This window comes from Gorilla gorilla, chromosome 5, assembly GCF_029281585.2.
Source record: "Gorilla gorilla gorilla isolate KB3781 chromosome 5, NHGRI_mGorGor1-v2.1_pri, whole genome shotgun sequence".
Taxonomy (NCBI): Eukaryota; Metazoa; Chordata; class Mammalia; order Primates; family Hominidae; genus Gorilla; species Gorilla gorilla.
Genome location: NC_073229.2, coordinates 24691469 through 24939116, shown reverse-complemented (window position 1 = coordinate 24939116; position 247648 = coordinate 24691469). Strand labels below are relative to the sequence as shown.

The 247648-nt window shown below is 45.2% G+C and overlaps 2 protein-coding genes across 13 annotated transcripts; one reads left to right on the top strand and one right to left on the bottom strand.

The window, feature by feature from the left end:
* Positions 1 to 2412: 2412 nt before the first annotated feature.
* SSR1 (signal sequence receptor subunit 1) lies at positions 2413 to 28577 on the top strand. Of its 3 annotated transcripts, XM_004043242.5 has the most exons (8): positions 2805 to 3135; positions 6168 to 6280; positions 12566 to 12653; positions 14631 to 14893; positions 17351 to 17427; positions 18173 to 18251; positions 20657 to 20750; positions 26205 to 28577. In XM_004043242.5, exons 1-8 carry the CDS (start codon positions 3057 to 3059, stop codon positions 26270 to 26272), a joined length of 861 nt encoding a protein of 286 aa, XP_004043290.1. In that variant the 5' UTR covers positions 2805 to 3056; the 3' UTR covers positions 26273 to 28577. The 3 variants fall into 3 exon arrangements, with proteins under 3 accessions (XP_063563378.1, XP_055246759.1, XP_004043290.1); XM_063707308.1 differs by lacking the exons at positions 20657 to 20750; positions 26205 to 28577 and adding an exon at positions 18962 to 20210 and having other exon boundaries at positions 2413 to 3135; XM_055390784.2 differs by lacking the exon at positions 20657 to 20750 and having other exon boundaries at positions 2743 to 3135.
* A 34184-nt stretch (positions 28578 to 62761) lies between these two features.
* Positions 62762 to 206960, bottom strand: RREB1 (ras responsive element binding protein 1). Of its 10 annotated transcripts, none has more exons than XM_055390778.2 (14): positions 206460 to 206728; positions 161598 to 161750; positions 137447 to 137563; positions 132980 to 133102; positions 132142 to 132354; positions 126723 to 126812; positions 124867 to 125030; positions 103384 to 103528; positions 102659 to 102795; positions 88055 to 88244; positions 82821 to 85722; positions 74130 to 74294; positions 67499 to 68296; positions 62762 to 66206 (listed from the first exon to the last, which is right to left on the bottom strand). In XM_055390778.2, exons 5-14 carry the CDS (start codon positions 132310 to 132312, stop codon positions 65749 to 65751), a joined length of 5220 nt encoding a protein of 1739 aa, XP_055246753.1. In that variant the 5' UTR covers positions 132313 to 132354; positions 132980 to 133102; positions 137447 to 137563; positions 161598 to 161750; positions 206460 to 206728; the 3' UTR covers positions 62762 to 65748. The 10 variants fall into 10 exon arrangements, with proteins under 10 accessions (XP_055246753.1, XP_018885362.2, XP_055246751.1 ...); XM_019029817.4 differs by lacking the exons at positions 161598 to 161750; positions 206460 to 206728 and adding exons at positions 173564 to 173724; positions 175090 to 175164; XM_055390776.2 differs by lacking the exons at positions 161598 to 161750; positions 206460 to 206728 and adding an exon at positions 206752 to 206960.
* Between the last annotated feature and the right edge of the window lie 40688 nt (positions 206961 to 247648).

The window sequence follows — 247648 nt, the reverse complement described above, 5'->3', positions numbered from 1 at the left end:
ACAGACCTTCACAGTGAGTGTTACAGCTCTTAAGGCGACATATTTTGAGTTATAGCACTCTTCCTGGTAGGTTCGTGACCACCTTAGCTTCAGGAACAAAGCCACAGACCTTCACAATAAGTGTTACAACTCATAAAGGCAGTAGGAGTCTGAAGAGCAAAAGAACAAATACTTTCACAACGTGGAAAGAAACTGGAGCTGGTTGTTACTGCTAAGCTAAGGGCAGCCTGCTTTTATTCTCTTATCTGGCCCCACCCACATCCTGCTGATTGGTAGAGCCGAGTGGCCTGTTTTGACACAGCGCTGATTGGTGCGTTTACAATCCCTGAGCTAGACACAAAGGTTCTCCACCTCCCCACTAGATTAGCTAGATACAGAGCGTGGACACAAAGGTTCTACCAAGGCCCCACCAGAGTAGCTAGATACAAAGTGTCGATTGGTGCATTCACTAAAGCCTGAGCTAGACACAGGGTGCTAATTGGTGTGTTTACAATCCCTGAGCTAGACATAAAGGTTCTCCACGTCTCCACCAGACTTAGGAGCCCAGCTGGCTTCACCCGGTAGAACCCGCACTGGGGCGGCAGGTGGAGCTGCTTGCCAGTCCCGTGCCTATGCACCCGCACTTCTCAGCCCTTGGGTGGTCGATGGAACTGGGCCCCGTGCAGCAAGGGGTGGCGCTGGTCGGGGAGATTCCGGCCGCACAGAAGCCCATGGGGGCGGGGGAGGCTCAGGTATGGTGGGCTGCAGGTCCCGAGCTCTGCCCCCCGGGGAAGGCAGCTAAGGCCCGGCGAGAAATCGAGCACAGCAGCTGCCGGCCCAGGTTCTAAGCCCCTCACTGCCCCCTGCCTGGCCCAGTTGGCCGCTCCCAGTGTGGGGCCTGCCAAGCCCACGCCCACCCGGAACTCATGCTGGCTGGCAAGCACCGCGCGCAGCCTCATTTCCCACCCGCCCGTGCCTCTCCACACCTTCCCTGCAAGCTGAGGGAGCTGGCTCCGGCCTTGCTCAGCCCAGAAAGGGGCTCCCACAGTACAGCGGTGGGCTGAAGAGCTCCTCAAGTGCCACCAAAGTGGGGGCCCAGGCAGAGGAGGCGCCAAGAGCGAGTGAGGGCTGAGTACTGCCAGCATGCTGTCACCTCTCAGAAGCTTTGTTTTTTGCAATAAATCTTGCTGCTGCTCACTGCCTTTATGAGCTGTAACACTCACCACGAAGGTCTGCAGCTTCACTCCTAAAGCCAGCAAGACTATGAACCCACCGGGAGGAATGAACACCTTAAGAGCTGTTAACACTCACTGCGATGGTCTAGTAGCTTCACTCCCGAGCCAGTGAGACCACGAACCCACCAGAAGGAAGAAACTCGGAACACATCCGAACATGATGAAGGAACAAACTCTGGACTTTAAGAACAGTAACACTCAGCACGAGGGTCTGCGGTTTCATTCTTAAAGTCAGTGAGACCAAGAATGCTATTCCAGACACAGCTCTGACATAGAGTGGCAACACTGGTAGCGTGCACGGGAGCAGAGGCAGCAGCAAAGTGAGAGGAGGCCCTCCACTTATGCTGGGCGCCCTAGTAGCAGCAGCAACACAGCAGCGGTGCCACTGGTGGCCTGGCAGAGTGGAATTTGGTTGATTCAGCCCAGCACCATCAGGCTGTGACTTTAGCAGACTGTAGGTAGTGGTGGCAGTGGGTCCAAGCTGCATTTACAGCCTCCAGGACAAGGAGACCTGAAGCAGAAAATGCAGGAGTAGAATAGCAAATGTCCTAGGTCAGTAGTGTATGGAATCTGGAACCAGATAGCCTTGTTCAAATCTTGCATCTGCCGTTTGCTAGCGTTTTGAAGCTTTGAGTAAATTACTAACCTCTCTGGGTCTGTTTTCTCCTAAGTAAATAATATCCAGCTCATAGAGATGTTTAGAAAATTAAATGAAAAAGCACAGCTCTAAGGAGGTGATTGACAATAGTAAGCATATGATTTATTTCCTCATCTTTATGACATCTCACACTGGTCCAGACCAAGATTACCTAATATTCAGATTGATTTCATGAACTGCTATATTACTCCAGCAACTCAAATCCAAAATAGATGAAAAGGAAACTAAAGAAAACTGGACAGCCATTGCTGCACCTATTGTATAGTTACAAATGCTGACTACATACCAAAACACTGTTTAGGTGACTTATAATTCTGGAATGTCATATACGAATTTAAGAATTGCTGGCCAGGCGCAGTGGCTCACACCTGTAATCCCAGCACTTTGAGAGACCCAGGCGGGTGGATCACCTGAGGTCAGGAGTTTGAGATTAGTCTGGCCAACATGGTGAAACCCCCGTCTCTAGTAAAAATACAAAAATTAGCCAGGCGTAGTGGTGCGCGCCTGTAGTCCCAGCTGCTTAGGAGGCTGAGGCAGGAGAATCGCTTGAACCCGGGAGGCGGAGGTTGCGGTGAACAGAGATAGTGCCACTGAATTCTGGCCTGGGCGACAGAGCAAGACTTCGTCTCAAAAAAAAAAAAAATAAGAATTGTCATTACTTAACCATGGGAGAGGGTGTGGGCAGACAGGGGACAAAGATTTTCCACTGTGTATTTTCATGGTTTTTCCTTTGAACAATGTCCTCTCTTCCAACAAAATTTTTTGCTTTTAAATGCCACATAAAGGCAGCTCATGTTCCTTACACCGCCGTTATCAAGAGGATCGTCATTCAGATAAAGTAACCACTGACAATGCTAATTAATTGGGAGTAAAGAACTGGGCGGAAAGAACTGCTAACCGCAAGCTGCCGGGTCGCAACTGCGGCGGAAGGCGGACTCTCGCGGGAGCCAAAAAGAGGCAGCAGCCGGCCACGTGACTTCCCGGTGGCCTGCTCTCCCCACCTCTCTGCGCTGAGCAGCCACGTCGGCGGCGTTCCCTGGTCCGGGGAGGGGCGTGGCAAAGGCCCGTGCGTGGTACGTGTCCCGCCCCTCGCTGCCCGGAGCCCGGATGAAGAGTAACGCCATTACCGCCGGAGCCGCCGAGAGCCTTAGCCGACGGAAACTGGACACTGGACCCGCAGCGCCATGAGACTCCTCCCCCGCTTGCTGCTGCTTCTCTTACTCGTATTCCCTGCCACTGTCTTGTTCCGAGGCGGCCCCAAAGGTGAGGCTAGGGGAGTGTGCGGAGGGGATGGCCAGGAAGGAGATGCCAGTGATGGCAAGTTTGAAGTTGGAGGCGGTGGCCGCTCCGGGTCCTGGGGTCCGCGTCCACCCCGCTGGCCTCTCTCCGCCCTCTCCCCAAGCCTAGGCTCGTAGCAGCAGGGGTCCCCGCGGGCGCTGGAGACCCCGCTGCGGCCTGCCCCTTGCACGCGGAGCGCGGGGCCGTGCCCGGGCGACCTTGCTTCGTGGCCGGCCGAGGGCTGGGCTTGCTCCTCTTGCCCTGGACCCTCGCCTGCAGGAGCGGCCAGAACTGGAGGGTCCTCGGCCACAGGAGGAGGCGCTGGACACGGCTGCTCTCCGAGCGCGCCGCAGCCGGGCTGTTCTTTTGGCCGCCTCCGGCTCCGCTCCACCCCCAGCCCCTCGCGCTCAGGGCTGACGTGTCTTTAGCTTCCACGCCGGGAGTCCGTCTTCATTCATTTGCCAAAACCCTTGTTTTCTACACATCTAAGCCATCAGAGTGTCTTGTTCAATGGTCATCTGCCTTGTTCACGCCCTGCTTGACCCGTATGTGTTACTAGGAGGCTTGATTTCAGAAAAACTACCCCATCGTCACCCCCGTTATCCGCCCCTGCTGCCAGGCAGACTGAAGAATCCCTGTGGGATGTCTCCCTTCTGCCTTCTTCCTCTCCTTTTCTTTCCATGGAACAATTTTTTGTTTGTGGAAGCATCGTATTGTGCTGAAAAAATGTGGCCTACTTCGAGTGTTTTTAATACATAGATTTATTCTTTCAACAATTAACCCAGCAGTTAAGTGTGAAAATAACTTAGCAGAATATAAAAATATGGCAACTTGACTTCCTGCACAGGTTTTGTCATGAACTTCGACTTTCTAATTTGTAAAGTGAAATAATTAGTCTGACTAAGCAACTAGAATTCCCTTTCATTCTGTAAGTTTAAGCAAGCTGTGTGTCTTAACGGTAGTGACAGGTATTCACGAGTTGTTTTGCGATGAAAAGTGAAGTGACTGGCTTCTGTTTAATGGCTAGAAAACCAAGTGGGAGAATTAAACAACTGTTAATGAGTTCATCTGCAGGTTTAACAAGATTCTTTTAGGAGTCGTTTGCTGGTACTCTTTAAGCTTTTTAAAAGAAAACTTGACAAATGTAGTTTTAGTTTTAGAACTATTTATAACTGTTTTCAAGTTGTAAAAACTTTCAAGAAGCATCAATTCATTATCTAAACTGAATTAATATCTTGTAAACATTTTTTGTGAGTAACGGTTTTTGTGTTTGTTCGGTTTTTCCAGTTGAATGAAGACTGTTAGACTTCATGGGGACAAAATTGTTACTGGTTAACATTAAAATAATAAAATTGTTTAATATTTATGAAAGACCTTTATATTCTAAAGTGCTCAAATTTAATCACGACTTTAAATTACTATATCAGACATGGTATTTTTCTTACTGGTTTTTGAAAAGGACTTGTAAGTTATGAATGCACTATTTTAGGCTTTGTTCAGCAGGCAGTGAAATCTCTTTAGTTCATAATGCATGGTTCAGTGTTCTTTAATATTTTGCAATAAATCTTAGCAGCCAGTGAGAACTTAAAGACATGGAAAAGACTGCAAATGCATGGTCCTTAACTGTTTCTCCTGGGTAAAAACACGCTTCCCTTCCCATGTTTTTTATCCGCAGAATTGCCACATCATCATTTTTTCTGAGAGATGTTGGAAGACACTAGAACTTTGAAATTCTTTTTATGGTCTTGCCTGAAATAGATATAATGTGATTTACTTAGAGTACTATTGTCTGTAAAACTGTGATTTACCTTTTTTTTGCATTATACCTGTACTTTGTAACACTAAGTTTGAGAAAAAATATCTTAAAACATGTTTGAAGCCACATGCAAAAATAATTGGATTCTTTCTTTGCTATCAACCCTGAAGCTACCAATACAGTTTTTACTAAACAATGTTTTTCATGCAAGCCAGTTTTTACCATGGATATGATTACAGATATTTGTTCCTTGGCTTACAAACTATCAAGTTCTAAGAGTTTCAGCTGTAGTCACCTCTGATAACAGTGTTTCCTACATAGAACATTAGAACTTAAGAATGCTTTATTTTTTTATTTTTATTTTTTTGAGACGGTGTCTTGCTGTGTCGCCCAGGCTGGAGTGCAGTGGTGCAATCTCGGCTCACTGCAACTTCTGCCTCCTGGGTTCAAGCGATTCTCCTGCCTCAGCCTCTGGAGTAGCTGGAACCACAGGTGTGTGCCACCACACCCAGCTAATTTTTGCATTTTCAGTAGAGGCGGGGTTTCTCTGTATTGGCCAGGCTGGTCTTGAACTCCTGGCCTCAAGTAATTCACCCGCCTCAGCCTTGTAAAGTGCTGGGATTACAGGCGTGAGCCACCGCGCCGGCCAAGAATGCTGTTTTCTTTTAAACATGGGGGTTGTTTAGTTTGCTTTGTATGGTTAATGACAGGGATTACATTTAGAAGTTTCTTATCTTTGCAAAAAATTATTTTCCTTAATTTGCTTAACAAAGTTGCTTGAAGTTCTTTGTGCTTCAAGGCATCTTTAGTTTGTGCCATTCATTTTTCCATCTGTTGGGCACTTTTTGAAGTTAAACCACATTTCCCATGAAAAATAACATGGAAGGCAGGGAACAGTGGTTCACGCCTCTAGTCCTAGCTACCCAGGAAGCTGAGGTGGAAGGATCACTTGGGCCCAGGAGTTCGAGGCTGCAGTGAGCTATGACTGCACAACTGTACTCCCAACCTAGGCATCAGAGCAAGACCCTGACTCTTAACAAAAAAAAAAAAAAAAAAAAAAAAAAAAATTGATATGCAGTTGTTAAGACTACTAGTAAAATAAAATATAAATATTCTTCAGTGCATTGTAATTGGCATCATTCAGGTGAACTGGGAGATTCTGTTAGTCCAAGGGAAGTTTTTTTGCCTATACCTGATGTTAAAAAAAGAAATTAGTATTTCAGAGTAAAGGGTAACTGCTTTCTCTGTATTTTATCATTAGGCTCGTTAGCAGTGGCACAAGATCTTACAGAGGATGAAGAAACAGTAGAAGATTCCATAATTGAGGATGAAGATGATGAAGCTGAGGTAGAAGAAGATGAACCCACAGATTTGGTTAGTGTTACATACTATTTAATATATGTAAAATGTTTGTAATTGTATTAATCTGTTCTCATGCCGCTAATAAAGACATACCCAAGACTGGGTAATTTATAAAGGAAAAAGGTTTCATTGACCCACAGTTCAGCATGACTGGGGAGGCCTCGGGAAACTTACCATCATGGCAGAAGTGGAAGCAAACATGTCCTTCTTCACAAGGTGACAGCAAGGAGAAGTGCAGAGCAAAGGGTGGGGAAAGCCCCTTATAAAAACCATCAGATCTTATGAGAACTCACTTTCACGAGAACAGCATGGAGGTAACCGTCCCCGTGATTCATTTACCTCCCACCAGGTTCCTCCCACGATGTGCAGATTATGGGAACTACACTTCAAGATGAGATTTGGCTGGGGACACAGCAAAACCGTATCAATAGTACATCTAGAATTTATCCTTACTTATTTATTTTTAGAGACAGAGACTTGCTGTGTTCCCCAGGCTGGAGTGCAGTGGCATGAGCATAGCTCACTGCAGCCTCGAACTCCTGGGCTCAAGTGATCCTCTTGCCTCAGCCTCCTGAGTAGCTAGGACTACCATCATGCCCCAACAAGCCCGGCTAATTTTTGTAATTTTTTTTTTTGTAGAGACAGGGTCTTGCTATGTTGCCCAGGCTAGTCTGAAACTTCTGGGCTCAAGTGATGATCCTCATGCCTCAGACTCTGAAGGCACTGGGATTATGGGCATGAGCCACCACACCTGGCCTAGAGCTTATCCTTATACAAAAATTTAAAATCCCAACTTTCAGAGGTTTGTTAATGTGATCAAAGTGAATTGAAGTTGGGAGAATAGGCACCAGTCATTGAGAACAGAGCATAAGTATTTTCTGGAACAGGGAAGGAGACATGAAATAGTTAACAATTCAGGATCGTGGTCACATGAGTCTAGAAGGGTAACAACATAGTAGAAATAGCACTGGACCTCATGGTTTCATAGATTTGGAATACCTGCTGCTTACTTTTCTGACTTATCTCTGTGGGTCTCAGTTTCTTTTTTGCTTGCTTGCTTTTACTCTGTTTTTATTCTTTTTGCTTGCTTGTTTTATTTCTGAATCCTTATGTGCCAGGCACTGTTCTTGGTGCTGGGTGGGCAAACCAGATATTTTCTCTGCTCTTTCAGACTTTGTTTTTGGGGCCGTTATATGTGTTTTAATGGCAGGGGGTGAGAAGCAGACAACAAACAGTATGTAAAATATATCTGGTGAAGAATAAGGGGGTTAGAGAAGACCTCTTAAAAGTTCTTCAGCTCTGAAATGTTTACTATGTAATACAACAGTAAGAATATTGGGCTGGAATTGGGATCATTGCAGCATGCATCTAGTTAATTTTATTTCCTCTCCGGAACGACTATAATCCATCCTACACAGCTTTTTTTCTTTCTATTTTCGTGTCATACTTGAACCTGGAACCTCTCATGATTCCAGATTTTGTCATTTCCTTCAAAATTAAACCACTAGTTCCCTATTTTCTTATTTCAGTATCAAAATATTTATTCTTATATATAGATTTCTGCTTCTTTTTTGACTTACTTTCATTTTTATGGAATATGTCTTCCAACTAAGCAAATCTGTTGCTATTTTATTGGTGTTTTTGAGTTATCATTTTTATGCTTCTGCACCTACTGTTTTATCTGGATAGGATGTCCCTAGTAATTTGTGAACTCTCCTAATTTCCCCCTCTTTAGGAACTCCTTACTGATTATCTATGAGTCAAGCCTTTCATATGTATGTATACACATACCTTTAGGGTTTATGTTAAGACTCCACGTCTTCAACCCAGCCTGCATTAAGTGAATAGCTTTAACTAGATTAATACATTTCTGCTGCATTGTTGTTAATAAATATTTGACTAGTTGTGGTAAGATAACTTAGAGTGATGGTTGGAAGGGAATCCATCTAGGAATTTAGGATTAAAGATGGTATTTGGGGCACTGAAGTTTGGGCATGTACTGAAATTTATGGATGAATTATATCGTTGTTACCAATTATATGAAATTATTTGTGCTCTCTGGCACTAGAATGTACTTATTGTGGAGGAAGAGGGTAGAAGAGAGATGCTGAACGCCGTGAGGCACGCCTGTAATCCCAGCACTTTGGGAGGCCAGGACAGGAGGATCACTTGAGCCCAGGAGTTTGAGACTGCCTGGCCAAAATAGTGTGACACCATCTCTACTAAAAAAATTAGCTGAGTCTGGTGGCTTGTGCCTGTAATCCTAACTGTTGAGGCAGGAGGATCACTTGAGCCCAGGAGTTCAGTGTTACAGTGAGCTATGAGTGTGTCACTGCACTCCAGCCTGGGTGATAGAGTCAGACCCTGTCTCTAAAAAAAATTAAATAAATAAGTAGAGGGTAGGGAGTAGAGAAGGGAACTGTTAGATCCTTGATAGCCTTGTGTCGTTGACCAGAACTTTTCCATATCTTAATTTCTCCTGTCTTGAGAACCATTAGAGGAAAAAGAGCAACTCTGATTATCCACTTTCTACCCTGGCCAATTAGTACAGAAGTGTTAGTACCCTCTGCTTTGTTACTTATCTCAAATCAGAAAATAATTAAGGTAGATTGAAATAGAAAGGCAGGAAAAGTATTACCTTCCGTTGTACTAGACCACACCAGCAGGGGTAGGCTTGTGTGTAGACTGTCTAAGAAAGATGGGCCCTCAAAGGCAAGGCTGCTACAGAAGTCACCTCCAGAACTGAATGAGCTAGAAAGTTCACCTACTGCTGCTGTTCACAAGATTTCTTTATCACCCTATACTCAGCTGCCAAGGCATCAAGGAATTGGGAGATATGGAAGGATCCTTTGCCACTGGGCCAGTGTCCTGGAGTCAAGTGAAGGAAAAGAGGGTTTTTCGTAAGATCTAAGATATCAACAGCTGGTTTAGACACAGGTTATTGGTTTAGAATTTTTGAGGGCAAACCTTTTTTTTTTTTTTAAGTCACCTTGGGCTTTCCCCCACCACCCAGACAGAGTCTTGCTCTGTTGCCCAGGCTGGAGTGCAGTGGCGTGGATCTCTGCTCACTGCAAGCTCCACCTCCCGGGTTCACGTCAGTCTCCTGCCTCAGTCTCCCGAGTAGCTGGGATTATAGGCGCCCGCCACCACACCGGGCTAATTTTTTGTATTTTTAGTAGAGACGGGGTTTCACCGTGTTAGCCAGGATGGTCTCGATCTCCTGACCTCGTGATCCGCCCGCCTCGGCCTCTTGAAGTGCTGGGATTACAGGCATGAGCCACTGCGCGTGGCCTAGTCACCTTGGGCTTTTCTAACCCATTGATTATTCTTTTACTCTATAAAACTGGGTCGCAATGGACCTTGCCATCATTCCTGAAAGGTTTTTTTTGTCCTCCCCATAGAAATGAGAGAGGTTTTTGTTTTTATTTTTATTAAAACAAGAGCTGTAGTAGTAATAACACTAGCTAACTTAAAAAAAATTATTTAGCCGGGTGCGGTGGCTCACGCCTGTAATCCCAGCACTTTGGGAGGCTGAGGCGGGTGGATCACGAGGTCAGGAGATCAAGACCATCCTGGCTAACATGGTGAAACCCTGTCTCTACTAAAAATACAAAAAAATCTGCCAGGTGTGGTGGCGGACACCTGTAGTCCCAGCTTCTTGGGAGGCTGAGGCAGGAGAATGGCGTGAACCTGGGAGGCAGAGCTTACAGTGAGCTGAGATCGTGCCTGGGCACTATACTCCACTACACTCCAGCCTGGGCAACAGAGCGAGACTCCGTCTCAAAAAAAAAAAAAAAAAGTTATTTAAAATAGATGATATATTCAAATGGCTCAGAACTTACAAGGTACAGAATATATGATGAAAAGTTTCCCTTGCGTGCCTTCCAGCCATGAAGTCATCTCCCTGTAGGCAAGCAGTACCACCAATTTCTATACTGTCCTCTGGAGATTGTTTGCAATAGCTGAAATATTTTGGAGTTTTACCGGGTAGCAGATACTAAGCGTTATACATCTTACATGCTGAATAGCTGTAAGATAAATGAGTTACTTAGTTTGTGGAAATCAGTGTTCCAAACATTTGCCATGTTTAAATCCCTAAATGAGTTTTCAGTCTTGGCAGCAACATTGCCTTCAGTGTCAGAAAGTGAAGAAGGCCATCAAGCATGAACTCTATCAGATTTTGTATTTTCTACTTCCAAATATATTATTCACCCATCGTTCTGCATTTTCTTCTTAATAATGAGTTGTCCTTGTTCTCTTCTAAGGCTAACCCTTCCACCTGTGTTCATCTCTTCCTGCGGAATTTTGTTACATTATTCTTTCCTTTTGTAACGTCAGGCATTAATCCTCCTCAGTGATTTGATTCTGTTAAGCCACACGTGTGCTTATACTGTTCATCCACATTTGCTGCACCCACTTATCTTTACCAACACCGGTGGCTTCTTGAAAGAAACAGGGACAGCTTTTCTCTTCTGCTCACTTCACATTTATTCTCTATCATGGTCTGGTCCCATATATCTAGTAAAACTAGTATTGCTAAGGTCACCAGCAACCTAATTGCCTAATTCCTTGTTTTCCGTTGTTATCCTGTTGTAGCTCTTTTCCAGCTCTTCACAGGATAGTTTCATCTGAATGCTCCATAAGTACTTCACATTTTATGTGTCCAAATCTTTTGCCATGTGTCCTATCTCCATAAACTCTTTATTGTTTTGATATGGCTCCAGTGATTCAAGCTGTTGTCTTGTTACTTCTTCCGTTTGTTTTTATTCCAAAACCAACATTAATCAGATATCAGGGATTTCTCTTGCTGAAATATACCCTGTTCCTGTCTATCCCTGTCATTTATGGTTTCAGCCTCTCTGTCTCTGTTCTCTTTTCCTACTTATGGGTCTCTTTTCTCAGAATAGAAACTTACTCTTACTAAATGAATGAAATCATTAACGATACTTAAAATATAACTTACAACACAGTTTCACAGTCATTGAACAAGTGTGTTTGAGTGCACTCTCTCTTAAGTGCATGAGCTGGATGGTGGAGGATTTTAAAATTATGAGATAATCTTTGCTCTTGACAAGTTTTATCTATTGGAGGAAGGAGTATTTTATGTAAGTGAAAAGTTAAATGCCAATAAACAATGGCATCCTGAAGCATCTCAATTTATTAAGTCTGGATACTTCAAAGTTGTGACTGTCTCTAATCCATATTGATGCCTGGAGAAATGATGCTGCACTGTGTTTAAAGTTTTAAATAAAATTTGTTCACATTTTAAAAAAATTTGTTGAGATACAGTTTACGTATCATAAAATTCATCTGTTTTAAACATACACTTAGTAAATTTACCAAGTTCTGCAACATAAATTCAGTTTTAGGACGTTTCTATCACCCCAGGAAGATCTCTGGTCACACTTTTTTTTTTCCTTCAAAATTATGTGACTGATCCTCACAGGAAAATTTTGTTAATTAGAATGGAAATCTCTGTAGGCTGTTAACAAGGTACTTGAGAGCAGGGGTGGACATAATGTGGTTGCAAGCCACATCTAGCGATCCCCATTCATTTACATATTGTCTGAGGCTGCTTTCACACAGTAGCCCCAGAGTTGAGTTGAATAGTTGCAAGAGAGGCTTTATGGTCTGCAAGGCCATATTTGCTATTTGGCCATTTACAGAAAAAGTTTACCAAGCTCTGTTCTAGAACCTTGGAGTTCACAATATGGTCTGAATACCAGCAGCTTTGGCATTTTCTGGGTGCTTGTTAGAAAGAGAATGATAGGCTTTGCCCTAGACCTGAATTAGATCTGCAATGTCCCCAAAGAATTGGTAGGCACATTACTGTTCAAGAGGCACTGCTCCAAAAGTTCTGTTTTAATTAATGAGGTATGATGAAATTCTTATTGCTAATCCCAGCAAAGCTGTAGAGAAGCAATATTTCTTCCTAACATAAAGTGAAGTCTTTATTTCTTTTTTTTGAGTCGGAGTCTCGCATTGGGGCAATCTCAGCTCATGCAACCTCTACCTCCCGGGTTCAAGCGATTCTCCTGCCTTAGCCTCCCGAGTAGCTGGGATTACAGGCACGTGCCACCACACCTGGCTAATTTTTGTATTTTTAGTAGAGAACGGGGTTTCGCCATGTTGGCCAGGCTGGTCTCGAGCTCCTGACTTCAGGTGATCTGCCTGCCTCGGCCTCTTAAAGTGCTGGGATTATAAGCGTGAGCCACTGTGCCCAGCCAAATCTTTATTTTTAAATAATGTTTTTTTTTTCTCCCATAGTAATCTCCTCTTAATTGTTCTTTTTCTTAGGTAGAAGATAAAGAGGAAGAAGATGTGTCTGGTGAACCTGAAGCTTCACCGAGTGCAGATACAACTATACTGTTTGTAAAAGGAGAAGGTAATACAGAAGTATTAGTTTTAATTCAGATGTGGGCATTTTAAAACGACGAGCTTGTTCATATATATCTGAATACCCATATCTGTAAAGTAATATTGTTGGCATTTAAAGGGAATACGTAGGTGATATAGACACAATAAAAAATAAACCAAGGGGAAAAAATAAAATAAATACTACCTAGTTTAACTAGAAATTGACTGTCCTTTTCAAAGATTTTGTTTTTGAGACAGGGTCTGGCACTGTCACCCAGGCTGGAGAGCAGTGGCCCCCTCTCGACTCACTGCAACCTTCACCTCCCAGGTTTAATAGATTTTCCTGCCTCAGCCTCCTGAGAAAGATGATGTTTTAAAACTTTTTTAAACTGCCACAGCAAAGTAACTTTGTCTTTCTTTTTTTTTTTTTTTTAAATGTAGTCTCGCTCTGTCACCCAGGCTGGAGTGCAGTGGTATGATCTCGGCTCACTGCAACCTCCGAGGCCTGCCGGTTTCAAGCGATTCTCCTGCCTCAGCCTCCCTAGTGGCTGGGATTACAGGCACGTGCCACCACGCCTGGCTAATTTTTTGTATTTTTAGTAGAGACAGGGTTTCACCATGTTGGTCGGGCTGGTCTCGAACTCCTGACCTCGTGATCTGTCCGTCTCAGCCTTCCAAAGTGCTGGAATTACAGGCATGAGCCACCGCGCCTGGCCCTTTGTCACATTTTGAGTGTTAACCATTAATGAGATACTTAATTTTTCCAATATGGTCTAGGTTAGAGCCTAGGTTTTTTTGTTTGTTTGTTTTTTGAGATGGAGTCTTGCTCTGTTGCCAGGCTGCATTGCAATGGTGTGATCTCAGCCCACTGCAACCTCTGCCTCCCAGGTTCAAGTGATTCTCCTGACTCAGCCTCCTGAGTAGCCGAGACTACAGGCACGCTCCATCACGCCCAGCTAATTTTTGTATTTTTAGTAGGGATGGGGTTTCACCATGTTGGCCAGGATGGTCTCAATCTCCACCTCATGATCCGCCCGCCTCTGCCTCCTGAAGTACTGGGATTACAGTTGTGAGCCAACACACCCGGCCAGTGCCTAGGTTTTATTAAAAGAAAATAATTATGGCTGATAATTTATTGAGGGCTATATTCTCAATACTTGGCATGTATTATTTAGTTCTGACAAACCCACTGAGCGTAGTCATTGTCGAAGTGAAGTTTGGAGAAGAAACTGGTCAGGGCTCCCGGTTCATAAATAGATTGGAGAACACAGGATCCAGACCTAGATCTGTTGGCCCCACAGCCTGTGCTGTACTCAGTGAAACTCAGCTTTGTAGACTACCGTATAATTATTGAAGACTTAATATTGAAAGTTATGAATTTTCTTGGTCTTCTTACATTTTCTGTTTTATTCTCATGTGCTTTTGAACTTTATGCCTGTAGGAAGTATAATTTTATTATGCTTTTTTTCTTCCATTTTTGTAGCTACATCCTTGGGTCTTAACCTTCAAATTTGCATTTTGATTAATTGCTTAATGTGGATTGGGATTGCCTGATTAATTTTTATGTTCTAACAGATGCTAGTTTTCAGATGAAACTCTTGGACTTTATCTTTTCTTCATTCTTCTCTCTATTTACCTGCACAGATAACACTAAGCTGGAGGTGAAGGTGACTTCACCAACACACGTGTAACCCTGCTGCTTGATTATTTCACTGCCAAAAATACGCAACTCTTTTTTACCACATGATTTGGATGTGATCTGGTCTGAAATTGAGACGCTTATTTGAATGCTTATGTGGGAGTGCTAGCGTACAGACAAAAGGGTTTCAGCCTATACAGCAACTTGAATCAGTTTCTAGTTAGTGGGTGACTGGAGTGCTCTATTGGAAGGGATTCTGACACCAAAGTCCGCATGAAAGGGTGCCAGAATCCATTAGTAATGCCTTTTTAAATATTTTGTGCTCTTTCCATGTGTTCTAATTTTCTTGTCTCTTTTGTTTCTCAGATTTTCCAGCAAATAACATTGTGAAGTTCCTGGTAGGCTTTACCAACAAGGGTACAGAAGATTTTATTGTTGAATCCTTAGATGCCTCATTCCGTTATCCTCAGGACTACCAGTTTTATATCCAGAATTTCACAGCTCTTCCTCTGAACACTGTAGTGCCACCCCAGAGACAGGCAACTTTTGAGTACTCTTTCATTCCTGCAGAGCCCATGGGCGGACGACCATTTGGTTTGGTCATCAATCTGAACTACAAAGATTTGAACGTAAGATCCTCTAAACCTTCTTTTTGTTTAAGTTAGAGATGGATGGGGACGGTGATGTTGTTTAATAGAATATATCTGTTCATTCAGTTGCCTGTTTTGTGGTTGAACCTGTGATAGCCACCAGGGAAGCAAAGATAAATTGCACGTTTCTTCTTCAAGTCTAATCCAGTGGGGGAGGCATATGAAAACAGGCACTAGAACATGCTGATAAGTGATGCATACTAGAGATAAGGGGAATAAGGTGCTATTGTGTGGGAGTGGAAGTGAAGATGGAGATGTAAGTAAAGCTGTGAGCTGGATCTTAATGGGAAAAGGAGCAGTAAGACACACAATGGAGTCTACAGCTTATTCAGATGTTAAGATCTGTTGCTGGGTACGGTGGCTCACACCTGTAATCTCAGCACTTTGGGAAGCTGAGGTGGGTGGATCACCTGAGGTCAGGAGTTCGAGACCAGCCTGGCCAACCAAAAATTAGCTGGGCATGGTGGCAGGCGCCTGTAATCCCAGCTACTCGGGAGGCTGAGGCAGGAGAATCACTTGAACCTGGGAGGCGGAGGTTGGCGGTGAGCTGAGATCGCACCATTGTACTCCAGCCTGGGCCACGGAGTGAGACTCCATCTCAAAAAAAGAATAAAAGATCTGTCAAATAATTTGTTTTGTACCTCCTTTTGTTGCTTGCATTTTGCCCATTTTACTACTTCTGTTTGTAAATTTAAAGACTGTCTGTAACTGTTTTCCCATCATTTTATGTACTCATAGATAAAATAGAACCATATATTTTCAATGTAGTTTCAGCAGCAAGGTTTATCATTTACTTTTTGATTTAGGGGAACCAAATGTCCTAATATAAGCTCTGATGCCTTATGATTTTTATAATGTATACTATATATCAGTCATCAATGACTGAATGAGAGAACCCTAGTAGAAATAGGTCCTCTAAATGAGAGCACGTCTAAACCATTCCTCTGTCAAAAAGTTTTCAGACAAGGAAATTTTATTTTCTCTTGGAAGCTAATTCAACCTTTTCATTACCCTGGTGTTAACATGTTTACCTTATGTCTGAGTTAAATTTCTAGTGCTGCAATCAAGTTTTGTTTTTTCTGATTACTTAGTAGAGAAAAGGAAGTATTTTCATCCTGTCCTCAAAATAATAACTTACAGTTATTACTTAACTCTATAGTTAAGTAGCTTAAAGAATTACTGATTTTAGCTTGTTTTTGAGTAGAATAAAATTTAATCCAACAGGTATATATGTAGTTTTAGTTCCTTCTTTTAAATTCACCTGTACCACGTTTTTTTTAATCTGTGTATTATTCCTGAAATTATCAATAGAGGAATGCAAATTGAAGGATCTTGAAGTAAAACTTACATAATTACAGTTTAGCAATAAGTGACAGTTTTGACAATGTACTACCTTTGTGAAGAATAGCTATGTATTGCCCCAGTGAGTCTAATGCATTTGAAAACTGAAATTGTGAACTGATAAAATTATTTCAAGACCACAACATAAAAATATTTTCATACCTAAAGTGACCATCCCATTTATTATGAAGAAATTGGTTTCCAGCCCACTGTCTTTTTTTTTTTTTTGAGATGGGAGTTTCGCTCTTGTTGCCCAGGCTGGAGTGATCTCGGCTCACCGCAACCTCTGCCTTCCGGCACAAGTGTTTCTCCTGCCTCAGCCTCCTGAGTAGCTGTGATTACAGGCATGCGCAACCATACCCGGCTAATTTTGTACTTTTAGTAGAGAGTGGGTTTCTCCATGTTGGCCAGGCTGGTCTTGAACTCCTGATCTCAGGTGATCTGCCTCGGTTGGCCTGCCAAAGTGCTGAGATTACAGGTGTGAGCCACCGCACCCGGCACCACTGTCATTTTAGAACATGAATTTAACTTTTGTTCCGATCTAGTTCTTAAAATGACCTGCTTCTGCAGCTGCCGCTGTACTCTTCCTTCCTTGTTTTGAAGGATTGCAAACAACAGAAGGTAAAGCTTGTTGGCGTAAGAATGCTGTGAGCTTTGTTTCTTTCTGCACATTTTATCTCATTTTTATTTTACTCTCTGGGTCCTCACACCACCACCCCTACCCCAGAAGAAAATTCAGGGGACAACTTTAGCAAAGTTGGTGACTTTTTTTTAAGGGGTGTGGATCTCGCTATGTTTGCTAGGCTGGACTCACAAGTCCTGGGTACAAGCAGTCCTCCTGCCTCAGCCCCCGAGTACCTGGGACCACAGGCATACGCCATCTCACCTGGCCCAGAGACTTTTTATTTTATGTGAGAAAATAACAATGTTGAGTCCCTGCCACGGAATATTGCAGTTACATATGAATTTGTTGAGTCTTCTAAGTGATGGGAAGGCTATATTCAATCTGTTAGAGTAACTGTTTTAAGTAATGTTACATGTTTTACTTCCTTTATTGCATTTGGATTTTTCTGATTATTTTATTTTCTTAAACAGGGCAATGTATTCCAAGATGCAGTCTTCAATCAAACAGTTACAGTTATTGAAAGAGAGGATGGGTTAGATGGAGAAACGTAAGTGAAAATTGTAGTATGTAGATCTTGATTTTGCTCGTAAAGTAAGACTGGAAAGCTTGCTCTGTTTCAGCATTGTTTTAGATGTTGACGATGGAATGAACTGTATAGATTTGGTGAAATCCTCACGATATTCATTCATACTTCAGATGATTCTTATAACTATAAAAGTCAAATTAGGAAAGATAGTTGAAACTGATGGAAGAATCTCTTTAAAAGTTAGTATTGGCTTTCTGTCCTTCCTCTCATCTAAATTTTCTACCTCATGCTTATAAACTGTTCACCAGCCTAAACTAAGTCTCGTGCCTCTGAAATTACTATTGAAAACATAAGTTAGAAGATTTTATCTTGAAAAATGTAAGTGTTCTTTCTGAATGATGAATCTTTTTTTACTCTAAACTTATATATAATTCACTTAAGGTAATTTTTAAATTGGATTGTGCAAAATAATGTAATATTCCAGGGAGATGAAAGCTAATGCAATTATTTTATAAACCGAGCTTTTGAATAGAGCATAAATTGTAATTCTATTTTCAATCATAGAGTTTTTTTTAATTGACTAATTGCTCTTAAAGGTAATTTATAAAACTTAACTGCCTGGATTTAAGTTGAATACAAAGCATTTTATTCCTTTTCGCCACAAGTTATTTGGAAAGCTTCTGTCATGTGTTATAATTATAGTTGTAATTAGCCGTGGTATTTCCTCTGAATTAAAGACAGTTCATATTTTCTCCTTTTGTACCAGAATCTTTATGTATATGTTCCTTGCTGGTCTTGGGCTTCTGGTTATTGTTGGCCTTCATCAACTCCTAGAATCTAGAAAGGTAATTATGGATGAACACCTCTTACAGCCGTGTTTCTAAAGTTGTTAAGTACTAAGTTAAGCACAATCTAGTTCTTCGGCCTCATACTGTCACTGTGGGTTTGTATACTTAGAACTTTGTTGTACCTTTTTAAAATAAAACCTGAAGCCTTAGATATGTAAATTGATTCATTTAAACTTACTTTCTTTTTTTTTCTGGAGACAGAGTCCTACTTTGTCACCCAAGACTGGAGTGTGCAGTGGTGTGATCTTAGCTCATTGTGGCCTCAACCTCCTGGGCTCAAGTGATCCTCTCAACTCAGCCTCCCGGTTAGCTGGGACCATAGGTGTATGCCACCACACCCCGCTAATTTTAAAATTTTTTGTAGAGGCAGGGTTTTGCCATATGCCCAGGCTGGTCTCAAACTCCTGAACTCGAGCAATCTGCCCACCTTGGCCTCCCAAAGTGTTGGGATTACAGGTGTGAGCCACTGCACCTGGCCTCATTTAGACTTTCATACACACATACAATTATTGTCCTTTGTGCCCTCCAGAGTGATCTTTACCTTTGGATTGGTATTGTAGCTCTTAATGCTAGAATTTTTATTCCCTAAACTCAGATTTTATTGTTCTGTTTACTATACTTTTTAATGGGTATGCTATTTTATCTGCAAGTAACCTAGCTTTTATATTTTCTTTAATATTCTTTTTTTTTTTTTTTTTTTGAGACAGTCTGGCTCTGTCATCCAGGATGGAGTGCAGAGGCACAATCTTGGCTTACTGCAACCTCCGCCTTCGGGGCTCAAGTCATCCTCCCACCTCATCTTCCTGAGTAGTCGAACTACAGGTGCACGCCACCACACCCAGCTAATTTTTGTATGTTTTGTAGAGACAGGGTTTCGCCATGTTGCCCAGGCTGGTCTTGAACTCCTGGGCTCAAGCTGTCCTCTCATGTTGGTTTCCCAAAGTGTTGGAATTGTAGGCATGAGCCACCACACTCAGCCTTCGTTAATACTCTTAATTATAGAAACAATCCTTAATTAATAAACAAGTCCTTTCATTGGAAAAGAACTAATACATTTTGTTCTATCAGTCAAAATTCTGTTTTTGTGGTTAGAGTAATAAAATGGTAACACCTAGGGTCTGCCACGATCATGGTTCTCACTCTGGATTCATTCCCTACCCACATCCTTATTTCCCTCCTCTTCCCCATTCCCTCATTCACCCTCCTCCTTTCCTTCCCTCACTCACCCTCCTCCTTTCCTTCCCTCCAGCCTACAAAAACAAAACCTATACTGTTTCTCTCAGTGGGAAAATATAAACAATTTTATCAAATATGTTAATATAACTCATTAGACCCTAAACAGTTGCTAATCATTTTGGCGATTATTTATTAAGCCTTAAGTCAGGCAGTCAAATCTATATTAACAATGAATGTTATTAATAAGCTCTTTCTCTTTAAAAGAGAAATACTTTGTGTTTAAATGTTAATTTCTAAAACTCGCTTTGCCTCATTGTCATAATGGTTGGAATTTTTGCTGTAAATTTGTATATTAGGTATAACTGCATCTCCATTTTTCTTCCATTTAAATGAAACTATTTTTAAGTTATCTCTCCATGTACTTAGGTTCTAACTTACGGATTATATAATTAATACTGTTTCTTATGTAGATAAACTGAGGTTTGTTGGTTTCTTGGGGTTTTCTTTAAAGCAAGGCTAAATGAGTCATTTTTACTTTCTAGCAGTTTTGCTGTAAATACTCTAGGGAGAAAGTTTGAAGTTCTTAAATTGAGGTGGTTAGCTTAATGAGATTTTATGGTTTCGTTTTGTTTTGTCTGTGCCAACTGTTTAATTGTATTTAGCTTACGATGCAGAAACTGCCTGCATGTAACATATCAGCAGTTATCCTGAATTTTGTTGAATATAGAAATAAATTTATTCTTTGATTACAATTTGATTCCTAAAGGGAAATAAAGTCATTGTATAAATAGATACTCTTATGTGGTCCACCAATGGTACAGTAACATGAACCTTTATAGCAAGGGGAAAGGTCTTTAAGGCCTGAAAATAAATGTGAATGAAGATTTATTCTTTATCATCAGTACTAGACATGATTTTCTCCTTCCCTTTAATAAAGTATTTGAGTAGAAGTATGTTCTAGGAAGACTAGAAGAGAATATAACTTGTTTACCAAGATATTTAAATTAAGTAATTTGATAGGTGTTTTAAAAATTAGAGTAAACAGCTGGTCATGATAGTATGTGCCTGTAGTCCCAGCTACTTGGGAGGCTCAGGCAGGAGGATTGCTTGAGCCCAGGAGTTCCAGGCAGCCTGGGCAACATAGCAAGGCCTCAACTCTTTTTTAAAAAATATTAAGTAAATGGTATAATGGAACTCCTTTAAAATATGTCTTTATGTTCTTTTAGCGTAAGAGACCAATACAGAAAGTAGAAATGGGTACATCAAGTCAGAATGATGTTGACATGAGTTGGATTCCTCAGGAAACATTGAATCAAATCAGTAAGTAGTCTTACAGACTCGGCTGGGAAGTTTTTCTCTTAATTGGAAATTAAATACCTTAGATTTAGTTTAAAAAAAAAACTTTTTCAGTACTATTTAACATTCATCTTTTCCATTACTTGTGTAGAATCTAGTGTAGTGATTAATTAAGACCTTAAAGGTTTATTCAGTGTGTAGTCTTCTTATGCTTTAATTTGGAAATTCTTCCAGATCTGCAGCTTATTTATGAATGTGTGAATTTTCTGTGTTCCTAATCCATTTCCTGTCTCTTTTCTTTCTGTTGCTTCAGTGCAGAGTAGAAGAGGTGAGGCATTTAATTTTTTTAATGGTTTTTGCTAGAGTATTGGGGGCTCTTAAATAGCACGTAAATATTTTACATCAAGTTTAATGAGTAATGGAACAATTTTTCTTACTACATTTTATTAGAAAAACTACCCAGTATAACTTGAAAGAATAAACCTAAAATATTACCCGACAATTTATTTTACAGATACATTTCAGTTTTATTACATATTCAGTTAAAATACTAATCTTTATAAAAGAATATAGAAATGTTTCTTCAATTGTAGGACATTTTAAAAATGTTTATTATAAAAGCAATACAGCCTCATTATAAAAAATTAAATAGTACAGAAGTGAAAAAAATAAGTCAGTTCCTGACTTCATTAATCCTATTTATTTATTTATTTATTTGAGATGGAATCTTGCTCTGTCGCCCAGGCTGGAGTGCAGTGGCGCGGTCTTGGCTCACTGCTACCTCCGCCTCCTGGGTTCGAGTGATTCTCCTGCCTCAGCTTCCCAAGTAGCTGGGATTACAGGCAGGTGCCACCACGCCCGGCTAATTTTTTTTGTATTTTTAGTAGAGACAGGGTTTCACCATGTTGGCCTGGCTGGCTTCGACCTCCTGACCTCAAGTGATCCGCTAGCCTCGGCCTCCCAAAGTCCTGGGATTACAGGCGTGAGCCACCACGCCCGGCCCTATTTTTCATAAATGGTATTATGTTTATATTTTCCATTAATTTCTATATATCTATAAGCATATACGCCTGTTGTTTTTATGTGAGTATTTAGTTCAGATTGCATCATGCAGTCTACAACTTCAGTTTTCATACCTTGGATGTCTCTTTTTAGTAACTACATAAATATTTACTAAACTGTTTGTAACAACTAGACAATATTATTTTATATATATATGTATGTCATGATAGATTAAACCTGTTCTGTATTGGAAGGATATTGGTTACTTTTATTTTTTCACTCCTACAGATGATACTGTAATGAATATTCTTATATATAAATTTATAGGATAACTTCTTAAAGGTAGAGTAACTAGGTCTAAGATTAAATACACTGAATTTTTATGGAAGGGACCCCATTTCCCTCCTAAAAGGGGGAAAAAAAGGTAGTGCCAATTTATGTTCTCAACCATGCACAATATTGCCTATTTAATCTGTCGGTATGATACAAAATGAGTGTCTTACTGTTTCATTTGCATTTCTTTAAGAATGAGGTTCAGCTCCTTTATACATATTCATAGTTGACCCTTGAAAGACACAGGTTTGAACTGCTTGGGTTTCACTTTATATACAGATTTTTTCAATATAATTGACCCTCGGTATATTGGTGGGTTCCACATCTGCAACCAAACGCAGATAAAAAATACAATATTTGGCCAGGCGTGGTGGTTCGCACCTGTAATCCCAGCACTTTGGGAGGCTGAGGCAGGAGGATCGCCTGAGCCCAGGAGTTTGAGACTAGCCTTGGCAACATAGTGAGACCCCATCTCTACAAAGAATGAAAGAAAAAATACATGTGTTGACGTGTGCCTAGGCTGAGGTGGGAGGATTGCTTGAGCCTGGTAGGTCCGTGATCACTCCACGATGGTTCCACTGCACTCCAGCCTGAGTGACAGTGAGACTCTGTCTCAAAAAAAAAAGGTGGGGGTGGGGAGGAAAGGAAATCATTGAGGAGCTAAGCTCTGAGGACGCAGAGGCATAAGAATGATATAATGGACTTTTGGGACTCGGGGAAGGGTAGGAGGGGAGTGAGGGACAAAAGACTACACATTGGTTATAGTATACACAGCTTGGGTGATGGGTGCACCAGAATCTCAGAAGTCACCACTAAAGAACTTACCCATGTAGCCAAACACCATCTGTCCCTCAAAACTATTGAAATAATAGTAAAATAAAATCTATTTAAAAAAAAAAAAAGGAAATCACAGTTTTTGCAGGATACCAAACCTAAGTACAGGGAAGGCTTTTTGTATCCACCGGTTCCTCAGTGCTGACAGCGGGACTTCAGTATGCCTGGATTTGGGTGGGGTTGCCGTGGGGGAGTAGTCCTGGAACTAATTTCCTGCAGATAATAGAGATGACTGTATTGGCTAGGGTTTCTTTTCCTGTGAATTGGCTGTTCAGGTCCTTTTCCATTTTTAAATTGTTTTCTCTACTGCTTTCTGTGAGCTAGCTGTCTCTTTCTGTGAGCTAGCTGTCATATTGCAGTATAGCAGTTGCTTTATGAAAGGTGGGTTCAAAGTAACAAGAGCACAGGAGGAGGTCAGCACTAGACCCGAGTCTTGAAAGGTTGGGTGAGAAGGAGTCTTTAAGGTTTTATGAGCTATGCTAACAACTTTTACTCCTAGGTCAAAGAGAGCCACTTTAAAGGAGAGGAATTACAATTGTGTTTTAAAAATTATGGTAAGCTGGGCATGGTGGTGTGCACATGTAGTCTCAGCTACTGGAAATGTTAAGGCAGGAGGATTGCTTGAGCCCAGAAGTTCGAATCCAGCCTCGGCCACATAGCAAGTCTCCCATCTCTAAGAGAAAAAAAAGAAAAGAAAGAAAAAATTAGGATCACTTTGTGGAGGACTGCAAAGGAGCTGCTGGAAGCAGGGTTACCAGTTCCGTGATTTCAGTAAAGCACAGAAGTCACTGGGGCCTAAGCTGAGGCAGTGGTGATGGGAGTAAAAGGGAGTAGAAGGATGTTTCACAGGTGGAGTAGATGGGGTTTTTTATGACTGGATGTGTTAGTGAGGGAGGAATGAAAGAGCATTCTGAACTTAGGCAACTGGGTGAAAGCTGATCCCATTAATGTCCCATAATCTAGGAAAGAGAAGCATGGAAGGATGAGGAGAGATGTGTTTGGATTAGCTATGCTGAGTGTGAAAAACCTTTGGGACTCCCAGATAAGGATGTCCAGGAAACATTTGAAAGTTCTGTTTCAGAGCACAAGTGAATCAAGATTTGGAAACATTGGGACATATAGCATCAGTGGTAGCTCAAGTCATGGGAGCTACACATCTTGTTTTTTTTTTCTTTTGAGACAGGATCTCACTCTGTCACCCAGGCTGGAGTGCAGTTACGTGATCGTGGCTCACTGCATCCTCGACCTCCTGGGCTCAATCCGCCGACCTCAGCCTCCCAAATAACTGGGACTACAGACGCACACCACCATGCCCAGCTGAATTTTTATATTTGTTGTAGGGAGGGGGTTTCACCATGTTGCCCAGGCTGGTCTTGAACTTACAGGCTCAAGTGATCTGTCCACCTCAGCCACCCAAAGTGCTGGGATTATAGGTGTGAGCCACCATGCCCAGCTCACATCTGCATATAACAGTGATGCTCACACAGATGGCTGTTAAATCCTAGAGTACTTTTTGAATCCTCAAAAGACTATGTTCAGCATACTGCTTATGTGAAAAAGTTATTTAGAGATTGGTCGTCTGTAAGGGCAGTAGTTCCTAGTCTAACCTTTTTGAAAATCTGATAAAAGTTGTAGACTTTCTTCATCAGAAACATTTGTCTGTACTCACAGCTCAGTTTTAGGTAAGTTGAAGAGCCCCTGAAACCATCCATTAGTAACCTACTTAATGAAGTAGTGAGAGCAGTTTTCTGGGTTTTTTTCACACTTGAAAAGTGAGGGCAGTTTTCCTGTGATATGTAGGCTCTGTCTTAATATTTTAGCCCTTAACTTTTTTTATTTTTCTGAGACACGGAGTCTTGATCTGTTGCCCAGGCTGCAGTGCAGTGGTGTGATCTCGGCTCACTGCAACCTCTGGCCCCTGGGTTCAAGTGATTCTCCTGCCTTAGCCTTCCAAGTAGCTGAGATCACAGGCGTGTACTGCCACACCTGGCTAATTTTTATAGTTTAGTAGAGATGGGATTTCATCATGTTGGCCAGGCTGGTCTTGAACTCCTGACCTCAAATGATCTGCCTGCCTCAGCCTCCCAAAGTGCTGGGATTACAGAGGCATGAGCCACTGTGCCTGGCCTTAGCCCTTAATCTTAAGGAGATTTCTTTGAAGCAAAATGTGTAGTCTTTAAATATTCTTGGCTGGGCCAGGTGTGATGGTGTGTGCCTGTAATCCCAGCTACTTGGGAGGCTGAGGCACGAAAATGGCTTAAACCCAGGAGGTGGAGAGCGGAGATCGTGCCACTGCACTCCAGCCTGGGCGACAGAGTGAGACTCTGTCTCAAAAAAAATAAATATTCTTGATAAACATTTACACATTTTCTAGGCATGGTGATCTCATAATTTGGGGGGGTGGGAGATCTTTTGAACAGATTTGTTTTTTTCCATTTTATGAAATGCTTACAGATAAGCCCCATGTTTTGGTGAAAATCACTTTCTAGCCCTTCACTTTTTTTAACTGGAAAAAATGATTTTTATTTCTAACTTACTCTACAGTATACAAACATACCAAAAAAAATCAATACGAAATCAATGAATGCAAAATCAATCAAAATCAATACAAAAACAATTATACAAGTAATTTCTAACTTACTCTAAAATCTTCCTAATATGTAAAGTACCCCCCAGAAAGTAAGACAAGACAATAATAGAGGGAAGGTACATACATCCAGCCTTTCACTTGTTGAGGAAACTTATAAATGACACCTCTTACCAAATGGAAGTAGAAGAACCCACCACAAATGTATTTTCTGTTAAATAGACCCTACTGAGAATCTAACATATGGGAGATACAGCTTGTGTGCATAGAATTGTTTTAGCATTGAAATACTGATTTCCTTTATTCTGCTGCTTATTCCAGGTGAATTTATGAAATTGAAAAATTATGCAAACTGCATGACTGCATTTGTAAATACAAAATCAGCAGTTTTTAAGTGTTTACTTATGCATGTATAAACTTGGTTAAGTTATAGAATTGAAGATTTTGCATGGTGTCTTCAGCAGTACAATAACCAAGTTTAAATCTCTTACCCACCCTAATTGCAAAACACTTTCATTTTAATTGGAGTTACCTCTTGAAGGATTATGTTAAAGATTGTTTTTAAAACCTAGAGCTAGATAGGAGGCATTCATTATGAGATGGTATTCACCCATGTGTGTGTGTAACTTAGTGGTAAAGTTGAAGGTAAATACTTTTTAACATGTCTTTTGAATTCAATGTACTTATAATAGGCAAGCTTAAAACTTTCTCTTTTCTTCCAGATAAAGCTTCACCAAGAAGGTTGCCCAGGAAACGGGCACAGAAGAGATCAGTGGGATCTGATGAGTAAATGTTCCTTTGTGCAACAATTCGGTCTTTACTTAACCTGCCCTAATATTTTTCGGCCTGATGGGAATTAGTGCAGAGAAGCCATGTCACCATAGAAGGCAACTCCTACTTGTGTGTGGACTGAGCAATCAGAGTCTGTGGCGATAATATTGCTGAAAATGCACTGCATTCATTTTTCTAAAGTAACAAATTTGGTTTTTTTTTAAACCATTAAAATCTATGTGTGTGCGTGTGTATGTATGTGAGCAGTTGGTCTTACCAGAATCATTGTTGAACTACCTGAAACAAGTCTTTAGAATACTAAATATAATGCTGTTGTCTCTTCCTTTTTGACATTTTCTGATTTTTTCCCCCAAAACTCAGTTAATATTTACCCACTATAATTATTGATGTCCTGCCTTGAACAGTTTTAAAGAAAAAATTTTTGGAATAGCTCAAATTTCAATTGATGGCACAAATTAGCATTTTGTTGTTGTTACTGTATTACAATTAGTATTCTAAAGGCAGAAGCAGAAGTAGCTGCTTTTTAGCAATAGAATTGTTTCAGTATTTTGCTGCTGTTTAATGCGCATCTTCAGAAAACTTCCCAGTGGCTTCAAGGAATTTGGGGATCTCTCTGGCAACAAATTGTGAAACATGAAATTTCTGCTGACTTTAATATATAAAACCTAATCCTACCCCCTTTTTTAACAAAAAGAAACTAGTACATTTGTGAAAATTGTGTTGTGTTGTCCATTGTTGCTCTAGTTCTGACCCAGAGGTAGCTCTGGAGTGATTTTAGACCTACTCACTCAGTTGTGTGTAGGTTTTTTTGTTTTGTTTTGAGAGAGAATTTTTTTCTCCTTAATAGAAGCATCCTTTTTAAAGAGAAGTTGCCTTGGTCCACACACTAAGCAGAAAACCAAGTTATCAGGACAGAGATATTTCCCAATTACTCCTAATCAATGAAGAAAGTGAGTTGGATATTTTTAAAGCAGTTAACTAATTTTTTCTTACCTAATCTTTTGGGAGTTTTGCTTGTTGATACAACCTTTTTAGTTAATCTGAAAGATTCCAAAAATTGTTCTTAAGTGCTTGAGACTGGAACCAGAATTAAATTGTACTTCATAAAATCCTCTTACAGAGTTACTCTTGCCCTAGATTGTAAATTAAGTTTGGCATTATTGTCAGACTGGATGGAGGGTGAAGTAAAATAGTATGAACAATTAAGAGGCTCTCCCCCTCTTGTCTTTAAGCCATGTTCTCCCACATGTATTTTATAAGAAAATGTTAAGTCAGATTTTAGTGGCTCTTTAATTCCTGGCCTCTTCATTCTCCTTTTCAGTATAACCTCCCTATGCTCATGCCCACACAGACAAAAAACAAAACGAAATACACACAGAAAAAAGTCTTTCCAAACTGTTTAAGTAGTTAAACATCTGAGCCAAAGCAGATAGAAGTTATTGTATAATTGTTAATCACTTTGCAAATAGGGGCTAAGATATCAAATTACCTATATTGGCATTGCTGGATTATAAACTCTATATCTGTAATATAAAGTGTTTGAGTTTTTAATTGGGCTGTTACGATCAGTAGTTGATTTTGAGAAAGCTCTATGAGCTCTAAGTAACTGCATGGTTTTTTGTTTAATGTAATATAGGAGACCCTTCACATTCCCAAGGAATATATTCCAAAACATTTTTGTGAATATCTAAGTTTGTGGAACTACTAGGGCATGATACAGTAAGGTGTAATTACAGAATTTACGAAATGTAAATGGCCTCTACAGAGTTTTATGGAATACCTGGTACTAACGTAGGCAGTTGCAAAACCACACTGAGTTACAGCTGTCAGCCCTCCTCATTCCTAAATAACTTGCCTTACATATCAGCCCTCCCACTTCTGAAGTTCAAATTAGTGCCTCGGAAATGTAGAATTTATTATTTGTCATTTTTTTTTTTTTTTTTTTTTTAGCATAGATTGAGAACAGTTGAACTCTTAAATCCTCAGATGCCAGGGGTCTGCTCTAGCATCAGTAAGTATTTAGCAGAAACTAACTCCGTAATGAATGGAATTCAATTCCACACATGGTTTGTTCAAGCACACTTAATAAGTAGCCTATTTTTTAAATGTCTTTTTAAAATGTAAATATTTGGATGAAGTTTTTCTTTGTTTTGATATATTCATTTGCTACACCAACTATGTTTTCAGAATTCATCTTTTGGACAACTTGGTTTCAGAATATGTAAAATGACTTTAAGGATCTTGTGTATCAAACCTGTCCCCAGATGTGTGAGAATAATGTGTTCATAAAGTATGGATCTCGCTTTGGTTGTATAGCTTCCTCATTTACTTCATGGTCTTACATAGCTGGTGACTTTCAGGGCTAATCTGCCCTCTAAAGCATTGTCCCAGGAGAGGAAAAGGAAATGGGACCTCAGAAGTAGAAGCCTCAGGGAAGGAGTAAAGTAGAAGTCAGAAGAAAAGAAGCTTCACTTGATAGTAATAAGGTTTTTAACTTCAAGTAACTTCAGAAAATGTGGTTTTGATAAGAGGAAAAGGCAAATTTAGACCTTAAAAAATATGGAAGAACTACTGCCTTAAAAGTGCATTTGTAGCACATCAGCCTAGAACTGTATCATGGCTGTGCTGGGGAGAAGTAAATGGTGGTAATGTAACATTGCCACCTTTACTTAATGATGTGTTATTTTCGAGGTACAGTAGATCAATATAGTAATAGGCGAGCCTCATATATAGCATTCATCTTGTACAATGATATCCATACCGTTGATATGAAGGAAAATTGACTTGGTTTGTGCATTTGAATACTGAAATAATTTTTTAAAACTCAGTGACACATACCATCTCTTGCCAAGACTAGACCCTGTATTTTAGTTCCCAAATTAGATGTTTAAATTTAAAAACATTTTCAGATGTACTTAAGTACTTCCATAGTACTTTTTTTTTTTTTTTTTTGCCCCCTGAGACGGAGTCTCTGTGTCACCCAGGCTGGAGTGCAGTGGTGCGATCTCGGCTCACTGCAACTTCTGCCTCCTGGGTTCAAGCAGTTCTCCCTGTCTCAGCCTCCTGAGTAGCTTGGATTACAGGCGCCCATCACCGCACCTGCCTAATTTTTGCATTTTTAGTAGAGACGGGGTTTCGCCATTTGGCCAGGCTGGTCTTGAACTCCTGACCACAGGTGATACGCCCACCTTGGCCTCCCAAAGTGTGCTGGGATTACAGGAGTGAGCCACTGTGCCCGGCCCACTGTTCACTTTTTGAATGGCATCATTTTATAGCTGTAGAACTAAAATCAATGTTTGCCCCAATTTTCTTAAGTAAAACTCTAATTTGAACTCTTACCTCCAACTTAGTAAAAAGCAGCTTCACACACAAACAAGATTCTTACTGGTGGAATGTTAGGTTTCATTGTTAAGTTAATCTGTCCATAAGCTCATCCTTAGAGGATATTTGAGGAGGAAGAACACCTTGCAGCTGACTTGCAAACATCTAAATAATTTATTTCGGGTGCTTATGAATGTTACTAATGGATTTTGTATGAATTTTTATCCCTTTTCATTTATACAAAAACCTGGGCTTTTATGTTAATTATATCATCTGAGGTTCTAAGGTTTTTTTTTTAGATTTTGAAATTATTTAGGGATAATAGCTCTTAGGTTTGGGTACCACTTTGCTGCATTTTAAGAAAGTGGGAAGGGAACTCATTTATTAAACATCAGTCACGTGCTGTGTTTGTTTTCTAGTCATCATATCACACACCTTTACGACAGCTCACTGAAGGAAGGTGATACTGTTCCCATTTTGTAGATGGAATAGACAAAACCTGAATTTAAGTAGCTTGCTCAAGGTTACATATTGAATATGGAAAGTTCAAATCATCTCAGTAATGAATATACCATATATACTTGCTGTATTGTATCTATGATAATTCAGTTACCCACAATACCCTTTTAAATTTCTGTTAATGACATACCTTTAAATGTCTCCTTGATGAACAGAATCATGGTCTTTAAAAACATTTTCATGGGTTGATTGCATTTTCAAGCTCTAAAGGATTGAAAGATAAATCTTCACGTTAAAGGTGAGAGTGAAGTATCTGCTCTTGGGTTATAGAACCAGATAGTACTAGAACTAAGATTACAGGGTAAGGCTGCTTTTATCTTTTTTCTTTTTCTTTTTTTTTTTGACATGGGGTCTCACTGTATTGCCCAGGCTGGAATGCAGTGGCATGATCTCAGCTCACGGCAGCCTCTGCCTCTTGGGCTCAAGCAATTCTCCTGCTTCGGCTTTCCAAGTATTTGGGACCACAGGCGCACACCACAGGCCTGGCTAATTTTTTTGTTTTATTTTTGGTAGAGACGGGGTTTCACCGTGTTGCCAGGCTGGTCTCGAACTCCTGAGCTCAAGTGATTCACCCACCTTGGCCTCCCAAAGTGTCAGGCTTACAGGCGTCAGCCACTGCGCCCAGCTCACAGGGTAAGGCTTCTGTCTGGTGTGTTGTATTACGGATTTTGCTTAATAGGCACAGTGAGGCATTAAAAAGAAAATTCAGTGTGCCTGTAGAAAGGATAATCCTTGTTTAAAGTCTCCAAATTGCAGTCAAAGATGTTTTGACTGTGCCTTTTTTTGTTCCCCTGCTGTCCCTTATGTAGACTTCTGTCAGTACCCATGGCAGCCTGTCATCTTGTTGACATCTCCCTCTGGACTGTGAGCTCTGTATCTGGCTTGTTTTTCATCCCCAGCTTCTAGTTCACAATTAGGTAGAACCCTATTACTCTTTGAAGAAGGAACAAGAAAATGTGGGCCAGTTTTCATTTGCCATTCTTCCATGTGAGTTAGTATGGTTCGTAAGTATTCCTGGTGATACGCTAGTATTGGCAATTCTGTGAGGTTGAACAAAGGGGTGGTATGGTGTGCTAGCATGGGAATTAGGAGACCTCTGGGTCTTGACAGTGCCCTGGCCACTAAGCAAAGGCAGTTCATCCTTGGAGTCTCAGTGTGCTTTTTTGTTAATTGAGATATGCTTGAAGTGTCGGCCCTAAATAGTCTGATTCTGTGACCTACAAACCCTTACTTAATTCAGTGTTACTATAAATGATTCTTCCCTTAAACCTAGTTTTTACTTAGCAAAAGAGAAAAAAAAAAAAGGAAACGCTCATGTCAGGCTGCCTGGGTTTGAACCCCAGATCCCCTCTTAGTTGGAGGCAAGTTGTATGATGCTTCAGCTTTTGGTTCCTGCCTCCTAAGGTTGTTAGGAGTTAACTGTGTGTAGCTGCTTAGAACATTGCCTGGGTCTCAGTAAGCTGCTTAAGTGACTGCTCTCATTTTCGCTGTAAAGCACCATACTGTAAAAACATCCCATGAAGCATGGGGCGGGGAAGAGTATATGGTACCTTATGGATTTTGATGTGGTGGGGTAGTAGGTAAATTCTGAATATGTAAGCTAAATAGTATTCTTTTTGTAACTAAAGGATAAAAGTTTTAAGATATGGCTAGCACTGGATTTTAATGATGAACCAGAGTAATAAGGCTGGCAAGGGGAGTTTTTGTTTTGTAATAAATCTCTTACACCTGCACATCCAGTTCTTTTTAAAAACACGTTTGAAGAGGCTCCGTATTTCTCAGTGAAGCTGTTGGGGTTCATGTTATTTTTGAAAATCATCTTGCAATTTATTTCAGCATCAGACTGAACCACCCAAAGAAAATTAGTCTATTTCTGAACAGTTTTTTCAGAAACCATATTGGTCTGATCACCCAACATTTATAGAAATAGGCGCTTAAGGCCTAGAGGCATTTCAGAAAGGAGAATGAGAAATACTGTGGTCAAGAGTAGTGTTCAGATGGAGAACATCAAGCATCTGCTCTGCCCTTCCACACACATCCTCATTTCATGTTCACAGCTGCCCTAGGTAACCTTGTTATCTGTAATGAAACAGCCTCAAGGAGCGCAGAGGCACCCACCCCTCACGTTTGGTCTGTTGCCGTTTCCGGCTTGGTTGGAATAGGGTAGGAGCCTTTTGGCAGGGAGCACATTCTCAGTAATGCAGAGTGCACTCACCTGGGTTCTAGCTTCAACACTTAGGATTTGCTTGATATTTTGTATTCTCTGAGGCACTGCCTGTATTTGTTTCTGCTATCACAGTCCAGAGTCAAGCTTCATTTATAAAGACTGGGCAGGGCACGGTGGCTCACTCCTGTTAATTCCAGCACTTTGGGAGACTGAGGTGGGTGGATCACTTTAGGTCAGGAGTTCAAGACCAGCCTGGTCAACATGATGAAACCCCATCTCTACTAAAAAATACAAAAAGGCCGGGCACGGTGGCTCACGCCTGTAATCCCAACACTTTGGGAGGCCAAGGTGGGCAGAACACCTGAGGTCAGGAGTTCGAGACCATCCTGGCGAACATAGTGAAACCTCCCCTCTACTAAAAATACAAAAATTAGCCGGGTGTGGTGGTGCATGCCTGTAATCCCAGCTACTTGGGAGGCTGAGGCAGGAGAATTGCTTAAACCTGGGAGGTGGAGATGGCGGTGAGCTGAGATCGTGCCACTGCACTCCAGCCTGGGAGATAGAACGAGACTCCATCTCAAAAAAGAACAAAAAAAATTAGCCGAGCGTGGTGGTGCACGCCTGTAATCCCAGCTACTCACGAGGCTGAGGCAGGAGAATCACTTGAACCCAGGAGGAGGAGGTTGCAGTGAGTCAAGGTTGCACCACTGCACTCCAGCCTGGGTGACAGAGTGAGACTGTCTCAAAAAATAAGTACATAAATAATAAGTAAAAGCTACTAACAATTAAAAAATAAATAAATAAAGACAAGACTGTCTGGAAAATGGCTCTCCTAAAAGGACCCGGTGGTTGCCATCATCCACAGTGGAAGATTCAAAGCAGTTGGTCCTCGGTACGTATGAGAACCGGATTTCATTCCCTTGAATTCTACAGAGCAGTTTATTAGAGTGAATGCATTTTAAGGCCTTGCATTTGATATGTCATCCAGTTCATAATCAAGTTGCCTTTTTCTGGCTAAAACATAATGATTATGTATTTTTCTCATTTGGTCCTACAAGCTGCTGGCCCTTTGTCCCTCCTCTGTGGGAATCAGATCTAGAGCAGGCTGAGCCTGCAGACACAGCAGTGGCCAAAAGGTCACTCTAAGTGTTTTGTCTTGACTCCTTACTTGAAGTCCACCCAAATAGCACACATCTGGTTTATACTGAAGCCCCCTGCCTAGAAATACTCATTTCAGGAACCACCAGTAAGCATCTGTGACCACACAGGCTTTTTGACTGATGGCTTCCCGGATCTGGTTTCAAGGGATAACCCCGTCTGTGTGCATCCATGGTCTTCTCTCTACAGCGAGGACCTTGCTGTGCCGCTTGTGGTCCACACAAGGGGCTCAGAGCTGAGTCTGAACTGCTTCATGGTCACCAGCTCCTGTCCCTTCCAGTCTTGAGAGGCTTTTCTCTCCAGATGGAACCTTTCCTTCCCGCCGTTTTCTCGGTCTCTGGCTGTTTTTCTCTTGTGCCCGTCTAATTGGACACCTCCTGGCTTCCATCTCTGTGGTTCTCCTGCCTCACTTCCTGTTCTGTTGTTTTTCCCTTTTGTCAAAATATCTCCTATGTTCTTGGCTTCCTTTTCGTCGCCAGGTTTTCAGCTTTCCTTTAGCTCTTCTTCTAATATGGCTTCTGCCCACAAAAGCCTGCTCTGTCAGGATCTCATGGTTCTCCACTTGCCAGAACCTTCTTCAGCCTCAGTTCCTCGGCCTCAACTTGTGTGTTTAACCCATTGACCACCACCCTCCATATTCACCTTCATTTCTTTGACCCTGCTCCTCACTCCTTTTCTGTTGAGGAATCTGTTGACTAACTCCAAGCTCACTCAGGCTCACCGTCCTGCTCTGCACCAGCCTTTCCAGAGCGTGCCAGTTCTCATGGCTTCATCTGTTAACTGTTGATCACTTCAGTCCTGATTTTTAGACCTAAATGGTTTCCTTAACGCCATTCTAACTGCCTGTGACTCATTTTCACTTACAGTGTTTATTGTAACGCCAAACCAACAAATCACAGGTGCTTGCTTCTCTCCGTAAATCTCCAGTCTAACTTTTTGTCATTCAACATGACTCGTTTATCCAACCTGAAATCGCATAGAGCCCCAAGTATGGTGTTTTGTACATAGGTATTTAATAAGTGACTTCCAGTTTTGGCTCTGCTATGAATAAAAAGAGATTTCAGTTCTCTTCACTTGGAAATCTAACAACTCAGAGAACATTGAAGAAATCAGAATTTAGTTGGGATGAAATACTTGTGGTTTAAAATATTTCTGTTCATATTTTCTAATTTATTGCAGGAGGTCTTGGGTTTTCTATTTGAGTTCTAGTGCTTGCAAACTCAATGTGATTTCTGTCAGCATATCTTAGGTTTGTTTGTTATGAAACTTTTGCAGTGTGAGGTTCTATCTGAAAATGTTATTTAGCTATCTTCTGGGACTATTTAATGAAAGTGGGGTCATGAATCCTTAAAATTCTTGTGCAGCTTTGAGAAACATTTCTGTTATTTGGGTATCAGTTTGTAAGTGTGGTAAAGCCAAGATGGAAACGAGCACTTTGCTTTCTTGGTTGTTCTTACTGGTCTAACCTCCTGCTTGAACTAGTCTGCTGTCCTGTCAAATGCATCTTTTTATTTACATGTCCCTTAAATTAAAGCTGATCATGAAAGTATTTGTGTGCAACATGAAATGTTTTCTAAAGTACCAGTGCGTATTCCTGCTTGGTCTCAAGACGCACGAGGAATCCAAAATAGAAGCAAAAAAAGAAAAGAAAAAAATCACAATTTTGATCAGAATGTCCTCCTGGAAATTATTTAAAAGTTTGGCCGGGCACGGTGGCTCACGCCTGTAATCCCAGCACTTTGGGAGGCTGAGGTGGATGGATCACAAGGTCAGGAGTTCGAGACTACCTTGACCAATATGGTGAAACCTCGTCTCTACTAAAAATACAAAAATTAGCTGGGCGTGGTGGCACGCGCCTGTCATCCCAGCTACTCAGGAGGCTGAGGCAGGAGAATCACTTGAACCCGGGAGGCAGAGGTTGCAGTAAGCTGAGATCACGCCACTGCACTTCAGCCTGGGTGCTTCCGTCTCAAAAAAAAAAAAAAAAGTTCACACATTTTTAGACATTTCAGTGATGTTTTAGAATAAAGGTGATTTAAGATTGGTTTTACAGGCACTGTTGGGCTGTCAGCTAGTTGGCTTTTCAGATGATGATCATAAAGACACTCCCCCTCACACAGGTATATGAGTAAGTAAGGTCTACCCCACGCACACTCCCATACTGAGTTTCCATTCCCAATAATTGCACAGACTGCATACTCTGATCGCTTATTAAACATTTCTAAGGAAGCCGAGATGGATCCTTGATGTAATTTTCTCATCTGTATACCCACCCAGTAAGTCAGTACCACCTAAGATTTCTTTCCCTTCAAGATTGTATTCTAAGCAGTAGAACTAAAGTGTTCTTCATGGAAAAAGTAACTTTTAATTAGAGGCTGTGCAAACTCTGGAGAATCAGTCTTTGTTACCAGATAATAATGTTTTTAGCTTTTTCTGCTGAGAGGAAAAAATGCTTTGAAGAATAAAAAATACTAGAGCATAACAAGCTTGGGGAGTTAGGAAAAAATATATTAGGGCAGTAAGAACCAGCATTATGTCTTCTCTGCAATGCTTGAAACATTCAGTATTAAACTTTGGATTAATCCAAAGTCTGAAGAGAAATACACCAAAATGCTAAAGCCGTTTTTGGTTAGGATAGTGGACTTTGTTTTTCTTCTTCAGAATGTTTGTAATGAGCCTATATTTTATAATGGAAGCAATAAATGCAAATGTGAAATTTATCTGAGCCTCCTACAATAAGTATAATAACCCCAGTGGTTGTGGACAGCTTATTTGTGGCCCCAGAAGAAACGGAGCCACTTTTTAAAACTTGGGTGCATTGTCACTACATAGTGACAGAAAATCAAGATATTCTTTTTTCTTTTTTTTTAAACGGTGTCTCACTCTGTTGCGCAGCTGGAGTGCAATGGCACAATCTTGGCTCACTGCAACCTCCGCCTCCCGGGTTCAAGCGATTATCCTGCCTCAGCTTCCTTAGTAGCTGGTATTACAGGAATGTGCCACCACGCCCAGCTAATTTTTGTATTTTTAATAGAGACGGGGTTTCACCATGTTGGTCAGGCTGGTTTTGAACTCCCAACCTCAGATGATCCACCTGCCTAGGCCTCCCAAAGTGGTGGGATTGCAGGTGTGAGCCACCGCGCCCAGCCCAAGATAGATTATTTTTTTGTTTTTGTTTTTTTGACACGGAGTCTCGCTCTGTCGTCCAGGCTGGAGTGCAGTGGCGTGATCTCGGTTCACTGCAAGCTCCGCCTCCCGGGTTCACCCCATTCTCCTGTCTCAGCCTCCTGAGTAGCTGGGACTACAGGTGCCCGCCACCACACCCGGCTAATTTTTTTGTATTTTTAGTAGAGACGGGGTTTCACCGTGTTAGCCAGGATGGTCTCAATCTCCTGACCTCGTGATCCGCCCACCTTGGCCCCCCAAAGTGCTGGGATTACAGGCGTGAGCTACCGCCCCGGCCCCAAGATAGATTCTTAATAGAAAACCCTTGAAAGCATTTCTCCTTTTCAGGGACTCAGCCTTTCTCTTTGCTGTTTGTAAAAACATGAGCTCCTCTCTGCTGCCGAGTTGGTGCCAGGCCAGTGCTCAGTGCAGCCACTCCTGCCCCACCCCCTTGCCTCTCGGGCTTTATGCCCACAAGAGTCCAAGCCACTCTATCAGATCCTGACTCTTCTCTTCCGGAAACTCTCCTCTGGCTTCCACTGGCATCTAGGTGAGCACAAGTGCTCCACCACTGCCTGCAGGGCTCTCCAGTATCTCGCCCTCCCTGCCTTGCCCCTTCCTGTGCTGCCCTCCAGGCTTCCTGGCCAGCCACCTCCTCATCTTCTACCCTGCCAGGCTTGTCCAGGATCAGGGCCTCGGCAGTAATCCCCTCTGCCCAGGTCTCAGCCCCTATCTTCCCTGCTCTTAGTCTTCCTGAAAACTCCCCTCATGGAAGGCCCCACACACCCTGCTCTGTTCTCATTATCTTCACCACTATCAGAAGTTACCTTGGGCTGGCCGCAGTGGCTCACACCTGTAATCCCAGCACTTTGGGAGGCTGAGGTGGGCAGATCACTTGAGGTCAGGAGTTCGAGACCAACCTGGCCAACATGGTGAAACCCTGTGTCTACTAAAAATACAAAAATTAGCCAGGTGTGGCACGCACCTGTAATCCCAGCTACTTGGAAAGCTGAGGCAGGAGAATCACTTGAACCCGGGAGGCAGAGGTTGCAGTGAGCCGAGATCATGCCACTGCACTGCAGCCTGGGCGACAGAGCAAGTCTCTCTGTCTCTCTCAGCCTGGGCGACAGAGCGAGACAGACTCTCTCTCTCTCTCTCTCTCTCTCTCACACACACACACACACACACACACACACAGAAGTTACCTTGTCCTTCCATTGCCCGTCACCCCTTGTGAATGTAAGCTTATGACAGCAAGAATTTTGTCACCAGCTCACCAAGTCTTAAAACAGGACCTGACACACGTGGTAGGTGTTTCATGTGAATTATTTATCACACTGTGAAGTAGGTGTATCTCCATTTTGCAAATAAGGAAATTGAACACAGGTTAAATAAGCTTGCCAGAAATTCCACAACCGTTAAGTGGCAGAGCTGGACACAGGTTTGTGTGTCCTGTTCACAAATGCGTGCATCTCTGGCTGGGAACTTGCAGGGTTATGGATCAGACTGCTCCACCTTGAGAAGTTGAAATGGCATCTTGGTTGTACATTGCAGCTCAAACCAGGAAGCATTTACTAAAACAAAAACTTAACGGAAACTGGCAAGCAAGTGCATAGGCGTTGCTATAGATGGTTTCTGTGAAATTCCATTAGGTGAGTTCCATAAAGGGAAGTGAAACAATAGATCACAGCTGTAGCTTCAAAATAAAAAGTTGGTTCCTAAATTGAGTGAATTGTAATCTTAACTATTTTCTGCTTAAACGCATAATGACAAAGTTACCAAATTCCCAGTGGAAACAACTCCGTAACATATCACAGGCGCACAAAGCTGCCACACAAACCCCGTGAGGAAAGAGACCAAAGGAAAACTATTTGTTCAAGCTCCCTTTGAGTAGTGCCTCACGTCAGGAGACTAGCTGTGTCTTTAAGAATTTGTAAAAGGCTGGGCACAGTTGCTCATACGTGTAATCCCAGCACTTTGGGAGGCCAAGGCAGGTGGGTCACCTGAGGTTAGGAGTTTGAGACCAGCCTGGCCAACATGGTGAAACCCCGTCTCTACTAAATATGCAAAAATTAGCCAGGCATGGTGGTGGGCGCCTATAGTCCCAGCTGCTTGGGAGGCTGAGGCAGGAAAATCGCTTGAACTCAGGAGGTGGAGGTTGCAGTGAGCCGAGAGTGTGCCACTGCACTTCACCCTGGGTGACAGAGTGAGACCCCGTCTCCAAAAAAAAAAACAGAAGAGAATTTGTAAAAGTTGGCTGGGCACAGTGGCTCACGCCTGTAATCCCAGCACTTTGGAGGCCAAGGCGGGAGGATGACGAGCCCAAGATTTTGAGACCAGCCTGGTTGACAGAGTGAGACCCCCATCTGTGTTTTAAATTATATGTATGTGTTTTTAAAAAAGAATTTGTAAAAGTATACTTCTATGGTTTTTTTTTGTTTGTTTGTATGTTTGTTTCTTTTTTGAGATGGAGTCTTGCTCTGTCACCCAGGCTGGAGTGCAGTGGCACAGTCTTGGCTCACTGCAACCTCCGCCTCTCAGGTTCAAGCAATTCTTCTGCCTCAGCCTCTCGAGTAGCTGGGACTGCAGGCAGGTGCCACTACCCCGGCTAATTTTTGTGTGTTTTTTTTTTTTTTTTTTTTGAGACGGAGTCTCGCTCTGTCACCCAGGCTGGAGTGCAGTGGCACGATCTTGGCTCACTGCAAGCTCTGCCTCCAGGGTTCTGGCCATTCTCCTGCCTCAGCCTCCCGAGTAGCTGGGACTACAGGCGCCAGCCACCACGCCCAGCTAATTTTTTATATTTTTAGTAGAGACGGGGTTTCACCGTGTTAGCCAGGCTGGTCTCGATCTCCTGACCTCGTGATCCACCCGCCTCACCCTCCCAAAGTGCTGGGATTACAGGCGTGAGCCACCGCGCCCGGCCCACTTCTGTGTTTTTTAAGTCAGAGCCTCGCTCTGTTGCCGAGGCTGGAGTGGAGTGCTGTGGCGCCATCTCAGCTCACTGCAACCCCCGCTTCCCAGGTTCAAGGGATTCTTGTTCCTCAGCCACCCAAGTAGGTGTGATTACAGTCACATGCCCCCATGCCCAGCTAATTTTTTTTGAATTTTTAGTAGAGACAGGGTGTCGCCGTGCTGCCCAGGCTGGTCTCGAACTCATGGCCTCAGGTGATCCTCCCAACTCGGCCTCCCAAAGTGCTGGGATTACAGGTGTGAACCACCACGCCCAGTTCTAAGTTTCTCATAAGGGAATAAATAGTTACTCGTGTCTGTGTTTTTTTTTTGGTTTCATAATTTTAAATCTGTAGTATTTCTCTGCAAGAGTTCCCTAAATGATGTGAAAACATTTTAAAGCATACCTGGTTATCCCCAGGCTCCCTTGATGCCCCTCCGATGAGTGTGTTTTGCTGCCCTCTGCCGCTCATGTGCGGTACAGCAGTGACTGAACAACCCATTCCCGGGTCTGCCCCTTGGTATTGCCAGAAAGCTGGAGAAGCCTGGGAAGAAGACAAGATTGTTAGGAACCATTCTCTCCTAAAGCAAACCCCCTACTCCAACCAGCCCAACAGCCTGTGCTCCACCCCTACCCCAGAATTAAAATGAAAATGAAAAATGCTGCTTTTGCTAAGACATCAGTGAAATAATCTCGGATGTTTTAAGTAATTTGAATGGTTTGTGTTGGCAGAAAGATGAATGCTGTGAGACAAGCCCGTGGGTCATCTGTAGAGCTGCCTGACCACGCCCAACATGTGCTGCAGCTTGCCTCCCAAAGGAGCAGTCTTTGAGGACAGACAAAGCTGGCCACCTGTCGACTTTGCCTCTGTCATGTCCATACACGTATACACACAGGATGACTTCAGATGAACAAATCAAATATTTTCAGTTGCTGGACAGTCAGCAGTATAGTATGATGGTTAATAGCTGTTGGAGGCCAGGCACGGTAGCTCCAACAGTAATCCTAGCCTGTAATCCCAGCACTTTGGGAGGCCGAGGCAGGAGGATCACTTGAGGCAAGGAGTTCGAGACCAGCCTGGGCAATATAGTAAGACCCCCATCTCTACAAAAAAATTTAAAATTAGTTTTTTATGTATTAAAAAAATAGCTGTTGGAATTAGCCCTTGTTTGAATCAAAACTCACCCACTCAGTGGCTAGATTACCTTGGGCAAGTCACTTGTCTCAGCCTGTCTCTTCATCTACAAAATGGGGATAATAGTAACTACAGTTATTAGTTATCCTAGGAATATTAATAAAGTCCTTGCTGTATGTCAAGGGTTTTACTTTTTAAATGTTCTACATGTTAAGAAAAAGCTGATCCCAATGCCTGGCACAGAGTAGCCTTCAAATTTTCACCACTAAGAATATTTCCTCATTACATAAGCCATGTTTATTTGTCAGCCAACTGAAAACCACTATCAGCAACTTATTCCTCCCTGTGAACTTCTGGTAGAGGCCTCTCATCTACTTAATGTTCGAGTTGGAAAGAATCTTAAGAGTCATCTAGTCCAGCTCTTTACCCAATGCAGGACCCTCTTCTCTAACCACCTGTATGAACACCTCTACCTGGCCAGGTGGCCTGTCTTTGGACAGCTCAAATACTAGTTCCTCCTTGAACCCAAATCAACTTCCCTGTTGATGTCCTAGTTCTGCTCTGCAGATCTTCTTAGAAAAAAAACAATCTGCCTTCTGTCCCTTACAACAGCCCTTTATGTGCTTGAAGAGAGCTATCACTTCTTGCTTTGTGAACAATCGTGTTATCCAGGCCAAGGTAAAACATCCTGCAACCTACATGGGTCTTTAAAAACTATATTCCTGGGTCGGGCGCGGTGGCTCTTAATCCCAGCACTTTGGGAGGCCGAGGTGGGCAGATCATGAGGTCAGGAGTTTGAGACTAGCCTGGCCAACATGGTGAAACCCCATCTCTACTAAAAATACAAAAATTAGCTGGGCATGGTGGCACGCGCCTGTAATCTCAGCCACTCGGGAGCCTGAAGAAGGAGAACTGCTTGAACCTGGGAGGCGGAGGTTGCAGTGAGCCAAGATTGAGCCACTGCACTCCAGCCTGGGCGACAGAGCGAGACTCTGTCAAAAAAAAAAAAAAAAAAAAAAATATATATATATATATATATATTTCCATAGAGCAATTTTGTTTTCAAGGAAACACTGCCTTTATTAAGATAATTGTCTGACTCCTTGAAACCGTACAGATTCTATTGAATTATGTAAATTAAAGGGTCCAAGTGATGACCTGAGATAAAAGATGGAAATCATGGCCATTAGCTCTCTCCCTCCAAAACACATTACTTCAGCAATTCCTTCCTGCTCTGCGGCACTTGCAAAGTGCCCCCGAGACTGAGGGTAAAGGGTGGGGCTTCCTTGAAGTGCAAGGTTCAGGATGCCATCCCCAGAGAGGCTCTGACACTGGGCTGGGGCCCAGGAGTCTGCATTTTAACAAGTGCTGCTGGTTTTCCCACAAGCGTGCTGCACACCGTTATCCAGGGCAAGCTGTGGCTGACAGCCACGACATCCCTAAGCAGCCACGTGGCAGGCCGGCACCAGCACGCCGAGGGCGGGGGGAGCCTGTGTCTGATGAGGCTCCTGCTGCCCGGCCGTGTTCCGTGCCCCCTTCCTGATACTTCTCACCCTTTGTTTCATAGCTGCAAGGTCACCTGAAATGGGTGGGGGCTGCTGCCCCTTACTGAGCACTTAGCTCTGACCTGGGACCCTCAAAGCATTTGACTTGTGTTCACTCATCCCGTTCTCTATCTGAGAGCATTTGACTTGTGTTCACTCATCCTGTTCTCTGAGAGCATTTGACTTGTGTTCACTCATCCTGTTCTCTATCTGAGAGCATTTGACTTCTGTTCACTCATCCCGTTCTCTATCTGAGAGCATTTGACTTGTATTCACTCATCCCGTTCTCTATCTGAGAGCATTTGACTTGTGTTCACTCATCCCGTTCTCTGAGAGCATCTGACTTGTGTTCACTCATCCCGTTCTCTGAGAGCATCTGACTTGTGTTCACTCATACCGTTCTCTATCTGAGAGCATCTGACTTGTGTTCACTCATACCGTTCTCTGAGAAAATCTGACTTGTGTTCACTCATCCCGTTCTCTGTCTGAGAGCATCTGACTTGTGTTCACTCATCCTGTTCTCTATCTGAGAGCATTTGACTTGTGTTCACTCATCCCGTTCTCTATCTGAGACAGGTTATGATATCACCATTTTAGAGCTGAGCAAATTGAGGTATAGAACGGTAAGGCCGCCCAGCTAGTGAGAAAGGCAGCCAGGATCTGGACGTGGGTAGGCTGGCCCCAGGAGTGCCCCCACTCTCTCCAGCGAGCGGCAGACCCATCCAGCCAAATACCCGTATCCCAGAGGCACCTGGAACTCCATATGGGGATTGATCATTTTCCTTCCCTAAACCACTTTCTTTTTTTTTCTGGAGACAGAGTTTTGCTCTTGTTGCCCAGGCTGGAGTGCAGTGGTGCAATCTTGGCTCACCAAAACCTCCACCTCCCGGGTTCAAGCGATTCTCCCGCCTCAGCCTCCCGAGTAGCTGGGATTACAGGCATGCACCACTATGCCTGGCTAATTTTTTATGTTTTCAGTAAAGACAGGGTTTCTCCATGTTGGTCAGGCTGGTCTCGAATTCCTGACCTCAGGTGATCCACCCACCACAGACTCCCAAAGTGTTGGGATTACAGGTGTGAGCCACCGCGCCCAGCCCCCAAACCACTTTTTCCTGCAGTATTTCCTGTCTCGGTTGGTGCCATCGCTTCCAGAAGAAACTCCCTTTTTGCAGACCCCTCCATCCTCCTGCCTCTTAACAGTCTTTTATATCCAGCTCTTCTGCGGCCCTGCCCTGCTCTGGGTCTCGGGGATGTGTGGCAAGCTCTTGGTTCCCGTGTGCTGCCCCGTGTGGGTGTGGTGCCAGCCTTTGGCTGCAGTGCTGTGAGAGCCCTGCCCCACTCTCCCAGCTGCCAGTCTGGTCCCCTTCCAGCCCACCACCTGAGCTGCTTCTGTGGTCATTGTCAAATAGCATTCTGACCCTGTTGCTCTCTCCTGCTGGAAACCTTCTAAAGGTTCCCCACAACCATCAGGACAAAGTTCTCCACCATTAGCCTCTGCCTGCCCTTTGGCCCTTCTGTCTCACTGGTCCCGCTGTGAATTTGTACTCCAGCCCAGCAGCTCATTCCCTGTGCACACCACACTGGTGCCACCTCCTGCCTGCACAGGCTGCCCTCTCTCCCAGACTCTCTGCCCCCTTCATACTTACACAAAAGTTACAAAATAGTATAAAGAAATTCCCTATACCCTTCACCTTCACCCAGATCGTGGTTAGCATTTCACCATATACAAATGCACACACCCACCATATGTATATTTTTCTGAGCTCTCTGGGAGTGAATTGCAGATATACTATTTCCACTTTCCCCCAAATACACCAGTGTTTACCTCCTAAGAACAAACATTCTTTTTTTTTTTTTTTTTGTTTTCAGAGACAGTTTTGCTCTTGTTGTCCAGGCTGGAGTGCAATGGCGTGATCTCGGCTCACCGCAACCTCCGCCTCCCAGGTTCAAGCAATTCTCCTGCCTCAGCCTCCCGTAGCTGGGATTACAGGCATGCGCCATCACACCCGGCTAATTTTGTACTTTTAGTAGAGATGGGATTTCTCCATGTTGGTCAGGCTGGTCTCAAACTCCCGACCTCAGGTGATCCACCCGCCTCGGCCTCCCAAAATGCTGGGATTACAGGCGTGAGCCACCGTACCCGGCCCAAACATTCTCTTACATAACGAAACTACAGTTATAAAAGGAAATTTAACATTTTTGTAATGGTTTCTAAACTACAGGCTGTGTTCAGATTTCACTAATTGTCTCAGCAGTCCTCTTGATGGCTATTTTTTTTCCTGGTTTGGGATCACGCAGTATGTTTAGTTGTCACGTCTTGGTTTCCTTTGTTCTGGAACAGCCTCTCTTTCAGCGTCCCTGGCGTTTTTAAAGAGCGCAGGCTAGTTGTTTTGCAGAGAGTACCCGAGTGAGAGTTTGTGTGATCCTTCCTCTGGATTAGATTCAGATTCTGCCTTTTTGGCAAGAACAACCCTGCAGCAATGCTCTGGCCTTCCCAGCTCAGCATCTCAAGGACCACATGGTGCCGCTGGGTTGGCCCCGTTACTGGTGATGTGGATACTGATGACTTGGGAATGGTGGGGTCTTATTTATTTTTTACAACCTCCGTATTCATGACCCCTCTTCTAAGAAAGCTTGCGTAGACCCCTCCAGGCACCCACAGTTAGGGTAGGTGTCTGTTCCCTCACCTGAGTCCTGGGTACAGTGCCTCACCTGCACTGGCCAAGCCATCTTGGTGTGTGTCTCTTCCCCCGCTCGACTGCAAGGCTCAGGGGACCTCATCTTGCTCACGATGGTGCCCCAGCTCCTATGGGCCTGGCACATAGTAGGCACTTAATATATTAAGATTTGTTGAGTGAATGAAAGAATGAGTGAGATTTCGGAGCTGATTGAGTTAGAAAGCAGAAACCTCCAAATCTCTCCAGATAGGTCTTTGTGTGCGGTTTTCACTGCTTTACTTGTGAAGCATGGCTAAATGTTGGGGTTTCTTTTTATGCCAGATTCTCACTGAAAGCATGAAACTCCGATCAAATCCTAAGAAAAAAGCATGATATTTATCCTTCCTTTGGGGAATCACAGAATGGACCAGTTTTAGAAACTTGGAACCCCATCCTAGATTTTTCCATGTGTTTCTTCATGGCAGGGTGGGTGGGTGTGAGGGGAGAGTCTCTGGGTCTTTGATTGTGGGAACTATTTGGCCTGGACAGAGCAGCAGAGAGTCTTGGGCCCCCCGCCCTGCTGCCTCTGTCCAGCCACACACTTCACGCACCAGTAGGGAAGTGCCTGGCGGGGCGTCTGGAAGCCTCTCAGGAGGTCACTGTCTCCCTTTGCTCTTTCAGACGCAGGAGGAGGGAGACGCACTGATGACATCGGGCCGCTCCTGCAGCTCAGGCGCCTCACAGTCTCCAGGTGCAAGGCCAGCGCTTCCGCCGTGGCTGCTTCAGGACATCCCCCAGCACAGCCGTTCCTGGAGACCTGGCCATCTTTTCTGCATCGTTTTGCAATTTGTGAAACTTAGGACAGCAGCCACGTGTTCAACCGGGTCCTCCGCCAGATGGCTCTGGGAAGTCACTGCTGGGCATGGCTGTGTCACTAGGGCTTTGTGGCTGATGAATAACAGCTGTCGTGTGCTGTTTCTGGGTGGAGATGTCCCAGGAAACCAGTCCTACTCTGCCAGCCAGTAGGATGGGGATGCAGGTCCCGCCAGCAAGGACTGGCTGAACCATGCGACCCATGCAGTAGGGCCCTTGGGTCAGCTGTCCCCACCCACTACACTGATGGTGAATGAGGCCAGAAGACAGGGGGCTCTGCGTGAAGCCTACCAGCCCCTGCCATGTGATGGTTGCAACGCGTATCTTAGAGCTTCCAGTTCCGTCTTAGGACATTTTCAAAGATGAGCGTCCTCAGGAGGGGTGGTGGAGGGAGCATGTCTGGAGGGACCTGAGGCACGGGGAGCGCTCGGTGCCCAGGCCGAGCAGTGCCACACGTGCGCACGAGTTGTGCCTGCAAACACGGGTTGCGCCTGTGAGACCAGTGGGCTCCTTCCAGCCGGGCTGCCTGAGGCCACTGTCTGTGTGTTGGTGCCCATTGTGGGCTCCGGGGTGCTCTTCCCTTGTGCTGACGTGAGTGGAGTTGAATTGCCCTGAATCAGATTAGACTGAAATAAATTGAATCGAAAGGCCTACAAATAAGTATGAATCTCTTGCTGAGTGCCAGGCTCTGGGGAGTCACAGCTGAGTAAGACAGCCGCTGCCTGTCTTCACACTAGCTGGGCCCATGACTAATATTATGGACTTGCAGCAAGAACATATTGGGGGTGGTGGGTGGGAGTGGGGAGGGGGGTGAGAGGCTTCAGGAGGAGGAGATCTTTGAGCTGAGCCTTTGAGAATGGGAGTGGGGATTTTGGAAAAAGGTGAAGGTAAGAAGGACACAGGGGACCTGGGAGGCAACAGGAGCAGAGGCGCACTGCATCCGAGGCGAACACAGGAGAGGGCGGAGACGCAGTGCTCACTTGCCACCTGATAGAGGCACACACGTGCACGCAGAGTCACAGGCAGAGAGAGGCATCGCACACTCAGCCTGTGAGCCACACGCATCAGAACCACCCGGAACACACACACATACCTACTCCAGCAGAATCGCAGGGAGCCGACCCAGGAAGCTGCATTTTAAAACAAGCTCTACATGGGAATTCAAAGATTGACACTGTGTGTGTTGGGGGCGGGTGGTAAGCCTCTGTCAGCCAGCGGGGGTGCGGGGGCATTCAGTGATTTGCAGGCTGGGCCTGCCAGGATTTGCCCCTGGCACGTGAGTAATTGTTGCACTTCATCACACAGCACAGTCGCCTGCAGGACTTGTCCACACACAGACTGCTGGGCTCCACCCCCGAAATTCTGAGTCAGTCGGCCTGGAATTGGGCCCAGAATTGCTTGCTGATCAGTTCCCTGATGGGTGATGCTGGTACAGGGGCCTCTGAGAAAAAGACGGATTGGAGAGAGATGAGGCATCAGCCAGACTGAAGGAAGCCCTCACTGGCTCTCCTGAGACTGAGGTGCCAGGACAGTCGCAATATTTGCAGCACTTTGATTTGACCAGATGTGCCTTTCTCTTCTGTGTGCCCATCCTTGGTTTCAAGCCCGGCCTGTGACAGTGGTATGGTATTCTGGACATATGACAGACACCCAGTGCCCCGATCTGAAGATGGGTGAGCCTGGGTCACGCTGCCCAGTGGTCCCCGCCAGGGTCCCTTGCTCAGGGTGATGCCATCTCCTAAGTGGTGCAGCAGAGACCTGTGGCTCTGAGGCCACTTAGGAGCATTTCTGGGCATCCATGCAGTGCCTTGATTCCAGCACCCAGAAATGCTTCCAGTGTTACCAAGGTCACAGGTGGAAACCCCAGATGTCCCTTGGAAGGCTGTGCTGCCATCACCCATGGGGCTTGGTCACGTCCTGGATCTAGGGGTGATCATTTATCAGCAGGCTACACAGGATTGGAAGAAGGGCCCCTGGGAATGATAAGTCTGTTCCCAGTAGGAACTCAATGTGCCACCAGCAAGGAGCTCAGCACTGTGCTCAAGCCCAAAGGCACAACCAGCTTCCAAATCCCATCTTTGCAGGTCTATGGCTGGGACTACTCATGGTACCAACGCTGTACCAAGCAAGAGAGGAAACCACATATTAATTTGAATGGGGGAAGTTTGACATAACTGTAACAGGTTTAGAGTAGTGAGGGGTTGGCTAGTAAGAAGTCAACTCCAATCATCTAGGAAGAGCAGCTATAAGAAACAGCCTCTCAGCCGAGATCCTGCCACTGCACTCCAGTCTCTGGGTGACAGAGCAAGACTCCGTCTCAAAAAAAAAAAAAGAAAAGAAAAAAAAAGAAACAGCCTCTCATCCAACCGCTCCTCCACCCCACCTCGAGCCCTCATTTGAGAGAGCACTGCCCCGACTCACCGAAGGGCTGAGAAGTTGCTGTTGGTGCCAAAGCAGTGGGAGTTGCTGGATATCCAGCTTTGGGGGGGCCAGAGCTAAACTGTTCCTGTAAGAGAAGTGCCTTCCTGGAGGAAGTCAGCCACAAACTGCTTGAAGAGGATGGAGGAAGCTGCTGGCTGCTGGGTGCTGCTGACCACCACGCACTGCAGGAGCCTGGTGCTGGAGGGTCCATGAGCATGGCAGGAGTCAGCCAAGTGGGCACATAGCACAGGAAGAAAAACCTTCTGGCCGTGTCCTATCACTTCTCTCTCTGACAAAACCTAACACCGTGTCAGCACACAAAGGAAACATGTCTAAAGGGGCCAGATCCATTTTCTCAAAGCAGGCAATGAAGGATGAACTTGGAGCTGCGTGGCACTAAATTGATAAGGGGCACAGTTCCCAAAGATTGTCTGGTCCTTGACAGTAGAGTCCAGGGTGTGGGAACTTGGCAAACCTATTATTTGATCGGAGGAGCAGGAGAATTGGAAGGGGCCTCAAGAGCTCCTCTGTCCAGCCTCTCACCACTCCCAATACAATACCAATCCTCTTACCAAGGCCACACAGCTCGGTGGGGTGGGAGAGAGGGACTGTACCACCTTGTTCTCCTTGCCCTCACACTCTGTCCTTCATAGGCTTCTTGCCATTAGATTGAACAGATAAACTGGTAGCATCCATTTTACAGATAGGCACCCAGAGCTGAGAAACCCCCTTTAGACGAATAAATATTCCCAATCAAAGAGAACTCAAGACACCCTATCTAGTTCTAGGACAGAGGAATTTCCTGACTTTCCCAAAAAAAACTCCATAACTTTTCTTGTTTCTCTGAATTCCATAAAGATATTTTAATGAAATGTGGGGACCACACTGGGCACAGTGGCTCAAGCCTGTTATCCCAGCACTTTGGGAGGCTGAGGTGGGCAAATCACTTGGGATCAGGAATTCAAGACCAGCCTGGCCAACATTGTGAAACCCCGTCTCTACTAAAAATACAAAAATTAGCCAGGCATGGTGGCGGGCTCCCGTAATCCCAGCTACTCGGGAGGCTGAGGCACTAGAATCATTTGAACCTGGGAAGTGGAGGTTGCAGAGAGTCGAGATTGCACCACTGTACTTCAGCCTGGACGACAGAGCGAGACTCAGTCTCAACAAAAAAAAAAAAGAAAGAAATGTGAGGACCAGCCAGCGTGATTAAAGCAGTGCTTTCCATACCTGGTATGGTATTGTAGGAGCCCAGTGAAGATTTGTGGATTTGATTTATAACTTGCCCAGCACAGGCCTTGGACCTTGGACCGTGGGTCATGCATTCTCCCGTGAGCAGTAAGAGAAGGGTTGTCATTGCGATGGTTGTGCCGGTCCCTAATGCTGATGGAGAGTGTCCTGTGTGCTGTGCCCACAGCATCTCATGAGACTCCACAATGAAAAAGCCCTGTCATCATCCACTTGTCTGTCAGCTGTATCAGGAACACGCAGAAAATCCACCAGGGCAGTGCACTAGTCAGGGCTGGATGCCACAGCAAAGCCCTCTGTCCGGGGGGCTTACACAGTAGAGACAGATTTCCTCACTGTCCGAGGAGCTGGAAGCCCGAGAGGAAGGCTTCGACAGGGTTGGTTTCCCCCAGGCCTCGCCTTGGTTTGCAGCCGTCTCCTCCTGCCGCGTCCTCTGAGTCTGTGTTACAAGCTCTTCTTATAAGGACACCCGTCAGATTGAATTAGGACCTACCCTGATGGCCTCACTGAAATTGAATTACCTTTGTAAGGGCCCTGTCTCAGATACAGTCACATTGTGAGGTAGTGGGGGCTTCACCGTATGGATTTTGGGGAGACTTAGTTCAGCGTAGAGCAGGCAGTACTTCCTACAGACTTGGCTATCTATGTGGATAAGGGCTTTGCATACTACTTAAGAGATACCATCTGAAGTTGAAGCTGCCCTTCCTTACCTCGTGATCTAGTTAACTTCATCTTCAGATAAACATGTAACACCTGCAACCCCCAAGCTCTTGAAAATACTCGAAGCCCCATCCCCTTCAGTTTGTATAATTCTAAGCAGGTTCTTAGAATTAGAAAAGATTCTAAGCCTCTCTCTAGTATCAATAAAAAAAAAAAAAAACCTGAGCTCCGGTCCCAGAATCCTCCGGCCTTCCCGGCATGTGGTGTGATGATGGTGTATACTAGGATCTTGTTCAACAACTCTGGGACACAAAGGGGACCCATGACTTTCACAGGCAAGCATTCCTGTGGTGGGCAGCAGGGTGGAGGAATATTGCGAGTTTACGGCCCACTCCCCCGGCTCAGGTGGGCAGCAATACCAAGACAGGCCAACAAGGGCATCACCTCGAGGGGCCCCGCACCCTGAAGTGCCCTTTTTGCCCAGATCCAGGACACCCCACGGCCTCTTAGAAAAGGAAACGTTTGGGCCAGGCAAGGTGGCTCACGCCTGTAATCCCAGCACTTTGGAAGGCCGAGGCTGGTGGATCATCTGAGGTCAGGACTTCGAGACCAGCCTGGCTAACATGACGAAACTCCGTCTCTACTAAAAATAACCAAAATTAGCCAGGCGTAGTGGCAGGCGCCTGTAATCCCGGCAACTTGGGAGGCTGAGGCAGGAGAATCACTTGAACCCAGGAGGCAGAGGTTGCAGTGAGCTGAGATTGTACCACTGCACTCCAGCCTGGGCAACAAGAGCGACACTCCATCTCAAAAAAAAAAAAAGAAGGAAGAAAAAAAGAAAAGGAAACGTTTGGCTGAGCGCAGTGGCTCACGCCTGTAATCCCAGGACTTTGGGAGGCTGAGGCAGGTGGATCACCTGAGGTCAGGAGTTGAGACCAGCCTGACCAACATGGAGAAACCCTATCTCTACTAAAAAGCTGGGCGTGGTGGTGCATGCCTGTAATCCCAGCTACTTGGGAGACTGAGGCAGGAGATCCCTTGAACCCGGGAGGCGGAGGTTGTGGTGAGCCGAGATGGCGCCACTGCACTCCAGCCTGGGCAACAAGAGTGAAACTCAGTCTCAAAAAAAAAAAAAAAGGAAAGAAAAGAAAAGGAAACGTTTGTGCCTGCAGATGATAATTGTGCATATTATGTGGAAATATTTAGACAGGTCAATTTAGGGACACTATGAATCCTTCCCTCTATAATCAGATGTAAAATTAAGGCTATTCTTTTCCCAGCACTATAAAATGACTACGGTTGACATTGTTTGAGCCACCTCTTTTGAGAGTGTTGCATTGTCCCCACATGTCCCTGGGTATAGAAGACTGAGGGTCTATCTCAGTGTAGCCCTTAGGTTCTGAGGGAGGCTTGGGGGCTATCGCTTTAGGGGCTCGACTCATCTGCAGCTCTGTAGGCACTGTGTGTTCTGGGCAGTGGGCATTTTAAACCCATATGGGAGATGAAGATGACTGAGGCCCAGGGCTGCTGGATCACACACAGAGAGTGAGGTGAGGGCTTGGACTGGGGCCGTTTGGCTCCAAATCCCATAAGCTGACCACACTATCGCACTCCCAGGGTACCCTTAGATCAGCCAGTCCCAGCCCTCCTTGCACATTAGAAAGCTCTCGGGAGCCAGGCCGGGCGCGTTGGCTCACACCTGTAATCCCGGCACTTTGGGAGGCTGAAGCAGGTGGATCACTTGAGCTCAAGAGTTCAAGACCAGCCTGGCCAACATGGTGAAACCCCATCTCTACTAAAAATACAAAAAATTAGCTGGGCGTGGCGGCGGGTGCTTGTAATCTCAGCTACTCGGAAGGCTGAGGCAGGAGAATCGCTTGAACCCAGGAGGCAGAGGTTGCAGTGAGCCGAGATCATGCCATTGCACTCCAGCCCGGGCAACAGAACAAAAACTCCATTTCAAAAAAAAAGAGACATAGACTGAATAGCTAAAAGGTATTTGGTGCTGGGATAAGGTTTGGATGGTACACAAAAAAGAATAATTGCCTCCATCCTATCCTTCGGGATCTGAAAATCTAGCTGTGGAGACAGCTCAGCTTATTTTTAAAAAGGCAGATGTGCTCCAATGTATCGTAGGAACCAAGCGAGTGAACATCAGAGAGCTGGGGTAGTCACAGGGGGCCTCAAGGAGGTGGTGCGACTGAAGCAGCAGAACAGGATTTGGAAGAAGGATTTAGGATTTGGAGGGCTTTTTAGGGGAGGGCCAAAGAGAGGACAGGTGTGCCCAGGCATGCCCTGGGGGTGTGAGGGCAGCTGGATCCCAGGGTGTCTGAGAGTGGTCACCTAAGGGCATACTCATTGGTGGGCGTGGCCATCACAGGACATGGCTACAAGGGGCGTGACTATCAAAAGCAGAGCCATTCAAAGTCGTGCCCATCTGTGGGCGAGGTCACCAGGGCCGTCTGTGGGCGTGGTCACCACAGGGCGTGGCTGCAAAGGGTGACAGATGGTGGTCATGGTCGGATGAGTTGGGAGGCAGAGGGTGGGCTTGGGCCTGTTTGGGAAGCAGAGCTTGGATGTCATTCTCCAAGCCTCAGAGGCCATTGGAGGTGTTGGGCAGGGAGGGTGCATGGACAAAGAGGTGCTTGAGGAACATTGATCAGATATGTGCCAGCTTCAGCTGTCCTAGCGTCCCCATCCCTAGGTAGGCACTGGGAAGAAGAAAGGCGTCTGGAAGTCCCATCCAAATCCCCCCGCCGCCCCCACCTCGCCTCTCAGGCTTCACTGTGAAGCGGGTCAACTTTTTCCAAGGGCAGGAGAATGTGGTTCCCTGTTGCTTGAGGGGCTCTGCAGGCCGAAGGTAAGGAGTGCTTCTGCCCCCGCGGAAACCGGGTCAAGCTGGTCCGGCACCCTCATCCCTTTTCTACCTGAAGCAGAACTGGGAGTGGAGCCCGCACCGCAAACGCAAGGCCTGCCTTTGGTGAAAAGAGCTGTCTTTGGGACCTTCCTCGCTGGGCTGTTCCAGCACTCAAGTCTCAGCGCTGCCATGTGACGCCCACGCCCCCTTCCCCTGTCGCGGGATCAACCCCTCTGGAGCTGCCGAGCGGCTTTCTCACCGCCATCTTCCCTTCTCTGGAAACATCGAAATCCCCACCCACTGCCCCAGGCCAGGCCAATCAGATGCGCTGGCCTGGAAATTCCACAGGCAGCAGGGAGAGCCCCAGAGTCCCCGGGCTGCGCTGCTGCAGAGGGCAGGGCCTGGACTCCGCGCTGCTGTCCTGTGTGTGGTTTTGCTTTGTTCCTTGTTTTTACCTTCTGTCAGCGCATCACCGGAGGCCTTTGGGTCGCCCCTCCTCCCTGGCCACTCCTCTCCCCCGGACCCAGCCCTCAGTCCCTCCCTGCCTCGCCCAGCCTGGCGCACTCAAGCACTTGCCCTGGTCGCTGTTCCTGGACACGCATGGACACTAAAAGCCAGGCTTTCTCGCGCAGTCCGCATTTTATTTGCAAAGCGAAGCGGGTGCTGCATTGCGGTCATTCAGCCCTGCTGTCCCTTGGTCTCGGCAAGGGCTGCTCTGCCCTTCCACTGCTCTGGGTCCCATCCAGCTCTGCCCACACCCTGCCCTTTGCCCATCGTCTCAGCCCAATGGCCTGTCTTCACCCTCACCTTCAGGGAACTGGGCTCCCTCTTTTTAGGCAACACTGTTCTCGCCCACTTCCTCTTCAAGCGTCTCACCCTCTGTCCTCTGACTCTTCTTCCCCAGCGTGTCTGTCTCTTTCCTAGGTCCCTAGGTCCTAGGTCTACACCGGCCACCTTTCCTGATCTCATTCACTCCTACGGCTCCTCCCACAATAACCCCAACCTGGCTGTAGCTCTTACCCGACCCCTGGGCTCCAGACATCTCCGCCTGGATGTCTGCAGTGGATCCACAAGTCTTTCTTCTCCTGGAGGCAGCCCCCCACATTCTCTTCTTGGGATCCTCCCCTTTTCTGTGCAGGAGGGGTGGGGATATTTGACTTGCCCACTGCGTCAAGAATGACGTGTGACCCAGAGGTGGGCACGTGCCTCAGACCAGCCTGAAGTTCTGGTCTCTTGTTAGGATGAGCTGCTGTAGTCACCAAGCTGGCTGCACATAAGCTGAGCGACACTGCTGCCTGGCAGGTGCCCTCCCTGAGGAAGAAAGCAGAACCAGGAGATGGGACATGGTGGGCTCGAACACTAGCTTTGGTGGACATGCATCTAACTAAAGTCACTTTCTGGACTTTTTGTCAATGTGGGCTAACCCATTCTCATTTTTGTAGAGGCTGGTCTGAGTTTATTTATTTATTTATTTATTTATTTATTTATTTATTTATTTATAGTAGAGATGGGGGTCTTACTTTGTTGCCCAGGGTAGTCTCGAACTCCTGGACTCAAGTGATCCTCCTGTCTCTGCCTCCCAAAGTGTTGGGATTACAGGCATAAGTCAATGCACCCAGCCTCTGAGTTGAATTTTTGTCACTTGAAGACCTCTGATAGACACCTCCAACAAGAAGGAACCCATGATCTCTGTGTTCCATCAAACTGACTTCTCCACCTGGCTTCCCCGGCATCCCTCATGGCACCACCTCCCCCAATTTCCAGTGACAATGTTGAAAGCTTGACTGCGCCCCCATTGCAATCTTCGTTAATCAAGTACTGCCAAATGCGGTCTCTCCAGTGCTCCTCTCCTCCCCAGCCCACTTCAAACCCTCATTACCTTTTCTCTCTCTCCCCAACTCCTTTTTTTTTTTTCTTTGAAAGGGCCTTGCTACATTGTCCAGGTTGGTCTCGAACTCCTGAGGTCAAGTGATCCTCCTGCCTCAGCCTCCCAAGTAGCTGGGATTACAGGTGCACACCACCACATCTGGCCCTCGTTACCTTCTGCCTAGACTGTTTTGATGATTTCTCTGCTGGCTCCCCGTCTCACACTGTTGATAGGACGTTTCTAGACCACAGTTCCGGTGCATTCACGGATGCCCTCAAGAACCTTCAACAGCTCCCACCTCCAGCAGGAAATGAACTCAAGTGTTCAGAGCTCTCCTGACTCCCTGACTCGCTTATGCGTCTATTCACGGTCTGCTGTGTGGCATGTCAGCCAGTGGCCTGCCTCCCCTTCCAGCCATAGCCCACACCACTCTGATGTGATGGGACACCCCGTGGCCAGCTTCCCTGTGCCCTGAGCTTCTTCCTGGCCCCGGGCCGGCAACGCTCCTCCACCCTGCTGCAACCTGCTGAAATCCTTCCAGGGGCCTCGTTCTATAAATTCTGTCTACATGTCCCCAACTAGCAGTGCCCCCCACCTCCAAATGCCCTTGATGCTCTGGGCTTGCCACTCCATTTAACAATGTCCTTCTCGGCTGTTTTCTCCGAAGCGGCTGGAGGGCAGAGTCTGTGTCTCATTTGCCTGAGATTTCCTCCCCTGCTGAGCTCAGGGCCTGCAAATATTTGCTGGGTAGACATGGATGGACAGCCTGACCAGGACGCCTCCTGCTCCCAGCACTGCCCCTCCCCATCTGGGGTCCTCCTTCCGAGTCATCTGGATACGCCAGCAAGCCTAGATTCTCATCTGCCTGCCAGACTCCCCCGACTTTTTCAGAGATCATTGCAAAGCTCACCGCCATAAAGCCAATCTGCAAACACTTTTCTTGCTTCTTTTTTTAACCTCAATTAAACACACTAAAATACATAAATGAGTAAATAAATAAATAACAGGAAAACTTGGTGTGGTGTAATTCAGTTTTGGTAAACAATGATGGTGTTCTTTTCTTATTCGCACCCCCCTCCTCTGCCACCTTTCTTACGCTCTCCTGCTCTCTCCTGCCACCCTCCAGGTGCCCTCTCTCACCCCACCTCCCCTCCTGCCCTCACTCACAGTCAGGAAGCCTTCCCATTTCCTCCCGACTTCCCCAGTGGGACCCAAGTCCTTGGGAGTCAGGACAGAAGGTGACTTGGGTGGAGGCAGTGAGCTAGGAAAGTAAGGCAGCAGGTATGATCTGGGCCATTCGGAGGGCAGGGCAGGGGCAAGGAGGCTTGGCTGGCTGGGTGGTGCTCTGGGGCCCATCCACCCTGAACTGGGAGGAAGGGTGTCGCCCCCATCCAGTGAGCATGGGTGGCAGGGGCACTGAGCTGCAGAGGCCACCACCCCAGAGCCGCCAGAGCCACTCTTGACCAAGCACTGAGGACCAGCCTTGGCACAGGCCCTGGGCGGAAAAGTCCCAAGGACACCAAACCCACCATTAGTGCTGGCTTGACTGAGCCTCCCTAGTGCTGATACCAGATAACAAGTGCAACTGTGTCCAGATCCGAGGGCAGCCATGGGCGTGAGGTTCGTGGGAGGGCAGGGCCGCCAAAAACAGGAGTGGCTGGTTCAAAACACTGAACGGGGTCAGGGGCCATTGGCTAGGCCTTGGTATGGAAACAGAATTCTAGGTGGGGACAGACGGGGGCCCCACGGACAGGAGGGTGGAGTAGTGCCATGGGGTCAGCAGGGAGACCCGACAGGACCAAGGAGCTGAGGGAGGTGGGCAGGGTCAACAGCAGGGCTGGCTTCCTGCAGTGGGACCCCTGTGAGGGCCTGTGCTTGGAGTTCAATGCTCCCAGGGCCCCATCTTGAAACTCTTTATGATATTATCTTTGAACTGAGATTCGTCAGTGAACTCTGATGGGACAATGGAGTGTGCACTGGGTGCTGGGAGCTCTGGCTCCTATGTGGTCCTGCCTCCCTCTCTCTCCTGCTTCCCTGGGACGGGTTCTTGACCACTCAACCTTCTGCCGTTGCCTAGTGATTGCGGCCCCCTTGGCCCCTGGTGGAGGCCTGGGTGTGGAGGCAGAGAGGGTCGGGTGGATGTGAGATCTCAGGCACCTGTGGACACCTGCATGTAAGTATCCCAATGCCTAAGGTAATGTGGCCTTGGAGAGCCCATTGGCCGGGCACAGTGGCTCACGCTGTAATCCCAACACTTGGAAGGCCGTGGTGGGAGGATTGTTTGAGCCCAGGAATTTGAGACCAGCCTGGGCAACATGGCGAAACCCCATCCTACAAAACATACAAAAAAATTAGCCGGGTGTGGTGGTGTGCACCTTGGTCCTAGCTACTCGAGAAGCTGAGGCAGGAGGATCACTTGAGCCTGAGAGATTGAGGCTGCAGTGAGCTGAGATTGCGTCACTACACTCCACCCTGGGCGACAGAGTGAGACCATGTCTCTTAAAACACAAAAAACAAAACAAAACAAAAACAAACACAAGATGGGCACAGTGACTCATGTCTGTAATCTCAGCACTTTGGGAGACCAAGAGGGCAGATCACTTGAGGCAGCCAGAAGTTCGAGACCAGCCTGGGCAACATGGTAAAACCTTGTCTCTACTAAAAATACAAAAAAAATTAGCCAATTGTGGTGGCATATGCCTACAGTCCCAGCTACTCAGGAGGCTGAAGCATGAGAATTGCTTGAACCCAGGAGGTGGAGTTTGCAGTGAGCTGAGATTGTGCCATTGCACTCCAGCCCAGGCGACAGAGCGGGGCCCCACATTTTCATTTATCCATATGGATCCCACCATTATGAGCCAGCCCTGACAAGTGCATATCAGGAGACCAGGGACCCAAAGCTTCAGGGAGGTGAGCCAGGTGGAGGCAACTGCTCCTAGACTCGGTGCCAAGGTCGAGCCCAGCCACAGGTTCTTAGAAGTTCCCTTTTGGGGGTAGGTGGTAAAGTTGGGTGGGAGCACCTGTGCCAATGTATGTAGAGGAGTGGCTGCAAAAGCAGGGAAAGAGGCCAGGCAGGAGGCTTGAAGAAAGGTTCCAGTACATATTCTAGATATCAGAGAGTTACCCCAGACCAAACAATGGCTCCATTGCAAACAATTTGCCTTGGTGTTAGCTTGAGGGGCAACTAGAGGTACAACTGAAGGGCAGGAATCTGGAACAGTCTTTAACAGAGCCCTGGTTTGCAAACTTTTCTGGGCTTTAGCAAATTCTCTAGGAATTTGCTAAAAATGTATATGGCTGGGTCCTCCCTCCTGAGATCCTGAATTAGTAGATCTGAAATGCAATTTTTTTTTTTTTTTTTGAGACAGAGTCTCACTCTTGTCACCCAGGCTGGAATGCAGTGGCGTGACATCTTGGCTCATGGTAACCATCTTGGCTCATGGTAACATCTGCCTCCCGAGTTCAAGTGATTCTCCTGCCTCAGCCTCCTGAGTAGCTAGGATTACAGACACCTGCCACCATGCCAGCCTAATTTTTGTATTTTTAGTAGAGACGGAGTTTCACCATGTTGGCCAGGCTGGTCTTGAACTCCTGACCTCAGGTGATCTGCCCACCTTGGCCTTCCAAAGTGCTGGGATTACAGGTGTGAGCCACTGCACCTGGCCTGAAATGCAATTTTTAACAAGCAACCCAAAGAATGTTCTTTTAGTGGGTAGGTGAGTGGGTGGGTTGCACACAGAGGCACCTGATATGAGTGAGAAAAAATGGTCTTGGAGGCTCTGCCCTAGCTGATGCCTCACGGAGGACAGATGAGCCATCCCTGCAGAGCCCTGTCAAACCCACCGAATCCTGACCCAAAGTTTTGGTGTTCTTTGTCATGCAGCAAAAGAGAACTGGAACAGTTGGGAATTTACTCAGTGACCCTGGGAATATGTATGCCAAATATCTATGTGCCAAATCACAACAGTGCCATGTTTCCTAGAGGCCACGCATTCCTAGTTTTCAGTAACTCCCTTTTCAGTGGACGACACACACCACCCATTCTTGGGGACTTCTGTTTTAGGATTTTTCTGGTGGAGAATTTCATCCCAACAAAAGCACTCAATAGCCAGCTGACCTGGGCCAATCATTTCAATGCTCGTCCCTGCTCTGAAGGAATAAGGATTTTTTTTTCCTTCACAGCTCACTGGACTTGGGTGAAGAAAAGAAACAAAAACCACAGGAAAACACTGCAGTGTGCAAAGTCCTGTACAAACACATCTGAGAATGAGGAAGGGAAAAGTGAGGCCCAATGAAAAGAGCAACACTCACCAAATTAAAATGGTATTTGAGAAGCGAGATGACTTCCTTAATTTTCTTTATATTTTCCTGCAGCTCCTAAATTTTCCACACTGAGCAAGGCGTTACTTTTATGTAAATTCCCATAAAAGAGTCATGTCAGATCCATGGAGGAAGGCAGGGCTGGGGAGCGGCTGAACCCCTTGCTGGCCCCACAGCCTGGGAAGCAGATGCCACCGTGGGGACATGAATTCCTGCCCTGACAGCTGGGCAAGACTTGAAGTGGTGAACGGCAAGGGCCAGGGATGTCACTTCCCCACTGGGCTGTGGCTTCCTTCCCCTAACAGTAAAACGGGAAAGGAGTGACCGCTTGTTTCTTATTTAGGACACTGACTCTGGCAGCCTAGAATTGGAGGGGACTCTTTTGTTGCTAAAGAGCAACCTTCAATTACAAGCTTAAAATAAGCCTAGTCATCCTCCCTCACTCCTGGCCTCCTCAGGGGGGTGGTTATGAAGGGGAGAGGCCTGAGCGCTCCAGGCCCAAGGCTTAACACCAGGACACGCAAGCAGGCAGCTGGCGCTGTTGGCCAGTGGTTGGAGGCCCCACTCGCTCCTCAGCCCTTTCAAAGTAGCCTTTGGAATCCACAAGGATGGCAAACAGGCAGAAACCCCAAACAAGACTCTTGGGGCACTCGGGTTTAGGCAGTGGCTGAGTCTGTGCTGGGGCTGGAGTAGGGACTGTGGAAGGAACCTCTGGAGGGCCAAGATCGGCACTCTCTAAAGCCGTATGTGGGCTCTGCCCACTCATTCTGAGATGGATTCTGTCTTTGAGGGGGAGAATCCACAGCCGTCTCTGCAGCCAGCTGCCGAGTCCGCCATCCACCTTATTCTGAACCAAGCTTTGGGGTCTAGACCGGAGCTTCTCAAACTTTAATGTGTGCACATATCCACTGTGGCCCTTGTTCACATGCAAATTCTGATTCAGCAGGTCTGGGTGGGTCAGAGGTTCTCATTTCTTTTATTTTTTGGTTTATGTTTTTATTTTTGTGAAGATGCGATCTCGCTCTGTCAATCAGGCTGGAGTGTGAACATAGCTCACTGCAGCCTTGAGCTCCTGGCCTCAAGCGATTCTCTTGCCTCAGCCTCCCAAAGTGCTGGGACAACAGGCATGCACTACCACACCAGGTCAACCTGAGGGTGCCATTTCTCACAAGCTCCCAGGGATGCTGATGCTTTGGGTCTTCAGATGACACTCTGAGCAGTAAGGTAACAAGGGACTAGGCCTCATCCTGGGTGCTAGGTCTATGCCGCCAGCTCCCCCATCCCCATGCCCCATGCCCTCCTCCAGTGGAGGAGGCTTTGGTCCAGGGTGGGGATGCTGGATAAGCACCAAGGCCCAGGCAGAGTCCTGGGGCCATGGGGAGGTCACAGGCTGAGCGGGAAGGTAGTGGGATTACAGGGCCAGAGGAGGCCAGGTAGGAGAAGGTGACAAGACTCCCTGGGGTTCAAGGACAGTGCCTGCATCTTGGTGATCTCCCACAAGGCCCTCCTCTGGCTGTTCCCTGCACTGTGCCATGAATGCGTATGGTGAAGTTCTACCTACTTCCTCACCAGGCAACCAACGAAGCATTCCCATGAGAAGACTGTAGAAACAATAATGAGAGCCCCTAACATGCACCTTATGTAATTAACTCATAGCATCCACACAGCAGTGCCCATGAGGTAGGTACTATTGCTATCCCCTTCTTAGGAATGGTGAAATTGAGGCACAAGGCCATTCACCAGCCCCAAGAGGCAGAGCTGGGACTGTCATGCCAGCCAGCTTGTCCTCAGCAACACAGCTCGTGGCCACTTCTTTGTCCTGCATCTCTAACACAGGGCGGGTGGTTGGCTATGTCTTTGGGCGGAGGACCTGAGGTTTGAGATCCGCTTACCCAGGGCTAGCACATCTCCACCTGCCACCGCCCACTCAGGCATGCGGATCCCCCAAGCTCCCACATATAAATGTGTGTTAAATTCTACATCTTTCAACAGAGGGGCCTGAAAAAGCTTAAGGACCACAGCCACAGCTCTGGTCCTGCAGTGAGGTGGCACCTAGCAGTGTATGGTACAGTGCACTCAATGCATTTTAGCATTATCCACAATCAGCCTCCTCCAAAACCAACTTCTTTCAGTGTTGGCTTTTTTTTTTTTTTTTTTTTTTGAGACAGTTTCACTGTGTTGCCCAGGCTGGAGTGCAGTGGTGGCATCTCGGCTCACTGCAACCTCTGCCTCCTGGGTCCAAGGGAGTCTCATGCCTCAGCCTCCCGAGTAGCTGGGATTACAGGCACACACCACTACACCCAAATTTTTTTGTAGTTTTAGTAGAGATGGAGTTTCACCATCTTGGCCAGGCTGGTCTTGAACTCCTGACCTCAAGTGATCCTCCCACCTTGGCCTCCCAAAGTGCTGGGATTACAGGTGTGAGCCACCACTCCCGGCCCAGTGTTTTTTTGTTTTTTTGAGATGGAGTCTCACTCTGTTGCCGAGGCTGGAGTGCAGTGGTGCGATCTCGGCTTAATACAAACTCTGCCTCCCGGGTTCACACCATTCTCCTGCCTCAGCCTCCCGAGTAGCTGGGACTACAGGCACCCACCACCATGCCTGGCTAATTTTTGTATTTTTAGTAGAGATGGTGTTTCACCGTGTTAGCCAGGATGGTCTCAATCTCCTGACCTTGTGATCCACCCACCTCGGCCTCCCAAAGTGCTGGGATTATAGGCGTGAGCCACCGCACCCAGCCCCCAGTGTTGCTTTTTGAGAGCCACTCCCTAGTTATAGAAGTTGAGGCTCTGCTAGGAGTTGGGGCTCTGCTGATTGCTATTTTACCCAAATGTGAGTTTTAACCTGCACCATCCCCAGCCCTAGGGTTGCTGTCCCCTCCCGTCTCACGAAAATCTGGTCACACTAACAGATTTTGTTCTCCCTCCACTAGGTGCTGACTCAATCACTTACCACTGGGTTGGAGGAAGAAGAGGCGAGGCGGACTTCTTAGGCATTATTGCACAGGAAACAAAAATGCTGGCTTTAGCCAATGACAGAGTGGCCTGCACTGTGGTGCCTCATTAGGTCCAGCCTCCTGGCCCTGTGCACCCAACACCAAGGTCTCCACTCTGAAGCTCTGACAGTGGCCATGCACTTAACTTTCCACATGCTCTCAAAGCAGCTCTCACAACTGCAGCCGAGTGCTTTTATATACAGCAGGGTCTTGCTGTGTCCCCCAGGCTGGAGGGCAGAGGAACGATCGTAGCTCATTGCAACCTCAAACTCCTGGGCTCAAGCGATCCTCCTGCCTCAACCTCCCAAATAGCTGGGACAACAGGCATGTACCACCATGCCGAGCTAGTTCTTAAACATTTTTTTCTAGAGATAGGGGTCTCACTATTTTGCCCAGGCTGGTCTTGAACTTCTGGTTTCAAGTGAATCTCCTGCTTTGGCTTCCCAAAGTGCTGGAAGTATAGGCAAGAGTCACTGCCACAGCCTCCAGCGCAAATAAAAATGCTGCCTGGGTGACAAGAGCTTTCCTGGGCACCTGTGACTCCCCCCAATGGTACTGCACACCTGGGACCTGCCCCAAGTGGGCTGTGGGTTTGGGGATGGGATCACAACAAATCACAGGACGGCCACGTGACCGGCAATCTGCCGCTTTTAAAATATAACATTTATTGCTTAGATGGTTTGATACAGAACAGCTTTCTTCTCATTCTGAATTTGGAAGTTCTATACAACTGAATACAAAGAGGAACAAAAAGTACCAAAACCAAACTTGTGATTCTCTGTTCATGTGGCATAAACCAGTTTTGTACATAACATGTAGCAGCAGTTTTTAAGTTCCCTTTAGAAAAATATGAATTCTACAAATTTATTATTGTTTCCTGTTTAATGCATGGGCTGAAATCACTAGGATCAATTTCCTTCTTGAAGAAAGAGGAGAGGAAAGAGACGAACAGAGGGTCAGAACGTATGGTGAATCCTCCCGAAACTGGCATCCGACTGTCTCGTAGCTTCCCCAGCGCTGCTTGGAACGCAGCCCTCTGGGTTGTTTTGTTTTCACAGCCAGGTGTTGCATGTAGTGATTGAATCTCAGCATGATGTCCATTAATCAATGAGAAAAAAAAAAACAAGAGAAAAAACTTGCACCTCAAAAAACTTTTCAGAAGATCCATATATATATATTTTTTTGTAAAAGCCCTGAGAGGAGAAAGAGAATCAAACAAAATGTATAGAAACAAATTAGCTGGACATGCAAACTAAGCTATGATTCACCCAGAGTTTAAACAAATCACAAATTTCACAGTTTAATATTGGGGGGTGGGGGAAGGGCAAAAACAACAAACAAATAATACGTTTCTCCACTTCACTAATAAAATGTGGCAAGACCTTATTGACTACGAGGGTGCAGATCAAGGCTAAGTAAAGCTTTAAATCAATAGTGATTATTGCGAGCGGCAGCCCCGGCTACACACGTCGCTGGGAGCTGATTACTGCTACATCTCACCGCAGCGTAGAGTTTAGTCACAGCTTCTCCCCACAATATTGCAAGTTTAGTGTGGAGAGTCGCAAAGAAAAAACACAAGAAACCCCAAATAATAATAACAACAAAAACAACAATAACAACTGTAATAATAATAATAAAAAAAAACCCTAAGGGATGTATGAACTGGTTTTAACTAAGTAGACCAAGGGATCATTGGTTCTGATTTGCATTCATCTCTACAGTAAATAAAACCTCGTTTTTAAACTGGTTCATACATCCCTAATACAGTTAAAAATCATATATACCTCAACCTTTTTTCCTTTCGTATGCGAAGATATCACTTTTCATTATCTCAAGAATATCTATCTTCCTGTGAAGTCTGGGAGGTTGGATTTCAGAAATTGGTGAAGTGGCGGAGAAAAGGGGGCGTGCACGTTTCTGTGCGAACAAGTCTATGTAAAGGAGGAGCACTGGGGCCAGAAAAGGCCAGGGGAAGGAAGTTGGGGTACAGGGGTGCCTCCCCAGGGGAAGGCAAGAGGCTCCACACACTGCAGCAAGCACAGGGGTCCCCAGCAGCAGGCTGGCTGGGGACCCCTGAGGTCTTGGCTGAGGGACCAGGAGCTCAGGTGCAGTGGGGTACATTCTCCTCCCTGCAGGCGGGGACAGTGAGGGAAGTCTATTGCCTGCATAGGATGCTCATGGGTAAAAATAACCCTGCCTTTTTGCATCCAGGGGTTTGGGCTATTTAAGAAACTAGAAACAGCACATTTATCTTCAAGCACCAACCCCACATTGCAGGAAGGTAAATATAAACCTATTTCTCATCTGACATCTTGCATGTGTAGTTTTATTACCAGTAGTAGTATTTCCTCGCTTTGCAAATGACAGTAGCACAGCTGGGTAAGGCTTGGATTAGGCTTAGCAGGAAGACTGGGAATACCTCGCTCACGAGTAACGTGCCTGGTCACTGGGTCACTGCTTTGCTTTCTCCAAAGTCATCTCTGCAGTGCTCCAGGCACGGCCCTGGCTTCTTGATGCCTGTTCCCTGGATGCATGCATCCTCACTCCACCCTCTCTGAGCTGCTCCTGGACCATGCTTGGGAAGACTGCTCACGGCCCCTTCTAAATTCTGCAGTGACAGAAGAAAGGCTTGTCTCATTACAGTAGAAGAGCTACCACCCGAGGGTGCCAACCACAACCGCAGGCACACGTTAACATGGGGACCTGGGTGCGGCACAGGTCTCCCAGGACAAATATTGCCCATTTGATTCTGCTCACTGCAGAGAACAGCAAACTGATGAACTAATAATAATAATAATAATAATATTAATAATACATATACTGAAAGGGAAGAGGAGGCAATCAAATATATCCTATCCGTGCATGTTTTCCATAGGTTAAGATGCCAGGGGAGTAACTCTTCTCTATATTAAGAATGGATGTCTTGAAACTTGAACAGTGACCATGTCTAATGCTGACAGACTGGAGATGGACATGAGGCTGACGCTAGAATCTTTCCTGGTTTTGGCTTGAAACCATATTGGAAACCTTCATCAACCACATCCTGTAATACCAAGGACCAGATGACAGCTCCACCATGAAGCACAAAGAAAAAAGGAAAATGTCTATTGAAGAAATTATCATCTTATCCATCTTTCCTCTGGTCATTTACATGAAATTCACATCATTTTCTTCCAGTTATTGGCTATGGGTACCCAAGGGTATGTTTTTTCCTTCTGTTTCCAGCTCACAGAACAAACGGTGCTATCACAGATTCACAAGAACAAGCTCACACACACCAATACAAAATAACGCTAATGCTCAAATGAAGAGGTCCTCTCCAGACAATTCATTATAATATTTGTTTTGTTTAAGAAGTCATTTTGGAAAAATACAACACCCATGATAATATGGAGGGATCCGGTAAGTAGTTAAGGCACTGGAATCGGCACGGGCCGTGGCCTCCCGCGCAGGCTGCGGTAAGGCTATGGCACTGAGCGAGCAGCCACGCTCCTGCTTGTCTCTCTCACTCTCTCTCTCTCTTACTCCTCAACAGCCAAAGGGCACTGAGGAAACCCCATGAAGTATAGACGCTTTGCTCTGCTGGCTTTTGTCTGTGCTGAGGGGGACTGAGGCTGTCACTCCATCCCCACGAGCTGGGAGGCGCCATCAGCTGTGGCCAGGGTTGGGTGGGCAGGCCTCTTGCTGCGCGGCTCCAGCAGGTCCTGCCCCAGGGCCGCCGGGCTCTCTGGGTTAAGGTCACCCTGGCCAGGCTCAGACGGCCATCCTGCCGTGACCTTCTCCTCCCTGTGGCTGCAGTCCTTGGTGGCACTGGCCAAGCCCTCCTTCCGGCTCCGGGTGATGGCCATGTGGTTGCTGGCATTAGGAGCCAGCTCAGCCTCGTTCTCTGAGACGGCATTGTTGCCGCTGTGGGTGGACTCGTTCTCGCTATCCTCCTCACCCCGCTCTTCCTTGTCGCTGTCCTTCCCGTGGTGTTTGGCATGCCTGGCTTTCTGGTGGATCCGCTGGTGGCGAACCAGGCTGTGCTTCAAGGTGAAGGTTCGCTCGCAGGTCTGACATTTGTATGGCCTTTCCCCTGGAACAATGGAAGAAAGAATTTCCATTAACCAAAAGGCACCAGTACCCACTGCACCCTGCTCTGCACAGGAAGAATGAGGCTCCCAGGCTATGTGCAGGGGGCCAGGACTCCGTCCTACTCAGCCAGAGGCCTCTTCCTTGAACCAGCAAACTGAGGACGGACAAGCTCTGTTTGCTGGTTCAAGCTGTCAGTTTGAGACCTTTCCTCTCCCCTTCCTCTCTCAGCCCAGGCACTCTACATACTGATCCAGAAAACCCAGGTCCCAGAAGCAGAAGCCTCAGGAGATGTGCAGACTGGCCTCGACCAGAGACTGGGAAGGAATCTAGAGGGGGACAGGAGTGGACCCTCTCAGGGATCTGCATGAACAGCAGCACCTAGGTCGGGGGCACCAGTTACCCTCTGCATTGCGATGTGGTGCAGCGGGGGCTTTCCTGATGGCTCACACGCCAGGCCCGGGGCAGGGCCCACCACGCTTGTTGGGAGCCCAAGAATATCCCTCTTCTGAGAGCCAAGGACCCTGGCCCTTCACACCGGCAAGCGCAGGGCAGAGCTGACTGCGCTGGGTCGGGGCACATGTGTTCACTGCGGGCTGCAGCTGTGACAGGGAGGGAAGCTACGGCTGAGAGGAGGGACAGGTTATTTTGGAAAGAAGAAGGATATATCTCTGGACTCCATGAGCATATTCAGGTCTTTGTGTCAAAGTAAGCGCCCCTGCTCTGGGGTCTGCAGCCTCCACCCTGTAGGTGGTGGGTGAACTCTAGAACAGTGTGAAGGGCAGTGGCTAAGGGTCCTGTCCCAGTCATCTCAGCCGAACTGCACGGCTAAGAAAGGAAAAGGCCCTCCTGATCCTAATGGATCACCCAGGGTGCCTGCCCCACAGCGGCCTGGGGCAGTGCCTGTCGTCCAGGCCACAGGACTAGACAGGACTAAATGGCCCAAATGCCCAGCACAAGCACCCTCTCCTAGATACCTCTATGAAACAGGGCAGCTGTTACCCCCACTCTACAGATGGGGAGACGGAGGCAGCAGAGCTAAGAGGCAGATCACAGCGTTCTCAAAAACACAACGGCCAAGGACCCTCTCCTGCCTGGCTGCAGGGGGCCTGCACCGTCTTCAAGGGCTGAGAGTACAACTCCTTAAAACTCCTAGTTCACGGGCTTAAAGGGCACACCGGCAACGTAAGCAAACGTTCTCTCGGTGGCCTCCAGCGCCGCTTCAGGGGAGCTCCTAGGAGAGGTGCCCAGCTCGCCTCCTCTTGTTGGGCCGGGGACCTGGCCTGCCCTGGTTACCTGTGTGGGAGCGCATGTGCCGGGTCAGGTCCTGCAGCGACCAGAACCGCTTGTTGCACACGCTGCAGACCTTCTTCCTCTTGTCTGCCTTGCTGGCCACGCTTTTGGGGGAGTCTGTCTTTGGTTTCTTGTCATCGTCGCTCTTCTCTGAGGACCTTTTCTCGGCCGCGCTCTCCCCGTCGGAGGGGCCCTCCGTCTCCTCCGCGGGCTTTTCCGCCGGGGCCTCCCCGGCACCCGGGGCCGACTCCACCACCTCTGCCGGGGTCTCGGGGGGCTTCTCCTCCTGTTCAGGGGCGGGCTGGGGCCCCTCCTCTGCAGTGCTGGCGCCATCTCCCTTCTCGTCCTTGGGCTCCTGGCGGCCGTGCGCCTTCCGGTGGCGGCTCAGGGTGCCCAGGAACTTGAAGCTCTTCCCACAGGTGTCGCAGGCGAGCTTCTGCTCCTGCGAGGCCGCGCCCCCGGCGCCTGCCTCGCCGTCGCCCTCTGCCAGCTTGAAGTCCATGAGCTTGGTGGCGAAGTCCAGGTCCAGGCTCTGGTTGCTCGACGCGTCCTCTTCCGCGCCGTCGGCGTCCCCAGTGCTCTCCTCAGTGCCATGCTCCTCCTCCGGCTCATGGCTCTCCCCACGCCCGTGCTCTTCCCGGTGCACCGGCGAGGCCGTTTCCGCCTTGGCCTGCTCCACAGGCGCATCCCCTGCGACCTGGCGGAGCTCAGTGGCGCCCTCCGACGGCTGCTCTCTGTCCCGTGAGGTGAGATCTAGCACTTCGCCCGCGGCGGCTGCAGTCTCCGCATCCGACTGACTGTCTGTAGGGCAAGCACAGCGGGGAGGGCTCAGAGGGGCACCACCAGGTACGCCCATGCCAGGGATGTCGCCAGGAATGGGCTAGACCCACGCCAGCAGCCTGAACCCCAAACCAGCGAGGACTTCTTTCGGCCCAAATCCTCACCACCTGTTACATCCCCCAGGAGGACCAAGATGACCCTGGGGACGTTAAGAAAGGCAAAAGCAGCCTCCACATCACCTCAGGTGTGTTCCCAGGGCTGGCTGTGCCCCTGAACCCCTGGCTTCCACTGCCCCCGCCCCCAGGAAGGTGTGAGTGACTCAGGCAGGGCAGACAGGGGCTGCGAGATAGGAGAGGGGTGCATTCCAGAGACTCGCAGCGCTAGGGAAGTTGAGGAAGCTTGAGTTATAAGTTATTTTTCCAGTGCAAAGAGATCATACAAACATGCAACATACACAGGACCACCCCTACCCCTAATCCTCCAAAGCATGGTCTTGATGAGTTTCACAGGAAACGACCCCAAGCCTGCATTCTGTGTGTATGGTATGCACACTCTTGCCTGACGCTCATCTCCAGGTGGAGGCTGCAGAGACCCAAGGGGGCGCAGGCAAGCTTGTAGGCTTCCTAGCTGTCAGCCTCCCAGGGGTGGTGGAAATCTTTCAAAGGAAGGGCACCCTTGATGCCAGGCTTGGCAACAGCACACAGTGAGGGGAGCGGACTGTGAAGGGCTGTGGGTGCCTGTGAAGACAAGGGGTTCTGGGTTCCAGGCATCTCACCTACCCTGACTTCCTGCCTCTTGATTTGTTCCTATCTGTCCATTCCACCCAGTAAAACTGTATGTGGAAAGCCTATCAGTTTTCAACAGTCCTTTTAAGGGATGGCACGGCTGCAATATTCACATCAAACAGTGTCAAAAGGTCTCTTTACTAAGGTTGAAAGAAGACTTAATAACTTCTTAAAATTATGCACTACGACAGTACATTGGAAGCTGGTGGGACCTATTATTTAGCTGCAGATCCTATGTCTGATTTATTTTTTATTATTTTTTCAAGACAGAGTTTCGCTTTGTCGCCCAGGCTGGAGTGCAATGGTGTGATCTCCACTCACTGCAACCTCCACCTCCCGGGTTCAAGCAATTCTCCTGCCTCAGCCTCCCAAGAGCTGGGATTACAGGCGCCCACCACCACGCCCAGCTAATTTTTGTATTTTTAGTAGAGACGGGGTTTCATCATGTTCGCCAGGCTGGTCTCGAACCCCTGACCTCAGGCGATCTACCCACCTCAGCCTCCCAAAGTGCTGGGATTACAGGCGTGAGCCACCGTGCCCGGCCACTGTCTGATTTATTACTGCAGGGATTCAGAAGTTCCTCTGATAATTGGGTGGATGAAAGTCATTGTTTTATGGCACAAGTACAAGATGCCCCTCCCTCAATAGGCCAGATGTGATTGCAGTCCTTGAGCCAGCAGATTCACGCATCTAACCTGGATTCTCACTTGATGTGATCAGGTGTAACTACAATGTCAACCTGCATCCATCACACCTCCTCAATGTCACATGCTTGATTATTTGCCATCAAGGCGGTCAGGAGGGCTGGGGTAAGGAGCTGGTTCTGCCCCGTCCTGAGGTCTGAGGAGACAGTACCTACTGTTCACACCTGCTTGGGGCTTTAGGCTTTACCCACAGCCATCTGCATAACGCGGCTACTTACACAATTTCATTTCATTTCATTAGTTTTACACTGACTGCACTTTTTGGCAGCCACTGTTTGGGTATCTCAAGAGGTTTCAGAAGGAAATATTATGGTGTGAATATAAAATTTTAAAGAAGAAATGATTTTGCAAAATTATCCAAAAGCTTAAAGAATATGAGTCCTGGGATATGCACACCAATGTCTGGGCCACATTCCAAGGAAAAACTAGATGTTCGTTTTTCTTGAATCATTTCAACAGAGAGCATCTATAGAATGGATATTGGTATAAACTCTACAATAAAAACACAAAATGCTCAATTTGTTTGCTGGCTTTGTGGGTAATTTCCCTCCCTAGAGTCAGGGTCTCCCTATGTTGCCCAGGCTGGTCTCGAACTCCTGGGCTCAAGGGGTCCTCCTGCCTTGGCCTCCCAAAGTGCTGAGGTTATAGGCATAAGCAACTGTGGCTGGCCTTTGTAAGTGATTTTTTTTTTTTTTTTTTTTTTTTTGAGATGGAGTCTTGCTCTGTCACCCGGGCTGGAGTGCAGTGGTGCAGTCTCAGCTCACCGTAACCTCTGCCTCCTGGGTTCAGGCGATTCTCCTGTCTCAGCCTCCCAAGTAGCTGGGATTACAGGTGTGAGCCACCATGCCCAGCTAATTTTTGTATTTTTAGTGGAGACAGGGTTTCACCATGTTGGCCAGGCTGGTCTCAGAACTCCTGACCTCAGGTGATCCACCCTCCTCCGCCTCTAAAAGGGCTAGGATTACAGGCATGCGCCACCACGCCCGAATAGTAATTTTTAAAAGAAGGTTTAATCTCTGGTTACTTCCCCTTGGTCCCCAGTATATCCTAGACTACACTTCTATTATTTTTTTCTCAGCAAAGAACATGCATTATTTTAACTGCACAGAACATATTTAACATGAAAGAGCTTTAAAGAAAGTAAAATAAATTTTGAAACAAAACCCAAAGAAATATAAGATCAAATTGTTCCTGCTCTCGGGCCCTTCCTTTGCGCGGATAATGGGAAGAGATCACCCGGAGTACAATGAAAGGCCAACTCCCTCTTTGGACACAGGGGGCTTGGTTGTATTCTACCAAACTCCCACTAGGGGGAGTATTTTAGCAGTGTAGGCTGTGCCCTTCACATTCTAAACAACTGATTTTCATTAGTGATTCTCAGGAACAAAAAACTTCACCTCTTCACCTATCATGAATAGTCAACTTATAAGGCCAGGTGCTGTATAAATCCCCGCCCTCAACACCCAGACTCCCAAATGCAGGTAGCTGAGCTGATGACTTTTTATAAGCAATGCTACCTTAAAAATATGCAGTTCTTCCCTCTCCCCATCAGTCCCTCGGTTTGTGTTGTTCAACAACTAAGAAAACTGTTAGAGGAAGCAGAAGGAATCCTGGTAGATAATAAACCCGCAGCTCCTCCTACAGGACTGTGGAGACAGCCCTAGTCAGCTCAACAATTAAAGATCTATTGCTTCCTAAAAATTAAATGAGCCTCAACCAATGTGACAGACTACCAACCTAAGTAATTATCTGACCTGGCAGGGGTGCCTTTGCAGGGGAAGCCGCTGTGTCTGCACTCCACCCAAAGCATTTGAGGATGGAGAGGGTTTCCTGAGGTGCAGTCCATGCTGACATGTGGGACTTCTGGGCTGGTAAAGGCGGCCACCATTAATGGAGAGTTTAAACACTTTCATGTTTATACGAATTAAAAACAGCCCTATGTAGGTGCCTACAAACACAAAGACGGGGCATCATCGGAGGAAGGACCAAGGGCATATCCCTCAAGGGCAGAGGGGGCCACGCTGCCTCTCTATCCAGGACAGTGAATGAAGAATTTCAGTTGAAATTTGAATATTCAAAATGGACCTTTAAGGGAGAACTGCCCCCACTGTGGCATTTTTAGCATTCTTTTGGGGGACTTTATGAGACTGAAAAATGTCAGACCTACATTATAAAACGTGCAGGAATTTTAAGAAAATGCCACCTAGGCATACAAGCCTAGGAAACCCCTCAAGGACCTCCTTGGTCATTTCCTTTTTTTCCCCCCTTTTTTTAAGTGGTCTTCCTTCAAAGCCTCACTTTTTAAACTTCATTGGTGGGGGGAACCCAGAAGGAAGGCTTCACCCCATGTCCATCATGCTCATCTGGTTTTTAAAATCCTCCTTGAAATCACTGAACTCTGCCTCCCTAACCTTTTCCCTCCCACTTAAATCTCAGTCCCTTTTCTCACCACGGACTGTGACCACAACTAAACCAAACATGTATTTTCTCTTTGCTGGTTTCACATTACAACTTTCAGCGACTTTTCTTTTTCTAGAGGCTTTGTCCCTTCAAGGAACCCTATATAACTTCCGGGCTGGGGTGGAGGTGGGAAGGGGCTTTGTGCTGGGATTTGGAAAACAAAACTTATGACTGCAAACTTATAAATACACTTGGTGCTGAACCGAAGCTAAGACCATAAATTCCGACTCAGCTTTGTGTCTGCAGATGTCAGCAGGAGCCCCAGTCTTTGTTCCTCCCTTATGATAAAGAAGCTGAATGCAAAATGCACATCCAGCACGGAGTTACTAAGACTTATTTGTAAACATGGAAACCCAAGGGCTCCCCCTCAGCTCCCTCAGTTACCGGCTGCTTTCGCTACTGTGGAACCACTATGGGAAGATCACAGGGCAGCTTTCTAAACCAGGATGAAAGAAAATGTTCCAGACTAACAGGTAATGTGGCGGCTGATGGTTAAACATTAACAGGATGGTCTGCAGCAAACGCGTGCCTGCCAGCACTGGTGTGTGCTTCCAGTGGGCTGAACTCCAGGTCATCTTTGGCTCACAGGGGTCCAAGTTAGGCTAAGATTCCGTGGGCACCCACATCTTTCTTCACTCAAAGATACTGGTGAGTTATGTGGAAATGGAAGCTGGGGAAGCAGTGAGCAAACCAGCTTACCCTTTCATACCCTCAGAGGATCTGATCTAGACTGGCGGTTGGGTAGTCAAGAGCACTCACAGTTGGTTTCACTAGGGCTCAGTGGGAGGCGTAGAGATGGGCAAAGGGTGGCCTCTCCACTTCAGATACACCCTGTACCCCTGTAACCAAGGTAAGGACAAGGGGCTAAGATTAATGCCCAACCCTCTGTCCACACTGACTCCTGAGGCAGGGGTGCCTCGTAACTATGGGGCACCCCATCTCCACCCTAGTCTGAGGAACAGAAGCCACAGGACGCAAATACAACCCTAAAAAAACACAGTTGGGGGGATCTCTTCGCAGCCACGAGATAGTGTCAGGTTTTCAAGACTTGCAAAACTGGATCCAGCAACATGATGCTGTCCCTGTTACTAATCAGTGCCAACTGGCGGGATATCTAAGTGGCCTGCAGCAGGCTGGCTTTCGTTTTGTTTGCTCTTGAGGGTGAGGATGGAGAACCCCAGCAGTCCGAGCGGATGGAGTGTACTGATAGAGGACATGAGTAAATTCAGAAACTATAAGGGAAACAAGGTGGCACAAGACGTATCGGGCAGCCGTTAATTGCTCTGTGGGTGCTGGAGGGAGGAAGCACACATCAGCACAGGAGAATAATACCCGGATTCAGGTCAAGCAGAGATGTGATTAAAGAAAGGACATGCACAGTGCTTTTTCAAACAAGGACAGTCTTACACCGGGAAGAGAGTTATTGAAAAGAAGAACACCGCACCCCTCGTTCCTACGATACCCTGATATCCCAGGGGGCCCAGGCCTGCTCCCGAGGAGGCTGCAGAGGCTAAGGCTCCCCAAACCTTTAGGTTTCGCATCCCCTTTAGATGAGTTCATAGCCAGGGCTAAAGTTGAAAGCCTTCCCATACATCCCACCTCCCAACATCGGGAACAAAGGCCTCTTCTGCCAAGAGGGTGACAGATCTTCCCTAGCAGCCCCGAGAGTCACCAAGGGGCACTGTCACTGTTTTCTGCTGTCTGTCTAGGCGATCTGACCCAGGAGTTATACTCCCTCCCAATCATCAGCAGGGCCTGCCTTTCTATTAACAGGCTGTGGGCTCTGAATCCTACAGAGAAGTGAACAAGCAGCCCCTCCACAGCTCGGACCGGAGTTTGCTACAATTCTTAATCAAACTCCTCTCTCTCCCTCTTCCTGGGTTCTTGTTCACCTGGCGGCACTACCTGTGCTATCATGGGATCCAACATCACTCTCTTTGGACTGGGGGATAAGCCCGTTTCTTCTCAGGGAACAGGTGGTAACTCCGTGTTTGCGCAACTGGTGGCGTTCACAGTTAGATTTGGTAGAAAAGAAGGCATCGCATTTTTGACAAGGGAAGGGTTTCTGACCTGAAGCAGGAAAAAAAATATATATTTATCTGGCTTTCTACTGCAATGAAATAGAAAACTCGCTTTTGTTTATTCTCCTGGGATCATCGGCAGTTGTTCCCCCCTCCTCCATCCCTTCAAGAAAATTAACAAAACACATTTTAAAAAAAAAAAAAGAACATCAATGACTAAAATGATCATTCTCCCTTTTCCTAAGTTGAATGGAATATGAATTTTTGTCTTCAAAATACTAAAATAAATGAAACTGAAAAATATACATTTAAAGTAAAACAATGGTATTACAATTAAAATATTAACGATGACAAAAAAAGCGAATGAAGAGATTTTAGAGCACAAGCAAGAAAACACCTATATTCTATCACAAAGAGAAAGACGCCCTCTAACGAGTTCTAGTGTGGCAAGGACACCGTAATATGGACACTAGGAAATCCAATGGGGAACCCCTGTGTATCTTTGGGGGCCCATGAAGAGAAGAAGTCAGGGACAGCCCCCGGCCAGGGTGGCCAGTCCCCCTTCCTGGCCTTGGTGGCTGTGTCCCTCCCACAGGGGAACGGGAGCAGTGAGTTCTGACTTCCCAGGACAACTCCTGTCTGACTTGCCGAGACATCCTGCAGTGACCTCTGCTCAAGTTCACTGTGGTCCTAGGTGGCAAGAGTCAGGAGATCTTCTCATTAAAGGTTCTTTGTTCCCCCTGCTCCAAGCTTGGTTGCAAATGAGTGACCAATACGTAACTATGTCTGCATTTGATCATGTGCTCCACTCAACAGATGTGCATGTGAAGAGGACATTTTGGCAGCCCTGCCTTGCCCCTAGACCCATCCCAAACGCACAGATGGGTGAGCCACTGAGAGAGGCACAGTCCCCTCCTGCTTTGGTCTGCCTACCCTCTCCTTTTACTTGGATTCCTTTTGTGCTGTAAACATCATGTTTCAAAATGCAATCGAAGCTCCTCTACAACTTGTCCTGGGTTTGTGCGGATGCATGTGAGGGAGAAAGAAAGCACAAGGGAAAAAAGAGGTGGAGAGGAAAAGAAAGGAGGAGGCAGGGGATCAGGGGCCTTCAGGAGACGGAAGTTGGTGGTGCATCACTTGTGTATCACTGAATTCCTCCCTTTCCCCCAAGTTGCTGGAGTCCAAGGTCCCAGTGGCTAATGTTACAGGGTAAAAGGTTTTGTGTGTCAACCAACATGACTTCAGAGCTGGGGCCCAGTACTTTTGTCTCATAACCCTGGGATTGCCACAATTAAACACTGCTCCCTGGAAACACAGATCACAGGGGCTTCTGGCGTTAGATTAATGTCGATAGAAGCCTGAACCAGTGCAGGTGCCCAAGGCCACGCACTCCCCTGTGAATGCACAGCAAGGGCCTGGCACCTGGGGACCAGCCAGAGGGGCCACGTGTTTTCCCAGGGGAAGGAGGGACTAGCCTTGACCGGCACTGGCTGTGTCACATGACTCCAGGTGGCGCCATTCATACAGAGCCTGAAGGTGTGGACCTGGCACCGCCCCCATGACAGCATGGCCACAATTTCACATCAGGAGTAATAATCAGAGACAGGGGACATTGATTCCCTCCTGAGCTAAAAGACCCTTTAAGATGATGCTTACAAATCTCCTCAGGCGCTTTTAAGAATAAAGATGCAACAAAGACAACAGAATTAGAAACCTGGAAAGGGCAGAATCAGAAACCCAGAAACCCGGCCTGTGTGCTTCTGAGTAGCTCCACAAGGCAACCTGAACAGAAGTGGAGAACCCCACTGACTGTTTTCAGGGTCTCCTCATACCATTCTGCAGGTGTTTTCTGCAAAATTTATTTTTAAAACATCCACATTAAAAAAAAAAAGTGTGACTAGTTGTACAGTATGTCAGTGTTCATGGTGCGTCTTCCAAATTACTTCTTGTGGTCATGTGCGGTGGCTCACGCCTGTAATCCCAACACTGTGGGAGGCTGAGGTGGGCAGATCACTTGAGGCCAGGAGTTCAAGACCAGCCTGGCCAATACGGTGAAACCCCGTCTCTACTACAAATACAAAAATTAGCTAGGCATGGTGGTGCACACCTTAATCCCAGCTACTGGGGAGGCTGAGGTGGGAGGATTGCTTGAGCCTGGGAGGCGGAGGTGGCAGTGAGCAGAGATTGTGCCACTGCACTCTAGCCTGGGCGACAGACTCTGTCTCAAAAATAAAATAAAATGAAAAAAATTACTTATTGTTTTTCATTTAAAATTGAACACAGTATTTAATAATTTCAAGTAAAAATAAAGTACTTTTAACATTTTATTGTCAAAAGGTAACACTGCTGCTTCTCTGAGTCTGGCCAGACTGAGAAAAGAACTGGGCCAAGAGGAAAACAAGTAAGAAGCTACTATGATAGGATTCTTGATTTCAAAGAAAACAATCGGCTTCTCGCTCCCCCTGTCACATGGTTTACTCTGTAATTTTCACACTGGTAAGTGCGTCACCTTTACAGTTGGTTAGCACTGCCAGGCTGACGTCCCCATGAGAAGGTCCCTATTAATGCTAAATTCAGAAAACAATCCATGATGTGAAAGTATTGCATCAAACTACAAAGGCTCCCAAAGTGACATAACAACTCACGTGAGTCATTAGAAGCTCACATTTCACTGCGTAAGTCTGACATTTTTACATAGTGGTGGGCTCTCTGGATTGCACGGATGCAGGAAAACGGGCCCGTTTAGTATTTTATAATAACGCAGGTTTCAAAAACACTTGTTGGCCAGCCATCTATATAGAAAGTAGCAAATGATTCTATTTATTTGGTAGCTGCCACGAATAACTGCTTTAGAAGGGGATTTGTAAAAGCACCTGTAACCACAGTGAGTTACCTGCGCACTCAGGACCTACAGCATTCTGCAAGCCCCAACGCGAGCGCTTAAACCATCAGCCAGCTGGGCAGAGTGGCTCATGCCTATAATCCCAGCACTTTGGGAGGCCAACGGAGGTGGATCGCTTGAGCCCAGGAGTTTAAGACCAACTTGGGCAACACAGTGAGACCTTGTCTCTATAACAAATAAAAAAAAAAAAAGGCCGGCACGGAGGCTCACACCTGTAATCCTAGCACTTTGGGAGGTCGAGGCTGGTGGATTACCTGAGATCGGGAGTTCAAGACCAGCCTGGCCAATGTGCTGAAACCCTGTCTCTACTAAAAATACAAAAAATTAGTTGGGTGCAGTGGCGCGCGCCTGTAATCCCAGCTACTCTGGAGGCTGAGGCAGGAGAATCGCTTGAACCCAGGAGGCAGAGGTTGTGGTGAGCCAAGATCACGCCACTGCACTCCAGCCTGAGCTACAGAGCAAGACTTTGTCTCAAAAAATAAAAAAATTAGCCAGGCATGGTGGTGTGCACTTGTAGTCCCAGCTACTTGGGAAGCTGAGGCAGGAGGATCACTTGAACTCAGCCAGGAGTTAAAGGCTGCAGTGAGCTGTGATCATGCCACTGTACTCTAGCCAGGGTGCTTGGGTGACACGGTGAGAGCTTGTCTCAAAAAAAAAAAAAAAAAAAAAAAAAGAGAAAAAAAACTCCAAAAACAAACAAAAAAAATTAGCCAGTGTTTACTCTCCCAGAACAGTCAAGAAACGAAGAAGGACATTGGGGCAAGAGAAGAGTGAACAGTGAGAATAGTTTGATGAGGAGATTGGGGCCTTGGCCTCCAAAATAAAAAAAAAAAAAAAACAACTGAAAACATTTCTGTTCATTTTTCAAAGACAATCAGGGTTAGAAAGGTGGGGTCTAACTAGCATAGAAAACCTTGCGGTTGCTTTTCTTTTTGTAACAAGATGACAGCCTGAGCAGCCCAGCCTTCTCTCCATTGCTCCTCCACCCCTGCAGGCAGGTATCTTTCTTTTGGTATTTTCTCTCTGTATTTGGCAGAAGTGTACACAGGACTGGGTACAAATGGCCAAAGCTGTCTTTTAAGAAAGCTAAAAGGAGCCAAATACAAGTGGTGTCCCAGGTGCTTTCCATACCCAGGTTTGGATGACTCACTGACCGAAGCTCTGACCCTCACTGCCAGGTAGGAGCAGGGAGGAAAGGGTGTGGGGGGAAAGCCTGAGCCGGCTCAAAAAAGGCGCTCAAAGCACCCATGAGAAAGTAAGCAAGCCAGGGAAGCCCAGAATGGACACCCCATAGTCCCAAGCCCATCACTGTGGGACAAGGAACTGGAGCAAAGGGAAGGGGGAAGAAAATGAGGACAGAGGCTAGAACAGACTGGCTGTGTTTCCTGGCACCCTCTCCTCCACCTGTGGCCTAAAAACACACAAGATGCTCCCGAGGGGTAAAGGCAGGAACAGTGCACTCTTGTCTCCTATGGAGTGGCGCGTTTAGGTAGAGAAAGGTAAGGAACCAGGAACTGTCCTCAGCAGCAGGAAAGTATGGTCTGGGAGAGAGCTGGAGAGGAGTGGAAGGAAGGAGGAAAGGCAGGTGTGTGTGGAGACTGTGTCAGGGGGTATGAAAAATGACAGCCCTGCCAGCTTCCTCATCAAACACAGTTCCTGGAACCTGAGCCGGGAGCAAGAAAAGGCTGAGGCCACATGCTCCTTGCCAGCAGCCAGCAGGTATACCCCTCGTTGGACACTGAACACCGGATCTGCTTCTTGCTGCCCCTTTGAGGACTGGGAGGACTGGAGAACACGTGTTTTGAGACAAAGTAGAGACAGTACAGTAATTTGCTGAGGGGGTAGGAGGAGGCCAGCATTCAAGGTGTAGACAGTTTGTTTAAATGCAGTCCAAAACCGGATGCTGCTCAATGCTTCTGGCTGGAACTCAGCTAGATTTTAACACTGTACTCAAAAACACAAAACGGCCAGGCACCGTGGCTCACGCCTATAATCCCAATACTTTGCAAAGCTGAGGAGTTCGAGAACAGCCTGGGTAACATGGTGAGTGAGACCTTGTCTGTACAAAAGCAAAAAACTAGAAAAAACAAAAATACCCCACAGAACATCTTCTCCGAATAACACCTTTGTTTGCAGGGTGGCTGCAGAGTCAATGTTTAACATGTGTACACTCAAGACTTTTTTCAAAGTTTTGGAGACAGCGCCTCACAGAAGCCTAGGGAGCCAAGGATCCATGTGGCTCTGAGTGACAGCAGAGCTGCCTACCAGGAGAAAGATCAGGTCTGTGGGCAGAGGGGCCATCAGGTGACTTCCCAGGCTCCTTCCAGCTCTAATGCTCCGTGAATGGAAAATGCTCTAACACGACACTGGATGTAGCCAAGTGCTCCATATGACATGATTTAGCAGTGGTGATGCTGAACATCCCTGGAAGCTGAGAGTGAAGCACAGCAAAGGAAATTAATGGAGCTCAATGGGCACCAACCTTCATACAGTGTCTATGCATGTGGCTAACACGATTCTGTAGTCATTAAGTCTGAAATTAGCTAATAACATTCTGATCCATAACATTCTGATCCACAGTGGTGTCCCCCCTTATCTCAAACTACTTCCAAGTCTTCTGCAATGTGGACATGTGGGAACACAGGGAGACATGGAAGGTGCACTCTGCCCGCCTTCTGCCTTCACACAGAGGACACACTGGGCACACACACCCTGACCAGTGGGCAGTTGCACAGAACCGGACCCTGGCTTGGAACAGTAGCTCCATCTCTTATTCCCCATATGGCTGTAGGCAAGTTACTTAGCTCCTTAAAAGTAAACCTCAATTTCCTTGTGGCAACACATGGATGACATCACCCTCACAGGATTGTCATGAAGACTAGCTCTACCAAGAACATATTATGATAGGATACAGGGACTGCGCCAAAGCAGACACATCTATCGAGGTTATCAGTAACTTTTAAGGGACAAGAGGCAGAATGTTTATATTTATATCTACCCCATCCTAACTTAAACAAACCTCCTGCTTTCTTGCTCAGTTTCACATGCTACTAAATTTTAAACCAACGCTGACATTTTGGCATTCAAAAGCCAGGCAATCATGACTGGATTCACAAATGGGAACACATATCAGGCACCTGCAAAGACATGGGCACAACTCTTAAAAAATACTAGAGGAGGAAGATAGGGAGGTTGGGTGATAGCAGGGGGAGGTGGGAGCACTGAGGAAGGGGGCGAGCCAAGCCAATCATCAGATCCAGACCATCTGCTTTCTGAAAAGTGGTAACAGAAAGACTCACTTCTCCATAAACTCTCAGTAGGCGATAAACAGGTGGCACCCAAAAAAGGGTAGCAAAAGAAATTGCTGTAAGGGGCACCTTCTCTTGAAGATGCATTTTCTTCCCTGAACTGCTGTCATCATTAGAATGCTTGCTTTACTTGTCAGGCTTAAACTATTTTAACAGTGAGACAGTGGTATGAAAGGGCAGTACATACTTTACAAATCTAGAAATCCTGGTTCTCCTTGAGTCCTCCCTGGATAGGCACTCCTGACTTGCTACTCCTCAATCCCTGGATTCAAGGACCCACCACAGCAGAAAGAAATGCTGTGTCTGTGTGGCAAGCTCTGGTGACCAGTGCAGCCACTAAGAGTCCTATCGCTCCCAGCCACAACTCCCTCTGGCTCCCAGATTCCTCTCCCTCCCCAGGCTCCATTCTGCACACTGTTCAGGTATCCAGTGGTGGCTCCATGATCTCCCTCCTGCTGTTCCACCTCATCTAGGAGAAACAGCCTTCCACGAGCTTCTCCAAAGCTTTGTGAATGCATTTCCACCTGGACACAGAGCACAGCTCACACCAATTCCCACAACCCACCTCAACATCCTGTCATAAACCTCCTGATTACCTTGGGTTACCATATTTAGCGCAAAAAGAAAAACCCACAAAAAAAAAACCCCAGGATGCCCAGAGCTAAATTTGAATTTTGGATAAACAAATAATTTTTTAGTAAATCCCAAAAACTACATAAAAATACTTATACTAAAAATTATTTGTTGTCTATCTGAAATTCAAATTTAACTGGTGTTCTGTATTTTATTCACCAATCCAGTACCATTTGGTTTTAGGCCCTATCTATTTATTAATATTTTGGTTGTAAACTCCAAAAACATAGGATCTCACTAATTTGCCCTTAGTTCAATAACACAAATCACTGAATACTGAGACTGTTCACCGAGAAAATTCAGAAAATTATAATTCAGATGAGAGTTGTATGGCCATTTATATACTAGAAGCACCTGATAAAAAATTATTTAAAGTATATTCCTATCCTAAACTTCTCTTTAAAAATCAACTTCTAGAAACTAACATTTGAAAAATATTTTTGGGCAGGCCGGGTGCAGTGGCTCACGCCTGTAATCCCAGCACTTTGAGAGGCCAAGGCGGGCAGATCACCTGAGGTCAGGAGTTTGAGACCAGTCTGGCCAACATGGTGAAACCCCATCTCTACTAAAAATACAAAAATTAGCTGGGCATGGTTGCGCATGCCTGTCATCTCAGCTACGTGGGAGGCTGAGGCAGGGAGAATTGCTTGAACTGGGGAGGCAGAGGTTGCAGTGAGCTGAGATCATACTACTACACTCCAGCCTGGGTAACAGAGGGAGACGCCGTCTCAAAAAAAGAAAAATACTTTTGGGGCCAGGTGTGGGGGCTCATGCCTGTGATCCCAGCACTTTGGGAGGAAGAGGCAAGAAAACTGCTTGAGCCCAGGAGTTTGAGAGCAATATAGTGAGACTCTGTCTTTTATTTAAAAAAAAAAAAAAAAAAAAAAAAGGAAGATACTTTTGGGGTATCACTTTGACAATTTAAGTTTGTTACTCAGAATTTTTTCACACTTGGGTGTGAGTTCTTGGGGATGGACAGGGCGATGGGCTCCATGGAGCAGTCGTAGGGGGCTAAGGAAGAAGGGCTCAGGAAGGAGTTGTTTTCCTGCTTCACCTGGACCAGCGCCAGGCCCTTCTGAGAGAAGTTTCTCAGAAAGGCTTACAATTGTAGTATAAACAGAAATTTTAAAACATTCTACCACCACTCATTGCTGATTTTCACAATCAACAGGGGAAGATGTGACTGCCTTAGTGAACTGAAAGAAAACAGCCAACCTCACAATTTGTAATATTTCTCTTTAAGAAGACATGGCATCCAAAAAAACTTCACAAAATTGTCAAAATTTAAAAAGCTGCATTGAGGACACTGGAATGGAATGTCAAAGCACCGAGCTCATTATGCCCCAGTACCTTAATACAAAGTCTCACGTCTCTGGAGCCGCCTCCCTGTTTAACCCAGTAGATAATCTGGCTACCACCTCCGGAAGGGATAAGGCAACGCCATGAGTGATCTGAGGGCCTGTGACCACTTTCACCTCAAAATGCCCTGGATGAACACTCAGTAGAATGCTGCCCTTGGAGGGCTCGGCCCCTGCACAAAGGCCATGTGGGTACTGAGAGCACATAGGAAATACAGCACCACCAGACAAACTCCGGGCTTCGGAGACCGGGGAAGAAGCCAAGCTAGGAATAACTGGAGCTGTGGGAGATGGGTCTCGCTTTTGACCCCCACTTGTGGCTCCCCCTGCCAGGAAGTAGGACTCACTGCCTGGGAGCCCGGTGGCCCTCTTACCAGTGTGTGTGAGCATGTGCCTCTGTAGGGAGCTGGCCCAAGGGAAAACCCGGGGACAGTGGGGACAGGTGATCTTCTGCAGGCAGTTGGTGTACGAGTTCCGCTTGGCCCTCAGCAGCTTGTCTTCTGGGGGACTGCCCTGCTCTTCATCACTGGGCCCATGGTGGTCGGCAGGGGCTCCGGCCACCTCATCCTGAGTGTTGTCCTCCGCTGTCTGCAGAAACGGACTGAATTTGTTGGTGTCTGTGGTGGCCAGCATCTTCTCGATGCTGGCAAACTCCCCGCTGGAGTCCAGGTCCACCCCGCCGCTGTTGGCGCGGGGTCGGCTCCTCATCCCCCTTTTCCGGCCCCTCTTCTTCGACGTGCCCGCTGGGCCCTGCTCGGTGGGAGAGGCAGCCTCTGGGCTGCTGGCTGGAGCGGGAGGCTCACTAGACTCTTTTGGGCTGGTGGTGGCAGCGGGGGTGGCGGCTTTGGGGACAGAACCTCCTAAGCTGTCTGAAGCCGTGGTGTTACCGCCAGTGCTTGAGGGCCCTGGGTCCGCCACCTTGGTTTTCAGCAGGGTGGGGGCCGAGGATACAGATGAGATGATCTGGGCAATGGAGGCCAGCGGGGGCAGCTCTTCTGTCACGGGGGGCTTTGGCAAAAGCAGGGGGGGCTTGGGCCGCAGTGGACGCAGCAAGGCTGTGCCACTCAGGAGGGCTGAGCTGCCCACGAGTGGAGGGCTGCTGACCAGGGCTGAGGAGTAGATTGGGACCGCCAGCTGAACAGGGCCCTGCAGGGGCTGTGCTGGGGGTTCCGGGGTGGCCGCCGGCGCAGGGGCCATGGGGCTTTCCAGGATTCCACTCGGCCCCAAAGTTACTGGAAGAGAAGGGCCGGGTGCCGGGCAGGGAGAGGGCTGCTCGCTGCTCCCCGCCTCCTCCTCAGGCTTCTTGGCTTCGCTGGGAGTGGCCAAATCCTTGTCCCCTTTCCTGAAGTTCTTGGGGATGGACAGGTCAATGGGCTCCATGGAGCAGTCATAGGGGGCCAGGGAAGAAGGGCTCAGAAAGGAGATGTTTTCCTGCTTCACTTGGACCAGTGCCAAGCCCTTCTGAGAGAAGTCCAGGGGCTCATTGAAGTCCACCGCAAAGCTACTGGCGGGCTCCAACTTGATCGAGACATGGGGAGGTGGAGGCTGGGTGGGGCCCCTGTGAAGAAAGCCGTTCTGGGGTTCCAGGAAGGCAGTGAGGGGCTTGCAGTCACCAAGGGCAGCGCAGCCACTGTCCTCCCCGCGCCCCGACGCCTCAGCGGCCGGCGCCTCTGCGGGGCCCAGGCCGTCGGCGGCCAGCACGTAGCTCTCGATGTCCTGCTCGGGCACGTGCAGGTGCTGCTTGAGGATGTGGTGGATGCAGTTGCGCTTGGCCGCGAACGCGGCGCTGCACTCCTTGCACTCGAAGGGCTTGCGGCCCTTATGGCCCCCGCCAAGGCCGCGGCCGCAGTGCGTGCGCATGTGGATGCGCAGGGCACGATAGTGCTTGAGGTCCTCGCCGCACAGCCGGCACACGGTGTCCGGGGCGCAGAAGGCGTCCACCAGCTCGGCCGCGCTGCTACTCACATACTCGATGTTCTTCTCGATATCCTTGCGGGTGGCCTTGAGGTGCTTCTTGCGCAGGTGCCGCTCGCAGTTGGCTTTGACAGTGAAGGGGTAGTGGCAGATCTTGCAAATGTAGGGCCGCTCCCCACTGTGCGTGCGCAGGTGGCGGATGAGCGCGGCCTTGTCGGCGGCGATGTAGTCGCAGATGTTGCACTGGTATGGCGAGATGCCCAGGTGGGAGCGCACGTGGGCACGCAAGACCCCCGAGAAGGCAAACACCTGGTTGCAGAAGCGGCAAGGGTAGAGCACTTTGCGCATGGCGGGCGTCTTCTTGCCGCTGGGCGCTGTCATGAAGGCCTTGAGATCCCCCTCTGTGATCTCCTGCTTGATCTTGGCCTCCATGCTCAGCGGCAGCAGGGCCTCGATGATGCTGTCCTGCTCCAGCTGCGTCTTCATCTCAGGCTGGCCCGGCAGCTCCGCCCGCGGCTGCTGCAGGGAGAGCCGCGTGGCCGCGTTGGGCTGGGTCCCGGACTTGGACTGCAGCAGGTGGGCATTGGAGGCCGCCTCCACTGAGCCTTTGAGGAGCTTCAGGGGTGGTGGCGGCAGGCTGGGGCTGATACAGCCCGGGGAAGCCTGCTGGGCGTTGATGAGAGGCGGGGGCGTGGAGGTGGCCACCACCGTCCGTGGTGTGACCAGGGGCTTTGGCTTCAGAGGGGGCATGTGCTTGAAGATCGCCTGCAGTGGGGCGGCGGGGGCCTTGGAGAAGGGCGGAAGACTGATCTGAGGGGGAGCCGAGGCCGCCATCTTCAGAATCTGCTGGATGTCTGCCAGCTCGATGGCCGACTCGCCAGAGATGGGCTTGACCACAATGCTGCTGTCAGGCTGGATGATGAAGCCCTTCTGGAAGGGCTGCAGGGACAGGTGCTTTATGCTGTCCTTGGTTGCGGGGAGAACTGTGAGAGAACCGCCTAGGGAAGCAGCTTCGAAAGGTGACAGGCTCAGCAGGTTGGTGCAGCCGGGGTCCTGAGGTAGCTGACACTTGAGTGTCTGGAGCTGAATTGCCTGGTTGTCATCCGGCAGGGGCTCCTCGGCGGGGGCAGGCCTGACGTCTTTGGTGTGCTGCAGGCCAAGCAAGGCCAGGAAGCCCTTCTGGTCCAGGGCGTCACCAGGCAGGGGCGTGGCCTGCGGCTTTTCTTGACCCTGGTCTGCCGCCACGTGGGTCTGCTTGTGCAGAGCCAGTGAGCAGAGCATGGGGAACGCCTTGTCACAGGTGTCGCAGACAAAACGGTGTTGCTCGCTGATGCACCTCCGCAGGTTTGTTTCGCACCAGGCCTATATAGAACCCACCGGTAAAAGCAAGGGAACACGTGAAGATTGAAAAAATAATCACTAAACGGAGATGCACAAAGTATTTGTTGTACATTTATCCCAGTACACAGCCTTTCCCCATAACATAAAGAGTTCCCAGCCTGGGCAATATAGCAAGATCCCGTTATCTCTACAAAAAATAAAAATAAATTAGCCAGGTGTGTTGGCTCATGCCTCTAGTCCCAGCTACTCCAGAGACCGAGGCGGGAGGATCACTTGAGGCCAGGAGTTTGTGACTAGCCTGGGCAACATAGCAAGACCTTGTCTCTATAAAAAAAATAAGAAAATTAGCCAGATGTGGTGGTACATGCCTGTGTCCTAGCTATTGGGAGGCTGAGGCAGGAAAAGCACTTGAGCTTAAGGAGGTTGAGTCTGCAGTGAGACATAATTATGCCACACTGCACTTTAGCCTGGGCAACAGAACAAGACTCTGCCTTAAAAGAAAAAAAAAAAAAAAAAAAGTTGACCTTCTCCTGCTTGCTAACACACTGGACTGAATAAGGAAATCCACAAAGCATCTTAAGAATCATGTTTGCGTGATAACTGATATCAATCCACAGGGTATCTCACTAGAGATTCTGAAGTATAGTTAAGTAACAATACCAGAAGGGTAGAATTAATTCTCTTTGTAAAAGTGGGTGCCTTGCAAAACTGAGGGCCAGAGATGTTGGAGAATCAGCTACCCTACCCCTCTATGATTGTGGAAGGGGGATGCTGCCTAGGAGGGGCTATGAGGAATGTCACCTGGGGGGTGTACACACATGGGTGTGTGCATATGGAACAATCCATTGAGTTTGTACCTTGTACACTTGAAGAACAACACTGTTGATACCTTCTATCTCAACTTTTTAAAATGGGGAAAAAAATAATTTCAAAGCAGTTTTATTTATTTATTTTTGAGACTGAGTCTCACTCTGTCACCCAGGCATGATCTCGGTTCACTGTGACCTCCACCTCCCTGGTTCAAGAGATTGTCATGCCTCAGCCTCCCCAGCAGCTGGGATTATAGGCATGTGCCACCATGCCCAGCTAATTTTTTATATTTTTAGTAGAGACGGGGTTTCACTGTGTTGGCCAGGCTGGTCTTGAACTCCTGGCCTCAAGTGTTCCACCTGCCTTGGCCTCCCAAAGTGCTGGGGTTACAGGTATGAGCCACTGTGCCCAGCCAGTTTCAAAGTAGTTTTAGCAGGTGCTTTATTAGCAGTGAATATATATGGCTCTTTTCTTATTCAGGTCAATAATGACCCAAATTGTTTTTAATAGAAACCACAACGCTGGAATATTTAGCTGCAATGCTGATAGTAAAGAAAGATTTTTTTAAAATCCCACAAATTCCGATTATCATAGGACTGGGGTGTTTTACAATTCACAACTTTTATTTTATTTGAAAAAAACTTTTTTTTTTTTTTTTTTAGACAGAGTCTCGGTCTGTTACCCAGGCTGGAGTGCAGTGGCGCGATCTCGACTCACTGCAACCTCAGCCTCCCGGGTTCAAGCAATTCTTCTGCCTCAGCCTCCCAAGTAGCTGGGATTACAGGTGCGTGCTACCACGCCTGGCTAATTTTTGTATTTTTAGTGCAGACAGGGTTTCACCATGTTGGTCAGGCTGGTCTTGAACTCCTGACCTCATGATCCGACTGCCTTGGCCTCCCAAAGTTCTGGGATTAGAGGCATGAGCCACCACGCCCGGCCCTAAAATTTTATTTTATTTTTGAGACAATCTCTCTCTGCCACCCACGCTGGAGTGCAGTGGCACGATTGTGGCTCAATGCAGCCTCAACCTCCTGGGCTCAAGTGATCCTCCCACCTCAGCCTCCCAAGTAGCTGGGACTACTAGGTGCACACCACCATGCCTGGCTAATTTTTAAATTTTTTGTAGAGATAAAGTCTTGCTGTGCTGTCCAGGCAGGACTCAACCTCCTGACCTCAAATGATCTTCCTGCCTTGGCCTCACAAAGTGCTGGCGTTACAGGTGTGAGCCACTGGGGCCTGGTCTACAACTGACAACTTAAACCTCAAAGACCCAAGAACGGGCAAAAGGCACAGAAGAGCTAGACTGATGCACAGTTCATAGGATATTCAACCCCAAACAAGACTATGCACCCTTCTCAACCCAGCAACCCAAGGGAGACCAAAAGGGCCAACGATAATTTTAAGAAAAAAGGTGTTACAAAAAAAGACAAAGCCCAACCGACATTTTAAGGAAAGAAACCTCAGGGAGAGGAAGTTTCCATGGTCTAACTGCATGGACCATGGAAGGCAGTTGCTGGTTGCTTCCATGGGCTGATCAGAATACCTGAGAAATGCGAGGAAACTTCCTACAGGAGAAGTCCGTGAATCCTAAGTCGTGGAAGCCAGCAGGAATCGAAGGGTTGTTCTGTATGAAAGGTCTGCCCATTGCATCCCTGGGAAGTTGTTTGTGGACAAGCGCGTTGTGACGCAGCAGTCCTCGATGTGTTCGAAAGGTGACACAACAAATGTCACATCTAGGAGAGGAAAGGGAGAACATATGAGGCAGAAAGGGAGAGCACATGACGAAGCAGTTAAGTCAGAGTTTCCACTCTTCCAGACTTAAGTTTTTGTTGATTCATTTCAATTGAGTAAAATAAAAATCATATGATGTCAAGAAGCCAGGCTGCATGGTTAGCACCAGAAACCTCTTCCTTTTAAAAAAATTGTATTCTATCAACTTCTGGATACCAAATCTTTGCAGGCAGCACAAGATGTACGTATGACCTAAACACCCACAGTCTGAGCACAAGAAGACAGCTGGGATCCTGAAGCCACCGTGGCCGACCTGCTCGCTCTCGCCTCGATCAGGCATTAGTGGGATCATGTCAGAGGTTTCTCTCTCCCTGAGTTCACTGGATTCTAATTATTGTAAATGTTTAAAAGTCAAAAGAGCATACATTTAAGTAGTATCTAGGGCAATCAATCAGCATCCCTGGCATCTGATAGGGATAAAAATTATTAAATTTTCCAATCTAATTAGAAGTGATGGTGATTGTGCATTAAGTTGTGGTATTAGCATCATCATTATCTGAATGATAACCACGGTCCTCACGGACTGAGCCCAGGCGCCCTGACAGCTCAGCACATATGACAACCCCAGCAGGCAGGTGCGTATCATGACCCTCATCTTCCAGATGAACACCGGTGATCAAAAATATGAAGCGATGTGACTCAGGCCACACAGCCAGTAAGAAGCACACACAAAATGTCAGCCTGAGTTCCTGCTCCCACCCATGCTTATCACAAGGCTGTCTCCCCTTCCTTGAAAGACTCCCACAGAGGCAGTCCACTTCAAAATCTGACCCTTCATTTCAGAGATGATCTTTGACATCCTAAATGTTCTGGGCCACACAGATGCATAGCAAACACCACTTTATAATATTGTCTCTGCTTTTCATACCAGTATTGTCTTCTAGGTCTTCACTGAGAACCATATTAAAAATTTTACATCAGTGTGCAGATGGGTGGATAAAAACAAAATACCATTGTTATGGTATTATCAACATCCCCTAGACTTGCATGGAATGTAGTAGCCACCAAAGGCACATGTGGCTATTCAAATTTAAATTAATTAAAGTTTCCTCAGTCACTTCAGCCTTCTTTTAAGGGCTCAACTGCATCGGGAAGCACAGACACAGTATGTTTCCACGATCACAGGATATTCTGTTGGACAATGCCGTATACCAAGCATCATTCCATGTATTTATGTGTGCAAGCCTATCTGACCCTCACCACCTCTAAGGTAGCTCCTTTTATCACTGTTTCAGCCAGGCAAAGCCACTTGCTTATGTCCACACTGCATGTATGTCAGTGAAAAGTTTTTTGAGTTGAGAGTCTTCCCTGGAAATAAAGAGATAACGAAGTCAGCCACGAAGCAGCTGTGCTCACTTTCAGGAAGCACTGAAAGGAAGAAGTACCAGTATGTGCCGCCCTGCTTGCCTTATCGTGCCGTAGCGGGCACAGCAGAACCCGGTCCTGCTGTGCATGCTCCTCCCCTGGCTCCCCTGTTCAGGAAGGGTCTCTCCTGAGCACTCTCCTGTCACTGCTCAGCTACCTTTGGAACCCCAAACCCAGGTCCCCATGAGCCACTCAAAACACAGCGTTCCTTTTGAGGGAATTCTGCTGAGCTCACCACTGTGGTCAAGGCCCAGGGAAGGGACAGATCTGGATAATGAAGAACACCTTTAGGGGCTGGAAGTCCTCACACTGCGGGCCCAGATGTCAAAGTACCCAGCGGTCTAAATCACAGGCCATGAGATAGATCCTGCGGGGAAGCAGAATGGATGCAGCCCCTCTGGGTGAGGTTCTTTCTGGCTTAAATACGTTCAAGCTCTGAGCTGTGCACACAGAGAGGACAGTGACCCTTGGAGGCAACAACAGCCTCTGTCCTGGAGATAGAGCTCCTTCCTTCTCCCACCCCCACTTCATTTCCCCCATGCTCAAGTTCAACTGCACCCTCCCCATGGTCACCAATCCATCACCTTGCCACCACATGGCTGAAAGATCTATATTGGACTGAAAGGATAAGAGAAATGTCTGAATTGGGAAAATCTAACTCTGATCAGAGATATTTGATATATTCACAAGTGAATGAATTTTTTAGTTACGATAATATTTTGGCTATGCTTTTTAAAAAGGTTCCTTTTAAAAAAAGATATATAATGCAATATTTATAAATAAAACATAGGATATCTGGGATTTGTTTTGAAATTACCTGGGTCGGGGAAGAGAGAAAACAAAATTGGCTGTGAGTTGATAATCCCTGAAACTGGATAAGGGTACATGGGAGTTTATTATACCAGAATTTTGCAAGCCAAACTAAAGCAGAATCCTAGATTTTTACGATTATGGCATTCAACTGTGCACAGGTATCTTACCTAGCCTAAATTTGACAGCAACTAAAAAAAAAAAAATACTCTGTCCAATCTGCACTGTAAATAAGCCTTTCCAACATGTTTCCACAGAGACTATTCTTTTCTTTTATTAAAACATTCCATCAGCTTATATAAAATTTAATTAAATTATAATAAATTATTACAAGTATTACAGACATAAACAGGTTGGGAAGAGACTGTTCGTAGCACACAAGTCAACTGCAAAAGGCAGGCAGGTAGGACTGAGAGGTGGCCGCAAACTTTCTGAAATGTGTACCGCTTCTATAAAAAAGGTTTTCGTACGTGCTCCATATGTGTTTGTTGTTTAGCTGAGAATGTGTACGTGTGTACATAGGTAGTATATGTATTTATGTACATATGTATTTGCATATATGTAATGTGCCAGGTACATTACCAAATAGACATTTTAAAAGGGTGAGATAAAAAATATATTTTTTTCCTTGTATCCTAGAGATCTTCCTGAATACTCTTCACCTTTTTTTTTTTTTTTTTTTTTTTTTTTTGAGACAAGACTTTCGTTGCCCAGGCTGGAGTGCAATGGCACAATCTTGGTTCACCGCAACCTCCGCTTCCCCGGTTCAAGTGATTCTCCCGCCTCAGCCTCCTGAGTAGCTAGGATTACAGGCATGCGCCACCACGCCCAGCTAATTTTTGTGTTTTAGTAGAGACAGGGGTTCTCCATGTTGGCCAGGCTGGCCTTGAACTCCTGACCTCAGCTGATCTGCCTGCCTCGGCCTCCCAAACTGCTGGGATTACAGGCGTGAGCCACCGTGCCCGGCCTTTTTTTTTTTTAAAGAGAGTCTTGCTCTGTCGCCCAGGCTGGAGTGCAGTGGCATGATCATAGCTCATTGCAGCCTTGAACTCCTGGGCGCAAGTGATCCTCCCACCTCAGCCTCCCTTCATAGCTGGGACTATAGGCATGTGCCACTATGCCTGGTTAATTTTTTAAATTTTTTGTAGAGACATGGTGTCACTATGTTGCCCAGGCTGGTCTCGAACTCCTGGGCTCAAGCAATGCTCCTGAATTGGCCTCCCAAAGTGCTGGGATTACAGGTATGAGCCACTGTGCTTGGCTACTCTCCACTTTTGAGACTTCTGTACTAGTGCACAGCCTATTGGTTATGAATATTTAGTGTGACTGGCATTAACAAGTAGGTTTTATGAAGGGAATAGAGAATGAATGCCTCTTAATATGGCAATTAGATTTAGAATTTACTGTACCTCTATGGTTGTAGTGATTTTTTCTCTTTTTTGAGGCAGGCTCGCTATGTTGCCCAGACTGGCCTTGAACTCTTGGGCTCAAGCAATCCTCCCGTCTCAGCCTCCCTAGTAACTAGGGCTACAGGTGTGCACCCCTACACCTGGCTTGAATTTTTAATAACATTGAGGTTTCTTTTTGTCTCTTATGCCTGTGTCTGTCTTCTTCATTCTCTCCCTCACCCTTAAATCCCTCCTGTTTCTGGACAGCTTCATATGTAGTAGGTGATGAAGGCATGACAATAAACACGTGGCAGAATTATTCAGTATTGATCACAAATTCTGTGTCCCTGGGAAGGCAGCTGTGGAGCAGTGGGTGGTAGGGGGATGTGGGCTCAGGGACCAGAGACACCAGGTGGGGATCAGGGAGTTCAGATTGCGTGACCTTGGACAACTTATTTCCATGTGCACTTCAGCTGCTGGCTATGTAAAATTTCCCAAACATGCCAAGAGATAAGAATCCCCACATGACCTTGTTAAAAAAAGCAGACTCCTAGATCACCCCAGACCAACTGAAATCAGAATAACTAGAAGATGGGCCTAAGAATCTGTATATGAACAAGCACACCAGCGGATTCTTATAGTTAGATAAGTTTGGAAAATATAGTGAGTTAGGTGTGAGAATCTGCTATCTAGAAACGTCTTAAACTACAAGCCTGTTAGAATGTTAGAACTCCCAGAGAAAAGAAGTTACCAATACTTTACTCATCTTTGTTACTTCTCTCCTGTTCCTTTCCTTCTTCATACTTCAGTTTCCCTTCTCATCTAAAACGGGGGGATCTTTGCAGTTACTGTGAATAACAAAGTGCTTTGAAAACTGCAAAGTACTTTTCCAAATTTAGTCATTATGTTATTGTACTAGGGGAAAAAAGAAATCAGGAAAAGTCCATTTCCTGGCACGTTTTAGCTAACGTGAAAAATCAGGAAAAACTGAGTTTTAATTTCAAAGGAACGTGTTCTCTCTTCTCACTTTCAAGAACTTCACAATCGTCCTTACTACTTCTGTCTAACTGCAAGACTCATGGGGAGAAAAGTGTTCTTTCTGGCCAGTCTTCTGCCTCATCCCACCTGCTCCCTTCACCTGCCTCCTGAAAAGAAGTGCATGCTCTCCCAGCCTGCACAAGCACTTAACCTCCTAACAGAGTCTAAGCAAGGTGATCCACACTTCACACCCTTTTCATGGAATTTCAACTAAGGCACTCCTGTAAGTCAAAAGACATAAAACATGAAAGTGGCAGAGAAGAAATTTCTGCTTTGAAACCAGAAGCATGTGGTGCAGTTGGTTAAAAGGAAGAAACACCCACAGAAAAACACTTGCCTCCCTGCCTCACACTCAGCACCTGTTGATAGACCTTAAATAAAACCAGTGTGGAAAACCACCACCCAGAAACACTTGGGTCAGCCCTATCAGGTGGAGACGCGAGGGTTCATCCAGCCTTCCCAAGGCCCCAAGGAGAAAGCTTTGCAACCTTGTTTCTAAGCAGCTCTTCAAGGACAATAGAGGCCACTGTAAATCTGTGGAGGGAGCTGCTGGATGCAAAGCCGGCTGCAGGCATCAGGGTATTTGCAAACCTCCTTTGGGCTTGTCAATCTCCATTAAGACCACAGCCACTGGCCAGGTGGTCCCCATGACTCTCTCCTCACCCCGTCTGTGGTGTATCTCCACTCTGCCAGGGGCTCATAAAGAGCACGATTGCAAAATATTAATATTTAGATGGGGCAGAACTGCACTTAGAGCCACAGGAGAGGGGAGGGCTGTAGGACAATTTCGTTTTGCAAGAGATCTTGACAATGTGCCAGAGGAAAGGTTTACAAATCTGACTGGCTGCCTTTTGATTTTCTGGCAACAGAGATAACTCGATGTTGGAAACAGGGTAACTTTTCCAAATGGAAACTAACTTTGCTGTCAGTAAAGTAAATGTATTTGGGGGAAGTGTATCTCTTTGTAGAATTTAAAGAAAATTAACAAAACCCCACTGACCCTTTCAAAAACAAAACTTTCTTTTTCTTTTAAAATCACACTACATTACTTTCAGGAAGAAAAAAAAATCATCAGTGGAAAAATCTCCAAACGACAGATTAAGGTTAGATTACACACGGAATCCAAGAGAGACATTCAGCCTGACCTCAACTTACAGGAGCTGCTTAGCATATGTGAACTCCAAATCACTGTGCTCACAGAAATAAGTGTTTCTGTACCAAGACAGTGCACAAGGGCCTGTTTCACCCAGAAAACACCTGCATTCTAGCACACGTTGGCCAGTGTTTCTGTAAGAGGATAAGAAACTTTAGAGTGCTGCAGTAGATTGGACCATTCCCCACCCCATGTATGACATGCCAGCCGCTGAACTGTGGGTCCTGCCTCCAGTGGGGCTGCTCCACTGTGGAGGTTCCTATTATGGGGTGGAGGGGCTCTAGCAGTTCTCAGGGTAGATGGTAGGAGGGGGCTGTGGTGTTGGGGTGTGTGGAATTGGGGCTCCCTGGAACAGCAGAGGTGAAGCAGCTGCCTGCAATTATCCTCCATCCCTTCCTTCCTCCCTTAGTATCAACTGTAATGTCCCTGGCAGCACTGGGTAGGGTGAAGTAGAGAGAAGGGCTGGGGGTCCCAGTGGAGGAAGACGACTCCCAGGTCATAAGGTAAGCTCTTTCTACATGGCCACTGGTATGTAAAGGCACAGATGGCAGAAAGGTGGGTGCCAACACCAGGGGCCGGGAACCACGATCACAGAGAGTCTCTGATATGTGCTTAGAGAAGTGCCTGTGGTTGTCAGTGACTACACAGGCACTGTCACAGCCCTTACTGTCCCTTTTCCAAAAATCAAACAGACAAGCAAAATCCCACAGCATACTGGCTCTGACCCTTGCTGGGCTGGAAAGGGCACAGCGCTAACATGGTCAGAGAAGTCTGACTCCCACACGAGCTGGTGAACTCCACGCTGTCCTGAAGTCACAGAGACCCAACCCGCCAGCCACTGCCTGACCACGTGCCTGAGTCACCAAAGGCAGGAGGTACATAGGGCGAGGGGTGGGACCAACCAGCTCCAACAGGTCAAGAAAATACACTCAGTTGCTAGCTGGGGTTTTGTCCTTTCAATCCTCAAGGGACTTTAATACAACAAATAATGTTCTTATTCACACTAAGATTCACTAAGTCTTAAGAAAACAAAAGTAAATTAAAATTTTATTTTATTTTTATTATTTTAGAAACAGCGTCTCACTTTGGAGTGCAGTGGTGCAATCTCAGCTCACTGCAACCTCTACTTCCTGGATTCATGCGATTCTCATGCCTCAGCCTCCCCAGTAGCTGGGATTACAGGCCTGAGACACCGTGCCTGGCTTTTTTTTTTTTTTTTTTTTTTTGTATTTTAGTAGAGATGGAGTTTCGCCGTGTTGGCCAGACGGGTCTCCAACTCCTCACCTCAAGCGATCCCCTTGCTTCGGCCTCCCAAAGTACTGGGATTACAAACATGAGCCACCGTGAGGCCCTAAAATTTTAAAAAGCATTGAATTAATGGCTGTCTGTGCTACACAGCCTGCCTATTTAGGCAGGGCACAGATATCTGTTCTTCTGACAGCAAATGTCCTTGGAAGAAGACAGGATATCCTTTTTTTTTTTAAAAAAAAGAAAGTTGCACAATTCTGAGCTGGGATAGAAATGCAGTGTGATAAATATGTAAATATGTTGTTATGGTATGGACATTCTCTAGAGGGAGTAATGGTAAAGAGGCAGCCAAAAATAGATCCAGCAGTTTTGATATCTCACAGCAGAGTTAAGGTACTTATCAGGAATAACTATCACTGTTAAAAGCATCAGCCCTGAAAAGGGAATCTGCAATCTGTAGCCAGTAACTGAGCCTAGTACCTAAAATGGGTAGGGTGCATGCCCAAAGGCAAATTTATCAGCAATGTGATTTACAGAAATGGAAAACAAGGACACCAAAGTCTTTTTTTTTTTTTTAAACTTCTTAACCTTGTGGCTAAACAGTTTTGGGATTAGCTCCCCCAGTGCTCACTAACAGTAGTATTTTATTCATCTGGCGACCTTAACTCTCCAGAATAAGATGAAAATCCCAAAGTCAACAAAAAAGCCTTAACAGAGTGGCCCAGGGATGAGAAACCACTCAGGTGCTTCCTTGGGCTCTCTTCTCTGTCACGTAACTCCATCAAGTCTACCATTGTGATAGCTGAGGGACAGATATCTGACCTCCTCACAATCAGCAAGAAGGGTGAATTTTTTTTTTTTAAATGATGCTAAGCATATTTTTGAAAGGCTGCATTGGCAAATTTCAAACATCAGGAAACTCACTTCCTTAGAACCCTAGGGTTCCCTCAACAATCTAAAGAAAGTGATGTGTTGTTCTGTTACATGAAAGTGTCGAGTTCCTTCACGTTTCTAAATATCTGCTTTTCACACAGTGGGATTAAGAAACGTGGGAAGCAAGACTCAGACCAAATTTAAAGAGCCACTCCATTTCCCAATCTTTACAAAAGCGAAACTAGATAAAAACAGCTGTTTATAAGAGTAAAGGACAAATTGCTTTCATGTTCTCTGCCAAGTAAATCACACCTGGAATTTGACTCCTTTTCAATTCCATTGGAATGGGATAGCCATGGAGTGGCACAACACCTATAACTGTAAATGTTGGAAGGTTTAAAATATCTAAAAATTTTAATTTTATATAAAATTTTATATAAAAATACATTCTAAATAATAGTATCAGAAGAAAAATTTCATTTAGTATTTGTTACACTCTGAGGATTGTGGATTATCTCCCTTCATCCTCACAACAGCCTTCAAATCTATTTTCCAGATAGGGAAACCAAGTCACCACTTGCCCGAGGTCACAGAGCTGCCAGGTGGCAGGCTGGGACAGAGCCGGCTGGCTTCATTCCACTCTGCCAGGCTGTGCGTTCAGAGGACAGCTATTTGCAGATGCCCTGGCTCCTTATGTGACCCACACATCCTTAATGCCTGGACGCTGGCTCAGCTGGGAGCATTTCCTAATGCTGACACTCCCTGCTCCCTGCAACCCTCATCAGAAGAACCTGCGAAATACCTGCCGAGAAGCTGCCACTCAGCTCGGCCATTTCCTTCAGATACTGCATTCCTTCCTCATTATTGTGTTTTAATGGAGAGACTGGCATTCCTTCTCAAAAGGGATTTCATGCTTCATTTTTCCTGTTCTGTCTCCAGAGGCCAGAAGGAGTAAGTGCAAACAACCTCTCCTCTAGAGTCCCAACCAACTCACACATTCTTCTCTCCTCAGCCCACCCTCCCCTGCCCATCTCGGGGCAGAGAACTGACATCCGACAGCTGCACTAATCTCTCCCAGTTGCTGCAAGCAACAGTGATGGCCCTGTGACAGGGCCCTGGCCAGGCAGCCGTCCCTCCCCATGCCCCAGGAACCCGCCCAGGCTGCACACAGCAAACCAATGCCCCGCTCCGACTGTTCAACCAAACCAGCGTGGCGTGAAGCATTGGGCAGAGTCTGAGGGACTTCACAAAGGGTGTGTAGTGGCTACCGAAGCTGGGTGGGCCACTCCTTGCTCTGGGCCTTGGGTGGGGGACAGGGTAGTCCTGACCAAGGCTTCTGTACCTGTCAGGTGAGGGGTGAGGGCAGTCTTCCCCTCCTTGAGGGACCTCTGTTCATAGCCCCCGGAAGTGTTTAAAATCTGTTTCTGCCTGCCCAAGCCTCAGACTCACAGACTCTTCCATAGAAGATGCTGACAAATATTTGATCTTTTCCCTGTTTTTAGGATGACATTTGACAAGGGTGGGATCAATACCAGGTATATGAGGAGTCTTGGGGTCTCTGTAGGTGGTAGGCGTGCAGTGAAGGGAGATAAACATTCCTTGGAACAGTGGAGAATGCAGGAAAAAGAAGGCATTTCCCTTTGGTGGCCCCACTACTAAGATACAGGAAGGGGGTGGTCTCAGCTGCCCTCACTACTCATGGAGCCGAGGTTCCTGCCAGAGCCCCCTTGGGCTCCCTACGTACTAATTCCCAACAGAGATTTAATGTCATCACCTTGAACTCAGAGATGACCAGGGTCAATGAAGTACCAGACCCGGTTGGGCCCTGACCCAGAGGAAATTAAGTGAAGCACCACAGCCTCTGATGTAAAATCCCAAGGAGAAGTTTTGCATCCACCAGATCCCTCTGCCTGCCTGGAATCTGAGGGAAATGTGCCCTCCTGGGCCCTGAACTCACCCCTGAACTTTGTTTTATAACCAACCAGCTTGTTTTGTGCCTAGCCCGTACCCTGTCTCAAACATCACTCTTTCCTTCAAGCCTGGGCAAGTGCCTGGCACAGAGTACAAACTCAATCATTTGCTGGGTACATTTTAACTGAAATGATGTTAACATTACTTATTACCCGAACTCCTTTCATCAGGGGGCCATCTAAGATTACACAATAACTTTGGCCAAGTTTCACCCTCAGCAGTGGCTGTGCCAACAGGGTGACCATCCAGCTGCCGCCCTTGGGCCTTCACACACAAGACACGGCTCCGCATCAGAGCTGCAGCCCTCCCTGCCGTAGGTGGCTCATCTGAAACCTCTCTGTGGGCTGTTAAGCACCTGAAATGTGGCTGGTGTGGCGCAGCCAAGATGGGCTGGGGTCGCGTCACACACACCAGATTTCAAAGAGTCAGTACATGGAAGCAAGAATGTGAATCACATCACTCACAATTTTTCTATTGATTACGTGTTGACATTATATTTTGATGATACTGGTATACTCGATGAAGCATTATTCATTTTGTCTCTTTCTTTTTACTTTTTAAAACATGACTACTAGGGCCAGGCAGGGTGGCTCACGCCTACAATCCCAGCACTTTGGGAGGCTAAGGTGGGCAGATCACTTGAGCCCAGGAGTTCAAGACCAGCCTGGGCAACATAGGGAGACTCTGTCTCTGCAAAATATACAAAAAAATTAGCTGCATGTGATGGCACATGCCTGTGGTTCCAGCTACTTGGGAGGCTGAGGTGGAAGGGTCACTTAAAAGCCTGGGAGGTCAAGGTGCAGTGAGTCATAATCATGTCACTGGACACCAGCCTGGGTGACAGAACGAGATCCTCAAAATGAAATGAAATGAAATGAAATAAAAAATGGCTACTAGAAAATTCCAAGGACATGCGTGGCTCAGATTCTCTTGCTGGCCGGGCTGACCTGGATGCTTCTCCCAGCTGACTTCATTCACAGCAGGGTATGGCCAGTTGCTCAGTTCTATTCTGATGGACATTCAATGCCCAGCAACATCCTCACACAAAGGATGTCCTCTGTGTAGCCGCCTGCTCTCTTGAACACTCTGTCCCTCACCTCCGATGCCAAATGCCAGCTCGCCATAGCCTGACTCCGCTTCCTCCTCTGCCTTCTCTCCCTCATCTGGGGAGCCCTGGGGGAAGGGGGATGACTGACCATTGGTCATGTCAGGGTGAAGCTAACACCTGATCCTAAGAGCTGGCATCTCTACAGGCAGCTTTGTGTCTTCCTTTTGTTCTACGACAACACTTCATTCATTTGAAACACAGTGGAGTGGAGGGAAATGGAGTTGAGATTTATATGAGTTTGGATTTCCAACACTTTTTATTAAGGAACAATGGGCACCTTGCCAGTGTTGGTGGGGGGTGGAGAAGGGGGACAAGTGCAGGAGAGTGAGAAGGCAACAGCTGTTTTGAGTTACAAACCTTCAGTCTAAGCGGGTAGCATCCCACTGTGGTTCTGCTGCCTCTGGGATTTGAAATGGAGCTGGTGTCTATTTTAGTTCTGGGTTAACAAGCTGTCTCTCCCACTAGCTACTGTCCCAGTTCACCGCCTGGCTAGGCCCCGCTGGCGCAGGCTGCCCCAGGCCTCCTATGATAGCAGGCTATTATGGGGATCAGGCAGAGCAAAGAGGAGCAAAGGGACATTAACCATGTTCTGTAATCAACTCTTTTTGGTTTCCAGATGCCAGCCCCACCCCACCTAGCAACAATTATAGATAGAGGCACAGGGCAGGGGTGGCCTGTGTGCCCCCACAAAGGATGCCTGGCAACTCTCTTCTTACGGGCCACCCCTCAGCCACAGCTGTGGGGCCAGCGAAGTGAGAGCCTGCCCAGAGGGGCCAAGTCCCTGTCAGGCTACAAAACTGTTAAGCCAACCCCTCACCAAACACAGGGCATTATTAGTAAACAGGTGAGGAAAATCCTCTAGGTCGGCTAGCTGGACGTGCAGGACTGAGGGTTCAACTTCACAGCCTGTCTACAGCACCAGCCCTACCATCACTGTGGATTAATCACCCACCAAATCCTACCCATCCCAACTATGAAAAAAATGATGAGCGTCCAGTGCAATGCCCATCTCCAACCTCTGTGCAGAGGAAGCCTGGCCTCTCCCTGGAGCAGGTCCTTGTTCAGAGGATTGCTCCAGGAGAACCTCGTCCCTCACCCAGGTCAGCATTTCAGAAGGAGACACCTGATCTGCCTCTATCGCTGCCACACACCATGCTATGCAGGCTTGGACTGCTCAGAAATCTCTTGTGGGAGCCACATTATTTTTCCTGCAGAATAGAATTATCTAGAAGGGGGTAAATGATAGTTTCTAAGGTGGTATCTGATCACAGAATAAAATATGAAGCGAGAGGAAGTATACAGAGGGGCTCAGAGACAGCCTGTATTCACTGCAGCACTGGTTCTGAAGGCTGCTGGGTAGGAACGTGAGCAGCAGCTGGGGTCCCCTGTGCTGTTTCTGCCTCTGCTCATGATTCTCTTTGGGAGGTTCAGCTGGTAATGTCATCTCTGCTCACTCAGGTCCTTGATCTAGAGAACTATTTCAGTATTTGCCACCCACCACAAGCCCACATCCTGGGGATGCTGTGAACATTCCTGAACCTGTGAAGTTTCCCAAATCTCTCAGAACTAGAGGGCCTACACAGGGAGGGGCCATATGCCTTTTCCTGGTAGACAGAATAAAACAACTGTTAAGAGGCAGGCTTTGGGGCTGAGCATGGTGGTTCATGCCTATAATCCCAGCACTTTAGGAGGCCAAGATGGGGCAGATCACCAGAGGTCAGGAGTTTGAGACAAGCCTGGCCAAAATGGTGAAACCCCATCTCTACCAAAAACACAAAAAGTTAGCCAGATGTGGTGGTACACACCTGTAATCCCAGCTACTCGGGAGGCTGAGGCAGGAGAATCAGTTGAACCCAGGAGGCAGAGATTGCAGTGAGCCAAGATTGCGCCAGTGTACTCCAGCCTGGGTGACAAAGCAAAACTTTTCTCAAAAAAAACAAAAATAAATAAATAAATAAAAATAAGGTTTTAGGAACACAAGGATTATCTGGTCCTGCCCTCCTTCAATTTGAAGGATGAGAAAACAGGTTCAGATGTAGCTGGCTGAGGTCCTGTATGAGCAGAGAGAGGAGTGGGGTCTAGGCCTGACAACCAGTCTGTGCCCAACCCAATGATCAGGCAATTTCTTGAGACTGGGGAGTTCCGTAAAGACATTTTATAGCACTTCAATTGTTCAGCAGTTTAAATTCTTCGTAAGTTCCTTTTTCCCTCACCAATGGAAAAATGTCAGGCTAATGTGATTAAGGATAATCATATTTGACCTGGCATCAAGTTACTGTACAATTTGGATTTTCCCTATAACATAAGTCTTCAGCTTGCTCAGACTTTCCCATTCCTAAGTCACAGCTAAACATGTGTCTTCAAGAAGGAAATCTGGTCCATATATCAGGGATTCAGGCAAAACAGATGCCCAAATTCCTGCATTCCCAAGCTGTCTTCTAAAACCCAAAGCTGCACGCGTGTATGGCCCTGCTGTGTGCTCGTGACCCTGCAGCTGTGTGTGACTTCCAGGATGGGCTACTTTCAAGTCTCTCAACGACAACAGGGGTTCCTAAGTAGTTCTTTATTCTTTCCAATGCTTAAAATCTCTGGCAGTTAACATTTTTAAAGTGGCAATTCTCTAGGAATAACTTCCAAATCTATCAACTCATCAAGAATACAGGACTAACGGTTGCCTAATGAGTTATCAGAGAAGGTAGAGAAAGAAAGATGAGTCCCCTGAATTCTTGTGGGAAGTCCTGTCACTACCCATGTTTTCTGCCTGGCAAGGCTGAGGATCAGAAACACTGGAGCTGGGAAGCCCCTACAATTGAAGCTGGATGGCAGAGCAATCACCTGTCACTTTTTTATTGAAACGTATTGGGCTCCATTTTTGGCCAAGTGTCCTGCACTAAGGAGAACTTTCTCTGACCCCAAAATGGCTTCTCAGGTTTCTGTGCTATCAGGTCCAGCTCAGTTCAAACACTTCTGAGTGCCTATGATGGACCAGTGCTGTGCCAGGGGTATCCAACACGTGGGCTGTCCCTGTTTGGGCCACATATTCATGCATTGCTAATAGTCATTTGAGTTGCAACATCTTTTGCGAAGAAAATCTATCTGTTGTCCAAGAACACCTAGGATAGCAGACTCCCCAGTGTTCGGGGCTCGCTGGTGACTACTCAAGGGGCTTTGCTGAGAGAAAGAAGGCACAGTGAACCATGTGAACACCCTGTGGATACAGCTACCCTCTGACAACTCTCAGCCAACTTCTTCCTCACACCAATACTTTCTTAACTGCCTCCCTAATGTTGTTGTGCCCAAGTTCAATCACTGGAGCCCGGTGTGGAGTAACGGGACTTAAGAACATTGTCACATGCCAGGAGAAACAGGAATGAACAAGGTCTAGTTCACCCTTTCTCCTACCTTAGTGGGTTATCTGAATGGGTCTCCATGTGGGTCTCCAGTCCATACTTGCAAACAAACTCCTTGAAACATACTGGGCAGTGAAAGACTTCATCAGCTTTCTTCTCCAAGTCACCTGACTGCCCGTCTTCTACCATCTGAGGGAAAAGGAAAAAAGTGAAGTCACGAAGGTCTCCCACATGGGATGGCTTTGGAAGAGAGGCCAATGCTAAATTCAGAGATTTACAATAATAAAAGGCAAGGGTTGCATTATCCAATCCTGATTATTAAGGACCTGAACATTCATTCATTCACACAACAAATACTCCCGGAACGCTACCATCCATCCATCCATCCAGCCAGCCATCTATCCACCCACCCTCCCACCCACCTGACAAGTATTTATGCAGCACAGGGTATCTGCCAGGCACTGGTAATAAAAAAGTGAGGACAAAAGAGTCCCAAATGCTTATGAAGCTTGCGCTTTAGCTAGAAAAAACAGGTAGAAAGCATGGAAACAATTGTAAAAGCTCTTCATTTCATCTCTGGGCTCAGCAGAGGGGCTCAAGAGGAAGTGCACACTGGTACTCTTTTCTTAGACACTTTACAGAAACAGTGTGGGAAAACACAGGTTAAGAGCTTAGGATGTATGTCTGCCAAGTCTCCACACTGAGAAAATAAAGATTAGTGGTATTTCTGACAGAAGTCCCGTGAGCAGGTAAATCTGCACTGGGAGCCAAGAGGACCTTTTTAGCTGGTGCTGGGTCTTCTCTCTCTGACTCGGCATCGTGACTCAGTTTCCTCTTGGAGGACAATCGCCTACGTTTCAGAGGAGATGGAGGGGCTGTGGCTGTGGCACTGTTAGGGTCCTTCTCATGGATCTTCATATGTCTGAAAAGAACACACACACACACAATGTGATCTAACAAAGAAGTCAGTTCATTTATGTTTTTAATATTTTATATTTAGGCACTGGTACTTAAATTTTCTTTAGTTAGGAGATATGAGGTATAATTTATACAGTGACTTCTATCTTTTTAAAACTCTATAATCTCCTTGAACCTCTCTTAAAGCTCTTACAAGTGCTGTCCAAAAGCGTTGCTTAATGTCTTGCTGTTCACTGGAAGACATTCATGAACTTAACTGACATTAACAAGATGAAACAAACTATCTGGTGACCTGTTCCACTCATGCAGACAAAAAGTACTATTTTAGGACATGGAATTCTATAGAATAAAGAATTCCCAGATACCTAAACTGTTCCACTAGTTCATAAACTAAGTGATAATGCTATCCTTGCCCCAAGAACCCACTGCCCATCCATCTGTTGTACACATCTCTCTTTTCTGCTTTGGAAGCATTTTGGTGGTCAAATTTGAGACATGCTAACAGAGCAAATGTCCAGAGTGCTTAAGACCTGAAAGCAGTTCCCTGTTGTTCGTAGTATTATGTGGATTTATAGATCACAAGAGTTAACTCGGACAGTGGAATAAAAAAGTTACATGTGGTAACTCTAATATCTACAGGACTAGGCTACCCATATAGTTAAGTATTACATAAAATATGTGCATGTCTATTCCAAAAAGAGAGTCTTATGGGTTATTCAGCTTAAGTGACCTTACTTTATTGAGTTCTAAAACAAACATTCTAAGAACAAGGTCCCAAGATATACAGGAAACGAATGACATTAGAAATGAATAATGAGTTTTAATTTCCTAATTTTCCAACATAAAAATGATTTAGTTTTGCCAATGACAATCATCATCACCCTCATCACGTAGCCGTGGTTGAACTGTGCCAGATTTAGGACCATAGCCACAGCTTTTTATGAATAACTATTCTATAGGATTATCTTGCTTGAGAAATTCTCAGGAGTAGGGAAAGACAGCAAAATTTTCATGAGCTATCCCATCAACCTTCTGAAAAGAAGTTCCGCTCTCTTTTTAGCTGTACCCTCCTTTTTTGTTGTTGAGATGGAGTCTTGCTCTGTCGCCCAGGCTGGAGTGCAGTAGCACGGTATTGGCTCTCAGGAGGTCATGGCTGCAGTCAGCTATGACCATGTCATTGCACTCTAGCCTGGGAGACAGAGTGAGAACCGGTCTCAAAAAAGGAAAGAAATAGAATAATAATAAAGAATCACAGACAACCATTATTTAGTTCTTGGCCTCCTAAAGCCTTGTGAAAGTTAATGGGAACAAGTAGCTTTGTTCTAAGCACCTCTATTCCAAAGTGATTATGATTTGAGGACACCATCCCTCAATATCAGCATTAGGAGCAAAAAAGAAAGGCTGGCAAGTTTTTCACACTCCAATTTTAGAAATGCTCATTTTAAAGAAAGCATCTAAGAGTTGAGGAAGTATAAGAGATGTAAACTAGCATCAAACCTGCCCTTTCAATAAATTACTCAAAATTAATTTTAATTAACAAAATCCACGCCCTTTTCTACAGTTGATATGAGAATATTAAAAATTAGAGGTTGACAACTGTAAACAGTTCATGAGCCCATTTCAAGCTATATCTTTTGAATCATATGACACAATATTTATAGAAATACAAAATGGTAATTATTTTGTTCTTGGGATTTATGAAAGCAGCTGTTTTCATAAAGGAGGGACTGGGGCCAACACTTAGTTGAGGGCCTAGTAGGAACCTTAGACAGATCATTATTTCCATTTTGCAGATGTGGCAGCTGAGGTGCAGGGAGGCCAACCTGCCCATAGCCTCAGAGCTTGAGCCGACCTATGTGCACCAACTCTGAGCTCATGCTCTTCCCCCAACCCCAACCTATCTCCCAAGACCACGCCAGTCAGTTAACTCTGTTCTGGATCACCAGCTGGAATCTTAGGGATATAACCTGAACCTGGACACTTCCTCTCTGGTGGACTGTGGCCCAAGGTGGCACAGTTACTACCAAAGTGAAGAGGGTGAGGAGCCCACAGCTCAGGCACAGAACATTCCCACCTCCAGTTTTGCTCAAGGACCGCGGAGCCTCTGTCCTAGTCTGGAAAACCGGGGCTGCCCTTGAACTGCATCACTCCTAGAAGTGGCAGAGTGACCAAAGCAGGCCAAGGCAGTCTGACAGACAGCGGCTCACTCCAGTTCTCCCACTGAGCCCCGGAGCCCCAGGTGCAAAAGCACAAGCACCGCTCCATTCCAGGGTGAAATCCCCAACTACTGGGTACAACATGGGAAGTTCTTGCTTTGTCCTTCCAGCCGCTCGATGAGCAAAAGCTGCATTGACAACCTCAATTCAGCCCACGGGTGAACTGCAGGGTTGGAGGGGTCCGGCCAGGTCTGACGATGGATTTGATGTTGTAGTGAGAGATTCTCCCCACCGCTCTGACCCCTGCTCTGCTTCCCTAGCCTCCAACAACAGGAGTGGCAACTGGAGCTGTTCATTTCCTCCCAAAATCTCACAGGAAGTGGAGCCAGGATCATCATGATGAGACACTAATGGCCCCTTCCCCTCAAGCTGTGGCCAAAACAAATTAGGGGTGTTGGGAAAGAGAGTATTCCAATCCTTAGAAGGCTTCGGCCTGTCTTTCTCTCAGGGTTGATTTCAAGGGCTAATTTGTCTAATTTCCATGCATCCTGAGAGTCAATAAATGACAAGGAGCCCATGAACTGGAAGGGAGCTGGGATGGGATTCAGCCCTCTACTCTGCATAGAAAGTCCCTCTCCACAGCAGACTGGAGGCATCACCATTTAGTTCTGCTTGGACACTTCCACCAACAAGGACTTCTCCATTTTCACTGGCTGTTCTAATTGTTAAAACCATCTCCCTCACATTGAGTCAGAAATTCTGTCTATCTGTCCTCAAGGGAGATGCTGTGTTATAACATCAGTCCATGTTCTCATTTGCGTGGCAGCTCTTCAAATAGTGTAAGAGGACTACTGCGTTTCTGTAATGTGTTCTCTTTTCAAAAGCGAACAACCACCCTCAAGCTCTGCTTGCAAGTCTGTGGAATTATACTGGTCCTAAGTAACCTTGGAATGCTCTCCAGTGTACAGGTATCCTTCATGAAATGATGGATCCAGATGCAAACTCCAGTCTGGATGTGATCTGACAGCTCAGGGCACATGGCTGGCACTATGACCTCCAGAAGGTACATAAAGGGAGCCTGGGTGGGTTCCATTGGGTGTGTTTATACCCTCAGTTCCTACCAAGTTTATTGTCAATCACGATCCCCATGATTCCTTCATTTACTGCTATCAAACCACATCTCCTCCATTCTGCACCTGAGCAGTGCATCTTTTCACCTTCCAGACTGGTGAGGGTGAGAAAGTCTTACATTAACAATATGCGGTGTTGGTGTGGTTCAGCAGACTGGTACTCTCCCATCGTTGGTGAGAGTAGAAATGAGTGACTGCCTTTCTGCAAAGTGGCTGAGCACTAGAGATATGAATTTTAAATATGTATGCTCTTTGCCTCAGTAATTCTACTCCTAGAAATCTGTCTTAAGGTCTAATAACTGAACAAATGTGCAAAGACCCATATATAAGGATTCATGTTTCAATGGATACATTGCACAAACACTAGCAATGGCAGGAATTCCTACCAGCTGGTCTTAGTATCTTAAGCTGGCCCCTCTGCTCTTTCTCTTGCTCTCTTATTTTCCATTTTCTATCCAGCAGCCAGACTGAGCATCTAAAACACAGGACCAATCATACCACTCCCCTGTTTAAATTCCTCTGACAGTCCCATTCTTAGAATTAAAATAAATCTGGCTTCCACCTATCTGCTAGACTTCAATAGTGGAGCATCCTGCCCTCTTCCATCCCAAAGCTCTTTCAGACAGACTAGCCCCTGTGGGTCACTCAAATGCATACAACTAGTTCCCGCCTCTGGGACTCAGGTGCTTGCTGCTTCTGCCTGGAAAACTGCACCCCAGACCTTCCCAAGCCTGGCTCCTGCCGTCCAGGTTTCGTGCCACGTGCCTCACCTGCAAAGCTTTCCCTGAGGCCCCACACCCTACTTGTGCAGATGCTCTTACACCCACAATTCAGTGTTCCTTCCTCCACAGCACACAGCAGTAGCTGAAGGTATCATGTATTTCACTCGTCTGACTGTCCCCTCACCCTCAGTTGAAAGTAAGTTCCATTACAGCAAGAACCTGGTCTATGTTGTTCTCTGCACGAGCCCTGGTGGCACACAGGTGTTGGTCAGTAAGTATCTGCTAAATTGCTGGATGGAAGAACAAACAAATAAATATTTGTTGAATTCCTGAACGGACAAATGAAGGAAGGAAGGAATGAAGTATATGTAGAAAATGTTTGCTTCACTCAGAGTATTGCTATGACATACACTCTCAGGTTCCAGGACATCTTATAACTTGCCTTGCTAGAATCTGGTGTGAGCAAACACGACACGAGATTATGAACAGTGCCACACTGAAGGGACTTCAATCGAAAACACTCCAACAATGAACACTGAGGACATGTGTTAATCTTTTCTTATTGGAATTCATATGTTTGTTCATTCAAAACAATGCCTACACTCATTGTAGACAGAGGTTAATATAAAATCCAAGTATAGTTCTGCCTTTCCATAAAATTCTGTAATTTTCTTTTGGAAGCATGACATTTAACAGTAGGAATCCTGCCGCACTGTGGTCTAAGGAAGGAATTTTATCAGAACTTTTGGAGTCAAGAGAAGTTTTATCCTATTCATAACACCCAAAGAGGCTTTTACAGTGATGAACGAACACAAATACAGCAGATGTTTTTTAAACGTGGAAAAACCCCCCAAATCTGAGCACTTTTTGGCACAACTGGAGCCTACTTTGAATCTAGGAGTAGATGCTGATTTTCAACTTAAATGGCTTTTCTCCCACAAGTGTAATCATTTGCTTTCTAAAATTTGAGATGGTCCATTTTAGCAGGGTAGGTTGTCTGTAAGAATATTGAAAACATCAGAGTTAAACCAAAGAGTACACCCTGTACAAGGGCTGAAGGCTGGTCAATAACTCCAGGGAGACAGACCAATCCCTAAAAGCTGACCCTCCCTGCCTCCCTGAATGTTCTCCTTTCCAGTTCCAAATACAGGAACTTTCTGCTGACCTTCCTTAGGCATGGAAGTCATTAGATTTGGGAATGGGGTAAAGCTCTTAGCTATTCAAGCACTGGCTTGCTCTGAGCAGCAATCAGGAATCTGGGTGGAAAGATGGTGTAGACAGAGACCACGTGATGCAATGAAGCTTTTGGGTGGTCTCTGAGCAGTGGCACATTTGAGACATGTGATCTCTGTTCTGCCACCTAGTAACTATGGAGACTCCAGAGAATCTTGGGCTACCTCAGCTTCAGTTTCCACACTGGTAAAATGAGGACAATCCTGTCAGTCTCCTAGAACACCAATGTTCACTCTGTAGGCTTCTGACCAGCAGCATGGGCACCACCTGGGAGCTTCATGCAAATAAAAACCCCCGAGTCCCATCCCAGGCCTGCAGACTGGTAGGCGCTGGGTCAGGGCCCAGCAGTCTGGCTTGCACAAGCCCTGCAGGTGATACTGAAGCCTGCTTAAATGTGAGAACCATGGGATCACAGTGAACTTCTCCAGCTCTCTGCACCGTGTGCAGATTCGGTCAACCATTTGACCAGGACACTGACATTTTTTGGATACCAGCATTAAACATCTCCCAGACTCATCTTCCAATATACCAGCAGTCTCTCCAACAGTTTACCAGGCATAAATGCTTAACCAAAAAGTTGGGAAATTTAACATTCTTAAAATTCTTCTGGGGGCACAATCCTTTGGGAAACTCTCAACAAGTTTAAATGTGATCCAAACCAAAGATTACTTAGTCATAGCTGCCCTCACAGCAGGTCTCAGACATTCTTCAAGCTCCCCGTATGTAATTTGCATGTGAAGATTAAACCTCAGGAGAAATCTAGACACTTCCAGTATTTGCTAACTTTTCAGTCTCAATTTCCTCCTAGGACTGTTAATGGACGAGCCGACTTCTTTGATACTCTGAGTGAATAGTACCGTAAGGAAAGTCACTCCATCAGGACACAGGACACTGTATACAAAGCACACACAGCACGGCCCAGGACCTGCCAAGCTGGAGGCAACAGGTTCAAACAGGGTCTAGCAGCCTGGTTATAGAGACATCCCCATCCGTACCTGGTGCTCGCTTTTTTTTGTCCAACAAAGCTTTGTGATAAACAAAGAGGGAATGAATAAGATTAAGAACCTCCACAGCTGCACAACCTACATTTCTGGCCAAAGTATGATTCTAGAAAGATGTGTGTATGTTTTCCTAACAAATGCCTAGGAGTTCAGTGTGGAGGGCTGTGGATGATGCTTGTAATGCCAATCAAGTTCTATGCAAACAAATGGGGGATGGAGAGCAGACACAGAGAGGGAGGGGGCGGGGGGAGGACAGCAAGGCGGCAACTGAGCAATTCCTGGTGTGGCCCCACCTGTAAAGTACAGAGGCACCTTCTAGTAATTCAGGTGTTGTATGGGTTCAGTCATGCTTGTCCGGAAGGCAGGTCACACCAGCTGTCCCAGGGTGTGCAGGAAGGTTAGACAATGCGTAAGCACCTGTGCTGACCCCCAAAGCCAGCCCTTAGAAAAATCTAAAGTCAGCCTGGCATGAAGTGTAAACCCACAGTCTGTAGGCTTGCTGTGGGAATACCATCAGCCAGGCAGCTCCCAGGGCTCGCAGGATGCTCCTGGTGAAATGCACTGGACACTGCAGCCACCACCACTGGCCAGTTAGATCTCACAGTCTCTGATGTGGGCAATGTGGCCCACGGAGGCCATGACAAAGTCAAGCTTTGCGGCTGATACTGAGGTTTATTCCTACTGCCTCCATTCTGGGAGGTGTCTATAAAGACCACATGCTCCACAGCATGGATGTCTTCTACAAGCCCCCACTTTCCCTGCAATACTAGGGCAATATGTCCCCAGAATAGAGAACGTCTCTCATCTGTTGACTGTAGCATAGTATTCCAAGGGAGCCAGTGTAAGGATAAAGTTAAATTTTATCAGAAGTTAAGGAATCTTAATTTGAAGTCCAGGAGTACCAGGGGTTCATTTTCATGTTCCTTATAAGCAAACGCTTTGGTGGACTCTCAATCTCCACTGCTCATCAGCCCAGAGCTTCTCTCCAAACCCAGGCATGGGGTCACGGTTCTCCTGGCTGGACCACCATCTCTGCTCTCCTACCTCAGGTTCCTTGGCAGTATTTGGAGACAGCAGTTCCTTTTCTATCTTGGTCCTGGGTAAAGACCCTTCTGCATTCTTGGTACAGATACTTCCTTAATGATGCATTGAGCTAGAATTATAATGCCTGAAGAATATGTATTCTTTTCCTTTTAGAAATAGAATCTTGCTGCACCACCCAGGCTAGAGTGCAGTGGTGCAATCCTAGCTCAGTGCAGCCTCAAACTCCTGGGCCAAGGGTCGAGGGATGACATTCTCTTGCTAATGACTGTCTACTTAGAAAACTGAGGGCCCTTCTCTGCTGCCTCTACAGCTCCTTCCTCCTCTCCTGACTTTCAGATCCAGTAGGGGGTAGGGAGGTGTTGGCAGTCCACATGAACCAGCACTAACCTTTTAAAAATCTTTTACTCTAGACATGATTCCTAACTGCCCTACCCTTGAATCAGTAACACCCTACATCCTCCTGTGCTTGTCTTTTTCCCTTGCCTGCTTGTGTTTTGCTAAAATAAATTTTCATGTTATTTGGTCCCCATATCTATTTACAAAATCCACAAAAATACATAGTAATATATCCATACAAAGTCACACATTCTTAAAAACAAACAAAAGACCTCAGAAGTTGGATGAATTGATGTTCCTCTCACCCGAAGAGAATTCTCATTAACATAGAGCTACAATCGGCCAGCTAGGACCTTCCTGGGTGAGTCCAGAGACATCAGTGGAAGGCTCTCATTTCCCACGGACAGGCCTTAGATACCTCAGGGCAGCTGCTGTGTTGTCACGGCCTCTTCTTCCCCAGGCCAACCTCCCTCAGTTTCCTCAACATTTACATGCAGCCTGGGGTCCAAATCCCCACACTCACGACTGGCCTCTCCCAGCAGGGATGCTGAATATCCCCATATTACAGTCTGAGGTGATGGTGCCCCAACTGAAGTCATCATTCCCAAAGTGACCTCAAGAGCCCAGAGCTGTCCCCTCTGAGGGAAGCCATCGCCGGCCACCAGAGACCAGCTTCCCAGGGCAACGACTAAAATCATACACCCCAATCCCCACACCTAAGCTCTGTAGGAGGAGGGAAGTGCTGAAGTCACGGGCCATTTCCCACTTCAGCTTGAAGGGCGATCACTTGAGGTGTCTTCAAGAAGGCAGGACCTAGTTACTTACTCACTTTCTGTGCAGGAGGAAGAGATGACTATCTTCATGATAGGGCAGTGCTAAGTCACTGCTACTCCTCAGCCAGTTCCAAAAGAGGAACAAGAAATGCATGGGTGGGGCCATCCCAGATGGTCGGCCACGCGCCCACAAGGAAAGTGGAAGGTGCCGTGGGCGAGTGCAAGAAGCAGCGTAGTGAAAAAGGAAAGCCACCCACTCTGGGGATGTTGTGTTATATTACTTACGGGCCACTGAGAAACTGCTGGCAAGGAAAGGGGAACCAAGATTGGAGAGAGAATGAATATAAATGAATCCAAAGAGAAATGTCACCTCCCAAGACCAACCTGGCGACAGAGCCCTTCTGTATGACCAAGGCCGTTTATAGCCACTTTTATCTAAAACGGATGGACATGGTGCACACATGGCCTCTGTTCTCCAGAGATGTCAAGGGAGGAACAGTATACCATCTACCAACAGAAACCAGAGAGGAGGGCCCCGGAAGAACCTGCAGCATCGCAGACCTCAGTTTTCCCACCCATAAACTTGGAACAGCAGTCCTCTTGAGCAAGCTGGGTTATATAAGCATGAAGAGGAAGAATTAAGTGCTGACACCACAGGACCAATGAACCCATTATGCAACTGAATCTCCGGTTTAAGGAAATACAAAATCTGTCTCCACTGAAGGCCAACAACCTTTCCATTAAGCATCCCAGAGCCCCAAGAGAAGCTGAGGATGGCCCACAGGCACACAGACATGCCAAAGGTGAGATGAGGATGCGTGTCATGAATACACAGGCTAAGACTTCAGTGCTTCCTGTTCATGTTTCAGTGGGGAGGGTGGGATGGGGGTTGGGGGGGGACAATGTTGCCACTAATCACCTTCCTTAACACATCACAAAAAGGTTGACAGTGAGTGGGCACGCTTCGGTGTTTGCTAGCACCAGCTTGTTCAGCCCGAACAGGTCGGACAGGTTGGATATTTAAACAAAGGCGGAAAAATGTAAGGTATAAAGCCCTGTGAAGTGCTACGGTGGAAATGCTGCCAGCTCCCTGCAGGTTTCATTTTGTGATCTAATGCTGGAAGTCAGGCTCCCTCTTGACTTTGCTACTTTCGTGTTATGAAACTAAACTGGACACACACTCAGGACCTGTTCAAAGTTCTCAGTGCATCAGACGAGGGGCATGGTGGGAGAGGACACCGGGGCATGTTGCATTCCGGAGCAGAGGCCAGCTCCCTGCTAGTCATCCTACCCCCAGCAAGCCCATCCCTAACCTTCCCTAACCTAATTTCTCACTCTCACCACTGCCTGCTGTTCAAGTGTGGGCAAGCACGATGTTCCAGATTCTGCTGCCATCCACCAGTTTTACCTGGTAAGACTGAGCTGCTGAAATACCTCAACAAGATATGTCAAAAATACTGTACTGCTTGCATTAAAGATAAAATTTATTTTGCATTTCCTTTCCAAAAAACAAACTAACAACACCAACTCTGCTAAAACAGAAGAAAACCTAAGTTATAAATATTAGCATCCAGTTGGCCAAATGATAAAAAACTAATTATGAACCAGATCATAAATTTGAGAACCAGTGATAGGACGAAAAAGGCTTGGTTGTTGCTTAACATGTCCACTGAGGGGACAGTGTCCACTTGGACAGTTTTATGATTGTTATGCTCTTTGGCATAACTGAACTTGAACTTGGTCAATTCAATTCAGAGAGAAATTCTAAATCAAAAGTAAGCATCGGCCACAAGAGGCTTTTCAAATATTTCTTCAAAAATATAAAATAGGCCAGGAATGGTGGCTCACGCCTGTAATCCCAGCACTTTGGGAGGCTGAGGTGGTCGGATCACCTGAGGTCAGGAGTTTGAGACCAGCCTGGCCAACATGGTGAAACCCCATCTCTACTAAAAATACAAAATTAGCTGGGTATGGTGGCGCATGCCTGTAATCCCAGCTACTCGGGAGGCTGAAGCAGGAGAACTGCTTGAACCCAGGAGGCAGAGATTGTGCCACTGCGCTCCAGCCTGGGCGACAAGAGTGAAACCTCATCTCAAAAAAGAAAAAAAAAAAAATACACACACACACATACATATATATATACACACACATACACATATACATATATACACACACACATATATATAAAATAAGCTGTGCTGATTGTTAAAGGGTATTAGAAAAGAAAAAAACAAAGTAAAAGGGAAAAATGTTTTGAGGAAGGTCAAGTCTAGCAAACAAAAAACAGGCTACATAAGAGACTGTCAATTAAAATTGGCCAACTTTTAGCTTTGATAATTTTCTTACACTTTTTATCTAATTTGAAGAATAAAATTCAGTGACAGATCACACTTGCCTACCCTTTTTCTCAGAGGATAGTGGCAGCTTTCGATTATTCACAGATTTCTAAAATGCAAAGTAAAAATTCTGGAAAGAACCACAGAATCTCATCTAATAGTATTAATGCAAATCCACACTAAGAAAGTATAAAAACAGGCCAGGCATGGTGGAGTGTGCCTGTAGTCCCAGCTACTCGGGAGGGTAAGGTGGGAGGATCGCTTGAGCCTGGGAGGTTGAGGTTGCAGTGAGCTATGATGGCGCCACTGCACTCCACCCTGGGAGACAGAGGGAGACCCCGTCTCAAAACAAAACAAAACACAACAAAAAATCACACACACACACAAAACCCAAGCACACACACATATATATGTAAACATCATAGAACAAGCAATCAAAAAAGAAAAAAAAAAAAAGGCAAGTGTTCAAATAATAAGGATTTGCACAACTTGGCCATGGAAATTCAGCACATGATACACAGCACTGTTACCAGGTTCTTGGGTTCTTAGAATGCAGTCTATGTTGCCCCAATTGTTAAGAAGCTGGGAGTCTATTTTCTCACTTCAGTAAATCCATCTGCTGAACTAGTATGTATAAGGAACTGCTGGGTTAAATACCTTAAGGGAGAAGAGAAAGAAGGCCTTGAACTACAATTTGTTGAGCACCTAACGTGAGCCAGAGGCTTGAGTATATGTTACAGCATTTAATCCTTCTAACAGATTTTGTGAGTAAACGTTACCCCCACTAAAGATGAAGAAATTGAGGCTCTTGACCATTCCAAGGAGTATCCTTTATCAGCCCTGGCCAGAAAAGTTAGGCGGAGCTATCAGAGGACTCAGAAGCACCAAAGAAAATGTCGCCCTTCTTTAAACCACTACTGAAGTAAAAACAAAAGCACCCAGGTTTCAAATCCAGCCAACGAGATATAAAGAAAGACTAAATTTGTTAAATCAATCAATAAGCTTATGTGGTGAAAGCTTAATAATGCTATTGGGGGGAACTGGTAGCCCAGACATTCTGCTGCAATAAACAGATTTGTAAATATCCGCTCTTTTTCTCCATGTCTTATCTAGTGGAAAATCTCCACTCTGGAGGGAAGATTATGGGCCTCTTACCAAGGTGCACTCTCAAGAGTGAAAAGCATATTAAGTGGAATGATCATGGAATGGGATATTACACTTACATATTTTTTTAAATCTGGTTGAAACGAGAAGTTTCAGCCCTTCTTAAAGAAAAGCTTTCTAAATTATACCAGAAGTATGTCTATTTTAGTGTTCAGAGTACTAACATATGCTGAAAACTGCTTTGATACCCAAGTATTATCATAATGAAACTACAGTACCAAATATTCACTAAATGCCCAACATATATAAGGAGATATATACAGTTCATACAGCTATGCTGACTACGTATATCCCATTAAAATCACATTTACACGAACCCCTCAACAGTCTCTGCACAGAACATTTATGTCCTTCTAAGTGGAGTTAAATGTGTTAAGATCTCTGAGCATCCCTGAAGGACATTTGCTTTTGATTTGTCCTTCCCCCGGATGTAGACAACTGAAATGCTTTTAAGATTTTCTTTTCCATAGAAGTATTTCAAGGGAAACAAAACATTCACACAGTCTGGGGCAGGGTGACCCACAGATTTTTATCCTACAAATAAATATATAATTTATTCCCATGTGAACTGTCCTGATACTTTCCTTCCTGCAGAAGAATATGTCAAGAGGGACAGGGACCTGGTGATTACGAGATTAATTTTAAGATGGGACTGACTGAACCTCTGAGTGGTCACCTCCACCCTTCAGAAGCAGCAAGCGCCAGAACGAGCTACAGGGTGTCCTCAGAAACTTGATACGACCATGATGGACGTTCACAAGACCCTTCCTCTTGCGTGGAACTGAGGGTAAAGAAGTGACTGTCCCCTGCTTTCAGAGACACTGTGCTACCTCTGCTCCTTGTCTCATTTAATACTGGCCACCTGTTCCAGATACCCAACTGCAGTTGTGCGCCAAGGGCTGGCTTAGCCTAAGCATCTTAGAGTAGCATGCTAAATTCAGAGCCTTCGTGGTCTCAATTGTCATGGAGCAGGTCACATTTCTGCGCAGCTAATATTTTCTTCAAGCATAATAGGAACATATAAGCCTCTTCCTGAAGCCTATCCTGATGTCCAGGGGCATCCTCAGGGCCTATGTCTCCCATACTTGGCAACAGAAAAAATCGTGCCTATGGCTGCAGGAAAAAAGCCTGCAACGAAACAACTAGATGATGTTCCAAGGATTTCCCTTCTTCATCTTCACCCTTCTTTTTGAGGCAAAGTCTCGCTTTGTTGCCCAGGTTGGAGTGCAGCAGCGTGATCTCAGCTCACTGCAGCCTCCGCCTCATGAGTTCAAGTGAACTCAACTTCTGAGTAGCTGGGATTATGGGTAATCTGGCTAATTTTTGTTTTTTTAGTAGAGATGGGGTTTTGCCATGTTGGCCAGGCTGTTCTCAAACTCCTGTCCTCAAGTGATCCACTCACCTTGGCCTCCCAAAGTACTGGCCCATCTTCACCATTCTAATGACAGCTGAAATCAGAACACATCCCTACTCTTCAAAGAATCAGTGAAGTTAGTCATGAAAGCTTGCCCCTGCCAGGGTCTTAAGCATGCCCTTAAATGTAAGACATGCTCCACAACTCTTTAGAATTAAAAGTCTACAGTCTGTAAAATAAGGAGCAAAGTGAAAATTAATTTCCCATTTTCCCAAGGCAATTTTAAAAGGAAAATACCAGTTTTAGAGACAGGCTTTATTCCAAATGAGGCACATTTCAGTCCTCTGTTTCAAGTATCATTTCTTCACAGATTTGCAGCTCAGCACTTTCTGGAACAAGCTTTGCAAACTGCAAAGCTCAATGCCCTTTTTCCTACGTTGAGCTCTCCCAGAGGCGTGCTCTGGCTCAGTTTCCCAAGTTTGTTTTGGAAGACGAGCACCACTCAATCCAAATTTTCAACGTGGGAGCAACTGATAAAGAGTTCTGGGAAGTTAAAAGCTGGATCCACAGTGATGTTTCCGTGATACATCTTTTGTACTTGATGGTAACCTACTCTTCTGCTCAGCAACTGAGCTGTGGTTAGAAAGGCTTGGGACAAAGGATTTTCAAACCTCAAAAACATGAGAATCTGCATACAGGGAAGTGGCAGCTCACAAAGCTGTACCAGATATAGTAATAAATTAAAAAGGTCTTTATCCTAACCTTTCTCAAAATAAGTTGGAATTAGCATCACTCTCATCTCCCTACTTGCCAAAATATAATTACTTTTAAAAGATCAAGTAAATTTATTTACTAGAAAAAAGTATAGTAAGTTATAGGCTTTATCAGTGCTACAAAGCAACTGTCAATGACTACACATAATTTAATATGCTACCTTCATTCTGTGAAGTTTACTTTATTTGACCAATATAACAATTCTGAGTGTCCTCTTATAAAACTAAGATAAAGGAAACTCTACAAAAAGACTGAGTAGCATTACAAATACAGATAACTAACAAATACTCGTAAAATGACTACAGGCCAAAGGAAATAGAGTGAGTTGCTCTATAAAGGCACCTCAATATCAGCTAAGAGTAACTTGAAACTTGAAAGGATGTAGTCCTCAGAGTCTGTGTTGTGAGGCCGAGTGTTTCAGCAAAAAAAACCAAAAAACAAAAAACAAAACAACTTTGGGGTGGAGCCCAGATCTGCCTCAAGCAGGCAACACCGGAGGGCTGGGCTCATCTGGAAGAGTGTGCACATACACGGAGTTGTGCATCCCATGTGTGCGTGTGGACAGCCTTCAGAGCAGGGGGTGAGCAGAAGGAGGGGGAAGGGTAAGCTGTGTAGTTGTCAACTGTGCTGTTGAGGAGCAGAGCACAGACCAGCCTTGTGGAATCAAGCCTTCAGAGAAACGAAACTCCAGAAATCCACGCTACAGAGAATCATGCCACAGCAGAGGGCCCACCCAATCTGTGCCCCTCAGGGGAAGAGTCAAAAATCAGAGCACAGGGCCATGTCAGACGAAACTGGCACAGTTGAGGGAGGGCCTCAAACGGGTTACAAACAAGATGGAATGGAGGCACCTGGGTGTGGGTGTCCTGGGAAGCTGAGGCAGAGGTTCTCTGATCCCTCAGCTTAGCATCGGCTCTGGAGACCCCATGAGGGAATTCCTGTGCGCTACCCAATCCCAGCAGGTGCCAACAGACCTTGGGAAGCAGTGGTAGCGGAAGGGAAACAAGAAAAAGAACTTTGATCTTAAGCACTAAACTCTCACAAGTCGACTGATTTCCTTTCATACTTCTCAGGACCTGGGTTGCATTACTCTTTTTAATTCCTGCACACACACCCCAGGGCAGTTCTGGTCCCTGATTAATGTAACACAGGCCCACAGGTATGTGCTTGGGAGAGATCACAGCTCACTACTAGAGTCTCAGATTCTGGAACAGATCCACCGGGGCAAATAAATCTAACTCCACTCTCTCTGGCACATTTTTGTAAGTGTTCTCACATTTTTATAATTTTTTTCAAAAGTACAGTTTCACTAACAAATGAAATGGTAATGACTTTTATGGGATTTACCAAAACCCAAATGTTCTTTTAACTCATTATTTGCAACTTTCTGCAAAGACATAATAAATGTAGTATGATAATCCCTAGTATTTCAAATATATTATTACTTAAATTACAGATTAAGTGTAGCAAAAAGTAAAACAAGCAAACTTAAAAGAAATCACTCTCAATTTACTCAATTTATTTTCTGGCATTATATGAATGTTTACTCAATATATTTTCCCTCTCTGGCACATACAACAATAGAAGAGTCGTAACCATTACTGATATGTACCATTTAACAAGCACTACCCCAAGTGCTTTGTGTGTAGTATTTACTGATCATCACAACATTCCCATGCGGTAGGTACGGATAATACTACCTTTTACAGATGAAGTAATTAGGACACAGAGGTGTCAAGTAACTTGTCTGGGATCACACAGCTAGTAGTGGAACACTTCCTTAGATTGTCATTACGGTGGTTTCAGCTCTAACAATACAGACTCAGAAACTCCCTCTACCTAGGGCATGTCCATAGTACACTGTAAACCTTCAGAACCCTTTTACAAACATTATTAAATCTGAGCTCAAGTTCAATATGAGGTAATACTAAGCCATTCTGTTAAAGTGTCAAAAATTTAAGAGATTTCCACAAAGTTCTGCAGAACTAAGATTAGAACTTAGCCCCAATTTAGTCCTCTCCTCTGAATCAAGGGGCCTCAAAATAAGGAAAATCAGTACCAGAAAACCAACAATTAGCACAAACAAGTAGCACCAAGGCCTGCTTTTCTTCTGTTCCCCAGGCTGGAGTGCAGTGGCAAGATCTCGGCTCACTGCAACTTCCACCTCCTGGGTTCAAGCGATTCTTGTGCCTCAGCCTCCTGAGGAGCTGGGACTACAGGCACACATCACCACACCCGGCTAATTTTTTGTATTTTTAGTAGAGACATGATATTGTTATGTTGGCCAGGCTGGTCTCAAACTCCTGGCCTCAAGTGATGGGCTTGCCTCAACCTCCCAAAGTGCTGAGATTACAGGTGTGATCCACTGTACCCGGCCAATGCCTGCTTTTAAAAAAATATTTATAAACAACTCCAAAATACAATGACCATAAATGAGAAATGTACCTTAGAATAGTACCAAGGGCTATGCTATAAAACATTCAAAATAATTTCTAAGACTATCCAAGTAAACCCAAACAACACAGAGTAATAAAATTCAGTCAAAATGGTTGCCCCCAAAACTATCCCATGCTCACTATACATAGAATATGCTACTGGGATGACAGAAATAGTTTAACATTGAAAATAACGTTCTATAACAGCACAGAATTGTGTTGAGAATGAGGAAAAGAGTGAAAGAGTGCTTTTTTTCTAATATGCAAAGTGACACAAAAGCTACATCAATTATTTCTCACATACAGTCTGTGCGTCCCAATCAGAAAATCTGAAATCTGAAATGTTTCAATATTCAAAACTTTTTGAGTGCTGACATGATGCCACAAGTGAAAATTCCACACCTTACTTCATGTGATGGGTCCCAGTCAAAATTTTGTTTCATGCACCAAGTTATCAAAAATATTGCATACAATTACGTTCAGGCTATGTGTATAAGGTGTATATGAAACATATATAAATTTTGTGTGTAGACCTGCATCTGTGTCCCATCCTCAAGATACCTCATTATGTATGTGCAAATATTCCAAAAAACAAAACAAAACTAAAAAACAACAAATCAAAATCCCAAACACTTCTGGTCCCAAGCATTTTGGATACGGGGTACTCAATCTGTGGTAGTTAAAAGCATGGCCTCTGAAGCCAGATATCCTTTATTCAAATCTTAGCACTGTCTATTACTTTAGTCCTTTCCTCATTTGCAAAATGGGATAATAATTATACAATCCTTACAAGGCAGAGTACATAAAAATAAATGGAGATCAATAAGGAAATGGAAGACTTGAACAATGCTATAAACCTACTAGACCCAACAGCAAATCTACAGAACACTCCACCCAACAACAGCAGAATACACATTCTTCTCAAACAGATGGAACATTCTCCAGTTTAAACCATATGCTAGGTGATAAAACAAGTCTCAGTACATTCACAAAGTTTGAAATCATGCAAAGTATGTTCTCCAACTATAATGGAATGAAACTAGAAATCAGTAACAAATTAATGGAATGAATTTCCCCGACCATAATGGAATGAAACTAGAAATTAATAGGAAACTTGAGAAGTCACAAATTTGTGAAAACTGAAGACCACATTTCTAAATAACCAATGGGTCAAAGAAGAACTCACAAGGGAAATTAGAAAATATGTTGAGATGAATGAAAAAGAAAACACAACATACAAAAACTTATGGGAAACAACTAAAGCAATGCTTATAGGAAAATGGATAGCTATAAAACCCTGTATTTAAAAAGTTCTCAAGTCAATAATCCAGCCTTATACTTTGCTATAACACCGGAAAAAGGTCAAACTAAACCTAAAGAAGGCAGAAAACGGATAATAATAATGTTTAGAACAGTAATTTAATGAAACAGAGAACAGAATAGAGGGAAATCAATGAAACCAAAAGTTGGTTCTTTGAAAAGATCAATAAAACTTACAAATGTTTAGCTAGATTGACTAAGGGAAGAAAAGAAGATTCAAATTATTATAGTTAGGAGTGAAAGAAAGGAAATTATTACTGACTTTAGAGAATAAAAAGGATTACAAAAGGATATTATGAGTTATTGTATGCCAACCAATTATATCACTTGATGAAATGTCCAAAATTCCTAGAAAGACACAAACTGTTGAAACTGACTCAAGAAGAAACAAAATCTGGGGTGAGGCGCGGTGGCTCTCACCTGTAATCCCAGCACTTTGGGAGGCTGAGGTGGGAGGATTACTTGAGGTCGGCAGTTTGAGACCAGCCTGGCCAACATAGCAAAACCCCATCTCTACTAACAATACAAAAATTAGCCAGGAGTGGTGGTGCATGCCTGTAGTCCCAGCTACCCGGGAGGCTGAGGCAGGAGAATCACTTGAACCCGGGAGGCGCAGGTTGCAGTGAGCCGAGATCACGCCACTGCACTCTGACCTGGGCGAAAGAATGAGACTCTATCTCAAAAAAACAAACGAACAACAACAACAACAAAAGAATAAAGGACAAAAACAACCCAACCATAGATGCAAAAAAAAAAAAAAAAAAAAATCATCTGACAAAATCCAATACCTTTTCATAATAAAAACACTCAAAAAACTAGGAAAAGAAAGAAACTTTCTCAAACTGGTAAGGAACATTTATTTAAAAAACCCACAACTAACATCATATTTAATGGGGAAAGACTGAATGCCTTCTCCTTAAGATCACAAACAAAAAAAGAATGTTCATTCTCTTCACTTCTATTTGACATTGTTTTGCAGGTTCTAGCCAGGGCAAGTAGGTGAGAAAATGAATAACAGACATGATATAGGATAAGGAATCCACTAAGTAACTACTAGAATGAATAAATGAGGTAAGGTTGGAGGGAACAAAATCAATATATAAATTTTAACTAGCCATGAACAACTGAAAAATTAAATTAGAAAACTCTACTTATAATAGTGCCAAAAATAATAAAATACTTAGAAATAAATTTAACCGATATAAAACTTGTACTCTGAAAACTATGAGACGTTGAAAGAAATTCAGGATCACTTAACAAATGGGAAAACATCCCATGTTCATGGATCGAGTTAGTATTGTTATGATGGCAATACCCCCAAACTGAAAGTTTTAACAACAGTTTGGCAATTCCTCGATTTAAACATGGATTTACCATATGACCCAGCAATTCCATTCCTAAGTGTCTACCAAGAAAAATAAAAACACAGGCCCACACAAAATGTCGTACAACAATGTCAACAGCAGCTTTGTTCATAATAACCAAAAAGTTGAAACAACCCACATGTCCATCAGCTGATCAAGGGATAAGTAAAATGTATCATATTTCTACAATGAACTATTATTTAACAATAAAAAAGAACCTGAAGCCCACTGAAGTGCACACTTTACATGGTAGAATGTATGATGTATGAATTATACCATAAGATGTAAAAAAAAAAAATGAAAAGTGAATACAGACATGTGTTCACGTAATACAGATATGACACCCAGAGCACCACAGTTTCAGCAATGATTATTTGTAAAAACACACTGCCACACAGGTTATTGTAGAAGACAATAACTACGCCTTTTATATCTGTGTTTATTTCAATCATGTCTCAAGATAGAAAATGTCTGAATCAGGAGTGATTGGGCCTACCATCAAGAGATGTCTCATGGAGGATCACAGTGGTCAGTGGTTAGGGCCAAAACGCCACTAGGAGGGGCCTCTTTACCAATGTGCCCACTTGCCCCTGCCAACTTGGAGCTGGCCCATGGGGAGTACCACTGAGCAGAGGCTCAGCAGGAAAAAATGATGGAACCCCCAAGAGGGGAACAGGCAATACCTCTAGGACCAGATTCTGAGAAGGGCAGATATATAAAGGACAAAGGACTTTTTGGGGGTGTGGGGTGTAGAACGAGCAGACCTAAACAGAAGGCAAAAATAAAGGATACCAACAGGCCAACATGGTGGTAAAAAAATAAAAAGCTAAAATGCAAAATATTGTATTGTAAAATAGTAACACTATTCAATTCCTTTGTACCCAAAAACAGTCCCAGGAAGAGATGAGGGGCAAAGAGAATAACCCATCAGGACTGAAATTTATGAGAAAATAAAAAAGCAAAACACTTTGTAAATTCTTAAAATATTCACACTTTTCATGAAGTCATACTATACCTCACTTCTAAGAGTTTAGACTGAGATATACACAGGCTTTAAATTACTGCAGCATTACTTAGAAACGCAAATAATAATAAACATTGAGTGCTTAGTTTGTGCCAGGAACTGTATGCTAAACTAATTAGCACCTAATCCTCAGCCTTATCCAGTGATGTAGGTACAATTAAAAATCTCGTTTTGGGGGGTCAAAATAGCATTAAAGAAAATAATAAAACAAAAAAAATCTCATTTTAAAGATGAGAAACTGGAGTACAAAGAGGTTAAGTAACTTGCTTGAGGATAGAAAATTTACAAGTAGCAGTTGAGACTTGAATTCAGGTGCCTAGTTCCCAAATCAAGAAACTTAACCACTGTATCAGTACGTCCCATGTGTACGTGTAATAAACTGGTCCAACTCATTTTAGTGTTTATATAACCAAATATAACTAGCATATCAATTTTATAGTAGTTATATAAAGTTTTCTTTTGAAATAAACATGTAACAAATGTGACTCAACTTTTTAAAAAGAAAGCAGAATAAGGACTGGACAGGAATATGGAAAAGTAAACCCCTCAAAACATGTATGATCAGCCTATAAACTCTATTTTCCATAGGTTCACCCCAAACAATTTTAATATGTCTACCACTCTGCTGTCTCCCATTTGAGTGAGCATCTTTCTCTCTCAGGAATTAATGTCCTGATGTTTATCAGATTTTCTTTTTCTTAATTTTATCCTATCTTATCCTGAAGCTCCAGGACCAGGCCACTTAACTATTTATTAACAGGTCCCAGACTTTTTGTTTTTTTTGCAATGAAAAGGTCTGTCAGGAATCTGGTAGGCATATGCAAATATTTTTCAAATGGCAGGGTTACGTGGATGCTACTCATGGAGAGTTCTTCTCTTACAAGTGATAATCTGCCCACTTCTAGCACCCAAACAAACAACCAACTCCAATCGGCAGAGGGGAAATGACTCTGTGTTTCATCCTGAGGAACTCTGAAGGGCCACAGACCTTGCCAAGGTACTTCACCTCTAATACCCCAGAGATAGTGTGCATCTCTGGTTTTTCCATACAATGGACAGAGCTCCAGAACTCTCTGTACCTTTAGGCAAGTCTTCTGAAGGCTCAGAGTCCACTGTCCTGCCTGCCAACCTCCAAGTACCAGCCAACCCCCCAAAGCAAAGGGTGCCCTCACCCACCTGTGCATGTTCCCATTGGTGGTAAATGACTGGCCACACACAGTGCACTTGTAAGGCCTCTCGCCAGAGTGCACCAGCATGTGGCGATCGAGGGAGCTGGCCGAGCTCAGTGACTTTCCGCAGATGCTGCATGAGTGGTCGGCTCCTCCAGTGTCTGTGTTGTGCTGCAGAAAGCAATGGTCACAGCGGTCACTTAAGAAAGTGCATCAGAAGCTCAGCTCTTAGGAAATGCAGATCCAGAGCTTTATTAAAAAAACCAATGAACTTTCTTGGCTATGTGTTTCTCTTTCATTTTAAATATCTTTCTGAAGGGGTAAAATGTATCAGGAAAACAGGCAAATAAATATTTTGTATGATATTCCTCCATTCCCACATTGTTTTGAAAACTACTTCTACTGAAAGGCTCAGAAAGAAGTAGAGCCTTCCCAGGTCTTTCTTTGAACCACATACAGATTCAGTGACCACATATATTAACTCCTACAAGCCGAAGGACACTCAACAGTGAAGGAAATATGTCCTTCCATTAAAGGAGTCAACGTCCCTTCTTCAGATTTGATGACTCAGGCCTGCCGTCAGAGAAAGAGAACTGAAACCTGCACAGGGTAGAGTTTTGGCCTCTGAAAGACGGTAAAAAGGAACATTTCTATTCAAACCCGAGTTACTTTAGTAACTTGATGTTAATTCAGTACTATGTCATGATTTTACTAGGTCATCAATCCTTCACTGTTCTACACTCATCAATATTTTGTCATGAATTGGCCACAGCAGGAGAAGAAGGGTAAATCTCATAATAAAGGAGAAAAGCAAAAAAAGACCCCAAGCTGAGTAGACTTCCTTCTGTGTTATGTACGTTTATACTAATATAAACGTGCTGAAACCCCGTCTCTACTAAAAATATAAAAAAATTGGCTGGGCGTGGTGGCAGGCGCCTGTAATCCCAGCTACTTGGGAAGCTAAGGCAGGAGAATCATTTGAACTCAGGAGGCAGAGGTTGCAGTGAGCTGAGATCACACCACTATACTCCAGCCTGGGCGACAGAACGAGACTCCGTCACACACGCGTGCACACACACACACACACACACACTCACACACACACACACGTGTGGGGGGGGAGTGATTCTATTTTATTTTATTTTATATTATTTATTTATTATTTATTTATTTATTTAATTTATTTATTTATTTATTTATTTGTTTATTTTGAGATTTATTTATTTTGAGACAGAGTCCCGGTCTGGCACCCAGGCTGGAGTGCAGCGACGCAATCTTGGGTCACTGCAACCTCCGCTCCCGGGTTCAAGTGATTCTCCTGCCTCAGCCTCCCAAGTAACTGGGATTACAGGTGCATGCCACCATGCCCGGCTAATTTTTGCATTTTTGGTAGAGATGGGTTGGCCAGGCTGGTCTGGACGATGTTGGCCAGGCTGGTCTCCAAATCCTGATCTCAAGTGATCCGCCTATCTTGGCCTCCCAAAGTGTTGTGGTTACAGGCATGAGCCACTGCACCCAGCCAAAAAGGAATTCTGTGTTGACCTAAGGCTTTGTCACAGGAATATGCATATACAAAAGTCATTTCATAACCACCTCCCAAAATTATTTAAAAAACTAAATTTAAATTAGGCACAACTACAGCTCATCCATTAAAATCCAATTACCCTGCCCTGTGCTTAAGGAAGAATAATTTAGATCAAAAATAGGCTGGTCCGAAGGTAGTGAGTTATCTCGACTGATTGCTCACAGTGAGTGTTTAACTCCTTGTTCTACTCTTCCCCCTCTTCTCATTACTGCACTTGACTAAAAAAAAAATAATAATAAAATAAAATAAAATAAAATAAAAGAACAGTGGGAATCTACCTGGCGAATGTGCATGGTCAGCTGGTGCTGGGTAGTGCAAATCTTCTCACACAGGGGGCAGTTATAGGAAGACTTCTCCTCTTTCGTTTCCTAAAAAGAAAGATTAAAAGGGAAGATAAATTTCAAATCACAGTCAACAAGTGCCTTTTCTTTCTGTAATAAGTGTAATAAGCACTTGTGTCTATGTAGCTGAGAGCATGGGCTCCAGAACCTGCCCAGGTATAAGCTTGTGCAAGTCACTGCCCTGTCTGCTGCAGTTTCCTCATTTGAAAGATGGGAAAAACAGTACCACCTACCACACCATGCTGTGATGCAGGTTAAGTTAACACATGGCAAGCACTAGAACAGTGCTGGGATCATAGTCAGTACTCAATCAATACTAGCATTCTAAGTACACAGACACCACTTAATAATCTGTGATGGCGAAAAATTAAGCATTGACTCATGGAAGAGCTAGAAAGGAATACATTTCTCCCCAAGTCCAGCCTAGGCTATTCTGCAACAGGTTTCAGGGTCTCCAAGAACACATGAGATAACAAGGTTCTCATCAGAAGAGCCCACCCTACAAAGAGGGAAGCCCTCAGTGCCTAGCTGTGCACCCAGTGGGCATGCCCCTGCCCACTGCTAGCATCTGCTTAACACTGCTCATAAATACTCAACAAAAACATCACACTGAGAAAACTGCTGTCCTTATCACGACAACTTTGATAGGAATGCCAACCCAAACTGAAGACTTCCACAGAAGGTGACAAAAGAACCAGCTCACTACTTGGTGAGGGGGCTCCTTTCATGTTCCTTCAGAATGTACAGGTCAAGCAGTATGTTTTGTCTTTTTCAGAAAAAGCCAATGTCGTTCACTAACCCTATGCTACAGATCCTCTTTCCAAATAATTCATGCAGAGTTCTAGGCTGTGTGCATCATTGACTCCTCACCCTCACAGTCCCTAAGACCACAGGTTCCTGTCTCAATACCCAAAACTAACTGGACCTAGGCTTGGATACCTCTCCCAGTAATTTGGAGTTGGGATGCTCAGAGATTTCTGAAGATCAGCAGAATCACCTGGGGGGTTGGTTTCTATGCATTTAACCAGATTCTGGACGTGCCACATCGGAGTCACTGGGGGACTGGAGTTGGGGGAGTAGAACCCCAGAAATCTGTTTGTCTCACAAGCTCCCCAGATGATGGTGATATGCGCCCAGGTTTGAGGATGGCTAAGTTACTAAGTTGGGTGATTATGAGCACTTGAATTGAAAGTTCATGGAGAGGTAGGGCTGAACCCAAGGAGGCTTGCACCTGGGCAAGCCCAAGCCAGGAGAAAGCAGTGTGGAAGATGTCAGTGTTAACCCAACGGGATGGAGGGCACCGTCCCTAGGGCTGGATGCTCTGTCTAGGCTCTGGGTCATTTCCTATCCTCGGGCATCTTTCAATAGACCTCTTTTTACTTGCATTCATTTGAATGAGTTTCTGCTCCTTGCAAATAACACCAATTACTGCACACTTACCATGTGCTAAACTCTATACAGAACTGTCAGGGTTTTTTCACAACCACTAATAGACAAGCATTATTATGGATCCCATTTTCTGGACGAGGAAACTGGGGTACACAGAGGCAAGTAACCTGCCCCAAGTCAGAGAACTATTAAGTAGTAGGCACAGCATTAAAACCCAGGCCAGCTGCTCCACAGCCCATGCCCTAAGCCACTATGCTCTATATAAAGTCTGACCAAAAGGATTAACCCCAAGGCACGGAAAGGAAACACTCTTGTGGTTGCTTATGGGAGATGATGAAAATAAAAGTCACCCTGAAGACTATAAAAGCAAATGGCACCATAAACCAGACGGGTGGAATGAAGGCATGATGATGTCTAGCTCACAGCCACCTTCCCTCTCACTCCTCTTCAAAGACAAACAAGTCTCATTCTGAGCAATAGGAACTTTTTCTTTTTTTTTTTTAAATGGAGTCTCACTCTGTTGCCCAGGCTGGAGTACAGTGGCACGATCTTGGCTCACTGCAACCTCCGCCTCCCGGGTTCAAGCGATTCTCCTGTCTCAACCTCCCAAGTAGCTGGGACTACAGGTGTGCGCCACCACACCTGGCTAATTTTTGTATTTTTAGTAGAGACGGGGTTTTGCCATGTTGGCCAGGCTGGTCTTAAACTCCCGACCTCAGGTGATCCACCCGCCTCAGCTTCCCGAAGTGCTGGGATTACAGGCATCAGCCACCGTGCCCGGCCAAAACTTTTTTCTAATCTATGGAATTGGGTCTGAGAACTAGGTATGCTCTACATTTTCTCACAAAAAGAATTAAGGATATGGATTCTACAAAACATGAACATCCTAGAGACAGTGGAAAAAACAAATTCCCAGTCTTACTCATTTATCATACTTCTAGTTCTTTCTGAGGTATAATGGGGGAGGGGGTGTCACACCTTCTCTGCCCAGTTCTACAACTGCAGTCGGAGTAGAGCTGGCCAAGGACCCCCATGGGGGCACGGGTGTGGGGAGAAACAAAAGCAACAGCAACAAAATAAGATATAACAAGGAGGGATGTCTCACAGCCAGGCCAAAAGTTGGGGATGAGTTCCATCTCCAGGGTATTGTCAAATTAGTAGATAGGCAATTTTACATACATAAAATTTTTAAAGTCACCAACAGGATGGTGATACATCAATAGGATGTAAATACATGTTTTTTTTAAAAAAAAGGCCTCCAAGTGACCAGCCACAGGGAGACAAATTTTTTTTAAAAATCATCTTGCATTCACCTTGCAACAGACAGCAGGCACACTGTGCGGCTGGTGGGGCTGACTTGTGTTGACTCTGGGGTGACTCATGAACTGACACCCCAGCCTTCTCTGAGGCTGGCAGTGCTGTGCTGCAGGCCATCATACAGGTCCACAAAATCCAAGTTATATGGGAGGAGGTCTACAGACCCAGATGTAATCTTTTAAAACGAACCATGTCAAGCATGGTGGCTCATACCTATAATCCCAGCACTTTGGGAGGCTGAGGTGGGAGGATGGCTTGAGCCCGGGAGTTTGAGACCAGCCTGGGCAACATAGTGAAACCTCATCTCTGCAAAAAGTTTTTTTTTATAATTAAAAAAAAAAAAAAAAGCCAGATATCACAGCAATTAAGACAGTTTACACACATTAGCTGTATAGTTTATGAAACTAGGAATCAACCATGCTCTGGTGAGAAATAGAGACCCTGTCTCTATTTTAAAAAATAATAATAATAAAAAAAAATAATAAAATGAACCTACTAGAAAAGAGAGCACTGTGATACTGGAAGAGAGGCCCTCCTGGAGAATTCTGTTTTTGTTTTTGATAGGACATGGGGGTCTCATAATATTGCCCGGGCTGGCCTTGAACCCCTGGTCTCAAGCAATCCTCCCACCTCTGCCTCCCAAGTAGCAGGGATTAGAGACATGCCACCATGCCCGGCACCCTAATGGAGAATTCTGAATCCAGTTATTGCAGCCATGCTGGTGGAAGGAGCACACCTCCTGAGCTGAAAGATAAAATTAGCAGCTAATGTGATAACTAACCATTCCGTAATGAAACAATCTGGCACCCTTGTCAGCATCCGGCTGTGGCTAATCTCTCCTGGAACTCTAAGCTCACACCAATGGGACTTTCCCCAGGCTCCCTCTCTCAGCACTCCCTGTCTAGTCCACAGGTAAGGAGAATGCTTCCTTCTTCCCCATACTCTCTCCCCACTGAGTTTTGTTTTTTTAGATTAAGAACTGTATTTACCAGGCTACCTCTGGCCAGGACCTCCATTTCAAAAGCAAACTCAGCATACCAGATCCCTGGAGAAGAAAGGAGGGGGATGAAAGGCAGCCCTGCCCCACCTGCACAGTTGTCTCCTCACACCTGAAGAGGCAGCCTCCAGTTAGCATGCAAACATGGGAGGTGCTGTGGGCATCCTCCAGGGCCCTAACCACGGTCTCTGATCTGGAGGCTGGACTTGGGACAACTCAGAGCTATTTGAGGAAAAGCTCTTCCTATCACTTCACTTGTTCCTGGTAGAGCAGAAGGATGAGGACGACAACCTTGTCTGTCTTATTCTTCCCCAAATGCCTGGCACCTGGTACAGTAGCTAGCTGGATATAGGAACTGGGTACATATTGTCCAATGGGCTGATGGATGGAGAGATGAATAGATGGATAGTCACATGAGAGTGGAAATAAACCTTTTCTTCTCAGAGCTAGCACTCCTTCTCGACTCAGGCCACAGTCATACAGGCTGAGTATTTTCTCAGGCACCCACAGGAAGAGAGGCACAAGGAGAAAAGGAAAAAAAAGAGAGAGAAAGGAATCAATGTTCCAACCCTAAAACATCACTGAACTCTGCCAAGTCCCCATCCTTCAGCAAGGTGTGGAGAAATGCATCCTCCCCCACACTGCTGGCAGGGTTTGGGGCTGGTACAACTTTTCTTGTAGGGCAAGTTGTATCAAAAGCCTTAATTAAGGCTCTACTTCTATCATCATATTAATACTCAGAGAATTCTGTATAAGGACAGCCACGGTAGGATTATTTATAAAAAAAGAAAATTAGTTTACAAAAGCCCAGCAGGTTTGCTTTCTCATCCATTGCTGGTTCCTGGACAAACGCAAGACCATCTTCTCTCCAAGGATTTAGTATAGCCTCATTAAATCAGTTAAACCAAACTTTAAACACGAGGAAGTCAACTTGTATTACATGGATCCAGAGTTGAAATGAGAAGTATTCACTCTCTGCCTCCTTCCTCCACCTACCTTCTGTTCAACAGTATGTTGCTAAGATAGCAACAACTTTTCAAGGAAATGTCCCATCTTACATTGAAGATTCATTTATTTCCCAACAGAGAAGACATCAACTTTTGTAACAGCATTAACCCTTCTCAATTCCACCTATTTACTTTACCCTGTTCTGATCTGATGCCCAGTGAAAATCCAAGACGACTAAACAGCGTCTTAACTGGAATTATCTGAAGCCAAATTCTGTGCTTTTTCAAGGATAGAAAGCTGAACGGCAGCCCTAGCACAGGCAATACTTATTTACCACCTAATCCGAAGATACTTAAAAATAGCCAGCTGTGTGAATGAGGAAACAAACCACACCACAGAAGAGAAATCAGTCATGTTCCCTGCCATGGCCATCACGTGAAGAAAGCTTGAGTTAAAATCCAATGGTGGGGCCAAAAATAAGGGCACTTCCACCAACATCGACACCACGGCAAAGAAAACCTTCTCCATGAAAGGAAACTAACATAAGCCATAAAAATTTTGCCCTTGAAAAATGATCAAGGCCTCTGGGTATGTCCGTTTTATTCCCAATTCTTCCAAGGTTTTATCATAGGAAACTCGGAAACATCTCCCAATGTTCTCATGGATTGAACCCACCAGAGGTCACCACTAGGTGTGAACACTTACCTGGTTCCTTCTGCCAATCCGATTTGGTCCTGGAGGCTTCGAGGGGGACTTGATCCCCTGGGGGCTCCCGCCATTCTCTGTGACCTTCCCTACACTCATGACCGCCGACATCATGGTGTTGATGGAAGATAGGTCTGAACCTTCCAAGCCAACGGGCGAACTTGACGTCATTGGGGCAGGGGTTTAAGCTTCTAAGAAGCCTCTGCTATAAAACTGAAAATTGGAAATTGCTGATGTGATCATGGGGAAGTTTAGGCTTCTGTCATTGCCAGGGGGTGCTGGCCATGGCTACTCTAATTGTAATTCAGGTCAAAAACATCCAACGCTGTCTTTCTCCAGTTAAAGGCCACATTCACGCCCAGAGTGACGGAAGCTTTCATTTAAACCAAGTCTTGGCATACCAAGGACGAAGTAACCTTGCCTTCTTTCTGAGTGTGCACTACCAACAGGACTCAAACTCATGAGAGGCAGGTTTCTCTACCTTTCCTAATCTGGGTTAGGCAGAGTGGGAAAGGCCAAGCCAACAATGACAAAGCCCAGACAGCTGCCGCCCTGCAGCACCCTCCTAAGAACCTAGGCTCATTCACTACTACACAAATGTTCCAGACCTAAAACTAGTGATGAGAAACATCAGGTTTCATTTAACCCCACTGCTGCAATACAGTGATTCTGATGGGGAGCCTGAATTTTATAAGAGATTTGAGAAGCCAACGCTATCAGAGTTACAAACAAATTTCAAATTGACATATCAAAGCCTGTTTCTTAAAAAATATGTATAAAGCAGGTAACATACCCTAGAAAATGGAAAGAAGAACCCTCCCGCCACACTGCTGATTACCTCCATTTTCTGACCCACTGACAGACTATGAAACTTTCCCCTGCTGTAGCTATCATTCACACGGAGTAGAAAATGAGTCTGTGTTGACCTCTTGTCTTCTTCTCTTGGTAGTACTCGTTGACACTGGAAGGGAAGCAAAGGCCCAAAGTGAACATCTTTTCACTTAGTGAAGAAAAAACTGAAATCATTTATTTGCTATAATCTTAGACCACTATATTCACAACAATGCAAGGAGCACAAATGAGAGGCAATGTCTGCCTTTCTTTCTTCCAAAACCACATTCTGCAGCTGTTTCTCAACCTTATCTTAACCCCTACAGTACTGCCTGTTACGCACACTCCCAACAGCCAAAAGGACTCTGCAGTAAAATTTTACTTTCTAAAGCTCATATGTATGCCCATGCATCAAATTTTCTTTCACACTGTGCCTCAGTCCCTTGCAAGGATGTTCAGGCTCCACTTGACCCATCTCACGCCTTTACCTAAAAGTGACCAAAGACAAAACAGTTCAGGCATTCACTAAAGGCTGAGTTTAGACACTCTCAGGACAGACCTAAAAGAAACCTGGCGACATGAAAAGAATGACCAAAGGGAAAACTATGGCCCATGGCCATGTCACAATTTACTTCTTCAGGCCATGTGTGTTCCTTGCAACTAGACTATTATGGCTACAGGTCCAGTCAGTAGGTATGAAGTCTACTGCTTCCCTCATTTTAACTAGGAGGATATTCTACAGCTGAAGCCCTACCATAAGGTAATTGGATATTAATATCCTATTATCCCACAATGTGTGCTAATAAATTCTACGAGTCCACAACAGCAGCTGAAGATCAAGCTCATCATCTCAGCTGTAAAGAGAACATGTAGGAACAACACAAGGAAGAGTATGATTTCTCATGGCTTCCTCCTCCAACTTTAGGGGATGTGACCTAGCATATGAGAAGGTACCACCCAGAGCAGCTACAAACATGCAGTACCAGCCTAAATTCTTACCAAAAGGGCAAAAGGGAATCTTAGGGAAAGCACTTGTCTTGTAAAGAGACAAAATGTACCTTCCTTGTTAATAGACATTTTGAAGATGTGAATCAAATGGTTTTCCAACTGGTAGGTAAAAGGACTAACCGCAGAAACATACAATTTGAGACTATGGATCCAGCCTCTTTGCCCACATCTTTCTCCATAAAGAGAAGAAAGCTACAGCCCCCCCAAAAAAAAACCATCTACACTTTCATCTTTCCATGACATTTCCCCATGCTAGCAGACCCTTTAAATTTATGAAGAATTGTGCTTCACGCCGGGCACAGTTGCTCACAACCGTAATGTCAGCACTTTGGGAGGCCAAGGTGGGAGGGTCAACTCGAGCCCAGGAGTTCGAGACCAGCCTAGGCAACACAGCAAGACCCTATCTCTACAAAAGATTTTTAAAAATTAAAAGAAAAAAAAAACAAAACTGTGTTTCAAACTTCCTGTTTTTAACTGTCTTTGAAGGTTTATTTTGGGTGATTTCTCTATAGGGAAAAAACATGTAGACACAAAGTGCATACATGAGTATGTACACACACTTTTTTCTTAATGGACTACTAAAAAGAGAGTCATCAGTCCCTAAAATTTTTGTAATCAATCACATAATTACATACTTGATTCATAAATGGATACCTTCAATACTGAACTCACCTCCTTCTTTTAAATACGTATATCTCCCTCACAATTTTAATGTACAGAGAATTATAACATAACTGACTAGAAATCTCTCTTTCCTGTAATTGTTACAAACTTTCCACCAATTTATACTATGAGTTTTGAAGATGATCTTGCTTTTGTCCTATTACTACATTTAGAAAAGAAGGCTACTCCCAGCTACTTCAGAGGCCGAGGCGGTAGGATTGCTTGAGCCCAGGAGTTCATGTCCAACCTAGGCAAAACAGCAAGACCCCATCTCAAATTTTAAAAGCAAAAACAAACAAACAACAAAATGTGTGTGTATGTGTGTAGAAAAAGGAAAGAAAAACGTGGTAGAGTTAGAGTTTGCTCAAGTCTGGGAACAGGTTAAACACCTTTAAGACTAAATGTAAAATTGTAAGTTATAAAAAAAATTCTTATTCTATCATTGAATAAGGGAAGAAAGCGGAGAGGAGGGAAATAATAAGCAAAGTGAAAAAAATATATTCACTAAACAGAGCTAAATTGCCAGTAAGAATTCTTTTCAGTCATGTTATCAAAGATACATTCTTGCAAACTACCTAAGTGTCTTAAACACAGAAAGCCTAGCAACAGTCAGTATAGTTAACCAATGTAAGGGCTGAAAATTGCAAAAGCTTATCCCACTTGAAAAGGAGAAAAGCCTTGTTGTTTGCCATTTTGTCTGGACAGGAAGATATTCGCTAAACATGTTTCTTCCTTGGCGATAAAGTATAAAGTGTGACACTACCCACTGATGACACCAAGATCACTTACATTTACTTCCTTTTCCTATTTCAAGTAAATAACAATTAAAAAAAATAGAGACTCATCTCTAATCTGAAAGCGTAATTAATAAAATGAAACTCCTAGCTACACTGTTTGAAAAAAAGAAAAGAGTCACTGGCCTCATCCCTGAGAATCTGTTCCAGAAGCAACCAACAACCAGCCCCTTGGGCTGTGACAAGATTGTACTTCAGTTTGTTCTTATGTCTTCTATTTGAGTTCTTCCTTCAGGACCACAGAGCAGGGAAGAAGGGGAAGAAGCTGGTGCAAGGCACAATGGAGCTCATTGTTCTACGTTAGAAAAAACCCACCATAACATGCGGGCTCTTCTACATGATCATCGAACCAGAGCAAGCTGGCCAGTATTAGTCAGTCCTATCTACCCTATAACCACATCCTGGACAATTTTGGAACAACAGCCCAAACTAACCAACCTAAACCCTCTGATACTCAATCTCAGGGAATAAAAGACCATTTCTAACATTTTTATGGTCTATTCACGAAGCATTTTTTTCTTTCTGGATATTTACAATCCTAGACTTTTCATTCTTTCTTCTGCAACATTTCTTCTCCCTGACATCACTCCAATATTAGTAATAATATATGTTATTATTATAAAATAAGGCCAGGTGTGGTGGCTCACACCTGTAATCCCAGCACTTTGGAAGCCTGAGGTGGGAGGATGGCTTGAGGCCAGGAATTTGAGACAAGCCTAGGAAACACAGCAAGACCCCACCTATACAAAATAAAAATCAGCCGGGGCCGGGCACAGTGGCTTACACCTGTAATCCCAGCACTTTGGGAGGCCAGGGCAGGCAGATCACCTAAGGTCAGGAGTTTGAGACCAGCCTGGCTAGCATGGCAAAACCCCGTCTCCACTAAAACTACAAAAATTAGCTGGGCGTGGTGGCACATGCCTGTAATCCCAGCTACTCAGGAGGCTGAAATAGGAGAATCGCTTGAACCCAGGAGGCAGACGTTGCAGTGAGCTGAGATAGCCCCATTACACTCCAGCCTGGGTGACAGAGCAAGACTCCATCAAGAAAGACAAGAAAGACAGAAAAAGAAAAGAAAAGAAAAGAAAAGAAAAGAAAAAGCCAGGTATGGTAGCACGTGTCTGTAGTCCCAGATACTTGGGAGGCCGAGTGGGAGGATCACAGGAGCCCAGGAGTTCAAAGCTGCAGTGAGCTATGATCACACCATTGCATTCCAGCCTGGGCGACAGAGTGAGACCCTCTTAAAAATAAATATCACTGGTCATATTCTAATATAATCTCTTCCAACTGGAATCAGCACTGGGAACCCAGATGAAGTTCCCAAGTCATAGATATGATCAACATTACCAAGCAGATGAACCTGGTGTTCCAGTTTTTAACACACATGGTCTGGATTTGGAGGGGAGGGAGGGAGAGAAAAGGAAAAAAAAAAAAGAGATGTCCAAAGTGTTGCTTCCTGAGACAAACCCTTGGCACCCTTTCTCATCCCACATTTCGGGCCCATCAGATCAAGAACTAACAAGTTATAGTTACAATTTCTTTCCTCCTTTTTTTTTTTTTTTTTTTTTTGTGAGACAGTCTCACTCTATTGCCCACACTGTAGTGCACAATAATCTCAGCTCACTGCAACCTCTGCCTCCCAGGTTCAAGCGATTCTCGTGCCTCAGCCTCCTGAGTAGCTGGGATTACAGGCACGCACCACCACGCCTGGCTCATTTTTTTAATTTTTAGTAGAGATGGGGTTTCACCATGTTGGCCAGGCTGGTCTTGAATGCCTGGCCTCAAGTGATCTGTCCGCCTCAGCCTCCTAAAGTGCTGGAATTATAGGTATGAGCCACCATGCCTGGCCTAGTTACAGTTTCAACACGATTTTGCACCAAAGCCTCAGGAGGACCTGGAAAGGGCATGACAATTAAACGGGAGGTAGGGAGGGTAGGAGAGGAGGGCATGGGAAGACTCGACGTTCAACATTATTGTGACTCACTGCGAGTGAAAACTGTTTCACTAACCTGTTTTCTGTGTTATCAAGCTGCCCTCCTTATTGGGGGGCTGAACCTGGCTGGGCCCAAACGTGGGCAGGGTCACACCTCAGAGCCACCACTCCTGGAACACACAGTTGGAGCAACCTACAAAAATAAGAAAAGGTGATGTTAAAAGAGGATTAAGACCAGAAATGGTCCTCTGCTCAACATCACTGGGAGTCACAAATTAGGACGAGAAAACATTTCCCATCCCTTGCCTGCAATTACAAGCAAGCTGCCAGGAGCCAGGCTGATTCCATCCAGAGTTGTCCCATTAACATCCAAGTAAGAGCTTGGAACTGAGTGTGCCTTGAACAGACAGGAACACCCCTGTCCCCCAGGCACATTCCAATAACGTCAAGGGCAGCACCATGTGAGAATGGCTCGGACCACTGGCTCTGGGGGGAGCTTCGTGCATCCTAATGGCATGTTCACAGTAGACACCTACAGACTGCCAGTTTAACAAGAGAAAAGCAAGGCAGCAATGAGTGCTATCAGAAACAGAGGGGGAAAAAATAAGACAGTTGAAGAAATTAAGAAATATACAACTAGCAGTGGCTCATGCCTGTAATCCCCGCACTTTGGGAGGCCAAGACTGAGCAGATCGTTTAGCTCAGGAGTTTGAGACCAGCCTGGACAACATGGTGAAACCCTGTCTCTATAAAAAACACAAAAATTAGCTGGGTGTGGTGGCATGCGCCTGTAGTCCCAGCTACTCTGGAGCTGAGGTGGGAGGATGGCTTAAGCTCAGGAGGCAGAGGTTTCAGTAAGCTGAGATTGCACCACTGCACTCCAGCCTGGGCAACAGAGCCAGACCTTGTCTCAAAAAATAAATAATAAGAAATATACAACTAAACAGTGCCTTAAAGTAGAGGAGAGATGATTACATCCTCTCGCAGGTGTGAGGAGAAAGTGTTGGTAACACACGTCAAATAGGACCAAATGCAGACCTTTTCCTTTCTGTAGGGAAGATGCAGAAAACATCTCAAATTACACATGCCCTTCAAAAGTTTGAGCAAGTCTGCTCTGGGGTGTCAAGGGCTTCAAAGCCCTGTGCTGGGAGAAAACTGGAATGCAGCATCTCCCAGAGCTACAGCATGTGGCCACATTCTCTGGCTCTCAACACAGCCTCCCTCAGCTAACGTGAAGAGCACAAAACTGGGAGAAAACTCAGAGGTAAAATAAACCCCACACGGACAACACTGGGGGAGAAACAACTGCTTGGCATATTTTCTCACTTTTATTCCCCTTCTGGAGCATCTACAGACAAGCTGCCCATCCATGCCACACAGCTGTCACCATGAACCTCAGGACTAACCCACAGGGACGGACCCTGTCCCACAGAAGGGAATGCAGAGACCCTCAAACTGGACATTATACCCCCCCATCCCACCCCACTGAAACAATGCGCATACTCTATACTCAACATTTTCATTCAGTACCAGGAGGGTCAGGGACCCTAGAAACCCACCCAGGGACAGCAGGGTAAGAATCCCTGTTTTGCGTGACACATGACCTGCCCTCTTGTAAACTATGAATCAAGCCCATTTTATGAAAAATACCCGTGGAGTTTTCAGAAATGCACAAACATCCTTTCAGACTATCTTCACCCATCTAAGGTGAAATTAAATATTGCTTAAAAAAAAGCAGTTATTATTCTTTTTTCATATTTTAATAACAAATTTTATTAGGAACAAAGCCTGAAGAGGAATAGCCCTTTGGTTTTTTTCTAGAAACTGCCAAGATCTCCAAATAAATAGCATGAACCATAGTTTTACTCATAATTAATAACACACTTCAAAATAAAAAGATATAACAAAAATTAAATAAATAAATAAATAGGCCAGGCGCGGTGGCTCACGTCTATAATCCCAGCACTTAGGGACACTGAGGCAGGTGGATCACCTGAGGTCAGGAGTTTGTGACCAGCCTGGCCAACATGGCAAAACCCCATCTCTACTAAAAATACAAAAATTAGCTGAACATCATGGTGCACACCTGTAATCCCAGCTACTTGGGAGACTGAGGCAGGAGAATCACTTGAACCCGGAAGGCGGAGGTTGCAGTGAGCTGAGATTGCGCCTCTGCACTCCAGCCTGGACGACAGAGAGTCTGTCTCAAAAAAATAAATAAATACAATAAATAAACACACTGCAGAGTCTAAAGTGTCTAGAATTAAGATTTTCTAGCATGTAGCTAAGACTTCCATTAAAATTTAGACCTGCTGCCTCCCCTTCATTTCATTTTATTTTATTTCCCTTCATTTTAAAAAGACACCTTAAAAAAAGGTCCACCGGGTAGCGTCCTGGAAGCACACAGGACAGCAAGGAGAGGATGGGTTTAGAGAAAGAGGGCTAGGCTGAGAGACTTGACCTTGAAACTTCCATCCTCTTGCCCTTGGGTGTAAATGATTTGAATATTGAGAATGTCTTGCAATATAAAGCCAGAGTTCACGAGGCTGTTTGTTTTGGGTTCTATTAGGCCTGAGGGAGTCACAGAGCTTGAAGAGCGGAAAAGTACAAAAGAGTTATTAGAAGAAACTTTAAGACACCCCTTACCTCCATCAACAATGCCTCAGAAAAAAAAAAAGAAAGACTAGTAGCACCCTAAAGATGACTCCTGTAGGTGAAATGTGACAGAAAGCCTGGGTCTGGTTGTTGGTGGAGGCTGCTGAATTTCTGGATTTGCACTCCCACAAGATTTACGCAAAGCCAACGGAGGCAGGAGGACAAAGAGAGGGCGGAAGTCCCTCTGTGGGGGGAGGGAAAGGCCAGCCCCCAAGCCCTGGGGGAGATAAGGGCTATGTAAAGCCAGAAACAGAAGATTAAGGGGCAGGTCTCCAGGTCTAAGGAGACAGCAATGAAGAGATGAAAGATAAGGGCTGCATCCCAGCTTCTGAAAAACCCGAGGGTTTCTTTCCTTTTTTTTCTTTCCCTTTTTTTTTTTTCTTCTGTCGCCAAGGCTGAAAGTCTGTAACCTCTGCCTCCCTGGTTCAGGCGATTCTTGTGCCTCAAGCCTCCCGGGTAGCTGGGATTACAGGCGTGTGTGCCACCACACCCGGCTAACTTTAATTTTTGCATTTTTAGTTGAGACTAAAATTGGGTTTTTAGGGTTTTGCCATGTTGCCCAGGCTGGTCTTGAACTCCTGGCCTCAAGTGATCCACCCGCCTCAGCCTCCCAAAGTGCTGGGATTATAGGCAAAAACCTGAGAGTTCTTTTTTTTTCCTCCATGTTTTTGAGACAGAGTCTCATTCTGTCACCCAGGCTGGAGTGCAGTGACGCGATCTTGGCTCACTGCAATCTCCGCCTCCTGGGTTCAAGTGATTCTCCTACCTCAGCCGTGCACCACCACACCCAGCTAGTTTCTGTATTTTTAGTAGAGACGGGGTTTCGCCATGTTTGCCAGGGTGGTCTCGAACTCCTGACCTAAGGTGATCCAAACCGCCCCAGCCTCCTGAGGATTCTTGAAGTGAAATCTAAACTCTGTCCTAAGGCCCCCAGGAAATGTGGAATAAGTTTAGATGCCTAGGATGATGGTTGAGGCCCTGAAAAAAATGTTCCCACAGACGACAGAACAGTGGGTTTTACAACACTTGACCAGGATGGGCACAGTGCAGAGTCTCCACAACACCCTCAAATACTTGGGATGGCTGATCCATGCTATATAAGAGCCTAGTTGACCAGTTCAGGCCAACCCAGGACAGGCTAAAAGTTTTAGTTAAGAGATCAGACACTAAAATGGTCTGAGCCAGGAGGGAGCTTGACAAATAGCAAAGGCATCTCTTGAAGGATGGGCTGAGTCTTGGCTAGGCTGGGGACAGAATCAAACCAGGCTAAATGTTCCACGAGGGCCATGCCTGTTCTGCCTGCAAAGCTTGGGGCAAAACCATCTCTTCTAACCACCTCACATGTGCTCTGAGGGCTGAGACAGCTGTGATGACGGCTTTGAGTTCCAGGAAGTTGATGTGTTTCTTGGCTTAGGGTCCAGGCTATGCCTTGGATAGGGCGGCAACCCACGAAAGTCACCCCCCCCACCGACAACCCGTGGCTGGCACAGGCTTTGGTAAGACAGGAGCCTTAGAGCAGGCCCCTACACCATGGGGCACCGTGAGCTGCTTCGTCCAACTCTGATCTTCTCTTCCTGGGTGAGAAGGGACTCCTAAGAGATTGGGGAGAGCTGGGCATGGTGGCTTATGCCTATAATCCCACCACTTTGGGACGGAGAGGCAGGAGGATCACTTGAGGTTAGGAGTTCAAGACCAGCCTGGGCAACACAGCAAAACCCATCTCTGATACAGAAAAAAAAGAAGGGCGGGGGGGATGCATCCCTTGGTACAGGCCACATTCAAGACAAAAGTGCAGAGGTGAAGGGGGGCAGCAAACTTGGGACCCAAGATATATATGTCGGCCTCCTCTTTGGGTATCTTCTGAGCTCCAGAACACTCCTATACTCTCATCCTCTCAAGACTACAGCAAGCCAGGCACAGTGGCTCATGCCTCTAATCCCACCACTTTGGGAGGCCAAGTGGGAAGATCACTTAAGACCAGGAGTTTGAGACCAGCCTGGGCAACGAAGTGAGACCACATCTCTATAAGAAATTTAAATATTAGGCAGGTATGGTAGCACCCTCCTGCAGTCCCAGCTACTTGGGAGGCTGAGGCAGGAGGATTGCATGAGCCCAGGAGTTCGAAGCTGCACTGAGCTAGCATGACGTCACTGTACTCACGCCTGGTCAACAGGGCAAGACTTTATCTCCAAAAAAAAAAAAAAAAAAAAGACTAATGGTCAGGCTCTTTAACCTGCCATTCAAGAGTCTCCATGCTCTGGCCTCAGTCCACCTTCTGGCACTGTCGCACACCAGTCCCCTTGGTTACCCTTTCTGCTCAGTTCCTTGCCCCAGAATATCTGCCTCTGCACCCCTCTCCTGACCTCATCCCTCATGGCCATGTTCCACATGACTCCCACTGACCCATGGCTCGTGGTTCCAAATTCCAGGACACACTCACCTCTAATTTTGCCATCACACCCATCACACTTAATCACGGCTAACCATTTTTGAGCACCATGTGCCACATGCATTGTCTCATTTAATCCTCAAAACAACAACCATGAGGATTGTTCCCACTGTACAGCCATAAAGACAAAGGTTGAGAGGGACTGAGTCACTTGTCTCCAAGATCCTAGAGCTGCTGCGTGGTAGACCAATGTAATAAATCCAGTTGCTGAACTCTGTTAAATTTCTTTTGGAAAAGTGTGTGACTCCTGGCCCATGGCTGGAGAGCACAGGTGTGCTCCCTTAGTCACGTTCTCTGACTTCTAATAATCGCCCTCTGCATCACTGCTGCCCTTCCAGATGCTCTGCACCTGGCTTTCCATTTCCGTCCCTGTCAAGGCAGGAAGGAGGAGTGCTCTCCTCCCCCTTCACCTCTGCCTTCCTCTCCCTGGCAGGAGGCAGAACTGGACTTCCACCTCAGTCTAAAAGGTTCGTTGCAGCGGGCAAGAGTTTGGAAAGACTACGCTTGCTCTGCAAAGTGATGGGGCGCTTCACGTTCTATACCCTTGTGTTCTAGAAGCAGCCAAGCAAAGGAGGCTCTGCCTGAATCCTGAACAGTCTGGGCCTATCTGATGAGCTGACCTTGCAGAGAAGATCCACCAACACGAGGCAGGGAGAAATTAACTACTACAGACCCTCCACCAAACCCCAAGGGCATGAACATCCAGCCCTTTATTAGAAATGCAAATTCTCAGTCCCACCCCAGACCTACTGAGTCAGAAACCCTCCGGGGGCTGGCGCAGCAGTGTGAGTTTCTGAGTTAACAGCTCTCTGGAGGCTTCCATCCAGCCCTGAGAACCAGCTCATGAAGAAGCTCAGGATCTCACTGAAAACCTTCCTTTAGTGAGGATTTGGGAGAAGCTGCTTGGCTTATCATACACCTCCAGAGCAAAAACCAAGGCCCTGGGTCAGAGACAAAGATCCCCATTTCTAACTCTGGCTTTATCAACCACAGTAAAAAATAATAATAAATAAGGGACAGGGAGGAATGGATCTGTGCAGGGCTTCCTCAGGAACAAACACACATCAGAGGTAGGCTTCAGACAGGCAAGGCCAGCCTGCAGTGCATGGCTGGCAAAACCACATGGCCTGGGCCTTCACACAGCCCTGGATCCTAAAAGCCTTCTCTCCAGCAAACAGCAGTTGCCAAGCCTGTGGTACTTCCCGAAAAGCTCCTTGGAGGTGGTCGTGGAATCACCTCCAAACCTGAGCCCTTCAGCCAGGATTCCTGGTGGCCCCGGATACCCTCCCTCACCTCTCTGCTGCTCCTTGGCAGTGAGGAGTGAGCAACAAGGGGCAGGTGACGGGGAGAACAGTTAGGGAGACGACCTCAAGGGGAGACACGCAGCCCTGAGGTTCCCTCTTACAGCCTTGGAAACTGCTCACCGTCTACTACAGTTTATCTCTTAATAGGACCAGAGGGTGGAGGAAGGAAAATCAGAGGTCATTCTCACAGGCCAGGGTGTCTGCTCCTTACTCTGACTAGGTTTCAAATACCCCGCTGGTCTTGACCTGGAGCATTTTATTAGAAATAACACAAGCTACTGATGCTCCTTTTCAAAAGCAATGTCGGTTGTTCTTAGGTAAAGGAAAACTTCAATATTTTGTAAAGTGTGGGGGAAGGAGCAGCTTAATGCACAGTAATAGGTTCCATGCAGGAAGCAGCTTCTCTTAAAAATCACTTGGACATTTAAATTATTACATGAAATATAACTTCAGCAGGGAGGCACACATTGACTGGGGAGACAGGGTCCCTGCCTACCAAATTTATCTACGTCAGTCAGATTGAGTATTTAAAACATGATCCATGGGAGAGCTGGGGAGATTTTCTGGACAATGCCAGATAAAACCATCCTGTGGTACCCCATTCTTCTTCCTGCACCTCTCTGCAAGGCTCTGTGCTTCTTTAAAGGAAGGAAATGGGGCACAGTCCCAATGATAAGCTTTCCTGCTAGTACATGAGGACTATGAAGAAGCTGACTCCACTTCTTGTAGCTCTTCTCCAGGGAGCATGTCTTCCTGCCAGGATCTAACTACTGCCAGATTTGCAAGGCCAAGACACAGCTGCTAAATGGCAGCCATTTGTCACACAGCACCCGGCTCCCCTGGGAGGGGACACAGCAGCCCTCGGCGCTCAGCTGTGGGAAGAGTTGAGTCCCTGGCCCTTTCCCCAAAAAAGCCAGACTTTTCCTAAACATTGTTTTTCAGCCTGCCTGCCAGGACCCTGGTATTTCATCACTTTCTTGCCTAACTTAGCAGAAACATGTATCATCCTCTACTCTGGGTGCCCAAGGTGGACTATGCTCTAATAAGGAAGCACCCATGCTGGACCACAGGGGCAGAGGGCCCACAGGGCACCCTCACCTACCCCCAGGGCAAGGCAGGGTCTCCTGGGCCAAGGCTAAAGATGTCCAGCAGGGAATTAAGTTGAGCAGCTCCCCTGCCCTGTCCCACCCTAAGATCTGCTCTCCTGGCTTATCAGGTAGACCCAGGTGCAAGAAAGGGTAGGAAGAGGCCTCCACAACACACCTTGGTTGAGGAATTTGAAAACAGAAAAGAATGTTGCTATAAGTAACAGAAAACAGGATTCAAGTCAGAGTATACTGGAAATCTAATGTGCATCCAATTATATTTTTTCCAGAGCACCCACTTCCCTGATAACCTAGGGCACTAACACTTGTGACATAAACTCTATGCTAGAAATATGCTAGGCACTTTACATATATTTAATCCTCCCCTACATCTTGTAAGGTAATGATTAGGTTATTTGCTAGATATAGCACAGCTCTTAAAGGGCGGAGCCAGGAGTCTAGCCTGGGGTTGTCTGACTCCAAAAATCTTGTACTTTCCACTGTACAACAAGAAGGGTCTTTGAAAAACCATTCGGAGAAGGGTCATTAGCAAGCTAGAGGATTGGGAAACCAAGTCAAGGGGAAAACTGGAAATGGCTAACAGAATGGAGACAAGAGCCAGCTACAAAAGCTGCAGGACTGGTGTGTGGAAGAGGGGCACACTCATTGCACAGGTCCACCATGGAAAGAATGAGGCACAAACAAGCAACTCTGGAGCTCCATGATTCTTTAAACCAGAGCTTTGAACTAAGCCCTCAGATGGATACAGGCCAGATAAGGTAATGAGCTCGCTGTCCCCAGGAGTCTTCAAGCAGAGGGTGGGTAACCACTAGTTAATTAAAAAGCAAACAAAAAACCCCAGTCCCGCAATGGGTGGGAGACCAGGTTAGAAGACTCTTCTGACTTCCAGATTCTGCACTTCTAAGGGGACAATCTATCTTGCATAACACTTGTCCTCTCTGCATAATACCTTAAGATTCCAAAAGCACGTGCAAGAAGAAACCATTACAGCGTAACTTTAAAAGCACATGACATGGGGAATCTCTTTTTTTTTTTTTCAGACGGAGTCTCACTCTGTCACCCAGGCTGGAGTGCAGTGGCATAATCTCGGCTCACTGCAACCTCTGCCTCCCGGGTTCAAGTGATTCTCCTGCCTCAGCCTCCCGAGTAGCTGGGATTACAGGCGTGCATCACCATACCCGGCTAAATTTGTATTTTTAGTAAAGATGGAGTTTCACCATGTTGGCCAGGCTGGTCTCAAACTCCTGACCTCAAGTGATCCTCCCACCTCGGCCTCACAAAGTGTTGGGATTACAGGCATGAACCACCGTGCCCAGCCTGACACGGGGAGTCTTAAATTTTGGCCTGGAAACCCAGCTTGCCATCAATGGAGCCACCGAACTCTGAGCCTCAGTTCTCCTAGCTGAAAAATGAAGCTGATAACACTGCCCTCCTTACCTTACAATATAGGTTCAAAGGAGTGCTTGTTAAAATACTTTACAAACATTGTGGCATCCTCCAGCATGCGAGCTACTGATGCTACACTATGTATCCTCCAACATTCCAGGTAGTCCCTGGGCTGATTCTCCTAACTCCTCAATTCACCCATCTGCTTCCCCTATTGGATTGCCAAAACTTTGAAGGCAGGAGCTCACCTTGATGGTCTTCTAAAAAAATTCCTGTCCCCGGCAGGGAGTGGTGGCTCACGCCTGAGGCGGGTAGACTGCCTGAGGTCAGGAGTTCGAGACCAGCCTGGCCAACATAGTGAAACCCCATCTCTACTAAAAATACAAAAAATTAGCTGGGCGTGGTGGCGGGTACCTGTAATCCCAACTACTCGGGAGGCTGAGGCAGGAGAATTGCTTGAACCCAGGAGGCAGAGGTTGCAGTGAACCAAGATAGTGCCATTGCACTCCAGCCCGGGCAACAAGAGCAAAACTCCATCTCAAAAAAAAAAAAAAAAAATCCTGTCCCAGCCCACAAGTTGGACAATTTAAAATAAATATAATTTGGCTTTTCCCAAATGCAATCCCCTGGCCAATGAGAACAGCTGCTGACACAGTCGCCATGCTATCTGGCGACCAGGAAATAAAAACCCCTCTGACTTCAGTTGCTGCTGAAACCAATCCTGGTCAGCTTCACGTTTGGTTAATTACGGAAGTACACACTACTGGTTGCCACAAGGATGCAGCTCTTTCTTCCCTATATTCACCAAGCTCCTTCTCTCCCAACTAACTGCAGCACCTGAATACAGCATGGCTGACACCGTGACATTGTATGGTAGAAATGGGAGTGTTCTGGACACATCTCTGAAGTGAATCTAAGTATCTTCAGTCACATTTCCAGCTTCTGGTAAGAAGCTAGGGTAAAGTTCAGTAGCAGTTTGCATAGAGTTTTAGGCAATATCCTGCAACTCTTTCACAGGCCCTGAGGTCGCTGGGCTGGCCTTTCTGACATGCTCAGGGAAAGGGTGCAGCAGCAACAGGATTCTCCACTTTGCCCCAGGGACGAGCTGCAAGCTAAGCAATCCCAGGGCAGGTGATTTACCTTAAATCTGGGCTTCGAATTCCCAGAATTCAGGATGACACTCCTTAGAAAACCAAAATGACTTGTGGAAGATACAAGTGTTTGAAATGCTTCTCCCCTAACAGCTTAGCTTAGAGAAGGCAGTGGAAGGAGGAGATCACATCTTTCCTCGCCCATTGGAAAAGTGGTCAGCTGTGGTCAAAATTTCACAGTGCGTAATCAGACGTTACAAACTGTCAGCTGGGAATGACTGTGTGCGGTGAAGTGACCACACCCAGCTCCCAGGAGCTGCATGGGCTGCCCTCCGCCATACAACAGAAAACCTCCCATCCCCTCACCCCCAAATTCGCCTCTAAGAAAAGTATTTACTACTGTGCATATGAAGGAAAACAAATGCTCTGAGATATAAGTGGTTGATAAGTGTTTATCACAAGCTAGCCAACCAAAAACACTGGCAAGCAAATGGGTTTCCTTAAAGTAAACTGAGCAAACCAAAAATGACTAGCAGGCAAGATGGGCCTTTTTGGAAAGCCCATGTGCAGCTGGGAGAGGAGGTGGCATGTTCCTGGACCAGCAGAGGCACCTTGGAAGGAGGGGGCCAGGGCCAGGGGCTGGCAGTTGGGGGTGGGAGTGGGGATTAGTGCAGTCCTGGAGGAAGTGTGAGGCACACAGGCTCTCCAGGCGGTGATTAGTTCACAACAACTGCACTCCCTGGGGGGTCTAACTGCACAAAGGGCCACCCCCCTCCACAGCCCAGCGGGGCCTGAAACAAGCATCATGTCCCCGAAGCACACTTGTTCACTTGCTTTGGATTGAGCTCACACAGGGCACTGAACATGCCCAGGCTCTTAAGTGTGGGTTCACGTTTACAAGCCCCACCCTGAGAAACAGATAACCCCTTTGCAAGCCCCCAAACTCCCCCCAAATGTTACAAAGAACAGGAAGGAAAACTGAAAAGGGGAGATAGACACCAGCAGGACAGTCTCTTCCTTCAAACTCTTTCATACCCGGGCAATAATTGGGTCAACACCAGAAGTATAACTAAGAGGAGATGCGCACACTTCAGAGAAGCACAGCTGCCCTGCCTGCTCATCTGCTCGGTCCAAGGGCAGCTGGACACGTCCACCCAGTCCCCATGGGTCAGACACACCTTAACAGGGAAAATCTCTGTAGCACACAGATTTGGAAATCCAAGCTGATGCCCATTTAATGTAACCCAGTATGTAATGGGAACATTCTCAATCAAAAGCCTACCTCTACCAATATTTTCATGACATGAAATTGTTTTGGCATACTTGTGAAACCAAGTCCTGCTTCTCAGAATTCTTCAACACGCTTGTGATCATAAAAATGAGGCATGTCTTGCTCACCACCCTTAATTTACTTGCATGCATGTGACAAAGGCACCTTCATGTTGTTTAAAAAGAACATCCCTACTCTTTCCTTTTATCTTCCCTTAACAGTTTGTTATCCAGTGTTAGGAGGGGCCTAGCCTCCAACAGTCCACACTTTTATCTCCTGCTGACCACACGAAGGCAAGGGCTGGACTTCCTGCAGCTCGCCTAGAGGGGCTGTTTGACCTGTTTAAAATATTTGCCTCCAGAGCCTCTTGGAACAATGCCCAAGCAACACCTACCCGGCATCCATTGCAGCTCCAACTCTAACAGCCTTCAAGTCCAACGGATAGCACTCCTTGTGCCTCTGTGTGTGAGAGGCCAATGCTTCCGAGAAGAGAACTTACTTTCGGGGCTCACTTAGACATTTGCTTTCTGTCTGCTGCAAATACAAGAGCTATCTTCATCAAAGTCCAGAAACCCGAGAAGTTAGTTACAGTAGCTCAAGTTAAATGTAGTTTACACTACTATTCTTAAAATAATTCAGTAGCATTTAATAGTGTCCTTTAACCACTGGAACTCAAAGCAGAACACCATGTCCTTGCACAAGCAAATGGCCTGGAATACACTGGACCCCTCGCCTTTGGAGCGAGGCCAGGTCGTGGTCTTTGATGTTCCTCCCAATCCTAACTCTGTGCCTGAGATTTGACTCTGTGGGGATGTCTAGGTGTTTTTAGGTTCAGACTCAAAAGCACTTCCATCTGCCTGGCACTTAGAGCTTTGCTGTGAATATCCAGGACTCAGTATAGCAGCAAAATCCACTGTTTTGTGCATCAATCAAGAGGGTTGTGAGACTGTGCGTGTCACTTATGAGATGGGATGACCTGAGGGAATTCACATACCAGTGGACAGAGTTCCTGACTCCCTGCCATACAAGGGTAGGAGTTCCATTTTCTTGGCATCCCATCAGCATATGTGAGGTTAATGCATTCAGAAAATGATTAAATCAGACATTTACCACAGCCCCCCTGGAGTTCCTTTCTGGGATACAAAAGATCTTCCTAAAATCAATTAAGGAAAGGAAAAATTTCCTTGCCCAAATACCTACCACTGAACCCCTAACAGTCACACAGGTAAGAGAACCGGGTGGGGGAAAGGAGATGGGCAGTGGGGATTGATGATAGTAGGCAGAGAAGGCCATGGCGAAAAGGGTGGGAGGTGAGGAACAGAAGCCAGCTTACAGAATGAGTCCACAATCCGAATTTCTGTGCCAACTCTCCAGAACGGAGCCAGCATTTTTTAGGATCTTTTTTTTTATGAGTCTAGATAATAGATGAGTCAGACAGGGCATGTGCGGCGACCAGAGGAACTGTGCTGTCCCCCCACAGAACTTAGAACGGTGCCTCTATGTGGCCCCTCTCCTACAGCCACAGGACCCAGCCCCGATAGGGGCCCATGGGAGAACAGGAGCCAGCTGACTGGCTCAACCCCACCAGCCAAACGGCAAGTACTCTTCAGCATCCTCAATTTCCTCCCAGCCACGAAGTCAGGAACAACCTGTACAGACAAAGAAAATAGAAAACTTGCGAAACAACAGCATCTATCATGCTCACTGGATATGTCTGAGGAAACTTTTTCAAAGTCCTTGAAGATGCTTCATTATACTTCTGCAAAGAAAATGCAGTCCACTATACCCAGGCACACACATGCTCACACAAACCCAATTTCATGCTCTGCCAGCCCCACAACTAAAACGCTGAAGTGCCAGGCGCGGTGGCTCACGCCTGTAATCCCAGCACTTTGGGAGGCCGAGGCGGGCGGATCATGAGGTCAGGAGATCGAGACCATCCTGGCTAACACGGCGAAACCCCATCTCTACTAAAAATACGAAAAAAAATTAGCAGGGTGTGGTGGCGGGCGCCTGTAGTCCCAGCTACTCAGGAGGCTGAGGCAGAAGAATGGTGTGAACCCAGGAGGTGGAGCTTGCAGTGAGCCGAGATAGCACCACTGCACTCCAGCCTGGGCAACAGAGCAAGACTCTTTCTCAATAAATAAATAAATAAAATAAAATAAAACGCTGAAGTCAAAGAACAGCCTCAGTCACCAAACCAGTTTAGAATGGGAACTAACACATTTCCACAAAGTATTTCAGAGGCCAGGGACATCCTGGAGTGTTCCCAATCTGCAAACAGAATTTTTCTAAGGGGTAAAAAAAACGCTCAACAGATTATACAAATGGCTACCTGGCCACGGTAAATATGTGAGAAAAAACTCACTGTCTCTTTATTCCTTGTAGTTAAACTTTAATGCTCTGCTCTCATCAAGGGAAGAATAGTCCTTTCAAGGCTTCCCCCAAAAGACACTGCTAATTATGGTTGATGGCTTTCTCTTACCCTACTAGTCAAGATTCACTTTTAATGGATGAGAGTTTGGAAGATAGATATGCAAGTGTGGTGGTGGGTACCTGTAGTCCCAGCTACTCGGGAAGCTGAGGTGGGAGGATCACCTGAGCCCAGGGAGGTTGGGGCTACAGTGAGCCTTGACCGTGACACTGCACTCTAGCCTAGGCAACAGAGTGAGACCCTCTCTCAAAAAATAAAAAAATAAAAAAATAAATAAATAAAATAAAATAAAATAAAATAAAATAAAATAAAGGGGAGCAGTCTACTCAGTTTCCTGCAGCTGGAGTTGTAGGCCTATCCTTGCTGCTTTCAGAGTGTATCCAATCCGTAGGCAGAGAAAAATGGGTATTCTCAGCATGTTGTTAAAATTAGTGGCTTAAAATATTCTATACTGTTTGTGTACCCTACACATAGGGTAAGGTTTGGGATCTGTGCGAAAACCTGGGATATTATGACGATCATCCTCAGACATCCAAGGCTACTAACATTCCAGGTGCCAGAACCACCAAGAGCTGTAAGACAGAGAGCCCTGGCTTCCTATGTCAGAGGAGACACAGAGAGGGAAATTTCAACTCCAGGGAACCTGGAGTATGAGCCAAACACTTCCAGAGCTGCACGGGCTCACCAGAGGTAAGCACCACTGAGTGCGAGGCGAGGGCAGCACAGCAAAAGCAAACCTGAGCTTGAAGAAGAGATTCGCCTCCCAGCCACATGCAGAAAGCTGTTAACACAGTGTGCAGAAAAAGCAGATGATTTGCTGAGTTTCTCACAATGCTGAATTCATTCTTTTTTTTTTTTTTAGGGTAAACTGCCATCTTTTAAAATGAGATAAAGACAGTAGGTGGTAGAGATCATTTTTTAATGCCCTTACTTAGCAAAATAAAAAAACGGCAACCTTGTGTCTAACTGCAAAAGTTTTGTGTGTCTTGCCCATGAAAACAAAACCCCTGGGAGCTATCAGAGTGCACCAGTGTGTTTTGAGAAAGGAGGGAGAGTGGAGTGGGGGAAATGGCAAAGATGCGGCTGGCAGAATGATGCTGGGCTCAAGGTTCCATCTAAGAGCCATGAACTTTATCCTGTTGCTCTGGAAACCCACTGAAGGGCCCCTCCTCACAATTTTTAAAGCCCACGATGAAATAATCGTATCCACAGCTTAAAAAGCTCTTGGTAGCAGATTTAAAAATGGACAGAGGCATATAACCCAGTTAGGAGGCACTGCAATACTCTTAAGGGACAGGGGCACTGCAGCTGGTGGGTGGAAGCAATGCTATAGAGAAGGAACCAAAAGGAGGCCAGGCAGGCGTCGAGAATGAAGGGCAGGAGTTAGGAAGAGAGCTCCCAGGACAGGAGACAGTAAAGAGCATGGATGGTTATCAAGTAGGATTTAGAGGAGTTTTGTTTTAAAGAAAACCTACAAATAAATGTCTATAACCAAAATGCAGCAGATGGGGAAAAACAGCTGGTTTTGAGAGAGATAGGAAAGGAGGGCATGGGGGATCCCAGGCACAGGAAGATGAAACACAGTGAAACATAACACAAACACAGGCAACCATACTAATATACATGTTAATTGTCAAACTGAACTCTATGAACAAAACTGACCATCATAAACCGCTGATTGGAAGGGAGCGGAGTGGGGAGGACTGCTTAAAAAGACTACACAAAACTCCATCAAGTTTAAAACTTAAGAGAACAATAATAACCACCCCTGTAACTCTTTCAAAGTGGCTAATATGACTAAGGAATTGAACTTTAAGTGTACCTCTTTCTCTTCTGTGTCAAGTCTAACCATCTTAAGAACATCTGCAGTCTTTAATTTGTTTGCCTCCTGGGGTTTTTAAACCCTAAAGCAGGAATAAAGGTGATCTGGGATGGTTTCACCTGCAGGCTTGGGAGGGGAGTTAGTGGATCTCAGAAGTAACTTACTTTGCCTAGTGTTGACTAGAGTTTCAGTTCCTAGAGGGAAATAATCCATGAAACCAACAATAGAGGGACGTGTCCTAAGCAGGCTGATCTCTCCCAGGTGAGCCATCCCCACCCTGCCCCATCTACCCTAAACCTGCTTGAACCTGGTCCCACCTCAAATATAAAGGTCAATGTGGGCTGGACACTGTGCCTCACACCTGTAATCCCAGCACTTTGCAAGGCCGAGGCGAGAGGATCGTTTGGCCCTAGAGTTCGAGATCAGCCTGGGCAACACGGCGAAACTCTATCTAGACAAAAAACACAAAAAGTTACCCAGATGTGGGCCACGTGCAGTGGCTCACGCCTGTAATCCCAGCACTTTGGAAGGCTGAGGCGGGTGGATCACGAGGTCAGGAGATCAAGACCATCCTGGCCAACAAAGTGAAACTCCATCTCTACTAAAATACAAAAATTAGCTGGGCATGGTGGCGCGTGCCTGTAATCCCAGCTCTGTAACCCCAGCTACTCAGGAGCCTGAGGCAGGAGAATTGCTTGAACCAGGGAGTCGGAGGTTGCAGTGAGCTGAGATTGCGCCACAGTACTTCAGCCTGGTGACAGAATGAGACTCCGTCTCAAAAAGAAAAAAAAAGAAAAAAAAAAAAAAGTTATCCAGGTGTGGTGTTGTGCACCTGTAATCCCAGCTACTCAGGAAGCTGAACCAGGAGGATTGTTTGAGCTCAGGAGGTCAAGGCTGCAGTGAGCGGTGATCGCGCCACTGCATTCCAGCCTGGGTGACAAACTGAGACCCTGTCTCAAAAAAAAGTCAATGTGTGAAAACAAGGGAAAATGTTTATAAAGTTAGGTCAAGTTTAAAAAGCTAGCTGGCACATTTAAGATTCTATGCTATACTTATGGATAAAGTCTAGAAAAGGCAATCTGAAACGACGTATGTATCACGAGAATATAGCGCTTTTTTAAGTATAATTTGATGTCACTATTTTTTTTAAAAAAAACTTAACATAATTTTTGAAAATATACCAGAAAGACCCAACTATTTGTGACACCAGGAGTTTGAGACCAGCTTGGGCAATATAGCAAGACCCCTGTGTCAAAAAATTTTTTTTAATTTGCTGGGCTTGGTAGTGAGCTATAATTGTACCACTGAACTCAAGTAGCCTGGGTGGCAGAGGGAAAACCTGTCTCATTTAAAAAAAAAAAATGCAAAAAAGAAAGTGATCAAATTTCAGTCCTTAATTGCTCCCTGCCCTCCCTCCCCCAATTTATGTATCTTTAGTCTGTAGCTCAGTGCCTGGCACACAGTAGGCATTGTTTCTCTCAATCTATAACAGGTACTGCAAGCCAACTATGGGCCAGCTGAGCTGAACAGATGACATGCTTAGGTTGATAAGCCTTGTTCTGTAGACAAGTGCAAGAGCCATACCCTTGAAACCACATGTAAAATGTAGACAGTATTCAGCTTTAGGAAAATAGTCCATAAATTTGATCAGCCTTTCAAAAGAATCTATGATTTCCAGGAAAGGACAGAACTATGGCAGTGGTCTGACCCTCAGCAGATTTAATCCTACCTTTGGAGAGTTAAGGAGACTGGCAGGCTTTTTCCTTACTTACTACTGCCATCAGTTTCAGGCAGGCCACCAACAATAAGTGAAAACACTGGCAACACCAAATCCTCTAACCTTCCCTTTTCTTGTAAAGATGAGATGAGATAAACCATCTCATCAGCGTTTTGATATTTCACTCAAAACATTATTGACACAAGGCAATAACCCAGTGAACATTCGTTAAATCAATTCCTAAAGCAATCCGCCCAGTGCCTGTACTAAACAGTTATAATTTTAAAACAGAACTCATCCTCTGGAAAGGAACGAGAGGGGAGACATCCTTGTGAGCCCCATCTATGCGGCTGTCCCGTTATTCCAGGAATGATGTTGGGATTCGAGTTAGTTTCTGAATGATGACTATTAGGTTAAAACTTTCTGTGTGACTGTGAACACATCTAGGCCATCAAAGATACTGGGGAGGTTTTCTGTAAAGAAGTCCTCCTGCGGGTGTAAATATGGCCCACAAACTATCAATTCCTAGGAACCTCAAAGGGGTCACAGAATAGAGGGTGGTCTTATGGAGAATGTTTGTTTTGCAATTAATAAGAGGTACAGGGGCCTTAGCGATCCTTTTAAATTTAAGCCAACAATCATTAAATCCGAGTCCCCCTATGCACTGAACATTTCTGCTTACTTAAATTGCAATGCATAAATCAGCTATAAAAGGAGGGATTACATCAACTGTAGAATTCAAAAGTCACAACCAGGGGAGTGGGAAAAGTGACTGTGATTAAAAGGTGTTTGGAGGGTAGGGGTGGGCTGGCTCAGTCCTTGTTTTATCCTGTGTCCTTTGAAGATGAAAACTAATCAGTTTTTTCCTGGCCTTTAAGCTACCAAGGTTTAAAAAAAAAAAGTCTGAAAAAAATAAACAAATGGGACCCACAATCTACCTTCAAATGATTTGGGGGTAAAATACTCTACTTTAGGCCCTCAAATATTTCTTGATGATAAAAATGTATGTCAGCTACTTCAATTAGTAACTCCTGATCCACTACTAGGTTGGGGTGGGGAACTCCATAAGCTTACCACTTGGTAAGAGGTAAAAGAAAGCTTGGGAAGGTAAGAGAATTAAGTGCTGTCTATACAATTCTAATATTAGGTCTAGAAAAAGCAGAGATAAGTGGACTGGGGTAGTGTAAGAGGAAGGGTATGGAGGTGGAGGCTGGAGGGAGCTGATACCCAGGAAGTACCACAAGAAGCCCAGGAGCCAGGTCCTGCTGAAGGGCAGGGGCCTCATTACAGAGGGTGTGTGTGGAGTGGGCAAATTACAGGAGCTGGGAGAGTTGGGGTTGGGTCTGGGGCAGTAGGGGGTGCAGGCTGAGAAAGGTGATGTAAGAGTTTTAAGAAAACCTGTTTGAACATGGTATGGGATTGCAGGGGAGGGAGACCTGCCTACAAACGGGAACAAAGGGAATAGGGAGGGAAAGTTAAACCTGAACAACTTTCAAAGGGGAGGCAGGTGGGGTAGACAATGGAAAGCGCAGAAAGGAAGAGAGTCACTCTGGCCACAGGCAAGTGTCCTGGGGCACTAAATGGTGCTTGGGAAGAAGTTTTAGATTGTTAGGGGGGTTAGGCTACATTCTTTTGCAGAGATTCTTGAATGTGAAGAAGTGGAAAGGGATCCAGAAGGTCTTGGTCCTGTGGGACTCATACCCTGAAGAATGCACGTGGGATGAATCCCTCCACAGAGAAGTCAGGCATGAGCCGGCTGATGATATTCAGGGATAAGCAGGGTCACTGATGAGAACATGAAAACACCCCTGGTAGGGCACAGGCACAGCAACAGGGGCTGGCAAGGATGAGGTCCCCAGGAGGCAGGAATCCAGACAAATGTGAAGGCATTAGCGGCGAGTGGTAGAGCCCTCTTCTGGAGTCAGGAGGGATGAAAGAGCAAAGAGGAACAGTGGAGAGGGAGCACAAGAGAACTTGTAAGTTGGATTTTTTTTTCCCCCCCAAAGAGACAGACAGAGTCTTGCTCTGTCACCCAGGTTGCAGTATGGCTCACTGCAGCCCTGATTTTCCAGGATCAAGCAACCCTCCGACCTCAGCTTCTCAAATGCTGGGACCACAGGTGCGCAACACCACACCATGCTAACTTTATTTTTTTTTGGAGAGACGGAGTCTCACTATGTTGCCCAGGCTGGTCTCGAACTCCTGGGCTCGAGCGATCCACCTGCTTCAGCCTCTCAAAGTGCTGGGATTACAGGCATGAACCACTGTGCCTGGCCCATGGTCACACAGGGTACATGTGCACACAGTAGGCACTCAATTTTTTTTTTTTTTTGAGATGGAGTCTTACTCTGTTGCCCAGGCTGGAGTGCAGCTGCACGATCTCGGCTCACTACAACCTCCACCTCCCGGGTTCAAGCAATTCTTGTGCCTCAGCCTCCTAAGTGGCTGGGACTACAGGCACGCCCCATCACACCTGGCTAAGTTTTTGTATTTTTGGTAGAGACAGGGTTTCACCATGTTGTCTAGGCTGGTCTCCAACTTCCTGAACTCAAGCCATCTGCCTGCCTCTACATCCCAAAGTGCTGGGATTTCAGACGTGAGCCACCGCGCCCAGCCAAATATTTTACTAATTAATTAGTCATCTCCAAAAAATGGGCAGTCGGGTCTTATACTATAAGTAAGAAGAAGAGAAAAGAAGAGCTGATGGATTAAGGAGCAAAGGACCCCAGGGAGCTGGGGCAAGGCAGCCCAGTGGCAGTCAGACAGACAAAGTCCTCCCCAACAGCCAGGGACGACGAAGCTGAACAGAGGGGCAGCTCTTGGTCAGCTTTGGTATTTAAGACCATGTGATCTCAAGGCACTCTTGAACAAGAATGGTTACACAGGAGCAGCCAAGTGGCACTCTGGAACCCTCTCCTCCTACTCAGGGTACGTACAGCATCCTGTTTCCTATGCTGGATGGCTGGCTAAGGAGAAGGAAGGAAAACTAAGATTGTCTTATTTCAAAGGGCTGCAACTATATTCCAGCTGTTACAGGCAAGCCTGTTATGTTTCTTCCAACAGATGCCCAATTCACACATATAGCTGCTCTCCTCAAGAATAAACAAGTGGATTCTATATACAAATACCAAGGGCACCAGGTCTCCAAAAGGAGAAAAAATTTGTTTTACAAATGCCCAACTCAAGATGGCTTTCACATTTTTTTCAGGGTGAATTTTGCAGCTCTAACCCAGATGTGGCTCAGTACGGAAGGTGGCTGGGAGAGCCACAAGGGACTGGCTGGTGTTCCCTCTTAAGAGGCAAAAAGCACACCAAGGGCACAGTGTTCCCTGGCCTTCCTCACAGGTTAGATTGGTCTGAGCAAATCTGTGATTCAATTAGTGTGAGTTCAGTTGCTCTTTTTTAGGTCAGTTCTTTCTTTTGTTTAGATTTGACTCGAGATTTACTTCAATTATCTACACCTCTGCTGAAGTACCTAAGCAAATTAAACCATTTAAAGTGATGAAGGGAAAGGAAGTGGACGGAGCTTTAAAACAACTTATGCAAATAATTTCCTCCCTCTCCCACCTCTGTTCCCTTCAATTACTAAACTCCAAGACAAGCAACTGCTTCTCAAATGAAAAGTCTAGACTCCTAAGTGTGAATGAGAAAAAACCCCGTGGTTAAGCCCTGGCTTGCAGAAAACTAAAAATTTCAGCAAATCTGGAATGAAATGTTACTTTCTGAGTTATACAAAGCTTAGCAGCTGTTCCCAGCCAACATGAAACCCGAAAGGGGTGATGCTATCTTTATCTTCTACCTAGAGTTAAAGCCGGTACTGTCCAGGACAGAGCTGCCAAGGAGCCGTCTCAGTTCTAGTCTGCTGAACACAAAAGACAAAGAAGCCAAGGGAATACATGGGCCAGCAAAGGACACCTAAACAACAACAAATAATAGACCCACCTGGAAGAAAGAAAATGCAGTTAATAATTAAAAAATTTAAAAGGATGCAAGTTCTTAATGTCACTTGGAAAATCCTTTTCAATCAGTTCAAAATTCAAAAGATTAAATCACATCTAACTCTAGCTGGATTTCCCAAGTGCAAGGGGAGGAAACTACTTTATCAGGTTTCTTGGAAGGGAAAACACATTTTCTCTATTAAAACTTAAGTCCTGGCCGGATGCTGTGGCTCACGCCTGTAATCCCAGCACCTTGGGAGGCTGAGGCAGGCCAATCACCTGAGGTCAGGAGTTCGAGACTAGCCAGGCCAACAGGGTGAAACCCTGTCTCTACCAAAAATATGAAAATTAGCTGGGTGCCTATAATCCCAGCCACTCGGGAGGCTGAGTGAGGCAGGAGAATCGCTTAAACCCGGGAGACAGAAGTTGCAGTGAGCCAAGATCGCGCCACTGCACTCCAGCCTGGGCAACAGAGCAAAGCTCTGTCTCAGACAAACAAACAAACAAAACAAAACTGAAGTCCAGCTGATAAAGACTTCATAGAAACCTTCTTCAGACCACCTGATGGAATCAGGCCTCAGATGAGCATCTCAGGGCAGGCAGATGGATGATGGAAAAAGACCAAAGAAGAATCAAAAGGGAGGGTGATGAGAACAGGGCCTTTCTTCTCATAAGCCTGAAAATTACACATAGGTTAACTGAAGAAAATATTCTTCTAGTGCGACTGAACTATCTCCCTCTGAGAAACCACTTCCCACTAGGCCCCTTCGTTCCGCCCCTAACAACCCCGTTCTATTTATTGTTCAGTTTTAAATGACTGGGCAGCTGCTGCCTAGCCATGCCCCTCTAGTATTGACCAACACTGTCACCAGCCCCCAACACACGTAAACCACCAACGAATGAAGCTCGTGGTAAGGGGGCTTAACTTGGAATGTGAACTGTCACCAGCACACCACACTTCCTGCGAACTCTGACAGACTGTCTCCATTCAAGAAAAAATGAAAAGACTACCTTAAGGCCTGGTGGGTAACCACCCAAAGATGAACAAGCAGAATTGCATGGTAGTTAAGGAGTAGGCTCTGGAACCACATCGCAAATCCTGCCTCTACCACTTGCCAGCAGTGGTCAGTGGCCTGACCCTTAGACAGTTAGGGAACCTCTCAGTTCTGCAATTTCCTCATCTGTGAGATGGAGACAATAATAATACTGAAATCATATGACTGTTGTGAGAAATAGATTAGTCAAATCTATAAAGTGCTAAAACCTGTCTGGCACACATGATACCGTCCCTCAGTGCTTTTTATTATCATATACATGCTCACACCTGCGCACACATACTGTACGTTCACATTAGCAAGTGTCTATTAGTCCTTCACGTCCCCAGTGATGAGTTCAACAGGTGCTACAAACATTGTACTCCCACTGGGCAGTCATTTTCAAACTTTAGTATGCACCTGGAGAGCTTATGATAACAGATTTCTGGGCCCCACCTGCACATTTCTGATTCAGCAGGGCTGGAGTGGGGCCTACGAATCTGTGTTTCTAACAAGTTCCCAGGTGATGCTAATGCTGCTTGTCTGGGGACCACACTTTGAGAACCAAAGTGTCATTATGTTCTAGGCTTCAGGCCTAAGCTTCATCTAGTTTATGTGCATAGAGAACCTTATGGAGATGAAATAGAAAAGGAGAATAAAGCAAAGACGCTCACTGCTCAAAGAATATCCACATATTCTTCCATATTTCCTGGCAACCCTATACCTTTGTGGTCAGGCAGGTCACATGACTAGTCCTGGCCAATGAGCTGTGAGCACAAGTACCAGCCATCACTTCCAGACTGCAGCCTTTCAAAGTCGGTATGTAACCCACTAGCTCTTTCCTTGTGGTGGCAACCTGGAAGCATGTGTAATGACAGAGTAGCTATAAGACAAGAGCAGCCTGGATCCCTGGGTTACCACTTGTAAGGGAGCTATACTAGAGAGCTGCCAGACCTGCAGAGGATTCTACACCAACAAGCAACGGCATTTTACGGGTTGAGCCACTGGGATTTCAGGGTTTGTTTGATACTTCAACACAGCTTCGCTTAGCCTGACTTCATTATAAAGAGGATGCCCACATCATCAGTCTTAAGCCCAACCTATCAAACAGATCTGAGATATTTTATAAAATCAGCCAGAATTTCTACCCTACTCTCATTCACTTCTATTCACCAAAATAGATGAACTGTTTTTAACCTCCTATTTTGGGTCTGTTTCTCACTAACTAAAAAAATTATTTAGTGCAACATGATTATGTACTAGTTGCTAATAATTTAGAAAGCTCAGTCCGCTAAAATGTATTAAAAATGTGAAAAGTAAATACATTGGAGGATTTGTGTGTGTGTGTGTGTGTGTGTGTGTACACTACCACTACTGGAATCCCTTGACTTTAATTCAGTAGGGAGGAGCAAGAGTAAAGGGTTTCAATTTTATTTATGTAATCACGTGTGGACTGATAACTTGTTTTGCCAAAATAGGAGAAAGTGATCTCTTTAAGGGCATCAGAATTTAACCACAAAGCTACTTTTTTTTAAAAAAAAAAAATAATAGTTCTACTAATCTAGGAACATTTTGCAGTTTAACATGTAGGTAATGAGCTGTCAACAGTATACAACTTACCAGACTGTGGAATGAAACATTAAAAAGATTTTCCTCAAAAAAACAAAAACAAAAACAAAAAACCTCTCACAAAGATTAATACCTCCTTCACTGTCACACACACACACCAAAACACATTACAATCCAGAACACCTCAATTAACAACTTAAGACTACAAAATTCATGACATACACAAAATTAAAAGAATTGGGGAGAGGGAACTAAGAAGTATGTAAGAGAATCGCATAGGACCTTTCAGGCCTACAGAGCAAAGCAGCACTTCTTTGGAGGGCTATCTTTTAGTGGGATTGACAACTAATCTCAAAGGTGGTGGAATTTCCTGCTAGAATTCTCCCTAGCACTTTCTACAGAGAGCACTGGAACAACTCCTTTGTGTACACACACACATTTTAAAAACTCACTTGCTAAGGAGCTCAGTGACTTCTGCTTCCCACTTAGCACTGGCAAAGCTAAGCACTGGGATGAAGGGACCCTGCTGCTCCTGGCCTTCTCAAGTTCATAGGCCCCTCCAGTGCCTCATTCTCTGGGTGTGTCACATTCCATCTCTTTAGGTACTTCCATGCGGCCAAAAAGGAAAGGAAAAAAAAAGGTAAACACTCATGTGATGCATTTGGTCACATTTATAACTCAGCTGTAAAATCAAACTTGAGAATAATAAAAAGGCCCCAATGCTAAAGGCTGAATTTCTTTCATATGTTTCATAGCTATTCAGCAACTGTTGGGTTTTTTGGTGAGTCGATTATTTTCTTCATTTTTGTCTTTCAGGAGACATAAAAAAAGTCAATTAACAATAATGAAAACCTGAAGATCTAACATTAGTGAAGGTCTATTTTTTAAAATCACGTAATATACCACTTACAAGAAATTAGAGAGACCAAGAAAGTCGTCACGTACACCCTAAAACAGAATTATTTCTGTACTTTTCATAAGGAGCTAACACTGAGGGAGGTTCCCTTAGGATACTGGAAACAACAGGAATAATGTGCAATTAGATACCAAGTGGACTTACACACACCGCTAAAAAACTCAGCATCACATCTTACTATCACTCTCCCATAAAGCCCCAGAACTCCCTATTATTTAGCAAGGTGATTTTCTAACACTCATAATGCATCCTCAAATCAATGTTCTTGTGTATGTACCTACAAGGGAAATATAATGAGAATATCCAACGTTTTGAAAACGAAAGCCATCTAAAAGTGATTTCACATAGTTTCTGTGATTTCACTCGCTTGGTTTATTTCTCCCATAGTCCTGTTCATCACAAGAGACACTCAAACTATAAGTAAATTCCTGGGAGCTTATAAATGATATGCTTTATACAGCCAAAATGTCCAAAAAGATTTGTGGTTTCAGACTTTTACACACTGTTCCCGTGTCAGTAATTGATTTGTGAGAACTTAACAAGATGATCTCTGCTCCTAGCCTCAACCTGGCAAGGCCACCTTCTCCCTGACCCTGCAGGGAACTGCAGTGTGTGCTCAGCAGTGGGGCTGCTGCCCATTGGCCTCACTAATGTTACCTCCCCTTTAAGCTCTACCAACTTGCACCTAAATCTCAGCCCATTCAAGTGTCATGTGCCTGCAATGTGCAACATCTATGCAGATGTTAAGGCCGTGACCAAAACCAGTTCTCAGCGAAATGACTCCCAAGCCAGCACACCCCAAGCACTTTGAAGTCCCTGTTCTGCGTGGACTCCATAGCACAGAGGTTGCCAGGGCCTGCTGCTCCTGGGGGCTGGTTTGTAGATCATATGACTGCTGAAATCCCTTAGATAAAAGCAGGCATTGTCCACTTTTCCTTGAAATCTTGAAATCCTGGATAAGACCAGCAATCAAGTAACATTTCAATCCTCCAACAACCTTAAATCAATTGATCAAATTCTTCTCTTTGGGTCTCAGCTCCCCCCTTATACATAATACAATGTCTAGTAAAAGCAATTTTAGTCAGTATTTAAAGCAGACTGATTGCATTTATATTAAATAAAAGATAGGATTATGTGAAGGAGACAAAGCTTTTAAAACAAACAATGAACCACCCAACAAATTTCCGCAGTATCTTTAAACTGCTCTGGAAGCATCAAGAGTATTAACTGAAAGCAGCTCCCTTCCCTCCTTCTCCATGTTCAGCCTCCAGCCGCACAGATGAGTTCTCTGTGCCTATGACTGATGCATGGAGGCTGACCTCCGGGCGGCCAGCAGCTGTTCAAATCCACGCCTGGATGCTTCGCTCACTGCACCTCCTGGCTCCACCACCCCAACCTCTCAACATGTGTCCTTGAGGCTCCGCCTACCCGGCGGATGTTACAAGCACACCATCTCAAATGCAGTCGCCATTGCAACAGGCTGCAGGTCGCTTATCACAAGGCACTGAAAATAAACTCTTCCACCCTCGGCCACATCTCTTCTGCAAGCCCCCTCTGTGCCGTCCCCACCCTGAAACAGTCAGCACACAGACCTGCCACTTGCTTCTTGGGAAGTCCTGGTTTTTCTTACTTTTCCATCTGCCCTGAGCATCTAACAGTCAGACAACGAATTCCTATTTCTGGTATGCAATTCAAGAAACAGAAATTAGTGGCATTTCCCTTGCCTGACAGTATGACCAATGTCTATACAACAAGAGAATACTTTCCACCTTCAGCATAGCAATCAGGAGGTATAGTTGCCATGCATATGCACAACTATAGTTTAATTTCAAAACTAATTAAAATTTCAAAGGGAACAATTTCTCTTATGGAGAAAAAACCCAAAACACACAAAAACCCTATCTGAATCAGGAACAGAAAAATTTATACCAACCTATATATGTTAACCATGCGTTACAGCAAACCTAAGTGCACAGAAGACTTAAATTCAGTAGTATTAAAAGCTAATATGACAATGTTTCAAATGTATCTATCTATTAATCTGATTATTAAAACCTGGGTCCAGCAATGCTCCACACTTATGTATATAATATCAAACCACTTGAGAACCAGTAGCAGGTATTAGCAACTCTGGGGAGTTTTCAACCCTGGGATTTCCATGAAAATGTCCATTAATACATAACAAGGCCAAGCAAGGGTCTGGTATAGCACCATGGAGTGCTGAAGTGTTCTCTACCTATAAAATGGAACTCAGTACTGAGAAGAATAAAATTAGCAAATAACCTTGAAAAAAGAATAAAAAAGAAAAAAAAAACAACCAGGCCAGGCGCAGTGGCCCACGCCTATAATCCCAGCACTTTGGGAGGCCGAGGTGTGTGCATCACCTGAGGTCAGGAGTTCGAGACCAGCCTGGCCAACATGGTGAAACCCCGTCTCTACTAAAAATACAAAAATTAGCCAGGCGTGGTGGTGCACGCCTGTAATCCCAGCTACTCAGGAGGCTGAGGCAGGAGAATCGCTTGAACCTGGGAGGCGCCAGGTTGCGGTGAGCCGAGATTGCGCCACTGGACTCTAGCCTAGGTGACCAGAGTGAAACTCTGTCTCAACAAAAAACAAAAAACAAACAAAACCCAAAACCTAATAATTTCTGCTGAGTAAATACCTTTTATTTTCCAAGTTAGGATTATTCCTCATGGCCAAAAAGCCACGTGGACACTATTCCAGGTGAGTTGTTCAATTCTGGGCACAGACATGAATTGTGGAAGAACACTGGGTAAAATGAAGACAAACTCATAAAAACAGAACAAGTCACCTCTCAAGTCCATTCCAGCTCTAAAATTCTATGGTTTTTTACAGTAAGTCTTAGTTGAGGGCACTCCTTCCTTCCAATTCACCATTTGATGGTTTAAATTTAACTTGAGACTTCCTTTAAGTTCAGGATTCCTTTTCTACAGAGACTATGTTTTCCAGGATGTCTATGACTTCTCTGGTACCTAGGGGTCTTTGGTATCATTTGCTTTTAAAAATCCATGACATTTTATATATTCTTTTGGTGATAAATATGCACAATTCACATTAGGAATACAGACAAATGGCCAGGCGCGGTGGCTCACAACTGTAATTCCAGCACTTTGGGAGGCCGAGGCGGGCAGATCACCTGAGGTCAGGAGTTTGAGACCAGTCTGACCAATATGGTGAAACCCCGACTCTACTAAAAATACAAAAATTAGCGGGGTGTGGTAGCACGCGCCTCTAGTCCCAGCTACTCGGGAGGCTGAGACAGGAGAATTGATTGAACCCGGGAGGCAGAGGTTGCAGTGAGCCGAAATCGTGCCATTGCACTCCATCCTGGGCAACAGAGCAAGACTCTGACTCAAAAAAAAAAAAAGGGAATACAGACAACCTGGTATGGTATTTGGACATTATCTGAATCTGTTGATGAATAACTTTTTTCTACAAATCTGGGCAAAATATATAATATTTTAGTATATGTCTGACTATACTGAAAGGTTTATTCTAACACGTCATGTTAACTCATGAAGCAGCTGCACATCACTGAGGGGGAAGGAAAGTATTCAGAAATTAATTTTCCATATAAAACTCCTGGGTGTCAATCATTCTAAAGTATCTTTCAAACTTCCCTGTTTCCTTAAGCATAGCATGGTGAATCAGTGTATGATTAATTCAACCTTTTGTGGGGGTGACTCAGGATCATCACGATGAACAACTTACACTAGGCTGCCTCTGGAAACTAATGACATACCCCCGCCCCCCCCACTTTACTTTTGCCACTATACCACACGGCTCTGTTGGCCATGCTTGTTTTTCTCAATTGAAAATTTTCCTGAGATAATTGTGGATACACAGGCAGTTGTAAGAAATAACAGAGGGCTCCTCTGTCCAGTCTGTGAAATTCCCCCAATGGGAATCTGCCACGCCGTTTGAATTCTTGTCTCATCCCCTAACATCTTTTCTGCTTGTTGTCAATGTGTCTCCTTCTGATGGCTTTTTTCCATCCCCAACATTGGCCTCAGAAATATAGACTGGAAAATGAGAGACAAGGTGGTCAGGGCTGTATCTACCGTAAGAATAAATAGTGCTGAAGTGCAGGCCTAAAGGATCAATGGGAATCAAGGTAGGAGTGTTAGTACCAGGACTTCCTAACACCTTTGTGGCTTTGAAAACTTTATTTTACATACCTCTCCCCCAACGTATACCCTGCTGGCTCTCACTCACTCACAAGCACATCGGCTGAATATTCTGGACCCAAGAATGCCAAATAAGCGACCTCTACATAAGCAACATACTACTTTTGAGTCAGCTAGCTAATCAACTGCTATATCCACAATGGTAATTGGCACTCCAGCAGTGTCCAGTGTCTTACTGTGAATACTGTCTACCAAGCCAATAATAGTTTGGAATGAATACAAGCAGCTTAAAACACAAACTTTTTTTTTTTTCCTGAACTCACTGATGTTTCTGAGGAAGTTTTAACTTATCAATCACTGGTACTATGGAACAATTCAATTACCTAAGTTGAACGAATGAAGTTATAAGAAAGATATAATGAAGAGCATTATGAATGTGCTTTAGAGAGTTCAGTAAATAAGAAAACTGTCACTTTGTTCTCCTACTGCATTAGGAACTTCTCAAACAAAGAAGCTTGATGGAGGCAGACAGAGAAGGGCTTATCAGCTTAGGACACGGGAAGGATGGTACAATTAACTGTCACACAGTCAGATATAATTCACTCTGATGAGGCCAGAGAAAGAAAACAAGGCAAAGAAAGGGCTCATCTTGTCCCTTTACGTAATATCCAAATATCCCAGCACGGAAACCATCTTTTCCTCAAAGGTTATCTACACACGTGGCCTGAGAAGAAAGGCAGTAAGCCTTTGGGGAGTGGGGGAGAAGGAAGGAAAAGAAAACAGGAGGAGGAAAAAGGAAGACCTCTTATCTGAACCACAAATGCCTCATGCTGTGCACTCCAAGCTGAAATGCAGTATGGTAGGTATTCTAAGGGGGAAAAAAACAACCGCATTTCTTTCCTATTACTGATTCCTCTCTGCTTCACAGACCCAGCTCGGCCAAGTGGAAAACGGCTGCCATGAGTTCTGCAGAAGCTGCATGTCTTGCCCTGGCAGTCTGAAGGTGAAGCAGGCTTCAGAGGTGGACAGCTCAGGGAGAATCCAGAGAGGACACAGAAAAGGGCACCAGGGCACCTTCTCCATGAGCCACCCACAGTCCATTTTATAGGCTAGAGCTCACCCTCTCAAAGTTAGAAGGTGCTCCAAAAACAGCTGGAGACTGGAGACCATAAACTACAAAATGCATGTGATGTTAAGATACTAAGAAAAGTACGGTTTCATTCTAAAACAGATGCACACAGAGAATTGTTTCTTCTGCCATGACAATACAGTTCCTTAGCTTTCAGAGTGCCAGACAAACTAGAATCAGAAACATCTTCCAACCAGTGTGAAGATGGAAGGAAAAAGAGCTCCTTTTCCTCTCCCTCCCCCACCACCTCCTCCCCACCAAAAAAAAAAAGAAAGAAGAAAGCCACGACACACCAGAAATAGCCTATGTGAGTCTGCTTCTAACAGCCAAAGGATGTGTGCACTATGAGCGGCTCCCTTGCAATGTGTGTTATAGTGAGCTCAAGCATGACTATATATGGTATGTTTACGGAGTGAATGGACACAAACACGAAGCAGAACTTATATCAGACCCAAACTAGCTTTTAAAGAGCTCGGTTCCTCCACATTTATGGCCACAAGACGTCCCCTAAGTCAGAGCTAACTGTGGATACTTCCAGCAGTAATGTCTCCTGACTTGCTGGCACCGAGTTGCAGTGACTCCACCTCACTGCCCTCCCTGGCTGTCTGCGTGTGCACACACTTCCTTCTTCGTCCCCACCTCGCCTCCTCCCCTCCCATCTCCTGCTTTCCCCCTCTCAGGCCATCTACCCCCGGTCCCACAGAGACAGAAATGCACATTCAAGAATGCTGCTGCTGAATGGGGCCTATGTTACATGACAGAGGGCATGGTAAGCGGGCCACAGACTGCTCTAGAAACAGATGGCAAGGCTGAGGCCCACAGCCGCTGCCGGCTTCTCACACAGGCTCCACAAAGTGTTTTATTCACACCGATGTTCTGCCGAGAAGGAAAGCCAGATACTGAAGTGTGTGTGTGTCTGTCTGTGCGTGTGTGTTGGTGGGGGGAGTATAGTCTGAAGATGTATTAAAGTCCTGGGGGGCCGGTGGGGGGGGATGGTGCACAGAGCAGGAAGGAGAGGGATACAGAGAGGTGGCGTAGGGAGGTAGGGAAAGAGAGAGAAAGAGAGAGGAAGGCTTCATCACTGGCTTTAACAGTCTTGCCCAACCTGTTCTGCGGTATGTTCTGTTAACTCCTTTCTGGCAAATAGATGCAAACAGCAACCCTTTTCTTCCCTCTTCTTATCCCGACAGGCATAGGGGCAGCTACAGGCAGAGAAAAGTCCCAAAGAAAAAGACGGGGCCCATTACTGGCTGAAATAAACCCATAATTTTGGTCATCTAGTATGAGACTTCCACTATCAGCTACTGGGGCTGACATTTCACTGGAAACTACCAACCTCACAGGCCCTCTCCATCTCCCAACTCTCCTCCTGACCCTGCAAAATAGGTTAATCGAGGTTAGGTCCTCTAAAATAGATACATGGAAATAAGGCTGAGCTAGGTCCAGTTTTCACGCACTTGAACAAAGCACTAAGGTGAGAAGGAAGCATCAAGTTCTTTTCTTCTTCTTCTTCGGTTGACATTAGGCATTTACAGGGTTAATAAGGGCAGCCTGAAGACCAGAAATTTACCTGCTTAGCAACAGAAGCATCAGCTAAGCTGTACTGGTTGTTTTGATACAGGAAAAGCAGTTTCTACCTGGTGAAAATTCCTGGTGATGTTTCAGTTGCCATTTTAAGCAACACACATATTAATCACAGGTACAAGCCAGCAAGAAACTACGGGAAAAGGAGAAAAGTCCAAGGAGACTTTGCTCAGTTGAAAGGTCCAGATCAAAACCAACCACCAAAACATGCGACCACACATGTAAACCTGCTCTGAAAATTACAACAGATCCGAGCTGAGAAAACTGCTCTTGGAAGCACTAACACACAAGCTCGTTTTCCCTCTAACTTGTTGTTTATGGCTGCTTTGTCTTCACATGGACCTTCAGGATTCTTCAGGTAGTGGAAAGAGTGGGTGTCTTTTTTAATCATAAAAAGACAGATCTTCCCCTCTACACAGTGAGACGAAGAAGAAAGCATGACTCTCACAAAAGATTACACTTTCCCCCCTTAACTATGTTTGTATGTCGCAATTTTATCAAAAATGCAGATGTAACCCAGGGCCTTCATAACCTCTCTGAAGGACAACAAATAAATATATCTACTTCAAAATTCAACTACAGAAAGCTTCTTCATTTTCAACAAATGACTGTTTCATTTTTGGAAGCTCCAGGATACCAAGGCACATAGAGTTGGTTGCTGTAAGATGTTTACTGCTGCCTTAACAGAAATGTATCTCCTTGGCCGAAGCAAGGCCTAAAAACAGTTAGAACTGACAATTTGAACCAGTTGTTGAATATGTAAAGCACAGTAGAAAAAGATTAAAATACACTTTATTAACTAAAATACAATGAAAAAGAAATAATTTGTGGGAAAAAAAAAGGAATAATGTCAATGTATACAACCAGAGAACACAGCACCTATATAATTACACAGGGCCAAAGAATGTCTATGTGAGAAAAACAAAACAGAAGTGAAAATCCTAACATTAATGCCATCACCTTTGGATAAGACCATGTTTCAAGAGCAGAAGAATGAGAAATTAAACAGTTACTTATAAATATTCAATACCACATTGTAAAGTCTGGTTTTGACAGTTTCCCTTAAATTCAGTTTTAAAAATTAAGTTTTACATTATAATATAGTTGACAAATTAAAATTGTATATGTACAGTGTACAGGTGAGGTTTTGATACATGTATACATTGTGAAATGGTTAAATCAAGCTAACATATCTATAACCTCATATATTTATTTTTTATGAGAACATTTAAGATCTATCTTAAGTTCTAAACTGAAGACATTATTTGTGCATAAAGCTCAAAAAGAAAAAATATAATGACTTAGGAAATAATAAAACTTTCTAACTTCAACCCAATTTAAAGGAAAATTTGGAAGTCACATGTTTGAGAATATAAAAAAAAAGTGTGCAAAACCAAGCCACAAAAACAATTCCCCCTTTAATAAAGTAAAATACTTGCACTTATTCAGGATCCCTAGACCAACAGTTTGAGCAAATTAAAACCTTATTTCTGAAACTTACATTTGAAAAAATGTAAGTTGGGTCAAAGAAATTCTAGTGTGGACAAAATGGTGGTATTTAAAGCAAAAATTTGGCCTATGCAAAAAAAAAGGAAAAGAAAAAAAGGCTGCAGTGATGCACACTGGTCGCCGGCAGAGTGGGCTGCAGAGGCCAGTTGTATCTAACAGTTGTGCTCAAAACAACAAATGGTGCATTCATAAACTGCAAAAGCAGAGGCTGTTCAGAGGCTGTAAAGTCTGCACCCGAATGATGAGCGGCCGACTTTGCTGTTGTTCCACAGAAAGGGAGTGGAAAAAAAAGGACTGAATTCAGTTAGAAGCACAGGCTGTCACTTCAGCGGTGGCAAAACGGTCTAGATAAAGAGGCCCCAAGCACCATTTACTCTCTTCCAACAGGAGCTGGGTCTAATGATAATTGAGTCAACACCTCTACCTAAGATAATACTGCAAGAGCCAGTGTCGGGGGAAAGCCCAACTAGAAACCAGAACATGCACCTCCCCACACCCTTCTTGGTTTAAGAAAATATTCAGCACCACAAAACGCATAGTCTCAGACCAAGGGAGTGAACGACCATAGCCTGATTACCTGTGACACTGCCTCTCCATGCCCTTAACAAAAGAAACACCTGGTACCAGCTACTCAGCATCCCTGAAAACTGTCAGAGTTCCAACTTCTTAAAAAATTAATGAGCCGCATTTACACCTGCCAGTGCTGAAGGCCCATCAGGGCTAGCATAGGAACCACAATGCCTCACTTAAAAGAAAACACTCGGGTTTGCAGCAAGCAAGCCAGCATCAGATGGGAGAATTTCCTTATGTATCATTTCCTAACCCTTTTAGCTGTATTTTCCCCAAAAATCCCAGTGGCTCAAATGTATTCATTTGTCTCAAGACAAGTTTCCAACACAAATGTAAAAGTGACCTGTTTCTAACGCAGTTTTGAAAGCTTTATTAGGGCTTTGTATTTGCATCGCCTGGGAAGCTTCCAATGCCCCAGCCAATGGTTCATGCTCCACCAGAACCTCCTGGAGTGGGGTCCCAGCATGTGTAGAAGAGAAAAGTTATCCCCCCATGAAGAATGAAGAATCACTATTAGGAGAAAAGCGACCACCAAAGGTGGTGCAGCAAAAGTGAGGTAAGTCTCAAAGTGGAGAGAGGGGGTGCCACGTAAAGTCACTGAACTCATTCTAGGGTCCTAGAGTGGCCGGTGCTGGGGTCCTCCCTGCCCGGCCTTGGGGCAGAAGTCAGTGCCCTGGCTTGGTAAGCTGGCCCCACGTGGTTCCGCCCATCACATGGCTGCAGAGGCGCCAGCTCATGAAGCGGGCCTGCTGGGGGTCAAGCCTGACCCCACGAACTGTCTCAGACTAAGGCAGGGCACACTCAGCAAGGCGCCTGGCAGCAGGCAACCTTTAGCCACCGGAACAGCCTGATGGTTACCAAACAGTGACCTGCTGCCCTCACTGGTGATGTACTTCCAGTACAGAACATCGAGAAACTGCGTCCTGGAGGGAGACGTGACACCGAGGGCAGGCGGGAGGACACAAGGGCGTCCAGCTTTGCGGGGTGACAGGCACCCAGTGGTGCCGAGGGCAGCGCAGCTGGGAAGGGCATGGGAGCCGGCTCTCGGAGGAGGGTGTAAAAGCGGAAGCCACGAGAACTGGCTGGGTTTTGTGTGGTCCTCCACCTCCATTCTCAGAAAATAGCCTTTTTTTTTTTTTTTTTTTTTTTTTTAAATTAAGACGGAGTTTCACTTTTGTTGCCCAGGCTGGAGTGCAGTGGCGCGATCTCGGCTCACTGCAACCTCCACCTCCCAAGTTCAAGCGATTCTCCTGCCTCAACCTCCTGAGTAGCTGGGATCACAGGCGCACGCCACCACGCCCAGCTAATTTTTGTATTTTTTTAGTACAGACGGGGTTTCACCATGTTGGCCAGGCTGGTCTCGAACTCCTGACCTCAGATGATCCGCCTGCCTGGGCCTCCCAAATTGCTGGAATTACGAGCGTGAGCCTATGGGCGAGGGCCACCGCTCCCGGCCCAGAAAACGGCTCCTTTTAGAAAGGAGAGGCAATTATCCAGCCCTCTGCGGAAACAGCCAGAAAGGCCCTGCTTCCTGGCCCGGCCACCCGGCTGCCCGTTCTCCTGGGCTCTGTCCTACACACGCCCGGCTCCTTCCAGGTTCACTTTGCCGCAGGCAAGTGTCTGCACCCCTCCTCCTCGTCAAAAAAGGCTTTAAGGAGCATTTTCTAGATACGTGGTTTTTCTTTTAAACAAAAGTTTTTGGAGCTGCCCATCATGAAATACCCTGCTACATGTTTTTATTCTGAAATAGCCATCGGGGAAGCCAAATGTTTCAATGGGGACTTATTTGGGGAAATAATTACATAATACGAGTGGGCATGCTCATGTCTATGCAAATCTTGTGAAAATTTAAAAGTGGTCACAGGCTAAATGCCCTCTAGCCAAAAAAGGCGGGGGGCGGGCACGGGTTCGCTCCAAGCACACTCATCTTCTAATCTTTCCCTGAGAGGAATTTATTATTTTTAAGGAGCTGAGTTGCTAAAGGCATCTCTGAAGAGCTCTGGTTGTTCATTAGGTTGTGTCCCCAGCGGCCGTGCCCTTCGCAACTCAGGAAAGTGCGGCAAGATCCGCTGGAAGACGCGGCTCTACTCACAGGGGAACGCCAGCGCGAACGAACACCGAGCCCCGCCCCGCCCGGCCCCCGCCAGCCCGCCAGCCAATCGGCGCCCGCCGCCCTGACTGATGGCCTCGCTACCCGCTCACCGGACACCCACCGCCGGAGCCCTGGGGGCGGCCCGAGGGGGCCCCTGCGGCCGTGGAGCCCTGACGCGGGCAGTCGGCTGCCGGGTCCCAGCCTGAGGAGGGCACAGACAGACCCTCGAGGCCCTGGGAGAGCCGCCGGCCGCCTTCAGCTGTGCGAACACACCTCTACTCAGACCGTGTTCCCGAGGCACAATGGCTGCCCGCCTCTGAGGGAAGGCACCCGCAGTTTTCCCCTCGCCCCTCCCCAGAAACAGAACAGGGTGAAAAGGCCGTCCGGGGCGGGGCACGGGTCACCCACGCTGGCGCTCGGGGGCCAGCGCGCGCGAGCCACCACACGAAGCCTGGCGCGTGCAGGCCCACCTGCGAGCAGGACCAAGTCCACTTTCAAGTTTAGGGACACCACCCTAAGGAACAACTCTTGTTCTATCTTCGCAACTTTCCACTTCAGCCTTAGTCATGGGGCAGATCCCGAACCCGCTGTCCAGCTAAGGAGTAAAAGGCGAGGACCAGCGGCTTCAAACCTATTGGATCGGAGGGGCAGGAGGAGAAAAATTTTTGTCAGTAATTTCTTAAATGTTCGTGTCCTTTTCTCTAAAAATAAGTACAGATCACATTCCTGTTTTCGAAAATGATAGGCAAAAGTTCGGGAACATTACATGATATCCAAAACACGTTTATTCTATATCTGTGTTTCAGATTTCATCTTAGCACTTGGTTTACGAGTTACTGTGCTAACTCCAGAAACGAAATAGATTATCAGAAGGCAATCCTGAAAAATCTTTGAGAAAGAGAAAAAGGATATCCCTATAAAATTCAAAGGAGTCTTAAGAATCACCACGATAAGTGTTGCATTACGTCTTTGATAGGGCCTTGAGAATCTTTCATCCTAGAAGGCAGCCCTGAATAAAACTTTTTTTAATTGAAAGAAAAAAAAAACCATGTTTTAAAGTCACTTGCCTTGCCAATCAGCATCTGAACAAATGTTTTAGCTTCAGTACATACAAAAGCTGGCAAAGAAGCCGTGTGGCAGGCCCACATAAAGAGATTTAAAGTGTGAAGCCTGATGGTCTTTCCCCTAAATTCTCAATAATTAAAAAAAATTCAAAATCCATGTGACCTTGGACTCTCTCATTTTCATCTGTCTCTTGCAGTACACTCTCTTTGCTAACCATTCAGCACACTGCAAGCTCTGATAAAAGTAGTTAATGTTTACTGAAACCTGCGCATGAACTGTACTAAACCTGATAGGAATGAAAAAAGGCAAAGTTCTGTTAACAGCATCTATGTACAATAAAAAGGGTGGGTGGGGGAAAGGACCAAGAAGGAATTTTTTTTCTAGTCTGAATCTAAAAGTTCTGACTGATAAAATATAAATTTCCAAAGTCTAATGAATTGAGTCAATATATATCACCAATTAAAAGATACTTTTAATCTATTTTATCTTTTTGGAAAATTTTGAACACAAATATACCTGAATGATTTTACAGATTTTGTTTTTACAGAACTTAAATCTGTTTATATTTCATATTCTCATACTTTTTTTGAAGGCCCAACTACCTGATCAATAACCAATTCAGTTATATTGTCGAATATTTATTCGTTTGAATAGCTACACATAGGTTATAGCAGAACTATTTTATGCAAAAATAAATTTAACATTTCAAGTTATCTAAAATATTTTTCTCCCCTTAACTCCAAATGTAAAGTTAACTTCAGTCAAACCAGATCTTTAATTTTAACATTTACCATTACATTCACTCAAAGTATATTGAGTTAAACATCAGAACCTACTGATATTTTTAACTTACTGATACTGTCTTTTCCTCCCATTTCTACACTATCCCTTTTTCTCCAATTACCTCAGTTAAAATAAAATTTCAACTTACAAACATATACATACACACACTGTACCCAGAACAGGATGCTCTCAGGTGTTTGAAGCCAACTTTCTCTCTCCCCCATCCCCCCTCCCACCTTTGCTTAAAGGGCAGCAATAGAACCAGTCACCTTGGAAACAAACATCACTCAGTGTTTGCAGAACAAACAATGGTACCTTTTCAGCCAGTACCAGGCAGGCAGGGCAAGGGGCAGCCAAGCAATTCTGGGCCTTACAGGAGTGTTAACATATTGTATTCATTCAGTGCACGAAAAAGTAGTTCAGTACTAAAAGTGAAATGTTCTCACATGTGTGAACCTTTGGCTAGAAACCATACACAAAAGTGAGTAAGGTTTAGAGTCAAATAAGGCTACCTACTAGTTAGAAAAAAAAATCTTTTCATTATTTTTGTAATTGTTTTACGTAACTCATGAATAAGGTAAACTATACTCTTGTTACGGAGGATTACCTTCTCCAGCAACTAGGAACAAGTTACTTTTAAAAACAAAACAAAAAAAGTGTCATCTAATTGCTCCCATGAAACAATCATATTCATGTCACTTTTGTCCCAATATGCTAGCATATATTGATTTTTAAATGTGTATACTGGTGGGTGCCTTAACCCACTTGTGAATTTCTGGTATTAATAAAGAAATATGAGTGTGAGCTAGAAAACTGTCAATTTTCAGAGCACTGTTTAAAACAGGGCCAAACAGATACATAAATCTATAAGAGCTTTGGATAACAACCACCACTTTGACCTTGGATTACAATTACTAAACTTTCATTTTCTGAAGACTTACAAAAGCTAATCATTTGGGGTAGCTCAAGTTTGAGGGGAGATTCTTTTGTTACTGTTTTTAAAAAGCTCAACTGGATAATTTAAAAAATATTCAAGTGTCTTTCAGATCCTTCAGAATGAAACTTCAAAATGTTCAACGTAAGTAACAGTTTCCTCCCTATTCTGGGTGTGTGCCGAAGTTTTCCTTCCCACCAATTAAGAGAGAAGGCTGGGCCCAACTGAATTATTTGGACAGGAATTTGATGTCAGTTAAATACCACAGTAACTGGCATTTTCTATCACCTCCAGACTAAAGGACAAATGCCTAATTAACATGGACCAACATGCAGCTTAAACTGGAAAAGTGCCTGTCCTTTTTCTTTCTTTTCTTTTTTTCTGAAAGATTTAGGTCTTTAACATCCTTGAGTTAAAGTGCACAAAGGGTGTCTAATGCCATCTGACTGAGGTGTAAAAGTCTAATTAACTAATGCTTTTTGCAGTGATAGTAAATCAGTTAACATTATTAATCTTCCTGACTGGGCATAAGTGAGTGAGGAGGGCTATTGAAAAGGAGCTAAACAGTTAGACTGGGTACCCTTGAAAAAGAAAAGGAACTCTGAAAGTGATGACTGATGATACTGAAAATAACTGAGAAATACTTAAAATCCAACCGCTTGCCGGGCCTACCACCAGGCAAGAGACTCTGAAAGCTGAGGCTGCAGCTCCAGGGCAGGGAGAGGAAGAGGAGGAGCTAGGCGGCCGTGAAATGACTCTCATCTCCCATCCTTCCCTCCCAGCATCACCGAGAGAGACACGACTCTCACGTGCTGGAGGCTTCCCTGCCTTAAATTAACGCTGTACCTTTCCAACTAATGTTTTCAGTAGACCAAACAAAAGTTTGGAGTAGTTTGAGCAAATGACTCCAACAGTGGAGCCAGTTAGGCTAGTTTCAATTCATCAACAACTATCTTAGCATCTGGCTTCTTAGTTTCATCTGCCTATGTGTTTGGCATCCAAAATGCACATGCATATCATACTCATGTTAGCAAACCATACTTTATCAAAGGCACTTCCTGCATGTAAACATCTGAAGAGAAAAGGCCAACAGCCAAACAATTTCTGTACCAGGGCTTGGTCTGTGTGTCCTGAGACAATGGCAGTAACTGCAGTCATGCCCTCCACCCTCTTTTCTGGATTCCAACCCTCTACTCCCTGCCTCCCTGTACCCGAGTCTATAAGGCAGCTCCTTCCCTGGGGGCTCAGGGGGGAAGGGAGAGGCATCAGGTCTAGCAGGCACTCTCTTGGTCCCTTGCCTGCTCCTGCCGCCTCCACCCAGGCCTTCCCAGGAAAGCCAGGGGACAGGACTGCTCAACTCCTGACAGCAGCTGGATCTGACGAGTTAGCTCTGGGCTTTGGGGAGGGAACTCCCAATGCTGAGGCACTCCCGTCGCCAGATCCTGGGTGATGACCCTAAACCCAGCAAGCTTCCTCCATCTTCTCGAAGAACATCTCAAAGGAGCAGAGTTGGAAAGGGAAGTGAAAGAGGGAGGCCAGGTGCCGCGGTGGCTTCATCTTTTCCCCTCCTCAATATTTCTATCAAGTTTCTGTTTCACTGCCACCTCACATAAGGGGGATATGAACCTATGCATACCTTTTTAATAAAATTCTGAGGCAAACACAACACGTTTGGTTAACGACGGGCTTTCACAAGCCACCTGATAATAAAGAACTCTTGAAAACATCAGGCTTCAGAACTCAGTTCATCCTGAATAAAGATATTTATGCTTTATTTATTGTTTTAAATGTCTTTAGAGGCTGTTATTTGTTACTTTGCACACCATTATACCTAAAAATCACCTCTTCTGTTCAAAAAGGTAGGTTCAAGAGAAAACTTTTCATTTGTACTCCTAAGTTTATTATATATTCATGACCTCCTCCTCAAATAATGTCTCAGGCTGAGGGTAGTGGCTCATGCCTGTAATCCCAACACTTTGGGAAGCTGAGGATAGAGGATTGCTGGAGCCCAGGAGTTCGAGACCGGCCTGGGCAACATGGCAAGACCTTATCTCTATTTAAAAATAAATAAATAAATAACATCTCTTACAAAATCCTGTTTACTATTATCTCCATATTGCCTAGCCATTGGGATCTGAAGCTACTGAAGGGGGGAGAAATCCTAGCCAATTAAACAATTCTTCAAAACAAACTAAAATCCTTAAGATATAATTTATAACTCATTTCTACTTTTTAAAATACGGGCATTACTGACATCTATAAACAAAGGCAAGAGAGAAGGTGCAGATGAAGTCCCTTTTCAAATCAAACTTCTACTCAAATCAGAATTGTAAAATTATTTTAGAATTCTTAAAATAAAGTTTGGTGGGCTTTTTCCCCCCAGAAACCTGTGTGAGGTCAGTTCCATCAAAAGTCATCATCACCCCTGATCACCTCCTCAGACATGGGAATCTCACTCAGCTGAGACCAACAGTTGGAGGAGGTACTGGTCCCATTGTACAGACGGTCACAGCCCTTTAATTGAGGTCAGCTGACTTGCTTAGTCATATGCCACCTCTCTCACCAGGTCCACCACAGGACAGTAATTTCTCCCTGCCTGTGTAGTAAAAATCCAGCTTTAGTATCAGCAGAAAATCCAAACAATGTGATCTTCCCAAATCCCATTCTTTCCTGGGCTCAGTTGATCCGTACTTACTGTCTACCTGTTTTGCTAAGTCCCCTAGAACAACTTGAAAGGGCTATAAAAGCTTGAAATAAAGGTCATGTTAAAAGTTTTTGAAAATACACAGATGGCACATAAAACTTAAACGGAATACCTGCTCCCAATCCCAACTCCTAGACAAAGGTAGAATACTAGGATGCTTTTCCTGTAGCTAACAAGCACATCAGAAATGAGGCAGTCACCTCCCCTGCCTGCATCTTGGAGAGTTAAGTGGTGCAAGAATGCTGTTGTTGTCAGAACCAGAAGAACAGCAATGAAAGAGGCATCAGCTGTGGAATAACCACAACTAAGCCACTAGACCCCATTTGAAAAAAAGGAAAATGGAACCACAAGAGAATGAAGTCAGGTTTTTCAGAAAGGTCTCAATCTACCAGCCTGTCTTTTGGCTGCTGCCCTGCCTAAAAGCAGCTTTCAGAATGCTTAGAATTTCCCTGGATTTACGGTCCTAATCCTTTATATGGTACTTTCCAATAGCTTCCATCCTTACAAAGGTTTTTGTTTACGTTTACTGATTAAAAAGAAAGAAAATGCTGCCCATGGGTATCATTGTGTCACCTCCTAAGAAGGCACAAGGAAGATAATTCTACCCATTTTAGAGATGGAAAAACCAAGGCGTGAAGTATATCTTTTTCTATTTTAATCATAATCAAGGTTGGGCTTGCATTCAGGACCTTACGTTTGTTAGTCTCCTAGCTAACAAACCCAGTCCTCTCTCTAATAGATCACAGTAGATTAATTAAAAGGGCCAAGGGAGAGTCATTAAGTATGTCCAAATGTTTCTTACAATCTGGCTGATTGCATTCTCTTCCCCAATTGAATTATTTGAAATGATGAGGAAAATGAGGTGATATCAAGGGCTGCTCTGGAAACCGTTCAGTGTATGAACAGGTGGAAGAAAATATATCTTCCTAACTTGTCATACAGTGGCGTTTAGCTCTAGAGTTACAGAACTCCACTTGCGGTTCAGAACTAGTCTCATCATTATTTTCCTGACATTAGACTTTAGGGTTACATATGCAGGATCTGTCTTCCTCTAGGGCAGGGGCCCTCCAGGGAGCTATTTCAAGAGATCCACTTACTCATTTGCTCATCAAGCATCTAGAAATCAATTAAATTTACACATATATGTACAATTATTTTGCAAGTATATGAAAATGCTGCTGTATTTAATAAAGATAAGTGCCACTAAAATGCTTGATAGAGTTTTTCTGTCATTAGAGCTTCTCAACAGAATCTAAAAAAATAATTAAAATCACACTTGGTCTGGAAATTTTTTACATTAAAAGAGTACCTTACATTTAAAAAGACTGGGAATAATTGCTCTAGAATGTCCAAATAACATGACACTGATTAAAGAAAAACATCCAGTAAAAATACAACCACAGATAAAGGACACATCACATCACTCCTAACATTCACAACACAGTGCCCTATGTAAGAGAACAAACACCTTCCTCTCAAGAGAGGCCAACCCTCTAGCGAAAGGACTTTTTGAACTGCTCAATTTGTTTTTCATCAGTAACCCTCACGGGTTTGGGGTAATAAGACAGATCACATGCTATCCAAAAATAAACACACACATTTTGTCAGTTCAGTATTTTCCTCTTTAAAATAAATTTCTGATGAACTACGTATTCACAATTTACCATAAAAAGTTTAATACTATGTTGGTTTCATGTAACCTAGAAGATAGGTTCCTTCACTCACACAATGAGTGCCCAGGGAATGCAAAATAGTTATAACATTAGCCTATGACCCTGCCCCCCAAAATTATGCCACATCAAAATGTGATTTTCATGTTCAAGAATATTTGAATACACCAAAAAAGACTTGTCATATCATATCAAAATTTTAAAACATACGGTATAAAGACATGTACAAAAATGGGTTTTTTTATTGTCCACAATAAATCCCATTTTTGTAATATGTGTACATATCCACAGAAAACCACCTAAAAGGAAATAGTAAAGTATCAACAATGGTTATCTCTGACTTGTGGGCATAAACAATTTTACTTTCCTTTTTCCTTTTTGCATCATTAGATGTTTTTTCCTTTGGGTTCATTTATAATTCTTCTATTATGGGCATAGGTGCAGTGAAATAATTAAAATTCTGATGAAAAAATAATTTTTAATCCTTAGGACTATTTACTTTATAATCTTAATTTAGGATAACTTGTTTTTTCTTCATATTCCTTCTTATTATGTACAATGAATAAGAACATTCATTCATTCATTTACTTATTTAGAGATGGAGTCTCACAATGTTGCCCAGGCTGATTTCAAACTCCTAGGTTCAAGCAATCCTCCTGCCTCAGCCTCCCAAGTGGCTGGGACTTCCCAGGTGTGCCATGGTGCCTGGCTAAGAACATTTTATGATGGGTAAAAAACAATGTTTAAACAGTCCTGATTTTGATGTATTGGCTCTTGGTGGATTATTGATACAATCTGCTACTAACATCATAGTAAGAATAATTGTGGCTCCACCACAAAAGTTCATACAAGCCCGTCCAGGCACCTGGATTTGGCAGGGTGAGCTGATGTCTAAGAGAATGTGACATGCAAGTCCAGAGTTCCACATCAAGCCTGCCCCCTGCATCTCTCCAGGCCTCACTTTCCTCACCTGTAAGCTAAGGAGGTATAAGGAAAAGAAACGAACCATGCTTCCCTGAGGCCCCTTCCAGTGCAATGCTCTACGATTGTAAACAGGGAAAATGCAAATATCATTTAATCAAATCTTGCCAGTCCTAACCCACTTGTCGACTTGCTCAGGATAGATGTGAACTCATATCACCAATCTGACTACTTGTATTGCTTGATGGATAGTATAGCAAAGATAGAAACACTGGATTAATTAAACATGTTTTTAAAAGGTTTCCATGGCTCACAAATTTTCAAGTTTCCTTATCTGTGTGGCAACCCTACCCAAAATGAGGGCACATGCAGAAAAGAAGCTCCAACCACAACAAACACAGTCACTTACTGAATGTTGACATTGTATACCAGACACTGGGTATTTATAGTGTGTTATATTACACTCTACAATCCCATCACTTAGGTCTAATGACTTCCATTTTATACCTGTAAAAAAAAAAAATCTGTTAAAAAAAAAAAAAAGATCTGTGTGTGAAGAGCAAAAGCTGTTTTCAACAATGGTGCATGCCTATGGGCAAGACACCCAACTGCTCTGTGTCAATATCGCCACCTGTGAAACAGGTCAAATAACCCCTACCTCATTCATTCCTTCAACAAATACTGACTGAGCACCTAGTATGTGCCAGGCACTATGGCAAGTGCTTGGGAGGCATCAGTGAATAAAATGCTTAAAAAAAAACAAAAAGTGGCTGGGCGTGGTGGCTCACGTCTCTAATCCCACCACTTTAGAAGGCCGAGGTGGATGGATCGCTTGAGGCCCAGGAGACCAGACTGGGCAACACAGTAAAACCCAATCTCGGCTGGGCACGGTGGCTCACATCTGCAATCCCAGCACTTTGGGAGGCTGAGGCAGGTGGATCACCTGAGGTCAGGAGTTCGAGTCCAGCCTGACCAACATGATGAAACCCTGTCTCTACTAAAAATACAAAAATTGGCCAGGCATGGTGGTGCATGCCTGTAATCCCAGCTACTTCGGAGGCTGAGGCAGGAGAATTGCTTGAACCCAGGAGGCAGAGGTTGCAGTGAGCCGAGATTGCACCGTTGTACTCCAGCCTGGGCAACAAGAGCAAAACTCCGTCTCAAACAAACAAACCAAAAAAACCCGATCTTTACTAAAAATACAAAAACTAGCTGGGAGTGGTGGCATGTGCCTGTAGTCCCAGCTACTTGGGAGGCTGAGGCATGACAATCACAGGAACCCAGGAGGTGAAGGTCGCAGTGAGCCAAGATCACACCACTGCACTCCAGCCTGGGTGACAGAGGAGACTCTGTCTCCAAAAAAAAAAAAAAAAAAGTCCTCAAAGAGCTTAACCTATAGTACATTATCTCCCTTTCTTCCCCCATTTAAAAATGGACAAAGCATTAGAAAACAAATCCAATAGAAGCCATCAGCTTTGGCCGGGCGTGTGGCTTACACCTGTAATCCTACCACTTTGGGAGGCAGAGATGGGAGGATCCATTGAGGCCAGGAGTTCGAGAAGCTATCAGCTTTGTCAGCCCCAAAGTGGATATTTTTACTTAAAAAACAAATGCAGAAGTGAAAAGATGAAGAGCACTTGTATTGGAGTACACTGGCCTGGGTTTGAATTCAGACTCCCTCACTAACTAGCTAGAGTAACCTTGGGCGAGTTATTTAAACTAAGCCCCAGCTTCCTCATCTGTAAACAGAAATAACAGTGAACTTTTAAGTTGATGCAAAGATTAAATCAGATGAAATACAGACTGCAAGAGGTATAATGCCTCCTGTACATTAAGTTAGGTAACTGAAAAGATTAGGGTGACCTCCCCAAATGCCACCTTCCAAATCTGCAAAATGAGGATAATTATACCAATTTAATAGGACTGTTGTGAGGACTATGAAGATAATGCACAGAAAGCATTTACCATGACTGGCATACGATGGTACATATTTGCTTCTTAGAAATGAGTATTGGCCGGGCGCGGTGGCTCACGCCTGTAATCCCAGCACTTTGGGAGGCCGACGTGGATGGATCGCAAGGTCAGGAGATGGAGACCATGGTGAAACCCCGTCTCTACTAAAAATACAAAAAATTAGCCAGGCGCAGTGGCGGGCGCCTGTAGTCCCACCTACTCCGGAGGCTGAGGCAGGAGAATGGTGTGAACCCGGGAGGTGGAGCTTGCAGTGAGCCGAGATCGCGCCACTGCCCTCCAGCCTGGGCGACAGAGCGAGACTCCGTCTCAAAAAAAAAAAAAAAAAAAAAAAAGACATGACTATTAACAGTCAGGAGCAGTGGCTCACGCCTGTAATCCCAGCACTTTGGGAGGCTGAGGTGGATGGATCATGAGGTCAGAAGTTTGAGACCAGCCTGGCCGACATGGTAAAACCCCATCTCTACTAAACATACAAAAGTTAGCTGGGTGTGGTGGCAGGTACTTATAAGCCCAGCTACTCGGGAGACTAAGGCAGGAGAATTGCTTGAACCCAGGAGGCAGAGGTTGCAGTGAGCCAAGATCGCGCCATGGCACTCCAGCCTGGGTGACAGAGCAAGACTCCATCTCGAAAAAAAAAAAAAAGAAATGACTACTAACAAAAGTAAATGGGGAGGGTAGGCATGGCAGCTTTCACTAGTGAACCCCATGGCTAAAGCTATAGATAAAGAGCTGGGAAAAGCAATTCTGGGGAAGAACACTATGCCCCCAAGACCAGGCACCAGGCAGAGACTCCCAGCAGAGAGTTTGCCCACACAGTGGGATCAGATGCAGGTGGTTGTGAAATGACAAATGCAACCAAATCTGAGTCACCCAGGGTGACGTCCAGAGCGCGTGGATTACGGCAGCCTTGGCTTCGGTTGCCTCTCTTTCAGGCGCTTCCAGCTTTACCAGAGGCCTGAAAGAGCAAAGGAGAGGAATGGAAAGGGATTTACTACTACTACTTTGCAGGTTTTTAGAGGAAGGAGTGTTGGCTATGGAGGATAAAAATGATTTGGAGGAATTATCAGTAAAAGTCATTTATCCAGACTTGCTCTTGCCCCCAGTGAGGGCAGGTGAAGGCACTCCTTGTCTCCTTTTGGGCTGAGGCAGAGAACAGCAACAGGCAAAGACAGCAAGACTCCAAAATTGAGTGAGGGAGGGGAGAGTCAGTAGAGTGGGCTCAAGTGCCACACTACAACACCTGGGACCACAAGTAGGTTCACCAGCTCACGGTGCTCTGGGCCAGGTGTCCTGACTGACCCGTAGCTCCGCTCAACAGACTGCTGGAAAGCTCTTGGCCCTACCTTCAGTAAACCAGAGGTCTTGGTATATACACCCGTCTACCAACATTATAAACAAGATAAATCAGTTCAGTAAACAAGCACCCAAAAGGGGCCTACCAGACCAAAGGGACATGAACCAAAACCTTCTATGTCAGGGCTAAAGTGGAACCCAGGTTCCCTGCTGCCCGGCTGCACCTTTCCGACAACAGGATGTTACCCCTCTCGAAGGTGGCTCACCTGGAATTGGTAACCACAAAGTCAAATATCAAGCAAAGTATGTGATTCAGCTTTTCAACAAGTCTATGGCTGTAAAGAAATAAAGCTTCGCTATGTGTGTACATCACTGCAGTGGCTTTAGGCAATTCAGATATCCTGGGTGCTGCCTCTTGGTTCATCCTGTACGAGCTGCCATGGGAGGCACTCTCTGCCTCAGGCCAAAAAGCAAACAGTGAAGTGAGCCACGGCAGTCACCCAAAGCACAGACACACAAACCACATGCCCACTGTTGAGGGTGTCTCCAAGGCCTATGCAGGCCAACTGTCACTTCTCTATTCAAAAACTTTGGACTCCCTACCACTTAAATTAAGAAGAAAAGGTCAAATCCTGCCCCACCTTCCACCTTGCCCCACTATCCCTCCAACCCACCTTCTCAGACACCTTCCTCAACACCAAATTACACTGTAAACTCAAAACCAACCTGCTTTCCCGCTGGGCTCTCAGCCCCTACTTGTGCTTTTCCTAGAAGTGCAGACCCACTCCTGCGAGCTTCTGTGAGCCTTGGCCTTCCCATGGGAACTTGGCTCAGGGTCCACATGGCATAAGAATTCCTTTCATAATGTCAACTCCCCAAAGGCAAGAACCACCAAACTCCACCATGCCTAAACCTAGCATCCTAAGCACAGCAATTGCTCAATTAAGGATATTTCAGGTGAAGCTGGAGGTATTCAAATAACGTGTTAAGCTCAAAAGCATAACTTTTTTTTTGAGACGGAGTCTCACTCTGTTGCCCAAGCTGGAGTGCAGTGGCCCGATCTCAGCTCACTGCAATCTCCGCCTCCCGGATTCATGCAATTCTCCTGTCTCAGCTTCCCGAGTTGCTGGAATTACAGGTGCCCACCACCACACCTGGCTAATTTTTCTATTTTTAATAGAGATGGGGTTTCACCATATTGGCCAGGCTGGTCTCGAACTCCTGAACTCAGGTGATCTGCCCGCCTTGGCCTCCTAAAGTGCTGGGATTACAGGTGTGAGCCACCACGCCCGGCCCCAAGACAAACAAATTGAGTCAAGTGGTAGAAACTCTCCAGGTATCACCGTATATTGAGATTATCTAAAAGAACTCCTCTTAAAGCCTGCCATAAAGCTTCCTAGTCATGTGTCACTGGCTGCATGATCTCAGAAACAGGAGCATCTCTAAGCCTCAGTTTCCTGTCTTTAAAAAGGAGAAAATAACAGCTACACCTCATGAAGTTGTTGAGATGATTACACACAGAGACATACATGGTGCTCTGCTTCCCCTAAGTAGTGTGCCCTGGTCGAACCCACTAAAAGCAGCACTTTCAGACACTGCCTCCAACCCAGCTCCCCTCCAGGTCCCCCAAAAGCTCCACTTCAGCTTACCAGAATCCTACTTCCTCCTGCACAATCTCAAATGCGAGAACACATGAAAAAACAAAACTAAACAAAAAATGTTCGCCAACAATTCGGAAAATCATAGAACGAAACAATCTGTTTTCAGTGATGGAAATGATTGAGGTATGTGCTCCGTCCAACCCACCAAGTTTACAGGAGGCCTACCCCCATTTTGCACAACCCTCCCATCCAAGTCCCTTAGTCCATGAGTACAAGCTTTGAAATGTATAAAGTCAGGCTATAAAAAATTCGTATTTCTTCCCCAGAGGACTCTGAAAACCTGGGAGTACAAGGCAATGTTGTGCCTCTACAATAATTACTACACCATTGTCTTTGGGGCCTGCAGTCTGACCTCCTTCACATCCACTCTAACTTTTCAGGCCTCGGGCACATGATGCTCCTTTGTTGGCTGTTTCAGCTGCAGTGAAGGGGGTGGATCCAAGCAGAGGACCAGGAACATCTCAGGGGCAGAGCCGTGACCCAGATGAGGGCACATGCTCTGCAGGTGAGCAGCGAGCTGGCAACTGCTGTAAGGCAGCTCCACCTTTTGAACAGATTCTATTTCCACCAGATGCTGCCAGCCCCTAAAGCCATCACCCACAGAGTCATCAAGACAGCAAATTAGCTGGCCCTCTGCTCACACCCTGTCCCACCCTGCAGTCACTCCCAACTGGCACACCAAACTCGTGGTTACGAGGAATACATTGTCCCAGTTCAGCTCCCAGTGTCCATCCTCAGTAGTTTTGAGAAATGAGTCCCTCTCCTCTAAAGAATTCCAATCTCTAATGACCTTAAATAAGTACCAATTAGTACAACACAATTAGGGAAGTCTAAACATTGTTGAATTATATTTGCTGAAAATAAATGTTCCCACCTTTCCACTATCATTTAACAAGGCTTCAGAAGGCAGCCCACATATCCTGGGTTGAAAAATCTCTTGTAAAAAAAAGGGGAAGAAGTTATTCTGTTAAAGAGAATACCAAATTCCAAGTTCACACTGCAGTTTGCTAAACACCTTGTCTTCTCTCCGACTTAAATTTTCTAAAGGGTTAGCAGTTCTCTGAACCACAGAGCTGCTCACATCACAGTCCTGCTCCAAAGCATTTGATGGCTCACAACAGACTCCACCACCGAGCCCCCGTCCATTTTTCCAGGGCCAACACTTCTCATCATTCCAACTCAATACAACACGCCTAAGCCCTATCCTCTAGTCACATTCCACTTTTTGCCCTACCCTGTCCTCAACTAAGCCTCATATTTTCATACTCCAGGGCCTGTACTTAAACTGCTCTTTTTGCCTAGAAGGACGTTTTCCTTCCCCACATCGTCCTCCTCCACGTGACAAGCCCTGCACATTTGAGAGCATCACTTCCTCTTCTTTTCCCAACCACTTCCCACTTGCAGGCCCCTCCACTTGTCCTTGCTGGTTATGAGGCACTGACGAGTTTTAGGGCAGGGACCATGTTTTACCCATCCTTGCATTTCCAGAGCCTGGTACCCAGGGCAGGTGTCAAGAAACGGTTCTTGATACAGGCTTGCTGACGGTGATATTCCACAGATGGGAAAAAAGGAGCCCAGAATGCTGGCCTCCTAATCCAGATTGCTTCTCAGTATTATTTTGCTGAAACCACCCAGCTGCTGTGAGCAAAATAACAATGATAATAACAGTAGCAAACAGAGAAGATAGGTCAGTTATAACTGAGCTGGTAGCACACAAGACGTAATTCTCTGTTACTAGTTTCAAAACAGTCCTGCCAGCACAGTGGCTCATGCCTGTAATCCCAGCACTTTAGGAGGCGGAGGCAGGCAGATCACCTGAGGTCAGGAGTTTAAGACCAGCCTGACCAATACAATGAAACCCCATCTCTACTAAAAATAAAAAAATTAGCTAGATGTGGTGGCGTGTGCCTGTAAACACAGCTACTAGGGAGGCTAAGACAGGAGAATCGCTTGAACCTGGGAGGCGGAGGTTGTAGTGCACTCCAGCCTGGGCAACGAGAATGGGTGGGGGGGAATCAAGGCCGGGCGCGGTGGCTCACGCCTGTAATCCCAGCACTTTGGGAGGCCAAGGCGGGCAGATCACGAGGTCAGCAGTTCAAGGCCAGCCTGACCAACATAGTGAAACCCAGCCTCTACTAAAAATACAAAAATTAGCTGGGTGTGGTGGTGCGCACCTGTAATCCCAGCTACTCAGGAGGCTGAGGCAGTGAGAATCACTTGAACCCGGGAGGCGGAGGTTGCAGTGAGCCGAGATCGTGCCACTGCACTCCAGCTTGGGCGACAGAGCAAGACTCCGTCTCAAAACAAACAAACAAACAAACAAACAAACAAACAAAAAACAGTCCTTCTCCGCAGACAGGAAGAAGCAGGAAACAGACCTTGAAGTACTTACCGTAATTCAATATCTGCCAGTTCCATAACTTGCTCCGATGCCCTCACAAAGGAGCAAGGCACACTGGGGACCCCCATCCCAAACACACTCTAAGAGACAGGACAGCCTCCTCTCATTGCCCTCCAGTCCACACGGCTCTTCCTGCTTGAAAAGTAAAACAACAAAGAAACAACACCTCCCAGAGGCTATCACACTTGAGCACTACCACATGTCACTGGGCCTCTTACAATCACCCCAATACCAGTTCTGAGGCAAAACCTTGAGTTTCCATATTACGTAAAATAATAAACTATTATAAAACAACAATGGACCTGTTCTCAAGGCACTGGCCCTACCCAATGCAAAACTAAATTCCCAAATGCTTATAGAGCTTAGAGTCTCTTCAAAAGTAGGCAACCTGTGAGTCTGAAACAGGGCTGAGTACTTTCAGGGAGGTTAAAAGTGGTGCCCACATGAAAGGTTTCAAGAGACAGGAGAGGCCCCCCCATTAACCACATGGAGGACTAGCAGAAGCCTGGAGTCCAAGGCCCCACTCTTCCACTTCTGGGACATTTCCCACCACGCAAAAGATCATCTCTGTTCTACACTCTAACCTTTCCAAGGGGAACAGGGTGACAATTCCATACTTGGCAGAATTTGTCCAGTGTTTCACCCTACCTCTCCACCAGGTCTTTCCCTGACAGTCTTATGCTTTAGTGTCTTGTTGACCTCCCTTCTATAAGGGCTCCCAAATTCCAGTCACCTGGTTTGTGTACTAACACCACCTTTGCAAACCCCTCACTTCCACAAAACACTGAATCTCCCTTCTGACCATCACAGAAGTGAAGATCTAGCTTATGTTGTCAAATACCAGCTAGAATAAGCTGTTCCACTGGTAAGCTGTAATCTGCTGTTTCCACAAGCCAGAACAGTTTTCCCCTCGATGTGCCTCACAAGGAAGGATCTGCACACAGCAGGTTTTCAGTGAGTTCTTGTTTGGTGAATGGATCATGTCTCTATAACAGGTAGTCTGCCAGAGGTCAGAAGCACAGCTCAGAGTCACACTTCACAGTTTGAGCCCTACTAGCTAGCTGCTTCTCTGGGTCTCAATTTCCTCATCTGAATCATGGGGATAACAACTGCATCTACATCATGGGGTCAGAGAATTGTTGTGATGAATGAATGAGATGATGCATGAAAGGAATTTAGGCGGCTGGTAACTAGTACAGGCTCAATAAATGTTAGATCTTATGACTGCTGCTTCTACTGCCACCATGCTGGGAGTATTTCTACATGAAAAGCCTAACAACCAACAAAGGGTGAAAACTAAATTATAACAATGGAGTCCTATGGAGTAATCCAGCACGGGCAGAAGAGAAACTGAAATGCCTAACTTCTGGTGTATCTGATTTAAAGCAAATACAGGCAGGCCTGGCCCAGGGATGTTTTTCACCAAAGGTGGTCTGTTTCTTGAATGCTGGGAGTTGAACTTATTTAAAAGTACTCTAGACAGATTAATTTGTAATATAACCGCTTGCAGTTTCTGGTGTTTAGGACTGGATTTCTGTGTACTCAGTTTCCTGAAGAGACACAAGAGGCAATGCTAGCTACCATGAGACTTCTAGAGACAAGCTGGCCAAATGAGCCCTTCCAAAATTCCACTTCCTGCAAAGATAACAATGACATAAATCATGATCTCTAAATATAATAATTTGGCCAATGCTAACCACACCGCCTCCCCAATACACATATACTCCCCCCCTTTTCTTGAGCACACCACAAAAAGAACACATGACCACACAGCATCTACTCTCCAGGGCAGAATGGAAGGACAAAGGCACAAAGCAAGCCTCAGAACACACAGGCCACCGTGTTTGCCACATCTATATCAAGAACTGCTTAAACAAAAAATAAAATCAACGACAAAACTCTCAGACGGGTGACCACCCCGGTCCCAGAGCTTACTACCGCAACAGGACCAAACATGCATACACTCTCTTTCTAAAGCAGAGTGTCCACTTTCCTAAGGAAAAAGTAATTTTTATACCATGTATCCCAATGCCGCATTCTTAGCAAGATGACAGGCCTTTGGGTACACGAAGAAGGGACATATCACAGATACCCTTAAGACACATCACATGAGGCCAGGCGCGGTGGCTCACACCTGTAATCCCAGTACTTTGGGAGGCGGAAGCAGGTGGATCACGAGGTCAGGAGATTGAGACCATCCTGGCTAACACAGTGAAACCCCATCTCTATTAAAAATACAAAAAAATTAGCCGGGCGTGGTGGCGGGCACCTGTAGTACCAGCTACTCGGGAGGCTGAGGCAGGAGAATGGTGTGAACCCACGAGGCGGAGCTTGCAGTGAGCTGAGGTCACGCCACTGCACCCCAGCCTGGGCGACAGAGCAAGACTCCATCTCAAAAAAAAAAAAAAAAAAAAAAAGACACATCACATGGCCTGGCCTAACTGATGCCACTCTGAACTTCTCTGAGAAAACCTCACTAAAATTCCAAAACATGTATTTATTAACTTATTTCAGTAATCTCCTCAGGTCCTCAGGAGCTTTATGTAAAATACGTTCAACTTTCGGCCAGGCGTGGTGGCTCACGCCTGTAATCCTAGCACTTCGGGAGGCTGAGACGGGCGGACTGCCTGAACTCAGGAGTTCGAGACCAGCCTGGGCAACACAGTGAAACCCTGTCTCCAGTAAAATACAAAAAATTAGCCGGGCGTGGCGGCATGCGCCTGTACAGAGTCCCAGCTCCTCAGGAGGCTGAGACAGGAGAATCGCTTGAACCCGGGAGGTGGAAGTTGCAGTGAGACGAGATTGCGCTATTGTACTCCAGCCTGGGCAACAGAGTGAGACTCTGTCTCCAAAAAAAAAAAAAAAAAACACATTCAACTTCATTCACAGATGATGCAACAGATGGTCTAACATATCCAGAAAACAGCCATATGTAAGACATGTCAATACCCCACAGCCTAGAGAAACCAACAAACCAGGGCCCCGAGGGGCAACACCACGGTGAGGCAAAAACACAAATGTTTAAGGTAAAAACACATTACCCAACAGAGAGTATGTGTGGTCACCACTATCCAGCACTCTTCAAAATAAGTAGCTGTGGATGGGTTATCCAAAAGTGAGCTGATACATGCTTGTCAGCAGAAACTGGTTTCTAAATGTATTATCACCACCAATTTTGGATATTCATAACAAGGCAATTATCTAGCATGCTGTATTTATAACACACTTCTCATTTGACCTCTAAATCTACACATCTGCTTAGGTCACACTGAAGTGAAAGACTCCAAGTTGTTTGTAGAGTACCTTAAAATTTAAATTTTCAAAAATATGCTTAAGTCCAGTTTTCAAAGATTTCTTCCCAGCCATCTCCTCACCAAGCTATTCCAATCAGAAAAAGTGACGAGTAGAAGGTCTTTGTTGAGTTTTGTTCCCATCTATTCAATTCATCTGGCCAAATACAGGGCTGGGCCAGGCGCGGTGGCTCATGCCTGTAATCCCAGCACTTTGGGAGGCCAAAGCAGGAGGATCACTTGAATCCAAGAGTTCGAGACCAGCCTGGGCAACACAGTAAAACCCCACCTTTAAAAAAATTTTAAAAATTAGCCAGGCATGGTGGTGCCCGCCTGCAGTCCCAGCTACTCAGGAGGCTGAGGTAGGAAGATCACTGGAACCTCGGAGGTCGAGACTGCAGTGAGCCGTGATCACAACACTGGGCTCCAGTATGGGTGACACAACAAAACTCCATCCCTTAAAAAAGAAAAAAGAAAAAAAATGAGAGAGAGATGGAAATTCACGTTCTCCTCAGTATACTACCTGGGGCCCAAAGGAATGTTCAGGTTATATCCATCAGGGTTGATACCTTATAAAAGAGAAGCTTCTTTGGAGCATGCTCACCTGAGGTTTTGATGAGTTATTCGGATGATATTAGAGAAAAGCATTACCCAAAATGGGAGCCCAATAAGACTTTCATGTGAGACCATCTTAAAGGCTGGTGACCCAACTCACACAGAAGGGGACGGGCCATGCATCCAAGTGAGGCAGGCACCGTCCCTCGGGAAGCAGAAATCCTAAGTAGGTGACAACCACTTGCTGAGTGGCCGGAGCACACCCTGATGGAAGTCTCAGGGTCAGATTGCACCCTGCCTCCCTGCATTGCATCAAGCAGGGCAGCACACCTGCACTCCAGCTTCTAGTGTGTACCAACTCAGTGGAAAACACGTCACTGTCAGTTTTGTTCCAAAAAGATTTTGTTTGCCATTAAAAAAAAAAAGTTAATTAACGTAGTAGAAACCAAAGGACTGCCTGGGGATAGGGAGCAAGTCAGCCATCACCAGAGGTATTTAAACACCAGCTAGACAATCACTCCACGGGGACAGGTTCCACTCCTTGTGAAAGGGGTCAAATAAATCTTCTCCTTTGGCACCCACAGATCTAGTGGAGGGCCCAACACATTAGATACACAACAAGTGTTGCTGACTGAATGAACTATGTTTTCACACAGATTACAGGTCAAGCAAAATACTAATGTAACTCTAATATATTAAGGGCATTGGGTGACCACTGAGGTACTTTATGTGGTTCCAACTAAGAAATAAGTTGGAAAATCAGGTCATGAAATGAGTTCTGATGCTCCTAAGTAAAAGGTTTGAGCCACTGTGAGAGTCCTAGCTTGGTCCCTACCCAAAGGCTCTTCCCATGAACCCTATGCTCAAGTCAAACAGATAAAGCATCGCTAAAACACACTTCAGTGCTTTTAAGATTTAGGTCTAGGCCAGGTGTGGTAGCTCACACCTGTAATCCCAGCATTTTGGAAGGCCAAGGTGGGTAGATCACTCGAGCCCAGGAGTTCGAGATCAGCCTGGGCAACATAGTAAAATCCCATCTTTAAAAAAAATACAAAAATTGGCCAGGCGCAGTGGCTCACGCCTGTAATCCCAACACTTTGGGAGGCTGAGGCGGGTGGATCACCTGAGGCTGGGACTTCGAGACCAGCCTGGCCAACATGGTGAAACCTCATGTCTATTAAAAATACAAAAATTAGCCAGGCGTAGTGGCAGGCGCCTGTAATCCCAGCTACTCGAGAGGCTGAGGCAGGAGGGAGAATCACTTGAACCCAGGAGGCAGACGCTGCGGTGAGCCAATATCATGCCACGGCACTCCAGCCTGGGTGACAGAACAAGACTCTGTCTCAAAAAAAAAAATTAGCCAAGCGTGGTGGCGCACACCTGTAGTCCCAGCTACTCAAGAGGCTGAGGTGGGAGGATCACTTGAGCCCAGGAGGTCGAGGCTCTAGTGAACCATGATCACACCACTGCACTCCACCCTGTTGACAGAGCGAGGCCTTGTCTCAAAAAAAAAAAAAAAAAAAAAAGGTGTACATCTCATCTAAAAATCATTCAAAAGCTCAGACCATCTACAAGAAATTTTTCCTGTTCCTTTTAGCATCAGGAAATTAAAAAAAGGAAAAAGGAGGAGGATAGAATATGAGGCAGCCATTGGTTTTTTCCCCAATGGTAAGAACATAACGTCTGTTTCTCACTGTTACATAAGTACTGTTCATGCTTCATCCATGCCATGTACTTTTTTTTCTTTTTGAGAAGGGGTCTCACCCTGTTGCTCAGGCTGGAATGCAGTGGCGCAATCACAGCTCGCTGCAGCCTCAACCTCCTGGGTTCAAGTGATCCTCCCACCTCAGTCTCCTGAGTATCTGGGACTACAGGTGTGTACCACCATGCCCGGCTAAGGTTTGTATTTTTTTGTAGATACAGGGTTTTTTACCTCGTTGTCCAGACCAGTCTCAAACTCCCGACCTCAAGTGATCCGCACGGCTCGGCCTCCCAAACTGCTGGGATGAGAAGCATGAGCCACCACGCCCGACCTAGGTACATAATTTTTAATCAACTAAAACACAGTGCAAGTAAAGAAATAGCTAAAAAAGGTGGGCGGGGGGTGGGGGTGGGGACATAAATATAGCTCTTTAAAAGGTAGAGAACACACCTTGTTCGTAAACCCTGACTAATCCAGCATTTCACTGTCAGAGGCATCATCATCCACTCAGCTGCAAAAGCCAGAGACCAGGAAGTCATGTCTCCCTTCCACGACCCTTCCTCATCGCCAAGCCCCTCCCACCTCTTAAACCTTTATCAAATCCTTCTAAGCTCCCTTTTTCTACTGCCACCACCGGTTTTCAAAGTTTCAAAAACTAGCATTCTAACTGACATTCTTCCAAACAGAAGGCAAACAGTTGCTTCCTTCTAGCCAGGTCTATTCTCAACTCTGGGTAGGAATAATCTTTAAAAATGCAAATCTCATCATGCTAATCTGGCCTAACACTTCTCGTAGCTTCCCAGAGTTGCTAGCAGCCTGCTCTAGCCCTTATCTACCGCACCATCCCTGTAATTCACTGGTTCTGTGTCCTGTCTTCCTCCAAACACTGTGCTTTTCTCATTTTCCTGGACGCACACCTCTCTCCAACCTCAGGGTCTTTGTACAAGCCCTTTTCTGACACTTTTTCTTTCCTCTCACCCATCCTTCAGATATTAGCTCAAATGTCACTTCCACAAGGTGCCTTCCTTGACCGGCCTCCCAGCATCTTTCACTCCTCCCACACACACAAAGGCCACACACTGGTAGCACTTAGCACGTGTATATAAAAATGACTTCTTAGTTGCTGAACATGTGTCCTTATTTTCTTTTTTTTTGAGATGGAGTCTCGCTCTGTCACCCAAGCTGGAACACAGTAGCACGATCTCAGCTCATTCAACCTCTGCCTCCAGGGTTCAAGCGATTCTCCTGCCTCAGCCTCCTGAGTAGTTGGGATTACAGATGCCCGCCACTACGTCCGGCTAATTTTTGTGTTTTTAGTAAAGATGGGGTTTCACCATACTAGCCAGGCTGGTCTCCCAAAGTGCTGGGATTACAGGCGTGAACCACCACGCCTGCCATTTCTTTCGATGCAATATATCCTCTACAAGGCTTTCAACTATCTTTCCCATACCAGTAAACTTGGTGCTTAACACAGTAGCCTTGGATAGTGGATATTCAAATATGTATTGAATCAATAAAAATCTGTAAATGTTAAAAAAATAATAACACCATGGGAGGCCAGGTGCAGTGGCTCACGCTTGTAATCCCATCACTTTGGGAGGCCGAGGTGAGTGAACCACCTGAGGTCAGCAGTTTGAGACCAGCCTGGCTAACATGGTGAAACCCTGTCTCTAATAATAAAAAAAAATAATAATAATTAAAAAAAACACCATGGGATTGGCAAATTTGGTGGTGAAAAACTGACTATTTTCAAAAGGACGCTAAATCTCATACTGAATCACACTCCAGGACAGGAGGTTGTGAGGCCTTATTAAGCTTTTGAACAAATGGTTCTCAGAAACCTTCTTTTCATGATTTAAATACAAATCAAATTCAGAGACATGCAAGGTAAGCCTCCTTTAAATTATACTTGGTTTTAAACTTTTAATAGAACACCTTAGCCAAATACATACAGATTTAACTAACCAAGTCATAGAAAACCTGTTTGAGATGTTCACTAGTTTTATAAAATTATCCTCCAAAACATTTAAAATTCCTAAAGCAAAGGAAAAACTGACTTTAAAATAATCTATTTTCTGGGCGGGAGAGGTGGCTCACACCTGTAATCCCAGCACTTTGGGAGGCCAAGGCAGGCAGATCACATGAGGTTGGGAGTTTGAGACCAGCCTGGCCAACATAGTGAAACCCTGTTTCTACTAAAAATACAAAAATTAGCCAGGTGTGGTGGCATGTGCCTGTAATCCCAGCTACTCAGGAGGCTGAGGTGGGAGAATCGCTTGAATACAAGATGTGGAGGTTGCAGTGAGCTGAGATTCCACTCCTGCACTCCAGCCTGGGAGATAGTGCAAGACTCTGTCTCAAAAAGAAAACAAAAAACTATTTTCTGTATTGAAGAGGAAAATATATAAGCCTCCTGATAAATAAAACTATGTTAGAATATTATATCTGAATGTATCTGCCAGATCTGAGCCTAAACTCTAGTTAGCAGATAAGCACTTGTTAAAAAATATTTATAGCAATATATTTTTAATCAACCAGGATTTCATCTTGTATAAAAAATACCAAGAACTTCCACACACTATGTCATTTTCTTCTTTTTACTTTTTTAAATTCATGTCAGGCTCAGTGGCTCATACCTCATACCTGTAATCTCAACACTTTGGGAGGCTGAGGTAGGAGGACTGCTCCATCCCAGGAGTTTAGGAATTTGAGACCAGCCTGAGCAACATAGAGAGACCCTGTCTCCAAAAAAAAAAAAAAAAATTAATTGTTTAAAAAGGAAACCTGGTGGGGCGCAGTGGCTCATGCCTGTAATCCCAGCACTCTGGGAGTCCGAGGTGGGCGGATCACCTGAGGTCAGGAGTTCAAGACCAGCCTGCCCAACATGGTGAAACCCCATCTCTACTAAAAAAAAATACAAAAATTAGCTGGGCATGGTGGTAGGCGCCTGTAATCCCAGCTACTCGGGAGGCTAAGAGAATCGCTTGAACCTGGGAGGCGGAGGTTGCAGTGAGCCAAGACTGCGCCATTGCACTCCAGCCTCAGTGACAAGAGTAAAACACTTCATCTCAAAAAAAAAAAAAAAAAACAGGAAACCTATTCACATGGTTCACCTTTGTGTTTCAGAACACCCACCCCATCTTCCTGGTTATCTCCCCTATTTCTGAAGACATATCTACCTCTTTTATGAGAAAATTAAGATTTTGATTTTGTATATTCAGAGAAATGTTTTGTTTTTTACAATGAAGTGTCAGAATAAAGGGAGCTCCCCTAAACAGTGAAAATGATTCTTTTTATAAATATGATCTAAAATCAACTATTACCACGTGTATACTGCACATACACAGACACATACAAACACATAAAGCAAGATTTATACCCTGTAGATTTCTGGCTTGGTATTCTGTTTTGAATCCTACGAGTAATGGAAAAAAGAGAAGCTAAATTATACACAGACCAACACTCCTATTAACTCATACCACTAATGAAACAAAACTCTAACTAAGCAGAGAAAATGGGCCCACACATTGGAGCTCTGAAATGATTTTGGTCTTTGATCTGTGTGCCCATCTCTCCTATTTAATGTAAACTTCAAATCAAGAGCCATGAAAAATGGTTATAATTAGTAAAGGCCCCAGTGTGACAGCTTTTAGCGCAACCAGGCATTAACAAGGAGTTTTTTTCACTTTTACATTAAGCTGAGCCAACTTTTATTTTAGAATTTCTGTAATTCAAAATTCTTTCCCACCAAAGAACTTAATTCTCTCCCACCTAGCACCACCTTCTGCATGATGGGTATGCTGAAATCGTTAGTTCATGTCTACTTCCTTCATTGAATTTGTAGCACTATTTAGGCCTTAGCTTCCAAATTACATGTGGCTATTCTCCAAAATCTTCAGAAACTCTCATTTCTGTATCAGAAATCAACACACAGTGGTGAGTGAGCACCAACTATGCAATCGTTCTAGGTGCAGGAGATGGGAAAATATTCTTGAAGTGAGAGAAACATGTTAAGAGATAAATTACAACAGACAAGACTTGACAGATGGGGGTAAAAGTTATTCACAACAGAAGAGCTAATTCTCCATAGAAGAGGTAGTATTTAAGCTGGGTCTTGAAAAAAAGAGTACAAAATTGTTATTGCTGGAGGAAGGGATGGGGATGCAACAGAATGAACAATCCAGGCAACAGGAGGCAGTAAGAATCAATTCAGTGTGGCAGTGGGGTAGAGGAGAGTGACAAGAGCTGAGACTAGAAATTCAGCTTGGAAGCAGACGAAGTTCCTTGTATGCCAAGTTAAGGAGTTTGGATTTCTTCCTGTAGACAACAGAGAGCCAAGAGATGTTTTTAAGCAGGCAAACACCACGCACAGCTTTAGTTCTGATGATTCTGGCAGCAGAGTGGAGGATGAACTGCAGTAAGGAGAAACTGGTGGCAGGAAATTAACTTGGGAGGCATTTGTGACTTGATGAGGGCCTTAGGTCAGAAACGATAGAACAGCCAGTGCCAGGGCCAGACTGGAGTGTGGTTTTGCAGAGGGCCTGGTGACTGATCGAACATTGGGGCAGGACAGACATACGTCAGGACGGCAGTAAGACTCCTGGCCTAGAAGGCTGGGTGGATGGTGATCACCTTCCAGAAGGAAGGGAGAGGACTTTCATTTTTACAAGTACCCGCAGGGTAAGGTACTTGCAGGGTGATCAGGGTGACAAAAGGTTCAAGCTTGGGAGAAGTTGTAAATGGAGATATAGAGTTGGGAGTTGGCAGTTTATAGGTTAGAGGAGAAGACAGAAAAGCACCAGAACGCAGAGTGCGTTCTGCAGGAACAGGACTCATTACCAGGTATGGGACTGCAAAGGTGGCTGCAGAGCAATGGCCCTGAGCACCATCAGTGCGACTGACACCAATGGGACACTGACTAACCGCTGGTTTAGATGTAAAAAGAGCTATCTTCAAGTATTGCACATGTCTATAAAGTGGGAGCCCAGGCCACTCTAGGGGTGACTCTGCCTACCACTGGCAGCCCTTCCTTTTCTGGAATTCAATCTCTGTCTCCCTGTTTTCTTCTCCCCTCTATGGTTTCCTCACCTCCTGTCTGTGTGATAGGCTGGGGGGTGGGGGGGAAGGCCAAGGGTCAGATCAGTTAACACTTGCTGGCTAAAAGATCACTCCTGTCACTATATTAGACATTTCTGGTCTGAGGCCTGGGGTCCCTTAACATAAAAATAATCACCACCTCCTACCCTGCATCCCCTTACTCCCTCCCTATCCCTCCCAACCACAGCAGCTGGCAGCCATCCACCCTCTCAAGAGGAGATGTATGGACAGAGGACCCGGCTCAGAAACACTGCCCTATAAAAACGGCAGACAGTTATGTAAGAATTTTGCAAAAACTTGAGAAAATAAAATAAGGGAGACTACGAATGCAAAAACATTAACTGTTAAGCAAGTAAGGGCTAGTTCAAACACTTAAAAAAAAAAAAAAAGGTATACTCCACATAACTTAGAACATGAAGGAGGCTGCAGATGACAGCACCAGAGCAAGTTTCCCAAATAACTGAGGAGGTGACTGGGAAAGCTGAGCCATCGACCAGAACAGCTTCACAAAGCCAATGAATCTAGTTTGTTTTAGAAGTAGATGACTTCTAGAATTTTCATTTACTACGGGGTTTTCAAATATATTTAATGCCACTTAACATTTTCCTCAACCCCAAATTTTCTGTGAAACTTCGAACTTGCCAACCATGGTACCTCAGAGACAAATTAAGAGCTTACTTGCTTTATGGAATTTCAGATTTCTAAATATATCGCATGCAATACAGGCAGCGCACCCAGTGGACTTGTAGATGAGACCCAGGCCACGACTACCGTACCTTTCAAGCAGGCTTTCTCAACCTCAGCTCTGCTGACGTATGGGGGTCGTTCTGTGCACTCTAAGATGTGGAGCAGCATCTTTGGGGTTTATGCACTAAAAGCCAGTAGCAGCTCCCCGCTGCCACCCCCCCGCCCCCACCAGAAACACTTAAAAATGTCTCCAGACAGTGCCAAAAGTCCCCTGGGGGCAAACCCACCAGGTTGAGAACCACTTCTTCAAAGAGTAAGCCCCAAGCTTGTCATCAGCTTTTTCCTTAAAACTCATCCCTCAGCCTGATCAACATGGTGAAACCCTGTTACTACTAAAAATACAAAAATTAGCTGGGCGTGGTGGTGTGTGCCTGTAGTCCCACCTGCTCAGGAGACTGAGGCAGGAGAATCGCTTGAACCCTGGAGGTGGAGGTTGCAGACAGGCAAGATTGTGCCACACTGCACTCCATCCTGGGCGACAGCAAGACTCTGCCTCACCTAAGTGAACCACATTAAGAAGAATTTGCTAGTCCTGTTAGTCTCCCAGCACTAAAAACAAAAACAAAGTGCTGCATTTCCCCAATCTGAACATAAACTCCTAGGCAAAATTTGACTGAGGTAATGGAGGTGTGCAAAATTCTGGAAAGGAAATCCAGAATGGATACCCACAAAGCTTCCTGAGCTCAAAATATACCACTTTCTTCTGTTTATAGATTTTGACTTTCTGGAACATCTACTTTATCCTTACAACAATCTCATGAGGTAGAAAGGCTACTAAAAAGATACATATCATCACAGTTCATCAACAGAAATGCTACCAAGAGCAAAAGTGCTTTTTAAAATTTCCTTATACCTTCAAACTCAATTAGGTTTATTTTGAAAAGGATCTGGTCTTATTTAAAAACCACACACCATACACATGGAGATAAATAGGCAGTATATATTTAATGCTGCTAAGTCCTCTTGAGGTCAAACTGACTCTAAAAAGCAGCTGTTCTACAGGGCTAGGCTGGAGTTAGGAGTTCTGGGTTCCAAGTTTAATTTATTATCAGCCCCTGGGTGAACCACGGCACAGCTGTAAAATGGGTCAACATACCCACCCAACTCCCATAGTGTTCCTCTAAGTATAAACTTGGAATCTTTGCTAAAGGCCTCCACAAAAGCAGGGTGAAATTAACTAAGTCCTGGAAGGTATATCTGAATGAAAAAGAAAAATTTTAAAGTGATTAAACCACCAGAAGTATCAGACACTTTCATAACAATCCTATCCCATAGTCTCTGAAAAGGGGGAAAGAGATGAAATACCAAGCAAACTAGAGAAAAACAAATAGAGCATTTAAAAGCTTTATCTAATTACCCCCACTGAGACGTTTTCTCTTCAGTCTGGCTGTCTGACAATGCCTGTGGGGGTTTTCATTCTCTTTCTCCACCCACCCTCATGATGTCTGCAAGCCCTCAGGTGAATCCCTGCAGGAGCAGTCAGTACCCAGTCCAGGGACTTTACAGAGGTTTTCGAATTCTCTTAGCATTACTTGCTTGAATCACACTGAACAAACAGTCTCCACCCTCTCCCACTGCTTTTGTCTGAAGCACCTATTCAGTCAGCCACCTTTACTGATGGCCAGACTGGCTAACTTCAGTACCCTTGAAGTCCCACCAGAAATAAGATGCACCGATCGCTCCCAGTCTCCTCCTCCCCATCCGCTTCACCCCAACCCGCCACTGCCAACGGCAGAGTGCAATCCCCAGCTACACTCGGCTGCAGTTCAGACCACGCTGAACACCAGAGAACGTGACAAGAGAAACTGAGCGGAGCACAGTCGATGACACTGCCGACAGGACTGCTAACAAAAAAGGAAAAACCCCTCTCCACCTTCCTCATTCTTTTACCTCCGTAGTAATGAAAACAACAGTAGTTTTCTTTTCTGTATTCTGCCTTCTATGGGAGTGGGGGAAATGAAAAATAAGTGATGCATTTCAGAGAGCACACCGTATGCCTCCCTCTGGGTTTCATACGGTGTACCTTTTACCTTTGATATAAGGGGAGGTCCCTGCAACCCTCACCCCCGTGTGGAAATCACTGTCTGACCCTTGCTCTTTGAAAAGTGCCATGGCTACTTCTACTCAAAAATCACTGTCTAAATCAGGAAAGAAAGAGAGAAAAGAAACAGAAAGAAAATACATTTATCAATTTCTTAATTATATTTGGACATAAAAAATATGACTCAACACTGCCTGTTCAATAGGTCAGATGTACACAAATTAACCTTGAAGCAGGGAAACTTTTGGCTTACAACAGGCTTACCATTCAACCAAGAGATGACAGTTACTCATCATGGCTTCAATTAGATTTCAACCATTTTATCTCAATGAAAAACTTCAAGATACCTGAACATACTTTTGGCAGAAATGTAATGTACATCACACCTATTTTTGTTTTCTGACATTTGGCCAGTCCTTCCAAAGATACTCTGAACCTAATATAATTATTTTTAAAAAGATAGCTATGAACTGGGCGGAATAAACTGCACTAGGGAGGTGGAATGAAATGGAGGAGAAGCCCTATCAAAACCTAATCTAAGGGAATGGTAATCTCAGTAAAGGGGGAAAGAAAGCTATTGTCCCCTTATCAGGACAGACTACATTGCATACTTTCTATTGATACTAAATTGCATTTCTATCTTTGAATACAAATCTGTTTGATGCGGAATAAAAGACATAACTTTATGGATTATGCAGAATTTCCAAAACAAACCAAGGAATCAGTTATTAATACTAGAAATAAGAGGGTACTATACACACAAATCCTCAGGAAGGTTCAACCTGAACACACTGGTAATAGTCAAGAAGTCCACCAGACAAGCTGCCATCTGACACCACAAGGCTGGTCATAGAGTACTGAACTTCAATTACAGACACTTACAAAAGAAAGAGATTATTTAAATATAATAACAAAACCAAAACAAACTTTAACATCCTACCTTCCCAGGTCAAAGGACATAAAAGATTCAGAAATTAACTAAACCTAGTAAATAATGTAACACAGGGAATGACTCCCTTTCAAAAATGCTTCGGTTAATTTTAGCATCCTTCTGTTTAGCTGCTTAGCAACCCTTATCCTATGACCTTCTAAGCACCACCTACTTTTCAGAAGGATAATGAATAGAAACATCAAAAGAATTCACTTCTGTTTCCAAAGAATATATTTAACCAATTCTTATAGGAGTTAAATTTATATTAATTATGCTGAGCAAAATCCTAAAAGGGTAGCATTTTAAAACTTCATTAACTAGGACATTTCCTTAGCTGAAGGTGATAAATGATGTTAGCAAGCAAGCATAAGATAGCAAGCAAAGACTTCCTAACTGACCTCAGAAGTGGAATAACGCAACAGTTCAAAATTGAAGAGCAAAAACGACCTAAGGCAGCTACACTGTACAATGCCTGGCACACAGCAGGTATCCAATAAACTGCTGTTGATCAGATGCTGGACTAATACGTGTAGGTTTCTTTTCTTCCTTCAACACGCTGTACCTGTGCTGGATACAAATAAGGCCTTGGGAGTCTGCCTGAAGAAATTTTAAAGACCCTTCAATCAAAAGGTCGCTTGTTGGATGACGTAACTAGCTAGGAATGGATGCACCACCTGTACCAGCTCAATAAGACGCATGTTCCCCATCACATAACAAATACTTGTCTGCCATAAGGGCTTAGAGTCTGATTTTCTGATGAGAAATAAAGCAGTATCTAGAAAAACCCAGAGAATGATATTCCACAAAACAGTAAGCATCAGCAGCATTTCTTAAGAGTATTACACATCCAGCAAATCCTCTTTAAAAACAAGACATTCTAAAATGCAACCAGTTTAGCAGTATTTTTAAGACAAAGACAATGCAAGTTCATTAACCTAAAATGGAGCACAAGCTAAGCAAATAACTAAATCAAAGAGTTCTTCTCTCCTTTTCTTTTGTAAAAATGGGGGAAAGGTATTTTTTTAACACATTTAAAACTTGATTAAAGCCATTCAAATGTTTAATTCATCAGTGTAACCAAAGCTCAAAGCACATCAAAGCAGGACCCATCAGCGGGTACCCAGAAGGCTCCCTCCAAAGGGCAGAGGTAAACACATACACACACACACACACACCACCCCTAAAATTAGTGATCCGTCTTTGTATAAATTACTTGTAGAGTAGCTCGAACCCATTGCTTCAGAAGTTCTGTGGACTCTTGAAGATAGCACAAAACTCAACGTTTGTTTTTCAAAGAGGTTTTAGCCAACACTTTGGCCTCTATCTAACTCAGACTTCCGGGTTGAAATATGTCTTAGAAACTATACCTGCCTACTTGAAAAAGCACCAAATCTAGAGGATGATTTTCATGGGTGTGAAAAAACAAAACTAAACCACATTCTTTTCTTGGCAGTTCTCTTTTCCCCACCTTCCACTTCAATTAAACTTATTTCAGAATCAACTCGCACACATGCAGGGTCCACTACATATATAAAGGGGAAAAAAATATCAAAAATAATGGAGATGCACTAGCAACTCTGCCTTTGCAGAAATCATTTCAAGTCTTCTTAAAACAGAAATTCCTCGCTATTTCCAGCAACACCATTCAACAGGCAAACTTTATTTCCACTGGCTTTTAAAGAGCTAAGCTTAAATCTAAACTCTAAGAGGGTTCAATTTTCTACTAATGAAAACCCCCGGACAGGTTTTTCAACATACCAAAACGTTATATTTTTTTATTCACCCTTTTGTCTCTCTCCACATCCACCACCATCACAAGCAGCAGCAGCAGGAGCATCCTCAAACGAAGAAAACCCCTCCAAAGTGCCCCGAATGTGTGCTGCTGCTGGCTCTGAAGCCGTGTAGAATTTCGTAATGGAATGTGAACTGCTCGTCCGGATCTGGGCTCACGTTCTATCTCCTAACCAGTAAGGAGCGAGGGAGGGCAAATCTGCTGAGCAAGGAGAAATACTTTCCTCCTCTTTTATAACCCATCACGGATGCACGGCGGCCGAGGGGCGCGAGCTGCACGCGGCGCCTGTCAAGCGGCCCGGGCCCGCACCCCGTGGGGTCCCCGCGTCCCCCAGCTCCCCGCCCCGCCCGGAGAGAAAGGTGGCCTCGCCCATCGGTGGGCTCGGCCGACGCGCCCCGCACTCACGCGCGGCCGCGGAGCAGGTCACATCCTCGACGCGCCCTTGGCCCGGTCCAGAAAACACGCCGCTTCCCAGGGAGGGGGTCGGCGACGGGAAGGACCTCCCCTGCTCCTTAGCAACCATTAAGGTCGCAGTTTCCTAAGAGACCGCGAGCGGGGAGGGGGCGCGGGGGGCCCGGCCCGAGGCTTGTGCGGGAAGCTGGGGGCGGGGGGGCAGCAACAGGCCCCTTCCCCCCACCCAGCTAGACGCCGGGGGCCGGGATGGGAGGAGGAAGGGAAGCCCCAGAACTCGTGAAAAACTGGTCCAGCGGGCGGCGGACAAAAGTTTCCGAGCGCGCTCCACAGCTGGGCGGCGGAGCGGGCCCCGGCGGCCGGCCCCGCCTCGGATGCTCCCGGCCTCCTTCCTGTGCTCGTGACGGCGCCGAGCCCCCCACCCCCCCCCCCCGCCCGCGAGGCAGGCTAGCTCCACACCGAGGGCTCCCACGAAAACACTCACCCCGCCAACGGAAGGGCGAGGGAACAATACGTGCCCGCACGGCTAGGGCCCGGTCCCCTCCTCCCCTGGCCCCCCGGGGCGATGGTCGGCGTGACCACGACCGCCAGCCGGGAACCGGCGAGGGCGCGGGGCTGCCCGCGGCCCCCTCCCGGCCGGCGCCGTCCGCTCGGGAGGATCAAAGTCCGCAGAGCAGGGCGCGGCGGATGCTCCCACCGAGCAGCCCCGAGCAGGCACCCCCGCGCGAGCACCCCGGGCAGGCACCCCCGGATACCTTACGGCGGCGGCGGGAGGGCGGGCGCCGTCATCTCCGCGCTTCCCGGCCCGAGAGGGACTCGAAAGTATGTAGGAGAAAAGTTTCCCCTCCCACATGGGGGGGAGGATGTCGAGGGAGAGAGGGCGGAAGATGGAGAGCAGCGCTGGGAAGATGTTTCTGGCCGGCGGTGCGCGCACCATCCGAGTCCCGGCGGTGCTGGTTAAAAATAAACTCGGCGGCGCGGGTCGGGCCGGATTCCTGCGCTCGGACGGCTAATATGGATGCGCATCAGGTCCTGCTGGCGGGGCGCTGCGGCGGCTCGCGCTGGGAGCTGGTTGGCAGAGCCGGCGGCTCGGGAAAGGGAAAAGAGCGGAGGAAGGGGAGGAGGAGGAGGAGGAGGAACAGCCCGGCGCGCAGCCCGAGGGGAGAGGGCTGCCCCGCTCATCCCTGGCCGCCCCGCCGGCCCGAGCGCACGCTGCGCGGAGTGGGGCGTGCGGGTCCCCGGCTCCGGGACACACCGAGTTTCAAAAGTACAACGCACTCTGCAGACTTCACCCTCCCCATCCCCAAAGTTCTTTAAAAGGTCGCTCTGGCTGTGCCCCAGACTTCTCGCTGCCGCCGGAGTACCGCGAGTCGGAATCCGGGGCACGTACTTACGGCCGGGCAGGACGCTTGGCTCCCAGGCATGATGCGTTGGGGACCGGTGGGCTTCAGGGAGAGACCGAGGAGAGATGCAAACTTGTTCCGGAAAAGGAATCAAAATGGCGTTTCTGGATGTGCAAAGTTCATCAACTCCGCAGTCACTTCCCCTCCTCCTCTTCTCCCACAGGGAGGGAGGTGGGCGAGGAGCTGGCGACCCCGGCGCCCCAGCCGTCGTCCCGGCCCCCGTCTCGGCCCCCCGCCCAGCTTCCTCGCCCGCACGCTCGGAGTCTCGCTCTCCCCCTCTCACCCTGATAAGTAGACACATCACGTGTTGCTCCTGCGAGTCTCCTGGGGACGTGTTACTGAGCGGCCGCGGCGGCGGCGGCGGCGGCGCTCGGACTGGGGGGGTGAGGGGGAGGACCGCGGTACCCGCCTGTCCCCACCGCCGCCCCCGCCCCGACTTTAGCAGGGTGACCGCAGTTGCCATCCCGGGATGGATGGAGGTGGAGTCCCCTCCCCACCCCCCACCGCAGCCCCAGGTTTGCCCTACGCCCTCCCAAGGCGCCCCGGGCCATGGGAGGGCCGGGCTGCCCGAGGGGAAGGGTCCGGGAGGCCGCGACTGAGTGCGATCCCAGTCGTCCCGTTGCTCGCCGGCCACCTTATTCGGCCACCGCGCCCCCTCCCCTGCAGCCCCTCGCCGCGGGCGACTCCCCGCCCCCGGCTTTCCATCACTTCACTCCGCAGTTTCACTATTTTAACGGAGGCGGGGGAGACACGGTGATGCCTCGGAATTGCGAGAGGGGCACCTCGGAGGCGCTGGAGTTGGGGGGATGGGGGGCGTAGGGCTCGGGGCCCTGGCCTGACGCCGCCCCTCTGGGTCTCCGAGGCATCTGCGAGGGGGAGCCCCGCCCGCGCCGTTTCCTTTCCACGCGGTCCTCGCTCTGCATCCAGGTGGGGCGAGTGGATGATGGGGCAGGAGATTAAGGAGCAGGCGCTTCACCCCGCCCCTAGCTTCGAGCTGTTTCTCTCCCGGGGCCATCCTTCTTACTCGAGCTGCCGCCCTGAGTGTGCTTGCCGTCTAACAAACTCAACTCCGACCCGACTTTGGTCCCCTTCCCTTACCCACACCCCACAAAGGATGCTTCAGCGGGGAACTGCCGTGGCCGCCAGGGGCTGAGGACGGTTCCTGCCGCCACTGTGTCCCCACCCCGCGATGGAATGGCTGATGCTGTGTCATCCACATCGCCCTCCAAGGCTTCAGAGAAGCCACACGCAGTATCTCTTTCTCTCAGAGGGCTCCTGTTTCAACTCTGAAAAGCAGGGGCCCTTCTCCGAGCCGCTCTTCATCTCTCCAGCTCCTGCCACCACGCTTCGCACTGGCTGCCTTGCCCCAAGTTATCACGGAGCCCAGAGAAACCAGGCCTGGGCTGTGCTTCCTCCATAAAGCAGCTGCCATGTTTCCAACTGTTAATACTTCTCCTACCGAGGTTCTGAAAGGGGTCTGTTATCAGCCTTTGGAAACATCTTCTGAAAGATAAGGATGATTGTGGTTGTTGAAAATAAACACCCCCCCCCCCGCCCCCGTAGTTCTAAAGAAGAATGTCCAAAGAATACTACAGTAGAATTAAGCGTTTGAGTCTGGTTAGGCAAGATGATGTTATGCAGGCAGAAAGCTGGCTACTTTCTATTTACTATGACCTTTGACCCTGGCTCCACCACACCAGCTCCTCTGAGAAGGCTTGAACACCATGGAGAGTTGTAAGCCCAACTGTGGGCCTTTAATTTGAGCCCTTCCATTGACCTCTAGTTTTCAGGCCTGCAGACAGAAGTGTCTGTCTCGGGATGGGTCCTGGCCAGAATAGAACTCTTTAGAACCAAGGAAAAGCAGCTGGACCATTAGGTCTGATGTGAGATAAGTAGGCTAAACCACTGCCCAAGAAGGAGCTGATTCAGCTGGCTGTTTCTCTGACTTTCAGTCATCAAAATTAAGTTTTCGGAACCTGTTATGTTTCCCAGGGTCTACTGTTTACTGAAGAAAACTCCATCCAGAGAAATTTTAGCGGTTGCATTTTTCTGAGCCTCCCCCAACCCCGCCGCCCCCAAATGTATTATCAAATGCTTTTTTGAAGACAGGCCAGTCGTGGAGGAGATGGGCAGGTCTCTAGACAGGAATAATAGTTCACATTGCCATCATAGAATAGGTGTCTTGTGTTTCTAAGTTGTAATGTGTTCCAATGAGGGCAGAGGAAGGGCCCTGTGGGGAATGCTACTTTATTTACTCACTTTGTCTCTGATTCAGGAGCTAGCCTTTCCTGGTCTCCCCATTCAGGGATAAGTTTTGAATAGGAAAAATATCAAAATTGGAATTTTATGCATAATTTAGCAAATCTCCAATGCTATATGAATTTTCATGACAAATTGCCACCTGTATAATGCCATCTAGAAAATACTGGCAACAAAAAAGATTGAAAACAGTTTTACTACAACTTTTTTTAATTTTTTTTTTTTTTTTTTGGAGACAGAGCATCACTCTGTTGCCCAGGCTGGAGTGCAGTGGTGGGATCACAACTCACTGCAGCTTTGAATTCCTGGTCTCAAGTGATCCTCCACCTTTAGCCTCCCAAGTAGGTGAGACTACAGTGCATGTCACCACATCTAGTTAATTTTAAAAGTTTTAGTAGAGAGGAGGTCTTGCTATGTTGCCCAGGCTGGTCTCAGGCTCTAGGGCTCAAGTGATTCTCCCACCTTGGCCTCCCAAATTGCTGGGATTACAGGTGTAAGCCATTGTGCCCAGCCTATTACATGTTATATTTTAAAAATTGGAGTATCATGATGCTGGGCCCTGTGTTTCTCATTTCTAGCTAATAAATAAACTTGGCAGTCAAACCACCTGTTCAGGAGTCATGCTATCTAAACCATGATGAGATGCCACTTCACACCCACTAGGATGTTTATAATAAAAAAACAGACAATAAGTGTTGAAGAGAGTATGGAGAAATTGAAACCTTCATACATTGCTGGTGAGAATGTACAATGATGCAGCCACTTTGAAAAATAGCTTGGCAGTTCCTCGAAATGTTAAACACAGAGTTGCCATATGACCCAGCAATTCCGCTCTTAGGTACATAAACAAGAAATGAAAACATATGTCCACATAAAAACTTGTACTCAAATATTCATAGCAGCACTATTCACAATAGCCAAAAAGTGGAAACAACTCAAATATTCATCAGTTGGTGGATGGATAAACAAAATGTGATATAGCCATACATAGACTGTTATTCAGCCATCAAAAGGAATGAAGTACTGATGGCACGACACAACATGGATGAATCTTGAAAACATTATGCTAAATGAAAGAAGTCAGACCCAACAGGACAAATAATGGATGATTCCGTTTATATGAAATGTCCTGAATAGGCAAATTGATAGAGATGGAAAGTAGATTAATGGTTGCCTAGAACTGAGGACTAGGGAGAAGTAGGGATTGACTGCTAATGTGTGGGGTTTCTTTTTGGGATGCTAAAAATGTAGTAGGCCAGACTACTCCTCTCCCCACCTCCTCCTTCCTCCCTCCTCTTTCCACCTCTCCCCTTCCCCCTCCCCGTCTCCCACTCTCTCACTCCCTCTCACTCTGCCATATAAGAAGTATCTTGCTTCCCATTCACAAAACAACAGCAACAACAGTGTAGACCAGGCAAGGTGGCTCCTGCCTATAATCCCAGCACTTCGGGAAGTCAAGGCAGGGGATTGCTTGAGGCCAGGGATTTGAGACCAGCCTGGCCAACATGGTGAAACCCCGTCTCTACTAAAAATACAAAAAATTAGCTGGGCATGCTGGCGGGTGCCTGTAATCCCAGCTACTTGGGAGCCTGAGGCAGGAGAATTGCTTGAACCCAGGAGGTGGAGGTTGCAGTGAGCTGAGATCGCGCCATTGCACTCCCGCGAGACTCTGTCTAAAAAAGAAAAAAAAAACATCCTGGCCAACATGGTGAAACCTCGTCTCTACTAAAATACAAAAAAAAATTAGTTGGGCTTAGTGGTGTGTGCCTGTAGTCCCAGCTACTGGGGAGGATGAGGCAGGGGAATCCCTTGAACCCAAGAGGCAGAGGCGGAGATAGCAGTGAGCCAGGATCGCACCACTGCACTCCAGCCTGGCGACAGAACACGACACCATCTCAAGGAAAAATAAAAAAAAATTAAAAACTTAGCCAGACATGGTGGCATATGCTTATAGTCCCAGCTACTTGGGAGTCTGAGGCTGGAAAATCACTTGAGCTTGGTAGATCAAGGGTGCAGTGAGCTATGCTTGTGCCACTGCATTCCAGACTCAGCGACAGAGTTAGACCCTGTCTCAAAAAAATTAAAATTAATTAAAATTAAAGTGTTTTAAAATTGATTGTAGTTAGGGTACACAACTCTAAATATACTAAAAATCCATTGAATTGTGCATTTTAAATGGGTGAATTGTATGGTATGTGAGTTATATCCCAATAAAGCTGAGCTGTATAGACATATATGGAATTGTGCTGGGTTCTGTAGTGGAGAACTGATACAAAAATGGGTAATTTATAATCTGTGCCTTAAAAGAGCTTGCAATCTGATCTCTGCATCCTCATGATGTAATCATGAAATAAAATAATATGTAATATAATATATATTATCATATTATATATAATTATATTATATATTATATATTACATAATATATGATAATATATATTATATTATATATATTATATAATATATATAATATATATTATATATTATATATTATATAATATATATAATATATATTATATATTATATATATTATATAATATATAATATAATATATATTATATCATATATTATATATATAATATCATATATTATATATATAATATATGATATATATATTATATTATATAATATATTATATGTTATATTATTATATATTATATAATATATATTATGTTATATTATATATTATATTATATTATATATTAATATATAATATATATTAATTAATATATAATATATATTAATTAATATATAATATAATATATATATTATATATATATTATATATATAATATATATTGCATCTGCTGCTGTTTTTAATTCCCAATCTTCATCTACTGAATTTCTAGTCATTCTCCATGGCCCAAATCCATTACTTTCTCTTCCATGAAGCTTTCCCTGATCACTCTTCTTAGAATTGATCTTGGCTAGGGGCAGTGGCTCACACCTGTAATCCCAGCACTTTGGGAAGCAGAGGTGGGCAGGAGTTCAAGACCAGCCTGACCAACCTGGAGAAACCCCGTCTCTACTAAAAATACAAAATTAGCTGGGCATGGTGGCGCATGCCTGTCCCACGAAGACTTCTGAATATTGGCTGTGGAAAAGCTTAGGTATCAAGGGCCTGAACTAGGGTGAGGGTAGAGGAGGTCAAGAAGCACTTCAGAGGAAGAACTCACAGAGAAGCAAGCGGTGGACCCGTAATGGAGGGGAACGAGGGATGGGGGGTGAGGTGCAGAAATCAGGGCCAAGATGATGCCTGGGTCTTAGCTAGGTAGCTGACAGAAGGACAAAAATGAGAAAGTCAGGGAGAAGGGGAACCCATTTGAGGTGGAAGGTGACAGAGTAGGTGATATTGAGCCTGGAGGTAGAAATAAATGGACAACAGAGCTAAGCTGTGGAAGAGGATCATGAAGAAAAAAGGTGTGGATGCTGGAGAAGGCTACTTGGATGAGGTCTCACAGCTGTGTAGGTGTCCCCAGGCAGAGAGGAGGGGGCAGGGCACTCCAGCCAGAGTGGGCAGGGAGCTGCAAGCACAAGGGCACAGAGGCGTAAAACAAGGTCAGTTTCCTGAACTGCAAATACCACCCTCTGGAGCTGGAGCAGCAGAGAGAGGAGGGGAGGCAGCCAGAGATGGGGCTGTAGGAGTAGCCAGTGGGCCAGATCGCCAAGAGCGCTATGCACAGCGGACTTGGACGTTATCCAGCAGTCAGGCCGTGAAAGGGCTCACGGAGGAGGGTACCGTGGAGGATGGTCTGGAGGATGGCAGGACGAGGCAGGAGGGGGAGTTAGGAATTAATAGTAATAGAAGAATTTAGTTAAGCAAGAGTAAAGACCTAGGGAGGCACTGGCTGTAGGGGTGGAAGAGGCACTGGCTGTAGAGGTGGAGAGGAATGGATTCATCTGGGACATAATTAGGCCATAGAATCAACAGAACTTGACCAACTGACTGTGAGAGGAAAGGAAACAATCTGTCTGGAGCACTGACCAGGGTGTGTGGCAACAAAAGAGGTGAAGCTGCCGCAGCAGTTAGCGTGACCCGTGGCAGTGCAGGAAGGACCAGAGACAGGAGATGTGAAGGGGACAGATCCGCAAGGCTTGGTCCCCGTTGGTTGTGGAGTGAGAAGTCGTGGGGTTAAGAAGGTCGATTCTCTGGGCTTGGCCTTAGATAACCGGATAGAGGGTGGGTCCATTCACCAGTGGCATGAGTCGTGGAGGGGGGTGCGACTTGTGGAATTGGAGAGGAGGGGAACTCAGGAGGGAGGCCTAAAGACACGTCTAGGTAAAGAGACCATGGACAATGACAGGCTAGGGCAGGACCCAAGGAAATGGCTGCAATTCAGTGGAAAAAGAAGAGGGAGTGATAAGAGCTCCTTCTCTTTTGCCTCTAAAGAAGCAGAACAGCTAAGGGAAAAGGTGGCCCACAGTGTTAAAACACAGAGAAACCACACAGAATGTGGGATAATAGATGTTGGAGACTTGGAGGGGTGAGAGGGTGGCAGGGGGTAAGAGTACTTAATGGTACAATGTACATCGTGCAGGTGATGGTTACACTAAAAGGCCACACTTCACCACTGTGCAATATATCCATGTACCAAAACTGCACCTATACCCCTTAAACTTATGCAAAAAGCAAACAAACAAAGAGAAACCAAGGCAAGTGGCAGAAACAAAGGCTGAGAGCTGAGAAAGTGAGTTCATGTGAGTATGGTAGGCAGGGGCCAGAAAGCAAGGGGTTAAACAGTGAGTAGAAGAAGAGGAAGTGAAGGCCCTGTGCTCTGGCGTAAACTTAGGTGAGAAAGGAAGGGAAAGAAAGAAAAATAACAATAGCAATGACCATTAACAGTTAGCATTTATTGAAGGGCTGACTGCCCAGGCCCTGCTCCAGGGCCTCCTCTGTATAGTCTGGCTCTGTGCCCTCCACCCTCACTCAGGTGGGTGCCGTTACCATCCTCATTTTGCAGCTGATGAAACTGAAGCAGAGTGCTTCCTCAACTGCCCAACATCTCCCAGCTGGGAAGGGGTAGCATTGAGAGGCAAACCAGGCAGCCTGACCCTGGAGCCCACACTTTTTTATTGTCACTGTCATGGTTGCTGTTGTTAGCCTATTAAGAATTAAATAGTTTACTAATTTAAAAAATATCTACCACAAAAATTAGCTGGGCATGGTGGCATGCGCCTGTAATCCCAGTGACTCGGGAGGCTGAGGCAGGAGAATTGCTTGAACCCGGGAGGCAGAGGTTGCAGTGGGCCAAGATTGCGCCATTGCACTCCGGCCTGGGTGACAGAGTGAGACTCCATCTCAAAAAAAAAAAAAAAACCTACTTAATTGTCTTGACTAATCTCAATAAAACCCTCTTGATTGGAGTTTTGCAGTAGGGCCATTGTTGTCTGTGCAGTTGTTTTACAAGGATTTAATTAGAAGGATAAGTAAGTGCACATTTTTAAGTATTGCTAATTTGGTTTATAATCACCCCTCCCTCACATGAACATAAGGTACAAATCTCTTTCTGTTCTCCAAGTATTACGTTCCATATGTGCAGAATAAATTCCGAAGCTGTAGCTGGGTATTTTGTAGATTCCAACATGCCTAGCATAGCAAAAGGCTAAAGATGAACTAGCACAGTAGAGTCCACATTTTCAGTGTCTACACCAGTGGTTCTCAACCAGGTGATTCTGAACCCCAGGGTATGTTTGGCAATGTCTGGAGACATTTTTTGGCTGTCACAAGCTGGGGGAAATGTGCAAATGGCATTTAGTGAGTAGAGGCCAGGGATGCTGCTTAACATCCTACACTGCATAGGGAAAGCCCTCCACAGCAAAGAATTATCTGGTCACAAAGGTTAATAGTGTTGGGGTTGAGAAGCCCTGCTCCACAGTGCCTTGGAAATTATCTCTAGGAGCTGGGTGTGGTGGTGCACACCTATAATCCCAGCTACTTAGGAAGGTGAGGCAGAAGGATCTCTGAGCCCAGGAGTTTAAGACCAGCCTGGGCAACAACATAGCAAGACCCCATCTCTTAAAAAAAATTATCTCTGTGAGTATTAGAATGTGGAGAAGGGGTTTTAGAAGGGTTAAACCACCCAAACAATTTATGTCAACAGGAAAGGAATGCAGACCCAGAGAGGGAGCGTATAGAGATGTATGAAACAACATTGGAAGGGAGGTGAGAGAGAGTCTATGGCACAGGAGGAAAGGCAGAGATCAGCCTAGGAAGGAAAAGAGGACTACTTCATCTTCTAAGATGAGAGAGAAGGGGGAAAGAATAGTAGGAACACACTGAGAAATATATTAGTGGGAAAAGGTATCTGCTGGCCTTGACTGTGTAAGGCAGCATTGAGGAGAGTAGGGGTGGGGCCCGGGGCTGAGGGTAAGGAGAGGAGAAGGCAGGAACTGGTGGTGGAAGACCAGGTGTTTCAGCTTCCTTTCAATGCTATGGGCACCCCAGAGGGGAGGAAACTTACAGTGGGAATGATGACTGGCAGCTGGAAATTCAAATCAGCAAGGCAGACACAAAAGTGTCCAGAAGAGCCACAGAAGATGTCCAGAGGTTTCTGGATGTGATTGGGTGCCAACGTAGGCATGCCCAGGTCCAAATGGAGCCAGGAGGATAAGGCGGGAAGGGGCTGAGATCTTGAGAACTGGGAGTGGTCGAGGGGGCCTGAAGATGTGGAAGGAGGCAGGCTTAGTGGCTGGAGGGGTGGCAGGGGGGTGAAGCAGGTGCAGGGAAAGCAGGAGGGGTGAGGGTGGGAGACACAGGGTCAGAGCCCTTGAGGGGCAGACGCCAATGACTCTAAGATGGAGCAGAAATCCCAATCACTGGGCTGAGGAGGTGGAGCAGATATGAAGCCTGAATAGGACTTGGTCCCTGACAGAGATGGTCTTGTCTCCAAAAATGAGGAAGCGGAGGGGTTGAGAAGAAAAGTATGGAGCAGCTACTTAGGCTTTTGTGAAGGAGGTGTGTCTTAGAGATTAGAAGAGGGGAAGAGGCAGGTAATCAACAGATGACCCCGGCTTTACCGTAGGTGTGATGGGCTGAAGTGTCCCCCAAAACCCATATGTTGAAGTTCTAAACCCCAGGACCTCAGAAAGTGACTGTAGTTAGAGAGAGGGCCTTGATTGATTGATTGATTGATTGAGACGGAGTCTTGCTTCGTCGCCCAGGCTGGAGTGCAGTGGTATGATCTTGGCTCACTGCAACCTTCACCTCCCAGGTTCAAGTGATTCTCCTGCCTCAGCCTCCTGAGTAGCTGGGATTACAGGTGCCCACCACCATGCCCAGCTAGGATTTCACCATGTTGGACAGGCTGGTCTTGAACTCCTGACTTCAGGTGATCCACCCACCTCGGCCTCCCAAAGTGCTAGGATTACAGGTGTGAGCCACTGCGCCTGGCCAAGAAAGGGCTTTTAAAGAGGGGATTAAGGTAAAATGAAGTCTTTAGGGTGGGCCCTGATTCAATGTGGTCTCCTTATCAGAGGAGATGAGGACACAGATACAAAAATAAGGGACGGCCAGGCGCGGTGGCTCACGCCTGTAATCCCAGGCATGATTTGGGAGGCCACGAGGAGCAGATCACGAGGTCAGGAGATCGAGACCATCCTGGCTAACATGGTGAAACCCTGTCTCTACTAAAAATACAGAAAATTAGCTGGGTGTGGCAGTGTGTGCCTGTAATCCCAGCTAATCGGGAGGCTGAGGCAGGAGAATCGCTTGAACCCGGGAAGTGGAGGTTGCAGCGAGCCGAGATCATGCCACTGCACTCTAGCCCAGGTGACAGTGCGAGACTCCATCTCAAAAAAATAAATAAATCAATAAATAAAAAAGGGAAGACCACATAAGGGCACAGAAGACAACCGTCTGCAAGCCAAAAAGAGAGGCCTCAGGAGATGGACAACCCTGTCCACACCTTGATTTTGGACTTCCAGCCCCCAGAACTGTGAAGAAATAAAATCTCAGCTGTTTGGCCAGGCAGGATGCATATATAGTATACATAGTATTGTATATATACTTTTTTAATAGTATATATAGTATACAAAGTATTGTAAGGCTGGGCATGGCAGCTCATGCCTGTAATCCTAGTACTTTGGGGAGGCCGAGGCGGGCGGATCAGGAGGTCAAGAGATCAAGACCATCCTGGCCAACATGGTGAAACCCTGTCTCTACTAAAAATACAAAAATTAGCTGGGTGCGGTGGCACATGCCTGTAGTCCCAGCTACTTGGGAGGCTGAGGCAGGAGAATCACTTGAGCCAGAAGGCGGAAGTTGCAGCAAGCAGAGATCACACCACTGCACTCCAGCCTGGTGACAGAGCGAGACCCCATCTCAAAAACAACAACAAAAAAGTATCGTATATATACTTTTTTAGTGTATATATATAATATGTATATATACTTTTTTAGTGTATATATATAATATGTATATATACTATGTACATAATTGTATATATACTATGTACATAAGCATACAAATACATACACCTTGTATATACATGTAGATGTATTACAATACATATATAAAATATGCATGCATGTGAAAGATACATGTATGCAACATGCACACATATAATGTGTATACATATGTATATATCTAATATATGTACATATATATGCAAAATATGTTTGTGCATATATATTTTTTTCAGAGATGGGGTTCCACTCTGTCACACAGGCTGTAGTGCAGTAGCCTGATCATAGCCAACTACAGCCTCAAATGCCTGGACTCAAGCAATCCTCCTGCCTCAGTCTCCCAAGTAGCTAGGAATACAGGCATGCACCACTACATCTGGCTAATTTTTAAATTTTTTATAGAGAAGGGGGTCTCACTATATTGCCCAGGCTGATCTCAAACTCCTAGCCTCAAGTGATCCTCCCACCTTGGCCTCTCAAAGTGCTTGGATTACAGGCATGAACCACTGCACCAGCCCTTCATATTATATATTTTTAAATTAGATGTTTTTTTCTCACTTATAAGTGGAAGCTAAATAATGTGTATACACAAACGTAAAGTGTGGAATAATAGATACTGGAGACCCAGAAGGGTGGGAGGGGAGTGAGGAATGAGAAATTCTTTAATGGATACAATGTACACTATTTGGGCAATGGTTACACTAAAAGCCCAGAGTTCACCACTATGCAATATTTCCATATATCAAAACTGCACTTGTATGTACCCCCTACATTTATACAAAAGAAAAAAACAAGGAAGAAAAAGAAAATGAGGGGCTTAATAGTCATATTTTGCAATCAAATACATGTACTTTAAACCAATAAAAGTGTTAAGGTTACATCAAATTGCCTTTTTTTTTTTTTTTTTTTGAGACCAAGTCTTACTCTATTGCCCAGGCTGGAGTGCAGTGGCATGATCTCAGCTCACTGCAACATCCGCCTCCTGGGTTCAAGCAATTCTCCTGCCTCAGCCTCCCAAGTAGTTGGGACTACAGGTATGTGCCACCACACCAGGTTAATTTTTTGTATTTTTGGTAGAGACAGGGTTTCCCTATGTTGCCCAGGCTGGTCTTAAACTCCTGAGCTGAAGGTGAGCTCAAGGAGCCACCCACCTTGGCCTCCTAAAGTGCTGGGATTACAGGCATGAGCCACTGCGCCCGGCCAACAATGGCTTATTTTGCAGAAATATGTAAACCTGAGTGATGTGACTCCATGGTTTGTCGATTTGGTCCCATTATTTCAGAGGAACTTGGGTTAAGTGCTGATTTTCACAGGATTATTTCAATAAAGAACCCGAGGTTTTCAGAGAATAACATGCACAATTTAAACAGCTGCTAAGTGGTGGAGCCAGGATTGGAATCCAAGTCCTCTGAGTCTACAGCCCGGGTTCTTTCTGTGCACTGTATGGAATGACAGAAAAATTTAAATCCTGATCAGGCTGTAATCCAAGTCTGTAAATTCTGAGAACAATAGATGGTGTTGAGGGGAGAGGGGATGAATGCTTCCAGATATTAATCCTGTGATAAGTCTAGAATGTACATATTGTACACATACCATATACTATGGTACAGTGCTGGTGCAACAACAGATGGAGCAATGGGATCAAACAGAAAACCTAGAAGTATTTGGTGTATGGTAAAATGCACTTCAAATCAGTGGGGGAAAGAATAAAATTAGTCAATATATGTGGAACAATTTTAGAGGAAAAAATTCACACCAAATACCCACTTTGCACTAAAGATTAAAATTTATGGCTGGGTGCAGTGGCTCATGCCTGTAATCCCAGTACTTTGGGAGGCTGAGACAGGCAGATCATGAGGTCAGGAGTTCCAGACAACCTGGCCAACATAGTGAAACCCTGTCTCTACTAAAAATACCAAAGATTAGCCGGGCGTGGTGGCAGGCACCTGTAATCCCAGCTACTCGGGAGGCTGAGACAGGAGAATCGCTTGAACCTGAGAGGCAGAGGTTGCAGTGAGCTGAGATCATGCCACTACACTCCAGCCTGGGCAACAAGAGCAAAACTTCATCTCAAAAAGAATAAAAGAAAAAACAAAAAAACTTACTGCAGGCCAGGCACAGTGGCTCACTCCTGTAATCCCAGCACTTTGGGAAGCTGAGGTGCGAGGACTGCTTGAGCTCATGGGTTCAAGACCAGCCTGGGCAACATGGCAAAACCCCATCTCTATCAGAAATACAATCCTAGCACTTTGGGAGGCAGAGGTGGGTGGATCATTTGAGGTCAAGAGTTTGAGACCAGCCTGGCCAATATGGTGAAACCATGTCTCTACTAAAAATACAAAAATTAGCCAGGCATGGTGGTGCATGCCTGTAGTCCCAGCTACTTGGGAGGCTGAGGCAGGAGAATCACTTGAACCTGGGAGGCAGAGGTTTCAGCGAGTCAAAATCAGGCCATTGCACTCCAGTCCAGTCTGGATGTCACAGTGAGACTCCATCTCAACAACAACAACAACAACAATAACAACAACAACACAGAATTAGCCAAGTATGGTGTTGCACACCTGTAGTCCCAGCTACTCAGGAGGCTGAGGTGGGAGAATGTCTTAAGCCAGGAGATGGAGGCTGCAGTGAGCTGAGATTGTGCCACTGCATTCCAGTCTGGGTGACAGAGCCAGACCCTCTCACAAAAACAAAACAGTTACTCCAAGTGGATTAAAGAGCTAACTGTAAAATATGAAATGATTAAAGAACCAGAACAGGCCGGGCACCGTGGCTCACGCATGTAATCCCAGCACTTTGGGAGGCTGAGGCAGGCGAATCACCTGAGGTCAGGAGTTCCAGACCAGCCTGGCCAACATGATGAAACCCCGTCTCTACTAAAAATACAAAAATTAGCTGGGCGTGGTGGCGGGTGCCTGTAATCCCAGCTACTCGGGAGGCTGAGGCAGGAGAATCACTTGAATCCAGGAGGCAAAGGTTGCAGTGAGCCGAGATCACACCACTGCACTCCAGCCTGGGTGGCAGGCAGAGTAAGACTCCTTCTAAACAAAAAAAAAAAAAAAAAAAAAAAAAAAAGAACCAGAACAAAAGTAGGTAAATATCTATCTGATCTTTGAGGGTGTGGAAGGGTTTTTGAGGAAAAAGAAATAAACCACAAAAGAAAAGATATGTATTTTCATTTACATAATTCTAGATATACTACTATAGGTTAAATTAAAATGGAAATTACAAACTAGGAAAAAACATATTTACAGACAGAATTAATTAAGAGCCTCAGTATAAGAAAAGCTTCACTTTATTGATCCCTTATTGGGTATAAGACATGTTAAGCACTTTGCATTAAAATATCTCATCATAATCCTATAAAGGAGGTACAATTAGTACCACTTTTTTTTTTTCTTCTTGAGATGAAGTCTCACTCTGTCGCCCAGGCTGGAGTGCAATGGCGCGATCTCAGCTCACTGCAACCTCCACCTCCCTGGTTCAAGTGATTCTCCTGCCTCAGCCTACTGAGTAGCTGGGATTACAAGGTGTGCACCACCATGCCTGGCTAATTTTTGTATTTTTAGTAGAGACAGGGTTTCACCCTGTTATCCAGGATGGTCTCCATCTCCAGACTGCGTGATCCGCCCATCTCAGCCTCCCAAAGTGCTGGGATTACAGGCGTGAGCCACCGAGCCCAGCCCAATTTTTTTTTTTTTTTTTTTGAGATAGAGTCTCACTCTGTTGCCCAGGCTGGAGTGCAGTGGCACAATCTCAGCTCACTGCAACCTCAACCTCCCGAGTTCAAGTGATTCTCCTGCCTCAGCCTCCTGGGTAGCTGGGATTACAGGCACGCACCACCACACCCCACTAGTTATTGAATTTTTAGTAGAGATGGGGTATCACCATGTTGGCCAGGCTGATCTTGAACTCCTGACCTCAGGCGATTCACCCGCCTTGGCCTCCCAAAGTGCTGGGATTACAGGCATGAGCCACCACACCCAGCCTAGCTCAACTTTTGAAAATAAAGAAACAAACACCAAATGGCTATGAAGTAATGTGCCCAGGGTCTCATCACTAATAAGCAGCAGAACAGAGATTTGAACATAAAACTTTCTGAGTTCCATGCTTTTGATCTTAATTATTATGCTCTACTCACTCTTACAAATCAACATGGAAAATAACACCTCAATTGCAAAATGAGCAAAGGATGAGAAGGAACAATTTATGAAAGAAGACATATAAATACTAAAGAAACACCTTTTTAATGTTCAATCTCAAAGAAATGCAAATTAAAACAGGTAGTAAGATTTTTTTTCTTCTATCAAATTTGGCCTCCCAAATGTGCTGGGATTACAGGCGTGAGCCACCGTGCCCAACCAGGATTATACATTCTTAAAAATGTATAACTTGGCCGGGCACGGTGGCTCACGCCTGTAATCCCAGCACTTTGGGAGGCTGAGGCGGGCGGATCAAAAGGTCAGGAGATCGAGACCATCCTGGCTAACACGGTGAAACCCAGTCTCTACTAAAAATACAAAAAATTAGCCTGGCGTGGTGGCGGGTGCCTGTAGTCCCAGCTACTCGGGAGGCTGAGGCAGGAGAATGGCGTGGACCTGGGAGGCAGAGCTTGCAGTGAGCTGAGATCGCGCCACTGCACTCCAGCCTGGGTGACAGAGCGAGACTCCGTCTCAAAAAAAAAAAATTGCATAACTCGGCCAGGCTCACGCCTGTAATCCCAGCACTTCAGGAGGCTGAAGTGGGTGGATCACCTGAGGTCAGGAGTTCGAGACCAGACTGACCAACAAGGAGAAACCCCGTGTCTACTAAAAATACAAAATTAGTTGGGCGTGGTGGCGCATGCCTGTAATCCCAGCTACTCGGGAGGCTGAGGCAGGAGAACTGCTTTCCCGGGAAGCAGAGGTTGCGGTGAGCCGAGATTGCGCCATTGCACTCCAGCACTCCATCTCAAATAAATACATAAATAAATAAATGAAAAATGAAAATGTATAACTCAGTCAGCCACTCAACTTCTAAGAAGAAAAAAATTCTAGAAGCTATCTTAAAGAGATACATACTATTTATATAAGAATGATTGTCATTAGATTATTTGCCAGCATGAAAAACTGGAAACAAGCTAAATGTCTACTAACAGAGTTTTGGAACATACATTTAAATGTATTCACATGATGAAATGGCATGCTAACCATTAACAATCATAAGGTATAAGGTTATTTGAAACTGGGAATTTTCAAAATACAGTAAGAGAAAAAAAGCATCTTACATAACTGTATGTGCTGTTTTTATTTTTTAATTTTAATGTTTAATTTTTTTTGAGACTGAATCTCGCTCTGTCGCCCAGGCTGGAGTGCAGTGCCATGATTTCGACTCACTGCAACCTCCACCTCCTGCGTTCAAGCAATTCTCCTACCTCAGCCTCCTGAGTAGCTGGGATTACAGGTGTGCACCACCACACCCAGCTAATTTTTGTATTTTTAGTAGAAACAGGGTTTCGCTATGTTAGTCAGGGTGGTCTCAATCTCCTGACCTCAGGTGATCCACCCGCCTCGGTCTCCCAAAGTGCTGCGATTACAGGCGTGAGTCACTGCTCCAGCCCTGGCTAATTTTTGTATTTTTTTAATAGATAGGGTTTCGCCATGTTGCCCAGGCTGGTCTCAAACTCCTGGGCTCAAGCAATTCACCTGCCTTGGCCCTCCCAAAGTGCTAGGATTACAGGTGTGCACCACTGCACCCAGCTAATATGTTACTTTTATATCAAGAAAACAGTTATTATTAAAATATTAATAAACTTTAACCAGAAGAGTAACTAGTTTAACATTATAGAGTTACTTAAAACAAACCTATCCAATCCGTGACCTGCAGGCCCCATATGCCACAGGACGGCTTTGAATGAAGCACAACATGAATTTGTAAACTCAGCCGGGCGCGCGTGGCTCACGCCTGTAATCCCAGCACTTTGGGAGGTCGAGGCGGGTGGATCACTTCAGGTCAGGAGTTCGAGACCAGCCTGGCCAACATGATGAAACCCCATCTCTACTAAAAATACAAAAATTAGCCAGGTGTGTGGTGAACGCCTGTAATCCCAGCTACTTGGGAGGCTGAGGCAGAAGAATCACTTGAACCCGGGAGGCGGAGGTTGCAGTGAGCTGAGATCGTGCCACTGCACTCCAACCTGGGCAACAGAGCAAGACTCGTCTCAAAACAACAACAACAACAAAAAACCCCAAATTCGTAAACTTTCTTAAAACATTATCAGAATTTTTTTTTTTTTTGCAATTTTTTTTAAGCTCATCAGCTATCGTTAGTGTTAGTGTATTTTATGTATGGCCCAAGACAATTCTTCATCTTTTGATGTGGCTCAGGGACACCAAAGGATTGGGCCCCCCCGACTTAAAACTTAAATATTCCATAGTTGCATTATTCATGGGAATCAAAGATAAAAATGTGCCTGTAGGACACAAACCAGATATAAAAGTAAGGTACTAATTTCTATAACAGAAAGAAACTGGTGGTTTGGCCAGTAAAAGGAAGATGTCACCTAAAACCCATCCCCAGGCAAATTAAATTAATTTCCTTTCCATATTCAAATCCCTAAAAAATACTTATAAAGACTTCACACATGAAAAAAAATTCATGAGGGTCTGAAAGCGAAGCACACACACACAAATCCACTTCATAATGAACAATCTAAAAAGAAAAAAAAGTGCTTCACTCATGAGCCTGAAGTCAGTGACAAAAAAATAAAATAAAATAAAGACTTCACACAGACAGGATAGGATTGATACTACATCTCTTTCTTCTTAGGTAACATTAATACTATAATTTACAAATAAAGTTGTTATAATTGTATAAATCTTCCAAGATAACTGATTTCTAATTTAAAAACACTTAAAAAGAAAGAACTGAAATATACTCTCTAACCTATAAAAAGTATCAATTTCAAGCTATGTCAATATTATACTTAATGGTAAAAAGCTAGAGGCATTCCTTTTAAAATCAGAATAAAACTCCCCTGGAATGAATATGTTCACATAATTGCAGAGTATTGTCCCACAAGTTTTTCTGGTGAATACAATATGACATGAAATGGATGTGAGAGATTTAAATATTGGAAAGAAAAAGTTAATATTATCATTAATTACAGATTATATCATTGTGTAACCAGAAAATTCAAGGAAATTAATGGAAATTATTTAAAGAGAAATCTAACTGTAGTAGCCATTATTTATTGAATTCCTGTATGTAAAACACCATACTAAAGTTTTCTCAGTGTCATGCATCTGGTAAGTGGCAGAGCTGGGATTCAAACCCAAGTCTGACTGACTACAAAGACTGTGTTCTTTTGAATATCTTATTGCTTTGCTCTGTAAAGTGGACAGTTACAACACATACTCACAGACACAAACACACACACACTCCTATAGGAAGGCAATAACCATTACAAAAATACAATTTTAACACCTCATTCACAAAGCAACAAATTCAGGAAGGTTTGTCTACAACGAATAAATGAAAAACAACAAACCTAGACATACATATAAGAAGAGAGATGAAGGAAGATTTAGATAGAAAGACCAAAATTTTATTTTTAAGAAGTTCATTCTACATTAATTTATATCTTAAATGCAACTCCAATCAAAACCCTAACTGGATAAAATATTGTACAGGGAGAAATATAACAAAAATAATTCCCAAGTACATCTGAGGAAAACAAGCAGACGAGAATAGCAAATAAAATTTTCCTGAAGAACCATAGAAAGGAGTACTAGATATTAATACTCTTATAAATCTATAATAAAAGAGTATGGGAGCATGCAAGAAAGGCCAAATGAGACCCCACCTCACACCTATCAGGTGCCTATTATAAAAAAAAAAAAAAGAAAATAGCAAGTGTTGGCAAGGCTCTGGAGAAATATAAACCTTTAAACACTGCTGGTGGGATTGTAACATGCTGTAGACTTTATGGAAAGTATGGCAGGTCTTCAAAAATTAAAAATAGAATTGCCATATGATTCAGCAATTCCACTTCTAGATATATACCCCAAAGAACTGAAAGCAGGGACTTGAAGAGACATCTGTACACCCATGTTCGTAGCAGCACTATTCACAATAGCCAAAAGGCAGAGAAGCAACTCAAGTGTCCATCAACAGATGAATGGATGAACAAAAAATGTGGCCTATCCATACAATACAATATTATTCAGCCCTAAAAAGAAAGGAAATTCTGACACATGCTACAAGTGGATGAACCTTGAAGACATTAGCTCAGTGAAATAAGCCAGTCACAAGAGGAAAAACATTGTGTGATTCCACTTATATGATGTACCCAGAGTACTCCAATTTAACAAGACAGGAAGTAGAATGGCAGCTGCCAGGGGCTGGGGGTGGGGAATGGGGAGTTTGTGTTTAATGGGTACAGAGTTTCAGTTTGAGAAGATGAGAAAGTTCTGGAAATGGGTGGTGATGATGGTTGTATCACACTGTGCATCTATATACTTAATGCCACTGAACTGTATACTTAAAAATTGTTAAGATGCTCAATTTGTATGTAATTTATATTTTACCACACTTTTTAAAAAATTGCCACATGACTGCTGAAGGCACCAGTCACATCTAGTATTTCGTTCAAAGATGCACCTTGCACTCAGAGCATCCCAGTGATACAGCACACAGCTGTGGCTGGGCAAATGGGATGTCCACAGCACCACAGCCAGTTCTACATACCTAGCTGAGAGCAGGGTGATACCTGCTTCTCAGGCTTCTTCTCATGACTCAAACCAAAGACCACGGGACGCCACAGGAAACCGAATGCTGGAACCATAAAACAACGCAGAGCAATTTCTTTATTGCCATCTCCTCGGCTTAGAACTTTTCACAAAAGTAATTTATGAAGGGCAAAGTTCTCAGCCCATGGAACTCCAGGGGTTTGGCTTATCTGGTGCATACAGAGTTCTTTCCTGTTTCACAGAGAACACTGGAGGAGCTTTTCTGTGGAGCTGTGAAGGATGACACCATGTCATAAATGAAAGGTGAAAATGAGTACGCCTGAGAGGTCTGCCCTGAGTATTTGCTTCAACAGTCTAAACTCCAGTTTCAGGGATTATTTTGAGAACTTAATTTAGCTGTAGTCAAACATGCCCATTTGTAAGGGGCCTAAATAAGTCACCTGTCTTTAAGCCCAAGGTCTGAAGCACCATTCAGCTCCTCCAGCATTGTTTGCAATACAAAGATACAAGCACACTTTTCTTTTTAAAATCTGGTCCAATGGCTCTCTGAAGCTGCCTTTAGTCTTCTAAAGGCTCTTTGGCCACCTACTGGATTTTTTCAGTGCCAGAGCTGGGCAGAAAAAGAGCAACTTACTGCCCTTGTTCAAAGGAAAGCGAGAAGAGTTGCAGACTGGAAGCTAGACAGACTTTGTTATTCAGTACCCTCAGGGATTTGCAAGAGAATAGCTCAGACACAGTCTGTCACTACCCTTCTCTCAAGGAAAAGCCAATTATTTCTCCAACCTAAGGAGTCCGGCACGAATGGAAAAGCTTCTATGACATCTTTATTGTGGGCAAAAGGAGGGAAAAAGAAAAGGTGACAAAATTAAAGTACTTTGCTTATTTTTTCTAAGTTACCAGAGGAAAAATGTTTAAATGACTTGCCAGTTTTTTCCCCCCCTCATATTTAAAAAAGGATTATCAGCTACTTTCACTTTCTAATGAACAGTTCTAGTCTTCTAAAGGAATTCTGTGTGGGACATTTAATTTAAACTGAAGTCATTCTGATTAATAAAAAGATGTGGAAACCTCCTGTTCCTTTTTTTTTTTTTTTTTGTATTGAACATGTGAATTCTGTTAGTTGTGGCCCTTGAGATCAGAGAACGAATCTAGAAAAAAATGGAAGTTACGACTCATTCAGGAAGAACACACTGAAAGTGAAAGATTCATTAAGAATGCGTCTTTAATTCTCAGATGGTGCAGGGGAAGAGGAGCAGGCACACAGATGGAAGCTGAGGAAGGCTGGGCTGACGGGATCGCTGTGGGTGCAGCCAGGGTGTAGGGCGTGCTGGAAACTCATCGGAGTCATTTGAGCAACCTCGGTCATGGTTGTGGACATCAGGCTTCCAAAACTACAATTTTTCAAAATCAGATCAGAGTCTGAGAGGTGCTGGTAGTTAGGGACTGTGCCTTAGGTACTGACCCTGAAAGGTGGTGCTGCCTTGAAGGAGGCCTGGGGAGGTGACTTCAAAATGCATACCGGCCAGCGGGGGAAGGACCCAGAGCCCACCTATTAAATGAGTCTAACAGTCATTTAATAAATTGGGAAATTGGGATTCTGAAAGCTGATGTGTGACTTGCTGAAAGTCCAAAGCTACTCAGAGCAGCAAAGCTAAGCAGAGCTGAGACTTAGATTCAGACCTCCTGACCCCAAGAATTGAGAGTTCAGCAGTCTTCTATGTGAAACTCAAAAGCATCCACTGATGCTAGCATCTGTCAGAGAGAGGCAGGACAAGGCCAAGGCCACATGGCTGTGAGCTAGCATCACCAGCCTCTGCTCTGTCATCAGGAGGCATGGCATTGGTACAGATCCCTGGAACCCTGCCAAGTGCTCCAGCCTTTGAGGGCAGCCTCTTCAGCAGTGAAAGAAATCAGGGAAAGACAGGAAAGCCCCTCCAAGGTCAGCAAACCACCCAGATGGCCCCCAAGGCTTGCATATCCCTTGGGGCTTTTCATCCGCCTTGGGTCTTTCTAGGTGTTCTGGCATCTCAAGTTGCTTGAAGCATTGCTTTTATTTACCTCTCTGTTGTCTTTCCTTTTTGTCTTCCAAGCAGCTAAGGATAGCCCTTGTAGACCTGGTCTCCTTCAGTTTCCTTAACCCATTCTATATTTTTTTTTTGAGACGGAGTTTCACTCTTGTTGCCCAGGCTGGAGTGCAATGGTGTGATCTCGGCCCACTGAAACCTCCGCCTCCCAGGTTCAAGCGATTCCCTGCCTCAGCCTCCCAAGTAGCTGGGATTACAGGCATGTGCCACCACGCCTGGCTAATTTTGTATTTTTAGTAGAGATGGGGTTTCTCCATGTTGTTCAGGCTGGTCTCGAACTCCTGACCTCAGATGATCTGCCCTCCTTGCCCTCCCAAAGTGCTGGGATTACAGGCGTGGGCCACCGTGCCCGGCCCTCCTTAACCCATTTATAGTGAATTTCAGAGCAACAAAACATTGCATTGTCAATAAATCTGGATTATGAAGTTGGAAACAAATAAAAGTTGACATGTGCTGAGAGCCCTGACTCAATTTTGAGTCAAGTGGTTTGCCCAAGTGACCTCATTTAACCCTTGCAATTGCCCTTTGAGGCAGATAGTCTGCCCCCATTGACAGAAAAGAGATTCAGAGAGGTTAAATCACCCAAGGTCCTAGAATGAACCAATCCTAAGTCCCGTGTGGGCAGTGAAATGATGCAGTACCATTTGCCAACACCCAGAAATCACAACAGCGAGGGGTCCCTCTACCGACTTAGTCCCTACTTGAAATAGTGATTTTAATTTTCTTAAAAGGTGTTGTGGTTAAAACAGACCAACAAATCGAACTTGATTTGTTCAGACAGCTCTGAACCCCACCCTCCCTGTGGGCCGCACCTTAAGGATGGGAAGAAGAGGGCTGCTGGAACGCCAGGCTGGACATGAGAAGCTGCTGAAGCGCCATTCCTCTTTTTCCTAAGTGCACGCCAAGACACTAGATTTGCGAAAGGCGGAGAAAGGTTCTTATTTAAACTAGAGTGATAAGGAGCACCTTGGGATAAAATGGAGAAATGGCTCTAAGCACAGAGCTGTTGTTTTTCTGCCTGCCCCTCCAACATACAAAGATGTCACCAAGCTAACAGGACAAAAGTTAAAGAGGGGATGATCCACTGGAAAAGAGATTTGCAGCCGAGACTGCTATAGCTATCTGAATGCTGTAAAGCGAAGCCACAGGAAGGAAGAAGACAGGCAGAAACGTCACATACCCAGGGAGAGGGCTTAGTTGACAAGCTAACTAGAGTAAGCAGCTTTGTTTTTTTTTTTTTTTTTTTGAGACGGAGTTTTACTCTGTCGCCCAGGCTGGAGTGCAATGGCGCGATCTTGGCTCACTGCAGCCTTGGTCTTCCGGGTTCAAGCGATTCTCCTGCCTCAGCCTCCCGAGTACCTGGGATTACAGGAACCCACCACCACGCCTGGCTAATTTTTGTATTTTCAGTAGACACTGGGTTTCACCATGTTGGCCAGGCTGGTCTCAAACTCCTGACTTCTGGTGATCCACCTGCCTCGGCCTCCCAAAGTGCTGGGATTGTAGGTGTGAGCGACCATGCCCGGTAGAGTAAGGGGCTTTTTTTTTTTTTTTGAGACTAAGTCTGGCTCTGTCGCCCAGGCTGGAGTGCAGTGGGGCGATCTCGGCTCACTGCAACCTCCGCCTCCTGGGTTCAAGTGATTCTCCTGCCTCAGCCTCCCGAGTAGCTGGGACTACAGGCGTCCGCCACCACGCCTGGCTAATTTTTTGTATTTTTAGGAGAGATGGGGTTTCACCGTGTTAGCCAGGATGGTCTCCATCTCCTGACCTTGTGATCCACACGCCTCAGCCTCCCAAAGTGCTGGGATTACAGGCGTGAGCCACTGCACCCAGCCAAGTAACGGGCTTTTCAACAGAAGAAACCACCCAGAGGAAACTGGGAAAACAGAACGCTGTGAACTCATGTGCAGAATGAATGGTGCTCCTTTCTGCATATTCAGCCATCGCCAGCATAAACAGGTAGTTTATGCTTCATCCACTGCACGCATAATGGGTATTTCAAACAACACAATGATATGGGTCAAGGCAGGGTGTAAGTCAAAAATCTGGCAAGCAGAGGACCAAATTCCATCCTAAAAATGAAGATTATTTGTGAGTGTGTACGTGTGTGCTCTCCACTTAGAAAGACTTATTTCTGGCCAGGCGCGGTGGCTCATGCCTGTAATCCCGGCACTTTGGGAGGCCGAGGTGGGCAGATTGTCTGAGCTCGGGAGTTAGAAACCAGCCTGGGCAACATGGCAAAACCTCGCCTCTACTAAAAACACAAAAAATTAGCCAGGTGTGGTGTTGGGTACCTGTAATCCCAGCTACTCGGGAGGCTGAGGCAGGAGAATCGCTTGAACCCGGGAGGCAGAGGTTGCAGTGAGCAGAGATCATGTCACTGCACTCTAGCCTGGCGACAGAGCAAGACTCTGTCTAAAAAAAAAAAAAAAAAAAAAGAAAGAAAGACTTATTTCCAGTTCCTCAAACTTCTGAAAGATTCCAGGATTGTACTGTTTTTTGATGGGGGTTAATACACAAAGCTGTCACCACTAAGCACGGCCATAAGTCACAACGTCTTTCTGGCAGTTGATGGAGAAAGTTATGTGGGAGGGTGGGGAGAGGAGGGGAGGTGGTGCCCAGACAAGTCAGAGGAGGCTCCTATGGGAACAGAAATACCTGCCATGGCAGGTGCCACAAAACCCCAAGCAGTGGAGACTGGCTGGCTTTGAATCCAAAGGTTCTCCTAGATTGAACCTACCATCCCTGTAAAGGTCCAAATTAAAACCTTTTACAGGTCCAGAGAGGTCTCCTCTAGGAGATAATTTACAATTGTCTGTCCTGGCAATGAAAGAAAAAAATCTGAAATCTTAACTGGCTGTGGCACAAAGATGGTGGAAGAATATAGATCTTGCCATGGATACTTTCTTGGCATTCAGTATCATGTCAGCATCCCTGGAGGTGGGCTTTCCCAGTTAACTGGGTTCTTTGTCGTTCCCAACCACATTCTTTGTGCATTCAGCATGCACGACACATTTGTAGATGCCCCTGGCTGCTTTTGCAATGAAAGAGTCCCAACCTGGATGTGAAAGTTTCTACACCTTTGCAAGAACATGGTCCAAAAGCTACCTTGCAATAGGTAAGTATGGCAAGGCCAGTCCCTGTCTCAAAATGGATGGTTGAGAGTTAAATGAGAAATTTGCTTCCTTAAAATAGAAAGGCTACCTAGAACAAGGGTGTTATAAAAATGCACAAATCCTGGTTCTATCTCTTATTAGCTGGCAACCCAGACAAATTATCTAACTTCTGTGGGTTTTCATTTGTTCACCTATAAAGATATACGACCTTGTGTACTAGACAGGATTATTATATAAATTAAATAATGCACACATGCACTCAGCACAGTGCCTGGCCCATGGTAAAGAACAGGATTCATTCCCTCAGAGGTTCTCTTTCTACCAATTCCAGAGTCACAAATACCAACTGTATCTATTCATCTTTTCTGATTTTGTGATGCACTTTTATTAGAAACAAGCTCCACAAGGGCAGAGGCCTTTTCTATTTTATCAAACAGCCCTAATCTCAGTGCTAAATAAATATCTGTTGTATAAACACATTAATAAACAGAAGTGTCAATACTCTTTGGAATAATTGTGGATATTTATTTGTAGGTGTGTATCCAGTGGGTGATGGTAGTATGTCTTTGATCTTAGGAACCACAGCTGCTTTGTGTAGCATAATTAGTGCACGGTACCAGCACAGTCTATGGTATACATATGCCTAACATGGGGCTTCTCAAACTTTTTCGTCTCAGGACTCCCTTTACACACTTAAAATTACTGACGGCCCCAAACAGCTTTTTTTTTTTTTTTTTTTTTGAGACGGAGTTTTGCTCTGTCGCTGAGGCTGGAGTGAATTGGTGCGATCTCGGCTCACTGCAACCTCTGCCACCCGGATTCAAGCGATTCTCCTGCCTCAGCCTCCCGAGTAGCTGGGATTACAGGTGCCAACAACCACACCCAGCTAATTTTTATATTTTCATTAGAGACGGGGTTTTGCCATGTTGGCCAGGCTAGTCTTGAACTCCTGACCTCAAGTGATCCGCCCACCTCGGCCTCCCAAAGTGCTGGGATTACAGGCATAAGCCACGCGCCCGGCCTTTATTTTTTCATTTTTTTTTACTTTAAATTTCTCCTAACTCCCCAAACTTGTTATTTAAAAAAGAGATAAGATTATTTCTTTCTTTTTGAGATATTCTGTTGCCCAGGCTAGAGTGCAATGGTGCAATCATGGCTCACTGCAGCCTCAACCACCTGGGCTTAAGCGATCCTCCTACCTCAGCCTTCTGGGCAGCTGGGACTACAGGCATGTGCCACCATGTTTGGCTAATTGTTTTATTATGTGTAATTTTTTTTATTAGACTCACTGCAGCCTCAAACTCCTGGGCTCAAGCGATTCTCCTGCCTTGGCCTCCCAAAGTGCTAAGCTCTGTTTCCTAAGTGCTTCCTAAAGACCATACTTCCTCCCTGGGGTCTTCTTTAGAACAGTCATAGAAAGTGCTTCTTTCTCCATCTGGCCTACACATAGAATTTCCATTTACCATGACACTGCTTGGTAAGTTTAAAATTTCATAAATGAATTTATCACAGGTTGCATGTAACCCAGTCTGTGTTGATTTTCTTTCTTTTTTTTTTCTTTTTCTTTTTCTTTTTTTTTTTGAGATGGAGTCCCACTCTGTCACCCAGGCTGGAGTGCAATGGCACGTCTCGGCTCACTGCAACCTCTGACTCCCGGGTTCCAGCAATTCTCCTGCCTCAGTCTCCCGAGTAGCTGTGATTACAGGTGGCCGCCACCATGCCCGGCTAATTTTGTATTTTTAGTAGAGACGGGGTTTCGCCAGGTTAGCCAGGCTGGTCCAACTCCTGACCTCAGGTGATCTGCCCACCTCGGCCTCCCAAAGTGCTGGGATTACAGGTGTGAGCCACCGCGCCCAGCCCAGTCTCTGTTAATTTTCATAGCACCATTGTAATATTAGAGAATATAATTTAATCTATTTTATGGTCATTTATCAAACTGTTTTTATTAAATGAAGCACTGGCTTTGTGTCACCTGTCTACACAGAGGCACAGTGTGATAAATGAGATACTCTTATTTATTACACGGAATCCTGCTAGTTCACATTAAATTCTCTTTGTGAAGACCCATGGAAGGAAGGTCTGGGGGCCAAGAAAAAAACTGAGTTTCTCCTGCACTACCAGTTTGTTTTCACATTCTAAGGACCTTCCAAATTGTGTCATTAATCATTTCCCCTTCTTGCTTTGAGTGCTCTTAGGAAGCTGAAAGCCAACTCTGCAGACCATGTCTGGTAGATGATCTGGTGGATCTCAGGATATACAGTTTGTGCATCAACCTTATCTCAAGGTTTAGCCTCAGTTCACCCACTTATTTATTTTAAATACTGTTGTACTAGCTGGATAGGAGGAGTAAGTTCCAGTGTTCTACAGCACTATAACAGCAATTATATATAGTTCAATTACATAGTTCGACAGCACTATAACAACAATTTATTGTATATTTTCAAATAGCTAGAAGAGCAGATTTTGAATGCTTCCAACACAAAGAAATGATAAACGTTAGAGGTGATGGATATGCTAATTACCATAATTTGACCATTGCATATTGTACACATGAATGGAAATATCACACTGAACATCATAAATATGTATAATTATTCTGTGTCAATTAAAAATAATATGAGGCCGGGCATGGTGGCTAACACCTGTAATCCCAGCACTTTGGGAGGCCAAGGTGAGTGGATCACGTGAGGTCAGGAGTTTGAGACCAGCCTGGCCAACATGGAGAAACCCTGTCTCTACTAAAAATACAAAAATTACCATGGTGGTGGACGCCTGTAATCCTAGCTACTCAGGAGGCTGAGGCACAAGAATCACTTGAACCAGGAGGCGGAGGTTGCAGTGAGCCAGTTTGCGCCACTGCACTCTAGCCTGGGTGGCAGAGCAAGACTATTTCAAAAATGATAATAGTAATAGGAACAACATGAAAAAACTATGGGTATAATGAAAGAAACTTTTAGCAAATAAACAAAATCTGAAAAAACTAGAATCAGGCCCCAGAAATTCATGACACTATTTAAAACAGACTGGCTGAGGTTAAAATAGACTCATTAGAGTCTTTGTAAGTTTAACTTTTTTAATAATATTTTTCCCCATGGAGAAATAAATACTATTGTACTCACTATGTGTATTTCTACAATCCCTTTTTGGGATGAGGCAGGGTATGTATGAATAAGTAGGATGAATCTTTATTATTTATTTATTTATTTTGAGATGGAGTCTCACTCTGTGGCCCAGGCTGGAGTGCAATGGCGTGATCTTGGCTCACTGTAACCTCCGCCTCTCAGGTTCAAGCAATTCTCCTGCCTCAGCCTCCCAAGTAGCTGGAATTACAGGCACCCACCACCACGCCCAGCTAATTTTTGTGTTTTCAGTAGAGACGGGGTTTCTCAAGTTGGCCAGGCTGGTCTCAAACTCCTGACCTCAGGCGATCTGCCTGTCTCAGCCTCCCAAAGTGATGGGATTACAGGCGTGAGGCACCACGCCCGGCTGGAATGAATCTTTAATCTACTACTTATAGTTTTAATCTCCCTCCCTCCCTCCCTCCCTCCCTTCCTTCCCTTTCTTTCCCTCCCTCCCTCTTTCACTCTCTCTCTCCCTCCCTCCCTCTCTCTCCTTCCTTCCTCTTTCTCTTCCTCCTTTCCTTCTTTCTCCTTCCTTCCTTCCTTCCTTCTTTCTCCCATTCATTCACTCATTTTTTGATACAGTGACTCTCACTGTGTTGCTCAGGCTGATCTCAAACTCCTGGGCTAAAGTGATCCTCCCGTCTCAGCTTCCCAAAGTGCTGGGATTACAGGCATGAGCCACCACTCCCAGACTAATACACTACTTTAATCGTCGTTCTCAGATGAGTCCCCGAGATAAATGGTCAAAAATCAGTTGTAGCAAAGTAGGAAGTAGGAAAACTTTTAGTCATTTATTTTCCATAGTCCATATTATTAACTACATTTCCACACACAAATGAGCTGTCATTTAACATTACAAACATTCAACTACCACACATCTAATGCACTTTGAAGGCGTCTCTTTTCTTTTTTTTTTTTTGAGACGGAGTCTCGCTCTGTCGCCCAGGCTGGAGTGCAGTGGTGCGATCTCGGCTCACTGCAAGCTCTGCCTCCCGGGTTGACGCCATTCTCCTGCCTCAGCCTCCCGAGTAGCTGGGACTACAGGCGCCCACCACCACGCCCAGCTAATTTTGTCTGTACTTTTAGTAGAGACGGGGTTTCACCGTGTTAGCCAGGATGGTCTCGATCTCCTGACCTCGTGATCCACCCGTCTCGGCCTCCCAAAGTGCTGGGATTACAGGCGTGAGCTACTGCACCCGGCAGAGGGTGTCTCTTTTCAAAAGCTCTCTTGCAATCAGAGGAAAGGAAGAAAAATGCCAGGTAAATGAGATGTATTATCTTTTACTCCTTACGAACACCTATGAAAGGCTATTATTTCTTCCCCATTTGATAGGTGAGAAAATGGAGGCCCCAAAAGGTTAATTTTCCTAAAGTTACACAGATGGTAAAGGCAGAATTTAAAAATCAGGTCTTTGGCACTTGAAAGCTCATGGAAGTGTGTTCATTGTGTGAAAGTTCAAGGAAGTGTATGTTTATGATCTGTACTTTTCTGGGTGAATATTACACTGCTATAAAATGGGAAAAGAAAAAGGCCACAAGGTTCTTCTGATGTATCTCAATTCAATGCCAATGTGACAAAATAAAGGATGTAGGTAGAGGAGAATAACAAGGTACACGTTGTTCCTTGGCAGCCCCAGCAGACTGGTTCCAGGACCCCCGCAGATATCAAAATCCACGGGTGTTGAAGTCCCTGATGTCAAATGGCATAGTACGTGCAAATAACCTATGCACAATCTCTCATATACTTTTTACTTTTAACTTTTTTTTCCAGTCTCAGTTTGTTCACGTGTATTTTTTATTTTTATGTTTTTTGGTAGAGGCAGAGTCTCACTATGTTGCCCAGGTTGGTCTTGAACTCCTGAGCTCAAGTGACCCGCCTGCCTTAGCCTCCCAAAATGCTGGGATTACAGGCATGAGCCACTGTGCCCAGCCTTCTCATATACTTAAAATCACCTCTACATTACTTCTAACACCTAATGCAATGTAAATTCTGTGTAAATAGTTGTTGTACTGTATTGCTTTTTATTTGTATTATTTTTGTTGTTTTTATTTTTCCAATAAATTTTTTACATTATTTATTTATTTATTTTTTTAGAGACAGGGTCTCATTATGTTGCCCAGGCTAGTCTTGAACTCCTAGTCACCTCAGCCTCCCAAGTAGCTGGGATTACAGGCACATGCCACCACGCCCAGCTCTGTTTTAGAATATTTTGGATCCTCGGTTGGTTGAATCCTAAGATGGGGAAGCCGTGGATACGGAGGGCCAACTATAACGAGTTACAGGCATGGTCCTGATGTTACTGTCTTAACTATTCTGTAATGGTGGGATTATTTTTATGAATGAAATACATCTAATGAATGGATTCTTTATTAAGTTTGCACCTCTCATATGCCCATTCTCCAAGGACACTGGGTCACAGGGATGACATAAGTGACAACCCATGCTTGTGTGTTTGAGGCCTGCACAGTAAGGAAGCAGGCCGAGAATAGATCAAAATGCAATAATAATGGTAACAACAACATGTACCTCATCTTTTCTTATCTTTTTGTTAGATTTTCTTCTTTCTCATTAAAAACACGTATAAGCAAATATAATATCAACAAGTAGGTTTTCTACTTTGCTGAATATTAAAGTTTCCAGCTGACCTGATACTATTTTAGGAGATCCTCTGCCATCACCTGCCGCTATTTATTTAGAAATGTAAAGTCACTTTATCATTAACCTCAATAATTCATAATTAGGAAGGTAAACCTGCCTCTGAAAACAAAGCCCCACCACAGGAATCATTTTGAAGTTGAATTTCTTACAGCTTATTCATGACAAGATTCAGACTCATTAGGGCAGTCCTCGTGTAAAATCAGATTAAAGGGGTAAAAGGAAGATATTGAACTGAGCGTCAGGAACTGGATTCCAGTCTTGCCACTAATTAGTTGTTACCTTGAATAAGTAACTTAATATGTAGGTTTTTCCTTCCTTTTTCAGTAAAATGGAGACATCAAATTTCTAAAGTTTCTTCCATTTTACCCTTCTGAAGTGGCTCAAAAACAATTATATTGAGACCAGGTGCGGTGGCTCACGCCTGTAATCCTAGCACTTTGGGAGGCTGAGGCAGGCAGATCACGAGGTCAGGAGATTGAGACCATCCTGGCTATAATGGTGATAATGGTGAAACCCCGTCTCTACTGAAAATACAAAAAATTAGCTGGGTGTGGCAGCGGGCACCTGTAGTCCCAGCTGCTGGGGAGGCTGAGGCAGGAGAATGGCGTGAACCTGGGAGGTGGAGCTTGCAGTGAGCCGAAAACGCACCACTGCACTCCAGCCTGGGCAACAGAGTGAGACTCCATTTCAAAAAAAAAAATTATATTGAATATCCATCTGCATAGGGAACAATACAAAACATTGAACATCCTCTAGTGAAAATGAAGAAGCCTGAGTAGGGACAGAAGGCCCCTCACCTCTGCACAGCAGTAAGTGTGGATGGACAAAGCCATGATGCTCTTTCAAAAACAGTTCTTGGCTTCCTCCAGCCTACAGACATCTGCCAATCTGGTTATAGGCCATGGACATGGCCTTGATACTAATATTTCTGAAGGATTCCCTAGGGGCCAGGTGAGGACACCAGAACCAGAGGACAAAATAGAGAGGCCAAGCCAGCGATGACTGACATCATAAGCCATGATCTCTTTAAAGCCCAGAGTGATCCTAGTGATGGGGCCATCTGGGTCACTATCAGAGGGATGGCAGTTCTCTTCTAGAAAACAAAATCCTATTTGACGAAAGCAGAAAATCCAGCGGATGAAAGCCAGGGTCCAGAGAGAGATACGCATTGCCTTCATATCACAACCATGAGGCCGAAGCCATATGACCACAGGCAAGTCTCTTCACATCTCTAAGCCTCAGTTTCCTGTTCAATAGATTATTCATAGAATTTAACCCAGTGGGGTTCTTGTGAGAAATTAATGAAAAAAATACACCTAAAACATTTAGCACACAGCCAAAATAACAGATAACAAGATAACAGCTCTCTGGACAGTAATTCTGTCAGCACCGCTCCCCCCAGCCCTAATCCAAGTCCTCTCATTTATGCACAGGCATCTGCTAAGAAGTTTCTAGTTTGTCTGTATAACTTCCTGTACGTCCCTCCCTTTTGTGGAATACCTATCCCAAGCCACGGGGACTCTAAATGCTCAGTAAGAACTTGCTAAAAGAATGAATAATTTATAAGGGACCTAATATAGCACCAAGGCATGATTATGATCCAAGCAGACTCTTTGGGCCCATTTGTGCCAGAGACTCCGTTATTTTGTAATTAACAAATATCGTGAATTTGCTTTGAAGATTGTCAAAGAACATGACAATTCTGCCTCAGGTGTTTGACTCAGGGCAAAGCATTTAAACTCTATGTGCCTCAGTTTCCTTTTCTATAAAGTGGGACTAACAATAGTAGCCTACACATAGGTTTAAATGTGAAGTGCCTGCCTGACACATGGCACTTAATAAGTGTTAGCTATCTTATTTCATTTTATTTATTTATTTATTTATTTATTTTATTCATACAGACATGTGGTTTCACTATGTTGCCCAGGCAGGTCTCAGACTCCTGGGCTCAAGCAAACCTCCTGCCTCAGCCTCCCAAGCAGCTGGGACTAAAGGTGTGCGCCACAGCATCTGGCATTAGATATCTTATTTTAAACCTGGTAAAAAATTTTCCATTAGGCCAGGCGCAGTGGCTTACACCTGTAATCCCAGCACTTTGGGAGGCTGAGGCAGGTGGATCACCTGAGGTCAGGAGTTCAAGGCCAGGCTGGCCAACATGGTGAAACCCCGTGTCCACTAAAAATATAAAAATTAAGCCTGGCACGGTGGCTCTCACCTGTAATCCTGGCACTTTGGGAGGCTGAGGTGGGCAGATCACGAGGTCAAGAGATCGAGACCATCCTGGCCAACATGGTGAAACCTCGTCTCTACTAAAAATACAAATATTAGCTGGGCATGGTGGTGTGCGCCTGTAGTCCCAGCTACTCGGGAGGCTGAAGCAGGAGAATCGCTTGAGCCCAGGAGGCGGACGTTGCAGTGAGCCAAGATCACACCACTGCACTCCAGCCTGGGCAACAGAGTGAGACTTGGTCTCAAAAAAAAAAAAAAGAAAAAATTTAGTGATAATGTAGTGATGGATAAAAATCTGAGCCCATAATACCTTCATCATTGTTAGTAAGTCCTGTTTGACTGTCAGCACCACCAGGGAGTCAGGAGACTCAACTCTCTACCTCCTCCTCTTCCCACTGTCTTATTCCCTTAGTCTAGATCAGGCCCTGGAATCTGCATTTTAAATATCTTCCTTGAGTGAGTTGGACACAGGTGGTCACCGAACTGACACACATATGAACAAAAAAAAAAAAAAAAAGAAAAGAAAAGAAAAAATACAGACAAATATAGCCCTGGAACTTAATGAGGGAACTGGGCCAAATCTTGGGTGATTCCCCTCTCCCTCGAAGAGAGGGATTTATGGTTTAGGTAAAAACCATTAAGAACACATTGGTTTTTTTCATTGGTTTCACTTTGAGTTTCTGCCTCCTGCAACCCAAAACACAATCATACAGAGCTTCGCAGCGTGGGTCTGGGCCCTGGGTGAGCAGGGCCACGTGACCGAGACTGCCTGTGCTGAAGAGCTGAAAGCAGAGGAACACACAGGCAAGGGGAACCTACAGATATTTCCCCCTTTACTTTCTTTTCTTTTTTAAAAAAAACTATAATCCCATAGAGACATATGTGACATGTCTGACAAATGGACAAAGGAATGACGCTTGTTCTCATTTAGAAAAAGCTTGCTGATGCTGGATGTGTGTCAATGCACAAAGCTGTGGCTCGAATAGCCAAGGACATAGCATGTTTTTTTGTTTTTGTTTTTTTTTTTTTAATAGATGAGAGCTTCCTATGTTGCTCAGTCTAGTCTCAAACACCTGACTTCGCCTTCTTATGTGCCAGGACAACAGGCCTGAGTCACCGTGCCTCCCGACATAGCATCTTTCGTACAGGATTTAGGGAAGCATGAGAGCACTGGAAATAAAACCTAAATGGTGGGTGAGCTATAAGTAAACACTGAAATATCATGATCTTATTAAAAAGAAAATAGTGAACCCAAACAACTTGATATACAAGAGAAAATGAACCAGGCTGCCAAAATCCTCTGGCAAGTTTCAACAACAGAAGTCAATGGGATACAGTGGTTTAAAATCATGTAAAGTGAGTAAAATTTTCAACCCTGTGAGAACAGAGCAGTAATCGTGATGGGCCATCAGCCAGATAAAAGCGTCCATATTTCTGGTCCCAGGCAGTATCTCTCTCTCTCTCTCTTTTTGTCTTTTTTTTTTTGAGACGGAGTTTGGCTCTTGTCACCCAGGCTGGATTGCAATGGCACAATCTCGGCTCACTTTAACCTCCACCTCCTGCGTTCAAGCAATTCTCGTGCCTCAGCCTCCTTAGTAGCTGGGATTACAGGTGTCCACCACCACGCCCGGCTCATTTTTGTATTTTTAGTAGAGATGGGGGTTTCACCACATTGGCCAGGCTGGTCTCCAACTCCTGACCTCAAGTGTTCTGCCCACCTCGGCCTCCCAAAGTCCTGGGATTACAAGCATGAGCCACTGTGCCCAGCCTCCAAGCAGTACCTCATGCAACACAAGTATTTAAGTATTTATCAAAGATGGTCATAATCAGCTCTTAAAACATACTAACTAAACACAACACTAACTAAAACAAACAAAGTGTACACAAAAACACTTAAAAATACCACTTATAAGAGCATCAAAAGTTTTACGGTATTTTAATATATTTTAAAAGTTATATATATTCCTATATATTATATGATATGTAGGAATATTTACTATACACTAATACATATGTAATATAATATATTCTACATATGTAGGGAGATGTAGGAATACACACAGTTGTAGCATTTCAGTCAACAATGGACTGCATATATGACAGGGGTCCCATGAGGGATAGTATATACACATTCCTTATAACACCATATTTTCACTGTACCTTTTCTATGTTTACATATGTTTAGAGACACAAATAATTTCTGTTGTGTTACAGTTGCCTACAGTATTCTGTACAATAACATGCTGTACAGGTTTGCAGCCTTGGAGCCATAAGCTATATACCATATAGCCTAGGTGTGTAGTGGGCTATACCATCTAGGTTTGTGTAAGAACACTCTGATGTTCACACAATGACAAAATCACCTAGTGATGCATTCCTCAGGATGCCTCCCCTTCATTAAGTGACACATGACCGGATTGTATATTCTACAGGTTGAGTTTTATAAAGAAAACCACAACGTTCTTGGGGCATTGAAGAAGATATACATAATTGGTGTTCATGCACTTAAATGATTTTACTATGTGCCTGAGACTATTCTGAGCACTTTGCACATATTATATGCAAGACATGTAATCACCTAATCCTCTCAATTACCCTATACAGTAGGTACTATTATGACCCTATAAGGTAGGTACTAATACGATCCCTATTACACAAGTGAGATAACTGAGACACTCTAAGGTCAAATTCTCCAGGGTCACATGGCCAGTGAGGAGCAGAGCTAGGATCTGCACCCAGGAGGTCTGCCTCCATCCTTTTAGCGATTCTGCACACTGCCTTTCAATGTGGTACACACTATTGTAAACGTGCTGGTTCTCCCCACATTGGTCTACAGGTTCAGTGCAGTCCTAATAACTCCAAAAGATTCTGTAACGGAATTGGAACTGTTTCTAAAATTTATATAGAAGCATAAAAGGCCAAGAACACCAAGACATCATTGAAGAAGAACAAGGTGGAAGCACATGCCCTCCCAGATGGCATGACTCCTTAAAGGCTGTCATAACTAAGACAATGTACAGCTGGATCTAAGGTTGACAAAGAGACGGACAGCACATACAGAGCACAGAAACAGAGGGAGCACACATGCATGACACAGGTGGCATTCCAGAGTGTGTGGGAAAGATGGAAGCTGCAATAAACAGTGCCTGGACAAACACATATCTATTTAAATGAAAACTGAGAATGGACCTCTACCTTCCAACATTCATAAAAATCAGTTTCAGATGAGTGAAATACCATACAAGAAAATGTGAAAGGGGAAAAAAACTATAAAGAATAGAGGAGAATATCTTCAAAAAACTATGAAGAATACAGGAGAATAACTTCATAAATAGGGAAGAATTTCTTAAAATATAAAAGTATTAACCATAAAGAAAAAGACTGATAAATTCAACAATATTAAACTTAAGAATGTATGCCGGCCGGGCGCAGTGGCTCATGCCTGTAATCCCAGTACTTTGGGAGGCTGAGATGGGTGGATCACTTGAAGTCAGGAGTTCGAGACCAGCCTGGCCAACATGGTGAAACCCCGCCTGTACTAAAAATACAAAAATTGGCCGGTGTCGTGGCGCACACCTGTAATCCCAGCTACTTGGGAGGCTGAGGCAGGAGAATCTCTTGAACCCCGGAGGCGGAGCTTGCAGTGAGCTGAGATTGTGCCACTGCACTCCAGCCTGGGTGACAGAGCCAGACTCTGTCTCAGAAAAAAAAAAAAAAAAGAATGTGTATGCCTTTGAATGCATACACATTCTTAATTTTAATATTGTTGAATTTATCAGTAAAAAGTAAAAAGACAAATCACAAAGTCAGAGAAGATATTTGCAACACATATACTCAACAAAAAGAGTCATACTATATCTTTGGATGCTGGGCACTGAAAAATAAAAAGAAAAAAAGATTCATACCAGAATATATTAAGGAGTCCTACAAATCAGTAACAAATTAGCTTTATAAAAAGAGACAATCCACAGAAAAATGGGCAAAAAGTTTGAATAAACACTCAAAATAAAAAGTATACAAATGGCCAACAAACCTATTAGTAATCAGGGAAAAGCAAATTAAAACCACAACAAGATACCATTTCATAGTCACCATTTTGGCAAAAATATAAAAATCTAACACTACCAAGTTTTGGTGAAAATTAGGAATAATAAAAATGCTCATTCTATTTTTTTCTTTTAAGAGACAGTGTTTCTCTGTTGTCCAGGCTGGAGTGCATTGGTGCAGTCATAGCTCACTGCAACCTTGAACGCTTGGACTCAAGAGATCTTCCCACTTTAGCCTCTCAACTAGCTAGTACTACAGGCAAGAACCACCATGCCCAGCTAATATCTTTAAAAATTTTTTGTAGAGATGGGGTCTTGTTATGTTGCCTAGGCTAGTTTTAAACTCCTGGCCTCAAGCAATCCTCCCACTTCAGCCTTCTAAAGTGCTAGGATTAAAGGCATGAGTCACCCCACACAGCCAAAAGAAAAATGTTTTTTAAATATAATTATGTAAAGTGACAGACGTGTTAAATTGATTTCGGTAATCATTTCACAATGTATACATATATAAAATCATCCTTCGTATATTTTATTTTATTTACTTATTTTTGAGATGGGGTCTCACTCTGTCACCCAGGCTGGAGTGCAATGGCACAATCTCTGCTCACTGCAACCTCTGCCTCCCAGGCTCAAGCTATCCTCCCACCTCAGCCTCCCGAGTAGCTGGGACCACAGGCATGTGCCACCACGCCTGGCTAGTTTTTGTACTTTTGGTAGAGATAGGGTTTCATCATGTTGCCCAGACTAGTCTCGAACTCCTGAGCTCAAGCGATCCGCCCGCCTTGGCCTCCCAAAGTGCTGGGATTACAAGCATGAGCCACCGCGCCCAGCCCCTGTTGTACATTTTAAATATATATTAACATTTTGTCAATTATACTTCAATAAAGCTGAAAAGAAAAAACCTTTTTTAAAAACCCAACCTCGGCCAGGCAGGGTGGCTCATGCCTTTAATCCCAACACTTTGGGAGGCCGAGGCGGGTGAATCACCTGAGGTCAGGAGTTCAAGACCAGCCTAACCAACATGGTAAAACCCTGCCTCTACTAAAAACACAAAAATTAGCCGGGCATGGTGGTGCGTGCCTGTAGTCCCAGCTACTCGGGAGGCTGAGGCAGGAGAATCGCTTGAACCCGGGAGGCAGAGGTTGCAGTGAGCCGAGATTGCGCCACTGCACTCCAATCTGGATGACCGAGTGAAACTCCATCTAAAAAAAAGAAACAACAAAAAAACCCAGCCTCTTATTCACTGTTAGAGGGAGTACAAACTAGAACCACCTCTTTGCAAAACAGTTTCGAGTTACAGCACAAAGCTAAAAATACAAATATCTGACAATCCAACAATCCACCTTCCACCTATACCCTAGAAAAACTTTTGTGTAACTGTACCAGGAGATGCGTACAACAATGTCTTTCACAGCTATTTTCATAAGAGTCAAAAGTTAGAAACAGTTCAATGCCCATTGACAGTAAAACAGATAAATGCATTGTTGTAGTACACAGGAATACTAAACAACGAAGATGAACAAATGATAGCTATTGGCATCAACGTGGGCCAGACTCGCAATCATAATGTCGACAAAAGCAAACATATAAAAACTAATATATACTGTTCTAATTTATATGATGTTCAAAATTGCAAAACTAGATGATGTAGGTCAGGCGCAGTGGCTCACACCTGTAATAATCCCAGAGTTTTGGGAGGCCAAGCAGGGAGGATCACCTGAGGTCAGGAGTTCCAGACCAGCCTGGCCAATATGGTGAAACCCCATCTCTACCAAAAATACAAAAAATTAGCCGGGCATGGTGGCAGGCACTTGTAATCCCAGCTACTCAGGAGGCTGAGGCAGGAGAATCGCTTGAACTTGGGGGGCGGAAGATGCAGCGAGCCGAGATCGCACCATTGCACTCCAGCCTGGGTGACAAGAGCAAGACTCTGTCTCAAAAAAAAAAAAAAAAAAAAAAAAATTAAAAATAAATAACAAGAAAAAGAAAAAGAGGCTGGGCATGGTGGTTCACATCTGTAATCCCAGCACTTTTGGAAGCTGAGGCTGGTGGACTGCTTGAGCCCAGAAGTTCGAGACCAGCCTGGGCAACATGGCAAAACTTTGTCTTTATAAAAAATATAAAAATTAACTGGGCATGGTGGTGTATGCCTGTGGTCCCAGCTACTTGAGAGGCTGAGGTGGGAGGATCACTTGAGCCTGGGAGGCAGAGGCTGCAGTGAGCCATGATCACACCACTGCACTCTAGCCTGGGTGATAGAGCGAGACCCTGTCTCAAAAAAAAGAAAAAGAAAACAGAAATATGTCGCAATGAAATTTTATTCAAGACAGCAAGAATGTTCAATGACAAGAAACCCTAAATAAAAGCAACAACAGCTGACCAAAATTTGATTTTTGGTCAAATTTTGTTAGAAGATGAAGCCTGAAAATTAGCATGGACATTGAGTTGTATTATGTATTGGAGGAATTATCACAAAAATAATTAGAAAAGAGGTAGGAAATTCACAGCAGAGCAAATACCTGATGATGTTTTAGTTATATTTTAAAGGTAGGCTATAAAATTTAAATATGGCAATATGATGATACCTTGTTTTTATTTTTATTTTTTATTTATAGAGATGAGGTCTCCTTATGTTGCCCAGGCTGGTCTCAAACTCCTGGGCTCAAGTGATCCTCCTGCCTCAGCCTCCCAAAGTGCTGGGATTACGAGTGTAAGCCACCACACTTAGCCAATACATTTTATTTAATAATTCTTTTCTATTTCTTCCCTTCTTGCCCCCCCAAAAAATTAAGTTCTCTTCCCCAAACCTAAGACTTTTCACTCTGACTGCAGCTAAGCACAGAACTATACAGAAAGTACAAATTATATCCCTGAAGGTCTACACTCACCCTCTAACAGCAAATAGATTTCTGCTCAGCCCTGAGTTTTCTGAAAATGGTTTTACATTTGTTTTTACTAGGAGGCCACTTAAATCTTACCCACTTGTTTAGCTGCAAGGATTGAAACAAAATGTTTGCTGGCAAAACAAACACTGGTTTTAAAATTCTCCACTTGGGCTGCTGGATAAAACACTTGTTTACTGAAACAAATGTTTTATTTGGAAAATGCCTGCCAGTGTGTACACTTTCCAAGAAACACACCAGGATGTACCAGGATAATGATGTCACACCCTTGATAGAAGCTAGCATTTTAGGGCAACTTCACCAAGTTTACTTTCAGAGACTAGGACAACAATGGGAAAATCAAGCTGTTAAAAATTCAACCACCTGGGCTGGCCATGGTGGCTCACGCCTATAATCCCAGCACTCTGGGAGGTCGGGAGATCAAAACCATCCTGGCTAACACATTGAAACTTTGTCTCTACTAAAAATACAAAAAATAAACTGGGCATGGTGGCACATGCCTATAATCCCAGCTACTGGGGAAGCTGAGGCAAAAGCAAACATATAAAACATATATACTAATATAAAACATATAAAACATATATACTAAACATAAAAACTAATATATACTGTTCTAATTTATATGATGTTCAAAATTGCAAAACTAGATGATGTAGGTCAGGCGCAGTGGCTCACACCTGTAATAATCCCAGAGTTTTGGGAGGCCAAGCAGGGTGGATCATCTGAGGTCAGGAGTTTGAGACCAGCCTGGCCAACATGGTGAAACCCCGTCTCTACTAAAAATACAAAAATTAGCCGGGCGTGGTGGCACGCACCTGTAGTCCCAGCTACTTGGGAGGCTGAGGCAGAAGAATCACTTGAACCCGGGAGGGGGAGGTTGCAGTGAGCCGAGATCACACCACTGTACTCCAGCCTGGGCGACAAAGCGAGACTCCACCTCAAAAAAAAAAAAAAAAAAAAATTCATCGTTATGGTCCATTATAATGGTCTCCTAACTTTTTAAAATTATTCCTCCTATCTTTAAAAAACATTTGCGGCTGGGCGCGGTGACTCATGGCTGTAATCCCAGAACTTTGGGAGGCCGAGGCGGGCGGATCACGAGGTCAGGAGATCGAGACCATCCTGGCTAACACGGTGAAACCACGTCTCTACTGAAAATACAAAAAATTAGCCGGGCGTCGGGGCGGGCGCCTGTAGTCCCAGCTACTCGGGAGCCTGAGGCAGGAGAATGGCGTCAACCCGGGAGGCGGAGCTTGCAGTGAGCCGAAGTAACGCCACTGCACTCCAGCCTGGGCGGCAGACCGAGACTCCGTCTCAAAAAACAAACAAAAACAAACAAACAAAACATTTGCATATACTGAAGCATATCCCAATTTTTATTATTTATATGTAATGCATACAATTATACACTGCTGATTATATATATTATAAAACCTGCAAAAATGGACAATGCAAAGGACTTTTTTTGAGACGGAGTCTGGCTGTCGCCCAGGCTGGAGTGCAGTGGCACTTTCTCAGCTCATGGCAACCTCTGCCTCCCGCATTCAAGGGATTCTCCTGCCTCAGCTTCCCAAGTAGCTGCGACTATAGGCGCGCACCACCACACTCCGCTAATTTTTGTATTTTTAGTGG

Coding starts and splice junctions, on each gene's coding strand:
- RREB1 (XM_055390776.2), bottom strand. CDS start 132,312: ATGACGTCAAGTTCGCCCGTTGGCTTGGAAGGTTCAGACCTATCTTCC. Junction 88,245..102,658: donor CATTCAGATAACCCACTAAG/GTAGGAGAAAGG, acceptor TTCCTCTCCTAG/ATGTGACATTTGTTGTGTCA. Junction 74,295..82,820: donor GCACATGCTCACACACACTG/GTAAGAGGGCCA, acceptor TTCCTGCTTCAG/GTCAGAAACCCTTCCCTTGT.
- SSR1 (XM_063707308.1), top strand. CDS start 3,057: ATGAGACTCCTCCCCCGCTTGCTGCTGCTTCTCTTACTCGTATTCCCT. Junction 12,654..14,630: donor ACTGTTTGTAAAAGGAGAAG/GTAATACAGAAG, acceptor TTTGTTTCTCAG/ATTTTCCAGCAAATAACATT. Junction 18,252..18,961: donor AACTCCTAGAATCTAGAAAG/GTAATTATGGAT, acceptor TTTTTGAGACAG/TCTGGCTCTGTCATCCAGGA.